We start from the raw sequence: 288,358 nt of genomic DNA on the forward strand, positions 1-288,358 counted from the left end.
GGAATAATAAAAGGAATGCCAAGTAGTAATTGGGAAAACTGTCTTATGCAGGCCTTGAGGAATAAGAGGGGCAGTGGTTCCAGTCAAGAAACATTATAAAGAAAGGGGCGTCATGCTTTTACTTGCCGCTCATGTTTTGACCATTTTTGTTACAAAAAGGTAGCATAACCCCCAAACACATCCTGACGTATCATCCACTGTATCATAAATATATTTTTATTACGATTATCGCCTCATGACATCGGAATCTCCGAACTGGCAAATAAAAATGAAACTTTCGAATTTCGATAATGCATTTCTTGGGAATTGTGTAATTTTTGGTCTGGTGTTATTGCTTTTTGCAATATTAATCATTCTATTTGGCTATTTCTGCCATGATTGATGGAATTATATCACAGGGGCTTGCTCCCACTATCAAATATGCAGCCCGACTCTATATATTAAGAAGTATTTGGTGGTGATGCCTGTGTTTATTTATTAGGTTGTTTGCAGGGCAGTAATAAGTAATAATTATGTTTGATTTTATTCGGTGGGGGGATGAGTTGATGCGAGTTACCCCAAAATCTGGGACCCCGTTTTCTTGTTATTAACTATTAGGACTCTATATTTGGGAGTGGGAGAAAGCCCCTGTTATAGTATTATAATACTTCATCGTTTATGTTAATGTACGTGTCTCTGGACTAGGTGCCCAGAAACTAAGCGTTTTCACATGCCACATAGGTGTCTATGAAATAATTTGTAGCACTTGAGCTATGAATCTTATCAACTGCGAAATGTAGATAATTGAGTGTAACACGTTTCTTAGGATATGATTCACTTTAATGATTTGTGGCTTAAGGAGGTAGAGCTGGGGTAAAGGACGCCTCTTGAAATCAGTGACATGTTTGCAATATATTAGATTTCACCAAAGCATATACAGCTTTCTTTTGAAACATAATGAAATCAGTGCAAGTTATTTGATGCTTACATGAGATTAATGTCAAATGCTGTATACAAATGTTATAATGATTTGTAAGATTTGTGGCCTTTACCCTATGTATACCACCTTAAGTTTGAATTATTTAACAGACAGTTCCGACTTAGAGGTCGATTAGCTGAATTTCGACCTGAAAATTTAAAAACTGGGAATGGTCAACTTGTAGTTTGTAGTTCAATTATGGACTATATCGGAGTGTTCCATGTAAACCGATATCGAACCTGAATATTACGCAAACTGGCACGCTACTATGATGCATTATAATGCATTCTGGTGTGTGTGTGTGTTTTTAAATTTCCTTCATAATCAGAATGGAGAATTTAAGAAAAATAAAACGATGAGTTTAATTTCAACCATTTATAACAATAAGCTTATGTTAAGATACGTTTGAATTCGATTCCCGTACTTTCCTTATGAAATCATGCAGTATTCCAAATTTAAAAATACGTAAAACACCGAGGATTCATTCCTTACATTGCATACGATTTGGCTTCGTCTTTCGATAGATTTGGTTATGAGTACTTCTTGTATACAACTAATATTTTGATTATGATCTTCCTACATATTTGATTTTAATGCTGCTGATGAGAGGTTACTCCTTGAAACACGTGTACAGCATAACGAAATTTACAATATATAAAACTGGTATTTTTAATATTTATTTGCAATACGACGAATATTTGGGGCGCAAGAACCATCTATAGAAATTGATTCAGTACATGAGTACTTTGATTCTACACCATGAATCACCTCTACCATCGGCAGTGTCAGAATTCTATGTGGATTGGTACTTGAATATAAAGGTATTAATACTTGTTGTATATGGATTTAACGTGTGTACATTGTATGTGGCAAACCTCATTCTGTTAATAAAGTACGGACAATATAAGAAGATGGTACAATGAACTGAAGTAAAAGCTGAATGGAAAAGTAAATCTTACTCTTTACTGGTCAGTATTCCCAATTAGCACGAAGTTAACTTCTTTGAACGTTAGCGAGGAAAACGCCCTGTTGGTAAAGTATGGAATGTTATCTTTTCACTTCCTGGTATAACTTCGCAGATGTTATGGAAGCTCATAGGGTACACCCGATTCCTAGTTGTTTGTTTTTTTTTCTTCAAAATAAGTCAGAATGATTGGCTTAAACTCGTGTTGTCGATATTAAGTCAGAATGTTGTTTTGTAAACAAACATGTCGACTTTTATCATCAATTATTTCTCTGTTTTTTGAGAAATATATAACGACAATATTACCATGATTTTGGCGGAGGTGTCAACAAATTAAAAAAAAAAAAAACACGCACGGTTACTGTACACAGGTTACTTTATAGCACGCCCGATCTTCGTCAAGTTCATGAAGTTTTTCACAAAATCAAATTCAAAAGTTCGTTCGTTTTGCTAATCAATTTTTTGATTTATAAAAATATAAAAAACAAGAAAATATAGCAAACAATTGAAAAAAACTGTCATGTTCGAAATGAAAAAAATATACTCAAATAAAACATTAATTTAGCGACAAATATGCCGAAGTTCATAAGCAAGCTGCTGATAAAAAAAACACAAAGGAGAAAATTTTAAATAGTTTGGTGTTTTTTGTAGAAGGTTTGGAATTATCTCAAACTACGATTTTCAGGTTCATTTGTAGTCACCTTAATGTTTCACTTACTTTTTGGTGGAATATATGTCCATATGTGAATACATGAAACTCAAATTCAGACGACCCCCCCCCCCCAAATGTGACAGCATGGTTTTTCACAAAATACCGTTCGGAAGTCTGATTTTAGTTCAAAAGTCATGTAAATATCCGAGATTTCCGAACTCCTGTTTCCACTGGCTGGGTTAATTTATAGCACGCCCCAACTTCGTCTAGTTCTTGAAGTTTTTCACAAAATCTAATTCAAATTCTAATAATTGATTATTATCGACAAATGCATTTCTGCTTCAGAAATATTAAATTGATGATTTGTAATTTAAGTCGTGTAAATTTCTCGACAATTATCCATGACAATCAAATACTGAATTGCAGTTTCCCAGTACTTTATTATATAGTGAAACCTCAACAATTTAATTTCATACATTCATTCTTTTTAAGGTATGGCTTGCAGTATACAGAAATGGTGATTTTTACTTGTAACCATTGAGGTTTTGAGAGTATAATTGAACCAACAAAGATAATCAGTGGTGAGTTGCAGACTGTTATCGTCCAGTCTGCAAAATTAATTAGATTACTTAATTCTTAAATTAGCTACTTCAGAAATACTACCGGAATTGATGTCTGCACCGGAAAGGGAAGACAACTCTAGATGAAAATTGGAAAATCACATCAATATATTAAATAACAATTGACAACTAGCATAAGTATACATCTTCATTGAAACATACATTGGCATGTTAAATAAATGCTGTTTTACAGAGTGTAGGTTATTTATTCAATAGAGGGGGTTTCAACTGGGATTGCCTTTCCTTTGTTACATTGCTTCCCTTATTAGCAAAAATTATTAGAAATAAATTATTTAAATTGTATATAAAGAAGATTACTAATAAAATTTTATAATAAGAGTCATTTTTTACAGATAAACATGCTTCTAGTTATACCTTCATGACAATCTGGTTTTTCAATTATATCTGAAGTTTTGAAAATATTTCGAAAAAATATAGTAAACAAATATTACCTTAATGATAACATACTACATGATTGATTTAATTGGATATTCATTGTGCACATCAACTGCATATTATACATGTAGACTATAGAAAGTATTTTTTATCAACAATTATACATTTTTTTCCAAAGATGTCAAACTGATGTGAAATAAACATAATTATAAAATATTACTGTGAGTACATAGTGAAATTTTAAAAATGAATTTTCATTTTCAATTCAAGTAAGTATCAGGGATCTCCATGGATCAAAATGAACACGTGGCTCAATCTCAGGTTGGACACATTTTCATTGTGGCGCATATCCTTTAACACAGAAAATAAATTGCCAAAGAAAGTATGATAGGTTGAACGAGACGTATTTAATAGCACAAGTTTCAACATAGAAATTTATAAACAACAGTAATGGTAAATCTTGTTGCCATTATAAAAGTTTTTTTTTTATAATTTAACCACAATAACTTATGACAGGTATAGGTAATTAATAAGTAAGCTTAATTGGGAAATACATTGTCAATTTGTAATGTGTGACGCAAATTGTTGAATACATGGCGCACGTCAAATGAACACATCACGCTTGTTTTGAATTCATGGCCCAAGGAAAGTAACACATGGCACAGTGCCATGCAAAAGAGGTCATGAAGAACCCTTAGTATGTATATATACAAATTATCATCAATATTAAGTCTGGCTATTCTTCTTAGTGAAACAAACTTTTTTTTCAGAAATACTTCACATTACATAGTATACGGAGATTCTACTTGAAAATGTTTGCTTTATAGTCACTTGGCAAGGTTAAACATTTTGAAGTTATCTGAAAATTGAGATTAAAGAATCCAAATAATGTGTCTGGTTGGGTTGCCTACCTGTGGGCTGTTTCTTCCTTGGTCTAGCACAAAAACAATCAGGCTCAGCTTCTCACACTTTTGTTTCATTGACCAATTAATAATGATTTTGTATGTCAATTACATTCTATATTTTGAATATATTTCTGTTGTTGTGCATAGATAGTTTAATCAATATAGCAAAATTTTACCACAGATTCCATTAAAATACTTTTAAGGTATAATTTATAGCAAAAATAGAAACCTAATATAGTCTTACATAATCTATTTTGGGTTTACCATAAATATTTCAGATTTCCTTTGGATAGGGGAGATAACTCTAAAGCTTATTAACTTGATAGAAACTCATAACAATGCCTTATATGATAAACTAAATTTAGAAATACTAAATATTTCAGCATTTATTAAAAAATCATCTTCATATTAATACATTTTACAAATTAACAAAACAAGGAAAAACTGACAAAAAAAAACATGAATTTTACTGAGTAATCCCCCTTTATAAATGTAACTTTTTTTTTAAATTTTAACATCCATTCATTTCTTTTCTTCTATACATTTGGGTCAAAATTCTATTAATTTAAATGAAAACAATTTATGTTTTAATTTGTGTAAGGTTAAACCTTATTTTGACAACTAAAACAACTTAAATACATGTACAACTGAATTTATCTTGTTTGACAAGTTTTAAAATGATAAATTTCATGATGCAACCAATAAATCTATCATGTATGATTTAATTTTTTTTATTTTATATGAAAACAATACATTATAGTATTTTTCTCCTTTCCATTGGTGATGTTTTTATTACATTCTTTATTGTAGATTGATACATTTCCTGTATAACAGGCCTTACTTGGTATGTACTTATTTAGTATTATTAGAAACATTGTGCAGTTGCTTGGGCTAATATATAAAGAGCTCTCTTCTTTATGTCCTAGACTAGTTATGAAAACAATCATACTCTAAAACCATGTATTAATTCCATCTGTTGTCTTTGGCTTTAATTTTATCCAAACATTATAGATTTTAAACTAGAATATTGAAGAAAATATATAATTTTACATAGATTTATAGAAAATTTGATGAGATGTTAATTTTACAGAAAATGGCAAGATGTCAATATAGGACACAATTATTGGAAATGCCACAATGCAATGATGCAAGAATAGCATTACTATATAGATTTGTCTGCAGAGAAAACATTGATGTTCTCCCGGACTTCAGTATTGCAGAGGAACTTGCTGATCCATGCACATACCCATGTGATTGTAATTGTTGCAATTGTAGGACAAAAGCAAGTTTTATAGTTGCTCCGGAAACAGTGGATTCATCTGATTCCCTGTTTGATCTAAGTGACACGTGGTCAGATGATCCATCCACTGTTGATGTCACATGTTGTACATGAGATGAAGGCAGTATGGCAATTTCAGAATCAGATTCCAGTAGCTTCAATCTAGAATCACAAACACAATAAAATTTGTTTGATGATTATGACAGTCAACTGTGGTCTGATTCTGAATATGCTGTCAAACATGTAGCAGAATCGCCTGGCATTTGTTTCAGTGACAGTGACTGTGCATTTCAGCCTCAAAACTGTTTACATAACCAACAGGAGGAAGTATCCTTCACTGATGCTGAAACCCAAATGCCACCTGATCTTCTTGCATGTTCAGCAGGTGTAAGTTTCAGTGATGCAGAAACTCAGCCTCCTTTTAGTTATGAAAATAATAAATTTGATATTTTAACTACTGAAGATATAAAAACTTTTAACAATAAATACATGTGGAATTAAAGACTTTATTCTTTTTTTAAAAGTTTGCTTATTTATTAACACAAAGCTATATGTTTTGCTTTAATCTAATGGGGGGAGCATTATTATAAACTTTTGTGTGCTTTTTCAATTATTTCAGAATGGATTTGGTTAAAGCATTGTTTTAGTTGTATTTTATGCGTTTAATTTTTGTTTAGCATTTTAAGTTATTTTAGAATTGCTTTTTTTGGTACATTATATCAGTTGCATTTTATGTTTTTAATTTTGCATTCAACAATTATAAATATAGTACTTAATACATGTTAAATTACTATGTTACAGATTATATATTGAAATCCTAAAACTGGAGGAAAAGAAAATAAAAGTTTGGACAAATATGAACTCACAGTTGACGAATTTAATAATGATCTTCTGGAAGGCACTCTTGAACTGAAATGTAAGCAATATATATATTTAAACAAGAATTTTTTTAATGCATATGTCTGTTTTTAACTTCTACAGAAATTTGTTTTAAGAAAATTAAAATTAAGTATGACCTAATACTTAGTTTGTATTATTTTTTTATTTTATTTATTTAAAATCAAATAATTATGCTTCTTAAGTGTGTATTTTTTTCTTATTTTTTCTGCTCAGAAACCTAGCCGGGGGCTAGGCGCTCTGCTCACTGAGCAACTGGGATGTGTGCCCCAGGTGGTGGAATGGGGTACCCCTGGCGTGTTACATGCTGGGGTTGTCAGGCTATAATACGGAAAACCTGACCGCAAACCATAGTGGTGCACTGTGTTGGGAAAGATGCACGTTCCTCGCACGTTAAAGAACCCTGCTGTGGTATTCGATAGGAGTAGGAACCTTTGCGCTCCGCCACAGGAGGCTAAATTGCCTGACCTTACCCATCCCCCCTTTTTCCAGTGGCAATCAAAATTTGTCGACCCTATTATCCTTGTGTCCCATCCTTTTTTTTTCATTTCATGTTCATTTAATCATCCGCTTCATGTTCATCGTCTGAATATAGCTGAAAAATTGCTGCTTGGACGTTAAACTCCAACAAACAAACAAACATCTTATTTTTTCAAAAATAATTGAATTGGTGAAACAGACTTTAGTTCATTGATTTTGAATGAACCACAGTAAGTTCCTTGAAATAAGTTTGAGTTATCTCTCTTTGTTAGTAATTTCAAAATCTGTTTTTTTAAAAATTTATATGTTGCTATAAATAGAAAACGGGGATATCTGTTTATTGAAAGTAACCAATCCAATATGGTTATGTGGTTTTGAAAGGTCAAGGACTTCTATAAAGGAAGTTACATATAAATTTGGAATTTTATTGGATATTTTTTTCCAGAATTAGCTACTTAAATTATACTGGTCATTACCAAAACAGGTTAACTAATTATGGAAGTGGTAACATACATATGTGTGGTATACATATCATGCATTCTAAAGAAAGATCCTGGCATTTTCTCATGTACATTCTGGATTGTGATGGATATACAATACTGAATATTTCTTTAATTACCCTTAATGTAAAAAGTGCAAATTTATATAAAATGGTAGTAATTCAGGAATGTCTGTCCATGCAGTAATATCCTCAATTATGTGATGCACACAACAGGTTTTGAGGTTGTGTAAACTAAAAGAGCATTACATCCTTGTAACTTCAAAATACAATAAGTTAGCATTTGAAAATTTTGTGATGTCACTACCATACACATGTAGCAAAAAAATAGGTGAAAAATAACTTTCTTTATGTAATCAGTCAATATATTAAACTTAAAATGATTTTTATAATACTATCTATGTACATGTACATTAACATTCATGTATCACTGAGCAATCAGGACCCAAGCAAGGGTATATCTAGTCTAACTTTTTATTTCAGATGATCCGTTTACAGTTGTCAGAAGAATTGAAACCAGAATAATGTCCTTTTATTATATGAATGCTACTCCATGTGTTTTATGCTTAATACTGTGATCTAAAACACAAATGCAGATACATGTACTGTAGTATAGTACTTTGATTAAGAACCTTTGACATTGTATTAGTTCAGACCCTTGTACATGTATTTTTTGTTTGTTGGGGTTTAATGTATTTAAACCATTTTATTTGTGGACATCAAATAAAATTATACAGGAAAAGTACAATTTAGAAGAAATAATTCAAAGTTTAGGCATATCTCGACAGAAACAAAAATTTACGAAAATGACAGCTAATGCAGCTTTAAGTTTCCCTTTTAAATGTCAACTACATGTAAGGACTGAGTTCTTGTCAATTTTCTGTTTCAAGGGACATAGTCATTTTTCACTGTATCAACAAAAATATGTTTAAAAAATCAAGAAATGTGTGACTGATTGCACACAAGTGATACCTCCATTTCAATCAGGACATGAGGAAAATAAACAAAGTCCTTGGTAAGGTATTGTTGAATACTTTCCAAAATAGATCCCATCATACAACATGCCTACAGGAAGAATGTGTTAAATATAGATCCCATCATACAACATGCCACTGTGATGACCTAGTAGCTGACAATGGTGGAAAAATTGTTATGGTAACATAGACATGGGTAAAACAGTTCACCCTCCTCTTACATGATTTGACGACAAAACTTTTTAAGTGTACAAAAAGAATTCATATTAAAGCAAACAGACCCCCCCCCAAAAAAAACAAAAAAAAACAAATTATAAAAACAAAACAAATGCTAACAATCAAACAAAACAAACTATCTTTGTCACAACATGAATAATACTGATTCAGGTGTCGCGCTGGGCTTCGCCAATGTCGCAATTTGGGATTTTTTATTTTATCTGGCGACAAAAATAACCAGTTGGTGATTTTCTTGGCGCCTGGTTTGTGTATTAAAATTGACAGGAAGTTTATCAGCGACAGATATATTCTCTAATTAAACAATTTTGACACATGGTCAACACATAGTTAATTTACCATGACCAATTTACAACTGAATGCAATTAAAGGTAATTAGACCAGGTGACCGTGACTGACAATATCCTAATGGGAGGTGTCAATCAAATGTGAATATATCATTGAGCCAATCAAAAATCTCATCGTGGTCAAAAGTAAATACATTTATGACCATGTGCACGGGGCTACAAATTTTCTGAAGTTTCATCATTTCAAATGCTATGTCATAGAAGATCTTCTTGTGATACATGTATGTGATATTCTAACCTCTTTTAAGCAAAAAATGTTACTTCTTAAGCTTATAATAAATAAAATGGATAGCCAAACGAACTTTTTTCTGTGCAAATAAGTATTGCAATGCAGAAAAGAAAGTCAAAATGAGCCTTTTAGTACCCAGTCTTAAATTTGGAAAAAGTCCATGATTTTCTATACTTTCATTCTCATATGCTATTTTTGGGGTATGAATACCAATGATTAGATAAAAAAACATTACATAAATACTGTTTTCAGTGCCCAGAGTGTGAAAAATATCTCTGTCTTCATGTGTTTTTTCCTTTTTGCCATGTATACAGCCTTTTTCATTATATGAATCTATGTAGTAGAACACAAGGCAGAATTATTCTAAATCTGGGGGAGGAGACCAAGTATTAGATTTGCTCTATAATCAATATCCTATGTTCAATTTTAATAAATCTGTTTTTTTGTAATTCCATATGAATAAAGCTTTCCAAAAACCACAAGACCTACACCACTTAAAAAGTCTCCTTAAGGGTGCACTATACAGTTACATTAAGACACACTGAGTCTGTGTTGCACACCATTTTACCCCCTTCAAAGTTTATAAAACTTTAAATTAAAAGTTGAAATTTGGTGGATATATTGTTTATATGTAGTTAAGCATTTATACATAGACAGATGTGATATATGTAATGATAAGCAGGTGTAATTGAAGGTACGAGATCACAATTAATTCCCCTTGACTTTTCGTTATATAGTTCCTTTTTTTTAGTGTGTTTCTTCCTGATTTTTTTTCTTTGCTGTCATAAACTTTATTGCTTAGTATTAACTGCATAAATGTAGGGCGAGGATCCAATTTACAAGGCATTCATTTTCATTCTGTAATTTTATGTGGAAGTTGTAATTTGGTCCTATTAAAAAAGGTCAAAATTTAGGACATTTGGCAGTGGTCACTTTTCATGTCTACTGGGTCTCTGAAGCAAAGTAGCTAAAAATAAAAACGTGTGGTGAATTTTTCTGGCACTCTAATAGAAATCTGCTTTAATACATGTTTCCATATTGGTGAAGTTTGAAGTAGTGGAATTTTTTTTTTGTATGTCAAGATTGGTCTGTTGAAATCCACTACAAAATTAATTGTGTCCTCATACCTATACGAGAGGTCACATTTTTGTAAAACATGCCATTTTTATTATATGTTTTTGGGGTTTATTTCTCAGAATTCATGGAATAAACATGAAATGTGGCAAAAACCCCATTTCTTTTCTCATTTTGTTTTGCATTTTAGTCCAAAAATGGGTTTAAAATGGAAATAAAGAAAAAAAAAGAGAACATCTGTCGAGGCTATTTAGATGACACTTCTTCACCCAATCTGCACAAAGTTGAAGTTGCAACATATACCATTGATATAAAATTTGCCATTAATAATTTATTTTTCAACAAATCTCTATAAAATTTTGCAGTTAGACTTAGAAATGAATAGGCTTTCCACAGATACAGCCTTTACTTGAGTTTCAAAATAAGTCGATCTAATAAGAGAGATCACATTTTTGTAAAACATGCCATTTTTATATGTTTTGGGGATTTATATCTCAGAATTTATGGAATAAACATGAAATGTGGCAAAAAAACCCATTTCTTTTCTCATTTTGTTTTGCATTTTAGTCCAAAAATGGGTTTCTATGGGATTTTCAATGTAAAACTCATAATTGCTTGTGGCATCTGGGTAAACTTGGGCAAATGAGCTAATTATTGTCTCATTTTGAGTTTTTTGCACACACAGTGTCATAATAACAGCAAATAAACACTATTCATAAGCAGTGGACAGGGTAAAGGTAAAAAATTTAATATTTAGAATCTGTTTTTAACCTGCGGCAAAGGTCATTAGGCAAAATTACAGTGTTCGTCAATTGTCTCAACTTGGAATTCTCCCTTGCACTGCATTGGTATGAAATTCTGGATTATGGGAGGGAAATGTCTCAAAAATGTAAAACAACCATGATTTCCCATTCTTTGACATATATTTTGAATAAATGTCCCACTTAAACCCCTACTGAGTTGACGAAAAACACATATTTTGGAGCCGGTCATACACTAAAAAGCCTAAAAGCAGAAAAAACCTCACTTGATATGAAAAAGAAACATCCACATGAGTTCATATGTACCACATAAGCATCAAAACATGCATTTTAAAATATTTTTTCACTTTTTTGTGGCTGTAGGGGTAAAATGTTAGTATAAATGGCATATTTACCAAAACCTGCAGTTTTACAACCCTGGTCCTGGCTTGATTTTAATTACCCCATCTGATAGTTTACTCCAAAACACTGCCTCTGGTTGTTTTTAAAGTACATTTAATGTCTCTATAGCACTTTGGAAGTAAGTTTGGGTTGATTCATTCTTTTTTAGCTTCTAAAAATGAGTTTTTATATAAGTACCCCTGCACTATGTGAAAATGCTCTAATACTGCAGTGTCATGTACGAAAACACATATTTCTGTCTTAAATCAGATGGAAAGCTGACTAGCTGATGTTTTCTACTTCAGAAACATGCAATGCAATGGAAATAAAGAAAAAAAAAGAGAACATCTGTCAAATGTTTGAATTGAGGCTATTTAGAGGACACTTCTTCACCCAATCTGCACAAAGTTGAAGTTGCAACATATACCATTGATATAAAATTTGCCATTAATAATTTATTTTTCAACAAATCTCTATAAAATTTTGCAGTTAGACTTAGAAATGAATAGGCTTTCCACAGAGGAAGCCTTTGCTTGAGTTTGATTACCGCTATAACCTTGGTTCCCTTGATTTCTCTTTCAAAATAAGCCAATCTAAAACATAAGAGAGGTCACATTTTTGTAAAACATGCCATTTTTATATGTTTTGGGGGTTTATATCTCTGACTTTATATCTTGACTCTACACGTTGACGTACTCCCGAACAGTTAGAGTGGGGAAATACTCTCGGACCCACGTGGGGTCTGGGAGAAGGCCAGAGCGTCAACACAGCAGCCCAGCCGCTAATAGGACATACTCTGACCGAGTTCTTCGGTCAGGTATCCCGATGGCTGGGCTCCGCCACCAACACCTGTTGGTTCTACTAACCCACTAACATGGACCGTGAGGGGCCTCATATTTGTATTCAAGGTCGTTAAAAAAAACCCAAAACATCATCAATTTTTTTGTACATTGTTTTGTAATATCGGATTTGGTAATATAATGAAACACCACACATTTTGTAAATTGAATATGTAATATTAGAAAATTAATTTGTAATATTATAAAATCACTTTGCTATATTGCAAAATCAATCACATTTTTTAATACTACAAAATGATTTTCTGATATTAAAAACTCGTAATTGAATACGACAAAGCAGAATAGTCCACTTTCTTTGCCCTTTGATTATAAGATGTTCGATTTCATCGGCTCCCAGTTCGTCCAGTGATCGTTTCAAACACTTGTACGATCTGCACTACAGGACATTGTAAGAGTCCTTTTCACAGACTTAAAAAAATCCTGGTTGGAACAGGAAACTATGAACTATTTGGTTCTTTTAATAGATATGCCGTTACGTTTAAGAGCTGGTTTAAAAATTTTCCGAAGGAGAAAGAAATTTTAGAGACTTTTATTAGATAAAAAAGAATTCTTCTAAAATGTGGAAAATATGTAGTGCCAACATACCAGAGGAATAAAAAAAACCCAATCAATGTAAAAGACATCGTGAAAATAGGACACAGAAAAGATTTTCAAGTTGTCTTAACAATCCTTGACATAAATGTTTTATATTGTAATAATTATTGTCCCATTATTTAAAACTTTGACTTAATACTGTTGATTTATTCATGTCTTTAAAATCTTTTTCAAAATCGGCATTTCAATATTTCATAAAACAGGGACAAAAAAATAAAAACCCCTCCCAAAATTATTTAAGCTCAATTGAATAAATATTGATTAATCTAATATAATGACTTTCATTTAAGTCCATATTCGACTTGTTAAATTGACATTATATTTCCAATACTCTAATCACACATAAATTCCACTATTGTCAGAAATATCATTTTGAATTGTTACCCATGACAATGTTTATTCAGTCGGTATCTATTCAGTCATGGTCGAGTACCTATAAAATGCGAAACGAAACTATCTCTATAAATTGCGAAACGAAACGAAAAAATATTAAAGTCATTATCATTTTGTCACATAAGAGTTGAAACGTGTTTCGTATAATTTATTTAAATAATTGTATATGTTTGTTGTACTAATTAAAAAAGGAGGCATCAAGGCTGGGTTATTGTTGCATTGTCCTACGATTTGACTCAGTCCGATACTGCTAGTAGCGTCGGGCAAAAATAATAAACCAACATAAAAATTTATAATCAATAACAGAAGACAATAATAATTTTTTTTTCATAAATTTAGTCACATCATATGACATAATACACAACTGAGGATGATTAGTAGCCATGGACGAAGTCACGAACGGACATACGGACGGCTACTAAATAAAATACTGTGATAGCCATAAAAACATTAGCATTTAAAAAAACTTCAAAAGATATCTAATGACGACCTCAGAGAAATTATCTCTGAAGTGTGCTTCAATTTCAGCGCAAGCCAGCCACGTGGTACCATTTACAATTCAAAATAGCCGTTCTCCCATCCCATTTTTTATTTCATCATCACCATTTTATATTCATTTTATCATCCATTTCAAGTCCATCGCCTGGTTGATTGATTGATTATTGGGGTTTAACGCCCGAACAGCCATATTTCAACTTCATTCAGGCGATGAACATGAAATGGATGACAAAATGAACATGAAATGATGATAAAAGGAAAAATGGGATGGGACACAATGATAATGAGGTCGATAAATTTTGCTTGACACTAGAAGAAAGTGTAGGTGGGTAGGGTCGGGCAATTTGGCCTCCTGAGGCACAGTGCAAAAGTTCATACTCCTATCTAATACCACAACATGGCATCTTTCCCAACACGGTGCACCACTATGGTTTGCGGTCAGGTTTTCCGTATTATAGCCTGACAACCCCAGCATGTAACATACCAGGGGTACCCCATTCCACGTCCAGGTGTCAAAAGAATAGGCCTGCAGCAGCGCTAAGCTTGTCTTAAAAGGCGACTAAATAGTGCTAAGAAACCTAGCCGGGGGCTAGACACTCTGCCCATAGAGCAACGGTTCAATTCTTCAGCTTTTTTTACTAAGCGACGACATATATTTTATATTTTGATTGGTTAAAACAGAAAAGTATGAATTTAGTAAATTTAGTAAATTTAGTAAATACAGCAAAAAAGTAGTTCCAAGCGTCACTTTACATTGCGCTTCGGCACAATAAAGAACAAATCATTTTTTGTGTGTCTTTAACATATATTTCAGCCCTCTTACCAAAGTCTACTCAGACGTAAAGGAGGTCACGTTGGAACAAGTCCGACCCAAGAAACCCGAAAATGAGATTCCAATTCACATACAAAAATACCAAAACAAGCAACTCGATCCGAACCCAGTTGATGAATGCAGAAGAACACCGATACCCATTTAGGAAGTTCGGATTAATTGATAATTTACTAAGAACAATGCCAGCTCAAGAAAATAGTCAGTCTTCCAGTACTGAGGTAATTCATGAAAGTCACACCTGGGACATCAGCAGCAGGAGAAGCCAATAATGTACCTCCACCGCCAGGGTTCAATCTCTTACCCAGATAAAACATGCATGTGGAGCCATATTCATGGCGAGGTGACCCAGTCCAATGGTCGACAATGTTTTTAGCCTACGTCATCTTGCAGATAATGCCTGCAACAGAAGCGATTTAAATGCTTCTTTTTTATCTAACAGGGGTGGTCAGGGACTGCTTTAACCTGTTAGACTCGACCACTAAAGCATCATTAGATTTATTATTAAGATCAAGCTTTGAGAAACGTTTTAAACCTGTCGTTAGGCAATGGTCCAAACTATTATAACTTAATCAAGAAGAAGGGGAGTCATGCGACAATTATATCCACAAATCCCTTTCCTTAAATAAGGACAAATCTACCTCAGAGACTGTATTCTGTATCGTCAACGTAAATCAAAATATACAAGACTTTATCTAGAAGTTACTTCCGGTGATGACTGTGTCATGGTTCCTATACTAAACTTATCTTTGTGTCAGTCATATTATGATTCTTTCACATCAACTGTTGAACATATTTCATTATCTGCATTTCCATTATGTAAACTGTATTTTATTTACTCTACTTTTGTTGTAAAGAATAGGTACGAGTTACAATCTGTTAATATACCCACAAAGAAACTCTTGGATTTTTTTTCCTATTTCAAGCTTAAAAGAGTTTTAAGCCAACCATTCAATGTGTATACATGTATATTGATCACTCATCAAAGCTTTGCATCAACACTAAACCCAGCTTGTTCAAAAGATTCAAGTCCAAATCCTGCTGAGGATTCTGAATCGCCATTGGCTGCATCTTTGAATCCAAAATTATAAGACCATATTGTCAGGGTGTGGCAATGAAGAATAGTCAACCACTACATTTACCAACTTTCTGTTTCATTACAATGATACAAAACTTTGTATAGTGTTGTTGTAAAAATACACACTTATTGTTTTTTGTGTCATACATGCTCACTTTTTATCATTTTTCTACATGTTGAGATAAAAATTCATGACTTTTGACCCATCAAATTCACAGGACATCCACTCAATTGATGTATATATGTTCATTTGTTGTTTTTTTTTTTCATTTACATTACTTTGATTATACATGTATGTTTTTTTTTGTTTCTTTTGTACAGATCTACAAAAAAGCACTTGTGATTAGTTGGAGTTGTCGCATATAGCAAATGGTTGAAAGATTCTTCAAGTACAAATTTTAAGAATATGGTGATTTTTTGGTACAAGTTGCATTATCATCCTATTATTTTATTTCAGAAATTTAGACAAAACTGTAACATAATCTGAGGTCGAATTTTGTAATACCTGTTTTATGTATTGGTCGGAATTTACAACATTTAATTTGTGTATTTGTAAGACTTCCTTTTAATAAATAATCAATAATAATCAGCCCATGGAAACAGCAGTTAGGAATTCTCGGACTTTTACATGACTGTTGAACTATCAGACTTCCGAACGGTATTTCGTGAAAAACCATGCTGTCACATTGGGGGAGGGGGGTCGTCTGAATTTGAGTTTTGTGTACTCACATATAGACATATATTCCACCAAAAAGTAAGTGACACATTAAGGTGAATACAAATGAACCTGAAAATCGTAGTTTGAGATAATTCCAAACCTTCTACAAAAAACACCAAACTATTTAAAATTTTCTCCATTGTGTTTTTTTTATCAGCAGCTTGCTTATGAACTTCGCTAAATTAATGTTTTATTTGAGTATATTTTTTCATTTCGAACATGACAGTTTGTTTTTATTTCAATTGTTTGCTATATTTTCTTGTTTTTATATTTTTATATATAAAAAAAAATTGATTAGCAAAACGAACGAACATTAATGATATGCATTCATTATTGTTTACAGTGCTGCCATGATGAAAATACAAATATTTTATTTAGCTCGAACACAGTTACAATAATGAAGAATTATGATAAATAACTTAAGTGTTTATCATATACCATGTATTTGTTAATTATAATTTGTCTAAATCATGTGCTGTAGTCTAAGTAAATGTGTGCAATACAAATTACAGGAGATATGGTACACAAGAAACTTTCTTAAGCCTCACATGTGTACTGTATACATGTTCCATAGTCCATACAAACATTTTTATAAAGACATGAAGAGTTGTCGTTGAGTCAATGACTGTTGATTTTCATTTAAATGAAACAGTCTATGATACAAACTTGTTGAACATGATGAGGATAACACAAACAAAACCTTACAAGAATATGTAATTTGTGTATACAGTACCCCATATTTCATTTTTGAGAACAAAAATAAATTCATGTACAAGGTCAAGGAAACTCCAGTGAAACAAGTATTGCTGAACAGTTGACCACGAGCAATCAAAAGCAATATTTAATGTTCCAATGTATTGTACATGTAAGTCATATGAGAACATTTCATACATAACCTCAAGTAAACTACATGAATTATATGATTTGGAAATTAATCTAAACATTAACATATACATTTGTATGACCTTGTATATGACACAATTTTTAATTTTTTAAGAAGTTTATCGTGCTATTTTTTTTTTACTTTTTTAATAGATCCATAAATACAAGCTGTTGACTTACATTGTATATCAGTAACTAAGGATAAGGAACTAGTTTTATCAGTCATCAGATTTCTTTTGCACAGTATGTTGTCATGAACATGTACAATTATACCATAGTCATCACAGTATGATAAAAGTCTATCTATGTTGATTTCCAGTATCTCTTTCCTTATTAAAAGGAAATATGTTTTGATATTTTCCAGAAAACTTTGGATGCAGCCGTCATGTTTACCTACCAAGGATACAAGTTACCAGACAAGTCATACATAACAGGAAGCTCTGTTCAAATGAAGTCTGATAATAGATTGTGTAGGTATTTGAGGTTCAGTATACAATATTTTAATGCCTTTTTTTTTAAAAATTAATAATGATTTGGGGTGTTCCAAAGGTAGGACCCACCTCTTTTGTTGGGAAATATTGGAAGTAATGTGGAAAATTTTTGCAAAAATGAGGATATTATTAGCTTGGACCCCCACTTTCAAAGTATTTTAATTGTTCACTAGAAACTCTCATTAGTCAATTTATTTTAGAAATGTATTTGTATTATTTCTACATGTGTAATGTAGATAGATCCCATGTGTGTTTATCGCTTAAAATGTAGCACTACAGTTCCCATGACACTTAAATGAAGGTTGTAACATAGACATAATATTTTAGCATAATGGGATGTTTTGTTTGAAGAAAAAAACATCCAATGAGCCATATAATGTAGGGTTTACTTAAATTGAGGTCTACTTCAATACAGGATTCATGAAACACAATAACTGAATATGAGTATTATGTATATTTATTACTGATTTTTATACTTCCAGGTCATCCATGGCATAAATATGACTGAAAGGAATTCATACATGTATAATTTAGATGATCTTCAATGCTGTTCAAATCTCTGCTTGCACTGTAATGAAAGCTGATATGAAGCTGAAGTTTGAAAATAAATATTTTCAAAATCATATTTCTTATGCAAATGTACAAGGTTTAAATGTGTTGTACTTCAAAAGTAAAAGTCACTTTCATACATGTATACAATAACAGCCATGTATACTTCTTGACAGTACCATCCTGGAATAAAACCTAGAATCCCTTGCACTGCAATCTGTCACTCTATCAACTGAGCTAAAAAATTACTTCATTGTTTTCTGTAGATTAGGTTGATTATGGTCTTTTGTAACTAGTTTTACTTTATTTGTTTTTGGGCCTTTTTATATATTGCTTAATGGTATGTGGTTTGCCCATTATTGATATCCATGTGGTGATTTCACTTGTAGAAGCTTAATCGTTACTTGCTTTGTTTTTTGAATGACTATCTCATTGGCAAACATAAATGGTACATGTATTTAAATTTTCTACCTATGACTAGTGAGTGCTAAATGTTTCACTACTTCTCGAACAAGTAATTTTGTGTAACTATTTGGCTAAGCAACTGTTGATTCTGTGAGGTAGCACTATGAAACCGCCTCAAAATGTCATAATAGTAGAGTAGTATAAAGCAGGATCATTTCATACAGTAAAACATTCTTGTCCTGAAATGCAAGAAATAATTGCAATATGCATTGAAACCATAACCAATCAATGAAAAAAAACAAGTTCCATGGGTAAATAGAATAAAATATAAACATTCACAGACATTAAACATTTTGAAAAAGAAGAGATGTATTGTTGAATTTTGAGCTAATCATAATCATGCCATGTACTTGCACCTATAATTTACATTGAATTGATCTGAATTCATGGTTTCCTTGTATAAATTCGACAAGACTGGTAAATTGTGATTTTTTTTTCACAAGTTAAGAGAGATGTTGAGGTGAGGATAATCATACCATAAGCTCATGATGCACCTGTTTAATAGGACATCTTATCGAATGATAATTATTAGTCAACTGTGCTGGTAATATCTGTTCATTGTTCAGAGGGGATTGGCACACCTCCTTTTTACCAGAAAATTAATCATTTTCATGTGTACAATTGATAAAACATGGAAAATAATGTGTTAGCATCACCATCACTTTGGCTTGCACCCCTCCTTTTCAAAATGTCTGGAGCCGTCCCTGTTCACTAATCTGTAAATAGCTTTCATTATGTTTTGCTTTAACCGTCTAGCATGAAACAAGTTGCCTGTTTTGAAACTTTTTTAATATTCTCCATAAAAGTAATAAAGAAATATATAAAAAAACAATACAATGCTTAGGTAGCAAACCATACTATACTCCAGCAATGCTAAAGGTTGTCTGCCAAGCTATTTTTTTCAGACTTGGTGCCATCCTAGGGTATAGAGGAACGGAATTCCAACCTCTTACGTTGTAGGAGTAACAGGGACGGATCCAGGATTTTAGATAGGGGCGCACAGTAAAAATTCTGCAGAGCGGAGCGAGGTGACACAAATTTTGAGGTTAAATTTTTGAAACATTATAGAGTGGGTGCAATGTAGATATCTTTTGTGGTAAAATTAGCGAGAAATTTTAAGTTTCAACTTGAAACCGCCTAAATCTACCCATGACAACCCATGCTTTGCAAATTTTAGAGGGCGCACTCCCCCACCAGAATACGCCTCCGAGTAACCATGTTGATTTTTATGAGTGGGGCCGGGGCTAGGATCACATTTGAAATAGAAAAGCAGGACAATGATATATGATTTTATATAAATACAAAGATGCAATAGGCGAAAACAATGTTCTGGTTTGAATATTACATAAAAAGATCCAGGACACAAAATTTGACTATATAGCCCCCTTTTTCCCCTTACGATTCAAATGGATATAGAAATGTATCATTATTTACCTTGGAGGAGGGACTGGTTATTTTGAAATCATATAAAATTTTCCAGACCCCCCCCCCCTAGATATTTTCTTATCCCTCTTAAAAACATTTTTTTATGCCAGAGCTTGCCGAAACTACGCAGAGTTTTTGTATCGCGCTAGAATTCTAACAAATAAACTTCTGGTCTGGAACAGGGTTGTGTTGCTACAAGATTGAAGTCAACCCTATAGAAGTTTTATGTTATGGTCGTCATCATGAAATCGTGGATCGCTATGGTGTATCCATCTGCGCCATGAAAACTGAATTGTTCAGCCTGTCATGGTTTTCCTTTCCTCTTTCGTCTACCCCGGACTTGACTTTTTATGCGCCACTCGGCGGGTGTATCTAGAAAAGCAGAGGACGCTTACCTTACTGGCGCACCTGGTCCATGCTCCAAATTTATAGTGGAGTCATAGTTGCTCATTTGCTTTTGTTAATTTGTATATTTGATTTTAACAAAATTTCATGTTCTTTGTACGTCTTTTTTCCATGTCTGGCCTTTGTCCCTGGATAACATTCTTCTTATTACCGTTATAACCGTAGTTCTCTTCACTACTCTTTGAAGCAAAAGCAGTTGAGATGTTAAAGAATTCTTACAATAAAAAATTCAAGTCTTCAATTCCAAAACTTGATACTTTGGAAAAGTCTTATCAAAATCAAGCAGAATCAGACACAGCTCTTGAGATTCAAGATATTGGTAAGGAAATTGAATCGTCAGCAGATAAGTTGGACCAATTTGATTTAATAACTGTAAATGTTTTAGGTCCTGATGGTTATGTTGATGTGTGAACTTGATTTTACCAGAGATCATGCATGTGACAATGAAATAAAATGTTTAATGGTGGTAAAATATGTTTTAATTTTACTGGTGTAATGCTCTGTTTAACTAAAAACTTGGATCCCCCTTGAAATCCATGTGCAAAAAATGACCCTCCTCTTTGAAGTTATAAAAAAAACTGAACCCCCTTTTCCACTTACAGAAAAAAATGACCCCCTGGATATCTGTACTTGCTTTGTTTAAATTTTCAAATAAATGTCTACGGTTTGAATATTATTTGTAAATTATTATTGTGACAATGCTGTATTTTACGGTCTTTAGAAAACAATAAACACTATCTCAGGTTCTAATAGGTTCTTTATTCATTCAAAGAAAGTATGGTTATAAAACCCTGAAATAACAATACAGATATTCTAACTATCTATTCAACAATTACTATAAAATACCTTATAAGTCTAGTAATTATATATGATACAGGAAAAGTACAATATTCCCATAACTACCAAATATGAATATATTAAAAATGTATACGGTAATATCGGATCTGTTCAAAATGAGTATGATGCATTCTGATTGTAATCTATACTTCTTTTTACATAGTTAAATGCACATCTTAAAGAATACATCTGCACATCACAGTAAATAATATATTTGCTGTATTTGATCTTGTTTTAAATGTTGTGTAGTAAAAATATAAAATAACATATTAGTTAAGCAAAAGCAAATGTTAAAGCAACATTACACTATGTTAATAAACAATACATAAGCAAAGCAAAAGCACACATAAGTACAACAAAACATACCTTGCAGGTTTTGCAAAGGTTAGGTTTACACCTCAAGATAATCTGCTACATAGTACACAGTAATAATAACGTACACTGTATCCACCTGAAGATATAAATATTAAGCTACTAAAAATCTAATGAAAAATGGACAAAAATATTATCTCCCTTGTCTATTTATCCAGTTATTTACATATTGAGTTTATATCCTTATTCAAATATTAAAATCATAATCAAACACTCATTCAATATGATAAAATCCTAGTTAATGGTTTTTATGTCAAAATTATCATTTTAACCATTATTTATAAATTATTTACAACAATCAAATAATTTATATACCAGATTTAATTGATTTATCTGTATTAGTTACTTTATACAGTTTAATATATAAGTTTAAAAGTTTATATCAAGTCACACACACTTACACACACTTTTCATACTATCAATCAGCCATTGACACTATGTCATTCATAACTCTCAATCTCACAACTCAAACCAGTTAAAATAAGGTTTCATGGATATGTTAATAAAGGATTGAAGTAATAAGACTAACCTTCAAAAGAATAAGAAACTATCCATAATAAGAAGTCCAAAATATGAGTTCAAGTTAGACAAACAAAATAATGGCTTCCATCAGTCAAAACATATAAATTCAAGTGACCAAAACAAAGACAAAGAATTCCCGCCTAAAATATGACACATGACTGTCCCACAATTCCTATCACCAAAACTGACCAATAGAAATAAATAACCAAAAGTTCTGTTATAAATTACTACTCTGAAAATAATTATAACAAGATTAGAATTACTAAATTAAGACTAACTGCTATCAGGAGAATACTATCAGCTGAAAACGTGAATACTATAAATTAACTGTAATCAGGTAGATTCAATCAGCTGAAAACATAATTTCATAAATTTAATTAAGAATAAAATTAATGAAATACTAAACTATAATTAACATGACAATTAATAAAAATATGTACAAAACTTGACTCTGCCACATTATATAAAGGATGCCGAATCTAGAGTTTTAACCTAACAAAAAAACTGTTATGCACGTGGCTAATTACAATATTCGTTATGTTTCGGCCAAGTTTACAGCCAATGAAATGAACATCTCGTTAGCGAGAACACAGCGTTACTTTATATATTTATCGGGCATTTTTAAAGAACCCAAAGCTTTTCCGAGAGGAAATAATCGCCATTTTCTTGCAGCATATTTCTCTGTTTCCTTCCCCTTCCCTATGATATCCCCTGATAATAATACACTTTGTTGTGACGTTGTTCAGGCCATCCACAGATTCTAAGATGTCTAACAACCATCCATTACATAAGATGGTGTCAGGTATTTAGGTAGGTAGGCCACAAATGGATCTACAAACAATTCAGCCCCCAATGGTCAACTGGAATGCGGGAAATCTCGCCGAGGCGTTGAAGAAATTTGAACAGTACGTAAGATTGATTCTTTCCGGCCCTTTGAACAAGGAGAGAAAATTAAGATAAATTTCCTCCTATTGTGGGTAGTGGAGACCGGTAGAGACATTTACAATACGTGGGATTTGTCAGGAGATGACAAGAAGAGTTTAGAAGCTCATTTAAAAAAAATCAAAGATTCTGTTGAACCCAAATAGAAATCCACCTTTGAACGTTATTAGTTCAACAAGGAACGACAAGGTAATGAGAATGTCGAAGATTTTATCACTGGAATAAAGCTGTGCTTATAAGAAGCCAAAGCGCTAAGCTTGTCGTAAAAGGCAACGAAATAGTGCTCAGTAACCTAGTCGGGGGCTAGGCGCTCTGCCCACAGAGCAACTGCGATGTGAGCCCCAGGAGGTAGAATGGGGTATCTCTGGCGTGTTATATGCTGGGGTTGTCAGGCTTTAATACGGAAAACCTGACCGCAAACCATAGTGGTGCACCGTGTTGGGAAAGATACCACGTTCCTCGCGCGTTAAAGAGCCCTGCTGTTGTATTCGATAGGAGTATGAACCTTTGCGCTCCGCAATTGGAGGCTAAATCACCCGACCCTACCCATCCCTCTCTTTTATCTTGTGGTAATCAAAATTTGTCGACCCTATTAGCCTTGTGTCCCATCCCTTTTTTCATTTCATCATCATCACTTCATGTTCATTTTATCATCCATTTCATATTCATCGCCTGAATAAAGCTGAAATATTGCTGCTCGGGCGTTAAACCCCAACAATCAACAATCAATCAATCGACGAGTTAAACCCATAGCCTAATCTAGACAACAATGACAAGGACAAATTTTAGTTTAAACTTATTACAAAAAAATTCTTCGTCAAAGTGAGCACAAACAAGGAAAAGTTTTTTGGTCATTTCTCCCTTGAGATTAGGCCTTTGTGCAACTTCCTCCAGTCTGCAGGATTCATTTCTACTACATGCTCCTCCAAACCGAAATTTCAAGGTGTAGATCCATTTTTACTTTGAAAATTCATTGAATATTGATAGTCAGTGATTCTCAGTGGAATTCATATTTTGAAAGAAATGGTGATTAAAGTGTTAGGAAATAGAGAACATCAACGTACGTTCACAGCCAGGATACCAAAAGTAATAATACAAAAGAAGATCCAACTGCGTTAAAACAAATGGTTATTTTTTTAAAAGGACTAAGTTTTGATCGGTTTACATAGCTGACAATTTGGTTACACGAATATTTTGATTACTTTGAGGTCTTCCTCGACTCAGTGCATCAGCACTTTGATTAAATCATTACATCTATAATTGTTTGAACCCCACAATAAATAAATTACAGATTCATTAAACAATCATTGCGTGCATCAACTATTTCAACCTTGTCATTGTACATGTACCTCTCCATAAATAAGATAAAGAGCGTCCAAAATTATTTAATAAGAGGGGAATAAAAGCACAAACCATTTTCTTCTCGAGAGGAGGCTAGGTTTTATTTTATTGTCTACTTCGGTCTCCAAGTGACTGTCACATCCATTACAGTTTGTGTTGGACAAATCGTCCCCTTCCGAATCACTCATAGCTAGTCAACTGACTGTTGCATTTACGCTTGGTGGCTCCATTAAGAACATTTGAATCAATGATTTTATTTAATTTTTGTGTTTCTTTGGTGCAATATAATACATGTACAAAGTTAAATAAAATCCAAATCCGTGTCATTATGTGTCATGCCTTTTTACTACGGAGAATTAGCAATGGGTGGTCTTAGAATCACTATAATTATTCCAATACATCTAGAAAACAACCGAAAAGTAATTACAATTTGCTGAAGCATATGTGATAATATAGGGGAAAAGTGTTCCCGACATTTTTCCATAGTACATTTCAATTAAATTTGACCTACACGTATTAATATTTTAAAAGGCACAGTTTACAAACACATTGAAGCTTATTTCTGGAGGCATAAATACTTGGATAATGCAACAAAATATTTGCATTTTTAGTCTTCATATGCCAAACTTATACACGGTTCGCCTGATTCTTTTAGACAGAGAAGTACTTTTCTACATTTGCATGGCCAATGCAATAACAGTGCTTATAGGCAGTTTGATCTTTAAAGATCCCAATTCAAACACACCCAACACGCAAATAATCGTAAAAAACTGAAATAAAGCAAGAATGCACCTTCTTTAAGCAACAATAAAAATGTAAAAAGAAAAAAATGTTTTACTAATTAAAATGATATAGATTTTGAAAGGGTAAATGCACTACTCCTGAGGCTTTTAATTAATTACGGGTCGGTCTATTCAACTATTCGAACAGTCCGCGGAAAGCCTATATCCCCGAAATAAATGTCCACGAGCCTTTTGACACTATTAATTGGGGTAAAACCATTTAGAGGATATTGTGTGCATTTAAAAAAATCTTCAAAAAGTTATCAAATAATTAATTAAACCTCAATAATCATTAATTAGAGTGTGACGTCACAACGAAGACCAGATTAAAATTGGCGCACGCGTAAATTGATATACTTGTATTGCTGTTGCTTATGAAGTGCGTATTTTTATATTTATCTTCCGAGATAAAATTTGTTAAGTTTCATTAGCGGTAAAACTGAAGCCAAGAAAACACATACAGGAAAAAACGTGCCCGTGTTACCGCAAAAAATTAAGGTTAGTAAGTACAAATATACGCTGTTTAACTTTTCAGAAGTTTTTTTTACTGATTTTTGCCTTAGACCCGTTCAGACATTTGCAAGAAAATTACAAACAAATAGAAAACAAACATGCAAAAAGTAGTAGCTACACTTTGTTTTTTTTTAAATTTGGGAATATTATCTTCCTAACAAGGTTTGTTGGTGGTAAATTTGACTTCTCTTTCTTGTAATTGTATAGTTTTGTTGAGTAAATATGTCTGAATTTAAATTTAATTTTTACACTTGGAAATTAAGGTCCAATGATTAAACCTCACATGTTGACTATAAACCAAAAACAAAAATAAATGAAAATATCGCTGAAAGAAAAGCATAAAATGCATGGTTTTATATTATAGAACTATACACTGCTGATGAAATGGCTCTAATTTCAGCATGCTAGAATGAATGGGGGGAAATAATGAAACTAATTCAGAAAAAAAGGTGCACAATTTCAACGTGTACACAGACTGAATGATATTGAAACAACATACATTTGTACATGTGTAAAGTGGCAAAAATGGCTATTCCAAAAGAAGCTCAAAATGCTTAAAAAAAAATAATTAAATTTCTGAGTCATAAGTAACATTTATCTTAAAAAAGAAAATGAATATATTAAAATCCTTGTTTACATTGTGTGCACGTAAGTAACATACTACACACATAATTTAAAAAAAAAGTATTAGTAAATGATGCGCATACACGTTCACTTCTCCCTGTTTGTCCCCATTTCTCCCTAGTGTCTCCCTGATAGAGAAGTCACTTCTCCCTGTTTTTCTCAAGTAGTTTGAGCCCTGTTTCTCCATATTAGGAAGAGCAATTACATTTTCAGAATATTTATCAGTGTTCCAGGTACATGTAGAAATTGAAAAGGGCAGGGTGGGGTAACAGTGTTAGTGGAGGAAAAGGCACTTTCTCAAATTGAGAAGGGCACTTTTTTGCAAGGTGATGTTTTGCTAGGCTGTAGATTAAATTCTTTTTTTCTAGTCTTTGTAACTTTCAATATATTTATAGATATAGAATTATCTAATCAAGTCATGGATCCGGAAACGGTCAAAAGAGCCAGTCATTGACCGAACAATTTGGCAAATGACCGACAAACATTTTACAATATCGGACATTAAAAATTGTCAACTGTCTGCGTGGTTTTATTAGCGTATAAACATCCTGCCTACCAGTCTCCTAATTGTGTATTGGAAATTGATTGACAGGTGTGTGTTAGTTTTAGCCGATGTGCAGCCACCTGTGACAGTGATTTACCTGTAACTGATAAGTTGATTGCATAATTAAACTAATTGTAAACGTGCAGTCCCATCATATAAAATGAATTTAAAAAAATATATTGTAATTTTTTAAAAGTATAATAATCTGGAATTAATAAAACATTATCAGCACAATTTGTCCAATCACAGTGTGCGTCAGTATTTACTTACATTGAAAATAGGGTCCACAAAAGGCCAACGTAAAAAACTGAAAAATAGTACCATTGGATATAAAAGGTAATTTAAATTGGCTCTTAAAACCGATAGCAGTAAACAAACTTGACACTGCATTTATAAATGCAAAGTTGAATGTTGCACAATCAAAAGATGTTTTCAACATTTTGAAGCCGATTTACCTTGTAAAAGAAGCAGTGATTGGGATTGAAATTTTGCCAATGAGACTATGGCCCCCCCCTTATCCTTTAATTCGATGGGGCATTTTTAATTTCAATGGGCCATTCTAGAAAACAACATGGCACAAAATTTGGAATAGTGGCTAAGGCCGGCTAGACATAGATATTGAAGACCAAATGTAGCATGAACAAACTTTAATTTACACTGCAGATTAAATGTTTATTAAGAGTTAGCAATTAACATGTCAATTAATTGTCATATCAAATCACTTCCTTTCTGTTGTTTGAGTTAAGGTAATGAACATATGACGAAAACAGAGTCAGTTTAAAGCTCAGTAATTGTTCAAAAGGAGTGAATTTTTCAAAAGTTTTGCTATTGCCACCTATAAGAAATAAATACAAATGTAGTACTGTTCTACTTGCAGGATGCCGTAAATGACCTCAGGACACACACGTGTCCTGTTGTAATTGGTTTGTTATACTCATATTCCTATAGCTTCTTAGATAGAGTACTGATTGGTTCAAATAGAAATATGGTATCAATTTTTGTCTCTGTCAAGCTATTTGTTCATCAGTGCACTTAAATTCATCGCCGATACTATATATATGGTGATAAAACTTACATACTCACGGCTTGCTATTCCATTGTCCATTTATAATTATATTCAATGTTCTAAACTTTTTTTTATAAAAAAAAATCTTTGGTAATCTAATGCAATATTCCTCTAGCTTAAATTCTTTTTTTTTACATTTTTGTAGAATTGTTTAGATGAAATTCCCAACTTTGAAAACCTTTTTTGAATGAATTGATCACATAATTGTTTAAGTCAGGGTCCTTGTTCTTGGTAAATATATTTCTGCATGAATTAAGAATCATCCACATTTTCCCCGTACCCCTTTCTCATTAGATATATAAAATGAAACACAAGTGCTATGATACCTATTTATTAACTACAAACTATCAAATCATTTATGTACATTGGAATAACTGGGGACTACAAGCTGCATAAAGTAATAAAACAAACAAGAGTTACCCACATTTTTCCATGAACTAAACCATCAAAGATCAAAACTTGGGACTGATTGATTGATTATTTGGGTTTAACGCCCGAGCAGCAATATATATTTCAGCTGTATTTAGGCGATAACATGAAATGGATGATAAAATGAACATAAAATGATGATGAAATGAGAAAAGGGTTGGGACACAAGGATAATAGGGTCGACAAATTTTGATTGCTACGAAATAAAAGGGAGGGATGGGTAGGGTCGGGCAATTTAGTCTCCTCCTGTGGCGGAGCGCAAAGGTTCCTACTCTAAAGAATACAACGGCAGGGTTCTTTAACGTGCGAGTAACGTGGCAACTTTCCCAACACGATGCACCACTATGGTTTGCTGTCAAGTTTTCCGTATTATAGCCTGACAACCCCAGCATGTAACACGCCAGGGGTATCCCATTCCACCACCTGGGGCACACATCCAAGTTGCTCTGAGCACTATTTAGTCGCCTTTTACGACAAGCTTAGCGCTGCTGCAGGCTTATTCTTTTGAAACCCGGACCTGTACGCGGCTCAAAACTTGGGGATGAGATAAAAATGAGTATGAAAATATACACTTTTTGTCGAGAAAGTCCACATCTGTATCCCCTAATTAATATATTTATAGTTAAAAGTGGAGGATTTTTTACTTTTCTTTTACCAAAAATCATAATTTTATTGACGGATAGTTTCCAATATATATACTATAAATTAAAAATAAAACTATCATAGTTCTTATGCAGTGCATCACTAGTTTCTACCTATAACACTATATCATTTGAAGTCAAAATAATTCTAAGTATCAACATATTCTGATCACACTAAAACACATTTTTAACCATATCAACTAGAAGTCCTTTAAACTGCTTTAACAAATCTTAAAGATCATTGTTGAAAAGCAAGAAAAAGAAAGGGGATAAATTTTCACCCTGTCTAACAACTAATATACATGAACATATTGATATTTACATTTTACTCATGACTTGATATCGTAATACATGCATTTTATTATATCAAAACATTTTCTTGTTTCATAATGCCTCTTGTCAAATTTATGGTTCTTCTAAATATAATGAACAAAATTATATTGAAACATGAAAAAAAACCAAGGCGTTTTGGGTCGAGATAAAAGAGCAGAAGGGCTTGGCATCCCTCTTAATCTTGAGGAAACAAGACCACTGTTTATTATTCATGCGAAGGTTGAATGCTTTAGCTTTTTTTTTGAGTTCAAGAAGACACAAGTGATAAGTAATAAGTTAGTAGACTAGGTTTATATTCACTTCATTCATCTGTCGGTTAGTGTTAGCATACACACATTTTTCGGACCCTTCTTTTCAGTCAAAATTTCTGGAAGCTAGTTTTGACCTGTTTATAGGAGAGACTTATTTCTGACAGTTGCATTGCTAGCATCCTTAATCTAATGTCAGAGTATATACCAGTTTGTTTTGATGGAACTTAAATGCTTAAACAAATAATTATTTTATAATTCTTGACATGCCACGTGAATTGTTTTAGTATGGCAATTTTTTATTCATTCTAATTTTGGTGCAGCAAATAACCCAAATTAAAATCATAAATATAAGGAAGGACAAAGAATAAAACAGAAAATTCATAACGTTGTAACAACTCATTTTGGAAGATATTTTAATAAGTTAAGAGGATTTATCTTAAGGAAAATCAATTCATATTTTTTTTTCTTAAAAACTAAAAAAATTGGTTACAATGTATGTTATCGAGTCAGTTTTTGTTAGACCTTTGGGTTTTAGGCTATACAACACGCTAAATAGATGAGTTGGAAATACGAATAAAAGTTATAAAAGGCCAGTATTGTGGCAAAATAAAAACCAAATAGAAAATATTCTTTCACTTCAACAGCACTTTAAACAACACCAGTCTGACTCTTAAATGTTGGGTCTCACATTCATATCAATTATCAAGCTTTCAAGCTGAAAATAAATTGTATGTTCATATGCTAGATTTCGTCTATAGTTGGAATCCTTCCCAGTACTTGAATATTAAGTCCAAAAAATCTGACTGATAGTCAAAGCATATATGGTAAAGTTAAAGTGTTTCTGGACAAAATTATTGCTCTTGGAATTTTTTTTAACAATTTCCTTGACTTATCAGTACGGGACTTATTGACTCTCCGACACTAAGGATGTTGTTGATTTTTAATATGTATATTTTTTGGATATATTGAAGCTTGTAATGGGTAAATTTAACATAGTGTAGTTTCTAATATACATTTGTAAGTCAGGGTGTACTGCCAATATGTACATCAAATATATTTGAAGGTTCTTTTGATAGAACGGATCGAGCATATTGTGTCTCTAAAATGTACAGTATGTAGTAACACATTTGTATCGGTAATGTCATGAAAGTGAAAATTCCTTAAAACAATGGCCTGCATTTGTTGCAGGTCCGGTTGTCAAAAGAATAGGCTTGCAGCAGCGCTAAGCTTGGCGTAAAAGGCGACTAAATAGTGCTCAGAAACCTAGCCGGGGGCTAGGCGCTCTTCCCACAGAGCAACTGGGTTGTGTGCCCCAGGTGGTGGAATGGGGTACCCCTGGCGTGTTACATGCTGGGGTTGCCAGGCAATAATACGGAAAACCTGACCGAAAACCATAGTGGTGCACAGAGTTGGGAATGATGCCACGTTCCTCGCACGTTAAAAAACCCTGCTGTGGTATTCGATAGGAGTATGACCTTTGTGCTCCGCCACAGGAGGCTAAATTGCCCGACCTTACCCATCCCTCCCCTTTTTGTAGTGACAATCTAAATTTGTCGACCTTATTATCCTTACGTCCCATCACATTTTTCATCTCATCATCATTTCATGTTCATTTTATCATCCATTTCATGTTCATCGTCTGAATATAGCTGAAATATTGCTCCTCGGACGTTAAACAATCAATAATCAATCAATCGAGGAAAATGCATTTTAATATTGAAAAGGTTCACAACGGATGAACAGTGCCTTTGCTGTTTACATTTTATCCAATTATAATTGATTATAAAAATTTCAATCGATATTTTATTAATTCCAAAATAATTCCAAATTCAAAGCATGCTTTGTTTATAAAAGGGGGATAGTTTGCCATTTTAGGTACACAAATTGTGAAAATGATCTGTGTATACTTAAAAAGAACACAGTAATGCAGAAATTAAAACAAAATCATACTTGCAACTTTCAAGTTAAATAGAGGTGATATATATGTATTACAGTGCAACTATTTGGTAAACATAAATAAGATAGCTATGTCGCTGCAAAAAAGATAGAAGTACAAAAGTCTTTTAACTACTGTAAAATTCATTGAAAGGAAATGGCAGTGCTATATGATCAACAGCATATGGCGACTATCAATTCTGCAAATTTTGAAAATAATCATTAAGAGGTTTTCAAAAAGTTGCTTCCACTTAGTGTCATTATAGTATAGAATGTATAAATTCAACAAAGTCTCGTAGCTCCTGTTAAATTTGTTTAATCAATATGACAGCATGGTATGATCTACATATCACCGTGTACAGACTCACATTTGGGGGTACGGATACATAGATACCAAGCGTACAAAAAGGAGGTGGTATAGAGAGAGTAATCAAGGGAACCAAGGTTATAGCAGTAATCAAAAGAATGTAATCCAGGGACAAAGACCAGACATGGAAAACAGACACACACAACAAAGAACACAAAGCAACCAAAATCACACATACAAAGCAACAAAAGCAAATGAGCAACTCGGACTCCACTAAAAACTGGGAACATGTACCAGGTGCACCGGTAGGGAAAGCGTCCTCTGCTTTTCTAGAAACACCCGCCGAGTTGCTTATAAAAAGTCAAGTCCGGGGTAGACAAACGAGGAAAGGTAAACTATGACCCGTTGAATAAATCAGTTTTTATGGTGCTGATGGATACATCATAACGATCCGAGTTCATGATGACGACCATAAAACTTCTGTAGTGATGACTTCAATCTTGTAGCAACATAACCCTGTTCCAGAAGCCTATTTGTTAGAGTTCTAGCGCGATACAAAAAAGTCTACGTAGTTTCGGCAAGTTCTGGCATAACGTATGAGTTGTGATATGAACACTCCATACGCAGGAGCCGAAGGGATGTTGCCACAGATGAGAGGAAAGTTGACAATTCTGAAAGAAAAGGCATCACGTTTGTCATAAAATTTGGTCAATAGTTTTCCTTTACCATCAATTTCTAAGTGTAGGTCAAGATATGAGGCTGACTTCACAGTGTCTGTAGTATCTTTTATCTCAAGTTCATTTGGGTAGATGCGATGTATCAAATCCCCGAAATTAGGATTGTTTAAAGATATTACCTCATCTGTATAGCAGAAACTGAGATTGAAGGATCTAGCCAAACGATAATCTTACTTTCTGATCAAATCAGCTATAAAGTCAGCCTCATAAGAGTGAAGAAATAGGTCAGCAAGTAAAGGAGCACAATTTGTTCCCGTTGGAATGCCGACTGTTTGTTGAAAAACACGTCCACCACATTGGACAAATATGTTGTCGATTAAAAATTCAAGCATTTTGTAAACATCTTCCTCTGTATATTTGGGAGAAAATTTGGAATTATTTCTTACAAAGTATGAGGAATCTCTACCAAGAACTATATATTTGTTTCTAGGTGTATCATCTTTTTGGAAAAACAACGATGTATAATGTTTTTAAGTCGGGATTTTAACTGAGTATGGGGAAAAGAAGTATACAGTGTTAAAAAATCATAGGTTTTAATGCTATTTTATTCAGATAATAGTCTTGAACTGATTGTCTCCAAAAGATCTTTCGAAATTTTCAGGATCCACATTGAATTAGTACCACTACGGGAGTAACAAGTGTTGTGTGTAGGACTGCAGACCCTCTTTGACAGTTGTGAGTATAGAAGTTAAAAGTTTTGAAAGACACGAAAATCCAAAGGGAATACCCGACTATTCTAATACATAACAACTTTATCGACCACATCTTCAAAATACCACCAATTGCAGTTGTCAATAAGATTCTTAGATTGACATTTGTTATCAATAGAAAATGCTAATCTGATCCATGAGGTCAAGTTGGCTGACATATTTATAGGTTAATCCCGTCCCAAGCCCAACTTTTTTACATGTATATATATATGTATATATTATAGATTGTTCTTATTCTAATTTTATTGAAATAAATCACAAAGATTTAGTTTTAAATAAATTACATATTCAATGTATAGAATATTTCATATTTTTAATTTAATTTTCATATTTAATTGATATTTTTAAATATAATTTAATTTAGAAAATAAATTACTATAATTATCTATTAAATATTTCTTATCAGTTGTAATGACACTATACATTTTGTAGATTAATAAGATATACATTTTCTATTTAAAATTCTCATCAGGCAAATATGCCACATATGATAATCATATGATGGTCGATTCATATAATAATCATATGACAATCATGTAATATTTAACATATGATTATCAAATGATTTTCATATGTTAATTTTAGCTTGAAAACATATGACAATCATATGTTTGTGAAAAACATATATTATCATATGATAATCATGCCATTATCATATGTGAACCGAAACATATGATTACCATATGGTGTTCGATTCATATAATCATATACTGCATACCATATGACTCTCATGTGTGGCACATTTGCCTGTGAAAATATCAGTGAAATCATTTAAGTGTTAAGGAAGCTACAGGTAGCAACAGGTAGATGTTGTTAATTAAGGCCTGATATGTAATTACAGCAAGGCATTGATTTTTTTGGTTTTTAGTCAGGCATATGTCTAGCATGTCAGACAAGCTGCCTTTTAAAGGCAATTGTAGTAACAAGCCTTTGTCAGTACTGTAGCATGGTTGTTGGGTAATAGTGTTCAGCACGAGCAAGTTGAAGATTTTAGTTACAATCTGTTGACCTATGTAGAAGTAATTGTCCTTTTTGAACTTTTTTTTGCTGTTTTGATGTTATTACTTTCAAAAATTTCCAAGTGTTATTCAGCTACATAGCTTCTAGTTCTTGCCTGTGTATGTTATTTAAGAAAATTTAGAGGAAGTGGAGTATTTGTTTCCACGTTAGCTATAATTTTTATTAATAAAAACTATGAACCATACATTCATTCTAAAGCTTAAAAATTGAACTTTTTAATGGTGTCTATATTTCTGTTTTATCTATATCGTGAAATTTATTTGGTTTGCAAATTACGTTATTTTCACAACATGACCTTCACTATTTCTTTAATCCTGTGATAGCTCTGTACTTATATTTTGGCAAACAAAAAAAATGCATTTCAAATACATATATGATGAACAGCAAAAAGTGTCTACAAAAATCCCTGTTGGAGCAAATTATGCTGGCATATTGTCTATAGTAGCCTATAGTTTAAAAATTCAATATGATATATACATTGCAGAATTCTCCCTAGAAATTTTACACGACGAGTCTTGGGACTCATCACTCTTAAGGAAAGTGAGTTCCAGATGAACTTGATTGGTCCCAACATTTCTTCGTTTAAAACCAGTCCAAAGGCTGCATAGATTATTTTACTACTTCGTACATCAGTTTGTAACACACATGTGCAATTATATAAAACCATATCTCACTGCAATTATGCATGTCATCCATATGAAATTGTGTAAAGTAATCTCAGCATTTTTTTATTTGAAAACAAACTTATTCTGTTATCTGGCTTCATGACATAACTCCATATATAATGTAACATCATTTATAATACTAATGGTTTTGAAACTTTTGAAAGATTGCAAACAAAATGACTCTTGTTGAAACTGATTCTTGTACCCTCATTGAAATAACATATCATTTTAAAGAACACCCGAGTTTTTATAAGCTATTGCGAAAACTAAAAATAAAAAAAAATGTTGGTCAAGTACCTCACAGTGCAGTTGGGGCTTCATAGCCAATTTATGTTCATGCAAATTCTGGTATTGTTACCTTATAAATTGTTACACGTACACAAACAGCTTTTTGCTTTGTTCATTTTTATGTATTGCTTCAATTTTGTTTTCACACAGGATATGCATTGTATCTTAAGAGGTTGTCTTTGAGAAAATCACGCAAAATCTCATTTTTTGTCCAAAAGTCATTTTTGCATTGACTGAAAATTTGTGTTGGGGTTGGTAGGTATTAAGTTAAAATTCCCAAAAATGCTAATTATTCTTGTAAAACATTGTTTTATTCATTGTAACAATCATTTTTAAGTATTTACATAGATTTTCCACCAATTTTTATTATTAAATTTAGACTATTTTTAGACTATTGTTAAAAAATGAAAGTGTTAGAATGCTAAATACAAAAACAAAAATGAAAAAAAGTGTTAACAAAGGCTCTTTCAAGTTCAAGAAAGTCAGTTTATAGTTTATTATGAAAATTGGCACGCTGCCAAATCAATGAATATTGTAGGTTTTTTTTCCTTCTGTTTTGATATGGGTAACTTGGAAGTATGTGATAGCCGAAGTAACCCTTAAAATTATCTATAGTTACTTTTAAAAGATCATGCAATGTTGCTTTAAGAACGCACCGAACTTGACACTTAAAAGCTTCAGTAGTGTACATGTTTAGCTATAGTGATAATTTGAAAGATGAGCTGAAAGATAACATGTTAAAGGTGCTACAAGAGCACTTTTTATTTATCACAATGATAAGATTTTAGTCAAACTACAATCATGCCACTCATGTTCGAGAGTTGAAATTAAACAGAGATACATTTAATTCCTTTTTTTTAAATTGATTTCCGCCATTGCTTATAAATTTGTATTTTCTTATATAGTACGTCGTTTTTTTTTTTGTTTTTTTTTTTTTGTTTTTTTGTTTTTTTGTTTTTTGTTTTTTTTACCAACAACATTATAGTTGTTTATTTTGAATAATTCTCCATCGTATCTACATTATTTACATTATGATATCATGAAATGATATCTTTCAGTCGTTTTCAATGAGACTTCTTTGAGACTCTCCCTTGATCATGTGTCGGGAAACAACCTTATTGTAGATAGACTCTTACCGGAATTTACTCACTTGCAATGTAATATGACTTGATTACCCTCCTGGGGTACCTGCTACCACTTCCGATCTTTTGCAAGATGTCTTGTAATCCGTATCTTTATTTTTTATTATGTAATCGCACTTCCTTCTGTTCGCTACGATTGTCTTTGTTTCCTGTGTTCACGTTTCCTTTGATTTTGGGCTTGTCCCATCAGTTTTGATGAAAATAGAAATGTGCAACCCAAAAATAGTAATTTAATTGAGATAAAAAATTTTAAAAAAAGTTCATTTTAAATGGCAAAAATTAAAGCTGATTTGTGGACAGAAACCAGCAATATCTTAGCTTTCTAAATTTTTGCCTTCACTAGGTTGGCTTTTCTTAGCAAAGGCTTCACTTTTTTTCGCAACTTCATTTGTGCATTTTTATTATAGTTTTGCAAACTGGAAATGAAAATTTGGACACTAGTTACTAACTCAGGTTGGAAAAGACAAAACGAAACCAAAACAAATCAGGTTACCGGAAATTACAGGAAAAATTTTAAGGAATCTGACAACAATTTTAAGGGAGTAAGACGGCCGTACATGGAAAATCGTTAGGATATGCAACTATGAATAACTAAGATGGTCAGATAGTTGTGAGCGATGATCTCTGTGCAGGCGGTGTTGTTTCTATAGACAACACAGCAGCAATGATATTTCAATTACATATACAAATTTGTGCATTTTAATGATTGACTACATAAAACCAATAATGGTCTCTGTATAAAATGATCAAACTAAGTTAAATTGCTATATTTGGCGGATCTGGTGGTGGTGGAATAACAGGCTCTGGCCATGGAATAGGGTCTGGATCAAAATGTTCTCCTTGGGGAATTGCTGTAGACAATATTTCAGTTTCTGAAATAAGAAAAAAAAACGAAACAAAAAAAGCAACAAAAAACAACAAAAAATCATTTATTTTACAGAATATCAATGTTTATGATTATTTTACAAATTAAACACAAACTTAATCATTTCTGTAAAGTTTATTATCATTAAAATAGAAGGTTGGCGAGGAATGTGGTACAAATACGTTTCTAGTCATCATATAAAAACAAAAGAACAAATACCTAAACAGTTTCTTCAAGAGAAGCTGAGTAATTTGTTAAAGAAAAGTGTAATCGATGGTCGGTCGGATTGGACTGACAAGGCGATTACAATATTGCCCATACACTATTTGTACATTTCTATAAAAGTCTTCATTTACCTATTTTCCCATGTGCTACTATCCTGTTATGTGCGTCTTCATCAGATAATCGAAAACCTATAATACAAAATAAACAAATAACGTCCCGTATATTTTAATCTCTCTCTCTCTCTCTCATTACTTGTCGCCTTATTTTTTCCAGTATATGTTCGAAGGAAAGGTAGTGAACTATATAATAAGTTTCCTTGACAAAAAATTAATTTAATCAGGAGAGTTCATGTTTAGAAGTCACTGAAATAACCACCAAAATGTCAATATTGGTGTAAAAGATGTTCAATGGTCTAAAAAAACAAAACAAAAACATAAAAAAATATTTGAAGCGTTTGTAAAATCTTTGAAGATCTTTCATGTTACAACAATATAAAAAGAAACAATAAATGGGCCTGTGTTCTCGTTTTTGAGATATAAGCATTTGAAATTTTTGCGGGTAAGGGTTTTTCTCTGAATTTTCCATAAGTTTTGTCCTAGTTAGTTTTAACAAAAAGAAGCACTGAACATTTTCCAAATAATATTTTAAGGTTTGTTTGATTGAATTATGGGGGTCACTGGCAAAAAAAAAATAATGATATACAGCAAAGATGTAATTCTAGCCTCCTAGGATTTCGAAATGTATATAAACAATGTCTTATTGTCTTATAAAAAATGACAAAAGTATACTAATTAATAGATCACCAGTTCATAAAATTTAAAAACTCTTAAACAATAAAACAAGACATACATGCACACATACATTTTTTTTTTGGTGGTTACAATATGAATATTCTGTGATGTAATCAGGTGAAAGCATTTACTTATTTATCTAGTATAAACTTACGAAGGGAGTGATACGGCTTGAGTCTTCTCGGCCTTGACTGTTTACGGCTATCTCTGGCAAATGAATCGGGCCGCTTTTTGCCTGGACAGCCTGTAACTGTTTTTTTTTTATTCTGTGTCTCACACATATAAAAACGAGTATTAATGCCGTTAATATTGATAACATTAAATCTGCTCTAAAATAAATTTCTTTGTCCTTCGTGGTGTACATAGTATTTTTTCTGCATGAAGTCACAGCTCAATTAGCCGCAGCAGGTACAAAAAAATGTTATGTAATGCATTTGTATTGCATGTGTGGATCCAGACTAATTTCTGTTTATCTTGAAATTATTGCAAATGTAATGCAATGCTTTATAGTTGCCATCTAATACATGTTCCCATTCAAGAAGTCTACAAGGATAAAAGTGGAATTCATGTAAGGATTGACTGTTAATTGATATTGTACTATTTTGTATCCACTTCACCTTAAATGATAAGACAAAGACACGTTACAATATGTTTAACTGTAATACATGTAACGTGAGTTAAAAAGAGAAAAATTAATACGTATATGAAGGCATAAAACTTACAGATTGTTCATATTTCAGTATTTTGAAATGTTTTTTCGACATGCATATTTTAGAAAAGCTGAAATATAAACCAAAAACACGAAACAAAAACTAGATATCGTATTTTAAATAGTAAACTCTTATAAGCATCATTACAAACAAATACATAATTTGGTAACAATCATTAAACAGCTGAGACGTTTGTATAATATTGATTTGTTGTGACATGCATCATTAATTTGATCCTCTATCCTACATAATAACATCTAAATGAACTGTCCAGTACTACCATACATCGTGTACCAAGTTACAGTCCTAGATTAATCCTAGGAGGAGGAATGACCCGGCCAGCGAAAGCTATATTTTTATGTAGCCTAGCTGGCCGAGTGGTCTAGTGCGCTGGACTTTGTGCAGGCGGTGTTGCCGTAGATGTCACAGCGGTACGAATTCGAGTCCCTCGGAGGGAACGACCAAAAAGTTGCATTGCAAATTTGACAGTTCTAACATCGTTTGGAATTTTTCAGACTTTTCCCCTGTATCAATTTGATCCGATGGAGCAGTGTAGCGAATAGAGTCGTCACTTTCTGCGACGTTTATATATATATCCCACTCCAAGCCAGAGTGAATAACTGTTTACCACAGATTTCATGGGAGAAAGACCCTTTTAATTTTACTTCCTTTAAACTATTTCTCGTGACTCTATATATGCGAAAGCTGTCTTGTTAAAATGTAAATTCTATTATTTCAAGAAGAGAAATTTATGTACTTTTAACCTTGCATTACAAAATGAGAACGTATATTCTATTTCAGAAATACATGTACATACATGTACATATTTACAGAACCCCCCCCCCTCCCCCCCACACACACACACAAAATCATCACTTTTGTCAACGTAAGATTTTGTCTGCGATCATATATAAGCGTTTTGATAAAAAAAACTTTATATATACATGATTAGAGGTATACATTTTTCCTCATCAAACCCAAATGGACATATCCAGAGACTTGTAAAAGAAGGGCCTGAAACATATGGAACAAAAAACCCAAAATGTGAAAATATTCTATTATTCACTTGCTTGTGTCCTTGTGTTTTCACATTGCTCAATAATAGTTATTTATATTAAACTTCATTGTGAGTTTCACTGTTTACATAGACTTGGAGCAACCATTTGTATTTTTATAGGAGGCTAGGATTAAATTAAGAATAAAAGGCAGGACAATGATGTTTGGTTAGAAAAGATCCCGGATGAACACATTTGTAAATTCAATTCAGGATAGGCTTGAAACAATAAAATGCCAGGTCGAAAATTATACGGAAAATGATCCAAGACAAAAGGAACGGTTCCAGCTCCACTGTATTTTAATCAAAATGTTGCTCCTGAACAAAAACGGTTGAAAATAGTCTTAAATGGTCTGATCAACCTTTGCAAAATGAGAGTTCATAACATAAGGGAGAGACCAATGGATACTGATGAGGAGGCGGAGCTGGAAGTATTTGGCCATAAATTTCTTACCATCAAAGTTTAGAAAATATTCCGACTCAAAAGAAATAAGCCTTCAGAATCAAATGGTCCCCTCCCATATTGTTTGGCTTACATGCAAATGCAAATCCTATGATAACATAGCTGAGATTTAAAAAAAGCTCCCACAATTCGAAAAATGTAAACCAGCTCCATGAATCATGATTCGCACTCTGTACTTAAGTTCAGCTTTTGACAAAAAGGAACACGTTTTCTATATTATCTAATGTTTAAACTTGTCTTGGTTGTTATGAAATCTTATAAACAAAAAGACTCCTAGTCAATCACTTACCTTTCTCCTTCACACATATGTTACATTCCGAAATAGAACGATCAATACAGGTATCATTTAATCTCGATCAATCTCAACCCTTTATGTATTAAGTTACTTAAAAAAAGTATTACAAATCTTTATTTTTGTATTTTCTTTTACATGCAACACTGACGAAAACAAATGGTCTATAAATGTGGTTAAAACTAACCGGTTTATTACACGATCGCAGTTAACTCTATCGGGGTTATAGATGCACATTTATAAACTTGATTGACTGTGTATTGGTGATTCATAGAACGCAAAAGATAAAGAAAATTTCGCTTTAATCTACCTGTGAAGCAATATTGCAAATGTCGATACCTTCAAAAATATTATATATCTTGTACGGTAATCTTTCCTGACTTATCTTAATGTAGGTGGGTATTATATTTGTCACAATTTTTCATTGATCATTAAGCTCACTATTCAGATCTACTTCTTCGTAAAACAAGCCAAATTTATAATTGAAGCGTTCGATAAATTAGCTAAGGATTTGACTCTTACAATTACCGAATTAGTTCTGAATTAAAAGCAGTTAATATATAAATACCAGAAGTGATATTAAAAATTTATTTTGGATTAAACTTGATAATGTGTTGCATGAGTATTCGGTAAATTTGTTGTTACCCTTATTTAGAAAAATGAACCGCATTTACAAATAAATTAACCAACAAAAACGTTTCATTTAACGTATATAATTCATACGATCATGATGGCAAATAACGACTCTGAACCACCGTTAAAAGTGGTACACGTATGGTTTTGAAGCTAAGTGTACTTACTTACTTTGCAGACGACGCTTTTTTTACCTGCTTTAAGAGGTAGTGTCTATAGAACAGCCTAACGATAATACTACATAATTTATTTCTATATATGTTTATGTTTGTGTCAAATGAGGCCCAGTGCAGGTCCGGGTGTCAAAAGAATAGGGCCCCGTGCAGGTCCGGGTGTTAAAAGAATAGGCCTGCAGCAGCGCTAAGCTTGTCGTATAAGGCGACTAAATAGTGCTCAGAAACCTAGCCGGGGGCTAGGCGCTCTGCCCACAGAGCAACTGGGATGTGTGCCCCAGGTGGTGGAATGGGGTACCCCTGGCGTGTTACATGCTGGGGTTGTCAGGCTATAATACGGAAAACCTGACCGCAAACCATAGTGGTGCACCGTGTTTGGAAAGAAGCCACGTTCCTCGCACGTTAAAGAACCCTGCTGTGGTATTCGATAGGAGTAGGAACCTTTGCGCTCCGCCACAGGAGGCTAAATTGCCCGAACTTACCCACCCCCCCCTTTTTCCAGTAGTAATCAAAATTTGTCGACCCTATTATCCTTGTGACCCATCCTTTCTTTTTTTCATTTCTTGTTCATTTTATCATCCATTTCGTGTTCATTGTCTGAATATAGCTGAAATATTGCTGCTCGGACGTTAAACCCCAACAAACAAACAAACAAACAAAAGAATAGGCCTGCAGCAGCGCTAAGCTTGTCGTAAAAGGCGACTAAATAGTGCTCAGAAACCTAGCTGGGAGCTAGGCGCTCTGCCAACAGAGCAACTGGGATGTGTGCCCCAGGTGGTGGAATGGGGTACCACTGGCATGTTACATGCTGGGGTTGTCAGGCTATAATACGGAAAACCTGACCGCAAGCCATAGTGGTGCACCGTGTTGGGAAAGATGCCACGTTCCTCGCACGTTAAAGAACCCTGCTGTGGTATTCGATGGGAGTAGGAACCTTTGCGCTCCGCCACAGGAGGCTAAATTGCCCCGACCTAACCCATCCCTCCCTTTTTCTAGTGGCAATCAAAATTTGTCGACCTTACTTTCCTTGTGTCCCATCCCATTTTTCATTTCATCATCATTTCATGTTCATCGTCTGAATATAGCTGAAACATTGCTGCTCGGACGTTAAACCCCAACAATCAATCAATCAATCTGTCAAATGAGAAGGCGGCAGAATCTAACTGAGGATATTTTGCGGTTCCATGCCAAATTACAGGGTCTCGAAAAAAAATATGCACCACTAGATACACGGTATTCATGGTTCATCGCCGTATGGAAATACCCTGATGCCTGCAAATCTAGATCACAACTTTGGGTTAAATAGTTCCACTGCCTTGTGGGTAAACCTTGAAAAATAGGCTATAGCAGCAAACTCCGACAGAATAACCGGACAACTGAAGTTCGTCAGTGCGTTACAATCGTCTAAGGACAGTTAAACCCTGTAATAAAACACGAACTTTGAAGTACTAGGTTGAGCGTAGAGCTAGTCACCTCACCTTGGTAAACCAACCTGATTACAGAAATCTTAACCAAGTCGTCATTTCCAAAAAAAGGAAATGTCAACTAACAAACAAGCAAGCTTATACACACTACAATAAAGGTGTTGCCATGACGCTTGTGGATGAAAGCAAAACGGAAGTACGCATGCAGAAGATAACACTTGCTAATCCTAAGATTTTCAAGAGAAAGACACATGGAAAGTTCGAACCATGTATTCTACTAGAACTTATATCAAATATTACACCATTGTTGCATTGTTATTAAACTGTTGTTTTCAGAGTAATTAGGACAAATATTTAGGTGAGTTGTTTTATAACCCCGCTTGAAAAGCTGGAAAAGAGTAATCACGGGAACTAAGGTTATAGCGGTAATCAAAAGAATGTAATCCAGAGACAAAGACCAGACATGGAAAACAGACATACACAACAAAGGACATAAAGTAACTATCATACATACAAAGTAACAAAAGCAAATGAACAACTCGGACTCCACTAAAAACTGGGAGAATGGACCAGGTGCACTAGTAGGATAAGCGTCCTCTGCTTTTCTAGAAAAACTCGTCGAGTTGCTCATAAAAAGTCAAGTGCGGGGTAGACATACGAGGAAAGGAAAACTATAACCCGTTGAATAAATCAGTTTTCAAGGTGCAGATGGACACACCATAACGATCCACGAGTTCATGATGACGACTATAAAACTTCTGTAGTGATGACTTCAATCTTGTAGCAACATAACCCTGTTCCAGAAGCCTATTTGTTAGAGTTCTAGCGCGATACAAAACGTCTGTGTCATTTCGGCAAGCTCTGGCATAACGTATGAGTTGTGATATGAACATTCCATACGCAGGTGCTGAAGGGATGTTGTCACAGATGAAAGGAAAGTTGACAATTTTGAATGAAAAGTCATCACGTTTGTCGTAAAGTTTTGTCAATAGTTTTCCTTTACCATCGATTTCTAAGTGTAGGTCAAGATATGAGGTTGATTTCACAGTGTCTAGTATCCTTTATCGCAAGTTCTTTGGGGTAGATGCGATGTATCAAATCCCCGAAATTAGGATTGTTTAAAGTTTGTTTGTTTGTTTCTGGGGTTTAACGTCCGAGCAGCAATATTTCAGCTATATTCAGACAATGAACATGAAATGGATGATAAAATGAACATGAAATGAAAAAAAAAGGATGGGTCACAAGGATAATAGGGTCGACAAATTTTGATTGCCACTGGAAAAAGGGGGATGGGTAAGGTCGGGCAATTTAGCCTCCAGTGGCGGAGCGCAAAGGTTCCTACTCCTATCGAATACCACAGCAGGGTTCTTTAACGTGCGTGTCTTCAAGGTCTTAATAATACTGGGGTGATAATTTTCTGTAAATGATTCTGTATATTTTATCGAGGTTAATCCGTCTACCTTTTAAATATATCTATCATAGAATGACAACCGACTGAAATGCCAAAAATAAATTAAATGCAACTGAGCCTTTTTTTTCGTTCTGCTTATATTAAAAAAACATAGATCATAAAACATTATATGACATGTTTTTTTTAACATTTTTGCTTATATCGCTAATTTGTGTTTTGCTAATTATTCAAATTCTTTTGTTATTCCAATGTTCCTGCTTTGACCTCCATATTGTTTTATTTATTATGAGTATGCTTAGATTGTGTTATAAATATTTCATAAAAAAGGGTCCTACATATATCATGGGTGCAAACATCGTAACAGGATTGCGTCAAAAGCATCTGAAATTTTAGTTATATCCTGTATGATGCACAATTCCCATTGCATATTTTTTTATCAACTATGTATTTATATTTATGAATTCTTCAACATTTTAACTCTAATTAAAATTGATTTGATATATTTTTCATTTCAATAAATATCTTAAAACATATTTCCACATCTTCCCGATTCAAAATTCCCATCCCCCACCCACCATTCAAATTCCCGATCCCCATTTCCCCGTTCCCAATCCACCATATACCATAGAATCTGAAGTTTTTGCCATACAAGTACTGTATCTTATCAGGAGACACATTTTACAATAGCAGTCAAACGATTTCAGGAGTAGACTTTGATTTAAGTAGTTTATATTCATTTAAAAAGGTAGAAAGACCAGTATCAACGAAATGAAATGATCACAAATAATGAGAAAGTAACTATATACGTTGTAATTCTCGGAAATTAAATGTTTGTGTGCAAGGGGATGCACAGAGTAATAGATGCTCTTTAATTCTATTTGTGATATGTATCATTAATTTTCTTTCTATGAGTATTTGTACAGATGTACAATGGAATACAGGTCTTTGGAGTAAATGATATTAAAAAAAAACATATTAATTTGTTTCAACAATTAGTCAAGACAACAGCTGGTCTCGATTTCACAAAAAGTCGTAAGTGTAAAGTTGATCGTAAGTAATGACGTCATAAACTAAAGTAGCATTGTGACGTCATGATTTACGATCAATTTCACACTTTTTCACGACTTTTTGTGAAACCGAGGCCTGAACTGTAAGATGTTGTAATCTGATTTAAAGTACAGAAATATTTTACCATGTTCATTCACTTAAACTACTAGTATACAGAACTGCAAAAGAAAGGTCTTGTTAATTAGAGGCAAATGAAATGCAAAAGTTATTCTTTGATAAATGTTTCATTGCTTTTGGACGTAACTTCATCATTTCAGTTCATTCCCTGTTCATGGATGAAGATTTGTAACAACAAAATCATTGAATCAATAATTTATAGATCACTGGTCAGTAGTATGTGTGTTCTCCATTAATGTTATAGGTCTTGGAATGAATCAGACGGGCGATGAAGTTCATATGAATCCTAGCCTGAAACTAAAGAATACATTCTTGAGGTTTTACAACAGGTTCTTGGATGTATATCATTTGTTTTGATTGGTAATTTTGGACTTGTTGTCGAAAGTAAATTGTAGCATTTGCACAATATGCGCCTGCGCATGTTAATTTTTGGTTGCCTACAAAATCTGCTACAACGTGTGCTTCAAGACCTAGATCGGTATATTAGACTGCATTGGCATCATTTACGCTCCTTGAACCTAGATTCTAATTTAAGACGATTCAACCGTTTTGCCGTTTTTCGTGCTGTTTACGCATCGTTTAGATAGAAGCGTTTGTTTAAACGCACGATAGGAGCGTTCAATTTTTTTTTGTACTTTGATTATATCCTTGATTTAACTGTTATTTTTATATTTTTTGCTATAATTATATAATATAATTTTTTTTCTGTCTTCATCATAAGTCAAATTTTTTTTCGTCCTTCGTCTACCGTGCGTTTAAACGAAAGATATGAGTGTTCGTCTATCGTGCGTTTAAACGCACGCTAGGAGCGTTCGTTTATCGTTCGTTTAAATGCACGATAGAAGCGTCCGTTTATCGTGCGTTTGGGTATCGTGCGTGCGGGAAACCTGAACGTCTCAAGGAGTGTACCATAAATCTTGAACTTCACCATTAATGTCTTTCCATCATGCAGTTTCAAGAATATATTTTGCCATGTTTTTTCCTCTGGCTTTGTGTCCTATCATCCCCATGTTAAATGAAAAATACTGATGGTCACTAGTGAAACGACGGTCACTCGGGTTACTTTACTCAATCGTATTCCGACTTCCCTATAATTCACTTTTTTTAATGGTAAATACTTATTGCCAGATGAGCTGTGTGATATGAGCAGAGGGACAAGTTCTATTGATATTTGCGTAGGATGTGCCGATCCTTTAGCTAGCTATGCTGTTATTCTACGGCGACCATTATGTTGATGATATCATTGAAGCGTTAGATTAAACGAACAGTGCAGTAGAATGCCTTTGCAGAAGTTTAAGACCTTACCCATCATTCAAACATGTTTTCAGTTCAGTGATATATTGATACGTCGTTTTGGATCGGGATGAAAGAAGATAATTACAAGATAGTAGACATATACAGGGCAGTGTTGTTAACGTGGGAAACAACATACTGGGGAAAAGTATTATGTCAGATTTAAGGCTGGCTCTGTGTAACATTGACGTGAAAATTTGAACGGTGCTATCTGAGTTATAGATGTAAACTCATACAATCAAGGTTTTCACAACTAATGGACACATAACAAGAAAAACGTTGTTAAAAGGGAAAATGTCCATGTGTTTATGTTTAGTGTGTATTTCTCCTTTGAATGATGAAATTTGAAAAAAATCCTGTAGGCCAATAATTACGTCGATCAAATGCATCTAAGACGCAACCGGTTAGTTTTGACTAATATATACACACAGAGAATAAACGTCATTGTATCATTAAAGTCGTCAATCGTTCATTGTTTACAGTAAAGTCTCACTAAAAGTGATCGAATCACATTAAAGGGTATAAATACACAAATATATTCCTACTTAACCATCTAAAGTTTCTCCAATGCATATCCAGTAATCCCTATAAATCCATAAACACCTCTGTTATAGAAACAATTGTAAAATTTACAACCAAAAAGTGTACAATTTTACAGAAACAAGTATACCACTTACCCCAAAATATACATTTTACAGGAAAAAGTGTAAATGTAACAGAAAAAAGTATCAATTATACAGGAAAGAGTATAAAACTTACAGAAAAAAATTGTAAAATTTACGGAAAAAAGCATAAATTTTACAATAAAAAATATAAAGTTTACAGAAAAGAATATAAAATTTACAGAAAAAGACGTGTAAATTTTATAAAAGAAAGAATAAATTCTACAGAAAAAAGAGGGAATAATATAAAAAGTGAAGTGTATATGTAGCCCTAAAATGCTACCGCATTAACAAAATGTCAGCGGTCTTAAATATTTGAGTTTTCGATATCTTTTTATTTTTAATGTCTTAAAACTGAAGAAAAAAACATGTGTCAAGAATTTAGCTGTTCGTCATGATCAAATTGGTTTTTTAGCATGTCGTCCATGTATCTGTGGCTTTGGTTTTTAGCACATATGACCAGATGTTAAAACTTTGTTTGGAATCAATTTGCAGTAAGCATTACATAGATAGAATTATTTACTTTGAAAATATTACCTTAGACATGTTGTAGAAATTCACATCTCCAATATTATTCTTAATAATTCATGATAACAATTATGTTGATTTTCTATGTTTAAATAAAGATCATCATTATACATTTATCCTGCAATGGGTTCATTAATGAGCAAATAACGGGTGTCAAATAAATTTTTGCTTTATTTGTATAGCAAAATAAGGCAATTAAGCTCCGCCCACCATCACAATCAGGCGTCCCGTGCAATATCCTCTGTCAATCTGTCAGTCACAGTGTTCCTAAGACATAGTACCATTTTTCTCCTAACCAAACATGTCTAGCCGTGTGAATTCAATGTTTTACGGCGCAACTTTGAACATTGTCACTTTGAATATGTATACACACAATCCAACAAATCAATGACTTTGTTAAAAGTGAAAGTAGGTCACAGAAGAATTTATTTCACATCAGAAAAACATGTTAAATGACGGATTTTGTTGTTTAATTTTGAATATTTATGTTATTTTTATGACTCGTTTAAAAGTAAAAGTTAAAATTTATAATATTTCAAATAATGTCCATCTCTCAGAACTACTTTTTGTCTCGGGTTTTTTTTTAACGGCAAATGCTTGGGGCCCAAGACAGGTTTCTACTTTTCAATTAAATACTCTTTACAAAACAAAACCACCAAAATTTACTCATTGCAGGATAAACACCATATTAGGGTATTACAGAAAAAAAATAGAAAGTATTTGTATTCGGCTCGGAAGGGGAGTAACTGCTCGGCAGTTACTTCCCATTTCTTAGCCTCATACAAATACTTTCTATATTTTTCTGTAATACACTAATGTTGTATATGTTAGGGTTAGATTCATAGATTTATGTTTCAAGTCACAAATATTTCACACATAAACAGGACAAAACAATATGAAGTCTCTAATAAGAATGCTTGATGATGCAGTGAGTTCTGTTTACGTTTTTTACTACCCTACACACTCGGTTTAGGCCTAGCACTAAAGAAGGTATCTTTGTACAATCTATTAGACTGATACAATATTTGTTTGTTTGTACTGTACCGTAATGACTCGATGTTTCGATAGCTATTAAGTTTACTGGTTAGTAGCTTCCTGTAGACTATACATATATATATATATATATTTATATATATTTATATATATATATATATATATATATATATATATATATATATATATATATATATATATATATATATATATATATATATATAGGGGTATACGAATAGTATACAGTGTATGAAAATGTTAAAGAAAAACAAGAAATTTCAAAATCGTGCCTGTATTATAGAGAACAGTAAAATACTTAGATATCATTTCATATAAGCAGAAACTAAAATTATATCAAACTTAGTCTTTACCTAGATGTAGAAATAACATTTGTAGCTTGGAACATCAATTTTCATTAATCTACATATTTCCTTTATGTTTTAATTTTGTTTTATTAATCACCAATATTATTACGAGAGCATTTATTTAAAGTTGGCAGTAGCCTTTTAAATTTTACCATTAGTCCAGAATAAACCTATATATGAAGAAAACAACACCATGTAATGTCTTGGAGATACGAATCAAAAGTCAAAATGTCCATTTGGCTCTAGGGACGACGTCTGTAGTTGTTTGTTGAAATTTTAATGTTTTCCGATATCAAGTGACTTATTACAGGTTTGTCAATGGACTATACTAACTGTAAGTTGGTCATCGACGTTTCTTTACAGTACAAATACATATGAACGTTAACCATTGCAGTTGATATAAGCCAACGTTTTTTGTAGTTTGAAATTCTATTATTTGTTTGTACATTTACATTAAACAGTAATAACGTTCTCCACTCATTGACATATGAATTGTCCACACTATGAATAATGGCTGCAATACGGTGGTATATTACACAACTGAACTTTCTAACAAATGTGTGCACTTCAACTCTTGTCATTTTTCTTCTTTCTTAACAAATAGACACATGCAGCCAAAATATAAAAAAAACAATTGTATTAAAATCGGTCATCACATATAATAGTACAATGTTAAAGAACATAGCTATGGCAAACCTAAATATCGTTATATTACCGATTTGTGGAAACAAAATTTTGGTAAAAAATCAATTTTGAGTTTTAAAATTACATACTTACAGTTGATGTAATGATCAAGAAACACCTCTCTGGCCCAAACAAGAGTAACTAAACCGATTTTTGTATTGATTAAAATATTTTTCATGTGATCTAATTGCTTCCTGGTAATTCGGAAAAATCTCATTAAGCTGTATCCGTCCTTATCGAAATGGAATGTGGATTGTTTAATTCTTATTGTTGAAAGATTGGCTATGTTTTTCGACGGATCAAATATTCCCATATCAGTTCTATGTACAACACCCCAAAGAACATTGATATCAAGTTTCAATTGGTCAAGTAGTGTCAGAGAAGAAGAGTTTTGAAAACTTGTTAACGATGACGAAAGACGACGGACGCCAAGTGATGGCAATAGTTCACAAGGCCTTTGGCAGGTGATCTATAAATGCTGATTTATTGGTCCAGTTTTGCAATCCTCTGATTTGCAGTTGGTACTTAAGAAACATATCCATCCAATGAAAAATAAAATTTAACTCGTCTGTTAGATTTGTACTTCTGTGTATGTGATTCGTAAAACTTTAAATTTTCCGAATAGAGTATTCCTACAATTACAAAACGTTCAGACGCTAGAATAGACATGATATATATCTTGAAAACATATTGTTACATTACAACAAACATTGGGCATTATGAATGATACATAGCTGAAGTTTGAAATTCTACCTGATTTTTACAAAGGCTAACAACACTGATTTGGAGTCCACAATAATTGAATGCGGTCTACCGATCCAAAAACTACGCTAATTTGGAAAATATGCAATTGACTGACAATCGTTTAAATACCAGTCGTTTTTTTTTAATTTTCATAGAATACATATAAATAAAACTCCACTTACTCGAAAACTATGCAAGAAAATGGATAAAACGAGAACAAGAAGACATTGATCAGAATCTATCAGATTGGTTAAAGGCCATGAGGTCTACAATTTTCAAACGAATGAAAGTTTTAAGTAGGTCAATGAGTGCCAAGGCTACATCAGTTTTCAAAGACCCCAATGTAGCAAAAACATTGTCTATTAAATATGACTGTTGTCGTACCAGCAGACAAAGCCCAAAACAACATTGGTTTTGTCTGCAAAACGTTTTATATCCAATGTTTATTATCAGAGGTAGACGTAAAACATAATAGCAGTGATAAGACCAATACTGCTACAACACACTCCAAAGAAGAGATTGTGAAAAAACCACAAATCTGTGATATCCACTTTTGGTCTCTTTACCAAGGGCAATAATTGTATTTACCGTCTATGTGATGGTCCTAAAGTCCACTAGAATCCATTCAACTAACGCTTCATAGCCGGATCTGCAAAGTGTACCAGAAAACCTCTTTCAAGACTTTTAACTTCTATACTCAAAACTGTCAAAGAGGGTCTGCAGTCCTACCACAACACTTGTTACTTCCGTAGTGGTATTAATTCAATGTGGATAATGAAAAATTCGAAAGATCTTTTGGAAACAATCAGTTCCAGACTATTATCTGAACACAATAGCATTAAAACCTATGATTTTTCAACACTGTAAACTTCTATTCCCCATACTCAGTTAAAATCTCGACTTAAAAACATGATACGTGGTTTTTTTTCGCAGATTATTTTGTATTGCGCTAGAACTCTAACAAGTAGGCTTCCGGAACAGGGTTATGTTGCTACAAGATTGAATTTATCAGTACAGAAGTCTTATGGCGTCATCATGAACTCGATCGTTATTGTGTATCCATCTGCATCATGAAAATTGATTTATTCAACGGGTCATAGTTTTCCTTTCCTCGTATGTCTACCCCGGACTTGACTTTTTATGAGGAACTCGGCGGGTTGTTCTAGAAAAGCAGTGGACGCTCACCCTACTGATGCACCTGGTCCATGATCCCAGTTTTAAGTGGAGTCCAAGTTGCTCATTTGCTTTCGTTACTTTGTATGTATGATTTTAGTTACTTTATGTTCTTTGTTGTGTATGTCTGTTTTCCATACCTTGTCTTTGTCCCTTGATTACATTTCTTTGATTACCGCTATAACCTTGGTTCCATTGATTACTCTTTAAGAATTAGGGACCAAAAAGGGGGTCAAAACACGTTTTTTCTAATACTTTACTATATAACTCCTGTAAAAGCATTTGGATATCTATAAAATTTTTCCACAATATTCTATTTGACCATAAAAAGTCTGGGATTAATATTGAGGTAACCGTTTAAAACTATTGAAATGCAAGCAAAAGACCAAAAGGGGACCATATTTGCGAAACTTAACTTGACTATTAGAGGATGGATCCCTTTTAAATTGTATACTAGGTGGCATACCACAAGCAAAAGTCTTTAGACGAAATTGATTGTGTGGGTTAAACGTGAACTTTTAAAGGATTGATGGCCAAAAAGGCCCCAAAAACAACCAATTTCCTAATTATAGAATTATAACTTGAATAAAACTGAATGGATCTCATATAAATTTTAATACAAGGTTCAATAACAACAAAGAAAGACTGGGATTGATTCATTTGGGTTTGACCCGAGGCGAGTAAATTTATGGGGTCATAAAGAAACAAAAGAAAGTAAATTCTGATTTCTGGGTGATTACTTGTGTAAAAGGGTTGGATCACTTTGTAATTGTAACAAAGTGACATACTACTCAAGGATGGTTTGGATTGAGTTTTAAGGTTTGACTGAAACCATTTAATAATTAAGAGACAAAGAGTGGCTACCTTGATACAGGTCAAATTATCAAGTGTAAAGTATAATCGTAATCAAAATATTTAAAGTTGTATTAAGATTGAATGATGTGTGACTAATTGCCCCAGCCCTGTGCAGGTCCGGATGTCGAAAGAATAGGCCTGCAGCAGCGCTAAACTTGTCGTAAAAGGCGACTAAATAGTGCTCAGAAACCTAGCCGGGGGCTAGGCGCTCTGCCCACAGAGCAACTGGGATGTGTGCCCTAGGTGGTGGAATGGGGTACCACTGGCATGTTACATGCTGGGGTTGTCAGGCTATAATACGGAAAACCTGACCGCAAACCATAGTGGTGCACCGTGTTGGGAAAAATGCCACGTTCCTCGCACGTTAAAGAACCCTGCTGTGGTATTCGATATGAGTAGGAACCTTTGCGCTCCGCCACAGGAGGCTAAATTGCCCGACCGTACCCAACCCCACTTTTTCCAGTGGCAATCAAAATTTGTCTACCCTATTATCCTTGTGACCCATCCTTTTTTATCCTTTTTTTATCATTTCATGTTCATTTTATCATCCATTTCATGTTCATTGTCTGAATATAGCTGAAATATTGCTGCTCGGACGTTAAACCCCAACAAACAAACAAACAAACTAATTGCCCCACCTCTTCAGGGCTTGACTTTCACGGTCGTATCAAGCTGAGCCCTGCGATGTATTTTTTTTAATTGTAGATGGAATATGTTTTTTTTACGATGAAAGGTGAGGTATTGTAATTTATTTCACACTTCGGGTATAAAGAATGACAACTTATATCACCAAGAAAAGATCATATTATAAAAAAACAAAATGGACTTTTACCAAAAATGTACTTAGCAATCAATTGTTAAGTAAACATATTTTAAATTTAATGACGTTTCTCTTATCTAACTTTCCGACCTTATTTTCCGGGCGACTTATACATCAGATGCGATTTTTTTATAATTGAATCTGTAAATGTTTTGACATCCTGCATGATTTATTGTCACTTGGCCCTTTGCAAACCAGAAATTTAGTAATTGGCAGTCCATATTTTCGCAAAATGGATCTCATAATTCATCAGCAACTATTTATTTTGCGTTAAACTTTGTATAAAGCCTTACTCTGGATCGAAATGAAGAATGCAGTATGAGATAAACAATAAAATAAGTAGTGAAAGTGAAGAAGTCAGAACATACAGCTTTATCGTTTATAGGTATCAAACTAGATACAGCTTGATATTTTGATTGTGATTAGTCATTTGACACAATATCTTGTTTAGAAGTGGTCACTTTTGAGTCTTTATTCCTAAATGATTTACGTAACGAATCCAGGACCGTTTCTATTTGCCCTTTTAATTTTTCATCATGAAGCTGTCGGCAAAGGATTTTTCTAACTTTAATGGGCCTAAGTGTATTATACACATACTGCCTGCAACTGAAGGTTGTTTATTGGATTACAACACTAAGGAAGAATATCGCCCGGCCTAGTCGAAGGCGATATTCTTTCTTGAGTGTGGTGATCCAGTAGGTCTCCCTCAACTGCAGGCAGTATATGTTATATTATACTGAATATCTTTTTAAGCAGTATACCACCCTTCTATTGATAAAAAAAATATCAAAAGATCCATTGACTTAATAATCCTCATTGTGAAGTGTTTTTTTTCCTTTGCAAAACCATCCTTAAAAATGTCGTCTGGTGTTTTTGTTTTGGGCGGAAATTAGAAATTAGAAAATGTACAGTAATACCGGACTGTGCAACGTTAAGGACAACATACATTTCTGGACGAAGCAGGTGGTATACTCGAAGGAAGGGTGGTATACTCAAAGGAAGGGTAGTATACTGGAATACCACTTATCATTTTATTCTAGAATTTAATATGAAGTATTATATACGGCTATACCCTATCTCAATAAAAGGATAAATCAATGTACTTTTTGAATATCTTCCTTTTCTAACTAAAACGTGGTAAAGTTTTCTGCTATTCTGCATAAAAGATCAATCGACTCCAATACACTTTGATAAGTAATTTAAGTGAAATCTTATTTTTCATTGTAGGTATCGGAAAAACAAGTAAATGCAAATATCATATGTATAGAATTTCACAAATGGAAATAAAACTTTTTCCGACAGAAGTTGACTATTTAATCACAGAACAAAATTGACCCTGAAATCGGTTGCAGTTTAGTGCATTTTCAATGATTAAGAGATATTAAGACACCGTAGAATATTACAATGTATATAAATATTCTTTACTGAATAACAAATAAAATGAAAACAACGTTCTCGTTTCGATCTGCAACATGGGCTTTACAAAATATGGTTGAAGTTGCACATTTTCTCATACTTTAACTACTGATTATACTAAAATTGTAAAATATACGAAATCAATTTCCCAATACCTACAATAAACGATTTCACTTAAATAACTTATCAAAGGATATTGGGGGTCGATTGATCTTTGACCCCTCCTCAAAATTATGCAATGTTTTTCACATTGATAAGTACGATATTCAAAAACTACATTGATGTTTTCTTTCCATTGTCATATGATATACCAGTATACCTCTAGCCCCATTAATCTCGAAAACTAAAGCATTTTTTGATACCTGTCCGCAGCACTATAACACACACGAGCGGAAATTGAATTTTAACTGATTACCCACACGAGAATACTTTCAAGACGTCAGTTATTATCAACACAGTGATTTAACATAAGCTTAAACACATTTTTATGATACAAATGTATATGATTATGAAGGATTTATTATGATAATGACACAAGGGACTTAACACCCCCTGCTGACATTCATTATTCTTTATGTAATATCCAATGTTCCTTCGAAATTGTTTTACCATTTTCAGTATTGTATTCATGTCCTTTTCTTTAGTCTTTTCATGTAAAACAAACAACCTGTTTACATATATAAGGGAAAACAGACTCCAAGGGTGAATTAACCAAAGGCAAACGGACCCATGGCGAACACTTTACTAGGGCTAACGACTTGATAGTATACCTATTCTTCCTCGATTCAAATTCTCCAAATTTTCCGTTTTGCGGTATGGAACCTTCTGTAGGAAAATGCCCGTTTTGGCGCCGTTTTGGACCCTAATTTCTAATTGGTTCAAGTAAAAGTCCAAAACAATTCAGCCTTTCTTTGGTAGTGTGGAACCTGATATCACATTCATTATTGAAGAAAATTAAGAAGAGACCCATGAAATAATAGTCTAGATATAGACTTTTTTTGGACACCCCTTTTTGGTCCATCATTACAAACCGATTTAACTCCTATACCAACCCCAAAACAATCTTCCTTAGCCTTTAACTTGTGTGGTATAAAATTTCAAAGGCGGTTGGGGCCATATTTTCCAATACCAATAACAACTTACTTTTGAACCTTGTTATAAATTATAAAGATATCAACTTAATAATATATGCTTGTTATTGCACGAAAAATAACCATCGAGATGCTGTTTATTATGGTTCATCCAAATTTCCCTTAAGGTTCCCCAATATACCAACAAAACAAAAAGTTATGTCCCGGAAGTAACAAAAAGTGACTGTCCTTACGGAAAATTTATCGCTTCCTTATATTTCGTTTTTGTTTTGATTTTGTTTTGTTTCGATTTGTTTTTATTATATTATGTGTATTGCTAAAAACATAAATACACTCTTTCAATTCACACTGAGAATTGTTTTATCATATTTGTGTTTATTGTGATTTTAAGCCACCGAAATAGTGATTAGTAAGTCAAAAAAAAAATTTTCAAAATGGACAACAGCTGGTGCCAGTTACGAAATTAGTTAGACAGGGAATCAATAGAATATAATATAATGACGTTGAATTAAAACACATTAATCTAACGGAATGTCTAAGAACCCAGTTTTTTTGTGAAACCTTTTTCACGGTTTTGCTCATATATTTAGATAACTGCTCCATTGATAATTCCTATATCCTGAACGAGTTACACGTAACCAACTAATAAACTAAATTATTTAAGAATGGCAAGATGTGTGGTACATTTTCATAATATCAGCTTATGAACGACTTTGCAAAATGAGACATTTTCAACTGATAAAACGCGTCAAATAATCAAGTTTATTCAAATATTGGCATCAATTTTATACATGTATTTGACTTTTTTAATAGTCATACTACACAAACTTGTTTGCTTAATTTCAATATCTATATCTGTGCGTTAGGTGGATCCGGAGGAGGTGGAGGTTGAGGTCCAGGATGAGGTTGAGGTGCCTCGCCTAATAGTACAACATCTAAATTAGTATTAGTATCTGGAATGAAGCGATATTTTCGTTATAACATTGACATGTAAAGAGCGATAAAAGAAAAAATATCATCTAACAGTTTAAAAAAAGACATTGAACTATTATAATCTGAGGTTGCTGCATAAATGTCGTACAAAAAATTTTATCTTTAGCCACTTGTATACAAATTATACAAATAAAAACATATAAAGAAGATGAGTATCAACATTATGATTTTTTTTTTTTTGGGGGGGGGCGGGGAAGGGGGGTTAAAATCTCTATTGCATTTTTCTTATGTAGTTGTTGTTTTATTTTCTATCATTGTTTTTTTTTCTTCCTTTTATGTTATTCTGTTATTATTTGTTTACTTATTAGATGAATCTAAAAATAGAACGAGCAATTCTGCTTAGAAAGTAAGGCCTTACCAGGTTTACCACTACGAGGTCTTCTGCCAAAACCTGCATTATATAAAAAATAACTTTATTTTAAAGTGTGTTCATATCAGTATATCTCAAATAAGAAAATATCTGTCGTTTACACAGCTTTCTGTCTTAATTTCTATATCCGATTTTTCATATATTTAATATTTAACTTTAAATAAAGATGTTTCAATTTTTATTTTATCATTCAAACTTTTTGCTGCACCTTAAAATTTGTTTTAACTGAGATTCATGTATTGTGAAAATGGACATTTTGCAGTACATAAACATTTTTTTTATTAACAAAGAATGATTTTAATTAACATTGAATGATTTTTTTCTCTTTTGTTGTCACTTAAGAATTCGCCAAAAATTATGTAAAACAACAAATACATCTTCTGGATGTTCAGTAAATTTGGTTATATTGTCATTCTGAATAATAACACTTTATAAAATATGTTAAATTGTTATTATTTCAGGATAAATGTTAGAGATTTACGCTATTGCTTTACATATACCACATTTCATTTGTATTCTTTTACAAAATATTGGTTACAGTAAGACTTACAAGTATGAATTTGCCGGTCGTTGCAACGTCACAGTAAACCGACATTTCATTGGTCCACTGAAAAAGGAGTTCCCTAGGTAGTTTATTGGCGCATGCCTATTGCAAACTCGACAAATAATTTCCTGTATCGAACCAGTTTGCCCATTCAAGCATTATCAGCAAGTACGCATCAACAAAAATTATTACAAATAATAGAGAGTAATGCCTTACCTCTACCAAAAATGTCGACTAAACCTGCAACAATATAAAAGCATAAATTCAGATAATACAAGAATAAAACATAAGTGTCTCTAAGTACGGATGCGCTTTGGTTATATATTCAAATTGTCATATGTTATGATTTACATTAATTAAATAAATGCATTTCTTTTTAAATTACTATGATGTAAGTCAAATTATTCCCTTTTGTATCAATAAGGATGGGTTTCTTAATAAACAGCAAATTCTTGATTTTCTTGTTTACCAGCATTCTGCATCAAATATAATTGTCTCTAGATATTAATGGTTACGATTATTCATTTCTTCTCCAAATTAAGTTCATGAGAATTACTGTAAACGTACTTATTTTCGCGGGTACTTATATTCGCGATTTTACAATTTCAAACAAGTTCGCGGGTATTTAATTTCGCGTTTTTCTAGTTTTAACTTTTACTATTTTCGCGGAATATAACTCTGTCTCTTTTTAACATCGTGTAAAAGACAAAGTTTATTCCATGATTAAAAATCAATGATTGTCAAAGGATTGAGCCTACGAAAAAGAAGGTGTAATGTAGATAAAAAAATATCGATCTTTCCCCCTGGGTAGATTTTAATGCGTGAGTTCTGTTTTAAACGTCGGTATTTGATAAGATTTTTTGGCACTGTTTATTTGAAAATTGAAATGTTGAAACGTTGGTTGACACAGCAAAAGGATCTGCCTCCACAGCAGCCCTATTTGCCCGATCCAAGAAAGGCTGAAACACCAGAAAAGGCGGAAAGAATTGTTTCGGCGAATGAAAGTGTTGAAAAAGAAATAATGTCATCGTCAAGTAAAAAACGTAAACGGGGAGACTATAACCATTATGACACCGACCAAAAGTTGAAAATGGCTAAGTATGCATGTGAGCACGGAGTATCGAAAGCAGTGAAACATTTTAGTTCGATGTACGAAAAGCCAATAAATGAATCTACCATTAGAACATTAAAGAAAGGATATTTGATGAAACTTAAAACACAGTCCTCTGATTCAGATTCAGATATTTTAATGGAAAAGAGGGCAACCAAAATTACTTGGTAAATATGATGCAGAAGTGCAAGAGTACATAAAGAACTTACGCCTCGCTGGCGGCATCGTGAACCGTCCAATAGTGTTGGCTGCGGCCCGCGGGATCTTACTTGCTAATGATCGGCAACTGTTATCTGAATTTGGTGGCCATATAGAACTTTCCAATTCGTGGGCTCAATCCTTTGTTCGTCGTCTCGGATATGTACAAAGGAAAGGTACCAAGGCAGCACGAAAAATTCCAGTTGATTTCGAAAATCAAAAATCGGAATTTTTAACTGCAATTGAATCTACAGTTAAAAAAGACAAAATTCCAAATGAACTCATAATAAACTTTGATCAAACAAATGTGTATATAATTCCTGTTGGTGATTACACTCTTGAGGAAGAAGGCAGCAAGCAAGTTGCAATAACCGGACTTGAAGACAAACGCCAAATTACGGTTGTTCTCGGTGTGACACTTGACGGAAAGTTCATTCCCCCACAAGTCATTTATCAAGGGAAAACAGATCAATGCCATCCAACATTCAAATTTCCGAAAAAATGGAATATCACACACTCTGAAAATCATTGGTCTAACGAGACCACTATGCTGGAATACGCAGAAAAGATCATTATTCCGTATGTTGAATCTGTTCGTGACAAACTTCCGCTATCAAAAGCCAAGCAACCGGCTCTCTGCATTTTCAATGTCTTTCGCGCACACCGTGTTGAATCTTTTAAAGAAAAGTTATCAGACAATAACATTCGCATTCGTTATGTACCAGCATCCTGCACGAGTGAATCACAACCTCTTGATCTTTCGGGAAACGACGAATTTAAATCAATTGTAAGATCAAAATTTGTAGAATGGTATTCCGAACAGATCATGGCTGGAATCAAGTCGGGGAAAAAAGTCGGTGATATTAATGTGGACCTTCGTTTGTCTACTCTCAAACCACTGCAAGCAGGATGGATCGTACACGCATTTCAGAACGTCAAGACTGAGACACTGAAAAGGGGGTGGGCTAAGGCAGGTATAGCTGACGTGTGCAAGAATGTGTAACTTTATACAAATAATGACAGTATATAATTGATTTAATTTTATTTTGAATACCTGTAAATATGTTATTAAATATAAAATGTGACGGATCGATTATTTAACTGTCCCTTTCATAATAAATAAAGATCAAAGCGTACACAGGTCATTATGGTCACTATGGATTATTCGGATCAATGAACACATTGACAATAAAAGTGTCAATCTTACAAATACAGGTACACCTGATATTGTTTTCACAACAATTTAAAGGTCAGCTTGGGTCGTTCTGGTTGTAAAATTGTTTACATAGCAATTTGTCTTTGATCGACGGGTATGTGTTGTCTAGGGTAATAAAGTATCTTCTAAATTTTGTGATATGGGTATTTATGTTCGCGGGTATTTATTTTCGCGGAAAATGGTCAACCGCGAAATCCGCGAAAATAAATACCACGCGCAAATAAGTACGTTTACAGTAGTTGTTAACCATATAAATGTATATTTATAATATAATATAATTACATATTAAGGGATCTTGTTTGGCATTCGATCGGTGGTTTGTATGTTGTTCATCGATACGGATCTTAGATTTGGACTCCGGGTTCATCCCTTCTTTATCTTCTTTTTTTTCGGTTGAAATTCCTATTTCTATAGAAAACAACACTATAAAATAAAGGTTGTCGGTAAACAAAACATATAACTAAAACTGCTGGATTTGTCCGAAAATAATTTTGGAATGGACGTAATTTTTTTAGAAACAATCAAAGTAGAAACCAGGCGGGTCCTAGGATGTGGACGTACAGAATACATGTTATCCAATAAGGGAAAACAGGAATTTTTCTGGACCATGGGTGAATTTGAATTTAACCCTTCAAAATTCCTGCAAAAATAACAGGGGAACCAAGATTCTAGCAGAAATCAAATGAATGTTATTCAGGGACAAAGACCATACATTGGAAACAGACACACACAACAAAGAACAAAAAATAACTAAAACTATACACAGAAAGCAACACAAGTAAATCAGCAACTCGGAAAAACTAGGAGCATTGATCAGGTATACCGGTAAGGTAAGCGTCATCTTGAAGAATTTGTACCAACACTTCATTTTTTTTATCTTATTTATATTTGGTTTTAAATAGAGGCATACTTCAAAATATAAAAGCGTATAGGCAGCTATTTTATATTTTTGTGGTACAAAATTCAATGTCACAAGCTTTACAAATTAAGAATAACGAATATTCAACAGACTAATATAAGCTATAACATATATGAAATAATTGTAGGTGATCAGATAATCTGTCATATAACCGTTTCCGTAGAATGTTTTTAATGAAGTTCTTATCTACTAATATTTAAAACTAAAAGTTACATTATATCTAACGTCAAGTGAACTTTGCAACATAAAAATAAAAAAAACTTACATTAGAAAGAAAGCAAGCCAATAGCCTATTCAATATCAAGTTAATAACAAAAAAACGTTATACAGGTGAAGTACTCAGATTTTTTCGCATAAACCAAGATAATACCAGAGATAAAATGTATAAGGGCTTTTAACGTAATACGATCTGCTTTGTGCTGACCTATTCGTCGAGTACTTGCAGTATCCGGTTATCTTACAACTTTTAGTTCATTTTGCCTTTGGTTATCAAAGCGTATGTTTTTCGAAGGTTAAATCTTATTTTTTTCTAATTGTAATTAAAACATGGTATATTTATTTGTATAATAAAAGAATGGAAAAAGGCACCAAGGATTGTAATGTATGTATTGGCAACCTGTCAAATAAATAATTTACTTTTCACATGCCAAAAAAATATTATGAAAGTTTTCAGCATAATTATAATTTATACAAGTTCGAATAACTTTATTAAGTCTATTTTATTTATTAAAAAAATAAAGTCATTTGAAAGACAAAGCAAGCAATTTACTTCTGGTATCAGAAGGTACAAAGACATGGTAAAGCATACAGAAACATCGTTAAGATTTGACAGTTCAAAAATTCATATCCAAACTTTAATTTACACAACTGAATTTTGGTTAATATTTTTACAAATGATTTATGTCAACACTAATAGGAAATTGGTCACATTTTATTCTTAAAGCCTTAAAACCGAACAAAGATTAGTCATCTGTCTAAAAAGTACAAGGGAGTAAATTTTTCATCCTAAGTATACGTAGGAATCCCTATACTATTTTGTGACAGATCCCCAAAAATATTGAATTTTTCTCTATTATCTTGTTTGGATTACAATACGTGGAAATTCGAAGACTTATACTTTGCTATTCTAAGAAACCTTATATTTTTCATTAAAAGAAAAGTATTCAATGACCCCTGCTCGATCCTCTTCAAAACGTTTATTGGTCAAAGGGGTTTGACTGCAACAACAGTTATCGGACAACACTACATAAATGTAATCATCAACCTTTCTAGAACATTATCTTATATTCTCTTACATAGAACATTTTTTTTACAAAAGTTAATGTAAGTCATTCGTGACGTTATATTGCTTCAACGGTCAAAGGGGAATAAATCGCGCTTTCGTGCAAACGGGCGAGGTCATAAATTGATGCCGGCAAAATAGTTTACGTCAAACAGTGTGCATAAACAATAGTGTTTGACTTTGAACCTTGTGTGACATGATCAAAACCAAACGTTCGATGAATAGTTAATTATCGCAGAATTTCAGGTTAAGATACAAAGTGATGCAATATTCTATGAAAACTCATGTTCTTTCTCGCCAAATACGTACTACACAACGGTATGTTACATGTTACCCAATTTATGAATTATTGTTGTCTTTACTAGATACAATATTTTACATTTGTGAACAAGGCGAAACTTTGTTAATCAATGATTTTTGCCAAACGTTATCCTTTTTACCCTGCTGATGTATAATTCCCAATCTCCTATTATGTAACAAAATGGGGGGTTTGTTTTATTCAGGTATGGTAATAAAGATTAAAGATATAAATATATGTAAAACATGCAGTTTAATTCGGTACTTATTGTACACATATACTTTTCTGTCAGCTTTAAATTTTTAATGAGAAAATTGTAACTCATATTTTCTCTGGATCGAATATTTAACTTATAAGGGAAACATACAAATGTACCTTTCAACCAATTAACTGTAATTTGAAGACATGATGTTCCAAACGAGTTGAAAACGAAACAAGTAAATCAAAAGCCGGTGTCACATTGTGAAACTATCCATATAACGAAAGCTTTACTTTGGGGTTTCCGGTAGTACATGGTCTTTTTTGTTATTTTTTTGTAATTTTATTTATTTATTTATCGAACTTATAAGAATAAAATTTTTAAAAAAGTCAAAATTAGTAAACGCCCTTCTCAATCGACTTTTTTTCGAAATACCTTTTGATTACCTTCATGTCTTTTTCATTTACAATGCTGCACTCAAATCATCAAATATGGGACAACAACTTTAAAACTCTTTTAACATACTTCCGTACAATTCCTGGGTGCACGATTTGGCTCCCTATTTAAAAATGATCAAGGGAACCAAGGTTATAGTGGAAATCAAAAGAATGTTATTCAGGGACAAAGACCAGACATGGAAAACAGACTTACACAACAAAGAACATAAAGGAAATAAAATCATACATAAAATGTAACAAAAGCAAATGTGCAACTCGGACTCAACTAAAAACTGGGATCGTGGTCCAAGTAGATCATACCCATCGATGCCAATTTCTAATGTTAATTCTAAAATTCATACAACAAAAAACTGTGAGCATGGACCAGGTGCCATTTTATAAAAATAGTTTTAGCACTTCTTGTATGTACATTATTTTGAATCTTGTACTATAAAAGTTTATGATTTCTAATGCTTTTGATCTGTGGTTACTCCATTATGTACAGCATAATGAAACTGTGTAGTATTTATGCGATTGTTATTTATAGCCGTAAAACAAATGCAACTGTCTTTTTATTTTTCAACAAATCTTTAGTGTAATACAAAAATTCGAACGAATGTTAAACATGTTTCATAAAAAATGTTGTGAAATTTGTAACATTGCATGTCTTTGGGAGAAAAGTATGCTAATTTTCTAAGTCTTTCCATACGTTTTTACATAAAATGATTGTTTCCATGACAAACAGATATAACTTGTTATGATAGGTATTTTCAAGTGGAAATAAGTGGTCTCTGTAATTATCAATCTGTTGGTTTCTGATACCCAAGTTGTCCAACTGTTTCTGGTGCCTACAGTAAATGAATCTTGTTACATTTTCATAAGGACATAAAATATGTAAAATTGTCTGCGCTACACTACGTCAGACTCACTCATTTTTTCTAGATGTCCCACGGTAAGAGACATAATTCTTGAAAATCAGTAACATATTTGTATTATAAACAATTTCATCGAAGCGTTTCAAGCATTCAAAGAATAAAGTTACTTAGATGCTCTCATGAGATTGGCACAAACATACCCATGCCTTCCCCCTAAACATCTTGCAGCATTTGCTTGATTTTCATTTAGACTTATACAAGAAGCATATTGAATTGACAACCCTTGCACAAACAGGAGCAAAGAAGTAAGAAGAAAGAGCTTTTTGTGTTTGTATGTATGATTAACCATGTTTATCATGATAGTGTCAATAACTCTCATTCAATCACTACTACTTCAGCCTTACACGTGTTAAATAAATTGCTATTGAATTTAACAAATTCCATAATCGTGCAAATGTAACAAAATTAATCATAGTTTAGATAATGTGCTCTATTATCGTAAAAACTGATGATTAAGAAAGCAACTCAAATAAAGAAACGATAATACTGTGGTTTTATATAAATTCGTCAATACAAGGAGATTACCACTGACGGAGAGATGATAGCAATAGCTCGTACCCTCTACGTAAGTTTTTACAATTTTATTTTTTAAAGTAGATCGTTTCTTTTATTTAAATTAAAACAAAATATGAAATGAAATGAGGATTCACTTATTTTGAAGAACCAAAATTGCAATGGCCTGTACAATTTTAGCTTCTGACATGCTTAAATTTAATTTTTTTATATAAATCTAGCTTAAAAAGATATAGCACTGGCAGTATGCGAACCTTGAGTTGAATGAATATGCACACATGTCCCTATCAACATTAGTACACACCTTTTAAAAAAACTATGAAAACCTGTAAAAGAAACAATGACTACATTTGTACTTGATTTTTTCTGTTGGTTTGTTTTTGATTTTTGTTTTGTTTTTTTGTTTTGTTTTGTTTTTTTGTTTTGTTTGTTTGTTCTTGTTTGTTGTTATTTATTTTTGTTTACTTCATTTTATTTATTTATTATTTTTTTCTGTTTTTTATTCTCATTTTATCTCAGACCTGCCAGTGTCTACCATAATAAGTATAAAATTTCAAACCTTCCTTTTTTGTAAAGTACCATTGTCTATCGCGAAGCAACAGAACAATGTTGATTGTATGACAATATTGCACCAACTTTTTTTTCTATTGACGGATATGTACTTAAACAGGTTTTGATTTTAAGTTGTGGAGAGAATATAAGTTACGATCTTCTTTATATCATGCAGATGTTGACATGCTTCATAAGCTATGTGTTCCTGAATTAAGGAATATTTGTATTCATGTGGATTCAAAAAGATACATTGTATAAGAAGTAGAAAAAAAATAACTTCAAAACTTTATATATATAATATATATAAATATGTAATTATAAGAAATAGTTTATTTACTTACATATTTAAATATGAACATATGCTTTCCTTTTTTGCAAAATGAACGGAAAACTACAATGAAAGAGAGTAGTTCCCTTAGCGAACTTGTATTGTTTAACGTTTTCTCAAGTAATACTAAAACATTACAAATAAAGACAAAAAGTCGATTGGATTCGATAGTCTACCCTCCCAATCGCACAACTTCATAAATTATTTCAGGTACCTGTAAGAGGTAGAAGAGAGTCCTTGCAAAAACCATGCAGCGGGTTGCACGGGACAAATTTTGTTCAAATTTCATATCATAAATGCATCCAAAGTTGAAAGTTGTTTTTGATCACCTTTTTAATAACAAAAAAGACATTTAAATATATTACAAAAGTGATATAGTTCTTTTAAATCATTTTTTCTGAGCCATCAACTGACGACATAAAACTTACTATTTGATATACATCACATTGGAACCAACAAAAACTAGTGGGATAAAATTTACCCTGTGTCACCCATATCATAGGATCTGCCTGATGTTAAATCTTTCATTTACGAAACAATACAATATAATTGTAGGTAGTAGTGATTACGTTGTGTGTGTTCCATGACAGCTTAACTCAATACATCACTGGTATGTATCGTGTGTTTTGTGTGAGTAGTTGCCCATAGTTTTTTTTATCAGGACGAACCCATTTAAAGAGGTAGACCTAGGGTACCCTTGAAAATCATTGATATGTAGGTATTATATTTAATTTCACCAAAGCAAATCAAACTTTTATTTGAAACAGAATGAAATCAGTCCAAGTTACTTTGATGCTTGCAAATATTGATGTAAAATGCTGAGTAAAAACGTTTGAGTGATTTGTAAGAAATGTGTCCTTTATCCTAGGTCTATCTCCTTAAGAAGCAAGCAGGACAAAAAGTCACTGTAAAAGAAAAAAAATAATTAACTAGAATATTTTAATGTAATAATACATAATACCTATTCAGACATATTCCCTATACAGTATAAAGTGCACATAATGAAAAATTATCATTTAGAAAATGATAAAAAAAAGAAAACAACTGCCAATTTCTAGACGTTCTTATTTTATGCAACAAATCACATATATCAAGCCAGTTCAAACTAGTTTGTGTAAAAATGTTTCATGAGTTGATGAAGCCAATAGAAATTCAAAACACACTTTTCAGGAGTTTTACAACCTACATGATTTTTACTTGTAGCTTTACTTGAACGCGAATTTTTTATTATGTTGTGACCGAATTGTACTTACAGTTTTGTACTGTTCGACATACGACATAAGATAAGATTGTAATGATTTAAAATTAAGTGTTTCAAGGTCAGTGCACTTGTTCTCGGTGCTTAATCTAGTGGGGTTTTATAATTCATTGCAGATATCAGACGCGTGTTTTTATCAACACAAATAGGTTGGTTATGGAAAAGCCCTTCAAAAGCAAAAAAACAATAACCAGTTCCCCTGATTTATTGTCAAGCAATTCATTTTTTAAAGATAATTCGGTGATGTCAAGGTCTTCCCATTTACTTGCTTTATATTGTATTGCATATATAAATGATCTTATCAATAGAAATAAGTTGGTTACACTTACGTGTCACTCTTACGGAAGAGTTGTCATGGGAACCAAGATTCTAGCAAAAATCAAACGAATCCAGGGACAAAGACTAGACCGAAAAAGCAAACATACACAACAAAGAACATAAAATAACCAACATAATACGCACAAAGAAATAAAATTAAGTGAGCAACTCGGACTTCTCTAAAAACTGGTAGCAGGGACCGGGTGCGCCGTAAGGGTAATCGTCTTCTGCTTTTCTAGAAAAAAAAACTCGTGGAAAGTTAATCATACAACACTACAATTCTAATTATTTTTAAGATGATACGGTAACAACAGAAGAAGAACCCACCACATTTTCAGCTACAGGTGTGTATGTACTGAAATCTTAATTATTGTTTTGTTTTGTTTGTATCTGCTTTCTTTGTCCTCTCATAATACAGTGAAACCTGTCTATAAAACAGCATAATGTGTGAGCTTTGGAAAGGTGTTTAGTTTTCACAAGTTAAAAATACATTTTACCTGTTATGGAAGGCCTAACAGAAAGTGTTTAGATTAGACATGTTTTTTTTTTTTTTTTTTTTTGTTTTTTTTGTGTTAAAGGATTGTTGTGGACAGGTTTATAATTGCTTAATATTACACAGTGTCGTATTATGTAATTTCAATTGGCTCTAAAGATACCATGATGTTCAGTATCATGTGCCTGCAGCACTATTTTTGTCTTACGCATATGGTTGCTAAATTACTATTTCTGATTTTAATCGTATTGTTTTAAAATTTGAAAAAGACCAATGCATGAATCGGACATTTTTACATTGAGAGTGATACACAAGAATATTAAAGATATTAAAATCAAAACACAGTTGCTACTTATTTTACAGATAAAAGATGCCGTTATTCAAGCCAAGGTGGTTAAATTTCGCTAAAATTTACCAACAATTTATAACTTGCAGAAAAATAAATGCAAAACTACCATTCTTTCAAACGCATAAACGTGTAACTTTCTTTCTTCAAGGCATACGTTTAGTCGGAGGAGTATATCGGTGGGAAGGACGTGTTGAGATTTACCACAATGGACAATGGGGGACTATCTGTGATGACGGTTTCGACAGACAGGAAGCCCAAGTGATCTGTTTCATGTTAGGATATAGCAGATACGGGTCAGTTGCATCATTCTTTTAACATGGGTATCGACTTTCTTATAGAAACTGAACGGCGATTTTCAAAAGTAATAAATATGCAAGGGCAAATTCATTAACAGAAAAACTTATGTATTGATTAAAAACTTAGCAGCACATACTCTAATAATTTATTTTCTTATTTAAGAAATGCAGAATGAAATCACATAAAAATGATATTTTCAAAATGCTGGATTTTTTTATCTACAACATATTTGTCCAGTGTCGTGGACGCGTTTTTCAAAAAACAGTTGGTATTCTAATGGGAAAAAATTGTGCTCATCTACTTGCTGACCTATTCATACACACTTATGAGACTGACTTTATATCTGATCTGATCCGGAAAAAAAATCGTTTAGTTGGATCCTTTAATCCCAATTTCCGCTATAAAGATAACGTACTATCCTTAAACAAACCTAGATTCGGGGACTTGATATATAGCAACTAACACAAAGAACATTCAGATACAGGATATTACAGACACTGTGAAGTCAGCCTCATATCTTGACCTCCATTTAGCGATCGATGATAAAGGAAAAATATTGACCAAACTTTACGACAAACGTGATGACTTTTCATTCAGAATTGTCACTTTTCCTTTCATCTGTGGCAACATCTCTTCAAAACCTGCGTATAGAGTTTTCATATCACAACTCATACGTTATGCCAGAGCTTTTGTATCGCAAAAGGATTCTTACAGTTAGGCTTCTGGAACAGGGTTTTGTTGCTACAAAATTGAATTCATCACAACAGAATTTTTATGGTTGTCATCAAGAACTCAAGAACTCATGACCGTTACAGTGTATCAATCTGCACCATGAAAACTGATTTGTTCATCATGTCATAGTTTTCCTTTCCTCTTTCGTCTACCCCCGACTTTTAATGAGCAACTCGGCGGGTGTTTCTAGAAAAGCAGAGGACGCTTACCATACCGGTGCACCTGGTCCATGCTCCAAGTTTTTTTAGTGGAGTAAGAGTTGCTCATTTGTTTCAATTACTTTGTATGCATTATTTTAGTTACTTAATGTCGTTTGATGTATAGGTCTGTTTTCCATGTCTGGTCTTTGTCCCTGGATTACATTCTTTTGATTTCCGCTAGAACCTTGGTTTCCTTGATTACTCTTGGTTACAATTCATATGAAGATTAGATTATTAAGGTCACAATCATTTTTCTATCTGTATTGTGTTAAAGTATTTTGATATATTTAAATTTTGGCAAAAAGGCATTCGAAGCATCAAGTCATAAGGGCATTCTCAGTACTTCAATAAGTAATTTTCATCCCTACCTGCTACTTGTATTATTTTCAAAATTTAACCATTACAAATTCAAAAATTACTACGTTATGGAATGAACAAATGTATTATCAATTGTCATCAACACCATAACGTATATCTTCAACCCATAGCTTTATATTTAATCTTTTCAGAAATGTTCTAGCGTACCAAAGTGCCCGCTTTGGGGAAGGCTACGGGCCAATCATGTTGGACGATCTGGCTTGTAATGGGTATGAGACAGATGTCGCTAAGTGTTCTTCTAATGGGTGGTTCTCTAACAATTGTGGACATGTAGAAGATGCTAGTGTCTCTTGTCGTACGTAATTTTAATTATTTTCGAGGCCGTTTACATGTAAAAAATCGTTCCATTTATGCCAAAAAATACTGTAGAAAAAATGCTTTTAAACAATCCTAGTTACGGTCGATGAACTTTTCAAATAAACGACTGATTGATTGATTGTTGGGGTTTAACGCCCGAGCAGCAATATTGCAGCTATATTCAGGCGATGAACATGAAGTGGATGATAAAATGAACATGAAATGATGATGTAATGAAAAATGGGATGGGACACAAGGATTATAGGATCGACAAATTTTGATTACCACTGGAAAAAGGGAGAGGTGGTTAGGGTCGGGCAATTTAGCCTCCTGTGGCGAAACCGTATGGTTCCTACTCCGGGAGAATACCACGGTATGGTTCTGTAACGTGCGTGGAACGAGTCATCTTTCCCAACACGGTGCACCACTATGGTTAGCTGTCAGGTTTTCCGTATTATAGCCTGACAACCCCTGCATGTAATACGCCAGGGGTACCCCATTCCACCACCTGGGGCACACAACCCAGTTGCTCTGTGAGCAGAGCGCCCTAGCCCCTGGCTAGGGTTCTGAGCACTATTTAGTCGCCTTTTACGACAAGGTAAGCGATGCTGCAGGATTATTCTTTTGACACCCGGGCCTCAAATAAAGGAAATGCACCCCGCCACTCGTTCGGTTAAGTATAAATATGAGGTCATTTGGTCATATGCAATGGTAAGTTGTGCATCCATTTTTGTTTTTGTTTTTGTTTCGTTTTTGTTTTTGTTTGTTTTTTTGGGGGGGAGGGGTGGGATTTTTTTTTTTTTTTTTTTGGACTTTGTTGCTAATTATGTATAATAAAATAACGAAACAGAAAAAAGTAATCACTGATTGTGTGAGTATTTCTAGAAAAGCAGAGGACGCTACCTTTCTGGTTCACCTTGAACGTCCATATTTACTCATTTACCTTGGTTTCTATATTGGCATTTGTTTATTACTTAAATGATCTTTGTGTGTTTGTTTGTGCGTCTTTTTACCCTGGATTGTATCCTCTTTTTTCATCAAAAATTATTATACTGGTTCCCTTGATTCCCCCTAAAATCCTTGAATCGCGAACATTAGTTGACAATGTGTATGCTCATTTTCCAATGAGGGTACGTTTTGATTCCATACTGTTTTTCAAACTTAAGTCAGGTTTGACTATTCAACCTACAAGGTGAAGCAGTGCAAAATAATGCATGTAACCATTGTAGTGAAGACGTTTTTAATTTACATTTATTAATACCATATTATACATGTATATAAATTTATCCAAATCAGCGTTGATTTAATTTTTATAAGTACTGAAAAATAGAAACTCTACACTCTAATCCTGAACAACTTGAAGCATAACTTTGGCGTGCAACTGTTCTTAAGTGTTTAGACGTTATGAATTCTGAACAAAATGACTAAAAGCACGAGCCTTTTGATATACTTTTACAGCTTTGTAACACCTTATAAACCCTTTTTGAACATTTTCATTTATATTTTACAGAGTACCCGAGGTCAACAGAGTTAACAACCCAAGGTACGAAAATTTTATTTTATTTTTTTTACACGACACAAAGATAAATTCTTCTTTCTCACAGAAATGAAGGCTTGTCTGAAAGGTTTGGTATTTAATTGAACTGTTTGGAACATTAATTGCAATTTTCCCTCATTTAATACATATTGTCTAAGCTTTTAGTGACAGAGCAATACTCCAAACTAGTCATAAAGTGAGATAAATATATATATTCTGAACATTTAACATTATGCAATCTGCGTATCAAAATCAATATACATGTAAATCATTCAGTATATTTAGAATCATCATGGTCCTTTATATTAATTGATCTGAAAACAAAATGGGTCAAAGACAGAAATTTATTTAACGGAAAATATGTGTTCGACAGGCTTGAAAACAGGTCCAATGTACGTACCTGATGCTGGATACTAAATATCAGTAGTTGATGAGAAATGTATTACAGAAATGATTCCTCCGCCAGTCCGTCCGACCAACATTCACCATAACTTTCATTATATGAAATTCGGCCCCCCAAAAAAATAGAATTTTAGAAAACTTACTATTTGTTTCTTCTAAACTGTAAACATATATTTTTCCGTATTTTCTAAAATGAGTGATAATCTCGCGGCTATCTGTTGTCGTGGTTTTTAACGATTTATAAGCGCAATAAATCAATTAAACGACAAAATGATTTCACTACAACAGTAAGGTAAGGCACGTGATGTTAACTGATTGATAGCATTTTCAACAAAAAAAAACTCTTCGCACGTGATGTTAAGCTGAAGATAAACAGTTTTGCATGACAAAATTGAACAGAAAATAAATGTCCATACCTTTAATTAATGATCTTATTGATGTTACAGATACACTGACAACTTTTCAACAGTTTTGGCAAGGTGAGTAATGTTACGACTCATTCTAATATGACGTCCTTCAAAGGCTTTGAGACCACAACTGTGGTTGATTTTACAATTTATGAGTAGTACGCGATTTATTACGCGTGTGTAAATTACTGCCCACCTTAAATCATGCAAACGAACACACGTAACATTCCGATGTGTATCAACTGTTTTCAATCATTTTAGTACAAATCCATATTTTACAAATATATTAAATGTTATGTTTTAGAAACGTTATATTATATTCGGTGAAAATCACTTACACACACACACGGTATCACTCGCCACGTGCACCATCATGTATACAAACAAACAATAACAATCGTCAATGAACGAAACGTTGTACCTGTTCATGTGTGAACACTTTGACCTTGTAATGCAAGCTTTTTTTTATTTGATTTCAAATCAAAATCTAAAAGTAATCACATTTTTGTTTCAATATTTATGATGCTAAATTTATTTCAACATAAATTTGTTTTTCAGTTTCATATGGACAAACAGGTAAGAACAATGCTCCAGTCATCTGACTGAAGAAAGCCATTCGTTTGGGCATCAGTTGAGACGTTCTAAAACTGCAAATTGTTTTTCTCTAATTTTATGTGAGTGATGAAACATGGGGTCATAAACCAACCGACGATATAAAATTGTATTGAGTGAAAAATGCACCTGCGTATGACCTAAATAGTACATACTTTCAGATATCTTCAAAATTATCATCAATAGTTAATATAGCCATTTTCAATTTGCTGCTTACTTGCTTGCTGTTTACAAGAATTAAAAACTTCAATCATAAAGAAAAAATATTGCAAATTTGATTATGCTGCACACGTTTTCAATTTTATTGTTTGATCCATTTCAAGATTCTTTGCAAAGAGAAAATCAAAATTTCGCTCTTTCTCATTTAAAGAAATGAAATCCAAAATAATTATTCTTTCTTTTATCATGAAGTATTCCAGTTTACGTGTCTTCATTAATTGGTATTGCTGTTCTACCGGTTTGAACTTTTTATTTTGATAATTAATTGACAATCATTGACTAATTTTTAAAAAGCCTAATGTGCAAGCCAGCTAATTTACATACATTTAGGCCACTGTTTTATCATGTAATCAGGTGCTTCCCTGAACCAAGAAAACTATAAAGAATTGTGTTCTTCAATTATTTTGAATATCGATGAACGATTACTTACAGACATTATCTAGAAACTCGAATAATTAAAACTGCAAATATTTTTTTTGGTTCTATATCTTACACATATTCCTCCGTTCATTGAATACATACAATTCTTCAGGTTTACTCTACATTTGCACAATTTTCTAATTACTAATTCTGAGAAAAAAATCTTTAATAAATATAGAAATATTTAACAGCAACTTCCTTGTCGAACAACACTCTCTTTTTTACTGTTAACGACCTTACAATATTGTAAATAAAAGCAACTGTCTTCATGAAATTAAGAACATTTTTGTGTGAAAGCTGCAGGTTTAATCATTTTTATCAGGGGTCCGACTAGTTGGTGGATATTATAGATGGGAGGGGCGTGTAGAATTATATCACAATGGAGAGTGGGGGACGATCTGTGATGACAGCTTTGACAGGCAGGACGCACAAGTCATCTGTGCGATGCTTGGTTATAACAGATATGGGTAAGACTTATGATACTACTTACAATGCAATGTTAAGGATACATAGAATAACTATGGTTGAAATATTTATGTAGCACTCCATCTAAGTATGATGCAAAATGTGATTGAAAAGGTTACATATTTTAATTTTTGACGTTTTGTTTGTTAGGGTTTAACGCCCGAGTAGCAATATTTCAGCTATATTCAGACGATGAACATGACGTGGATGATATAATGAACATGAAATGATGATGAAATAAAAAATGGGACGGGACACAAGGACAATGGTGTCAAGCAATTTTGATTACCACTGGAAATAGGGAGTGGTGGGTAGAGTCGGGCAATTTAGCCTCCTGTGGCGGAGCCTTATAGTTCCTACTCCGGGAGAATACCACAGTATGGTTTTTTAACGTGCAAGGAACGTGGCATCTTTCCCAACACGGTGCACCACTATGGTTTGCAGTCAGGTTTTCCGTATTATAGCCTGACAACCCCAGTATGTAACACGCCAGGGGTACCCCATTCCACCACCTGGGGGACACAACCCAGTTGCTCTGTGGACAGAGCGCCCTAGCCCCCGACTAGGGTTCTGAGCACTATTTAGTCGCCTTTTACGACAAGCTTAGCGCTGCTATAGGCCTATTCTTTTGACACCCGGACCTGCACGGGTCTTTGACGTTTTATTTAAAACACCTATGTAACCAAACAGTATTATGAGGTTTTTCATATAATCCTTGTTAATAAGAGATTTTAACTATACAGAATGTACAGTTGAATTCAAAATTAAGGGAGATAAATCTGTAAATGACACCAAAATACAATAGAAACTATTTTCGATGTGAATTATCTTCTTGCAGTAGACATAAAAAAGAACTTATTTACAAAAATATATATATAGCCTTTTTGGAGGTGTATCACATATTACGAAATTTCCATTATTCTTACTAATACTGCTAAGGAGTCAACAAATATTCTTCTTAAGACATAGCCAAAAGTGCCACGTATGAAAATCATATGATTATCGTATGAATCTCGCATGATATGATAATCAAGTGTTTTAGTTTCGTTATAATTATGATTATCGAATGATTGTATGAATCTCGCATGATATGATAATCAAGTGTTTTAGTTTCGTTATAATTATGATTATCGAATGATTGACATCTGACATCTAACGCTCCTCATAAACATACGATTATCATATGTTTCCACTTTAAAATTAAAATTACAAGATGATAATCATATGACTTTCGTGTGATTATCATATAATTAGTACTTCGTATTATTTTCACGTATGGGACAGTTGTCTGTATTTTATGCAAAATCGATACTGGTTTGACTTGTTTGTATTTAAAGCCAAATTTGATATAAAATGATTTTTTTCTGATAACCAAAATATAAACCTTAAGACTAGTTATGTGATCAGTAACTGTTTCTAGATGAGAAATAAAAGTGGCTTATTGACATGCATGAATCACTCTCTGTCTGTTTTCTCTTTTAACATTCTCATATTATTTTTCTCATTCTCGTCAGATCTATAGGCGTGTCTGATAATAACTGTTGAAATTTAGACTTAAAATGTACATGTAAGGTTTATTAACATGATTTTGATAATTAGTACCGCAGAAAATCAATTTCCAAAACAGAGGTCCTTGTATCTCCTTAGGAGCTACAAACCTCTGTTTCGGAGAAAGCGCTGCAATAAGTAGGCTTCTAGTATATATCTGTTATCTCAAGATGTAATAGGTTTCTAGTCATATCTGTTATCTCAAGAAGTAATAGGTTTCTAGTCATATCTGTTATATCAAGATGTAATAGGCTTCTAGTCATATCTGTTGTCTCAAGATGTAGTAGGTTTCTAGTCATATCTGTTATCTCAAGATGTAATATGTGCCGTAAGGGTAAGAAAAAGTCTCTATTGAAGTCATCTACAATGAAGACTATCTAAATGAAGAATGAAAGCATATATCAATATTAAACAAGCATATTCGTCATTAGGTAAGGGACATAATTCTTTACATCTATGATATGTTTGTATCACATTCAATTTCACTAAAGTCTATCAAGCTTTCATTTGAAACAGAATGAAATCAATCCAAGTAACTTTGATGCTTACACGAGATTGATGTACAATGCTGATTACAAACGTTCCAATTATTTGTAAGAGTTCTTTCATTTATGTCTACGCCCTTACGCCTTCCTTCGAACATGCTTGTACATTTTTCCAATAATGTCTTGATATAGGGGAGGTGTGTATTTGTTAAATGCACACCTGTATATCTCCAATAGTTTCAACATCATAACTCAATGGATATATTTTTTGTCAAACTGTATATATTTATTGAGTGCCATAATATGCAGATCATGATCAAACATCAGTTTGTTCGGACACTTTAGATAGAAGGTGCAGCCGTTTTAGCTGCTTCAACCCCATTTTTAATGAATTTGATATATGTTTTGAAATTTTAAGGATTCTGTGAAAAGGTCTTTTGGGGCATTATGGGGTCTGAATAAAGCCTTTATTTCACTTTCACTTCTTTTTTCCTGCCAAATCTTTGTTTTGATGAATACGTGTAATATTTTTTTTAATATTTTTTTTCTTTTCGAGTAATTGGTTATTCGGTTTCTGATAATTTGCAATTAAGCCTTTCCCGTGGCTATACATTACAGCACAATGTGACTGGGTATCATTGAATTTTCCTTCTGATTAACTACATGCACAAAAGGTTTGATCAGACATTGACTTTAAGTGCAAGTAATATGCATATTCACAATTGTATATAATATTTCAGGAGTATTACAGCATACCAAAGTGCAAGATTTGGAAGCGGATCGGGGCGGATAATGCTAGACGATCTGAGTTGTCATGGATACGAGTCCGACATTTCTCAATGTCAATCGCAAGGATGGTACCACAATAACTGTAATCATAACGAAGATGCAAGTGTATCTTGTCGTGAGTTCTATATAATATTAACTTTTCAGATTCCATATGTCCCATAGCATTTTATTTACATCTCCCTGATGCAGGCGTAATCGTGCTGCTTGGGACGAAGAAACTATTTAATATGTCAGATCGCATGTCAATTTTAGACCCCCAATAGTGTTCCACGACAGAGATGCAGTAACTAAATGGAATAAACTTCACTCTCAATGGTTTTTTGGGCTTAAAACAACGTACATTGTATATACATGTAGATTATTATCTTTATAGAGATAATAATTAATTTGATGCATGACATGAATTATCAAGGACAATTGGTGTATAGTAAATACGAAAGAAAATGTGGGAAATATTTCGTTTTTAAAAAGGATTCACGTGCACTGGTATCATTTTAAGTTAAACTTACATAGAGTTCAGCTTCGCTTAATACGAACTTGACATATCCAACCTTGGTTATACGTTTGTATTTGAGTGTCATTTACATAGTCGTCTCCCATAATTTTGAAATCTACAATATCTTCTATATAATTTTTATCTCCTAAGAACACTGGTTATATGAAGAACTGAATGTTAATTTCCGTTTACTATGGCAATACAAACAAAATATCAAAAATAAAAATATGTAGGCTTTTTACCCATGAATCACATGTTGCATGATTCTAAGCTGTAGCACTACTTAAGTCTGAAGTCTTCTGAAGTTGGAAAGGTACTCCACTTTGCTTATTATTTGTTTTAAAATGAAGTCAAAGTCGGGAATATGAAACAAATTACAAAACGTTACAAAAAGTACGAATCTATTACACTTACTCTGACAATAACATAATGTAGATGATCTAACATTGTATTTCTTTTTCATACCATAAGAGTATCCGAAATCTTACGGAGATTTAACAACAGAAGGTAAGTAATCAGAAACTACGAGCGAGTAATTAGTGATTTCCATGGTTACAAAAAAGTAACCAATGGTAACAACGAGTAACTTATGAGTGATTTCAATGGTTACAAAAAAACGAGTGAGTTGTGAGTGATTTCAATGATAAAACAACGAGTGAGTAATTAGTGATTTCTATGGTAACGAAAAAGTAAGCAATGGGTTACCTCAATGATAATAACAACTAGTGAGTTATGATTGATTTCAACGGTTACGAAAAATAAACTAATGGGTGACTTCAATGGTATCACAAAGGGTGAGTTGTGAGTGATTTAATGATAAAACAACGAGTGAGTTATTAGTGATTTCTGTGGTTACGAAAAAGTAACCATCGGGTGAGCTCAACGATAACAACAACGAGTGAGTTATGAGTGATTTCAGTGATAAAACAATGAGGGAGTAGTGAGTGATTTCAATGGTTACACAAATGTGAGCAATTTATATTTTCAATGGGTTTATTTTCCTCAATGCGTAAAACAATAAATGAGTAATAATGATAATTACAACGAAGAGCGAGTAATGAATGATGTCAGTGGTACAAAAAAAACAAATAGTGAGAAATGAGCGACTTCAATGGTACAAAAAAACAAAGAGTGAATAATGAATGACTTCAATGGTAATAGGTGAATTCAGTAGGTTAAAAATGACCAATAGTTAAACCAAAAAATACTGAGCAGTTCTATTGTATGAAATAAAAAGAGTAAAGAATTTGTGATTTTTTGTCCATTTGTTGGTCAGTGATAATCAATTATACTATTACTGAAAAGATTTCAAAAATCATTAAATAGTTCTTTTTTTCAACGAGAAATTAAATGCATTGCTTAAGGCAAATAAAAATTATGTGTACGTTTGTGTAAACCAGTTTACAAATCTCAGTAACTTGGATAGTTTCAGTTGTTTTTAGGTCAACGCTTGAAGGATTGATGAAATTGAATATGATTAAAACATACCGCTGATTCAAATAGTTGTGTCCTTAATCTATGTCAATTTTTTTATATTACAGAACCAATGACAACATCTCACTACGGTCTACAAGGTAAGGAAGGCCTGTAACGACATACATCCTGTCTAATCCAAACTCATTTTCGACTGTAAAATTGTTTCGGTATAGACCGGAAACACTTTTTTTAGAAAGGGATGGTCAAGCGCGCTATAAAACCATGTTTAAGGAGGTAGACGTAAGGTAAGGGACATAACTCTTTACATCTATGATATGTTTGTATCACATTCAATTTCACTAAAGTCTATCAAGCTTTCATTTGAAACAGAATGAAATCAATCCAAGTTACTTTGATGCTTACATGAGATTGATGTACAATGTTGATTACAAACGTTCCAATTATTTGTAATAGTTGCGTCATTTATGTCTACGCCCTTAAGCCTTCCTTCGGACATGCTTGTACATTGTTTCAAGTCAAAACCATTGTGGTAGTATTCAACTTGTCCATTTCTTTCCGTTCCTCCCACGTTAACGAATCCTTCTTTTGGAGTAAGAAGCATACGGCTCCGGTATAGGAGGCTAAATTGTCCGACCCTACCCACCTCTCCCTATTCCCAGTGGCGATCAAAATATGTTGACCCCATTATCCTTGTGTCCCTTCCCATTTTTCATTGCATCATCATTTCATGTTCATTTTATCATCCATTTCATGTTCATCGCCTGCATATAGCTGAAATGTTACTGCTCGGGCGTTAAACCAAACAATCAATCAATCAATCCATTGTTTTCCTTGATATTGCCATTTGTTATACAGAATGTACCACATTTTTTATTTTGCCTAAAGTTTTTCACCCATCATTTTGTATTTTTATATGAAGTGCTTTAAAAGTCATGACAATGATGGTAAAAAAGTAATAAACACATGACCAACATTTCGTGCAACACATATGCTGCATGCATTAAAAATATGAAGAAAATAGTTATATCAGAATCGAAATAAATCACGGAAATTATATTTTATCATTGTTTTACCTCGATGTCACATAAATGGCCAGCATGTGGTAAAACGATGGTACAGTGTAGTTTTCGTGATTTATTTCTTAAACTACCCTTTATTTAATCTTTAATACATGTTTTTATTTTAATAGTCTCTCGAGGACAGATTACACGTGAGTATACATTATCTAAATTTTATAGTTTTATCATGATAGACTTCACGTGAGTATATATTTGAATTTTAACAAATTTATAGGGATAGATTACACGCAGGTATACATTCACAAGTAAATTTAACAGTTTTGTCAGGATAAACTACATATATACTTTTATATATATTTTAATATATATTTTTTTCACTTTCGTTACGTTTCTAACCAGGAGATACGTTATACAAGACAAAAGGTCTATTGAAGGATCATGTAAACTACAAATATAAACGCCAACTAAAACATGTAAAACAAAAAATACTTTTGCCCTCATAAAACGGTGTGCCTGTTTCTATATGAATTATTGTTTTTATTTAGTGCATTAAATATCAGTCTCTGTAAGAATCAGGCTGTTTATAAAACATGGTAAAAACACAATTTAAATGTGCAGAGCTTCAGAGATCAAACATTGAGTTTTGTTTTTTTTTAATAGAGAAATTATCATTGAGTGAGATCATTTTATCAGATCGTTGGGGTTTGACATGCATGTTTCTGATTTTCCCAATTTTGTCGGATTCTTGACTATAGGGTATATATTCTTTTACCAGACTTTTTTTCACATTGAATAACTTCCATACCTGATAACTGATGGCTCGAAACATGATATATAAGTTTTTTTATTGGCTATTAATATTCTTTTTCAAATAAGTTTTTATTGAATACGTGCTTTTGTCATTTGTTTAATAAAAGGACAAATAAACAACGAAACCATGGTAATATAAGAACGTGAAAATATGTTTTTTCCAACAGTGTATATTGTTAACAGAAGACAAGGGATAATTCAAAATAAAACTTTTCGTTCAAATGTTATAAAGTTATTGACTAATGAATGTTACGACAAACATCAGAAATTATTATCTTCCTCTCAGCCATTAGATTAATAGGAGGAGTCTACTCATGGGAAGGGAGTGTCCTAGTTTTTCACAATGGACGATGGGGTACAATCTGCGATGACAACTTTGACAGAGAGGATGCTCAAGTCATTTGTGCCATGCTAGGTTACAATAGATATGGGTAGGTATAACGCGTTGCGTTTTTATATAAAAGAGAGGACCTATATAGTGGAAAGGGCGTGTCCAAGGCACCCACAATGGATAAAAGAAAATAATATGCAATTACAAATTTTATTAACAGGACGTTTTAGTCATCTGTGCCCTGCGAGACTACATTAGGTACAGGTAAGATAACACTGACAAGATGTTTTTTTTAACTAAAAACTCAAAGAATAGATTTTCAAATAAATGGACACATCGCGCCAGATTCCTGGTAGACTATGCGTGTCTTGCTTTTCTAGAGACACCTGTCATGTTACCCATGTCATGTCCACTAACATACAAGTAACAGAACAAAACGATGACTTAAATTTTCCACATGTATAAACTGTTCGACTTTTTGGTATGGAAGAGAATAATAAAATCACCTTGAGGTATTGCTGTCACCAAGATCACTTATAATTCGTCGTCTTCTGTAATGTTTTACTTAAACACATTCTTCACTTCAACTACCAGACAGATTTTAATGAAGAATGGTTCTAGCACAATATTGCATTTGGATTTTTGGTCATTTAAAAAAAAAAAACATGGCCGTTACTTCTTTTTATAAACTAAAGTGGTTAAGCCACTTATATCAAGGTATATCTAAAAAATATGTGAGATTTAGAAAAATGAAGGACTTTTTTGGGGGGGCTTTTAGAGCTCTACGTACAAGGTAATACCTAAACGTGCTCCGGAATACCAAAAAAATCCTTGAAACGGATATTGAATTTCGATTGAAAACATCTGAGCAAATCCAGTGATGCAGAGATCAAATGATGGATAAATCAGTGGGTTTTTGACATGCATATTCTGATTTGTCACATTTTGCCTTTCAAAAACTTACACTTAATATTTCAGGAGCGTCACAGCTTACAGCAATGCAAGGTTTGGAGAAGGCAATGGACCAATTTTGATAGACGAACTCCGATGCAATGGTTATGAAAGAGATATTTCAGAGTGTCTGTCTAATTCCTGGTACTCAAATGATTGCAAACATAATGAGGACGCGGGAGTATCGTGTCGTAAGTAATATTGTTCTCACTGAAACACCAGAAGATATCGACTTTATAAATCACAATTGAATCAGAAAAAAAGCACTATTAAATAGGTACATATTAATACGAATGTCAGGAGAGTACCTACATTTTTTTTTATATTTTTGATCAAGTTATGCTCGCATGAACAATTTGGGTCATTTCACATTCATAAACCACGAAGCGGTTATCATTTAATCTAAAATTGATTTCAGTTGAAATTGATATGTGACTATTTATTAAAACTTTTTAAAAGTTTGGTCTTTTATGAGTGGCGGACTGTTAAACAATCGACGTTAATGACGCAACAGTATCAAGTTAGTTTACATAAATAACCAATCGTAAGGCTTATTATAATTCAAATTGAATTATTGAAAAATATGATTTATTGATTGATTGATTGATTGTTGGGGTTTAGCGCCCAAGCAGCAATATTTCAGCTATATTCAGGCAATGAACATGAAATAGATGATTTAATGAACATGAAATGATGAAAAATATGAAAAATTACACTTAGGTACATCTCATGTCTAATATTTTACATCTATTTTATATTCAAGAGTATCCGAAGTCAGAAGAAGTTACAACTGACTGTGAGTTTATTTTTATGATATGTTAACATATTGTGTTAGGTTACCCAATGCGATATTATTCGGCTCGATATCCTTAATCCAACAGGTTTGGCATTTTCAAGTTAGGTATTTAAATTTAGGAATCACTGTTATATTTTTGGTCTATGAGGAAAAGACCTCAATCACGTGGTGCGCACCAAATAATACATATAACAGGTTATTTTTAAGATGAATCACGGTCATTGAGGTTATTTCAAATGGACCGATAAAAATAATTTTTAACAGTCATTCCTTATAATTTAATTTAAGTATCAAATTTGAGGAGTATATCAGCAAGAAAAACGTTGAATTTGTTTGTTTGATTGTTGGGGTTTAACGTCCGAGCAGCAATATTTCAGCTATATTCAGACGATGAACATGAAATTGATGATAAAATGAACATGAAATGATGATGAAATGAAAAAGGGATGGGACACAAGGACAATGGGGTCGACAAATTTTGATTGTCACTGGAAGTAGGGAGAAGTGGGTAGGGTCGGGCAATTTAGCCTCCTGTGGCGGAGCCCTATGGTTCCTACTCCGGGAGAATACCACAGTAGGATTCTTTAACGTGCGAGGAACGTGGCATCTTACCCAACATGGTGCACCACTATGGTTTGCGGTCAGGTTTTCCGTATAACGTCACAGCCATATTACAAAATTTAGTCTATGAGATGATAGACAGATTATTTTATCCAAACAGAAAGCCTGTTACGTCTGGAATTTAACTATTATATGATATGTTGAATTTTAACCAATACGCTATAGCTATATAGATTTGCATAGATGCTATAACTATAGCATTAAAATACAATGACAATTATGCAGTTTCCATAAATGAATGTATTTTTTTTTTCAATTCCCGTAACCATCTTTTGACTGCTGGAGGTCGTGAAATGATCGCCCGACGGCTCATCACAATTATTTAACATGGATAGTCCTGCTTCTCCGCCGATGCCTTGGCATTCAAAATGCCAACTTTGTGGTTCGCAGTCACGCGTGTGCGACACTTCCTATCTTTTTTGTTGTTTCTTTGAGCAAGAACACAAAAAATCTTGCTGAGTGAGTCGGCCTAGTATAAAAAAGATTTGTTACGTGTTCTCGTTCTGGAATGCTTGATACATCAGCTTTTTTATGTAAAACTATTTTCTTTTATAGTAAATTTGTCTAAAACGACAACATACCGATAATGACAACTTTCGTAATCATCAACAAGCCCCTAACAATAGCTGCAGTGATTATTCTAAAAAATAATATTTATGACAACTATCGTTTTCGTTCCGAAAACTATCGTAAACATCCCTCGCTATACAAAAAAACGACAATTTCGTAATCATCCATCAACATACTGATACTAATACTTGTCGTAATCATCTCTCAACATACCAATCACGACAGCTTTCGTAATCATCTCTCAACATACCAATCACGACAGCTTTCGTAATCATCTCTCAACATACCAATCACGACAGCTTTCGTAATCATTGCTTAACATACCGATAGTTACAATTATCGTAATTATCCCTAAACATACCAATAACGGAAGCATGCATCCCTTAACATGATGATGATGACAACTATCGTAATCATCCCTCAACAGACTGATTACGACAAGTATCATCCCACAATATACCAATTATGTAAGCTATCGTAATCATACCATAATATACTGATGACGACAACTATTGTTATCATCCTAAATCAGCCGATAACGAAAACTTTTCTTAGCATCCCTCAACATAGCAACTGTCGTTATCATCCATCAACATACCAATTACAACAGCTACCCTAATCATTCCTTTACATATCAATAACGACAAATATAGCAATCTTCAATCAACTTACCGATAACAACGTCAAATATTACGAATGTTTCCTTTAGGTCGAATACCTTTTTTAGCAACTACACTCCTTGGGACGTTCACGTTTCCAAAATTAACGTTCGTGCATCGTGTATCGTTCCTTTACACATCGTTTTGCGTTCGTTTAAACGCACACTGGGAGCGTTTGTTTGAAGGTACGATAGGAGCGTTCGTTTAAACGCAAGGTACGAGCGTTCGTTTAAACGCACGATAGAAGCGTTCGTTTATTTTTGTACTTCGATTATTTCCATGCTTTAACTGTTATTTTTATATTTTTTTGATATTATTAATTTATATAATTTCATTTATTTTATTTTTTATTTTTTCTGTCTTAATTATATGTCAATATTATTATTTTTTCCTCGTTCGCCTATCGTGCGTGCACGCTAGGAGCGTTCGTTTATCGTGCGTTCAAATATACGATAAAAACGTCCGTTTAAACGCAAGATAGAAGCGTTCGTTTATCGTGCGTTTGGTGGGCGTTTATTGTGCGTTTGGAAATCGTGCGTGCCGGAAACCTAAACGTCTCAAGGAGTGCAAACTAAATTCCCCATCGATTACAACGTATGTGCATATTGTTAATCAATGATATACAGAGTGTATTTATCATGTCAGGTTGTGAACGTATCAGATAATAATGGCAGGTTTGGAACTAAATATAGAGGGTTTGGAATTAACGGTCTTCATGTCTTGGCTGTATTGTGTTTTATCTATATCTTATCTTTTTGTATGAGGTGCAATATGTATGATACACATAAAGTCATTTCTAAAAGAAACTTTACTCTGATATATATAATGCAATTTCAGATCCTAGTGAAGTAACAACCTCAGGTTACATGCTCGGAAGTTATTATGGTGCGTATAGTTTATAGAATTATTTTTCTGCGCATTTTGATATAAATATACTCATTATTTTAAGCTTTACTAAGTCAGTTTATATTAATAGCTAAATATAAACAAAAAATACCGGAGTGTCAGTAGTGAGATGAGTCATATGACCAAATCCAGGCCTAAACATTAACTAAAAGGAAAAAAAATGATCTATATACAAAATTGTAGCGAACTGAGGCATAAAACTGAAGATAAGGCTTACACGACGTAACATAATGACTAATGCAGTAGCATATGAAATCCCACAAAAAACGGGATGACATCGGGTGCTCCGGAACGGCAAGCATGTCCTGCTCTGACAGTGGTACTCGTCATAAAGCAAATAAATATAACTAGGTCGAGCAACCATAATACAATCAATTCCTGCTCATTAAATAAATCAAATAAACGAACAATTACAATCAGCATAAACTAAAACCCGGAGAAGATGGCGGTGTTTCCGGAAGTTGATAGTTTACGGCTATTTGTAGTTAACAAATGTGGTACAAGTATATTTTGCTTTGAAAGAATAAATGATGTGAAACAGTACCTAAAGTGATGATTTTATCAATTGTTTTTAATTTTTTCAAGTGTAAGTTTCAAATTAAAAGCTTTATGTCGCCTTTTGTCTAAGTACATTTTGTACCTCTGAACTACCATTTTGTAAATTTATGTGAAGGGCACATACCAATCCGGCTAACTAACGGAAGTTATGGACTGTTAGAGGTGTACTATAGAGGGCGCTGGGGATATGTCTGTCACGACCATTACATACCTACATTCTCGATGAACCGGGTCTGTAGATATCTCGGATACAAAAAGTAAGTATATAATCCTTACAAATGAGGTTGACAATGACAAAACTTTATGAAGCTTTTGGTAAGGCCAATTTCCATTCATCTCATGCGAAGAAGGTACATGTTGATTAGTTATTTCATAATTGTACACCCCAGCCACACTCAGTGCTAAACCCTGCCCCTTTATAGAATAAGTACAGTACATCTGCCGGAAACAACTTCGCGGATTTGAAATTAGTAGTGATAATGCCTTGTAAATTATTTGTTTACATCCCATATAGCAAACCTTATAAGCTGGCGGAGTGATACGTAATGAAGCAAGAATCGGTTAAAGGGCTGTGGAGGAGACTGCATTCCCAGATGTGTATTTTTAAAATGTGTGTAGAATATTGACAGTAAATGCTTTGTCGATTTGTATACAATGTATACAGTTCTGACTCCCAATTATGACTAATAACAAAAAGCAGAATGCTAATCACAATCTTAAAGGGATGGTTTAGATTAGACAGTTTCTTCTTTTGTAAAATTTAAAAATAAATATTGAAATTCCGATATTCTTTACATGAGTTACAAGAAGTTATTAACCTCTAGTACGTAAATACATTGAAAGCTATTGAAAATGAAACCAAGACATATCCAGTACTGATTGGAGCCACAGTATTAGTAAATATTGTAAATTTCGGTATTCTTTACCAGATATAATTGACCTCTCGTATATGTATGCATTGAAATCAAAGCCATACATATACGAACATCGAAAGTTAGAAGTATATAAAAGGAATTTTAAAATGGAACCAAACAAATACTAAAATCCAAAGAAACAACCGGCTTTTTTGTTGGTATTTTTTTCTTTCCCTTAATCGTAGTTCACATCATAGTCACAAAATAGAGGAGGCTATCTTCTCGATAATTCATCCTGTGTTTTAATTACTCTGATTACGACTATATCACACTTTATTGTTCTAAACATCGACAATGGGACAAGAAACTAAGGACTGACGTCATCGTATTTTTATTTTATCATATTTCAGTTCAGACTACGTTTCTTCGTACTATGAAAGTGGGCCTGCCATTTTATCACATTTAAGTTGTGATTCATATTCATATTACTACAACAATGGTATTGATTACTGTAGAGGTGTTGACCTTGGGTACAACAACTATTGTAGTAACAAGTTATACATTTATTGTGGTATGTGTAATTAAATTAAATTTATTAATGAACCCAGACCCCACTGCATCCCACCCCATGTCCACTCGGAAAAGACTAAAAAGGATAATAGGACGACTAAATCTAAAAAGTTTCTGAAGGAGGGCGATTCCATGTTTTGCCCTAATTTTGAAAAGATACAGTGAATACAGCAAATTATTTTAACTATATTTAAAACGTATCCAAATATGTATTGTTATTAAAAATACTGATTATCTCGTGTGTTTCAGTCACTTATTACAATAGTTATGCTGTGAAAAAAAAAGAGTTTGATATTGTTCTGAAGTGTATTGCATTAAAAAATATGAATTAACATAATTCATTTATTTTCTATTGTAGAAGACCTTACAACTGAAGTACCAATGACAACACCTTTTACCGGAGGTACATTGTATTTCAACCCTCTGTGAACAATGCTATCTTAACAAAAAAGATAGCCGACGTAATGAATTTTCTTCCTTTTACTTATAATTTTCTACATTTCATTCAAGAAATAACACATGGCACACATTTTCAATTTTCCATACAGTCTTTTTTTTTATGGTTAATCGGGAAATAGAATTGTGATCAGGTGACTTGCGTTTCCATGGAAGAGCGTCTTTTAGATCAAAGGGTAAAAAGTGAAACTACAGCGACTGCGTCGGAAAAATAATACACACACAAGAAGTCGCTGATTGGATAAAATAACATAATCGCTAGTTTGTTTAAAATCCTTTTGATCCTGCTATACGATAATCTTACGCCAGTCAAGTGAGAATGAAAATTATCGCTAGTTCATATGTCCTCACGTGACATACAAGCATCAACGTAGGAATATTGGACGACCCAAATAACCGTCTGTTTGTTTACTGCGTGTGAAATAATGACTAATTTGTGGCAATATTTTCTAGTCTATAATGGAAAATGATTAAATACAGTAACTTACCCGATTAGAATGAATAAATCTCAAAATTATTTCCACAAATGTTAAATGCAACCGTCACAGTTAACCGATTTTTTTTTTAAATAATGTGTATCACAGCTGAGCAACATACGTGACGTCACGTAGCACGTCGCCGAAAAATAGTCCCGAAAGGAAATCTTGCAGCGCTTATAAAACTTACATATTTAGGTCAGGAAAATTGAAAATAAAAAGAAAATAATACCTTATAATTCAGCAAAACAGCGATAAACAGATTATAAAATATTTTTCAACTCCCGGGAGTTTCTTATGCTCATCTCGTCTTACGGCAAAGTGATAGTTGCTTGATGAGTCATTGTACCTACGATGACAGTAAAAACTCTATAAAAGGAACTCCTACATGTAACAAAACAAATCAGCTCAGATTGGGAAGACAATGAGAGACTCCCTCTCGTTGAATAAATATTAAATAATCTAATACTATTATGACATCCTATCCCGCATTAATAACACAATATATGACGTCATAAAATGTAAGGACAGTAGCAACGTACAAATAATCTTCGTATATATATATATATATATATATATATATATGAATGTAGGAAAAGCTGCTCAATTCACAATGAAAGTTTTAAAACAAGATCTATAAACGCTTGTGCACTGCCTCATAATTAAGCTAGCCGCCTGGCACTCTGTACTAGTACAAATGCAGGTGGCGTTGCTATGTTTTTATATGTCGATAAAGCATGAATGTCGATCGCAATAAGCATCACAGAGAGACAAACCTCTCAGCAAATTAAATATGATATATGTTCCTATATGACAATGGCAATTATGAATAATTATCAAAGGCCTATAGAAGTCCCAAATTCTCTATCTTTTCAGGTTGCCAGTCAGCAGTTTATAATCCAGCCGACGTTGTGTTTGTCGTTGATGAGTCTGGAAGTGTCGGTTCTTATAACTTCGAGAGAACAAAACAATCCATTGTCGATACAATACGACAGCTTGATATCCGGAACGACAATGTCAGATTAGGACTGATCAATTTCGACGACAGCTATCACGATGTATTCTATCTTAGCTCCTACATCAGACAACCTCTTGATATGGAGAGGAGTGTGATGCAGATGAAATATTCTGGAGGCGGTACTGACATTGGTAACGCTTTATACCATGCATGTCATGTTCTTTTCCAGCAATCCTACGGTGACAGACCAAATGCACAGAACTATATCGTTCTACTAACGGACGGACAGTCATCTGCTCAGTACGCAGCTGATGATTGCAAAGCAAGGGGCATCAAAATTATCACTGTTGGTATTGGAGATGGTATTGATGAGCTTGCGCTCAGAAACATTTCCTACACAAGTAATTACTACGTCAGCATCAACTACACAGACATTGCCAGATTTCTACCAAGAGTTGTGACCACTGCTGTCAACTGTGGCGGACTGGGTATGTATTATTTCAAGGTTTGAAACTGTGACAACAGCTGTGAACTGTGGCGGATCGTGTATGTTTTATTGGAAACTTCATTCAAGTAACCGGTGTTGTGAATTGTGGCGGACTGGGTAAGTATTATTGCCCAACTCTTTACAGAATTATGACCACTGCTGTGGACTGTGATGGACTAAGTATTGACTACTGCCAGTTTCCTACCAAGAGTTGTAATTTGAAGCGGACTGGGTATGTAATATTGCAAGATTTCTTCCTAGATTTGTGACTTAAGATCTGCTGTATACTTAGGTGGATTTGGTATGTTTTATTACCACTTCCCTATCTTGAAATATGACCACTGCCGTGAACTGTGGCGGATTCGTATGTATTAATACTCGGTTCTTATCCCGATTTTGACCTCCGCTGTGAACCACTGTGGACTGTGCATGTATTATGCCAACTGTTGACAACTGTGATATGCATTATTGCCAGGTTTCTTCTTAAAGTTGTGACTATTGCTGTAAACTGTTGCAGATTGGGTATATATTATTGCTAGGGTTCTGCCTAAAGTTGTGATTACTGCTGAGGATAGTGGCGATATAAATTTCCAACCAGAATTTTTACACCACAACCAGTCAAAACGTTTTTTCAATATATAGTAGATCCAAGGAAGAGAGTTGGTTTAGGATGTTACATTTATATATTTTGGGACACTCTTAATGATTAAATCTTCCATTATACCATGCATGTCTTTTATTGTCAATAATATTCTTTCCAGAAAAAACCGATGAGCGGAATATAAATGTAAACTGCCAGCACAGTAACTGGAATATACAGATTCACCTTCCACCTCTCGAACAGAAATATTCCGGATTCAATGACGGAGATGTATACTTAGGACAACATAGCTGCACCGGACACCGATCTGGAGATTATCTTTTATTCGATGAGGACTATACCACATGTGGTACGACCAAAGAGGTAGTTATGTTTTTGTTTTTTAGATGTGTTAAAGTAATATTTTTCCTGTCACTTTTTAACTTTATCACACCCCTCACTTACAATGGTGAGTAATTAGTGATGAGGTGTCCATCCTTCCATCCATTTGTACTTCTGTCTTCCCTCTTTAGTTGCTTCCGTTGCACAGGGGTACCATCTCTTAAATCCCTTACACCTTCTTCATCACCAAAAAAATTTTGTGAACCTTTAACCGAATCTTAATTATCCATTCCCATTGCGTACCCCCTGTCTTCGATTTTGATACAATCGATTTGGAAGCATAGCAACACGGGATTTTTGTCATGGTATGAGGGTATCCATCTTTCATCCATTTTTTTCTTCTTCACCACTGAAATTTTCCCTGAATTATTATTACATGTTCTCATTGTGCACCTCCTATTTTAAATCTTGATAAAAGTCAATTTGGAGGTCTAACTGATAGCGAATGGGCATGTCGGTGTATCAATTAAGTGAGCATTACTCACAGTTTTCTCTAGTTTCATGTTTTTATCAATCGGGGTTTTTTTAATATTGTCGTCACATGATTTTACATTCTGAACAGTGCATATCAAAGAAAGATTGAATACGTGTACTAATTGCACGGAAATTCCTACTCGTTTACCAATGATATGTGTTCTAAACCGTACGTTGATGAAGCATTGCAGACATCACAAATGAGTTTTGTTATGAATTCAAAATACTCACAGTATAACATATGAATTTTAAGTGGTTACTCTCCAACGTTCATACTTTGTAATATATTTTAGACATCACAACACGGTTTAGTCATCTACAAAAACACCCTGATTTATGCCGTACACGATCCCTACCAACCATACATCGTTCATGAGTACAGGTTTAAAATAAATGTGGAGTGTGATATGTCCAAGATGGGAGGCCAGGTCAACTACAATCAGGGAGTGACCGTACCGTGGGTGGCAGGAACCGGTATATTTCCCGTAAATCTGAAGTTCTACAGCGATAAGGACTACCTTCATGAGCTGATCGGCTTCCCGCCTTCGCACATGGTTGGTCAGAATATATATGTCAATGCGCAGACTCCAATCCATGACTACGATGTGAAAATGAGACTCAGTGACTGCTACACAAAGCCTAGCAAATATGCAAGCGATAGCTACACCTATTACTTAATACGGAATGGGTTAGTAATATATAATTATCATTTGACTGTATTATAAATATGTATACCGGTATTTTCCTTTTGAACTAAGTATGCAATTATATATCAGATGTTGACCCTAGACAAAAGATAAAAAAGTCATGAACTTTAACAAACATATGAAAAGAAGTAGAGTGAAAGATATAAGTAAACGTAATTCAGAACATTCAACCTGCCTTCCGCCTAATTAAGGGCCAACGATGCTTATATTGTTATATTCAATTGATCATTCTTTAAATTTCATTAAGGAGGCGGGTCCAGAAATTTTAAACAAGGGTTCCAGAAAAGAAAGGGGGGTTCTGAATATTATTTACTAAATGTGGTGTAAATGTATGTTTTATAATTTTGTATTTGTAGTCAGTATCACTGTAAACAGTCATGTATACCTATTTATAAATTATTTATTCTCTGTCTGAGTAAGATTTTGGAGTTTCCCAGTCCTCATGATCTCTCTTATATTGTCGTTGTGATATGCAAAGTTCATTAAAATCATTAATGGGATCGTACTTATACCACTCGCACTCAAAACTTTACGACAAAAAAGGAGGGTTCCAAACCCGCAACTTCCCAGGATCCACCACTGCATTATTGTACAAGTTACCAGTTGCATTATTTTGATCGTTACCAACTTGATCAATGTTATATAAGATTTGCGCATGAAGAACGCAGCTATTTGTGCTCAAATAAAAGCTTGGTTAATAATTCTCAACCAACAAGAAATCGCGAGATTTCCCAACTACCAAGTCTACGCCTGACACCAGAAATTACTCTGCAATACCGTACGTTATTTCCGATCGCATTCACCTTACTCTGACCGTTCTTTAATCAACGGTTAATCATAATTTATTTACAGATGTCCTTCCGAACCTAATGCATACGTCACATCAACAAGAACACACGAGACCAAGTTCCACTTTCAAGATTTTGAATACGCATTCCAACCAGACTCCATGTATATTCATTGTAACGCAACATTCTGTCATGTGAACGATTACTCCCTGGCATGTGAGCCTCGTTGTCATACAAAGCGTGTGGCTGAAGACGAACCGGAGAATACCTCCGGTATACCAGAGGATGACCAGCAGGGCGAAGGACCAATTGGATATGCGGAAGATGAAGCTGTTATCAATATTCAATACGGTAAATGCGCAGTAATTAGATTTTCTGGATCATAATTTGGACCGGTCAAATTTTTTGTTTACTTTTTTCAATCAACAAGAGAAAAACATATCATTAAAAAATTATTTGGTGTTTTGAAAAAAATAATTGTTCAGATGGATATGTATCAATTTAAAGGAAAGAAAAAAGTCTTGTCACCCCAATCCGCAATAATATTGTAGCAACATTTTAGGGTTTTTTAAGGAGGTAGACCTAGGGTAAGGGACATAACTCATGAAGTCAGTGATATGTTTGTATCATATTCAATTTCACCAAATCCCCTCAAGCTTTCGTTTGAAGCAGAATAAAATGAATTTAAGTTAATTAGATGCTTACATAAGATTGATGTAAAATACTGAATACAAACGTTCCAATGATTTTTTAAGCGTGATGTCCCTTACCCAAGGTCTACCTCCTTAAATGAAGGGCAAATGAACCACACGCTTAAATATCTTGAAGATGTAATTGACAATAACAACTATATGTAAGATTACATTGACTATTATTTAGGCCGTGGTGCCTCAAATCAAATATACATAGTCAAACCACAGCGAACCAATAAGGCTAGACAGGCCAAAATGTGCCTTTGGGGAGTCTGCATTCATTCGTTCAATGTTTCATAACTCACGTATGAGAACATGAAACACCTAAATAAATAAACATTGAAAGGTATGATTTTTCGTATTTTATAGGAGCTCAGGCCGAGGCAGATACTGGAGAAAGATCACATGCAGAATACAAACACGGAAAACCGCTGTATGTTGTCGGGGCAGTTGTTACTGGTGTTGCCATGTTAGCCATACTAGTTGGGGTTTCCCTGTACTTCAGATCTAAACGGAACCGTCAAGGGGAGATAAAAACTATTTGAGAAAATTATTAGCAAAGAGAACAAACAAATGATAAATGATTAAATTTTTTTCAAGTAATTATTATTTTAATTTTAAAATCTGAATACAGAATTATTTTGTATTGACTCATTCTTTTTTCGTCCATTATTTTACACCACGCCACACGAAGTGAGGTGATTAAATACAAATCGAATCTCAGCCTTCCCTAAGATAGGGATGGTCAAAACTTGGCACCTGCATGTTTACGAAAATGGCGTAATAAGCTTACCAGATAGTTTGACCCAGAGACATGTCGGACCACGACAACCTACAAGTCCTTACCACAGCCGGACATTTCGGCCCATCCACATTTCAGACCACGAAAATAGAAAAATGAAATGGAAACCGTATATCATAACAAACTTTACTATTTTGGAAGTGAATAATAACAGGAATAAAATTATGAAAGAACTCAGATGTTGGAATTGATATGTTTCTTTGGGACTGTTTAAGGTTTCACCTTCTTATATTATCCTGAAAAGCAGAGCCAATAAGCAAGCATATTGATACGTAATAATCACACAAAAAAAAACGGTAAAAGGTCTTCGAATGATACGTTCCCTGTGTTATGTTCATAGAAAAATACTTACGAGCCTATAATTTAGTCAATTAATTACGTCACGAATCGACTAAACATGCGATTCATTGGGAAAGGTGTTAAATGTATAACATGTAATTTGTAAACAAATAAGGACCGCCAAGTACATGTATGAAAAAGAGAAACCGATGATTCAAACTCCGAAATAACATAATTATGATATAACACAAAGGTAAATACAAGTAAATATTCTAGAGTCAGGATAAACTAAACACCTATTCAACATAATAGTTCCCCATTAGTTTCCCTAAATATTGATCTTTTCATTACGTAACTGCTTTAATACGAAATTCAAAGAAGGCAGTTAATACACTTGGACGGGGCTGCATAAAGTTTACATTTAAAGACAGAAACGTTTAAGAACAATTTTGCGCCTCCACCAACGTTAAGCGAACAATTTCCTCTTTTTTTATTTTATTTTATTTTACTTTTTACACCGACGTCAATAGTACTGATCATATTCAAAGAGATGATGTATTCATATTTGTAATACTCCCCCTTTTTCCTCCTGCTCTCTTCACACATGTAACATTCTTAATCAAAGTCAAATTAGCAGTGAGAGCTAAGCTCATTAAAAAATGATTCAAAATATGTTTTTCTAAATACAAATAAAAGATAAAGTAAAAAATACAGGTATGAAGAAACATGTGTCCCTTTTTTTATACATGTACGACGTTGTCAAAATAACATACATGTATTTACCATTTTTGCGAAAAAGTATCTAAAAGGTCTTTGAAGGCATTAATTGAAATTGACAGCTTCCAAAGTGTTCCTACATAACTGTACTTACTATATGTGTTTTAAGACAGAGCACTTCAAATTAATTTTCTTTCATGCTCCCTCAGTAATACAACAAAGGCATAAACTTTCATAAACTATGAAACAACGTATGTAGCCGTTAAGAGGTGATTACATCTTATTACATGTAAATAACACAACCCACAGCCTAATGAATCAAACGAAACAAACAGACGGACGTACACTTTATACGTATATACAAAGCGATAAACGCCCCTCAGCCACTGAGGTGTTGATAGATCATAGTTTATTCGGTCAATATTTGTAACAATAGATAACATATCGGATTTATTATTTCATACATGTACATGTATTATTACAGTACATGTAATCATTGAGTAAAACGTCTTGTGAACAATCTGGATAATTGCTGCACCAGGTAAATTCATTTATACAATGTTTAGAACGAGCTACAAACTAACACGTAACAAGTAAAGCACATTCAGAACGAGATGTGCATAAATAAGAACAAACATGAATTATCAAACCACAATGTACTGGATGTTAAATGATAATTATTAACAATATAACGAGTTGTGCAAACGAACTGTTGACAATTGCAAATTTTGAAAAGTAATCTATCAGATTTAAATGCAACGAGTAAAGCGCATTCAGACCGATTTCAGAACGAACCAAAACGTTTTATTTACGATCTAATTATAATGAAATAAGTACCAGTCCATATCAAATACAGGCACTGTATACCAGTCCATATAAAATACAGGCACTGCATACCAGTCCATATAAAATACAGGCAAAGTGATTCATGATGTAGCAAAACCCACCAAACATACCATCGTTTTTCAGTCTACATGTACATATGATATATCTTTACATTACAATAATCATTTCAGATTTCAGATCTGCGCTATTGAAGATAATATACTTTTTTCTTCCACTGAAATCAACCAAGTCAAACCAAATCAAAAACGTTCTTTCGAAGTACCAATATCATGTGCATTCTTCATGTATATGATTTTTATCTCAAACGTGCAACGAGTATATGAAAAACCAAGACTGGTTACAATGTATAATATCAGAAAAGTTTTCTGAACAAGAAATAAAAGTGAGTTCGGTGGGTTTTTGAGAAGAATAAATCACTTTAGCTTCTTCTGATTTTTATAAAGACTACTATTTAACTAAAGTAATGAACGCATAGCTAATGCATAACGAATCTAAATACACTACATTATTATATTAATAGCAGTGATTTACCGAATGTTCCAAGTGTAAAAGAAAATCGATAATTCACACTGTAAAATAAATTCGGTAATTTCAATCTCGGACCTTTTCCGGCTAAAGCGTCACGACACGAATATCAATCCGCCGTTCACAAAACTTTAAATTTATGTTGAAAAAAGCATTGAATAATGGAAAAATCTATATAATAAATAGGATAATCCATTGGTTATCGGGAATAACCAAAATATAATCACTCGTGCCAAGAACGCATTAAGATTTAACTCGTGCGTGGAACAAGTTCCGCTCACTCGTTAAGGCTACAAACCACTAATGTCACTTCCCATAGGCTCCAATGCTAATTTCACTAAGTTCAATGTGTTATGGAGCTTTTACCTTACGTTTAACCGGAAGAAGACTAATACATCACCTAAAAGCTGAATGTTTATACACTAATAGCCCTGAAAATATTATATGGGGTTTACTACCTTGCAGTGTGACAATGGATCCTAGAAGACAGTGAGCTAAAAATAGAATGGAAATTTCCCTCCGTTTCACAAAAAGGGGTCTTCATGCAGAACTCATAAAAAAATATTCAATTCAGTAAGTTATAGTGACCACTTGTATAGATCTGATGTGCACTTTTTTCACAGCAACATAACACAAGTGCACTAAAACTGGTGTAGGACTATTTTTGCGTTCGTTCTAAAAGCTCATTGGTTGAATTAGTGGTATGTAACCTAAAAGCTAGGCGTTCTTCGGCACTCGTGATCATAATTTGTGGTCATTCAATCTTTCCAATTAATTATTCTATCATTATTTTTGAAAATAAAATGCATAAAAGCTGAATGCATTATTTTGAAAAAAGGGACAATATAAAAGAAGAGAAAAGTCGAGACAATATTGCATTATGACAACGCGATTAAATCAAAATTTTAAATGTCGAAAGTGACCCAAAAAAACTTTCTTAAATTACGAAAGTGACGAGCGCTGGCAAAATCACTCATTCAGAAAAAGAAAGTTGCATGCGCGTAAATTAATGCAGGTCACGTGAAATCATTTTGTATTTGATCTTATCCGGGATAATATGTCTAATTTGACAGCTCGTGTTCTTATATTACTTGTATGAACATTATGAATATACTCCAGTATCTAAGTCTCGTCGATGGCGTGAGTTGTCATTTATACTTGTATTTAAGCGCCACGATCAAAGAAAAAAAATATGGTTTTAACACTTCCATATACTAGTAATACACCTTACATGCATGTACATCAGTTTTGTAAATTTAGTATCAACACTAAAATTATCACATGGTTCCTCTAAATGGCCGTACAGTTTCAAATTGACTTAAATGAACATTTTCGACGCAACGAAAAAAGTGAATATCAACCGGTGCACCTACTTGCCCAATTCAGCTCATGATGCTTTAGTGGATTGACGTTACATATCTGTGCATTTACGTTCACACCTTCATTTACATCAGCATTCTTTCTTTGTTGAGAATATTTATAATTTTATTTCAGGGATGTCAAAACTCGCAGGTAATCCTTACAACAAATGACGAAACAAAGAAAGATCACACACACACACACACACACGTGCACGTACAAAGAATCAAAACAATTAGTCTGGAATCACAATGGACATGCGCAGACACTGTGTTTCCTTAACACGTCAGACGTGACGTGTATTCGAGATCATATAACAATTTTTATTTGATTGCAGGGAATTATCAAATGTTCCCTACTACTTGAAAATTCACATGTGAAATTCATTCGTTAATTTCACTCTCGGACTTACATGTACCACAACAATAATGATCCGTTGATCATGAAATTTTAATGTATGTTTAACTCGAATAATTCAGCGCCCTCTACTGGAAAAAGTCCAATGAAAGGGGAGGTTCCACACTCCTTGCGAAGTCTACTTCCGTACCGGAAGAAGATGATGATGAAGCAATCAGGAATCGGCGGAATATACTGATATTATTCCATTTAATTTATGTTGAAAATAGCAATTAATTATCAAAGAAATTTATGATATAAATAGAACAATCGATATAGTGAATAATGTAAATGCACAATTATTCGTGCGTGGGACGATTTCCACACACTCGTTAAATCTAAGCGTTCTTGGGCACTCGCGGTCATATTTTTGTTGTCTTATCATTCTTCCGGAGGAACTGTTATTGTACATCAAATATCGGTAGGCAGAATTTCACAATTTCAAACAAACAATTGTTGTTCTTTTTTTTCAATTCTCGTCATGAAGATCGCCAGCTGTTATAAAATAGGCTAAGCATAAAAATGCAAAGAATCTGAAGAAAACTAGTCACGGATATTTATGTGTGGTCCACAAATATAAATGTGATTTTTTAATACTGCGGGTTTTTTTTAATGTATCATTCAATTTATTTAATTTGCAGTGTACCCTCCAAAGACAAAATTTTTTGAACCTGTAAAGGAAACATTGATATTTCAGATTCTTAAAAATCAGCTAATTTAAAAGGATTATATAGGATTTAAATTATGGCCTTTTATTTAATACCCTTTTAATATTTAATACCCTTTTTTAACTGTTAAATAGGTTTTAGATGTTTTATTTACAGAATACCAGTTCACGGAGGAGTTTGTGGTGACGGACCAAATGATTGATGACTTCAAAGAAAAAGGATACATTCTTATAAGGTTGGTTCTAGCAATTGCCAATCATTGACAGTAGTCTCCTGGTAGCGTGCTCAATCCCGACAGTGGTCTCGTTGTAGCGTGCTAGCACTCGAGTTCGACCAGTCATGCGGTAGATCCCCGTCCGGGTCTTACCATTTTTTTAATGGAAGTCAATAAGTCAAATTTGCTCTCTTCAAAATAAAAAAAATACGGACTTCAAAAGTTGTACTTTTTCATCAAATTTTTCCATCAATTTCGACATTGATCTTTTCCACAGCGTACGTATATTCCTTTATAGATGTATAGCATTATATTCTAAACAAAAGTTTATTTGGTTTATAATATATTTCAATTTTAAATTTTTTTTAAATTTTCACTTGAGTAAACAATACTGTACAGCCTTCATTCAAGTTGGGATGGACTGGCTACTAAGTAAATTGGTACCATACTGTACATAATCTCTATGATTGGAATGGAAACTAATTCTGAGTCCACGGTTAAATTCACGGCTATCAATATATATCACTGTTCAATCTGGATTTGCACGTTACAGAGTTATCTCTCTTTATCCACTATTTGGTCTATAGCCACAATAGTGAAGATCAAGTTTTATTTTTTGCTAAATCAATTCTGACCAAATTTTACACCAGAGGTTGATTTTTAACTGAATTTAATACGTATCTTCATGTCATATTTTTTTCTCATCCGATATAGAAACCATCCTCCCAAGTCAGGGTTTTGAGTCCACTCTCGCTCCCTCAAACCCCTGACATCACTCATTCATATTTATCGTCATAGGTAGCGTCCAGCCAATTTCGATTGGTTGCTTACCGGGGTGAGAAGCACCAATGGAAATCGATTTAACATAAAATGTCTGTGGAAGGTAAACAATAGTACGAGGTAATGGACGATCCGATATAGTAACTGAAAGTTCTATGATGTCACAAATGATGCAATATGAGCAAAAATGATGACTGTAGAGTCTTTACTGAAAAAATGACGTTATGTGTAGCCATTTTGTAAGTTATATCGAAGAGTTTCTATTACGAGCGATTGATTGGATTTTGGATCAGGATTAAGTTTAAGTAACTCACTAGATGGCGCTGGACGATACCCACTAAATATGAATGAGTGACGTCAGGGGTTTGAGGGAGCGAGGGTGGACTCAAAACCCTGACTTGGGAGGATGTATAAAACATGTTTTGAAGAAACTAGAGATTAATGGAATTTCCCCATTGACCCTATGTTAAAATACCTGCCTACAATGAGATTACTCTTGCATAATGGCTACATTATGTCCAGTATCCCCGGAATGTGGAAAGAGGGAATAACTGCCTTGACCACGACAAGGAGAATTTTATTCCGCAACATGTTTTGTTCCATTGTTTAAATGTAAATAAGTGGGACCCAATCTTATGTTTGAGCATATAAAACCATTATGGTTAATTATAGGAATCTTCTAGACCAGGAGGAAGTTGATTTGCTGATAAAGTCGATAACAGATAGTGATGCTTTCTACAAAAATGCCTATGTGGTATGTTCAAGTTATTTTTTTTTCACAATATTGAGACTTAGTATTAAGGGTTGTGTTTAGTATACGTCGATGAGTAATTCAGATCTTCCAATCATTTCTCAAAAACAACTGAATTCAATCAGATAGATACAGAAATTTCAAAATTTTCATACGAAAAATCCACATATTTACAACTAGAAAAACTGTAAAGAAAGCTTATTTGGTGACATTTTCATAAGAATATAACGGCAAACGTAAACATAAAACAAAATGTGCTATTCACTCGGTCTTTGTCTTCGCTTTCGATGCAACCGCTCAAACAAGTCAATTAATCTAGTGATTGTTTGCAATAAAATTGATTGTTTTGAGATCAGAATAGTGTTATTTAATACATTTTTAATTAGCTCGAAGCTGGTCCACGTAAGGTTCCACGAATTACCTGGAGCCATCCCGGAAATGACGTAACAGGAATGGTTGCTAGGTCAGAAAAGGTTGTCAGTACTTGTGAAAAGGTTTGTGTTTGAAGCAAAAATAAGTTTATTCGTTAAGCTAGTCAGTAGGATACAAAACCAGACAAAGAAATACGAAACAACACACGAAACGTAGAAATTTTACATTTTCACCATCTTTTTTTTCATATTTATCATTCCCTTATTATGCTAAATGGAACACACATTACAAAAAGTGCGTAAGGTGATAAAAAATTTTAAAGTACCATTCTGTGTAAGAATCCGGCAATGGGTGGCACATAATTTTCCCCAATTCAGTAATTTTTGCTTAAAATATATTCAGTACATCTAGAAAACAACAAAAAGCTATTTAAGTTTAACCTGAAGCATCTGAATAGTAGATATTTTTTACGGCTTATATAGGGAAAGAGTGCGGGAAAATTTTCCCGCCATTTTTCTATAGTGCATTTCAACTGAATTTGACCTATCAATATCTTCAAAATGTAAATTGTACAAACACTTTGATGGTTATTTCTGCTGGTCATCAGTTGTGTTTGATTGGTTAATGCAATAAAATCAATGCGTTTTTCTCCTTCATGTGCCACACCTTATTTACATTTTGCCCGATTCTTAGACGGAGAAGTACTTAACTATACACGAACGAAAAAACGTCAGTATTTGAGCTCTTAGAAAATAATTGATAACCGAAAGATTGAAGGCACATGCTATAATTTTGCAGCTGCTTGGTGGAGAAGTTTATCATTATCACTCTAAGTACATGCTGAAGGATGCTAAAGTTACAGCTCCACATTACTGGCATCAGGATTATGGGTAAAATTTAGCAAAATCATGATGCTTAGGGTCAAATAGTAGTATATGGACCGCTTGATTGACCCTAGTTAGACTAGTGTAGCTGAAATTCACTGATTTTCTTTTTTAGTTTTAAGCTAAACCAATATTGACTCGTAGTAACATCAACACAACGTTTTGTTATACCACACTTTTTTCAAAAGTACAATGTTCATTGTGTTTTACTCTTTCTATACACAAGGAATAGAAGAGAAAACCATACATTACTTTTTTTATTATGACGTTTCTTAGTTTGATTCATGAAATGTCCTAATATCTTTCCATATTACTCCACATGGACAAGTAGGTTTTATTGAAAGAAGTTATTGAAAGCAACATTGTTCAATATGATCCTCTGTAAGCTACATTTACTAGATTGTTTAAATCTTGACATCACAGTGATAGGCCAATCACTCATTTCGGACCATTGAAAAAAATGTTTCTTAAATGTAACAACGGTGGTCAGCACAGCTAAGTGTATCCAGAAAATCCCTTCGCGTTGATTTTTTATTGTAGCGTCACATGCCTCTGTCTTTTTTGTCTCAGAAAATTGATTTTTGTGACAAAATTGATTTTGATTACAAAAAGATCAAGTCCCGTTCGGCGCCCCGTAATAAGTTTGTACATGTAGTTATCATATTGCGCCGCAATTTTTATTTAACAAATTTTACAGGAGTTATAGGACTTTCCCACTTCAACTTTTCTTGCAGGGACGAGAAACATTCGGCTACGCATTGCTTGTATATTTTGGACTGTATTGAAAGTTTTCATCATATTTATCTTATACTTGTGTTTCAATGATCGTTAGAATTTGTTTCATAAATTCGTTTTTACAACTCGGTTTACTGGGTCCCGCTGTCTTGTCTTGTGATTGGGTGTAATATTCACAGTTTATGTACATCTGTAGCCGGTTACATGTAGCATGCATGAGTGATATTTGATTTCAGCTACTGGTATAACTGTGGTAACCTGTTTCCTGATATGATGTCTGTCTGGGTTGCTATGGATAAATGTACGAAAGAGAATTCTTGCATGGAGGTAATTTTAACTTTTTAATTGTTGGTTTATTTACTTGGAAGATTGAAATCAAGACACACATTATTTTTGTGACTGTCTATTTCTGTAGCGTATACAACACGAACAGAAAACACCCTTGACACAATTAAAGTGCTTAGATTTCTGTGATGGAAGGAAGATTTGTTATAGTGTGATGAAGTTTTTGTTAGAGTTGATATTGTGTAATGAAGGGAGATTTGAAGGGCTGTGCATACAACTGTATAATAAAGGGATAAAGGGCGATTTTTTTAAGGGTTGAGATTGTGTGATGAAGGAAAACTTTAATGACTGAGATTGTTCGATGAAGGGAGATTTTTTTTACTAAGACTATGCGATAAAGAGAGTTTTTTTTTGTCGGATATTTTTCAGGGTTGCCTTTTTGTAATGAAGAGAAGAGAGATATTGTAGGGTTGAGGAATTTTGATTAAGAGCGATGTTTTAAGGGTTATGGTTATTGTGAGACAAAACTTGTGGTCACGTGATGAAGAGAGATGTTTTACGGTTATATGAGACAAAACAAAAATTTACGATGGGTCTTTAAGTGTCGGTTTATTCAGGATTTGGTACAGGAAAACCTGTCTAAACCAAACCCCTTTGTACTTTAAAATTGGTTCAGTTTAGACAAATATCTGATTTTCAAAGGTCAAAAATGCATTTAAATGGATAGAAAGGGCCTTTAAAAAGTGTCCGATTTAGACAGGCTTCCAGATTATTCAGGGTTCGGTTTAGAAAGGTTTTCGGATTATTCGGGGTTCGGTTTAGAAAGGTTTTCGGATTATTCAGGGTTCAGTTTAGACAAGTTTCTCTGTAGTCTAATCTGATTTTTTCACTGTATGAGTTCCCGGGGCATGTGATACTCTCCTTGAATAGTCTGTAATATTAAAATCTCCAATATGAAATATGGTCTAGGTCTTAAGTGGATCGCATAAGTGTGGACGAATTGAACATCATCCACATGACGGTCAGATCGTTGGAAAGAAAACGAGAGTTGACGAGATTAGGAAGAAGTGTGACCACGCCTACATGGAAATGAACCCAGGTACATGTTGTATTTACATATTATAATTAGTTTTAAGAAAAGAATTTATTTTAGACTGTGACATAAAAGAAAATGATTGAAATTATACAAATTACACTTGAGGATCGACTATTTGATTCAGAGGGGATGGCAAATTTTGGAAATAAACCTCCTGGCCCTGAAAAAGTTGAGAACAGATTTTCTGGCCTTCACCCTGTAGGAAGTAAATGAAATTGCTGACCCGTAAAAATTTTAAAAAAAAAAATATTTAGGCAGGAAAAAAAGTTTTGCCCCCTCTTTCAGAATGAAATTTTGAATTGAGTTTGGAAACAAAAGCATTAAAATATGACATGAGACAAAAGTGACAAATGATATTGCTTTGCAGAGAAAATTTAATGCTCAGTTACTGACGCAGTTAGCGAGTGTAGGCCATAAGTCGGAACACCAGGGCTTTATATAAACCATGGCATGCAACATACTGATAAAAATGCACGTTAAGTAATTGGCATACATGTACGAATGTTTTCTATTAGTCAAATGTTGACAAAATAGGCACCATTTGTCAGTCGCTTTTCTACATCATCAAACACACGTAAAGGTAGTGTTTGTAACTTAAGTAGTAGTCTTTGTAATTATCACGCAAATTTTGTAATACGTGATACACTTAACAAAAGGCTAAATATTTTTATTTTTGTTGTAAAATTGTTTTGTGGGTCCATATCATGAAATATATAATCATTCATTACATTCTCTTTGCTCTTATGAGATAATCTACACTGAAAATTTAAGTTTCTATTGCATTTAAGAGTCATTTACAGATTTATCTCCCTAAAATTCTACAGTACATGTACATTCTATATATCTTTTCTATCTTCTAAGAAGGATTATATGAAAAGCCACATGTTAATTCCTTACCCTAGGTCTACCTCCTTAACTATCTACCTTTTTTTACTGTAGGTGACGCTTTATTTTTTCATTGCAACACTCTACACCACAGCAGTGCCAACAGAAGTGACAAGAGGCGCTGGGCATACATCATGTGTTACAATAAGGCAACAAACGGTTCAACGTTCCCACATCATCATGCCCAGTACACGCCATTGGAAAAGGTCAGAGTTCATGTAAATGTATATGTGTTAAAATAAATGTATATTAGCCAACCAAAGATTCCGTAGATCTTTACATAATTTCTTAACTTTTAAAGTATGTTTTAATGCAAGCGTACGTTCGAATAGTTTAGTTAGGATTCTAACTTTTTGGAGAACATACGGATATCCGAATAAAGGTAAAAAGAAAGATAACTCGTACTACATTTTCAAATGCATTTGTGTAGTATAAGTGAATGTGTGTAATTTAATCATAACATTTTGTTATGGAAGAGGTGGTGTATTGTAAATATAGATTTAAGTTAATTAGTCTCTTAATTGAGAAATGACTGTTTTGTATTTGAAGCTTTGCGGACGTCCATCTGTAGTTTTACTGTCGCAGAGTTTACCTTTGGACGTCCTCATAGCTTTAAATACAAACGGTAATCTCTATTCTAATGATACTATTCTAAATGAGGTGTGAACCTTAAAATATTCAATTGGGGTCCGTCAGCATTGACCCATATTGACCGCCCTACAAAATCTTACAGCAGTTCGTTCACATGTAACGAGATTTGAAATTAACCTTTTAGTTTTGTCATCTTGGTTCATAGGGAATTAAAATAACCCAATTTGGAAGTGAACAATTCATTTAATAATGATAAATACTCTCCAAAATGGTCATGATATCTGTTGTCAATTAGTAAATCAGTCCATTTAATTGTTATGCAAATTATTTTAATATTTATACGCGCATGATTTGTGAATCGGCTCCGACAGGTATATTGAAAATTTTACCCTTGAATCGAGCCAATGAAAAGCCTTGTTATATGAATATTTCATTAGAATACTACATGTGCATGTACGTAGATGAAGGTTAGGACATTTATGGCACACTTGATGAGAGTCTGTAGGAAGACTAAAGAACAATATATTTTACCAATACTTTATACTTTCAGGTACCTAATTCTGCAATAAAGGAGTGTACCAACTTGACAGATCTCAGTGGGAAGGAATTTATACATCCAAAACAGAATGACACCATTGCAGCTCTGTTTGCGAGATACTCTTCTTCAAGTTAAGCCTTTAGAAATGTTGTAGTTTGTTCGAATGTAATTGTACTATTTTTTGTTATGATTTAATGTCATGAACTTCGCATTCTTAAAAAAAAATGACCCCGTATACACTCGGCGGACGATTTTTTCCGAAATTTATTGGATCCTATCTTATAAAATAACAATTAAACTTGTTGATGCTTTACCATTTTTTTAAGCTCTCTTCGCGCAAAAATTCTTGATGATGTTTTTTCCCTTATCTCTAGAAATATCTAACATTTGAAGCGCCACCTAGTGGATAGAACTACTTTGATTCATGAATCACTTCTTTCCGGCATATAATTCTAGAAGATGAAAACATTTCTGTTGGTTTAATATGTCTGTGGTACCAATTACATGTTTTTCAGCTGGAAAAGAATTTAGGATTATCGGTATCATTGTCGAAGATGGAAATCCATGGACAAAACAAGCTTATGATCAGTAGCACAATGCCAAAACACTTCAATAAAACGTTTGCAATTTTTAGTGCGATCAAGGAAAGATGTACCGAATACCCCCAACCCCCAAAAAAGAAAAAAATGCATGAAATTTTTACCTTTCACTAAATCTACCCTCAAACTGTTTCCAGTTTTGCTTCCCTTGGTACTCCCAACCACTAGCACAAAGAAGGGCTTAAAATGCATACAGATGATAGAACAGACATACAGCTCATCGACAACACTACCATCAGATATCTCGTGTAAGCATCAAAGTAACTTGGACTGATTTCATTCCGTTTCAAATGAAAGCTTGAAAGGCTTTGGTGAAATTGAATATGACACAAACATTTCCCTGATTTTCAAGAGTTATGTCCCTTACCCTAAGTCTACTTCCTTAACGGAAGGCTGTTAGTAGTTTCCGAATTTGGATTGTATCCCGTTAAGACTTTACCAACCGTGTGATAAATATTCAATCTCCGCTGACCAGATCATGTACGCACTATGGGACATATCCATCTGATGATATTGTGACATTCCGTATACATGACAATTGCATTCAAAGTCACCAATGGTCAATACTTTGGTAATGAACTTTTTAATTAAAAACCTGGCAGATATGACGGACTTAATTAACTATTTCTTTACCTCATTCAGTGTCCACTTCAAAACCAGCCTTGACTTATGGGAATTGCTTGAAATCATTCAAACAAGGAACGGTCATTAGTAATATGTTTAAGCACAGACATAGTATCATTGCTCAAGGAAAACAACTCTAAAATTGACATTTTCTTAATAATATTGCGAAAGTTGTGTACTGTATTTCTATGTCATTTCAAAACCAATCTACAAAATTTAAATTCCAATATTTTCTTCAATTTTATCCAGGAACCAATTTGGGAATAACAAAACTGCTCCATTGTCCTGTTATTATACAACAATCTTGTTTAAGAGAGAGAGAGAGAGAGACATTTCCCGCCAGAATTTTTGCACTATAATCAGTAAAAATACTTCTCTGTATAAAGCAGATCCAAGAAAAATGAACACAGTTATTAATATCAACTTTCTTTGAACAGTTTTGTTGATTGTCTTGAGATATAATAGACCATTACTTGCCCGATTTTTAAACAGCCTAATACTTAAGTATCAGTCTTTATAAAAATCAGACAGGAGGTGATGTATGCATGTCAAAAACCCACCAAATTCAGTTTTATTTTTGTTCATAAACAGTAACTTATCACGTAACCAGTCTTAGTTTTTTCATTTGGTTGTTGCGCTTTTGAGATAGATTGTGCATGAAATTTGCACTTTGCAAGAGTTATCGTTCTTGATTTGGCTTCATTCGGTTGCTTTTATTTGGAGATAAATGTGTGATTTTCTCAAAAGTGCAAATCTGATTACAGAAAATGTTGTTGTGTGAAAGTATAACATATATAGACTGAAAAAGCATTGTTTGTTTGGTGTGTTTTTCTTGACTATGAAGCACTTTACCATTGGTAGTGTGAATTTTATGCGGACTGGAACTTAATAGAAACGGTCTATTTATTGGACTAAAATAATAAAAAAACGGTTATTATTTTTTAGATTTTATAAATGAAAGAACAAGTACTAATTTTTGCTTTAAACCGACACATTTTTGCAATAAAAAGTAAAGGTTTTTTACTATTATGAATTTTTGTGATGCATGTGAAAAAATATTAAGAAAAATTAAGGTACACTTCAATTTAAGTACTTGAGTATTCCACAGCTTTAATATTGTTATTGTGCATGCAAAATCTCCAGAACTGGATATCATTCCCTAACAATATTGATGAGATTGTTTTAAAAGGTTATTTGAGATATTACTCCATGTCTTGTTAATACTAGTCTTGATGATTTAGTTTCCCCCTAGTAAAATCTATTGAAAAGTTATTGGTCACAAATCGAATGGTAATCGATGTATTGGCCATGCAAATCGAAGAGTGACAGATGATCATTTTGAACGATGAGTTGCATTTTCATGTATGTCGGGATCAAATTTTTAGTCGTGTCTTGGCACTTTTTTTAAATCTGTAAACTATTTTATCCTTCACATAAGAAGAAACGCTCAGAATATAAAATGGTCGCCTGGTTTCATAGCCAGTATACACACGGTTGATAATGAGGTCAAGGTGAGAAAGAATACAAAACAAAGTCGGTCTAACACAAGCGCCACATCGTGCCATTCACTGTAACACTGTGATGCTTCCTCGTCAGATTTGTCTTTTCTTTCTAAAAGGTCGGTTAAACGCTTTAAGTATTCATCGCTTTCGTTTACACGCTTTATACTGTTATTTCTGTCGTTGATTCGTCTACAGTTTTCTTCCTTATCAATCAAACTATTACGATATGAATTATTTTCTATGTGTGATGCGTCTACATTATTTTGAAGCTCATACAACTCGCAATATTTCGTATTTTTTCGGACATTTTCGGCGTCTTCCGTAGAAACACGTGACCTGGAAGACATTTTGTTTTTGTCATGTTTATGTTTCGGACGGTGACTTTGAAGAGATATGAATAGACATTTAGCAAGGCAGCCTAAGATTATGGTCCGAATCCACCGGGGGACTTTCGTCGGTCGGCCTCGCTGATGATGTATGCTTAAAATCCATACAGATGATAGAACAGACATACAGCTCATCGACAACACTATCATCAGATATATACCTGAAATATAAATGGGTGTCGACTCATTAAAGCGGCGAATTATACATGTTGTGAAAATTCAAAGAGAACATCCCATTAAAAATGCTTTGAGATTAAGGGCACATATCTGTAGGTTTTCATTAATTTTCTTTATTTTTAACCTTTTGAAGGAAATACAATCATCCAAAATTCGTCTTAATCCGGTCGGTTTTTGTTCTATGAGATACATGTTTTTGTAAGTCATAAAGCACATTGCCTAATTTTTAGTTTAATGAGAAATCATATGTTATATCGTCATCTAAGTAGAACAAGTAACCGTTTTCAACTTGTCTAACAAATAAATTGTCACTAATCTGTTACGTTTTAGGAAGTGAATCTGAGATTCGCCTATCGCATAGAGAATAATACATAACAACTTCGATCCGTATCACAGGTTGTATCATCCCTGGGTATCTATATCAGAACAGAGGCCTCTAGACCGAGGGCTGATATTGATTGGGGGTGATACTTGATTATACATTCTATGGCAGAATATTCACATGATACAACCGACTGCGACAGTCGCAATGAAAGTTATAGGCAATTCTGAGTAGGAGTGCTATAAAGTTTAGTCAAGTGAAACAGGGGCGTGATTAAGGATAACAATGTGACACAGGGGTGTGATAAAGGGTAGGGCATCACAATAGGTAATACGGGTAAAATATCAGACTTTATCAAATATTCATAACTGCTGCATTTACTACTAAATAAATGATAAAATGCAAGAAAAGACTGTTTAGAATTCCACAAAAAGAGATGCGTAGTATTTCAGGAAACGTTTATAAGTTCTAATAAACAGGATGGTTTTAAAGCTAGCTGAGACTTGAAAATTTCTGCAATGATGAAAGCTACTTACTAATAACAGAAATTGATTCTGACGTGGAAGGCATCTTGTCTGCTACCATTAACATGAAAACAGTAATCGTGAGAAGAACGGAGAGTCCCAGAGTTATCTTCTCACCGCTCTCCGGCGGAAGTAAGAAACCGGAAATGCATAAAAATGACAAAATAATGCATGGAATGATTATGTTCATGAAATAATATTTCACACGTCTCCTGAGATGGATGTAAAACGTCACATCGGGAAATGGTTCTGTACAACACATATAGTATATTACGTTACGTTGAACTTTGACTTTTATTAACTCCCACTCTCCGTTGTCGACAAGATTTGAAAGATCAATTGTCTCCGATCGGTTGAACACGTTCACCTGTGTAGATAGATTGAATTAACATGTTTATTCTTACAATAAAAGTATTCATTCTTTTGTGGGGAGAGGGGGGCAAAATATCGCAACTACATGTCGTTATTATGAAGCTGTAGACAGTGTAATTGTGCTGCAAGTTTCTATTTACACTAATCAAATACTAATATTGAATTAAAAATGTTCTTGTTCTCTTATAAATATTACCGTATAACAGTGAGAAAATTTCAAACTTGCGTAGATTTAACTGCAAGATAACAGCTAGAAGAGCAAATCAAAAACTTCCGAAAGTGAACGCCCTTTTGGACCCCCTATGAGATTCTAATCATTCGTAAGTCTTCGTAAAAAATGAAAAGGAAACAAGACGAAATTATCGCACTAGGTCACGTGATAAATCCTTGTCAATACAGAACGATGTATTGCCGATAATTAACGACTCTAGAGGACGCCTTAACTTCAGTTCCGGTATAAGAACAAAACATATTTCTTTGGTGAAATAATCCAATCCTTTCAAATGTTCATTGATACACATCCCACGGGAAAACTATTTACTTAAATATTGATAGTGTGACAAACTTTTGCCACTGATAAAGTGTGAAAAATTCATTTTTTTTAATCCTATAAATGTGAAATCAGGATGTCGATTTGAAACGTTAAACGCTTTTTATGAGTTACAAAGAAGGGAAGTGTAGCTCATTGTGGCATATTGCGACAATTTACGACGCTTCCCTGTTCTACGATCTTTTATTCAGCTATGTTATCGCTACAGGTCTGAGTCAGAAATATAGAAGAAAGAGGGATCAGATACAGAAATTCATGAAAGGGGATCTCGGCCATCACTTCCTCATTTGTGCAAAGATTTTACACAAAATAAACAATATTTGCCAACAGAAGTGAAAATAAACCACCGGAAACCCCCGTCATATCCGCAACTGTTTTAGGGTCCTAAGACAGCTTTTTACATCGGTCGTTACGCAATTGTAATGACAGTTATATTTGTAATACTGCACAAAATGAACCACACTTAAACGGATTGCTCAGGCTTAGTTGCTGGAGTTTCATAGTTTTTTTCATAATTGAATACTCCAACCCGTCAAAAACAGACGTCTGTTAAAGTTATTTTTATGCACGTGTTATAATTCGAATGCATTGTAAACTTATGTAATTTAGCACATCCCACTTTAAACCGAATATCCTTTAATTGATGTTTTTAGAGAAACCGTTTTAAAAGAGTAATCAAGGGAACCAAGGTTATAGCAGTAATCAAAAGAATGTAATCCAGAGACAAAGACCAGACATGGAAAACAGACATAACCAACAAAGAACATAAAGTAACAAAAATCATACATACAAAGTAACAAAAGCAAATAAGCAACTCGGACTCCACTTAAAAACTAAGAGCATGGACCAGGTGCACGGTAGGGTAAGCGTCCTCTGCTTTTCTAGAAACACCCACCGAGTTGCTCGTAAAAAAGTCAAGTCCGTGGTAGACGACAGAGGAAAGGAAAACTATGACACGTTGAACAAATCAGTTTTCATGGCGCAGATGGATACACCGTAACAATCCACGAGTTCATGATGACGACCATAAAAGTGTACACAGTATACCTGGTGGCCATGGTAAGCCCAAGAGCCGAGCTTCAATTTGCATATCTGGTCATCAAAAGGAAAATAGGTAATGTCAATTTTACAGGAACTCCTAAATCTTACAACTGGTCCCCAGAATACTCTACTGGTATTGAAAACCATGGCAAGGCTCGGCATGTACCCGGATGTGTAATCGTCTACACTAAAAGAGGAAATAAAATATTTTCATTTTATTTCAACCTGACGTATGAGACACAAACATTAAAAATATTTCTATTTTGCTATAATCAAGTAAAACCCAAACAAAATTCAATGAGACTTTCTAAATCGAACTCGGGTGTCTGGTTAAGGCAGGTTTTCTATTTGTCCATTGTTTGGTTTAGAAAGGTTTCTTTGTAGAATTTGTCAAAAGAATGTGGGACAATAATTTAAAAGACTAATTACGTTAAGACAATAAAACAGAGAACGACAAATAATTTTGTTTTATGAAATTCAAGTATCAAAAAAAATAAAAGAAATAAAATTTGATTATACGTTACTTTTTACTTTGATTTTTTGGTTATCAGATAGGACCATATAATTGTACGCTAGCAATTGTTCGCCAGCTTCAGTCTAGCAAAAATACCCGGATAGTTAGAATTGGTAGACTATAGAGTAAAACATTCGATGTTTTATGCGGGAGTTCTGTTAATGGATAATTATACCTGTTGTAAAGAACTACGTCTGGTAACCATAACCGATCACATGGTACCCGGATGCTCGTAATGCCTTCATAATCATCCGGTGACCAGTATAGTTTCTCGTCATACCACTCCTGAAACGAGGAAGGTATGGATAATTTCAAAATGCTAGAATTTTTTATCGACAACATATTTGTCAAGTGTGGTGGACGTGTTTTTCAACAAACAGTCGGCATTCCAATGGGAACAAATTGTGCTCCTTTACTTGCTGACCTATTCCTTCAGTCATACGAGGCTGACTTTACAGCTGATCTGATCAGAAAGAAAGAATATCGTTTGGCTAGATCCTTCAATCTCAGTTTCCTCTACTATATAGATGAGGTATTATCTTCAAACAATCCTAATTTCGGGGATTTGATACATCACATCTACCCTAAAGAACTTCAGACACAGGATACTACAGACACTGTGAAGTCAGCCTCACATCTTGACCTACACTTAGAAATCGATGATAAAGGAAAACTATTGACCAAACTTTACGACAAACGTGATGACTTTTCATTCAGAATTGTTAACTTTCCTTACATCTGTGGCAACATCCCTTCGGCTCCTGCGTATGGAGTGTTCATATCACAACTCATACGTTATGCCAGAGCTTGCCGAAACTACGCAGACTTTTTGTATCGCGCTAGAACTCTAACAAATAGGCTTCTGGAACAGGGTTATGTTGCTACAAGATTGAAGTCATCACTACTGAAGTTTTATGGTCTTTATCATGAACTCGTGGATCGTTATGGTGCATCCATCAGCACCATGAAAACTGAATTATTCAACGGGTCATAGTTTTCCTTTCCTCGTTTGTCTACCCCGGACTTGACTTTTTATGAGCAACTCGGCGGGTGTTTCTAGAAAAGCAGAGGACGCGTACCCTACCGGTGCACCTGTCCATGCTCCCAGTTTTTAGTGGAGTCCGGGTTGCTCATTTACTTTTGTTACTTTGTATGTATGATTTTAGTTGCTTTATGTTCTTTGTTGTGAATGTCTGTTTTCCATGTCTGGTCTTTGCCCCTGGATTACATTCTTTTGATTACCGCTATAACCTTGGTTCCCTTGATTACTCTTTAATGTAGTGAACATGTTGGTATACGTATACTTGTACGTGTATATATTATCATGTGGACGTCGCGCGTTTATATTTAAGTGTACGCAATACAATATTGTCCGACATGTTCACATGTGCAAAAAAAAATAAGCACGGGGGCATTTAGTTTGGCAGAGCAATGGGGGTCCAAGCGGCATCCCGGTGAGGTCTACTCATTCATTATAAAATTTTGTTTCTGTTTTTAATTATCTCAATGCAATATGTGGGCTAAAATGTGCGAAGTTTAGTCTAAGATCTCCTTGTATAATTTTCTGGATCGCAGCCTCCCAATTAAAAAAATTCTGGACCCCGCCCAATTTCCTTAGCAGAGGTAAACATGATCTTATTAACTATGTAAAGATTGGATTTAGTTTATAATAGGCCTCAATACACTTCTATATCACGTCTTTTTCCCCTACATTATTTCTACTGTAACTGTAGTCAATACGACTTAACTAAACAGGCGATCCCTTTCAGTACTTCCGTTCGTTCGTCAATATACTGGAAATCACTACTAGGCCTAATTGTAAAGTACAAAAATTTGCCTCTACGTCACGTGCTTTTCTTCTGCATCAGTTTGGTGAAGTAATCAATAATTATCTCGTTTTCGATTGACAACTTTGACTTAGGCATTTGATAATTTGTATAATTGGCATAAATAGTGCATCTCTCTGCTGCATTTAATTGCTTTTTAATCTTGAACTGTGCTGTTGTGTAAGAGTATATTATCACCAACAGAATAAAGTTCAATTTTCAAATGGCAAAGATCGATGCCACTCCTGATAAATGTCATTTCTGTCTGCTTATCACAATGCCTTCTTTCAATTACCATTTGAATGGTTGAGTTAATTTGACTTGGAACGTAAATGGTTACATCTTGTTCAACTGTTGTAGATAGTAAGAATAGACTTATTCCCTTTAAATAAAACTGACAGCATACAATTATAGCATGTTCATAAGGTCGTTATATATCGATGATTTTGTCACTAAATCAAAGGTTACAGCCTGGGTACGGATTCTATTTTCTGTGCCAAACCCTACCGGTGCACCTGGTCCATGCTCCCAGTTTTTAGTGGAGTTCGAACAGATTCAGTAAAAACAAAGGTTTTTTTTTATACAGGATGCGGTGGCAGATCCAAGTTATATGTATTGAGGGTTTGAACGTTGGAACATCCCCACCCCTTTATAAAAAGTGGTGTTAACTAATTACACAGTTTTGGCACAAATGAGCAAATGAAAATTGAACCCTCTTTTGGACCTCAAAATATTTAGGTCCACATCTTTGTTTAACTAAAGGTTTTAATTACCACTTCCATCCAGACGTTCGTTGTGAGAACTTGGTTCTTCTCATCCTAGAAATGTAAAGAATAGTTACTTAACTTTGCTTTGTTACACTGAAAAGGGGGAATAACTCACATACTAGACAGACTGGATTACTGCCGGCTTGTGAAGATATATAAAAACAGTTAGTCAAAAAGAAATATCTGTGTAATACCACTCGCGGCAACATTTGTAACCGTTTCCAGATAATTGTTTGTTAATTTGTGTTGTTTTGTTTTGTTTTTTTTATTTAAGTACCATTCTGAGCAAGAATTAGGCAAAATTTGTATAAGGTGTGGCGCTCAAATAAAAAAAATACTGAGATTATATTGCATTGTCCAAGTATTTATATCTCATAACCTCCTAGAAAAAAGTGTTTGTAAAGTTTGTCTTTTTAAGATATTGATTGGTGAGGTTTAGTTCAAAAATTTCTTGCACTTTTCCCTATATACTCAGTCAAATAATATTTACGTCATAGATGTTTCAGGATATATTTAATAGCTTTTTGGTTGTCTTTTTGATGTATTGAATTTATTTGAGACAAAAAAGCCCAAGTGGAGAATTATGATGTGCCACCCATTGCCTGACTCTTGCACAGAATGGTACATTTTGTAAAGGTATTCGCAATTGGAGTAAACTCAAGATAATGAAATTCGTGTTTCTATGGCAAGCAAAAAAAGTGGACAAATATGGGTGTTTTCTATTATTAAAGAAATCTTTTTTTAATATTACAAATTTCATTTCTTTGATATTAAAAAATCAATTACTAATATTAAAATACATTTTCCAATATAAGAAAATAGATTTGTTGTATTCAATTACAATTAATTTTTTTAATATTTGAAAGAGTAATCAAGGGAACCAAAGTTATACATGTAGCGGTAATCAAAAGAATGTAATCCAGAGACAAAGACCAGACATGGGAAACAGGCATATACAACAAAGAACATAAAGTAACAAAAATCATACATACAAAGTAACTAGAAACACCCGCCGAGTTGCTCATAAAAAGGCAAGTGCAGGGTAGACGAAAGAGGAAAGGAAAACCAAGAGACATTGAACAAATCTGTTTTCATGGCGCAGATGGACACATCGTAATGATCCACGAGTTTATGATGACGACCATAAAACTTCTGCATGAATGACTTCAATCTTGTAGCAACATAACTCTGTTCCAGAAGCCTATTTGTTAGAATTCTAGCACGATACAATAAGTCTGCGTAGTTTCAACAAGCTCTGGCATAACGTATGAGTTGTGATATGAACACTCAATACGAGGTGCTGAAGGAAAGTTGACAATTCTGAATGAAAGGTCATCACGTTTGTCGTAAAGTTTGGTCAATAGTTTTCCTTTACCATTGATTTCTAAGTGTATGTCAAGATATGAGGCTAACTTCACAATGTCTGTAGTATCCTTTATCTCAAGTTCTTTGAGATAGATGCGATGTCATCTAGAAAATCATTTTGTAATATTAAAAAAATGTGGCTGATTTTGCAATATTGCAAAGTGTTGTTTTTTTTATATTAGAAATTCATTTTCTAACAAATTAATTCTGTAATATTGCAAAATGTGTAATATTTAATAATATTACTAAATCAGGAATTTGTAATGCCAGAAAATTAATTTTTAATATTACAAAATGAATTCCTAATAAAAAAAAAATTCTAATATTCAAAGAATATTACAGAATATTGATTTTTGTATACTATGGCTTACTATATGAGATTTAGTAGCCATGTTCAAGTTTGAATTATGAATCTTTATGCTGAGATTTATTACCAAGACTAAATGAGACTGAAAGTAATTTGTAAAAAATTTTTTTTAAAAAAGAAAACCGAGGTGATCGCAATGAGTCTTGTGAAAAAAATGTCTTATTTTCAAAGAAAACATACCAAGTCTAGAATCTGTGTCAATGCAAGTCCTAAATTGATGTCCACGGATTTGGACGAATTGAATACAGGACGAACGGATTTCTCGTACCCTGCCATTAAATTGTGCATGAGTCGATGTTCAGCTGACACGTTAGAGAACCTTTTTAAACAGTCTAAAAATAGAAAGTAATCATTGTAATGAGAGACAGTGACAATATGTTATCCTCCGCATAGTGGGGTTAACCAGGGGGGTGTGATTGGACATCCTTCTTGTTGGGGGATTTGGTTAATTTTGTGCAACCACTGACCGAAAATTAGCTTAAATAGCATAGAACACTCCCTCTTGCACTCGGGTCCATTATATTTAAACGCGGAAGTTAGCTTTTTTCATTAAAACACGAAAGAAAGAAGTACTAGAATTTAATTTAAAAAAAAACAATATTTCAAAACGTAATCGAAGAATGATACTGTCAGATGAGCTTTTGGATCTGATCTAGATACGATAACGTACCCCCCCACCACACACACACACACTACGCTCCGTTACGTTATCGTGTCTAGGTCTGATTTTCCATTTTCAGTGCAAATATAAACCTCTTTCAAAATCATGCTACTTATACATGCAAAAGTTCTGGGGTTCATAAAAAATCTCATGTTGAGAATTTTCTCAAATCTTGAGTTTAACATCAAATCTTTAATTTCAAGTAATCTGATTGGTAGGAATTTGAGTTGAGGTAAGTTTCGAGGAAATCTCAATTTCAGACTTTTTATGAAACTGAGCACTGATGGATCCTATACCAGTCGGAACCCTGCCAGACTAATTATACGTATGTAATTTGCCGGATTACATTTACATGGAATATGACGGGTGTCGCTGGTGTAGCAGGACATGTTTACTCTTGCGGGTTCCTGATGTCACTTCCGGTTTGTTTTCGTAGATTTTATCGGTAGTGCTTTAGTTTTTTTTTGTGTTAAGTCTTTTTCCATTATCATTAGTTTGTATATGTACAACGTACATGTACTCTATTCATTCGTTTAGCTCCTGGAACGAGGTTATGTTGCTACAAGATCGAAGTCATCACTACAGAAGTTTCATGGCCTAATCATGAACTATTGGATCGCTACGGTGTATCCATCTGCGCCAAGAAAACTGATTTGTTCAACGAGTCATACTTTCCCTTTCCTCTTTTATCTGCCCCGGATATGACTTTTTATTCGGCGGGTGTTTCTAGAAAAGCAGAGAACGTTTACCCTACCGATGCACCTGGTCCATGCTCCCAGTTTTTAGTGGAGTCCGAGTTGCTCATTTTCTTTTATTACTTTGTATATATGATTTTGGTTACTTTATGTTCTTTGTTGTGTATGTCTGTTTTCCATATCTGGTCTTTGTCCCTGGATCACATTCTTTTGATTACCGCTATAACCTTGGTTCCCTTGATTGCTCTTGTAATATATTTGGATTTTGGCGTATCTAAACTGTCCCATTATTCACACTGCGGTATTTTTATGCCGATGTTTCCATATTTACAAATCTGTCCAGACGTACTGAAAAATTTAATAAAGCTGTTTAATTTATTCAAATTCAAATTAAAATAACGAGACTTCTGTCTTAATTTCCTTTAACATGCAGAAGACAAAAAAGGCATCTAGTGTTTCTGTATTAAATTAAAACGTATACAGACGGTTTAATTAAGGCGATTTATTCACATTGTAAAACATTGCTACTACTAATGACAAGTTCGTGCTTAGCTGTTGGTTTTTATCGCGCTATTGTCAATACGTTGAACTTGTAGGACTCTTGAACTATCATTAAGTATAAATAGCTACGGGGCTTTACATACCAACAGAAATATAGCCATATAATAAAGTGGTATTATCTTGCGGATTTGAGTACGTAAGTTGCATAAACGGTAGACATTTATCGCAATAATTAAGTTTGACATCCCAAGGCAAGATTAATTCAGAGAGTTTCCAATAATACCGATTTGTTTCCTACCATTTACATATTGTATTTATGAGATTTCCAATTAATACTGTAGAATTGTGGTATCTGAGATCAAAATCGAACTTTGTTTTGTTCGGAGGAAACTGCTTTATTGCAAATTGTTCCGAAAAAACACAATGTCAGTCACCTTGGATTCCATATACAATGGCGCATTGGAACACGTGACCGAGTTTTTTTCACACTTGAATTATGGGTAACAGTAACAGTATAATCTTGAGTTTAACATAAACTAGCGCTTTCTTAATAGCATGCTGTATTCTCCTTCAAATATTTTCAATTGTATTGAAGATGGACTAGCAGTAATAAAATCGTAAATGGACGAAACTTCATGTTAAATGTAACCAGCTTGTTTCACATCAAGAAATCACACTTCGAGATAATAACGAAATGCGTTCGAGCGAATTCTGTCTTTATTTTTATAAAGAACAGGAACAGATCATTTTTTTTTTAAATGGGAGACATGCTAAAGAATCCTTTTATAATACTGAATGATATATTTACAAAGCTGCTCGAATCGTAGTGTTTCGTGGCACGGAATGGTGTTTTTGCAGTCCATTTGTCCATGATTGCAACAGCAGCATGTTACGACTCACTTTCAATAATGAAAAAACGAACGAGTGTTTATGTTCTGAAAGCCAGTGAAAATTAATTGCATGCATGTGGTGCGATTTTTTTTCCGGCGCAGTCGGTATAGTTTCACCTTTTACCCTTTGACCTTAAGGACGCTCTTCTATGGAAACGCAAATCACCTGATCCCAATTATGTTTCCCGATTGGCCAAATACTGCTAACTTAGTGGTATTCGAAATAAAGAGCTGCGCTTTAAGCGCATGATACGCCTGTTGCCTTTTTAACATGTCCTTATGCTTCTAATGAATTATATGATCAACTAGAAATACTGTGAGCTCTGTCAAATACCACTACCAACCGAACCCCCCTCACCAAAACCCCATAAAAAGGTAAATAAAAAATGCACAAAAAAATTGGCAGTATCAAGGCTATTTCAATTTTAACTAAGTTTGTTGTCTTGATTTGTCACCCATACATGTTTAAAACACACTTTTCTGACAAGGTTACCAAGTACCTTTTACATATATATTTATTAGTCGATCATCCCAACAATAGGTCTGTTTTAAACGATTTTTCAACGAATTTTCCTTGGCCGATTCCGACTTTTTTTAAAGAGTAAAACTTCATACCACGGAAACGTAAAATTTGACATTTATGCAAATCAAAAGGGAGCTTACTTCAATAGATATGAACAATTCATCAATTTGAAAGTTTCATAAAAAGTTAGTGACAGTGTTTTTGAGTAATTGTGCGAAAACTTGAAAATCTCCCTTTTTTAAGTATAAAAATCATAACTCAGACTGAAACGAAATATCTAAAATTTATAAAAATCAGAAGGGAGCTTACTGTACATCAATAGAACAATTCATGAAAGTTTCATAAAAAGTTGAGGGAAGTGTTTTTTCAATTATTGTGCGAAAACTTGAAAATCCCCATTTTTTAAGTATAAAAATTCATAACACGGAAACGAAAAATCTGAAATTTATAAAAATCGAAAGGGAGCTTACATCAATATATATGAACAACGCACCAAAGTTTCATATAAGAACTAGTGTGCAGCAAGTCTCTGTCTGTTTCAGTCGTAAATAAAGGTTTACTTCGATGAGCAGTAAATGAAGTTTTTCCCATTCTAAGCCGGTAATAAAATATGCACGTGACTTTTAAACCACCGGGCGATGATTAATTTTCTGCGAGTTTTGTTGCCTTTTTACCTTTCCTAGTTTTCTACTGATTTTATGGGCGAAACGGATTTTACTCCAGTGCTCTAGGGGATTATAAGATATTTCCACTCTCGATTTGAAGTCTAAAATATAACTAATCTTGTTTTCCCCTCGAGACTAAAGGAGAATTTTTAATATAACTAATATGATCTGGCTTTGTTTTGGAGCTTGAACCATAATTTAGAGTTTTTAATGAACTATGTGTTTGAAGTTTGTACACAGTGAATAAGTTCTTTGGCCAGTTTTCTTTATTATTGGTTTTAGATTTTATACAGCGTGGTTCACATGACTGTTTCAACATAACAAAAACAATATTTATTCTTTATAATATTAACTCATTGCAGTTTTTATAGAAAATCTATAATCAATTTCCTGAAGGCATTCGCAAATATCAGTAATTAATTGCAAGTCGGCTGATATGTCATGTAAGATTTAATTAGTCATTTCTATTCAATACACATCACCGGAAGTGCATACTGCCGATCGAAGAAATAAATACAGTGGAACCAATTAAGTAGCATTCTTCGTATATAAAAGACAGGGGGTGATACATAGATGTTAAAAAAAAACAGTTTAGAGTCGGACGTCTTCCCGATAGAGTACGGGACTCCAGTCGGGAAATCTTAACATGCAGTAGCGCGATAGCCTATGCGGCTCGAGACGGAAAGTTTCTCCGGTGATAGCCCGATAAAATTAATTTTTTTTCTGTCATTCATAAACAGTTACAGACCACATATATGTAACTAGTCTCAGTTTGTCATTCATTTGAGATAAATCTGATATGGACTTTTATGAAATTGGCTTTTCAAATGTTTATCGTTCTTGAATTTGTTTGTTAAAGATATGAATGTATGTAACCCCCCCCCCCCCCCAATGATCTTTCTACTGAAAGGGCTTATTTGCAAGATCTTTCTACTGAAAGGGCATTTTGGCAAGATCTTTCTACTGAAAGGGCTTTTTTGCAAGATCTTTCTACAGAAAGGGCTTTTTGCACGTACACTACAAATGTGGCGAAATATTTGGTAGGTTTATATACATCTTGTGTCACCTTTACCATTGGTAGTGTCTGAAATTTTTATAAAATTTTTGACATTCAATTTATTATCAAAACTGATAGCATTACGATCTAACATTTTTGATCAAATCTGATTTAAAGTATATTTATTTTTGTAATTTAAAATATAAGAAAAACCTTAACAGTTTTGACAAACTGATTTTCTGGTCAAAACTCTTTATAACCACATTTTTTTCCGAAGAGATTAATATCATATCACGTCTGGTATGATCTATGCTAAAAACGATGGCTGCAAATCCCCGGATGACAATCAGAGAAGCAGTTTTTCACTTTATCATTCAGTCCATCACTGATAAAAGGTTTAGCTGGATATTGCCCTTTGCCATGGTCGGGAATTTATATCCGTCTATACCATAGTAACAAATGAGATTTTGGGTACGATAACCTCGGTTTTTGTATCATCATCATCATTAGTATTCATTTCAAAGATCATAATCTAAAATTGAAAAAGGATCGTCTGTTTAAGCAGACGTAACTCTGGCAACGTTTACTTGAAATGATATCGACCTTTGAACTTTAGTTGCCTATACGAAAGTTTAGTTTACATCAACAATTCAAAAGTTAGTTTCGTTTAGGAAAGAGTAATCAAGGGAACCAAGGTTATAGCGGTAATCAAAAGAACGTAATCTAGGGACAAAGTCCAGACATGGAAAACAGACATACACAACAAAGAACATTAAGTAACTAAAATCATACGTACAAAGTAACAAAAGTAAATGAGCAAATCGGACTCCACTAAAAACTGGGAGCATCAAGTCCGGGGTAGACAAACGAGGAAGGAAAACTATGACCCGTTGAATAAATCAGTTTTCATGGTGCTGATGGATACACCATAACGATCCACGAGTTCATGATGACGACCATAAAACTTCTGTAGTGATGACTTCAATCTTGTAGCAACATAACCCTGTTCCAGAAGCCTATTTGTTAGAGTTCTAGCGCGATATAAAAAGTCTGCTTAGTTTCGGTAAGCTCTGGCATAACGTATGAGTTGTGATATGAACATTCCATACGCAGGAGCCGAAGGGATGTTGCCACAGATGAAAGGAAAGTTGACAATTCTGAATTAATTATCAATTATCTAAGTTAACACTCTAATTGAAAAAGATTCAAACATTCACATTGGTGCGAAGATACAATAGTGGTCATTTCAGATAGGGAAGACATAGGGAGGTTTAATGTCAGGTCAGTGTTTTATACCCCCAAAGTGTACGTCCTACTTTCCTTCCTTTCTTCCGCTACGCAGAGGGACACCATCTCTTATCCGTAACGGTTCCTCCTCCTACACCGCGAGTGGAATTTAATGACATCTTTGGAATCTTTAATTACAGAATTAGTACATATTCCTTTTTTGCACCTCCTATTTCAGATTATGATATTGGTGGTTTCACATAGCAGAACATGGACTAAGTCATTTATGAATATGGGGAAATGAGGGTACCCATCTCTTATCCGTTACTCTTCCGATATCGCCGAATAGAATTCAATTGAACTTTCACAGAAAATTCATTACATTTTCTCATTGTGTATTTCCTATTTAAACTTTGACACAAATTAATTTAGGGTTAACTTAGTATAACAATCATTTTGCCACTTATGACTTTGGGGACCTGAAGGTTCCCAACTATTCCTTCTACTCTGCTGAATGAAATTTAATGATTGTTTTGTTTTTGCTTGGTTTTTTTATTTAATGCAACCTTCAATTTTTTTTCATTTTGTTCGGCTCTTACAAGAATTTGTACTCATGGAATTACAATTAAACAGATAGGAACTCTTCTTGTAAAATGTTAAAGGATACATTTTAGTGCTTAAGTTAAAACAAGTTGTCTGTAAATGAAAATGAATTAATTTTCCAATTCACATTAGATTAGATTAGAGTTCTATTTGAAAATTTTAGATAAGCCAGTGTCTTATATTCAATACCTATTCTCAGTGGTAATGATGTATCAAATTGGAGCGATGAAGAATAATAACATGACCAGAAAGAACAAATGAGTTCTCCATCTGCTCAGTTAACTTCAGAATTATTTCAGCACTTGAAAAGACATAGATGCTAATCGAGTTATAATAGTATGCTCGAATTAATTTGATTCAGGCGCTTGTAATCTTTATGCTTATTTGTGTTTCGATATTCTTTGATAAGATTTGAAGTATTCTATGCCTCGTTCTTAAGGTCTCCCTAACGTCCAGATAGTTTTTTTTACAACATTCTTAATTGCATTTAGTCGATACAAATAAGATAAATCTTGTTCCTGATATGTACAAGATGAAAATAGTTTAGGTAGGGAAATCATTTCTTTTTCAAAAGTGTGTTACGTTGAGTTAATGGGGAACAGCCTAGACTTACGTGTTTTAAGCGAAAATGGCCACGAAATGTTTTGGGCATGCGCAAAAAAGGTAGCTAGGTAGGGATCAAAGCATGAAACAGATTTTTGGTGAGTTTGGGCTAAAATTAATGTAGATAATAATATACAGTGAAACATCCAGAGGTTCGACTCCACATTTGTGAAAAAGTTTGTTAATTTCGTGCAGAATTAAGGCAAGAATTAACAAATAATTACATACAGGTTGGTGTAATGTAGGTCAACAATTTAGTGGAACTTTTAAATGGCTGAAATACCAGGTACAGATTTAAAGTAGCAGACTGAGGCTTTTTAATCACCAGATGGGATGTGATAAGTGCACGTAAAAAATCCCTCATAATTCACTTTTATTTTAATGCAGAAACAGTTACAGATATCATAACCTGTCTTTTTTATTTGCCCTTTGCAAGCGTTATCGTTCTTGGTTTGTTTGATAATGCAGGGTTTCCTCGAAATTGCAGATCTGTAGGCAAAAAAAACTATAGAAAGGTAAAATATGGCATATGTACTGTGAACTGAAAAAGCATCGTTTGTTCGGTGGATATTCTGCATAATGAATCATATAGTACAGAACTATTTCAAGAAGCAACAGATGTATCGATTTCGATATCTCTACATGTACTATCATTGGCAGTTTCTGATTTGTGTACTAATTAGTATTTAATGACGTACATGTAGAGATATCGAAATCGGTACATCTGGTGCTTCTAGAAATAGTTCTGTACGTAATGTGACCTAACTTCCGACAGAAAATGAAGAAAGCTGAATGATGAAACAACTGCAGCATTGAGTATGCAGGTCGAAATGTTGGGCAAAAGAAAAGAAAATAAATATTCGGAAGGTGTCGGAACTTGTTTCCCCTTAAGATGCACAAAACGGCTAGAGTTGGTAAAGTATCAATCCTTAAAGCAGTAGTGAGACAATTCCAGGATAACTGATTTAGACCCACAAGAAACGGACTAATACAAAACAGGGCTATTGATCATATGTTCTCGCAATGAAATACTGCAATCAATTAATTAATCTAAAAAGATGGTACTAACAAAATAGGTGGTAAAAATTGAGGACGATCATTCCAACTATTTCAGACAGTGATTCCGAATGACGAACTACAAATCAATTAAGAAGTTGATTGAATACTCGGAATAAGAAAAAGAAGAATATTATTGAATTAATTCCTCTTATTGTTACTAAATGTTTAATCAATTACTGATTTGGTCCAAACATCAGATATTGGTAACTCAGTAACATGATTGTTTAGATAATTTTCCTTCTGTAATCTACTTCCATCGGAATGAATAAGTCAACCCGAATTCAATCATTTACACTGATATACACAACATGTTGAGCTTTGAACTGTTAAACCTGTCCAATATTGTGACCGGTTGGGCAGATGAAGACATTTAAGAAGGGTGGGCTCCAGGAAAAAAGGGAGGGCTTTCATTACTCATTTTTGTAAATTTTGAATGTAATTTCAAAATTATCCGACAAATGTGAGGTTTCAACACCCCAATCCGGAGATCTGCCACTGCTTGCAATTGTCTTGCACTCGTTGTTTAATACATGTGAACATGCTACCCTAATTATTATATGATAATTTTGGCTAACAAAATAATCTGCTTGGTCCCCTTCCGAAATGTAGAATGTTGCGTTTTAAACTTACTTTAAATTTCAAAATTTCTTTCAGATCATATGATTAAAGCAAAACCAGAAATCTTTGAAATTATCCATAGATACATACCGTTCTAAAGAGTATCACAAACGTACATATATGACCAACATTTTACTAAACTTTCCATACTGAGTTACCGGATGGACAGAAGTTATGTCATAAGAACACGAAACAAATTACCCATGTGGCACGTTAATGTCCTTTGTTCTAATTTATAAAGCATACATGCAATGTATATTTATAATAAAAAAGAGAAATGCAGTATTGGACGCAGTTGGGAATTCACCAAACATGCTTTTTACTACTTACAGAGCCGGTCATTTATTTGTTTCAGCTGTTCAGAACAAATTACAAAGACAGAATTGTGGCATGATTTAGGAAAGCCTTTTTACGTAATCTATTACATCTTTTGATGGAATATATTGTACTGCAGACGTAACAGACCTAACCGCTGACTACAATTTAATTTAAAATAATCAAGATCAATAATTATTTAGTTAACCGGTTTATACTGGAGCCCCTGGAATTCAGAATTCATTTTCTTTCTGTACAAACTTTGACTAAATCATCTCATTCCGGAAAATGGAATATTTTTTCCTAACAGCATAAACAAAATGATACATATGTTCCTATTAGTAATATTTCCGTCAATTGAAAGATAAGTTTGTATGGAAAGTATGATCAGGCCAAAGATAATATATCTGTGTCCTGCTTCCCTACATATGCTTTTTTGTGCCCACCTGAAACACTTTATGGCCATTGTGCCGCAATAATCGTTTTATCGAGAATGGTTTCTCTATTAACTAGATGTAAATGTTTTTGAAAAAAAAAAAACTCCTCCTTATTATTTTTCTTACTTGTAGCGGTAAACGAGACTAGTATTTATTAATTTTGTTGGTCTTAATTATCCACAACGCAAATTGATTAAAACTGCATCAACCGAAACTTCTTAATAATTTCGGTAATTTATTATGCAGATAATTTGTATTGACTGACCATAGCGCACAACAACCGTACCATAGGATAAATCAAACTCGCATTGACAGAAAACGTTTTATTCTGTACATAGCACTATGGCAGATTTTGTCAGTACTTCAAAACGCTTCTTTTCATTTTAAACATCGTTTCCCTAGGGAACAAATAAGACTGATATATGTCTTATTCTGTGTCACCGTCACACACAGTGTAACTTGTTTAAACCGAACCCTTAATAATCCGAAAACCAGTCTAATGCAGATGTATATATCGATTTAAATGTATTTTGAACCTTAGTAATCAGTATACCTGCCTATTCCGAACACATGACTAAACCGAACACCTGTCTAATCCGAACAATTCTCTAAACCGAACACCTGTCTAATCCAAACACATGTCTAAACCGAACACCAGTCAAAACCCAACCAATTTTAAAGTTAAAAAGGGATTCGGTTTTAAATTAGACAAGTTTCGCTGTGATTGACGGTGAGACAGATTGAGTATGGGAGAAATCCCCTGCACAGAGGTTAAATTCGCTATTTCAAAGAGTAATCAAGAGCACCAAGATTCTAGCTGAAATTAAAAGAATGTAATTCAGGGACAAAGACCAGACATGGGAAACAGTCACACAGACCAAAGAACATAAAATCACCAAAATAACACAAAGTAACAAAAGTAAATGATCAACTAAATGACTCCACTAAAAACTGGGATCGTGGACCAGATGCATCGCTTTACATCTCCATTATGCAAATAGGGTAGGTAAGTCTCGTCAAGTGACTCCGTGACTTCGTGAGAACGGGTCCTCATCTCCCATTCAAATGCATTGAGATTCGTCATTAACATACCATTGAGTTCAATGTTAAAAGCAAAATTTTTTTTTGTGAAAAAAATACTGACTAAAAATGACAAATATCTAGTTCTACTTGATAAAAATGTTAAGAAAAGCATACAATAGAAGAGAAGTGAACAATAAAATGCAGACCGGTCTTCAGATCTCAATAGTTCTACATCTAAAATTCCGGAAGGAAAACTGAAACTAGAACGAGACTTACCAATCCTATTAGTACAATACACCGGAAATAGTTTCGCAGATTTTAGTGCTCATGTCCAGCGATGTTATTTTTCGCATCTTGTATAGCAGAGCCTATTTATAAGCGGAGCGATACATAGTGAATCAGGAAGTGGTAATAGGTCTGCGGAGGAGAATGATATGGAAGAGGACCGCCATGATGTTGTTATAATTCGAATATAATCTCCTTCCTTACAAAAAAAAATGAAATAGTATGATTAATTTTGTTTCAGTACTCGTTGAGGTTACATATATTTTACTTAGTAGGTACCGTCCACAATCTAAAAAGTCGAAAAAAATTCAACAACCATGTCTAAAATCATAAAAAAAACTATTGTCAAGGTTGTTCTTGATTAGGGATGTATATAATTAATATAATTATAAATAACTGTAGTTAGTTTAAATAATAGTGGTTCAGAACCTTTTGAGTTACAGGCTTCCCAATGGAGGTACTCCCTACGCGTGACGGTTGGGCGGATGATGTCGAGCAGCTGGCCTTTGACGAGGGTGATTATATTCCAACTCAACGAGTGGTCTATTGGAATTACCTTGTCGTCTTTACGTCCGTTCGCCCGAATTACAACTGTTTCGTAGGACTTTGCCGTTTTCCGTATTATGGAATGATAGAGAATATTTTCGTCACAAAAATCATTGCTTCCATTAGATGATTTGGTTTTTAATTTGGTTTGTTGACTTCCTGTATCCTGTATCCCGACAACGCTTAAAACTTCATGTTAACATTATGATTACCAGTTAGAGCCAGACTTATAAAAGGGACGGAGCGTGCGCGTAGTCCTATACATGTATATGTAGATGCTCTTGAAACATGAAAGGCGGCTTAAAATTGATTGTTCTGTCGAAAGTGACATGTATGGAGTGAGGAAGTTTTAACGCAGGCTCATAAAGGAAGTCTAATTCATACTGTAACGTTTTCGGCGTGCTTGAATACTTCAAATTTATTCAAAATAAGTTAAAATACCGTTCGTATCTGTTTTCACAGAATCTGAGATGTTCAATATTTATGACACATGTTATTGTTCTAAATTAACCACACTACCAATAAAACCAGAAGCCTACACAAAAAAACGCATATACTAACCACTTAGCCGTAACCCAAGTTCCTGGAGCACCTAGCTCCCGGAACACCTAGTTCCCGAACACCTTGTTTCTGAGACACCTAGTCTCGGAGCAACTTGCTCCCGAGACACTTAGTCTCGGAACACCTAGCTTCTAAGACACCTAGTCTTTGAAACACTATGTTTCAAGCAAGCCCATAGATACATGTAGTTACAAACTACCTGTTCAAGGGACTGCGACCATTCCCTAGCTAGAGAAATTACAGTATCGAACAACCCGGTAGTTTGCAACTATCCTAAAAGCTAATTGTAAACTTCTTCAAAATTAAACTGGAACTTCTAGGCTTTGGTTAACCAAACTTACTTCTTGCCTTCCTTAAGTTTCAGCTATTCTTTCGGTTATTATTACTTTCAATCTTTCTCTGCCGATTAAACTAACAAACTGAACCAATTTTGCAAGGAATTGCCGCTTTATATACCAAAGGCGCGTACCTCGCCGAAAAGATCCAGAAACTGAGAAAGCGTCTATAACAACCGCAAGTGTGAAGTGATGATTTCCAGTCATGTTTCCGACTCTAAACCAAACAAATGGATATTTTATTATAAATTTGAACATTTTGTCATGAGGTCACGTGATTTTTTTATGTCGTTCCCTTAAGTTAATATAATGCTCCCTTAAGATATTCTTATCTTGTTCCGGAAAAATATCATGTCGTTCCCTCAAGATACTATGTCGTTCCTGCAACATATTATGTTTTTCAAAAAGGATTGCTATATCTTTTCTTCAAGAAATAACGTCGTTTCCTCACCTGAATAAGTGGTGGGAACGACATTTATGTATCATGTTGAGGGAACGACATACACAATATTTTTGCATTACCGCATTCTGCCACTGTAATATCTTTTACAATACCTGTAGATTAATAATTCAGTAGCAGATGGTTGCAGATAAATAAATAAATAAATAAATAAAAATAAAATTCCCCATCCCATTCAATTCTATCATACATCAAACAATAGGCAGTCATAAAATCATCTTCCATACTCCTCCCAACAATATTTTTTTTTATTGTTGATCGGTTTAGAAGTATTATTGTCACGAATAATAACTCAGTTTATACTATGTGAAATAATGATAATTATATTGTCAATATAAGTAACATCTTGCAATCTTCAACATAACCAACAAAATAAATTATAATGGTTATAATTTATTGTAAAATATTAAATACCAAATGACTGTATTTTTTTCACAATTTAAGTAGCTGTCTTTGTAAAAATCATGCAAAATCTGAAAAATGTGATACATCCCAAAAAAGGCTACATATTTTTTATTTTTGTAATTAAGTTGTTTTATGGGTGTATATTATGAAATGTGTAATTATTCATTCCGATCTGTCTGCTCTTAAGGGATAATCAACTTTGAAAATCCGGTAGATTTTATTGTATATGATTGTCATTTACATAGATATCTCCCTTAATTTTGAAATCTACAGTGCATTCTATATAATTTATATCTCCTATGAGCACGGGTTATATGAAAAATCAAATGTTAATTTCTGTTTACTAAATTATTTTATAACAAAATATCACAAATAAAAATATGTAGACTTTCCAACAGTGTATCATATTTTGCATGATTCTTAGCTGGAGTACTACTTAACATGTACTTTTACATGTAACGGTATAAAGAAGACAATTAAAATATTCACGTGACTTTAAACTTAATGTTAAACAGTTGATTTTTTTATGTTGGATCGATGTTTATGTCACATATCTTTGTATCAGATCGATGTTCATGTCACATATCTTTGTATCAGATCGATGTTTATGTCACATATCTTTGCATCAGATCGATGTTTATTTCTCATATCTTTGTATCTCTATTGTACTCTGCTATAAAAATTCATCAATGTAGCTGTTATGAAAGAGAAAGAACTTTGTTTTTAGGAGACTATTGACATTTGTAAAGGGTACATCTGACAAAACTGGAGTATAATTTTGTAGGTCAAAACATGTTCTCCCGTTACACAATGAAGAAGATGGGAATATGTTTTTAATTAAATTTCGTAATTTATAGTTCCCATTTAAACAATGTATTTCTGACGCACCCATATTTTGTGATTTTGCATGCAGAAGATCTCTGTCAATATCTCCTATATGTGTTCAATATAACGTGATATAGCATGCACTGAACTGTCGTAATTGTATAAAGCACACTTTCTTTTACACTACATTTACGCACTCTTGATATTAACCTTTCTGGTACTTTGTTCACTGTGTTACGGGAGAGCATAATTTGACTCACAAAATTATGCGCCGCCACCGAAGATCGAACTCTTGACCGTTCGGTGACAAGCCAGCGACCAACCAATTCATCTAAAGAATTCACCCTTTAGCGAAGTCAATTGACTATTTAATCTCACTACACATCACAACGCAGATAGGCTGTCCTGCCACAATTGAAATAAAAATATGCTCACAGTCAAGTTAATTCTATCTTTTGATAGAGAAATATTTTCGACTTTGAAACAAAGGAATAAGAATACAATAATAACATTTTTTATGTTGTGTGTTGAATGGGATATCCATGGCATGCTACATGCGGGGTCGTCAATCCGTAATACGGAAAACCTGACCGTAAACCTTAGTCGTGCACCGTGTTGGGAAAGATGCCACGTTCCTTGCACGTTAAAGAACCATGTTGTGGTATTCAATAGAAATAGGAGCCTAGGTTTCGCTACAGGAGGCTATATCGCCTCTCCCTATTTCCAGTGGCAATCAAAATTCGTCGACCCAGTTATCCATGTATTCCATCCCTTCTGAGCTCACCTAGCCGAAGGCTATGTGCGCTATTGCCATCACTTGGCGTCCGTCGTCGTCGTCCGTCGTCAAAAATCTTCTTCACTGCCATTACTTGACCAATTGATAACAAACTTGTTCTGAATGTTCCTTGGGGTATCGTGCATAGAACTGTTGTGGGGATTTTTGGTCCGTCGAAAAACATGGCCGCCGTTGCTAAAAATATAGGGGTCAGACAATAGTTTTTCGCATATATCTCCAAAAATGTTAGGTTTAGCCAAATTCTGAATGAGATAAAATTGTTCAACACGATGAGATCTATCTGTGGTCAAATTTTCATTTCAATCTGTTGAGCCATGTTGGAGTTATTGCCCTTTTTAGACTTTTTTTTTGCTATTTTTAATGTTATTCTTTCAAAACTCTTCTCCTATGACACTACTCGACCAATTGAAACCAAACTAGGTATGAATGTTCCTTGGGGTATTGTGCATAGAACTGATGTGGGGATTTTTGTTCTATCGAAAAACATGGTCGCCATTAATAAAAATAGAACAAAGGGGTGACATTAAGTTTTCGCATATACCTCCAAAACCGTTAGGTTTAGCAAAATTCTGACATGGCGTTAAAGTGTTCAGCATGATGAGATCTATCTGTTGTCAAATTTTCATTTTAATCTGTTAAGCCATGTTGGAGTTATTGCCCCTTTTCGACTTTTTTTTGCCATTTTTTATGTTATTTCTTTCAAAATCTTCTCCTCTGACACTACTTGACGAATTGAAGCCAAACTTAGTATGAATGTTCCTTGGGGTATCGTGCATATAACTGATGTGGGGATTTTTGTTACGTCGAAAAACGTGTCCGCCGTTACTAAAAATAGAACAAATAGGTCAGACAGTAGTTTTTCACACGTCTCCAAAACAGTTAAGTTTGGCAAAATTATTTCTATAGCTGAAATGACCCTTATTATAAGGCCATAATATATTAGCCATTAGTAAGTCACATCTCTTTTGTATAGCACAACCAACATGAATCTATTTGACATGATTTAAAGTATGGGTCCCGCCCCTCCCCCTTCCCATTAAAGTATGGGTCCCGCCCCTTCCCCCTTCCCTTTAAAAATTATCGGTCCTTCAGCCAACAGAATAAACTCTGTACAAACAACAGTAATCTGCCAAATGTAATTCTATAGAATAGTTTTTCTTGTAGTCAATATAGTCTTTTGTTTGATCTACGTTTGTTTATCTAATTAAAATCTGTTTACAAAGTTTTTAAATTTTAGGAGGTGTTCGCAGCTAAAAAAAAAACGTTAAAAACTTCCACCATAGTGTTATACAATCGATTTGTCCTTCATGAAAATAACGAAAATGATCACATTAATATCTCTTGTTGATTTATATTCAATTTAGTTCAGTTTTCTAATTAAGCCGCTGTTTTTTTCCCAGAATCCAACAAATATTATTGCCAGACGTACTTCCGGCTCGCAAGTCAACCTTGCACCGGACAGACCATTTGAAAGGCTTCGGGTTTTCATCATGTAACAATTAATTATTAATTATCGTATTAATTATCAAGGTTAGAACATAGAAATCCACGTGTAGGTGAAAGTAAATGACCGATGAAATGTAATCTACCTATAAATAGCTAATAAAACATTCATCGGATTGATTTATGGGAAGATTAAGTAATAACGCACAGCTTACTTCCGGTTTTAAAGGTCTTTTGGTTCATTTAAGCAAAGTATATTAAGGTAACAGGATTAACCACGTACATGTACATGTAACACTATCTACCAATAGACACATCGCGGATTACAGAGCAGAAACTTCAGTGGCAGATCAAGGAGATACAAGGATTTGGCACGCCTCCTTTTTTTGGGGGGGGGAGAGGGATTTGCCATTTTCATGTGTACATGTGCAATCGATAAAAAAAAGGTAATATCCTAGCACCTTTTTCTGAGGAACCCCTGCTTGCACCCCTCCTTTTTTTCCGAGGAGCCCCGGCCGGCACCCCTTCCTTTGAAAGTGTCTGAATCCGCCTATGCACTTTTGGTTCTGATTCAGACCACTTATTAAATTTATTTTTAAATTGCTTTTCATTTCCATTAATTTCATGCATTATTGGAGAACCTTTCAATAAATCATTTATTCCATACGTGAAAAATGTCTGCAAAGTACATGTAGTAAAAAGTTTTTTTTACATGCAAGTGCAATCGATAGAATATTTAAAAAATGTATTACCGGTACTTATTGTATATAAACATTGCATAACAGAGTATATAAAATTGAAACCAGTCTTATAACAAAATCTTAATATCTCAATCAAAATATAAAGTATTCAATAAAAAATCTGTTTGAAATCATTTCTCGTGTATTTATCTTTGAATTTCTTTATTATCTCCATCTAATCTGACTCTACTTTGATTGCTGATAAAACGAGGAAATTAGGCAAATTATAACAACACAAGTTCATACCAGTTGTGAACATATGGCTTGTTTCAACATTTGCAAGAGCTAGAATGTTTAGTGACCCGTTAAAATGTCGTAAGTCACTTATATTAATCTTGGGTAATTTTGAACGTCGATATTTTACTTGCGTCACCAACGATGACAGCAATCCAAGCAGCCGCTCAACTCCGCCCGTCCGTTCGTGTGTCCGTCCGTCACATTAATGGTTACTTACTTCGTGTATTCTGTAACTCAAAAAGTATTGAAGCAATTATATTCAAACTTTGCACAGGGATTATTTACATAATTTTTCCCTACATTTGGAGCATGTTGAACTTAGTCATTTTTGTTACTATAAGTTGTGAACAGTACCTACTTATTGTATTGAAGCAATATTTTTTACACTTTTCACAGGGATTATAGTCATATACATATTGAACATGCTCACCTCCTATCAAAGAAAAATTTAATTTATATTTTCCCACATTCTGGGAATGTTGAACTAAGCCATTTTTTAACAGTAAATGCTATTATTAGAACATTACACATATATAAACAACAATTCAGTTTGTTTTTTTTTTTAATTCATGTTTATACATTGCATACATAATGAAGACACTTCCAAGTTATGTGCTGACATACATGTATATCTATTAGTCTTGTTTTTATTTTCTTAAGGTACATGTATAGAGCGATATCCATTTCTCTGAATCATTCTATAATAATTCATTAACCATTTAAAGATGTTAAGTACTGTAGCAGTCTTAGTAAGAATCATGCAAATTCTGTAACATGTGATACACGTGAAAAAAGGCTACACATTTTTATTTTTGTTATCAAGTTATTGTGTGGGTCTATATAATGAAATGTATTATCATTAATTTCAATCTGTCTGCTCGTAGGAGATAATCCACATTCAAAATCCATTAGTTTCTATTGTATTTTAGTGTCTTTTACAGTTATCTCCCTTAATTTTGAATTCTTCAGTACATTCTATACAATATGTATCTCCTACGAGCATGGGTTTTTATGAACAGTCACATGTTAATTTTTGTTTACTATAACATTTTCAAAGAAATATAAAAAATAGAAATATGTACGCTTTCCAACCATGAATCACATTTTGCATGATTCTTAGCTGCACTGCTCCTAAAATACCGATTAATGGCTGTTTAGTTCTGCCTTTTATCGACTTTTGTGTTTGTATTTTTATAATCTAGAACAAAAATGCATATAAATTCTAATTATTTTGGGTCCTCCATGATTTACATTTGTACATTAATCTTAAATGCACAGGCGAGTCTGTAATCAGATTGAAAATTGTAAAGTTGCACTTTTATTGAATTGTCGAAAAGTAACATATTTTTTGTTCATGTTGCTTTGCTGGCTACCTTCATGAACAATCTGCCAAACTTGACGTATGTTCACGATTTTTTTTCTCGCTTGACAAGGGTACATATGTTACGGGGTTGAACAATAATGATGAAATGTCTAAATGTTTTGCCAGCGAGTTCTTTTAAAAATAAGAATTTTGTTTTCAAAAATAAAAAAAAAGAAAAAAATAATTGTGAAATCATAGAAAAAACTACAAAAAAATAAATAAAATAAAAACAGACAAATGATGAAGAATAATAATTATCTATTTTGTTAATATTTTTTTCAGAAACATGTTTGAACAGATGTCTTTTCGAATGTTTTTAAAGCCAGACTTATTTTTTAATTTAAACCTTTGTGGAGGGTAGGCCGGGGTTGGATTTTTTTTTTTACTTCAGTGCAAAATTTGGATAATAATGAATTATTTATAGCCAAGAACCGCCTTGTTTTAATTCCAGGATTGTAATCAGTCCTTCTCTTTACATGTATAAATTTCTGAATTCAACATCTAATTTATCTAATGTAAATCTATATGATTTTTTTTTCAGATGACATGTGTTCGAAAAAAAAAATTGTGATAATATAATCAGGGACGGACCCAGTATTTCCAGTTTGGTTTTGGGAAAGTTAAGCTTGATGAAAATAATTTGGGTTGGGGGGGGGGGGGGTTATAATTCGTGAAAATTCAAAATTTTGCAAAAATAAATACTGCCCAATTACAGTCGAACTTCACTCGCTCGAACTCGGATGGCTCGAACACCCGGGATTTCTCGAACACAATTCAAAGTACTAAAATTTTCTCCTATATAATCAATATTAGTAACCTTGGATTTCTCGAACTTCGATTTCTCGAAAACTCGAACTGACTAGTCGGTCCGTTCATTAATAAATCTTAGAGAATAACCCTCACTAACTCGAACTTGTCAGCAATTTGTCAGCTTGGGTAATAAAAGGTGTGAAAAACTGAAACCCTTTCATTAATCAGTGTCATTTTAGTTAATTACAGGTAATATTTAAGTCATCACTAATTATTAGGTAGTTTTGATCTTAACATAAAACTGATTGAAGTTCGAGAACGTTCCGAAGTCGGTATGATGAAACCATGACAGAAAATCGGATGAAAACAAATTATTGACCAATGAACCCACACTCTGGACGTTTTTAAAAGAAAACACAGCATTTTTAATGTCCAAAAATCGACATAATCTTCCGAAAGCGAATGAAAAAGATCCGCGATCTTCGGAGGAAGTAAGGAATTTCTAACGATAAAGTCGAACTCTGACCGGCAACGATAGAAATCCACTGTATAAGACTGTATAAGTGAAGGGCTTATGCCCGCCCCCTAATGAAAACGTGCCGAGTATTCAGTGTATATCATGGCCTGTCCCCTTACGATGTTCAGTATACTTGTACTTACCAACATTGTCATCTACCGCCGAAACTTTAATTAAAATCCAAGTACAAAACATAGCCAAGAATATAATAGAGTTCCTGAATATATCCATTTAGAAAACACGAACAAGTACAATGAACCCTTCAAATCATACGCCTTCTATGGTCTGACATGCACAAGAAGCCTGTAAGTTCAAATCAAACTCGTTCATTATTGAGTATCTTTCTATGAAACTGACATGTTAAAGCATTGAATCAAGGAGAGATTTTTCTTACTAATTTCCGATAACAGTTTCAATGCAGCTATGAATGAGTGCACCAGGTTATATTTATCAACGGTCCTTTTATTTCTAAATGCTAACATATGTAAAAATTCTGTTATGGATATCTCTTTGAAACTTTTTTTCACGGGATCACGTCCTAACTTGTAAAATATGTGTAATTTATTTCAAAGCTACGGTTATCACAGTCACAATGGTTTATAGAACGAAACATATATTGACAGACGCGCAAAAGAAATAATGAAGTATTAAAAAAAAAAAAACGTTAACGGTTGTTAGTAGCTTCCAGATATGTTATTCACGTGATTAAGATGTATCCTCCGGATATGCCACAGCTGTTCAGAAATAAGATACATTCTAAAGTCACCAATTATTAAATTTACCATGTAGATCCATCCAACCTCAACGAAATTTGACGAAAACTTACTATAATTTAATTCCTGGCTGTTCATATTTGAATTTTAATATAGTACTTATGATTTTAGCATTTTAATGTAAGCTATTATACAAATGTATGTTCTAAGAAGAAAGTTCGATTCGGATGATAATGCACTTCCATCTGTGACCACTAGCGTGTTGTAATTACACACATGCTGGAAAATGAAAAAAAGTATCTCATGATATAATAATATATTTCATTTTGAAATTTCACTATCTTAAGTTCTGAGAAATTCGATAATCCATCACTAAATACATGTAGATGGTAACAGCTGTCGAAATATACACTGTGGTGATAGCGGTATACACATGTGATCGTACTAATGCTTTGCTTAATCTCAAAAAATAATATCGTAGAAATTACTTGTAGCTTAGGTAAATCTGTAGTATCTTGGTAACACTACTCCATTTATCATATATGAATGAAAGATAAACAGGAAAGGAGAATTCCGAAATATTACTTTGGAATGGAACAAAAAATATAACAAAGGACTCAAAATGATATTGCAGTTGAAAAAAAAGGAAAAAAAAGGAAAAGAGAATTCCGAAAAAAAGAAAAATACAACAGAGGACTGAAAATAAGACTGTAGTTGATGCATGTTCAAAACCACGCAGGTTACCTTGGATGCGTTATTACTGATGGCGGATCGGAAGTTCCATCCTATTTACAGCTAAATAAATAACAACCTGTAAAAATACAAATTAATCAGCAAGATTTTCGAGGATGTGTTATACTATACTCGGCGTCACATAAATAACATACTGTTAAAATTTGAATAAAATTATTTCTACGACTTTATTGACACCAACCGTCGTTTAAATTGTCTTAAATGACTTGCTCATTCGTTTAGCCAAACAGCTTCTCAAAAACAAGTCGCTTATTAGCTTAAATCATGCGTAACAAATCCTTACGGGAAAATCCCATACTAATATCCGCCATGTTGGTTTTTACGGGACGATTTGTTTACAAACGAAGTTCGTAAGTTCCCGTCGAACTCCGGTGACAATCGTCTGCTTGATCAACTTCTCGGTATTGTACGTTGTTCGCGTAAAATAAATCCGAGATATCCGAAATAACGCCGAAGTGCATTCTGGGTTCTTCGGTTTTTGGACAAACCATTTAAACGTAAACAACATCTCCTAGCAACCCGATCACTGTAAACATGGCCGACTTTTTACAATGTAAATATTGGCACCTAGAATTAAAATCTGACGGGAATTTAACGATTCAATGTTCAGGGAGAAGCCGTTTGGCTAAACGAATGAGCAAGTCATTTAAGACAATTTAAACGAGGTAGGTGTCAATAAAGTCGTAGAAAATATTTTTATTCAAATTTTAACAGTATGTTATTTATGTGACGCCGAGTATAGTATCCACAAAACTCTATGGCGATATTCGTTTTGCATGCAAGAAATGAACCCCGAAAACAGAAAACACAGAACACCTGTCTAATCCAGACACTTTTAGAAGAGTCCCTTTATTTAAATGTATGTTTAAATATGTATAACCTCAATAAACCAAACACTTGTTTAAATCAAACAAATTCTATAGTCCAAAAGTGGTTCCGTCAGAGGGAAAATAGCCCCAACATCGATTAAACTAATTATCGATCAGTTATTGGTAACCAATCGAATGGTATTGGATTAATTTTCTCTGTTACTCAATCACTCATCGACCAAACTCTATAGCGATATTCGTACAAGAGCTTATCGTGAATATGATATGCGCGCACAAGTCGACGAAAATTTAACATTGAAACCCGTCTAAAAAGAACACCTGTCTAAGTTTAGATCTAATTATAGCCTGAATAAACCAAATACTTGTCATAACCGACAAATTCTAAACTCTAAAAGTAGTTCGGTTTAGACGGGGTTACTGTATTTCATATATAATTCAATAGTCATTCAATGCATGTAACAGACAATGTTATATTGACGTGTGCAATATTTATATACATGTAGAAGCAAAAGTAGAATACACAGGTGACTGCTTTGACACCTTTCTTAAAAGAGTAATCAAGGGAGCAAAGATTCTAGCGGAAATAAAAAAGAATGTAATCCAGGGACAAAGACCAGAAATGGAAAACAGACAAAGACAACAAAGAACATAAAGTAACTAAAATAATACATACATGTACAAAGTAACAGAAGTAAATGGGGAACCCGTACTCCACTAAAAACTGGAAGCTTGGATCAGGTGCATCGGCAGGGTAAAGATAACAATGAAGAAAACATTAAATCTAAATCTCATCAATATTTTCGTTAACAAGAAGTTCAAAAAAATTTTCATAGTGTTAAAGGTAGCTTTTGAGGTTTGGTCATACCATGACCCCGAATTATTTCCATTTTGTATCCGTCAGTGGGTCCTATAAGAATCATTCATAAATGCAAAATTATCAGCTTAATTAACATCAATGCGTAGAAGTAAACTGTAAACTCAAGATCTTAATCTATTCCCTGCACGATTGATGCCAAATGGCTAAAGAATGTCACGAAGGAAATTAATAAATGCCATCATAAATACCGACCGTTAGCAATAATCCTCTCAAACTGTTTTTGGTAATTAGACTGACCAGTTTTGTTTTGTTTATCGGCTAGTAATGAGGATGTCTGTAGAGTTATTATTAAGATATAGTTGATAAAAAACATGAATATAAAAAATAAATAGATACATAATATCTGTAGAATCTTAATATTATTTTAATTGCTACAAACTGTTGTTATGACATTCTTTTCTTATATTCTGGGCATGTGATTAAATATGCCTGCGACCATATTACCGTCTGGCAGTGATTAAAACAAAAAATATCCTGAAATACCTCTTTTTGGAACATTGCATTTTTTTTCAAAATCTCTTGGCCCTGCACTCTAACATTATTCTGAGCCAACCATTCGTCATTACATCTCCGATCAGGCGCGGATCCAGACTGTCGTGTCGGGAGTACGCCCCCTAAATTTGTAAGAAAAAAAAAATCACCACAATTTTCACCCCATAACATTTTTTTTGCTTTGCTTTGCACGGCATTTGATTCAATTAACGCCCCCGCCCTCCCTAAATATGAATCCTGGATCCGCCCCTGTCGATATTGTATGCAGAGTGTGCTGCAAATAAGCAGTATTCACCAATTTAGTATTTAGTATTACATTGTACTTGTAGATCTAACCCTCGACCTCCTACACTCGTGGCGAGGACGCTACCATACTGTAACAGAGGCGGATTTATAGGGGGTACGGGGATTGACCCTCCCCCTTTTTTATACGAAAATGTGTCATTTTCATGTGTAAAATTGACTAATAATGTCCTAGCATTCCTTTTTCTGAGGAACCCCGGCTGGCACCCTCCTTCTCAAAATGTAGGATCCACCTCTGAAATACATTACAAGGGATACTAAATGATGAAACGGACCTCACATCAATTCTCAAGACAGCTAAGACAAGTGCTATATTTAAAAAAAGATAGCCGACGCAGTAAAATTTTGTTCCTATTACTTCAAAGTTTCTACATTTCTATGAAAAAAAGCACGTCATTACAAATTTTCTATACAATTTTTTTTCGAACGCCACTAAGTTATCAGTATTTGGCCAATCGGGAAACAGAATTGCGATCAGGTGACTTGCGTTTCCATAGAAGAGCGTCCTTAAGGTCAAAGGTAAAAAGCGAAACTATACCGACTGCTCAGAGAAATTAATAAACGATTAAAAGTTATAGAGGTTTTAATTATTTTTGTTTGAGCAGCTTATATCCTTCCTGATCTTGATTTGGGGGGTTAGATAGGAAGAGTTGGTTTGTACATATTTAACTTTTCGTTCATTTTAGATCGTTTTTGATTTAAACAGGAACTTAAGGTAGACCTAGGAGAAGAGACACAACTCTTAAATCAGTGATATGTTTGTATCATTCAATTTCACTAATGCCAGTCAAGCTTTCACTTGAAATAGAAAAAAAAACATTCCAAGTTACTTTGATGCTTACAGGGCATTGATGTAAAATGCAGAATACAAACATTCCAAGGATTTGTAAGAATTGTGTCCCTTACCCTAGATCTACCTCCTTAAATGAGAAGATCTAATAAGAGATAATTCTAGCATCATGTACAAGTAACTATAAATTGGTTGAATTAACATTGATTAAAACTCGTGTTCTATTTGTTTTCTTGAATTTTACGTATAAAATTAATACACATAATAATATCTAAAAGTGTAACAATGTAATAAGTCAGAATCTTATTTTCTTCACTTACTGTATATCTTGACGAGCGTACTGTCTGTCAGTCTGTCTGTCCATTCGGATATTGTCTCGTAACGAAAATCTATGTTTCATAAAATGAGGTAGAAAAGTGCATTGATGGGGAAAGACAATTTAGTTTTTTTTTTTGATATATTTTATTTTTTTGGCGTTTCAGTTACGGATATTAAAAAGTCTGGTTAAACATTTTCTGTGACACAGTTTTGTAAAGTTTTACTACGTTTTGGAACCGGACAAACCTAACATACTGGGTCTGCAATATCACTAGAAACATGGAAGTATGGATTCATTGGTCAACGGCAAATGGGTGTCCAATGTAATGAGATTTAACAGAATACAAGGAGAATGGATATGGTGAATATGTCAAAGAGAAAATAACCCCACCGGGATGAAAGATGTCAGCTCGAGAGAACTCTTTATTTTATTACATTGTATGTAACACAAACCTCGCCCATGATAATTTAAGGCGAATGCTAAAAAATTGCTTACTGTCCATATATTTTTGCAATATTTTGCCGACTCCTTGAATCAATGTTTCTGTAAACTCAAAATATGTCTGTTTTTCAGTGTCCCGTGAACGCAAGTACAGGAAACAGCTTACGAAGTTCCACTAATGCAGTCAATCAGCTCTATTTCTCTAGGTATCTGACTAAAGTTTATATTTTCACGAAATGATGTTTTGTTATATTACTCGTATGTCTTAAAGCGAAGAAAATTCCGCTTGACTTTCTCATATTCCCTTGCTTAATGTAGCATGATATCATTCAATACTTCATTTGTCAAGATTCAAATTGTCTGAAAAAAGTCAGAATGATAAATAGATAAAGTCTATGAAATTGAATCTTAAGTTTAATTTTTACCTTCCTCCTAACCATAAATAGACAGCGCACTGATTTGACATAAACATGTAAACATGAGACTTAACACTGCGAATAATGCGAAGTGATCAGGAGTATCGACGCCAGTTCAATTCGAGTTCTTTCAGGTGACTTTATTGTTTTCATATCATAAGCAAATCCAGAAATAAAGAGGGGGTCCGTCTAGTTAATAAAATATGTTCAAGACTATCATTAAATTTGGCACAAAAAAAACGAGGTAACCTTTTTTTTTTACTTCTCTGTATTTTATTGAAAAACGAACTAGTCATTACTAGATAACACAGATAAAAATGAGAAAATTCCCGGAAATTAGGATTTAAGTACCAGTCCATATAAAATTCAGGCACTGCCTATTGTAAGGTGTTTCATGGTGTAGAAAAACCCATAGACGATGCTTTTTTTGGTCTACACATGCTATATTTTTATGTGACAATAGTCGTTTCTGTAATTTGGTCTGTACTTTTGAGAAAACTTTACTTTAAAATCCAACTAAAATCAACCAAATCACACCAAACCAAGAACGATAACTCTTGTAAAGTGCTAATTTCATGTACATTCTATATACATTTTATCTCAAAAGCACAACCACAAAATCAAAAAGTAATACTGGTTATATGATCTATAACGGTTTCTGAAGAAGAAATAAAACTGAATTCGGTGTGTACTTCACATGCATGAATCACCTTCCGTCTGATTTTTATGAAGGCTGCTACTTAAACTGTTGACACAAGTGAGACATAAATATGCTTTATCTTTAATAATCCCTGTCTGTATTATTTAGCATGGTATAAGTATATCAGTCCTTTTATATTCTGTAAAACCTTTCCTTAACATTCGTTTTGACTGGGCTGGTATTTCGCAAACTAAAAGCAAGAACGGCGCATGCAAATATTTCGGAGCCTTTGCGTCCATATCTGGCATCTATTTTTTAGGTCTCGGATTGAACATTCGGTACTCCTCTTTCGTCTACCCTGTTTTTTGACTATTTTATGAGCAACTCTTCGGGTGTTTCTATAAAAGCAGAGGACGCTTACCCTACCAGTGCACCTGGTCCATGCCCCCAATTTTTTGTGGAGTTCTTTCTTGTGTGTTTCTGTTTTCCATGTCTGGTCTTTGTCCCTGGATTACATTCTTTTGATGCCGATAGAATCTTGCTTCCCTTCATTACTCTCCATTGATATTTTCAATATAAATACGAGTGTTAATTTTGTATTAGCAACCACTGGGTCGCTGCCAGTGCTGGTGTATAGGACAAAGGTTTCTGAGGATATTCAACAGGCCAGAACTCATACTTGTCTGATCCGATTTATATCATGATAGTTTATATTTCTGTAATATTTAAAATTCAAAAGCGTGAAAACACTTAGACTTTGTCCCTTGTTTTACAGTTCTCGATGTTGGATTTGCCTTCCGATTTCTATACTTTTGGCTTTGAGAACATGTATAAATAATTCACTACTTTATTTGTGATGTATCTATCACCTTTCTAAAATTGACAAGATTTATAGCTTCCCTGTACACCACTGACACCAAATTTGCTGTATGTTATTAACTCAGAAGGGTAGAACCTATTTCTCGATTGGAACGGCAGGAGTAACGAGCACATATGTTGAACTTATTTTCATTGGTTACCGAGCTAAATAATATTATCCCTTTTTTCATATTTTTGGACAAGAATAAAATTGTTTGTACGGTATGTGTATTGGTACATGTCGCTATGCACATGGAATTCCGCTATAAAAGTTTAGCGAATTTCTTTCATAGTCAGCTTATTTCACTCTTCCACTAAAATTCATTGACTGTTTTACAGTACCCCTTGTATACAATTTATTATTCGATGTTTGCACTGTAAAACCCGTCTAAACCTTTAAATCTAATGTACTTTTAAATTGGTAAATACAGTGGAAGGACTTTAAAAGGTGTCCGTTTTAGACAGGTTATCGGATTATACAGTTTTAGATATAGACAGGTTTCAATGTATTTGGTTTTAAGGAGGTAGAAAATCAGTGATATATTTGTGTCATATTCAATTTCACCAAAATCATTCAAGCTTTCGTTTGAAACAGAATTAAATCAACCCAAGTTACTTGGATGCTTGTATTAGATTTATGTAAAATGGTGAATACAAACGTTCCATTGATTTGTAAGAGTTACATGCATGTCCCTTATCCTAGGTCTACCTCCTTAAGGCTGTCGATGAGAGGTTAGTACTCTTAAAACACATGCTCTGATTACCAGACCTTGCAATATAGAGATGACTGGCATTTTGTATTAAAGTACCAATCCATGTTAAATGCAGACACTAACAACGGCAGAGGTGATTCATGGTCAGGGTAAGTCAGCGAACCAAGGATGGTTCTTCAATGTACAAATCCTATTTTACACGTTACTTTACTTTTCCTTGTACAGATCAGTATTTTAAAGAAAATAATACATTTATCTAACACAAAAATCAACCAACTCAAGAACGATAACTCATATAAACTACACAATCTAATCTTTATAGCAAAAGATCAATAACTGAATGATTAAGAAATAAAAGTGGATTTGGTTGGTTATTGACATGCATGAATCACCTCATGTCTGATGTTTATAAAGACTGCTACTTAGGAACTGTCATATTTTATTTATCTTCCAAGTCTGAAGTTCTCACTATATACTAATATTGCTTACGTTTACCCTTAATTCATTCCAGTATGAATACGTGGCTTCATACATGAATAAAACCATTCATTCCGCGCCAAGAAAAAAAACATAATCATCATCATTTAATACAGGAATGTGACGTCATCAGTCATACATTTATGTACAATATGGATTGGCAAAACTTTCAGAGTAAACAGACAACTAATTCGTGTTTACGTTCCTAGATCTCTGTGAATAAATCAAAGCTATTCGGAACACAGAGCTTATCGATAAGTCCAGGGGCTGACAAAGCAGTTAACCGGTTTTTATCTTGTGTCACTTTCGTTTGTTTGATAAGGACAACCTCATGAATAAATTTCTTTTGATGGACGTTTGTACCAATCAATCATTATCGATATATTTTGGCTGACATCATTGTTGTTTTAATGGTTCGGTTGTGTTCTGTATACTTAATTAGTGGCAGATTCAGAGTGAATCGAGGGGACATTTCACTCCACCCCCACTCCAAAAAAATCAGAGAAAGAATAAAGATTTAATAAAAAAAGAACACAAACAATATATATTTTAATAAGACTATTTACCAAGAGGTTTAAGTCATCGCTACAAAGTATCATAGATCGTTATGGTGCACCGATCTGTTTTGTAACAAGTCCGTTTTCTCGTACAATAGATGACTTTTTTATACTCTGAATTAAGTCTATTTCTACAATAGCTGGTGATTTTTTTCTGCTTTGAAACAAGCCTGTTTAATTAAATAATAGCTGGTGTTTTTCCGTTTTGAGACAAGTCTGTTTTCTCGTACAGCACAATAAATCACGTTTTTTCTATCTGAAAAAAGTCTGTTTATTTATACAATAGCTGACGTTTTTTTTCTGTTTTTAGACAAGTTTGTTTACTCGTTCTTTAGTTGACGTTTTACTGCTGCATTGAAAAAAGTGTGTATCCTCGCACACTATTGGCTAACTTTGATACATTACAAAATGTCATGGAGCTAGACCTAGGGTAAAAGACACAACTCATACAAATCATTGGAACGTTTGTACTCAGCATTTTACATCTGTTGTAAGCATCAAAGTGACTTGGACTGATTTAATTTTTGTCAAACAAAAGCTTGATAGGCTTGGGTGAAACTGAATATGATGTAAACATATCACTGATTTCAGGAGCGATTTCCCTTACCGTAGGTCTACCTCCTTAAATTCAACATAACTCGGACACCAAATAACATTAATCAAACCTTCAGTTTCTCATTTTGGAACATGACGCCTTACTTCAATACAATCTTGTATACTTCACGATCGAATAGAAACATAAATCGGTTATTTGTGCAAGCATTTTGTTACTTCTGTTCCGACAACAACAATTAGCGTCGGCGATATCTAAAGTTTAAGTCTTTATTTTTAACCTTTGGTGTGAATCTGTTCAGTTTTCTCTATTTAACTACTTAAGTTTGTTTTAATGCAACAGTTTCAAAAGAAAAACATCCGGATAAAAATACGCGGTAAACAAGTTATATTGGAACAAAACAAAATCGAAATTTTTCGGTTTTTTTTTCTTTTCACTTTCGTACACAAAAGTCCTAGAAATCTGAGAACCATAGTGGATTACAAATCATTCTATTTAATACACATTCTTATGAAACGCCTAAACTGTCTGATGAGATACACATTTGTTTACGTGTTGCCAATTTTATATTACTTGCTATGGTTTTATAATTACATGTGGTCATTTTGTATTTACGTTATGTAGGAACATCTTTACGTTCTGCCATTTCGTCTTTACGTTCTGCCATTTCGTCTTTACGTTCTGTCGTTTTATTATTACGTTATGTCAACATATATTTACGTTATGTGGATTTATCTTTACGTGCAGTGGTTTTCTTATAACGTGAGGTCGTTTCATCATTACGTTATGTCGATCTCTAAATACTTTATATGCATTTTCTTTCCTTTACGTGCAGCGATTTCTTCTTTACGTGATGTGGTTTCTTCTTTACGTGGACAAAAATTTCATGATGACGTGTGACCCCGGAGCTTTCCGATCCAGTGTAAACTTCAAATGAGTCCGTAAAAGGCAAAATAGACGTCACAACGCCGATTAGAAAAATGCTGAACGAAATACACTTGGGTAGTCTGTCCAGTCACCCTAGAGTGTTTATTGTATAGTAAAAAAATAGCTTATTTGTTATTTACGTTCAATATTATCGCAATTGATACACCTGGGACTCGGTTGATGACTTGTGGCGATTTTCGTAGTCAGAATATATTTTTTTTAATTCCAAAAACATAGGAATTTCGACTCCCGCGAAAATTTGCATAAATTCGACTCTACAAGTTATTGCGGGACTAAATTTAATTTTCTACATTAATAAACCACCAAAACTAATTTTCAAGAAAGAATATTAAAAAAATGTTACCCCTACCCCTAGAAAACTGGTCTCAGTATCAAACATAATTTTCATTCACAGCATACCGACACTGTGAAACTCATATTTTAGCCATTCATAATTAGGATAATGATTTACTCAACATGTCTGATCAATTCAAAACAATACTTTTTTGTATTTTTGGCTACGTTTTATACCTCGTTGAGGCAAAAATCATTTTTTAGTTCACCTGTCCCAAGACCATGTGAACTATTGCCATCACTTGGCGTCCGTCGCCGTCCGTCGTCGTTAACAATTATACAAAACTCTGCTCCACTGAAACTACTCAACCAATTAGAACCATACTTGATATGAATGTTTCTTGTGGTATCCTCCATAGAACTGAAATGGGGATTTTTGTTTCGTCGAAAAACATGGCCGCCGTTACTAATAATAGTACATAGTGGTCAGACAAAAGTTTTTTGCATATATCTCCAAAACCGTAAGGTTTTGCCAAGTTCTTTTTATTGCTGAAATGATTCTTATTATAAGGCTTACTAAAGTCTCCAGGGAGAAAAAGTTGTCAGACGTTTCCTTGTTCGAGTTATTGCACTTGAAAGGTGAAAAATGGTTAGCCAATATCTTGAGAACTATGAAAGATAGAATAAAACTTTAAATTGTTGAAATGATCTTTATGACACGACCTACAAATGTTTATGGGGATCAAACTTGTTGGATGACTCCTTGTTAATTTTTTTGCCCTTGAAAGACAAAAAATATATTTTTAGCAGTTTTCAGCCAATATTTTGAAAACTATAATAGATAGAATGAAACTTTCAATTGATAAAAGAATCCTTCTGATAAGTCCTACCAAAGTGTTCATTGAGTCAAAATTGTTGGACAGCTTCTTAAAGTTAGAGTTCTTGTCCTTGAAAAAAAATAAAATAACTAGATGAGCTATTTAGGGTAATTGTAGCATCTTGTTTACGTTTTTTATACTTCTAACTTCTTTTTTTCTGCAAAACGAAGTAAATTCACATATGTATGTATCAATATGCTGCCAAATGTCTCAGCTTTACAATGATACCAAGAAAGTTGCGGTAACACTTGGGTTTGGTATGAAAATGAATACAATGGAACTCTGTCTCATAGAAATAGCTTAAATTGACATAGTTTTCAATATCAAAACCCCTCAGTTTGTTTGTTTGTTGGGGTTTAACGCCCGAGCAGCAATATTTCAGCTATATTCAGACAATGAACATGAAATGGATGATCAAATGAACATGAAATGAAAAAAAAGGATGGGTCACAAGGATAATAGGGTCGACAAATTTTGATTGCCACTGGAAAAAGGGGGGATGGGTAATGTCGGGCAATTTAGCCTCCTGTGGCGGAGCGCAAAGGTTCCTACTCCTATCGAATACCACAGCAGGGTTCTTTAACGCGCGAGGAACGTGGCATCTTTCCCAACACGGTGCACCACTATGGTTTGCGGTCAGGCAAAACCCCTCAGTAAAAAATGGCTTACTAGTATTTGTTATTTATGTTTTGGATATTCACAACTGATACTTCTTGGATTGTATTGGTGACTTGTGGCGATTTTCGTCGTCAGAATTTATAAAAGCAAAACAAAAAAAGTAATAATAAAACTAAAAATGCAAAAATGGGAATTTCATTATTTCCATAAAAAGTCGCATAACTTCGACTCTACAAGATATTACTCGACTAAAAAAGTATCAAATTTTGAATCATTTGACAGAAATTAAATTTCCTGAATTAATAAACCACCATTAACCGATTTTCAAGAAAGATTTTTTTTAAATGTTTTAAAATTTAACCCCTTCCCCGAAAAAAACTGGTCTCAGTATCCAGCATAATTCTCAATCACAGCATACCGACAATGTGAAACTCATATTTTAGGCATTCATAATTTAAAAGACAATTATTTGCCCAAAATATCTGAACAATTCAGGCGTGTGATTTTTTTTATAGGGTTACAATTACTATAAAATCGTAAAAAGTAGAACTTACAGAATTTCAGAATTTCTTCTATATCACCCGTTGTTATCTTTTTTCAGAATACCGTAGTTTAAACAAGATTTTGTGTGATACAGTAGATTTGTATAGTGTTTAAGCTTTCAAATCGGCCAGTAAATTAATATTTGAACTTTTCCAAGTAAAGTTGGTGCAAAAATTACCACCCCTACCCATGAAAAAATAACCTCAACATGAACCAAAATGTTAATTTTTAACATATAAACGGCGTACACTGGGCATATTGCGGGCGATTGCTTTCATTATCGATGCATCCAACATATTTGCTAATTTCAAGAGCGTAGGTGACAATAATGTTTTTTTTTCTCATAAAAATGGAAAATTCATAAAGAAATTCAAACCCCTGATATGATCAGATATGATGAGTAAATCATTATCCTAATTATGAATGGCTAAAATATGAGTTTCACAGTGTCGGTATGCTGTGAATGAAAATTATGTTTGATACTGAGACCAGTTTTCTAGGGGTAAGGGTAATCTTTATATATATATATTTTTTGAAAATTCTTTCTTGAAAATTAGTTTTGGTGGTTTATTAATGTAGAAAATTAAATTTAGTCACCCAATAACCTGTAGAGTCGATTTTATGCAAATTTTCGCGGGAGTCGAAATTCCCATGTTTTTGGAATTCAAAAAATATATTCTGACTACGAAAATCCCCACAAGTCATCAACAGAGTCCCAGGTGTATTGTGATAATATTGAACGTAAATAACAAATAAGCTATTTTTACTATAGAATAAACACTCTATGGTGACTGGATACACTACCCAAGTATATTTCGTTCGGCATTTTTCTAATCGGCGTTGTGACGTCTACTTTGCCTTTTACGGACTAATTTGAAGTTTACACGGGATCGAAAAGTTCCGGGGTCACATGTCATCATGAATTTTTTGTCGACATCACGTAAAGAAGAAATCACTGCACGTAAAGAAAAGAAAATGCACATAAAGTATTTAGAGATCGACATAACGTAAAGATGAAACGACCTCACGTTATAAGAAAACCACTGCACGTAAAGATAAATCCACATAACGTAAATATATGTTGACATAACGTAATCATAAAACGACAGAACGTTAAGACAAAGTTACAGAACGAAAAGACGAAATGACAGAACGTAAAGACGAAATGACAGAACGTAAGGACAAAACGACATAGTGTAAAGATGTTCCTACATAACGTAAATACAAAATAACCACATGTAATTATAAAACCACAACAAGTAATATAAAATTGACAACACGTAAACAAATGTGTATCTCATGTGAGAGGATTCCATATTTATTGATAAACTAGTCAAATTACGTAATAACTTCAAGTTGGCGAAAAAATGAAAAATCATAAAAAAAGAATAATTACTGTTAATTTATACAATAAAAACAATAAAAAATTAATGATCATAACAATTACATTAATACAAAAATCATATAAATTTATAAAATGTATAATGTACAAAATGTATATAATATCATTCGATACTCAATTGCCAAAATCACACTAATAACAGTGTTTAACTCAAACAACTTTTGCTTCTCCTCGGCGGTTCTGGTTCCGTTTTGACCGGAAGTACAAAGAAACAACAGCCAGTATGACTAACATGGCAATACCCGTGACAACAGCTCCGACAACATACAATGGTTTCCCGTCGTCTTTTGTAACTGGTTTTTGTCCTGTTTTTGATGCTGCTTTAGAACCTGAAAATGTTTTTAAATGTTAATGCATTCAATTTCGTCACTCCATGCACATGTACATGTATGTGCCTTCCATATTCAACTTAACTATTGCAAGAAAATCATATACCGGGAAAGTACTTTAATCTTATACTGGGAAAGTACTCTAATTCATTTGTACCAGTTTTTGTGGTTTAGGGGAAAATGACCAGTTCGTAGATTCTTGATTTCGTGGATTTTAGAACTATATCATACAAACAATGGGAAATTTTCATTTCGATGGGAACCAAATTTCGTGATTTACCAAACCCAGTAAAACCACGAAAATTGGTACTCCACGAACAATAATATTTTCACAGTACATGTACGGTATTGGAAATGTTAAATTGCATTCTTCATAATGGTACTTAGTCATTTCAGAATCTTTCTCTGAATGGCTTAAATCATTTCTTTAAAACGTGAATGAATAAACCTACATGTATAGTACAAGTCTTCAAATCACTTCCGGTATGTATGGTATAAGTCATCATTTATTCTAATGAGCGACATTTGTTGTAAAATCGATTTCATTAAATATCATTAATTTCAGGGTATCAATTTCACGAGTGACCTCCTTACATGTATTTATTAAGCATGTTAAGATTTTTAGATATTAATATATGTGACAGTTGCCGTATAATGGACGGCTCTTGAATTGTATTAACTTCCTACTTACATAATATACCACCCCCCATTTCCCATATAAAAATCCCAATCCCTACTATATAATCCTTAATGCAATTTTTTTCTGATCAAATACTTGCATTATCAAATTATTTTTTTTAATTTTTAAATTCATGAATATTTAAATTGTTAATTTTAATTAATTTTATTAGATTTGTTTATATCAACAAATACTTTAAAAAACCATTTCCCGATTCAAAATCAATTTCCGCCATTCATCATCCCAACCCTTAACCTCCCCCCCCCCAATAAACCAAAATAAAAATTCCCCGTACAAATTCTGTATTTGAGGTTTTGTCGTCGTCGGTCTAGATTTGATTCTCGTTTATATCCTCAACCGTTTCCTCTGACAAGTCGCCAGTGAACACAATTTGTGACTGTTAAATCCAGGATTGATAACCCCAAAATATTTAAATACATATCCCATTGTTAGGATATGTAAATTTCATAAAATTAAAAAAAAACAACAAAAAACAAACAAACAAAAAAAAAACAAAAAAACAAAGAAAAAAGCAGAAAAGAAAACTTGTTATTGATAATACGACGGCGAAATGGTGCGTTTTATTTCAATTGTTGCACAAAAGTGGTACGTGTGCTTCCTATAGCACCTTAGTAGTAAGGCAACTAGATACACGGATTTTTTTTTATATTGAGTCTATTCGAGAATGATTGACATAAACAGTGCTTATTGAAGGTCTCAGTATCGTGTTAATTTTCCCATAGACTTCTATAGTGAAGTGCATATTTTTAGGATTTTAAAAAAAAAATATGTAAATTGATTCAATAAAACTTTCACTTATGTAGCATTTTTTAAGGACATGTGAAAAAATAATTTCCCGCAAAGAAAATAGGGTCAGTCCCTAGAAGATCGGACAGAAAAGTAGTCTTGAACTATAAATAGCCATTTTCCCTACTTTCACTTTCGTTTTGCACTCACCAAACCAACCTTTTCAGTGGAACATTTTTATGATATTATGTTGGATTTTCTTTTAAAAAAGTTCTTCATCTTACAGTGTGATGTTTGCTCTATTTTATAAGTCATTGTTCATATCTTTTGACAAAACATTACTTTGTAGAGAGGCAAAAAGAAAATGCACTATATTTTTATAGCATCCATGTTTTCACGTACACCCGCTCAGGGATATGCAATACGATACTGGTACCTGAATATGTGTAACAAACGTCATTTTCCCTTTGGATTATTCCCCTTTGGTCATGTGTTAGAATTAGTGGCTCAGGTAATTTAATATCTATTCAAGGTAAGCATTTAACAGGTGTGTGGGCCATTGTCATACACACTGATAGATTTAGTTAATTGGACTATGGACACTGGAACGGCAGTAAATAGACAATTCTTGAGTTAACTATGAGTTTTGCCAGAGCAATGAAATTTAAAATAAGGAACCATCAGTACAGCAAATTCCAAAATACTTGCTCATCAGGGTAATAATGTGCTCCAAGTGGATATTTTTGGGGAATCAGTTCAAGATGATACAATGTAACTAATCTACTTTCGAGTTAACCAATAGTTTGCCAAACTTTTATGAAGGCTGTACGGTAGTGATCGGATCATCAGCCGTGTTGAAATGGGAAAGTACACATCCATGGAAATTCAATTTAAACCTTGGCATATTAAGTGTGAGTGTGTATTTGTAAGAATCAGGAAAAAATGGGAAAAATCAGAAACATGCATGTCAAAACCCACCGATCGGACAGTAAAATTTTACTCAAGGATGCTTTCTTTATTTGAAAAGACCATTTTTTATCTCTGCATTATTGGATTTGCTCAGAAATTTTTCAATAAAAATCTTAGAAAAATGAGGGTTTTTTTGACAGAGTTATCTGCCCTTGGAATGTTCATTTTCAGTGCATTTCAAAGAAATTGTAACTCAATGGTCCAGCATGATATGGAAAATGTCTGTTTCCCTTGATTCTGATGGTGCAAAGTTAAATCACACTAGCAAAATGATGTGTTTTTTTTTCATACTCTGTTTCACTTACTGCCTGATTCTTACAGGGACTGACACTTAAGAAGAGAGTTCACTTTCTTTCTACATCTCTAAAAAAATAATCTAAATCATATGATGTTTTTGAAATAATGGAAGAAAACAGCTATACATTGTACAAACTTACATGTACATGTAGGTTACATAACCTGTCTTTACAAAGTTCAAAGTAGTTTATTAATTAAAAGTTCAATTCTGAAACATGACGTAAAGGAAAAAGCATACTATGCTTCACTTACTGCCTGATTCTTACGGGGTTTGACACTTAAGAAAATGGAGAAACATTGTAGAGTTAAAAATGTGGAAAATTTTATTGTGAAAATTGATGTAAAAGTTTGTTAGAAAATTAATTAACTTTCAAAACTGTAATTTTCGTTTTAATTTTGAAGCGACATAATTTAGAATGAAATTGTACTGTTATCAAGAGAGCTGTGGTTTAATGAAGATGGTCACCTTATATTTATTTTAGATTTTATTCTTTCGTTTGTCTTCCATTTATGTTGTATTTGGACTGTGAGAGAGTGTGAGCTTATATGCTCAATTTATTCTTTTGTTTCATTATTAAAAGTAAATTCTTATTGTTTGATTTTAACGCCAATTGAAAGATCAGTTGTGTTCTACTTGGGTTTTAAGAACCCTTCAGAGTGAAGTCACTTCGTCAAATATTTACGAAAGATGCTTTGTAGTACACTATTTTTGGCTGAAAAACGTGTTAAGTAGGTCTTTATTTTGCCTTACAGCGGAAGTACTTTTCTTTGTGATGCGTGCATCTTTTTCTTCAGCCGTCATTCGGAAGAAAATGTCTCTATGCCATGTGTCCATTTGTATGTACATGATACGAATACACATATCAACATTTGAATAACCAGCATAATACTTTATGTGAAAACGAAAATACATTACCGCTTCGAAAGTAAATGACTGCTTCGTCCTCTGCATAATCAATGGGTCCGTTAGTCTGCTCTCTGTCAATGGTAACACCAGAGCTGTCTTCCACATCATTTGCAACACGTTTTGAATGACAACGAGGCTCGCATGCATTTGAATAATCGTTAACGGGACAGAATGTCGCGTTACAGTAGACATACATGGAGTCGGGCTTAAATGCGTACTCGAAGTCTTGGAAGTGGAACCTGGTCTCATGTGTTCTGGTCAGTGATATAAAAGTATTAGGTTCGGCAGGACATCTGAAAATAATGTCAATACGTCTTAAGTACCAATCCATATAGAATTTAGACCCAGCTTGTAGTAAAGGTGATTCAGAATTAGAAAATCACGCCAAACATATGAATTTTTTTCGGTCTACATATGCTATATTTTCAAATAATGATAGTCCTTTTTGTATTTTGATCTGCACTCTTCAGAAAACCACACATCCATCTCTCACAAATATCATCCAGTCAACAACGATAACGCCCGCAAAGTGCCAATTTCAAACACAATTTATATTTATATTTTTTTCTAAAAAGCGCAAAACTAAGTCTAGTTATGTGATAAGTACTTAAATCTTGATAACTGTACACCTGTCTAAATCGAACTGATGTGTAACTGCAAAAGGAGTTCGATTTAGACAGGTTTCACTTTATTTTTTTGTTACGTCGGCTTTAATAGGCTGACAAATATCATGCGAGTCTATGACGGTGAGATGAAATGAATAGTTTAGAAATGGCCTTGTTTGCTAAATTTGGAATCATAAGTTATAAAAACTACTTTAAAGAAATGTATCGATATATTTCCTTTTAACTATAGCAGCAATATTTAAAGTCGATAGGGATTTCGTTTTGTAGTAAAGCAATGCAGCGTCTACTTACCCGTTTCTAATTATATAATATGTATACTTTTCGCTAGCGTATTTTGATGGTTTGGTAAAGCATTCTGAAAGCCTCATTTTCACATTGTAGTCATGAATTGGAGTCTGCGCACTAACATAAACATTCTGCCCAACCATATACGAGGGCGGGAAGCCGTTGAATTCATGTTGATAGTTTTTATCGCTGTAGAACTTTAGCTGTACTGGGAAATGCCCTGCTCCGGCTACTGCCTGCTGCGTGACACCATGGTGATTGTATATTAAATTCTCGTTTCCTTCTATTTTTGACATATCACATTCAACGTTTATCTGGAATCTGTATTCGTGGACTATAAATGGTTGGTACCGATCGTGTACTGCGTAAATTAGGGTGTTTTTATATATGACGCCATTTTGTGTTGTCTAAAATAGAGATAAATTTAATGATCTCATTTAAGCATAAAAAGACAAAACAATTGTTTGTCAAACGGGAAATTCGATGACAAATTACAACTGAGAACATTACATAAAGAATAGGATAAGATAAGGAACAAAGCAGGCAAAACGCTAAGAAGCTGAAAGGTACAAACGAATCTCGGAAAAACTGGGATGAAATTTAGGGCTCCGGAAGGGTCTAGTTGTTTTTTTTTTAAATATGAAATTACACTTAACATATAGGATTAAAAGTTTGCATATCATTGTGTATCCAAAGACTGAAACCCAAGTTTTTTTCAGAATGATCATTTTGTTGAATTATCAATAGATTTGTTTTAAAAAAATGGTCAATACCGTGTATGACATTATTAACAACCTCTGGCTGCCCTTTATAAACGCACAGTTGGATCATTCTATACGGATCATTGTTTAAAAAGACTACATCCATATTTGGCATTGACACCACGATGTTATAGCTTGAATTAGTAGTCGTTATATAACAATTTTGAGAATTATGCAATAATAGGGTTTGTAAGTCTCGTCATGTAACTCCGTGGTTTCACGAGAATGGGTCCATGTCTACCTTTCAAATGAATAGAGAATTGTCATTTTCAGAGCGTTGGATTCAGTACATAAAAGCAAAGCATATTTTCGTGTACATGTAAGAACACCTATGAAAATAACAAATACAGGTATCTAATTCTTAAGAAAAAGGTAAAATAGAAGATTTTGCATTGTAATACAGCGTTTTGAGATCCCGGAAGTAAACAATAAAATGCAGACCTGTCTCGGATTTCAATATTTTCTACTACAGAAATTCCGGTAAGAAAAATGAAACGTAGAACGAGACTTACAGACCCTGTATTAATAAATACATTTGTAAATTAAACCCACCATAACAAAATGTTTTTTTGTGCGTTTGTTGAGTGTTTAGTTTGTCGTCAAAAAGACATAACTGGGATAAACAAACCGTTTCGGAAGTACCACAAGCTGCGTAGTCTTCGTCAAATACAAGATAATCTCCAGATCGGTGTCCGGTGCAGCTGTGTTGTCCTAAGTAAACATCTCCGTCATTAAATCCGGAATACTTCTGTTCGAGAGGCGGAATGTGGACCTTTACATACCAACTGCTGTGTTGGCAGTTTACATTTATATATTTAGCATCGGTTTTCTCTGAAACAAATACGATGTACGAACAACCTGTTCTTTGTTTTGTTTTGTTTTCTTTTTTATTTACCTTACCCGGTCGTTTATGTTTTAATATCTTGATTTGAACACACAGCAAACAACCACAAATAAAATGAAATTATTATTATTTTTTAAATAATCAAGGAGGTAGACCTAGGATAAAGGAAATAACTCTTGAAATCAGTGCAATGATGTATCATATTCAATTTCACCAAAACCTTTTAAGCTTTATATCCAGCCTCATATCTTGATCTACACTTTGAGATCGATGGTAAAGGAAAAATATTGACAAAAATTTAAGACAAACGTGATGACATTTCATTCAGAATTGTCAACTTTCCTTTCATCTGTAGCAACATCCCTTGAGCACCTGTGTATGGAGTTTTCTTATCACAACTTCATTCCAGAGCTTACCTTAACTACGCAAACTTTTTGTATTGCGCTAGACTTCTTACAAATAGGCTTCTGGAACAGGGTTATGTTGCTACATGATTGAAGTCATCACAACAGAAGATTTGTGGTCGTCATCATGAACTCGTCGATTGTTACGTTTTCCTCTTTCCTCTATCCCGGATTTGACTTTCTATGAGCAACTCGGTGGGTGTTTCTAGAAAAGCAGGGAACGCTTACCCTACAAGTGCACCTGGTCCATGCTCCAAGTATTTAGTGGAATCCGAGTTGCTCATTCATTTTTTTTTACTTTGTATGTATTATTTCAGTTACTTTATGTTCTTTGTCGTTTTTGTCTGTCTTCTATGTCTTGTCTTTGTCTCTGGATTACATTCTTTTTTTGTCGCTAGAATCTTGGTTCCCTTGATTACTCTTTCAATTGAAACAGAATGAGATCAGTCAGAATTACTTTGATGCTAACATGAAATTGATGTAAAATCCTAAATACAAAAGTCCCAATAATTTGTTAGAGTTGTGTCCCTTACTCTAGGTCTACCTCCTAGCAGAGGGAATTCCCCAAGTTTGGAGGGTCAAATAACTCAAAACATTTAAAAGATCAAAGATTAAAGATCACGAGAGGAGGGTTGATTGTTGGATTGATTGTGATTAAACGTCCTATTCCAGGAACATGTACAAATGTACTTCATGCATTTCAAAACGAGAACGATTGACCAATCGAACAGATCCTGCTTTGCACTAGTCCGAAAATCTTAGCTGTATTTGAATGTGCACTAGGTATTACAGGTAGCTTACAGAACAACGGAAAAGCAGCGGCCACCATTCTGTTAAATCGTTGATGAAAAGAGAAAAAAATCTAAAGTTTCTGTGTAGTTTGTACTTACCGAGTCTACTACAGTTGGCGACAGTAGCCACAGTTCTCGAGAGAAACCCCTAGGATTCCAATGTTTTTTTACTTACCAAGTCCACTGCATTTGACGGCAGTAGTCACAAGTCGTGGGAGATAACCAAAGATTTCCATGTAGTTTGTGCTTACCAAACCCATCACAGTTGACGGCAGTAGTCACAAGTCGTGGAAAAACACCTACGATTTCTAAGTAGTTAATACTTACCAAGCTCATCACAGTTGACAGCAGTGGATAGAGGTCGTGTAAGAAATCCTACAATCTCCATATAGTTAGTACTTAACAAGCCCACCACAGTTGACAGCAGTGGATACAGGTTGTGTGAGTAATCATACACTCTCCATAGAGTTTGTACTTACCATGCCCACCACAGTTGACGGTAGTAGTCATTAGTCGTGGGAGAAAACCTACGATTTCCGTGTAATTTGTACATACCCAGTCCACAACAGTTGACGGGATTAGTCACAAGTCGTTGGAGAAACCCTACGATTTCCTTGCAGTTTGTACTTACCAAGCTCATCACAATTGACGGCAGTAGGTACAAGTGTTGAAAGAAACCCTACGATTTCCGTGTAATTAGTACTTACCAAGCCCACCACAGTTGACGGCAGTAGTCACAAGTCTTGGGAGAAACCCTACGATTTCCGTATAGTTTGTACTTATGTAATAGTCACTAGTGTAGGCCAGTCCTCTGAGGGCAGCCTCGTCTATACCATCTCCGATACCAACAGTTATTATTTTGATGCCTTTAGCCTTACATTCGTTGGCGGCTTGTTGAGCTGATGACTGACCGTCTGTTAGTAAAACGATGTAATTCTGAGCGTTCGTTCTATCACCATAGGATTGCTGGAAATAGAATTGGCAGGCGTGGCGTAATGCAACAGCAATGTCAGTACCACCAGAGGAGTAGCTCATCTGCATTACACTCCTCTCCATATCGGCAGGTCTTCTGATGTAAGAACTCAGATAGAACACGTCGTAATAGCTGTCGTCGAACTTGATCAGCCCAACTCTTATTAAATCATTCTGTACGTCAAGATGACGTATGGTGTCGACAATGGACCTCTTTGTTCTGTCGTAATCAGTTTGACCTACGCTTCCCGACTCGTCAACAACGAAAACGAGGTCGGCTGGATTATAAGAGACTGACTCACAACCTAAAAGACAGAATGTTTTATTGTGATGTTTTAAAAACAATGTACTATAGGAAGTATATACCGGAAGTTAGACAAGGATGGAAATAAAAGCAGTTTTTATTGATCTATGGCAATACCATTGATGTCTTGTTTGCAATAGTATTATTGTTTGCTTACGACACTACGATGAAAAGAGAAAAAAAAATGCCTAGCATTTACATGTGCTTCAGGTATCCTACAAAGTTTCCAAAAAGCATGAACATTACTCTACGTAATCATTCGAAACCCCATTAACTGAAAAAAAAATCATGGAGCAGAAGTGTGAAAGTTAAAATAGGGCATGTACGTGCATGTATATGTATCTACACTGGATATTTGTTTTCAACGAATAAAATGCTCTTGCCCAGTGATGTCTATCTATAGCTTTATCATAAATAGCATCGATAGATTTATATAAACAAAAAACAAACAAAAAAAAAAGATAATAGTTGCCTATTTAACTCCAAACACATAGAATAAAATATCAGCAGAAAATTAGTGCTTTTTGGCCCTAAAATATTTAAAGCAAAGCTGTAGGCTCTAAGTTATACGAAAGCCACTCGAAAAAAATATGTTCTGAAGTACATTTACTTTTAAGGAGGTAGACCTAGGATAAGGGAAATAACTCTTGAAATCAGTGAAATGTTTGTATTAAATTCAACTTCGCCAAAGCCTTTCAAGCTTTCATTTGAAACAGAATGAAATCAATTCAAGTTACTTTGATGCTTACACGAGACTGATGTAAAACACTGAAGACAAACGTTTTAATGATTTGTAAGAGTTGTGTCCCTTACCCCAGGTCTATTTTCTTAAATAATTTACCCGTAGAAAACGTTGTTGTCATCGGTTCCTCTGTAGATAAACTCTCTGGAACAGAAATAATCATCCCATGTTATAATACAGGTTATAATCGTAAGTATAACCCTACCCAAAAATATGATATGGTACATGCCAAACTAAGTCACACAAGCCACGGAGCAAAACTATGTATAAAAACATTAACGTATTTGGTTCTACAAAGCTGAGAATCATGTAAAAATGGCGGGAAAAAACGGATGTCCGAGGGTTGGACTTCCCTCTAGTCTGAACATTTTGTTAAATGGCAAATAACAGCGTTAAACCGGATTTTTGGGTCAGGCACTGGTCTGTACTCTATGTTTATTACATACAGGACTTGTATGTGGAAAACTGTCAAATCTATTGGGGTGGATAATGGGAGACGGGGAAATGGGATTTGGGATGGGGATTTTGAATGGGGAGGATGGGAACATTCGTTTTAAAAATATTTATTGACGTGAAAATACCTACAATTAAATTTAAAATTACAGTATAAATGTTGAATAATTTATAAATATAAACTTTATTTTGATAATGTAAATATTTGATAAGAAATATGCATTCTATTGGGGAAGGGGATTTTTCCATGAGGAATGGAGAATTTTCAAAAGGGGATGGGGATGGGGGTGGTGTAAGGTGTAAGTGGGACGTTTATACCATTCAAGGGCTTTAAGTTTATACTCTATTGTACCTAAGCTACATTTGTACTTTGTTTCTATGGATACAATGCAACAAATGGGTACGATTTGTATGGGTTGGATTACAATATCAGTGACTATTAATTCAGTAAACGAAACGATGAAAAGCAGTTGGATAAAGCGTATTTTTGTTTTTTCACAATGCCAGCCCAGGCGCGTATTCAAGGACTGGTGTGCCGGGCGTACGCCCCCCACTAAATCGGGAAGAAAGAACAAATCACCACAAGTTTCACCCAATAATATTTTTGCCTTGCTTTGCATGGCATTTAATTCAATTAACGCCCCCTTTAAACTGAAATCCTGGATCCTCCCCTGCAGCCTTTACGTTCATGTCGAACGTAACGAATTTTAAGGTCAATACTCACCACAATCAATATATATCTTTTTACTACAGTAGTTATCAGAACCAAGATCACGTCCGGAGCAGTGATCGATACCATAGGAGTTGTAATAATTGTAACTACTGCATGTAAGATCAGTCAAAATTGCAGGATCTGTTTCATACCTGCTGCCAACGTAACGTATGCTGAAATTAAAAGAATCAAGTTGAAACATGTTATGAAAGGAAAATTGAAATAAACAACGCGTTATAAACATAAAAACTACTTTTAAGTGTAAGTATTTGTAAGAATGAGGCAAAATGGGAAACATCTGAAACATGCATGTCAAATCCTTACCGACCTGACAACATGCTTTCTCTATTTGAAAAGACCATTATTTGATCTCTGCTTCATCACTGGATTTGCTCAGAATTTTTTCAATAGAATATTAGAAAAATGAGGTTCTGCCAGATTATCTGTTATTGATATGTTCATTTTCAGTGCATTTCAATCAAATTATATCTCAATTTACCAAAGTGATATTGAAAGTCTTGCTTTTTTTCCTCGACTCTGTTGGTCAAATTAAACTATTAAAATGGTGTTTTTTTATACCATGATTCACCCACTGCTTGATTCTTACAGATACTGATACTTACTGTACGATTACAATTGGGTTCTGTTTTCTTAACGTAACACTGATATAAAATATGTCTAAAGCAGAATTTGTTTTAAGACCATTTATATCAATTCAAATGTATTTTGAACCTCAGTAAACCTAACACCTGTCTAAACAGAACCAGGGTTATTAGGAAGGGTTTTTGTATATGTTTTAGTAATATTCAGTGATAACTTTAGGAATGAAATAGTTGCGCATTTATTATGAAATTATGTAGTTTAAAATAGTTGACTTAAACCGAACTTACACAGGTATTTGTTTAACCTTCTGAAGATATCCTGTCTATTTGTTTTTATTATAATATGACTCATAGATAATTGAATAGTCATTTTTCATATTTACGGAAAGCAAGCCATTTCATCAAATTTTTCAAAGGAACGTTACCCACCAACACCCGACAAACTGGCTGGCGGTCTCATTGGGGGAAAGGGAAAACAGTAAACATTTTTCTTGGAAACTTTAAGCATTTTCACTTTGGTTAAGTACCTGAATGGTTTGAAATAAGTTATTTAGAAGAATCCAAGTAATTACCGCGGCTCTAATAAATTGAATTTTTGAATTTGAAGTCTACTGCTATCTATTGCTCGAAATTGACAGTAAACCAGTCTGTCGGATGACAAATTTGTAGTATGTTACTCCCCTTTCCTTGAAATATTGAAAAAAACGAAGCCAAAGTCGGGAATATGGAAAAGGACTATTAAATTTACGAGATTTTCCACATATTTAATGTTGTGGTTAATAAATAATTTCAAAGAATTTTATTATCATTACTTACGATGGGTATCCCAGGTACTGACAGACCGGATTAAACATATAAGAAAATAGGTTGTTGTTGAAACACACATAGCCCCATCGTCCTCTTCCGTACACCTCCAACAATCCGTAGTTCCCATTGGTCAGACGTATAGATATATGTCCTGGAAAATGAAAATAATGGATTCCTAAATTGAAAAGACGCAAAATGATTTTAAGTCAACAAACAAAAAAAAAGCTGGAAAAACTGTAAGCATCAAATTGATATCCCTTTCCCTATTTGATAACATTCTCCTTTTGACCTGCAAATGGATTTCGATCATTTTTTTAAAGGTGCATGACAGAAATTTTTTATAAAGATTCATCAAATTTAATTCATCGGTGTAGCAGAATTAACGGACAAAAGATGGACCAGCCTCTGCGTAACTGAAGGCAGTACGGGGAACAGAAGGAAGGACGGACGAACACCATTATATCTATATACCCATGAGCAAAAGTAAGGAAAATTATAGCCTGAAGCCGCCAGTTTGTGTTTCTGTTACGGAACCGTCGTGCTTCTTAAAGTTTTTGGATCCATCCCTTTATAATATTTACCAAATATTCAACTAGAAATTAAATTCAGAATAAACTGACCATAATGACTTCCCAGTGTATAAGATGACATGGTAGTAGTCTCTTCGTATTGAACGGTGACTCCTGAAATTGACAATTAAACGTGCTAAAGTTATAGGATTATTCTGAAGTAAAAATTGAACTTGTAAAGATTAATAGAATAATTAATTGGGAAGAGTGAATAACCAAAATATTATCACGAGTGCCGAAGAATGCCTAAATTTAACGAGTGTGCTGAACTTGTTCCGCGTGCACGAGTTGAGTACTCAAGCGTTCTTGGCACGAGTGATCATATATATTTTTGTTATTCACGACAATTGATTGTTAAATTTATTATACAGATTTTCTCCACTTTCCAGTTTTCAGTTTGAATTTTATATTTTGTGAAAAACAGATTGATATTCGTGTTGTGAAGTTTTGGCTGGAGAAAGTTAGACAGTGAAATTACCGAATTTATTTCACAGTGTGAAAAATAGATTTTTTAAAACTGGGAACATTCGGTAAATCACTGCTATCTATATAATGAAATTTATTAATTACTTGCAACTTTATTTTTTGAGTGAAGTTTATCTACTGATTGTATGACTTGACTCAAGCATTAAAAAGTATTTTCTTTTGAAATAAAACTATACATGTATATTGAACAAAGGTCGGTTTGTCTGAGGCAAACATGACAAACAAAAGTTCCGAGCATCTCAGATGGTAACTTATTTTGTTTATATTACTATATAGATATAGTTCGAACTTTCATAAAATTGTGCAATGCCCGATCACTAAATGTTAATGTATTTACCAATAAAAGACCTGCCTGACAGTAATATGGGTCTGTAGGTAACAATTTCATATTATTACTAGGTGATTTAAGTAAATTGCAACTTTTTGGTCCAAGGAATTCTGTATATCCAATACAGCTGGCCGAGAATCAATAACAAGGTCAATACAGAAATCATCACATAATGAAATTTTTATTAATAAAAAGTATTTACAGTAAGATGGTTTGGTTGTGAACATCTTCTGATGTGAAAAATAAGTTTAAAATCAACACAGGTTTAAACAAACATTACACCCAACATCTTCAGTGTTGTTAAAAAATTAGTGTGCTACATATGTACCGATATTTACGAAGAAATGAGTGTATTAGATTCATGGTCTTTGTGATCTTTTTTAACACAAGGAAGAAACGGGATAGAATTTTAATTCAATTGGGGATTCAGCACGACCGCGGTCATTCTCGCATTCGATATTTTGAAATCAAACTGATTGTCACTTTTCAATGATCTGTGTATTCCAAATATTCAGTATTCCTGGTCTCGATTTCACAAACAGTCGTAAGTGTAAAGTTGATTGTAAGTAATGACGTCATAAACTAAAATAGCATTGTGACGTCATGATTAACGACTTTTTGTGAAACCGACGCCAGGCAACCGTTTAGTCTATTTATGGAATGTCTATTAAATTTCTCCGGTCTATGAAGAAGTAACCATAATCATGTGGTCACTTTAAATATTTTGAAGTGTGCACCAGGGACAGTCAGGTTATTTTAAATAGATCAAACAAATATATAACAGTAACTCCTTATAATTTAATCTAAGTACTAAAAGTTCAACGAGTAAATCATTTAAAAAAGTTTGATAATGTCACAGTCATTACAAAATTTGTTCTTTGAGATGATAACCGATTTTTCTATCCAATCAGAACCCGTGTTGTTTCTGAAATTAAATTATTCACAATTGAATGTTCGACAGTAATGACATCAAAATCACGGCGTAGGATCGATCTTAAAGGGGACCACGATCATCCATATCTCCGTAAAAATGGATCATTTCTTTGAATAACAGTACAGACTTCACTCCATATCTGAAGATATCCACGCCCAAATTATCTCTTATTTCTTCACTTTTTCTATCTTTGTTTTTACTTATATTCCATTCATGACTTCTAGACGCAAGTAAATGAGCCCAGGGGGTTCAGAGACACAACGTAAGCTAAAACCAAACTGTGTTCCGAACGTCCAGAATTGGACTGATCCCAACCAGGCCAATATCGATATTGGATAAATCGTACAGGCAAATTCGCTGTTAATAGTGTTATAGTTATTTTAATATTGAACGACTCACCTGTTGAACCACCTGATTTTGGATATTCTGAAAACAATAAACTATTCTTTTATCTGCATATAATTTGGATTTATTCAGTTTATTTCAGTAGAAACACATGTCATGGCCGGAAAATATATAATTTCTTTATGTTCACTGTAAAGACTTACAAAAAAATATATAATTCCATATTTTTAATTGTCGGAATCTCTCGGAATACCTTGTGCTTGATTGCTTTTAATTTGTACAAATAAATTTGACACTTCCAGTAATGTACACGCATTATAATTACATGCATCTCCGAAGGTGTACAACCTTGTATTACAGTTTATAGGTTCTGTAAGACACATGTGCTAAGAAATATACCTCATTGAGAATAAAAAATAAATAATTGATATGTAAAATGTCAGTGTAAGGTAAACTTAATTCTTTTGATATCTTTAACATGAATAGACCCTTTCGTTATAACTGCGGGATAGTCAATGAGCATGCTCAATATACACTTCAGCAGGGAAATTCTTTTGTTTTTTCCCTAGCCCTAATTCGCGGAATGTACGCATGCTCATGGCCTTTACACGAAAGGGTCTGTAAGAATAAACAACTCGACAGTACAATGAACGTTCACATAGGGTATGATACAGATTTATTCGTTCAAAAACATCCTTTATAAGTCCATGAACTTTCTTCGCTAAATATAGTGCCAGAAAACAATTTCACAAAAAAGCCGCGAAATTAATCACATGCAGCTTCCGGTTGGGTTTATACCCGAGGAAGTATATTGTACATGCAACTCAGATCATGCTACCGAATAAACTGGACGAATCAAAATCTTTAGTTAGAACAATCAATCAATCAATGTAGTGTAAATTACAAAAAGATTTTGAAAATGAAACTAGATGAAACCATCCTGCTCGCAACAAAGCTCAACGGTAGGAATAATGCTTCGAGAGGTAATGTGTGGGGAAAATGGATTTTTTCAAGGCAAGCATATTTTCACTCTTTTAAAAAAAAATGGACACTGAATTATGATTGCCCAACAGGAAGCCTTAATGATATGCAAGGAAATCGAAACTTTTTTCATTTTGATGACGTATTGGTAGTTACTGTAATTAACTGTCAGATTCACAGTGCTAAGCACCTCGTCATGGTACTTTTTACACTTATTGAAGATTTTATAACAGAAGAGCAAGGTACACAAGATATGCAGAGCGAACCTTGTTTTAGGTAAGAGTGATTAATTTCTCCTGCGTTCTCGACACGAATGTTCATTTTAATTTATTCACGACTACGAATTTGCCATCCTTTTCTACACATTAACGTGTTTACTATTATTTTAAAAGATTATTGGATCTTAACAATCGGCATAATAGTTTCCAAAACCATTCATGACGTTAAAAAACTCGTCATAACAATACCAATATTGATGTCAAGGGGAACATGTAATAGATCAAAGTTACATATATGAATTACACTTACTACATGATACACTTGCATCCTCACTATGACCGCAGTTGTTAGAGTACCATCCGTTTGACCTACACTGTGATACGTCAGCCTCGTTTCCGTTACATTGTAAATTGTCTAGCATTATGCTCCCATACCCTTCCCCAAATCGAGCGTTTTGATATGCTGTTACGCTTCTAAAAAGGTATATTTCATGGTTAGATGTAAGTCAAGTAAAAAAAGTACAATAACTCAAAAACCTTCAGTTCAAATACAAAACTTTTGTCCCTGAATTGCGAATAAATTCTGGCAGTTGTACATGTACGTATTTGTACTGATTTAATCATTTTATCCTAATATTCATATTCCATTACCAAATTAGAAAATAATGTTCAATGTCACCTTCCAGATATTGACTATCTACTTAAAACCTTTTCATCTAAGAAAATTGTTTGAAATTAGTTTATTTGTGAACCGCAAAAAAAAACAAATTAATTTTTAAAGTTTATAATTAATTGCTCTACCTAATACTCCTTAAACATAAAATCTAAAAGTGTAGATGACTATAGTATTATTGAGTAAGCTTTTCCATATTGGCTGAGTCATTGGTCCGAGGCTAGCCATCTGGGACTGAGACTAAGGCTTGCCTTGGATCAATAAGCCAATATGGAAATTAAACCTTACGCAATTATGGTTCATATTTATTGATTTCTGTTTTATTCGACTTAAAGAGCTGCCTGTTATATTGATACGACGCTTTATTTTATCATTTTGCGTATTAAGTTTTTCCCTTTTGTTGTGCAATACGTTAGAAGATAAAATCGTTTATCCGGTGACCATACAAATTGTTTCATTACCCATATCTATAGTATCCTAGCATAGCACAAATGACCTGGGCGTCACGTGTATCAAAATCATCATCACAAATTGTCCCCCACTGTCCATTATGGTAAAGTTCAACACGACCCTCCCACGAGTACGTTCCACCAACTAAACGGACACCTATAGTGTAAAAACAAAATGGAATGCAGGATGAGAGAAATTTTCGAAGCGAAGCGGCAAGTACAATAAGTAATTCTAACAATTGTCGTAGATAGTATTGTACGGCATGCAGTATAAAACAATTACTCTACAATTAATGCAAGAACATGGATTATTTTTCCAGACGATGCCTGCTGACCCACATTTTAGCATTCGATTCACCTTACCAAAACAAATGGGTAAATAGTAAATAAGTATTTTTTGTTAATGATTTATATTCTTACCAGTATACATTGGTGAGGTCATTGGCAGTTCTGTCGAAAGTTCATCTAAACATACACAAAATAATTTGAGTTGATATGGAAAAAAAGGTTTAAAATCATCGAATCTTTATACAGATAAATTATTTTTCTTACAACTTGAATTGCAAGATTTTTAAATCCCTATTGAAAAAAGCGTATCGGTTCCAAGTTTATCTTGCCTTTACGTAATTTTCATTTGTTGAATACTCCAGAACGAGAGACGATACTATAAAATTTTCCCCACAAGAGGTTGTCCTGAAACGCAAATGTCCTGAAACCTTGAGTCGTGGACTAGAGCACGAGTGTATAATGAAATATATTGTTTACGGAATAACACAGAAAAAAATGAAAAAAAAAATGTATACAGGCTTGATAATGTATTGCACTGGCATGACAATAAATAACACTCATTTCTTTATTTTCTTGGTAAATTCTTCCGTTTTAGAAATACATCTACATTAAACAATGCCTTACAGAATAGTTGTTATGAAATTTACGAAGACTTTACTTACCACATTCGACATATATCTTATAACTGCAGTAGTTGTTAGATCCAAGATTACGTCCTGAGCAGTGGTCGATTCCACTTGAGTAATAATTGTAGTTAGAGTTGCACGTTAGGTCAGTTAATATTGCAGGATCAGTTTCGTACGTCCTTGTCACGAAATTTGCGCTGAAATTATAGGGTAATGTTGTCAGAGTAATCAAGGGAACTAAGGTTATAGCAGTAATCAAAAGAATGTAATCCAGGGACAAAGACCAGACATGGAAAAAAACATACACAACAAAGAACACCGGTAGGGTGTGTCTCGATTTTAAACTGTAAGGAAATGAACAAAATAATATCTTCTCTGCTGATATGGATACACAATATCGGATGGCAACATTGCACTTGCCGTCATATACCATTTACAAACCTGAAAAACAAATTTGCAAGTGAAAAAAGGTAATTCGTCTACCAAAACACATAAGAGCATCAATGGGATATAACACTTCTTAAGTATTAGTTTTTGTAAGAATCAGGCAAAACAGGAAATATTAGAAACATGCACGTCAAAACCGCAAAGATCTGACAATGTAATTTCACTGAAGTATACTTTCACTATTTGAAAAGACCATTATTTGATCTGTATCACTGTATTTGCTCAGATATTATTTAATAGACTGATAGGAAAACGAGGGTTTTGATAGTGTTATCTGCCCATTTCAATGAAATACATGTAACTCCGTTTACCAAAATGATACGGAAAATCTTGTCTTTTTTTTTTTGGTACTGATGGTAAAAATAGTCAAATTAAACTTCCAAAATACCACGTTTCATCCTCTGCCTGATTCTTACAGATACTGACACTTAAGTCAAGTTTTAAACTTTCTCTTCGTTTTTTGTTCTTCAATAAATGGTATTGAGCACGGGTTACATTTTTAGTGAAACTTACGACGGATATCCTAGGTACCGACAGACAGGATTAAACAGATAAGATGATATGTATTGATCGTGACACACATAACCCCAACGACCTCTGTAGTATACCTCCAACAAACCAGAACTCCCGTTGGCTAGGCGTATAGGTATATGGCCTAAAAAAGAAAGGTATAATACGTGTCTTTGTCCCTACTTATGATACCCCAAACCCTGTTTTTATCAAAGTGGAAGTTGAAGCTGTCTTGATCAAAAACAAATATAACAAACTGGTGTCTTTTTCAATATAGTGAGATATTGCAAATCTGTGGGAGATTGTGTGCGAGTTTAGAGTTAGTTCAATATGAGGTGTTTTCAATAATGAAGTTATTGTATTCGGGTCTAATATATAGCACACTGTATCTCACGAAATGACTGGTATTATCACAGTAAACTCCGATCAGAGACTATCTACATACAAAATGTAGCGAGCCGAATAAAAAAGTAATACATGAAAACTGAAAATGAGAGAAACAAGAAGTCACACAAAAAACTATAGCACTAGCAATATGAACCACAAAAAACGGGAGTGAAATCAAGTGCTTAAGAAGGGTAAGCATGTCCTCCTCCGCCATATTGCAAGTGAGTATAATGCGGTAATAATTTAGCAAAATTTTTAGCAATAATACAGTCGTGCGACACGTGTCAAATACTAGGGCAAATGATCTTAACCTTAATATTCATATCATTGTATTATTGCGTAAGGTTTTCGATATTTCGATAGTTATTGGTTCTAAGGTTTTTCCGCCTCAGCCAAATATGACTTGCCATGGACCAATAACTGTGCCAATGTGGAAACTCTTACGCAATTATACATTCAATAACTAGCCAGTTCAATATATTTACCTATTCCAACAAGAATATAAACTTAGCCAAAAATATGGATGAAAACATTCCTTTGAAAACGAATTTTGAACATAAAATCAAGAATTGAAAATATCGGACTTAAGTATTTTCCGTTGTTTTAATTCACGCTTTACAATTCTTTTTTCATCTTTGCAGACAATCGTTTGTCTCGGTATTTATTCGTGAATCTAGATCTCGAAGAAACAGGTCAGAAATGGACCAATACGGATTTGTGGTATTGGTGTACCTTTACATTTTGTATTGTATTGAAAGTTCTTCCTATTTAAGCTAATATCCTAATGCAAGTCAAAAGTTTATCAAATTCAAATGAAAAAGAATTTAGAGAAAAATAGAAAAACACATTGAAAGTAACTAAAATCATACATACAAAGTAACAAAAGCAAATGAGCAAACATTGGGAAAAAGAGAAACGAGAGTCAGATAGAATGTAAGCAACTGTGACAATACACAAATAAAAGGAACAGCTGGTATTAATTTCAAAAAAAGTCGTAAGTGTGAAGTTGATCGTAAATTATGACGTCATAATGGTATTTTTGTTGTGACGTCATTACTTACGATCAAGTTTACACTTACGACTTTTTGTGAAATCGACGCATTGGCAATGTAAGGGTCCTAGACTTTCTGAAAATCACAGACTCGTCACGTTGTATTATATACCATAGTGTCAAAGAAATAAACATTGAACTTAGTTGAAAATTGTTATCAAAGTGTTTAATTGTAAGAAATAAAAGCAGTTTAAGGTCAGTTCATCGGAAAATCATATTGTAAAATCACTCACAACCTTTACAAGAAGCACCGTTATTTGTCTTACGATTCGCACGAAAACCCAATTTGCCACCGCCAAATATACGAATGACGCCTACAAATCTTCAATACAGTTATCTTCTAATTCATCTGCCACAGTCTGCACAAGTAAAGTTTCTGTTATACGATTACAAACAGGAGTTTCGTGTTTACAAGCGACTAAATATATTAATTTAATGTTCTGCTATTTCAAAGTTTTCTATTATCTGACGCTTCTGGTACAGTCGTCAGTCATAACTACATGTATGTCCTTCATAAGAAGATACGATGACACAAAAAGTTTAAAGATCGTCTAAATTGAGAATAAACGTACCATAGTGGTTTCCTAGTGTAAACGTTGACTCTGTAGTCTCTCGGTACCAACCACGTACACCTGCATTAATGATACTTACACATTATCAAAAAAAGTGTGTGATGTATAGCATCAATTTTGCCACATAATATTTTTAGTGCAATATTAATTCACCCCTAGAAATGTTCGTGTATAAACATTGTCATACTTTAAAATAGTCATAAACTGTCATGTCATAAAAATAATCATGAGCTTGATTAGCGTGGCGTTTACTTTGTATGTGAAGCGTTTTCAATCATTTGAAACATAGATATAGTTGGTTTTCATGTTTAAACAAAAAACGCCATCGACATCACAAAGTTATTTACTACCCATCGAATATTTAAACACTAGAAATACTTTGGTATCCTCTGACAATAGCTATATTCCTTCATGCACCTCTTTCTTCCTATTAGATTTCATCAATCAAAATTCCTTGATTGATGTGTTATATTCCTATTTGTCTATGTTTGGTTTCCAGGACTGAATTAATTATTACTACCTTGAAATTGGGTACGCCTCAGGGATGGACCTTGAATTTGGGTACGACTACGGGATCGGGGAGAGTTGTTTGAAAAGTTCCTTGATCCTCTGCTGGATAAATTTTGTGATGTGTTCGTGAAAATTGATGTTTGAACATTAACATTTTAAAAGGTTAAAGCACTTCGTAGTTATTTATTATCAGTTGATACAAATGTAACTGTTCGCCAGACTCAAGGAACGCGACAGGTGCAAGATGAAATTTTCCTACAAGAATTGTACATGTGCACCGACGAACGGACAGGCGAACGGACTGGGTGACTTTCACATTAATATCAACAAAATATCATATGAAACATAATCGCTGCCTACTTGTAAATGATAATATCTGATATCACGAGGATGTAAATTGTATGTCTTCCTAAAGCAATAAATGTCAGTTAAAAATTCATTGGTTTTCCAAACAAACGATAAGCTTTGAAATAAAACTATGAGTGAAGAAAAGAAAGACAAAATACAAGTACGAAAATAGCTTTCTAGGGGAAAACAAACATATTTTAACACATCTATTCACTTCGTAAATATTTAATTTTAAACAAAATATTTGACTTACTTGAAGATTCATACTCATATGATTTAGGATATTCTACAACAAATGAAAATAAAGTTATTCGTACATAAATATATGAATAACAATTTTTATTACTTTTTAATTGCAGTTAATATCATGACAGCGGATTTTACATAGATATTTTACAAATGTTCATAAATTAAGAATTGGCTATCATAAAAATGTTGTCTATTGAAAAATAACATAAATTTTCCATGTGCATATTGTTTATTCCGCGAAGTGCTTGTGACCTCGCAGTCTTTACCATCTATGACAGTGAATCAACGTCTTCATGATTGTTAAAAAAACATAACAACAAACATCTTAAAAATCTTGTCCAATCAGCTGTTCAGATTATTTTCGTATTCGTGGAATAAATGCATAATGAAAATTGTTATAATATGTCATAATCAATATAGGATTTGTTTGTTTGTTTGTTGGGGTTTAACGTCCGAGCAGCAATATTTCAGCTATATTCAGACAATGAACATGAAATGGATGATAAAATGAACATGAAATGAAAAAAAAGAAGGATGGGTCACAAGGATACTTTTGATTTGCACTGGAAAAAGGGGGGTTGGGTAAGGTCGGGCAATTTAGCCTCCTGTGGCGGAGCTCAAAGGTTCCTATTCCTATCGAATACCACAACAGGGGTCTTTAACGTGCGAGGAACGTAGCCTCTTTCCCAACACGGTGCACCACTATGGTTTGCGGTCAGGTTTTCCGTATTATAGCCTGACAACCCCAGCATGTAACACGCCAGGGGTACCCCATTCCACCACCTGAGGCACACATCCCAGTTGCTCTGTGGGCAGAGCGCCTAGCCCCCGGCTAGGTTTCTGAGCACTATTTAGTCGCCTTATACGACAAGCTTAGCGCTGCTACAGGCCTATTCTTTTGACACCCGGACCTGCACAGGGCATCAATATAGGATGGTTGTAATTGATGTGTAGATAAAACAGTAACGTTCTTGGTCAAATTACTTACGGCATGATACACCAGCATCCTCACTATGACTGCAGTCATTAGTATACCACCCACGTGAGCTACATTGCGATATGTCTGTTTCGTACCCATTACAATTGAGCTCGTCCAACATTATTCGACCGTACCCTACTCCAAAACGAGCACTTGAGTAACTTGTTACACTGAAAAGGGAAAAAAAGCTTAATTTGAAAGATATATCTTGTATATAATCATACGAATGTGATGGACTGTATTCGCTACACTGCTCCATCGGATCATATTGATACGTGGAAAATAACGTAAGCATAGAAGGGTCCGAAAAATTTCCAAAGATGTTAGAACAGTCCAATTTCCGAAACAAATTTTTAGTCTTTTTTTGTAAGGGATTAGAACTCGTACCGATGTGACAACTATGCCAACACCGCGTGCACAAGGTCCAGCTCCCTAGACCACTTAGCCAGCTATGTATTATATACTTCGGGTGACTTTATATACCGTTGCAGATTCTTCACTGTCTTACCCAATACTTTCAGATGCTGTCCTATTCAGTTACATCATGTACTAATGTTTCCGCTGCAGATATATCTACGAAGACGAACCAGTCGCTTAACGGAAGCTATATTTTTATATAGCCTAGTTAGCCGAATATTCCAGAGCGTTGTTGCCATAGATGTCAGACAAGAGAAGGTGTTAGAAATCTGCTTAGGGAACGACCAAATTGGCATCATAGATTCGCAGTCTCACATTAATTCTAGATTCAACAGTTAGGGTGTAGCTTAGACTTGATTCATAACTTTACACATGTATAATCCTTATAAAGGTATAAAGGGAACCAAGATTCTAGCGGAAATTAAATGAATGTAATCTAGGGAAAAAACATACATTGAAAACAGACAATCACAACATGAAAGAACATAAAATTACCAGAATAATATATACAAAGTTACAAAAGTAAATGAGCACCGCGGACTCCATTACAAAACAGGGAGTATGTAATAGGTGCACATGGGTAAGCGTGTTCTGCCCATCTAGAAACACCCACCAATTGCTCATAAAAAGTAAACGAATGAGGAAAAAAATACATGACATGTTGAACAAATTGGTCCCTATGGTGTAGACGGTTAAACCATAACGATTCAAGTGCTCATGGTGACGACATAAAATGATAACCAATTTTGTAGCAATATATCCCTGTTCCAGAAGCCTAATTTTAAGAAGTCTAGCGAGGTACAAAAAGTCTGCGTATTTGCGTATTTACATCAACTCTGGCACAACTTATCAGTTGTGACATGAAAACTTGTTATATATGCAGGTCTTGGAGGGATGTTTCCCCTGATGAAAGGAAAGTTGACAATATGGAATGAAAAATCATCGCGTTTGCTGTAATGTTTAATTAATAGTTTACCTTTACCATCGATTTCTTAGTTTAGATCAAGATATGAGGCTAGCTTCATAGAGTCTGTAGTATCTGTTTTCTCAATTACTTTGGGGTAAATGCGATGTATAAAAGTCTCGAAACTAGGATTGTTTAACGATAAAACGTTATCTATATAGCGAAAACTGTGATCAAAGGATATAGCTAAACGATGTTCTTTCCTTTAGGTAAGATCGGCTATAAAGCCAGCTTCATAAGAGTGAAGGAATAAGTCAGCGAGTAGAGGAGCACAATTTGCTCACATTGGAATGCCGACCGATTTGTGGAAAAAAGCGCTCACCATACTTAACATAAATGTTGACGATAAAAAAAAATCAGAATTCTGAAAACATCTTCGGAATATTTGCAAGATCAATTAGGATCATTTTTACAAAGTTTGATGAATTTCATTTGTTTCTAGGTTTACCGTCTTTTTTTTAATAACAATGATATATATTTGTGAGTCGGGATTTTAACTGAGTATGGAAAATAGAAGTATAAAGAGTTTAAATGCTGTTGTACTCTGATTATAGTCTCGTATATATTGAAGGTTTACAGAAGAATATTCCAAGATGCACATTGAACCAATACCACTAAAACCCTCTTTGACAGCTGTGAGTACACAGATTAAAGATTTAAAAGAGATTTGGTAGTCCACTTAGTAGTGTTATTTGTATGGATTATTGTGGAGTTAAGGAATCCAGTGCATAGGCGGTAGATCACTATCTCTTCTTTGGAAAGTGTGGTAACAGTATATGTCTTATTTCTGCTATTATTTTCTACGCCTACCTCTGATAATAAACGTTGAATGTAATACGTTTTGCCGACAAAAGTAATGTTGTTTTGTGCTTTGTCTGATGGTGCGACAGTGCATTTGTCATGAATAGTAGACAATGTTTTTGCTTCATCGGGGTGTTTGAAAACTGATATAGCGTTGACACTCAATGACCTGCAAAAATCTTCATACATTGCAAAGTTAAAGACCTCGCAGTCTTTACCATCAATGTCTTCTTGTTCTCGTGTTATCCATATTCTTGCATAGTTCTACAAGGCATCCAGAATAATTTTAAAATTATGATTCCAATTTATGGAGCGTGGTTCACGGTATTTTGGATCTTTAGAAAGGACCTTACGGAAAATTCTTTTTCTACGACGTTTACATTTCTCGTAATGACGTGACCGGGAGGACCACATTTCAATGGATATGTTTTGCAAGAAAGTCAGATGGTTTAGCCTTGAAGTCCTCAATCTCGAGGTCCAGAGTCTTTATAATTGAAATTTTTTATGCAATAGATGAAGTATAGATGTATAATATAATCGATATTGATCCGTTTTTGAAATACGGGAGAATTAGGTTCGTGACGTTTTTGTGGTTGAGGGTGTTAGCCAAATTAATTAAATCTATAACTTTGTTGACAAACGGCAGGGGAAGAAATGCTCGTTTTTCTTCATCTTGACACAAACTGGTTTAAAGAGTCTGTGGAAACCAATAGGGTAAGTCTCGTCACGTGACTCAGTGATTGCATGAGAATGGGTCCTCATCTCCCATTCAAATGCATAGAGATTCGTCATTAACATAGCATTGAGTTCAATGTTAAAAGCAAAATATATTTTTGTGAAAAAATACTGATAAAAAATGACAAATATCTAGTTCTACTGAATACAAATATTAAGAAAAGCACAGAAATAGAAGATTTTGCTTAGTGAAACAGCGTTTGCATTTTCCGGAAGTGAACAATAAAATGCAGACCGGCCTTCGAATTTCAATACGTTCTACATCTAAAGTTCCGGAAGGAAAACTGAAACTAGAACGAAACTTACAAACCCTATATCCAAAACGATTGCCACAAGTAAGTACAACGACGAAGTAGGTTCGGAAACAGGAGTGTCAAGACTTGTTTTGTAAAGGAAGTGTAGTAAAGTAAGATGAATAAAATACAGTTTAGTTCGAATGTGATGAAGCCTAAGAGGTTTTTGTATGAAAGGAAGGAGACCATCTATGGAGACATCTTAGGTGATGTATAGTGGCGATGACCATGACTCCTTATCCGTTTTCGATTTTTGTCTAATGAATTTATCACATTTACGTTGTTGTTAAACTGGCTTAAAATATTTCCTATATTTTTAATTTTGTCATAGCATCCATGTGTTATTGCAGTACCTATTTTGCGTATCCAGTATATCTCTCTTTACTCATGTACACATTAATAAATTTGTTTCTATTTTCCGATTGACATATTATGTTTTACCTTACAAAACAAGTTTCTTGCAATTTCAACGACAATTAAGGAGGAGTCGTATATACATAGGTAAAATTAGTGTGCATTTTCGTAGATTCGTACGGAGGTAGACTTCAGGTAAGGGACACAACTGTAACAAATCATTCAAAGGTTTGTATTCAGCATTTTGCATCAATCTCATGTAAGCATCAAAGTAACTTAGATTCATTTCATTCTGTTTCAAATGAAAGCTTGATAGGCGTTGGTGAGGCTGAATACCATATAACCATATCACTGATTTCAAGTTATGTCCCTTTTCCTAGGTCTACCTCCTTAATAGGGCTTCTATTTAATGTGCCATGCTGTATTTAACATCCGTTAACTAGTGTTACAGATCAACTCAATTCAAACTTCATCTAGACTCAATTAAGGATAAGCAGAACAAACTTGAACTTTGTTTATCATTCAAAGACAGGCAAATCCAGTTAATCAAAATATTATCAATTTCATCAATTCATATTCAATGAAATTAAACTCATAAAAGAAAGTTTTAGCTGGGGAAACGCTCTACATTTCCAAATTTTAAGTAATATAACCCCTATTATAGCAAGTTAATGGAATAAACTTAAATAAATAAATTAAATAAATCGATGTCTGTTTTTCAATCTGATAAAATTCCTGCTACCAATGTGTGTGCACTTATTTATCTTACAACTTACTTGTTTTGTTAGAAATTGCGACACTTATATAAGATTTTGGGATATTGATTAACAAGTAGCATTGATATTTTTCAGAATTTTGTTTTCAAATAGTCCCGTGCAGGTCCGGGTGTTAAATGAACAGGCTTGCAGCAGTGCTAAGCTTGTCGTAAAAGGCGACTAAATAGTGCTCAGAACCCTAGCCGGGGGCTAGGGCGCTCTGCCCACAGAGCAACTGGGATGTGTGCCCCAGGTGGTGGAATGGGGTACCCCTGGCGTGTTACATGCTGGGGTTGTCAGGCTATAATACGGAAAACCTGACCGCAAACCATAGTGGTGCACCGTGTTGGGAAAGATGCACGTTCCTCGCACTTTAAAGAACCTTATTGTGGTATTCTCCCGGAGTAGGAACCATAGGGCTCCGCCACAGGAGGCTAAATTGCCCGACCCTACCCACCTCTCCCTATTTCCAGTGGCAATCAAACTTTGTCGACCCCATTGACCTTGTGTCCCATCCCTTTTTCATTTCATCATCATTTCATGTTCATTTTATCATCAATTTCATATTCATCGTCTGAATATAACTGAAATATTGCTGTTTGGACGTTAAACCCCAAGAAACAAACAAACATGTTTTCAAATAGTTAAAGGTCATCGCTTACAATATTCTTTGGTCGCAACCATCCCCACATTTGATAACCCAAATAGAGCCACTTGATGCATTGCAAGAAACAGAATACCTCGTATTTAATTAGCACTAAAGTTTACCTTCGTTTTAAATGAGCTCCAAGCTTGTTGCTTGTTTTTGTGTGTGTTTTGTCTGTTTTTACATAGTTCTCGTTTGTGCTATTTGTCATTTATTCTCCATTGTTTTAATTTTTAATTTTCTTTAATAGTTATTTCTTAGTTTGGATACCTACTTGTTTTACACTTCAGTATTTAAATTTATTTTAAACACAATAAGAGGTAGAGGTTAAAGTTCATTGTCAACGACATTACTTTTATATTAAAAACAAAAACACCTACTCGTATCTGCTATATCCTAACATAGAACATATGACTTGTGCGTCCTGTCTGTCAAAGCTGTCATCACAGATTGTCCCCCACTGTCCATTGTGATATAATTCTACGCGACCCTCCCATCTATAATATCCACCGACTAGTCGGACACCTGATAAAAACAATTTTCATGTTAACAGCCTTCAAATACGCAATCAGACAAACACATATTAGTTTTGCAGTGTATGTATTTTACTACAGCTGAGGAAGATAAACCTTAGGAGCTTTTTGCCATGCATAAAATATTTGCAACTTAATTATTGCCGAAAATGTTGGTTAAAGAAAAAAGTTTTATATGGTTTAAAAATGATCCAAGCCTTTGACCCAAAAGAGACTATTAAAGAGCTTGTCATAAAGTTGGCAAAATCTCACAGTTTTCTTCATGGCGAAAGAGATATTGCTTAAGTTTAAGCTTCATTATAATGTATCATATTATACTGTTATTTAATTCTAGGTTTTGACTGGTCTTCGAAAATGAATTATTCTGGTATAGCAACCCTTTTTCCTAGCATTAGGCTCTTCTTCAACAAATTAAGGAATATACCACCCTGAAGTATAAATACTTTTTTCTTGAACTGGACATTTTTTTAAACTATTGGTTCCGTTGTCAACTTTTTCTACTTTTTTCATATTTTCGTCGATTAAAAAAAAATCAGACGGGAATTCCCATTTCATATATAAACTCCTTGAAACAGACTACGGGAATGCATGTTACTCCAGGGAGATCTTAAGCAATGCGTTACCACATTATTACTTTTGTATAGCTGTGACCGATTCTTCATTCACTTTAAATAGCAATAGGTCAGTCTGTGTCTGTGATGCACTATACTTACCAGTTTGTCCAGATGAAACTGTAAAATATGAAAAAAAAACTTATATGCATTGTTCTGACGCCAAACACTTTACACAAATAAATAAGTGTAAATTTTAAAGGAAAAAGAATTAGAAAAAGCTAGAAAGGCATTCAACCCCGACCCATTCTTGGTCTCTAATATGCACGAGTTATTCTTTCAGAGCACTCCAATAAAATAAATCGTGAAGCTAGGTTATTTAACTTAACTTTCAGATACACTAAAGATGCTTTATCAATCAATCATGTCCCGTGCAGGTCCGGGTGTTAAAAGAATAGGCCTGCAGCAGCGCTAAGCTTGTCGTATAAGGCGACTAAATAGTGCTCAGAAACCTAGACGGGGGCTAGGCGCTCTGCCCGCAGAGCACCTGGGATGTGTGCCCCAGGTGGTGGAATGGGGTACCCCTGGCGTGTTACATGCTGGGGTTGTCAGGTTATAATACGGAAAACCTGACCGCAAACCATAGTGGTGCACCGTGTTGGGAAAGATGCCACGTTCCTCGCACGTTAAAGAACCCTGCTGGGGTATTCGATAGGAGTAGGAACCTTTGCGCTCCGCCACAGGAGGCTAAATTGCCCGACCTTACCCATCCCCCCTTTTTCCAGTGGCAATCAAAATTTGTCGACCCCATTATCCTTGTGACCCATCCTTTTTTTTTCATTTCATGTTCATTTTATCATCCATTTCATGTTCATTGTCTGAATATAGCTGAAAGATTGCTGCTCGGACGTTAAACCCCAACAAACAAAAACAAACATCAATCAATCATACTATGTTTGCTAAATGAATCCTCTGGAGTTGGAAATTAAGGAGAAGACAGACACGCCATCCTTTGCCTAATGTAAAGACATATTTGAAAATATATGGTAGGGCCTACACTAACTATACAGATCTAAACAAAATCACCACGTGGTCCTGTCATCCGACTTATAATGGCTGTATCTCATAATGTTGTGTTGATATCAAGATTTTTTGGCAGGTAAGTAGATACCAAACACAAAAAAAATAACAGTAGATGTTTTTTTTCAAACCCAGTCGTTTAGTATAACAATAGACTACTGCTTTACTAGATTTAACCTTTGTGACCAAACAAAAAAGTACACCGATATTCTCGTGAATTATGGAAGCAGGATGCTTGGCTAGCCATAAAGTCTGGTCTCACCCACTATTTCACTTTGAAATGCATGGTTCAAATCGGGGACATTGTAGTATTTTCATTATCCAAGTTTATTCTTGACTTAGTCAGTTAATGAATGTATTATTTGGTATTTCTCTGCAGTTTACGGAAGTAGACCTAGGGTAAGGAACGTTTGTATTCAGCATTTTACATCAATCTCGTGTAAACAACAAAATAACCTGGACTGATTTTATTCAGGCTTAAATGAAAGCTTGATAGGGTTCGGTGAAATTGAATAAGATACAAACATTTCACCGATTTTAAGAGTTATGTCTACCTCTTCAAGAATATAAGGTTGATATTTGCTATTTGCATTTTAAGAAAGAATAAAAAGGTGTTTAATGCTTAAAATGTAAAGTAAAGCACATGTTCAATATCAAAATTTAATATTTTATAATGTTATTATTATTATAATGGTATAATCCTAAAGCTGATTCAGCTGTATTCATATTTTACTGTTAACCCGCCGTAACTGAAAAAGCCTTATGTCTTGATCTTAGAGGTCGATTGTAAAGGATTATATTATACTATGTATTGATTTATTAAGTAATTTCGTCTTCTATATACCTTTGTTCAACTCAGGTTATATCGAATAAAGATAAATATAGTAACATACGTCTTTGCGTTAATTTAATGTTATTCTAAATTTTTTTCTTAAACTTACAACTCCGTAATTGTACATGTTAAAATGAATAGAATATGTTACTGTAACTGTTTCAATACAACATGAACGATTTTCTTTGCCAGAGCTTCTAACTTGTAATTTTCAAAGACTGTCATTATTTATCGTTAAGGGCTGACTAAGACTAGAAAGTAAAACTGTTGGAAAAACTGATTTATATTAATTCTTTTATTGACGATGGCATTCGTGGTGTTTTAAGCCATTCGGTTGCCATTGTGCTGTGGAATTACATCAATTTACTTTCAATTGAGATATTTGGGCTCACTACTTGATATGGTTGTCATGAGACTTTATAGCTGATCTGATCCGAAAGAAATAATATCGTTTAGCTAGATCTTTTAATCTCAGTTTCCGCTATATATATGACGTATTATCTTTAAACAATCCGGATTTCGGGGATTTGATACATCGCATCTACCCAAAATAACTTAAAATAAAGGATACTACAGGCACTGTGAAGTCAGTCTTATATCTTGTCCTACACTTATAAATCGATTGGAAAGGAAAACTATTGACGAAACTATCCGACAAACGTGATGACTTTTCATTCCGTATTGTCAACTTTCCTTCCATGAGCTTGCCGTAACAATGCAAACATTTTGTTCTGCGCTAGACTTCTTACCATTAGGATTCTGGAACAGGATTGTGTTGCAATAAGATTTAAGTCATCACTACAGAAGTTTTATGGTCGTCATCATGAACTCGTGGATCGTTACGGCGTATCCATATGCACCATGAGAACCGATTTATTCAATGTGTCATAGGTGGTGCCCCGTGCAGGTCCGGGTGTCAAAAGAATAGGTCTGCAGCAGCGCTAAGATTGTCATAAAAGGCGACTAAATAGTGCTCAGAAACCTAGCCGGGGGCTAGGCGCTCTGCCCACAGAGCAACTGGGATGTGTGCCCCAGGTGGTGGAATGGGGTACCCCTGGCATGTTACATGCTGGGGTTGTCAGGCTATAATACGGAAAACCTGACCGCAAACCATAGTGGTGCACCGTGTTGGGAAAGATGCCACGTTCCTCGCACGTTAAAGAACCCTGCTGTGGTATTCGATAGGAGTAGGAACCTTTGCGCTTCGCCACAGGAGGCCAAATTGCCCGACCTTACCGATCCCTCCCTTTTGCTAGTGGCAATTAAAATTTGTCGACCCTACTGTCCTTGTGTCCCATCCCGTTTTTCATTTCATCATCATTTCATGTTCATTTTATCATCCGTTTCATGTTCATCGTCTGAATATAGCTGAAATATTGCTGCTCGGACGTTAAACCCCAACAATCAATCAATCAATCAATCATAGGTGGTTGTTTCTAGAAAACCATGGAACACTTTACCTACCGGTGAACCTGGTCTATTGTCCCAGATTCTAGTGTAGCCCGAGTTACCCATTTAATTTTGTTGCTTTTTTATGTATTATTCTGGTTATTTTATGTTATTTTGTTTTGTCTGTCCGTTTTTCCTGTCTTCTTTTTTTTCCTTAATTACATTCTTTAGAATCTTGCTTAGTCTTTCCCAATAACTGAAAGAACGCGGAAATACTGAGACAAATGTTTATAATTCAATATCTTACCTGTAATGCTAGTTGTTGTGGCTTCTGTTGTCAAGCTATCTAGAATACAAAATTGACATTTAAAATAGATGCAAAATAGATTAAACTTCAACAGGAAAATAACGCCTCTATCATACATGGCAATACTGTATATATATGTTTTTATTACAAATTGTTTAATTAGCAAAGTTTCGTATTAAATTAAGATGATGAAATAAAGTAACGTGACAACACTGATGGCTTTGGACCTTTGCAAAACAATTTTTACTTTTGTTTCAAAAGGTAACATGATATTGTATAAATTACAAAAGGTTTTCGACGGACAACAAGACACATAACAATTTGTTTAGAAAAGGCAATATATTATTTATCGAAATGAAACATCAATAGATTAAATCATTCTTATTGAAAAAAACTTAAGAAAATGAGAAAAAAAAATAAATGCAGTATATAACATTTAAACGAATTACTGCATTCTTGTGCAGCTTTTATCAATCTTAAAAGCTTAAAACTTTTAAGTAAGATTAAAAGTAACTTCTGGTTGTACAAATCGCAACAGTCGATTAAGCTATCATATAAAAAGTGAATAACCATGTGGGCGTTCATTAAATTCCTGAAATAAATTAGTCACTATATATTAAAAAAGAAATTTAAGGTTTTGCAAAATTGCTAACAATCCTGCGCCAATGATGCTTTCACTACTTTTTGCAAACCTATTTAATTTATATAATAGGTACGATAGAAGCCTTACAGTAACTGCAATCATTCTTTGATCGGATATTTTTATCGTCTATAAAGTGTATTTTCATGTATTCCTTGGAGAGAGTTGAATTCTTCTTTGAGTGAATTTTATGGTGTGTTTGTTTACATTTGACAGTCAATAATCAGGAGTGGATATTTTGTCATTAAGGTTTCTTTAATTTGTGTTTTTTTTTCACCTTTTATTTTTTTCTTGAAGAATTGCTATTGAACATTTACCGTTGATTTTATTTCAAATGTTGTTGTTGGGTTTTTTTCAGAGCTTACAAAAACGTGTGGTTACATTTGTTGAAGACATTTTTGTGATTTTTGAAGATTTTATATCATTTTGAATTTAGGTTTTACGCTAGTGTATTGGTTTGGTTACAACGTATCCATTCATTTTTCATGTTGACCCTTACCGCGATCTTGAATAATTTTTAATAGACTGCATGCAGGCATTACTTTGATTAAATTGTTGCATGTCAGTAATCTACGACAAAGGAACATTTCATAGAAGATGCATGTATCTTGGTGTTGCACTTACCACATCTTATATATATCTTGTAACTACAATAGTTGTTGTTACCAAGGTTACGTCCTGAACAATGGTCGATTCCATTGGCGTTATAGTCATTAGAAACGCATTGTAAATTAGTCAGTATACCATAACTAGAATCGTATCTCCTTGAGATGTCATTTGCACTGAAAATATATAAAGTGATATTTGTAATGTGGCTTTAAGAAACATTTATCAGAGAATCGAATGTTACCTGTGCGATTCAATTCGATAATAGACCCTTTTATGCTAACAGAGGAACTGTCGATGAGTATGCGTAGAACATGCTCAATATTCACTTTCGAGCAGAAAATTATTTTGTTCTACCCAAGCCTTATATCGCGGAAGTGTATATTGAGCATGCTCTCTGATTTAATAAAAAGGTCTACTCGAATGTGAAATAATTTATGAATTTCTGGGCGAAGACAACAATTAAAAAAACCCAATTTTTTCTTGTGATGTTAACTTAATTGACATCGCGCCCTGTGCAGGTCGGGGTGTCAAAAGAATAGGCCTGCAACAGCGCTAAGCTTGTCGTAAAAGGCGACTAAATAGTGCTCAGTAACCTAGCCGAAGGCTAGGCGCTCTGCCCACAGAGCAACTGGGATGTGTGCCCCAGGTGGTGGAATGGGGTACCCCTGGCGTGTTACATGCTGGGGTTGTCAGGTTATAATACGGAAACTTGACCGCAAACCATGGTGGTGCACCGTGTTGGGAAAGATGCCACGTTCCTCGCACGTTAAAAAAACCCTACTGTGGCACTCGATAGGAGTAGGAACCTTTGAGTTCCGCCACAGGAGGCTAATTTGCCCGACCTTACCCATTCCTCCTTTTTATCGACCCCCTATCGCCTTGTGTCCCATCCTTTTTTTTCATTTCATCATCATTTCATGTTCATTTTGTCAACCATTTCATGTTCATCGTCTGAATATAGCTGAAATATTGCTGCTCGGACGTTAAACCCCAACAATCAATCAATCAATCGATATCGCTGACGTTTTGGAATATCAATCTGCCAGTCACAAAATTATCAATACATTTGAAATTACAACATGTAAGTGTGTAATTGAGAAAGTCTATAAAAACAGAAGAATCATTTAGTTATCGCGTGCAACAAAAATCTTATTGTTTCCTATTGTTTCTGCTTACGTAAAAATGATTCAAGAGTCAACTCATGTGAATAATGAAAAGTGAAACCTTCGATTTTCACGTATTATTTTACTGATTTGAGACATCTGTTTCAAGCAGGCTGAGGTTCTTTTAAAATTGTGGGAGTATGTCCTTGTTTCTAAGCAATTCATGACTATTTTTGGAAACAATTACATTACTTGCCCTTCCAAGTTATGAAAAACATAAACCAATACAGATAAATCGTCAAAAACCGATATCCTGGTCCTGTATATCGATTACTTTGACCCACGTAGAACATATTACAAACAAAAAGCTTCAGAAATATCATCTCTTATAGTATATTATCTTCGTTTTACTTACGATGGATATCCTAAGTAACGACAAACAGGATTAAACTGATATTCTGACATATAATGGTCATGACACACACGGCCCCATCGCCCTCTATAATATACCTCCAAATATCCGTAGCTACCGTAAGTTAGGCGTACAGGAATGTGTCCTGATCAACATTAAAAAAATAAAATAGATATTATCTGAAACGAGTAGCATTCCATACCTATATAAAATATTGTTACTGGCACGATGGTTACATATACATAACACACTAAAAGTTTTAAGATTCAAGAACACATTATGATGAATATTGATATGAGTTTATTTAATGGCATTTTTTAAATCTTCAAGTAATCAAGGTACGCATGCACCAAAAGGTTAGTTAAACAACTCGAACAATACTCAAATGGAAGTTTTATACACAGGCAAAATTATTTCACATGATTTTCATCTGAATTGAGCAAATAAACTAAGTGACAGAGTTCATGTGAAATTAGGGTGAATGGAGCCTTCACATGAAATTCACACGAAATGTTCCCATGGAATTCGTGTTTAGTGAATTTCACGTGAAGCTCGATTCACATGAATTTCACGTAAAAATATTTGTCTGTGTACATTAAAAGAGCCATGTAAAGAGAAGGCATAACTTTAGAAGATTATGTTTTAGAAACGAAACATGAAACAACATATATTCGGGATCATTTAGAACAAAAACTGTATTCTTATTCGTAAAATAACCTACATTCGTTACTACTTCGATAAATATAATAAGAACTTCTGACCTCCGAGTATGTCGACGCTATAAGGACATTGCGAGATGTGTAACTATCTGTTCATTGGTTTATACATTTTGTTCAACATATAAAAAATTAACATTACTTACCATAATGATTCCCTAAGGTGAAACCGTGCGTCGTTTCTTTCAAAATAAAAATAGAAAACAATTGTGATGTCAATTTATTCCTGACGAGTTATGATAATGCAAACCAAACATTATTTGTTTTAAAACTATATAGAAGGTTCTGGAAAAGTGATTCCTAAATCGTAAATATATACTTTTAAGATAGTCCTCGTCGTTATGCATTCTAAAATTATACTGGCTTGGTATTTGTACCAATTGATTTTTTTCTGAATTATTTCACCGAGTTCAATCTATTCTGCTTAGATGGATAGTTAATGCTAAAAACACGAACTTTACTTGCTTGTTTTTTTTGTTTTTTGTTTTTTTTTTGTTTTGGTTGTTTTTCATGTACATGTCATATGATAGATATCATTTCAGAACTAAGGCGTTTGATTAATCGAACATACCCTGCTGAATACTTGTTCTTACGTGGAGCCGGATCTGTATAGGGTTTGCTCACAGAAACGGACAGCAGATATTTAAGCTGCCTTAATGCTTACCATTATTCTGACACTGAATCAACCTTCTGCAACTATCTTAATACCTCTTGGTGGAGTAACAATGACCACCAACTATAAAGATAGTGGGAATCAGACTTATTGTTTTCTCGTTTTTTTGTTTTTTTTTGGCGGTCACGCTACTCCAGGACCACCGAGACAGGTCAGCACATTTATAGAAAAAATTCTTACCTTCAATTGTTGTCGTTTGATCACCTGAAACAACGTTTATATAAATCAGTACAATGTGATATACAATAAATTTGTGCAAATAATCCAAATTATTACATAAATGATTTTTTATTTACATCTTTTTTTACTTTTCTGATTAATTTACCTGGTCTCGATCATCTCATGGGTTTCTGAATTACAACAAAATATCATGATTAGGCAGTTGTTACATGCAAAACAAATTAGAAACAAGTGGGACACAAAATCTTCAAAATACGAATAGAATTGAAATTAAATATGATCCGAATTTCTCATACAATTAAAAATAGAATACGTAGGGACCTAGAGTGATCTAGGGTGTTGCATCTTGTATAGGTGGTGTTATTTAGACGTCATGGCGGTACAAGTTCGAGTCCCAAAAAGGGAACAACCAAACATTTTGTACAGCTGGTGTTCTTTAGATGTCATGGCGGTACAAATTCGAGTCCCAAAAAGGGAACAACCAAACATTTGTTCTGTAAATGAATCAATTTTATTTTTGGTTTCATGTCATATGTCAGATAGCATTTACGATGAAAATATTTGATCAATCAAACAGACCCTGTTCAGTACTGATCGTGGAGCAGAATCTGTATTGCGCTTGCTCACAGAAAAGGCCAGCATATATTTATGCCACCTTAATGTGACACATTATTCTGAATATGAATCAACCTTTCGCAACTCTTTAAATACCATGTGGTGGAAAAACATTGAGCACCAGTTGTAAAGTCAGTGGACGTCGGTCAGGAATCAGACTCATGCTTTCTCGCCTTTTTTGGCAAGCATGCTACTCTAGGACCACCGAAACGGTTCGGCACATTAATAGAAAAAATTCTTACCTTCAGTTGGTGTCGTTTCATCTGAAGCAACGTTTATATACATCAGTAAAATGTGATAAACAATAAATAACTGCAAATAATATAAATAATTTCCTTTTGATTTTTCATGTAAGTCGTTTTTTTAAATTTCTTATAAGTTACTTAGTCTCAAATGTATTATGGGTTTAAGAATTACGGCATAATATCACGATACGCCACGTTGTCACAAGCAAAACAAATGAGAAACAGGTCGGATACGAAAAAGTACGATTTGAAACTAAATAAGATCCGAGTTTCTCATACAATAAACAGTGGAATCTATTGGGGCCTAGAGTGTTCTAGGGCACTGGTCTGCGTGAAGGCGGTGTTGTCATAGACGTTAGAGCGGTACAAGTCCACTGAGAGAACAACCAAACATTTGCTCTGCAAATTTGTCATTTCTTATATTGTTGTGAATTGTTAAGACCCTTACATGTACATCCTGACATTATCTACCCTGTATCAATAATTTACCGATGGAGAAAAATAGAGAAAAGAGTCATCAAATGTATTATATATATTTCATTTTAATGAATAATTTTAATGTTAAAAAACAGAATTGAGTGATTTGATACAAGGAAAAGGTAACGATTAAAGTATCAATAAATAAGTTACCTTCTGTGGTAAAGTAACCCTGGTACCATTTCAATTCTCCTGCAATTTGAAGAGCAAACCAATAACCGTGAAAGAAGATTAGAACAGGAAAAACATAAATTAACACAACTGTGATGAGTATTTATATTTTAGACCACGATATTGCATACCTGTAAAAAGTTTGTCCAAATATCAAAGATGTATTTTGTTGTAGGGAAGGAGTAATCAAGGGAACCAAGTATAATATAATAGAATAATTATGGCAATAATAATAAACAAAGAAATAATTATTATTATTACAATGTTGTATTATCGTTGTAATGTCTATTTGAACAGAAAATAAGGGTAACAACAAAATTACAGAACATTTATCAAGTCAAGTCCAAAATTAATCTGGCAAAATAGATATAACACCACCAGGAAGCTGGTACCGCAATGGTCCAGACTTGGTACAGGTATATCAAACGAAATCTACAGCGGTCTAAACCCTTCTCTTCCGTTGCGACGTTGATTGATTGATTGTTGGGGTTTAACGCCCGAGCAGCACTATTTCAGCTATATTCAGGCGATGAACATGAAGGGTTCGATAATATTCTTTTATTATCCTCAGACAAAATTTATTTTCTTTCATATACATCTTCATATAATGAACACTTCATCAGAATCACTAAATATGTTTAGAAGGAGTTGTGCTTTCAGGAAATGTGTAAAGACGAATGGTCTGGGCGATTCTTATATACCCTAATCTATATTTGCGAGTCTAAAATTACTTATTTGTCTGAACATTTAAACAATGCATACATACTTTTATAACCCTGACACTGATTGGATAGAAAGATAGTTATTACAACCTGTAAAATAAAAGGCTTTCATTGACATATGCATAAAACTGAAAGAAAATTATATCATTACTTCTGGCAACAAGAAGTGTGTCATTTAACTATCGTGGTTTGTGCAAAAAGTTGCGACAGAGGTCAGCTAGGTCATATGGATGACGTTTATTGATCTGACCACTCTACCGGAGAGTCTGACTTTGATGATGGGGTTTCGCTCTATATATTTGATTTGACTTCTTGTCTTCCTTATTATTTGTCTTATCTGGAACACTTTTTAAACACAAAGAATTCCCCTAATTAATCCGATGTACATCAGTATTCTGCGATTTTCGATTTTGATTTCAGTATTGACCGTGCACATGGACATATTTTTAGTTTTCTCTTTATTTCAAAATGCAATACCGTTTTGAAACTTTAACTTATTTCAAAACTTTCTAAAAATTTAAATTTTACTTTACTTACAAAGACGATGTGATGTACAACCGACATCTTCCTGTTTGTTATCTATACTGAATTATCAAATGACGCAAAGCAACTCACCCTTGTTTGAATTGATAAGATAACTATTTCCCATTTATACTTAACAACACAATATATAAATATAAGTGATAAATGACATATATCAGGCAGATACATAGTAGATAACATATTTTTTATAGTTATTATGAAATTATTGATAAAATGATATAGCTTGCACCGAACCATACCCATTGACTGCATTTTAGAGAGGTAGACCTAAGGTAACGGACACAACTCTTACAAATCATTGGAACGTTTGTATTCAGGTTCTTTATATTGATCTCATGTAAGCACCAAAGTAACTTGGATTGACTTCATTCTTTTCAAATGAAAGCTTCAAAGGCTTTGGTGAAATTGTATATGATATAAAACACATCACTGATTTCCGGAGTTATTTCCCTTACTTTAGGTTTACCTCCTTAAGAAGCCGGTCACCAGAGACCTGTGCAGAAAGGTTATGTGATCGTTTAAAAAACGATCTACGTGTCTTTACGTTCGTTTAAAAAAATTCTAACATATAGTAGGGCAAAGATTCTATCAAAAATATCCTAAGACAGGGGTATGTCAAGCCTTTATTGATATCGTTACTATCGATGTTTGATGATATCAATTTGACTGACTGATATGAAGTTTCAATCGCAAGATATCCTCGTTTAGGCTTGACGACTTGCTCGGTAACAACTTATCAAACCTGGCGCTAACCTCGATAACTCAATTGCAATAGATGGAACAGGACATGTTTACCCCGCAAAAACACCTGCTGTCACTCCTGTATTTTTTGTTCTTTTGTTTTTGGTTAAAACACTTCATGTGTATCAGTTTCTCAGTGTATGCTGTCTTGTTTTCCTCATTTTTAGTTTTATAAGTAAATTAATGATTTTCATTCTGAACAGCTTACCCTACCGGTGCACCTGGTCCATGATCCCAGTTTTTAGTGGAGTCATTTGCTTTTGTTACTTTGTGTGTATGATTTTAGTTACTTTATGTTCTTTGTTGTTTGTGTCTGTTTTCCATGTCTGGTCTTTGTACCTGGATTGCATTCGTTTGATTACCGCTATCACCTTGGTTCCCTTGATTACTCTCCCTATTGTTGTCTGTTTTATTTTGCCAAAATTGTAATATGCAATAGAGACAAGTAACCAACTTAACTCTATGACAAACCTGATGACTTTGATTTTCTCATTGTCAACTATCATTTTTTATGAATAAGCATTTTTGGGATTTTCGATTCACTGCCCACAGTTTTATAGCTAAACTTGTCACAGCGACTCGCATAGAAATATTTGGAACTAAGATACCCCTATTTTTGTTGGGTTTGTGCTTCATTGTCCCGTCTCTAAAATTTAGTGAATAAATCACTAAATGTGTTTTCAATTCTTTTCTTTAAACTTGGACTTTCTAGTTACTATGACACTCATTATTATCTTGTCTGACTTAGGCAGTCGTAATTTTGTTTACCGTTGCCATCTGTCCGTAATGTGAAATATTCATGGCTCGAATAGATATTTTTCACATTCACCATTTACGTCAAATCTGGACGGGACTGGTTTACGGTTTTATACAATATACAGAGAAAAGATGCAATGTCAGTAACATTTATGTAGAAAAACGTTTCCCAACAAGAAAATATCTACAATGGTGCTATAATAGTTGATCTCCATGCAATGTAAGAACTTTTCTGGAATGGAGGTGAACATGAAGATCATTTAAAAGTTGAAAAGACCGGTTTGGATTTGTATTTAAAATTGATATAGGAAATAGATTTGTAGTGCCGTGTGCCCAAATCAGAAGTGTAGTATGCTATATCTTGTATGCTAGACATTCTCTTAAACTAGATAGAAGTATAAGGTCATGAAGATGCCAATGAAAAAGAGGGTTCTCAATGTGTCTTATCTAAGACTTGACTATATAAAAGTTTTCATGAGACTTGTATTTATTATTCTTGATCTACTTTGTAATTGCACTATGATCTTGATAATAGAATTCAGAATGATATCGTCACAATTAGTAGAAATCTGATACTGAGATAACGTAGGAGAAAATGCGACACCATTTAATATTAATGTATATATAAAATGTAATCCTTCATTTCAATGTACTATATTTTGTATGAACTTAATCAGTTAAATGATAACACAATGAAACCACAATAACGAATTAGTGATATCGATTATCGTTTATCTGGGTTGACAGTTGTATTTCTCCTCTTGTCCAGTGCTATTCAACCCTGATCTGATGCTTGAACATTTAGACCAACCTTTCATTTTTGTATCACATTTTTTATTTATATTGTATTAAATGCCATTTTTACCTTTTTGAATGTTGCTACTTTGACATGTTCATTGTTCTTATGTACAGTTTACTAAGCCACGCACAACTTCTAATAATTTTTAAAATGAACTAGCACCGCTCTATTTACATGTAGGCAGAGTGTGATTTGCAACATCTTGTCGTATTTCATAAGAAGGAAATAAAGTGGTACCAGAGCATTAAGTAGTGAGCAATAGTTTTTATTGGAAATCGTGATTGGAATTGCAACATCTTTTAATAAGCATGTTCTCCTTGTTTCTTTCTTTTTCCTTTACCAGTCTTCAAATATGTTTGGTCTTTTCTATTTCTAAACATTATATGTCTGCTCATGTTATTTTTCAAATCAGGATTAGCCCCGTGCAGATCCGGGTGTTAAAAGAATAGGCCTGCAGCAGTGCTAGGCTTGTCGTAAAAGGCGACCAAATAGTGCTCAGAAACCTAGCCGGGGGCTAGGCGCTCTGCCCACAGAGCAACTGGGATGTATGCCCCAGGTGGTGGAATGGGGTACCCCTGGCGTGTTACATGCTGGGATTGTTAGGCTATAATACGGAAAACCTGACCGCAAACCATAGTTGTGCACCGTGTTGGGAAAGATGCCACGTTCCTCGCACGTTAAGAACCCTGCTGTGGTATTCGATAGGAGTAGGAACCTTTGCGCTCCGCCACGGGAGGCTAAATTGCCCGACTTTGCCCATCCCCCTTTTTCCAGTGGCGGTCAAAGTTTTTCGACCCTGTTGTCCTTGTGACCCATCCTTTTTTTTTTCATTTCATGTTCATTTTATCAATTTCATGTTCATTGTCTGAATATAGCTGAAATATTGCTGCTCGGACGTTAAACCCCAACAAACAAACAAACATCAAATCAGGATTAAATTATAAATACTACAATCGATAAGAGCAAGGTGAAGACACTGACTTATTTTTACTTGTATGGTATTAAACAATCACAAGCATTTAAAATCAATTCGACTTCGCCCACTTATCATTGCATGAAATATCTGATCACTTTAGAGTCACTATCAAAGGTCACCTTCCGATGAAAGCATTGATAAAAATTCAAATATACATACAAGAAATGAAAAAGGATAACATTCTCGGCAACAACATCAAATCATTAGAAATAAGTAAAACGTCAAATTAGGATTTTGTTGCACACAGATTCTACAAAGAGCTCTTTAAAGAATTGGAAATTCATATCATAGAGTGTAGAAATGTTGTTTTAACCCAAAATGCGTTGTTTCATTTTTCCACGTTCGTATTTGTCTTAATAACATATACGAAAGTTGCGCTCTTTGTGGGCATCTTTTTGAAGGGAAATAATTTGTTTTGGTGATAAATTAAAAGGATTCAAACCAAATAGGGCTCGAGATAGGACACCACTGTTTAGACTGGTAAAAAGATATTCTCTCCGAATGGACACCCATAAATGCCGGCGTACCGCAAGGACCTCTGTTATTTATTATATTTATAAACGACATCGTTGTAGACATAAATGCAACTATTAAGTTATTTGCTGACGATACTAGCCTCTTTGTAACCGTCGATTGGCCTGCTATCGCCGCGAATATCTTAAATAATGACCTCGCGAAAATTCACCAGTGGGCAACTACTTGGCTGGTTAAATTTAATCCACAGAAAACCGAGACGATGCATATTTCGCGCAAGTCTACACAAGTGGTACATCCGGTATTGAAGATAAACGATCATGACATAAAGGAAGTGACAAGCCATAAGCATTTGGATATAACATTTTCAGATAACGGATCGTGGCATAATCACATCGACAATATTGTCAGAAAAGCGTTTACCCGTGTAAATGCACTTCGTCGCTTGAGATTAGTTCTTGATAGATTTACACTCGAAAAAATGTATTTCTCGTACGGTAGACCACTAATGGAATATGGCGACGTCATCTGTGACAACAATATAGAATATTTGACTGAAAAAATCGAGGCCATGCGAATAGTAACGGGTGGGACTAAACTAACTTCTATAGCAAAATTATACGTTGAGACAGGGTGGGAAAAGCTCGTAGATCGTTGACAGAATCATAAACTTCTGATTCATAAAATGGTGCATGAGAAAGCTCCTGACTATCTTTGTAATTTGATACCAACACGGTTTCGGACCTGCATCATCATTTTACTCGACATTCCAACAACGTGGCAGAAATACGTACGAGAACCAATATCTATTCTGGTTACTTTTTTACCTTCAAGTGTCAAATTATGGAACAACTTGCCTGTCGACATTCGTAAGGCGTCGTCGTTAGAAACGTCCAAGAACTATTTGAAAGTTCAGAACGTAAAATGCCCAACATACTTCTATATCGGCAGTAGAATCGGTCAGGTGTTCCATGCACGATTACGTATGGATAGTAGTTCTTTGAATGTTCATTTATTTGCACGAAATCTTGTCGATAACCCATATTGTACATGCGGTAAATCTGAAACGTCAGCCCATTATCTTCTTCACTGTAACAAGTATGCAGCAATTCGTCAGACGTACATATTGTCGTTAGATTTACCAATCCCATCAACTCCAAAAATTTTGCTTTGCTTCATGGATCAGATGCTCTAACTTCAGAACAAAATAAGTATATATTTACAAGTGTGCAAAAGTATATAGTAGACAGTAAACGGTTTGTGAACAGCTAACTATAATCAACTACGTATTAATGCATTTCCTCCCTTTTTTCCTAAATACTTTATTTTCCCCTCGCCACATATTATATTCTTCAACATGTGAGTGTGCAATAGAACATGTGCTAACCAAATTGTCATTCTTATAATGAAACGGACTTAGTATAAGCTATGTTTGTTTCCGAATCTTTGTCTTATTACTATTATGTTTTGTAATTTATTGTAATCAAACTATTTCTGAATAAAATATGTTTAAACTAAGGTATTCAAAGTGCAAGGTAATACAAAACAAAAATACTTTCAAAAACAATTTTATTGGTAGATAAAAAGCATGTTCCCTTGAAAAATTAAAATAACCCACCTAAAGCAGTAGTCAGATATATGGCAGATGTAAAGCATAGAAGAGACCGCAGAAGATGACAAAAGTCTGCAATAACATTTTGTGAAATGTACTCTAAGGAACATTAAAGCTAATTTTGATTAAAATATATCAAGCAGTTTCATAGGATTTGATGATTATAACTTAAATGTGGTTGGTTTTCTGCCGGATTCTTACAGAGACTGCCACTTAAGAATCAAAAGTATTACATTTACATAAGCTTCTATTCTGGTGATAGTTTCGGGGACATCATCGAAAAGACGTCGTTTGATATTTATTTTGTAGCTTTTTCAAAATATAGTGATACTATGTAAAGATAAAGTCATTCAAATTTTAGAAGTTTCTAAATCCTTTCGTGCTGATAATAGTGTCTGAACTGTGTGTATGGTTTTCTACCCTTGGGGTTTTGTCCACTTTTGTCCCTTTTTGAAGAACAGCCAGTAAGAAATATTTATAAATCAATTTTGGACTGTAACAAATCCAACAAATTGAAACATATTTGGGTCCAAAACTCCATAATATAACACAAAATTTTGGAAACAAAATAGCTTCCTGCTGTCCTCTATTCATCTTAAAACCATTAACCATTTTCAAAACGTAGCACTTCCTATATCTGTCAAAAAACTACAAAGACTGTGGAGCTGATTTTCACAGACTTAACAGCTCGGCAGCCACATTGGAACTCGTTTGATATTTATTTTGTAGCTTTTTCAAAGTATAGTAAAACCATGTAAAGATTCACCAGAAAATTCTTTTCTAATGCAGCAGCTTGTGATACTGTAAACGAAATTATTCATACCAAAAAAGTGCCCCGTGCAGGGCCGGGTGTCAAAAGAATAGGCCTGCAGCAGCGCTAAGCTTGTCGTAAAAGGCGACTAAATAGTGCTCATAACCTTAGCCGGGGGCTAGGGCGCCCTGACCACAGAGCAACTGTTGTGTGCCCCAGGTGGTGGAATGGGGTACCCCTGGTGTGTTGCATACTGGGGTCGTCAGGCTATAATACGGAAAACCTGACCGCAAACCATATTGGTGCACCGTGTTGGGAAAGATGCCACGTTCCTCGCACGTTAAAGAACCCTTCTGCGGTATTCTCCCGGAGTAGGAACCATAGGGCTCCGCCACAGGAGGCTAAATTGCCCGACCATATCCACCTCTCCCTATTTCCAGTGGCAATCAAAATTGGTCGACCCATTGTACTTGTATCCCATCCCTTTTTCATTTCAACATCATTTCTTGTTCATTTTATCATCAATTTCATGTTCATCGTCTGAATATAGCTGAAATATTGCTGCTCGGACGTTAAACCCCAACAAACAAACAAACAAACATACCAAAAAGTTTATTTAATATCAAACAATAATAACTTTAAAAGGAGAATATTTAAGAAACATCTGCGCTACAAGTACATAATATGCCTGTCCCCATGTATGAGGGTGTATATGTATCATATGTTATTCTGAAGTTTTCTTCACAATTCATGGATTTTTTGTACCTTATTTGATTTTATATAGATGAAAAGTTAGAGTAGCAATACAATTCTTTGTTACAGTTTTGACATCTAAAGAAATGTTATATAAAATATGAAATTCTACTCTTTATGTATAATTAAATTCTCAAAAGAATACAAAGACCGTTAATCCATTATAAAAATTATAAATAGTTTGAAGTTTATTGTATGAATTAAGTCATAAACTCATAAAAGTAGAATTTCAGAAAAAAAGATATACGGACTTTGAAACAATTGTAACAAACAACTATGTTTAGTTTCAGAATTTAACATGCGATCTCCAAAATTTTGGGTGACCTGTAAAATCCTCCCCCTTACGCACAAACTAAAACTGAACATTTCTTCACAAGGTGACCATCATAACTGTCTATTGAACATGGGGTTGTCAAATCACTGGACAACATGTTAACGCAGACGATATCCGCCTTTGGCGGGTGTAAAATATACAAGACAAAGCAAGTTCGCACAATTGGAGTAGTAACGACAACTATTCATCTTAACAAGTCTCTTTTATATATAAATTGAATACAGACCAAATTTCCTTCGATGTGAAACTTAACCGAAATGAAAGTGGTGTTATTATCTTAGGGTATTGAACATATGTAATATCTCCATTTCCTAAGGTTACAACTACTATGCATTACAAATGTTTCATCCATGGCCATGTCCAGAGCTCCACAGCCTTGTTCTGGGTCCTCTGTATAAGCGTGATCATAGTAGCTTAAAGAAGTAGATGGCCCAAATATGTTGATAAATGGATCTCCGTTTAACCAGTGTTCGTTCTTAAGTCCAATCCAGTTTCTCCGATTACCTTGAATTGCAAAGAGTTTAAAAACGCAAATTTTATTGGCTATTGATTGATAAGCGTCGCACATATGATACATAACCAATCAATTAATAAATAAATTAATTAATCAATCATAATTTTTACAGCCAATAGAAAGTGGATGTTTGGTAAATTTTGTAGCGGCTCCTTGAAGGAAAAATAATGAAAAAAAAATTGGAAAGGGTCAAATTTTGCCAAGACTATTTTACAAGAGTAATAAGAAAATACCTTCACAGCATATTTGATAAACTGACACGTAAAACACGTTTTCTTCGGCAAAGATATTTCAAAATATCTACGAAGATTAAACTTGAAAATATAAATCTTTATTGTTTTACTTCTAAAAACCTTTTCAACTTTGTTTGAAAATTCATGTTCTTTTAACGTTGAAATTATATAAAATTCAGTTTTGAACACAATTTAAAAGTTCATTTTCGTTTATAAAAAAATTATTTAAGTAACAGTGAGTGAAACTAAATTATAAATCTAATAGGATATGGAAGTCTCGTCATGTGACTCCGTGGTTTCACGAGAATGGGTTCGCGTTAACCATTTAAATGCATGAACACTTACAGAGCGATGAGTTAAGTACGAAAAGCAATATATTTTTTTCGTGTAAAAACCGATGAAAATGGCAAATATCTATTTCTACATGAAAAATATATAAGAAATAATCATTAAATAGAAAATGCAGGTAGAACGGTAATATAGCGACCATAGTGAAGCGCTTGAAAATTTTACACCTTAAAAACAATGATGGAGCTATAAACTGACTTTTCTCAAGTAATGTATTGATTTCCATAACTAAATTTGCGATCAAAGTCATAACAAAACCGTCTCGATTCTTTGGTATTTTAAGCAGATGATGTTTGGGGTCAAAGTTTTTTCTGCGAATGGCACATGAATTTTAAAAAAAAATCATAATATTTATATCAAATGGTTTTCAAAAACTATAATGCAATTTTTTTTAAGTATAATAATGTTAGAGCCTGGAATTAATACATAATTTTGGGTATCAGCACAATTTGTCCCATCACAGTTTCCGGAAGTATTTACTTAAGTAGGGTACACAAAAGGCCAACTTAAAATAAAGAGAAATAGTACCGTTCTACCTGCAGCGTTTTTAGATCCCGGAAGTAAACAAAAATGTACAGATCGGTCTTCGGATTTCAAAAAAATTACACCGGAAATTCCGGTAAGGGAAATGAAACTAGAACGAGACTTACATACCTTACATTAATATTATTTGATATAAGAAAAAAAAAACAAGAACAAATAAAAGAGGAATTAATTAAATAAATTATTGAACTCTTCATTTGTAATTATTTAAATACGAACATTGAGCCAAATCGTAGACGAGGTCTCGTGTCTCTGGTTTGGTAATGCTTACTAAGCTTCCTCCATCGCCTTCGCAAGTAGATTTGGCAGCCTCCCAGGTACTAACTTCTTTATATCGCTTTAAACAGATGCTTGGTAGTTTGTGGTACTCATATTCAATATTGGAGCAACCTGCGAGATCAATGTATTATTGCAGTGTATTAGGGAACAGCGAATAATGGAGTTTTCCCAGTGTATGTAACAATTTCACTTGTACTGTTACAAAGCTTTTCTCTCGTGAAATTAACTTTTTGGCGTCATTAACAATTTGGAATATCGATCCGACGATCACAAAATTGATTTAGGTTTCTTTATAGCAATAAATGTTTGAGAAAATCTAAACAATATAAATAAGATTTGGTTATTGTGAGGAAATAAATAATTAAATAATTTTTAAAATAATTTGCGCCGAAAACGCTTAGGGATTGAATTCGGAACAAGTTTACCACACTAGCTCAAATCAGGGTTACTTCGTCACTTAGCATCACATCTACGTTATTCAACCTCTCCAATAAATTATCCAGATATTCATTGCGTTTGGGGACAAGCTAGAATAGTATAGTTGAAATGAAATATCGATGTCCGATTATTAATGTATCTTTATTAAAGTTTGAGTATGAAATATCAAACTAAAACTTGATAATCTGTCATCTGAGCAATTTTACTTGTACGATTTATACCTAAATAAATTCGTAAGGTAAACGAAAACATTACTGAACAATGATTTAACATGCTGAATTGTTTTTTTTATTAAATCACAAGAAAAAAGTCATGGATACTAAACTATAACCACTCGAAGTTGTAAATAACACTAACAAATTAGAAAAAAAATTACATTATTCCTACGAAAATGTTGAAATTAATACTAACAAAACACTAATATGAATTAAGACGAAACACTATTCAGCATACACTTTGTATTATGGTTCAAATTAATATGCAAAATTGTTCTTGTGACAGTGTTGTGTGTAACAACAGAAAACTCGTTTACAAATCAAGGGTTACCATTAAATGCTGATTTTACATTGTGTACAGCCCAAGTCACGTGGTCGCTGTCATGGACCCCATTCCATTATTATCTTTTTATAAAAAAATAAACGTGAGAAATTATGTTATTCATAAGTGGTAGTGTCTATTAGTGTTAAAAGCCTAGCTCAAAATATTTTGTAGGGCTATTACAAATGAGCAGCAAAGACGTTGATGAAAACTCATCCAAGAAACCTAGTTCAATTGAAATGACTACATATCGTAACAGTGCAACATACTGTATATCGGGGAATTTTCATGAGGTTCTAGTTTCCGTTATATTCGCGAGGCTTTGAAGATCGCGAAATAAAAACTCGCAAATTTAAGTCCAGGTATTTGTTTCATATAATTGCTCTTTCCATTTCATTTGAAGACGCACACAATGGTTATCGCAAACATTTAATATCCCTTACTCAAGGGGTAGTCATCGCGAAATTTTACGCCCGGAAAATTACCAGTTATACGGTAACCAGTCCTGCGCATTTAAACTTCCGTTCAGATAATTCCTCTGTTAAACATCAATATAAACTGATCGTTAATTTACCAGGTGAAGGACAAATTGAAACAATAGGACGTTAAACAAACACTCAGTCAGAAAGGTACATATAAACGTACCTAATCCCAAAGTTGAATTTTCAAAACCTGTAGAAATCGATACGAGTCAATAGATAATCAATGTTTACTTGAATTGCGTGTAATGTTAACCATTATACCTTGTATATAAACTGGTTTTCAGTAAGTAATGGAAGTCCCAATTTTTCATAAAGCTCACCTCTCGAAATCGTTCTGTATACCTGCCAACCGGACAACACGTCAATAGTTTCACTTGATCCATAATCAGCCATTTGAGCATGTAACATGCACATTTTATTCTTAGAATCCCATATTGCTTTATAACAAGCCCTGTCCACGTCTGCGATACACAGCGCTGCGCATTGTAAGCGAGAAGCCGAAGGATTCTTGTTGTATACTGATATTGTTGTTCGGCAGCTGGAGTCTGCATAATTGAAAAAGTCGTACCGAATTTCAAATCCCACACCTAGTGAAACAGCAATGCATAGCAATTTAAGGCTATTTACAAAGATATAGACCATTGCGTTAAGACACTGTTTACGACGATTCCAACAAGACTTATATTCATTAACATCTAAGCTGAGACATTTATATCATACATTGCGCTATCTTGATAAAAAAGCTATGACTTCTCATATTTCCTTTAGATAAGATTTTCATAACATCAGTATTATCAGTAGTATCAATAAGGCGGTGTTTATGTTTGTTTGTTTGTTCGGGTTTAACGTCCGAGCAGCAATATTTCAGCTATATTCAGACAATGAACATGAAATGGATGATAAAATGAACATGAAATGAAAAAAAAGGATGGGTCACAAAGGATAATAGGGTCGACAAATTTTGATTGCCACTGGAAAAAGGGGGATGGGTAAGGTCGGGCAATTTAGCCTCCTGTGGCGGAGCGCAAAGGTTCCTACTCCTATCGAATACCACAGCAGGGTTCTTTAACGTGCAAGGAACGTGGCATCTTTCCCAACACGGTGCACCACTATGGTTTTCGGTCAGGTTTTCCGTATTATAGCCTGACAACCCCAGCATGTAACACGCCAGGGGTACCCCATTCCACCACCTGGGGCACACATCCCAGTTGCTCTGTTGGCAGAGCGCCTAGCCCCCGGCTAGGTTTCTGAGCACTATTTAGTCGCCTCTTACGACAAGCTGCTGCAGGCCTATTCTTTTAACACCCGGACCTGCACGGGGAAGGCGGTTTTTAAAGTACCAGTCCATTCAAAATTCTGACACTGTCCATGGTTAGGTGATTCAAAGAAACCATAGATCAGACGATGCTTTTTTGGGGTCTTTTTAGAAAAGTACACTTTAATTTTTCAATAAAATCAACCAAATGAAACCAAATCAGGAACGATAACTCTTGCATAGTACTAATTTCATGCCCAATTTATATAAATTTTATCTCGAAAGCACAACCCCCAAAACGATAAAAGACTGATTATGTAATCTACAACGGTTTCTTAACAAGAAATACAACTAAACTCAGTGTTTTTTTGATAGGATGCATCACTTCCTCTCTGATTTTTATAGAGAATGCTACTAATGTTGACGTTTGGCTGTACGTGTCGTCACTTAATGAGGTTGACCTAGGATAAGGAAAATAACTCTTTATATCAGTGATATGTTTGTATCATATTTAATTTCATTAAAGATTTTCAAGCTTTCCTTTCAAACAGAATGAAATCAGTCCAAGTTTTTTTTATGCTTATATAAGATTGATGTAAAGTGGTGAATACAAACGTTCCAATGATTTGTAACAGTTGTGTCCCTTACCGTAGGTCTACCTCCTTAATCAAAAATGGGATTTCACAACCTAAACATATTTATTAAGTAATTTGCATAATTTAACATCAAACCAAAACAATAGAATGAAACGAAAAATAGCGAATTAATCACAGGATTCAGAAACAAGACTTAAAGTCTTATATCATATCCGTCTCTTGAAATCATGAATAATAATTATATCATATAGCATAGCTCAAGGAAGTAGTGCTCTAGTGCTTATAACGTGCATTTGGTGAGTTTGGTGCAAAGCGAAGAGGTATTTAATGCTCTATGTATTTACCCAGATCATAAGGAATTATCTAAATTATTCAAAAGAAGTAACTCTGTAATGTAGGTTGATAATATGAAGCGTTTGCCCTTTCTCAAAAATTTTGGAACCTTGGTAAACATTTCAACGTTTTACTCATCCGACATCTCATTTGATCCAAATAGGAGAATATTTGAAGTCTGTTGATCAGGAAGTTGAAGTGCTGAGATATCTTGTCTTCTACGCGACTGATATAATGGACAAAAGAGTAAGAAGTGATTTGCATATTCCATTTCGCTGCATTGGGGATGGAAGAATGTCTTTATTTAGCTCGCTACACTGAAGACGTAGGATTTTACCTTAGCGTGATTCCGCAGTAGTAATATATTTGTTTTGACTACCTCATTTTCGAGATGAGTTTTGAAAATTTTGACTGATGGCGAGGTCTTAATATCATTTGGTAATGTGTTCTATAATCGAATAGTGAAAGGTAGAAAATAATTTGAATATTGGTATGTTCTACAATAAACTGAATGGATTAGGTCAGAATTACGAGTTGTTTACTTATGGATTTAGGTTACTCTGTTAGGAATCAGAGTTTGAAGATAAGGCGGTGTCAGATTGTTCAAAATTTTGTACATTAGTGTTAACTTGTGATTTTCTCGCGGAACACATCATATCTGCCATTCAGTTTCTATATATAAATTGTTAATTGATGTTAATCTAGTACCCCCTGTAACTATTCTTGCTGCATCAATTTGAATCTTTTCAACTTTGAGTTTTTCAAGGGTCTGTCTATCCAAAATTACTTTAAAGTTTCGTAATATATTTAAACGATTGTATGCTTTGGTTGTAATAATATCAATATGACTATTCCACCCACCATAATCGGATATTGTAATACCTAAGTGTTTATGCTGTTTAACTTGGACTATGATGTCATTATTAAGGTACAATTCTGGGTGATCAGGTTTGTTGGTCTTTTTAGAGAATGTCATGCTTTCTATTTTACGGGAATTGAATGTGACAAGCCAGACCACAAATGGATTTTGTTTAAGTCACCGTGAAGAGTAAGAGCAGCTGATTAGATACAGGCTATTATCAGCAGCAAATAATTTAATGGTAGACTTGATTTCGGTAAGGATATCATTTATAAAGATAAGGAACAATAAAGGACCAATTATTGATCCCTGAGGAACACCGGCTCTTATCAACATCCATTTAGAAAAATAATTGTTAATAACGACACGCTGTTCCCTTTCCTGCAAATAGTTAGTAAACCATTCTATCAAATCATTGCCAATTCCAATAGTCTTTCATTTACAAATCAGTTCTCGATGCCAAACCTTATCAAATGCTTTACTGACATCACAGAAGAAAACTCTTACTTCCTTTCCTTGATCAAGTGCTTTTCCAAATTCAATAGTTATATTTAATAATTGGTTGACGGCTGAATCTCCTGGTGTAAATCCAGACTGATTCCAAGTTTTTGTTTTATTTGAACGAAGATAGTTATATAAATATTCAAAGACACATCTTTCCATGACTTTCCGAACGACACTTGTTAAAGATATGGGTCGGTAATTGTTTATTTCGTTTTGAGAACCCGATTTAAATACAGGGGTTACATTTGCCAGTTTCCAACTTAAAGGGAATCTACCTAATGCATGGACATGATAAACTGCTGAGAGGGTATTTCAAAACAGACGATTATTCTTTTAGAATTCTTAGACTTATATTGTCAGGACCAACAGCTTTAGTTGTGTCTTAGCATTTAAGGATATCTTCAACTCTTCGTTAGTGATACTAACAGAGGGCAGGAAATATAAAGTTTGTTGTTCTATTTGTTCTGGTTGGGTCTTATTCGAGTCGTCTACCCTACATTGATCATTGAAATATTCATAAAAAAATCAACGTCTTTTCTATGTCACCGTCGATTAGATCGTCACCAATCCTTATAGTAAGTATTTTACGTGTATTGAAATTTCCCAAGAGCGATTTTACTAATTTCCACCAGTTTTTTTTTATTTATTTTTTTGCGTTAATCTTATCATTTATTATTTTGTTTGATATGTTGCTATAATAGTCAGATTTCGAATTTGTAACGGCTAAATTACATTTGTTTCTTATTTTACTGAATATTTCCCAACTATTTGGACTATCATGCCTTGTTTGCCTTGGTATCAGTGATCAACAGGTTTATTGGATTATTTACTATGATAAGGTCAATAAGGGGTGATGAGTTTTCAGTAAGATGGGTAGGTTCACTGATTAACTGCTGAAGGCTAAACATTTGAAGAAGATCTTTAATTTTATTGTTTGGAGAATTAGATAGTTGATTAATATTAAAATCACCTGTTACAATAATGTCTTTATCGGTATTCTGGGTTAATTCTAAAGACTCGGAGACTTCTTCCCATACATTATCGTTTCTATTTAGTGGAACATAAAATGTACCGTATAACACGATTTTCTTTTTTAGTCTTATTTCTAACCATAAGCGTTCTAAATGACCAACAAAAAGAACGGGACGCCAGATACCGTCGATGTTGGATCTTACATACACAACAACATTCTACCCAAACGAACTATGCTATCTTTGCGGAATAGTTGGTTTCCTATTATCGATATTTTATTATAAGGTACAGTCTGTTTTGACCAGCTTTCCATAAATGAGGGGATATCGAAGTCGCTATGTTCAATTGATATTTGCTCAAGTGCACGTTCAACCAAAACTTAGCATAGTTCGTTAGGGTGGGGTGTTGAATATGCTTTGCACGTTGCCCCGTGCAGGTCCGGGTGTTAAATCTACTGTGGTATTCTCCCGAAGTAGGAACCGTAGGACTCCGCCACAGAAGGCTAAATTGTCCGACCCTATCCACCTCTCCCTATTTCCAGTGGCAATAAGAATTTGTCGACCACACTGTCCTTGTGTCCCATCCTTTTTTCATTTCATCATCTTTTCATGTTCATTTTCCCATCAATTTCATGTTCATCGTCTGAATAAAGCTGAAATATTGCTGCTCGGACGTTAAACCCCAACAAACAAACAAATGAACAGCTTTGCACGTTCAAGTGAAGAAACGATACAGAATTCTTACATTGAAGTGATTGATTTACTAATTTAACAAACCATATTGCAAAATATTAAGGGAGTGGAGAAAACTTTATATATCCGCCGAATAGAACCAAAAAGACAAAACAAAGCCCACACCCCCACTCCCCAGATTGAAAATTACATCTAATTTAAGGACGCATCACAAGCTTTAAGTTGAAACTTACTTTTACCTCGGAGACTTCTTCCCATAAATTATCGTTTCCATTTAGTGGAACATAAAATGTACCGTATCACACGATTTTCTGTTTTAGTCTTATTTCTAACCATAAACGTTCTAATTGACCAACGCAAAGGTCGGGACGCCAGATACCGTCGATGTTGGATCTTACATACACAACAACACCCCCACCCAAACAAACTATGCTATCTTTGCGGAATAGTTGGTTTCCTACTATCGATATTTTATTATAAGGTACCGTCTGATTTGACCAGCTTTCCTTAAATGAGGGGATATCGAAGTCGCTATATTCAATTGATATTTGCTCAAGTTTTGGTTGAATATGCTTTGCACGTTCAAGTGAAGAAACGATACAGAATTCCTCAGGATCTGAGAATGACTTAGGTTGAAGCTGGAGGAAGCAGTGGAGCTTGTATTTAATGATTCTCTGCTACAACTGGGTGTAGACGAGGGCCCAGGATTAGGTTCAACGCCAGCAATTATTTAATGATTCTCTGCTACAACTGGGTGTAGACGAGGGCCCAGGATTAGGTTCAACGCCAGCAATTATTTAATTGTTCTCTGCTACAACTGGCTGTAGACGAGGGCCCAGGATTAGGTTCAACGCCAGCAATTATTTGGTTGTTCTCTGCTACAACTGGGTGTAGACGAGGGCCTAGGATTAGGTTCAACGCCAGCAATTATTTAATTGTTCTCTGCTACAACTGGGTGTAGACGATGTTTGTTGTTTGTTGGGGTTTAACGTCCGAGCAGCAATATTTCAGCTATATTCAGACGATGAACATGAAACGGATGAATAAATGGAAATGAAATGAAAAAAGAGGATGGGACACAAGGATAATAGGGTCGACAAATTTTGATTGCCACTGGAAAAAGGGGGGATGGGTAAGGTCGGGCAATTTAGCCTCCTGTGGCGGAGCGCAAAGGTTCCTACTCCTATCGAATACCACAGCAGGGTTCTTTAACGTGCAAGGAACGTGGCATCTTTCCCAACACGGTGCACCACTATGGTTTGTGGTCAGGTTTTCCGTATTATAGCCTGACAACCCCAGCATGTAACACGCCAGGGGTACCCCATTCCACCACCTGGGGCACACATCCCAGTTGCTCTGTGGGCAGAGCGCCTAGCCCCCGGCTAGGTTTCTGAGCACTATTTAGTCGCCTTCTACGACAAGCTTAGCGCTGCTGCAGGCCTATTCTTTTAACACCCGGACCTGCACGGGGCGGGTGTAGACGAGGGCCCAGGATTAGGTTCAACGCCAGCAATTATTTAATTGTTCTCTGCTACAACTGGGTGTAGACGAGGGCCTAGGATTAGGTTCAACGCCAGCAATTATTTGATTGTTCTCTGCTACAACTGGGTGTAGACGAGGGCCTAGGATTAGGTTCAACGCCAGCAATTATTTAATTGTTCTCTGCTACAACTGGGTGTAGACGAGGGCCTAGGATTAGGTTCAACGCCAGCAATTATTTAATTGTTCTCTGCTACAACTGGGTGTAGACGAGGGCCCAGGATAAGTTTCAACGCCAGCAATTATTAATAAAAGGCAAGTATTTCATGTAGTAGAAAATTTCAGTTTTTAGTGGGATGTCTGGAACATATTGAGTGTAACTTGATAGATTTTTCCTCTTTATCTCGGTACTTGCTTTTGTTTTCAGTTCCCGATTTAGCTAATTATCAAAAAGGATTATGCTTAAAAGAAGTATCAGGGGTACCCCATTCCACCACCTGGGGCACACATCCCAGTTGCTCTGTTGGCAGAGCGCCTAGCCCCCGGCTAGGTTTCTGAGCACTATTTAGTCGCCTTATACGAGAAGCTTAGCGCTGCTGCAGGCCTATTCTTTTTAACACCCGGACCTGCACGGGCCCTTTCTGTTTGTTATCAATACGGTATAAAAAGTGCTTTAAATTCATGAATAGAGAAGAGACACCAGTGTTTTTCATGTTTTTAGTATACACTTCAATGGGATTTTCGTTTTTTTAGGGACAAAATTTCGACCAATAATACTTCAACAGTACTGTAAATGCCTGCAATGACAGATAGCATCAAGCAGTGTAAAGAGAGTATTTGTTCCACCAACAGTGTCATAGTAGTTCTATAGTGATCCATATAAGTACAATTTAGCATGGTAATCGTGTACATGCAATGTTTAACTTAGGCTTACACTTCTGGAAGTCTCTTTGTTGAAGTATCAAAATAATAATCATCCCTAAATATCATCTTTTAATGCATCAAAGAATATGCCCTTCTTGAAAATTTAATAATTGATTAATTGTTTGTGTTTAACATCGAAGCAGCGAAATTTCAGCTATATTCAGGCGATACAGATGAAATGGTTGATAAAATGAACATACATAAAATGACTATGAAATGAAATGGGACGGGACACAAGGATAATAAGGTCGACAATTTTGATTGCCACTAGAAATAGGGAGCGGTGGGTAGGGTTGTCAATTTAGCCTCCTGTGGCGAAGCGTAGAGGTTCCAACTCCAATAGAATACCACAGCAGGGTCCTTTTCAAGAGATAGATGGTACAGAAGACGACACAGTATGACAATACGTAGAGGACTCTACATCATCAACATTACACAATACTTCCGTTACAGTACTTGTATAGGGAAAGCTTCCCATTCTATGGTATATGGGGGATGGGGAAATATATTAAATATAAGTAAAAAGACCAGCTAAATGTTGAAGAATTTAAAATAAGTGTAAAATTTAATTTGACAATGTAAATGTTTGATAAGAAATATGAAATAGGGATTGTATGGGGGATGGTGATTTTTCTATGGGGAATGGAGATGATTATCATTGGGGATAGGGACAATGGGTAATTGTATATAATATAAATGGGAAACTTATACCATACAGGAGCCCCGTGCTGGTCCGGGTGTTAAAAGAATAGGCCTGCAGCAGCGCTAAGCTTGTCGTAAAAGGCGACTAAATAGTGCTCAGAAACCTAGCCGGGGGCTAGGCGCTCTGCCCACAGAGCAACCGGGATGTGTGCCCCAGGTGGTGGAATGGGGTACCCCTGGCATGTTACATGCTGGGGTTGTCAGGCTATAATACGGAAAACCTGACCGAAAACCATAGTGGTGCACCGTGTTGGGAAAGATGCCACGTTCCTCGCACGTTAAAGAACCCTGCTGTGGTATTCGATAGGAGTAGGAACCTTTGCGCTCCGCCACAGTAGGCTAAATTGCCCTACCTTACCCATCCCCCTTTTTCCAGTGGCAATCAAAATTTGTCGACCCTATTATCCTTGTGACCCATCCTTTTTTTTCTTCATTTCATGTTCATTTTATCATCCATTTCATGTTCATTGTCTGAATATAGCTGAAATATTGCTGCTCGGACGTTAAACCCTAACAAACAAACAAACAATTAACACCCCAACCTGCACGGGGCGTTAACGAACGTACTTGTAAACATAAACTTAGATAGTAATTCACTTATAATACACTGATGATCAGATGTTGATTATAAATAATAATATTATTGCATATATTAAACAAAACCATAAAATACAGAATTGAAATATGATCAACTGAATCATTTTATGATCTAATAAAAGAATTCGACTGATTTTAGTTATGCTTATATTAAAATAAACAACTCAACAATAGGTCTTGGCGAAAATTGTCATAACTTTAATGAATTCAACAAAATCAATTTGTCAACAAACACATTGTATGTTGACGCAGGAATGAAATAAATATATTGATGTTCACTGACGGGCAACCATCATAAAGTCATCACCGGGCTACCAGTATGACGGTTGATAAATTCCGCAAGCACACAATCTTTTTTCTAGACACACATTTAATGGTAAGTCGTGACGCTTTGTGGTTACTGATGATACTATTCTATCTGAAAAAGAAACCAAACAGCAGAAAAAGGTATCGAAATAAAGGGTTTTGGGTGGAAGGGATTTCGATTGTATTCCTTCCAATATCAAACTGTGAATGATGAACTTACAACATCCCTTTATAAATAGAATTCCTTTGAAAGCAGGAAAAGTATATACCTTTGCATGGGTTTAAAAGCACGCAATCGCTTATACCGTTTAAAATGCTTTTGAATATCGCTTAGGTGTTTACAAATTTCAACTGAATGATAACATATAAACGATAACACATTGTAGTAATGCAATAAACGAATTTAATGGGTGATTCATTAAATTAAGATAAATACATACATGACAGGCAGGGTTTTTTTACGTGCGAGGAAAGTGGCATCTTTCCCCAGCAAGAGACAAATTATTTCTTACTCAAATAAATCAGTATGTGGCTATATACCTGTATTTGAATGTCAAAGAAAGAATGAAAATTTGAGTCTTTTTAGGAGAGCTAACGAAAGTACTTGTAAACATAAACATAGATAGTAATTCACTAATAATACACTGATGATCAGATGTTGATTATATATAATAGTAATAAATTCATACATGACAGGCATGTGGTATAAATAACCGACATTACAAATGAAATTTATGAAGAACGTATTAAGTACTTCTCTGTCTAAGAATCAGGCAAAATGTATATGAGGTGTGGCACATGAAGGAAAAAACCCAAAAATTTTATTGCATTAACAAATTAATTATACCTGATAACCACCAGAAATAACCATCATATTGTTCCTTAAATTGCCGCCCCGTGCAGGTCCGGGTGTCAAAAGAATAGACCTGCAGCAACGCTAAACTTGTCGTAAAAGGCGACTAAATAGTGCTCAGAAACCTAGCCGGGGGCTAGGCGCTCTGCCCACAGAGGAACTGGGATGTGTGCCCCAGGTGGTGGAATGGGGTACCCCTGGCGTGTTACATGCTGGGGTTGTCAGGCTATAATACGGAAAACCTGACCGCAAACCATAGTGGTACATCGTGTTGGGAAAGATGCCACGTTCCTCGCACGTTAAAGAACTCTGCTGTGGTATTCGATAGGAGTAGGAACCACTGCGCTCCGCCGCAGGTGGCTAAATTGCCCGACCTTACCCATCCCTCCCTTTTTCTAGTGGCAATCAAAATTTATCGACCCTACTGTCCTTGTGTCCCATCCCATTTTTCATTTCATCATCATTTCATGTTCATTTTATCATCCATTTCATGTTCATCGTCTGAATATAGCTGAAATATTGCTGCTCGGACGTTAAACCCCAACAATCAATCAATCAATCTTAAATTTGCCTTTTTGAGATCTTGATAAGACAAATTTAGTTGAAATGCACTACGGCAAAATGACGGGACAATTTTCCCGCACTCTTTCCCTATATAAGCAGTCAAAAATATCTACATCACAGATGCTTCAGGATAAACTTAAACAGCTTTTTGTTTTTTTTTTTAGATGTACTTGTACTGAATGTATTTTAGGCAAAAATGACTAAATTGGGGAAAATGATACACCAACCATTGACTGATTCTTACATACAACGGAACTTGATACTTAGACCATATATCATACAATTATTGTCTATTTATATAAGAAGCTTAAAACAGGATGAATGTAAATAAACCGGATATATGTAAAGACGGGCGAAAATTTAATGAGATGTGGTTGTAGTCAGATATTAAATTCTGGTTCACAATTTTATGTAATTTTGTTGGATATTCTACTCCATATGGAAAGTTCTTTAAATTTGGTCTGAAAATTGAATGTAAGTATAGAAAAGTCGACTCACATAAAATGGAAAAGAGTAAGATAAAGTTACTGCTTTTTTATTGGTAATTTATGTCCCGAACAGATATGATTTTGTTTGAGCTTGCTTGCAGTAATACACATCAATACACATTATAGACACCATTTTGTTTCAAATTGATTTAATACTCAGGAAGTAGACAGGGTAAGTGACACAACTCTTACAAATCATGAGAACATTTGTATTCAGCATTGACAGGTTTTGGTGAAATTTAATATGACCTAAACATATCACAAGAAGACACCGTTATCGAACCCATTAGGAACACATGAATATCTTGGCGAAAACAATCGACCTGAGACATAACGAAATTTTATGGCTAAAGAGTTCTTTCCGATGTTCTCGAATCTTAAGCTCGATTATAACATTGTAGAATTCAGAGGACTTGTCTGTTGGTTGAGTTGTATTATGTGTCAAACTTGGAAAACTGATATTCTCCCACCATCATCCCCTATAGAATGACTATATATTTATTCAACATTAAGCTCTGAATCATCAACTTATCCTATGAACTTTTGAACAAACTGCACATTAGAGGTTATTATCTATTTCGACAAGCTACAACTATTTATCCATGTACATTATTTTTGATGACAAGTACAAATTTAAATTTTTGTATATTTATTACAGTACATGCCGTTGGGTCGCTTCATCTATTTCCTAACAGTCACATACCACTCCATTTTTATGAAGCCATGAATCGGAAACTAAAATCTATATTTAGATCAAGACGTACTTGCTTGTTGGTTCTTTGAATACAGGTTTTTACCGACGTCATCTTGATAGATCAATATTGCCGACATTTAAGCCACCACGGATTACCAGACCTTACCGTAGTTCTGTACTATTTAAAAACAGAAAATAATCAGCTGACTTTGAACACTTCTATCGAAACAGATCGTATCGTTTAGACAACACGCTTATAAATGAACACAAGTATAAGACAATAATCTCGACTGGTGCTTGTAAAGAAGAGCATGATATTGTGTTTTTGATAATTAGTGCAGCTTCAGCATCAGAAAGAAGGAATACTATACGGTCAACTTGGGCTTCTGTAAATACATATCAACAATTTAGTATAAAACATGTTTTTGTTCTAGGAGAACCAACAGATGAAATCAATCAGTCGAATATACTCAGTGAAAGTTTACAAATTAAGGATATCATACAAGGCAACTTCTAAGATAGTTATTTAAATTTGTCGTATAAGTTAACATTTTCCTTTTATTGGATCCTTAACAACTGTCGACAGGCAAAATATTTCGTGAATGTGGATGACGATGTTAAAGTAAACGTCCAGGTTCTACTTAATTTTTTGTCGAACTATAAACAAAAGGATACTAGGGAGCTGCTTTTATGCAACGTATTTGCAAAGGCTGTGCCAGTAAGGAATTCAAGAAGTAAATGGTTCATAACAAGAAAAGACTACCGTCCATATACGTATCCCCCTTTTTGTATCGGTTCTGCTGTAATCATGTCTCCCAATGTTCCTGTCAAATTGTTAGCAGGCTCAAGATGGATGCCCTTTTTATGGATTGGAGATGTCTTTGCATTTGGTTTTTTACCTTGGATTGCGGACATAGTGATGGATAAACCTGATAATTTTGTAGTAGACATTGATGTCAAATTAAATAACTTTTCAAAGGATAAAATGTTTTACATTGTATCAAACGATGCTTTTAGCCCAGGAAATCAAAGTTCATTTGGAAATATATTTGGGAAAAATGTATAAAAGACTAAACACTAGAACACCTATTTGTTTGTTTGTTTGTTTGTTGGGGTTTAACGTCCGAGCAGCAATATTTCAGCTATATTCACACAATGAACATGAAATGGATGATAAAATGAACATGAAATGAAAAAAGAGGATGGGTCACAAGGATAATAGGGTCGACAAATTTTGATTGCCACTGGAAAAAGGGGGATGGGTAAGGTCGGGCAAATTAGCCTCCTGTGGCGGAGCGCAAAGGTTCCTACTCCTATCGAATACCACAGCAGGGTTCTTTAACGTGCGAGGAACGTGGCATCTTTCCCAACACGGTGCACCACTATGGTTTGCGGTCAGGTTTTCCGTATTATAGCCTGACAACCCCAGCATGTAACATGCCAGGGGTACCCCATTCCACCACCTGGGGCACACATCCCAGTTGCTCTGTGGGCAGAGCGCCAGAGGGTCTGTCACTACTGCTACTATCACAACCTCACACTGATACCAAAGATGTAATCACCAATATACACATACGTTGAAATTATTCTTTTACTGGAAAAATCAAGATAGTCTCGGGAGCCTGAATTGTTCACCTAGTTAAATTTGCGCCTTCCAAGGGTAATAATTCTAACAAGAAGTCGCCCGACAACATTGACCGAAAACTAACTTGTGAAGGCTCTATCATAAGGATCATTTCAGCAATTTAAAGTTTCTTTAAATCTATTAAGATTTCAAAATATTGGTTGAAAACTCTAAACAAAAGTAATTTTTCACATTTATTTTGTTTGTTTGTTTGTTGGGGTTTAACGTCCGAGCAGCAATATTTCAGCTATATTCAGACGATGAACATGAAATTGATGATAAAATGAACATGAAATGATGAAATGAAAAAGGGGTGGGACACAAGGACAATGGGGTCGACAAATTTTGATTGCCACTGGAAATAGGGAGAGGTGGGTATGGTCGGGCACTTTAGCCTCCTGTGGCGGAGCCCTATAGTTCCTACTCCGGGAGAATACCACAGTAGGGTTTTTTTTAACGTGGCATCTTTCCCAACACGGTGCAACACTATGGTTTGCGGTCAGATTTTCCGTATGATAGCCTGACAACCCCAGCATGTAACACACCAGGGGTACCCCATTCCACCACCTGGGGCACACATCTCAGTTGGTCTGTGGGCAAAGCGCCCTAGCCCCCTGCTAGGGTTCTGAGCACTATTTAGTCGCCCTTTACGACAAGCTTAGCGCTGCTGTAGGCCTATTCTTTTAACACCCGGACCGGCACGGGTCCCAATTAATTATTAGAACAACTTTACTTATCACCCTATTCATCATTTCAAACCCGAATGCATGACACAAAAAAAAATAAAATAAGAAGCTATTTCATTTATTAATATCTACTAAACAAAATGAAACGAAACAAGGGAAATTCAGACTTTCATTTATTGATAACATAATCACTGACGTTAGGTTAATCTCACATAACGTAAAAGTATTTTGTATCAAAATCAAGATAAGTATTAGCCATGTGTTCCATTATAGAACATATATATGTTCCTTTAATATCGGTGTCGGTGGGGAGTGTATAATATTTTGTTGTAGAGTACACATCGAATGTGGAGTAGAAATCGGTGAGATGAACAAGCCGTCCATCAGGAAATATATGAGTTAATCTGATGCCATGGTGTATGACATTGTATGTGCCAAGCGCGCGGCAGGCAACGGTATAACCACCATTTCCTTTAGTGACCTGGAGGTCTAGTATTGTAGGAAAAAAAAGGAACCGTTTGATAGAATATATCTCAGAGAAAAGTTGACTTGTAACATCAAATGAAACTTTAAATTTAGACCCTATTGCATTTGTCGATTCGACTGCTATTGTCACAAGTCCTTGAGTTTTATTGACAACATCATCAGGAATTAACACAAATATATTTTCTTGAAAAGAAAGCAACGATTTGCTGATGTCATACAATAGGACATGCCCATTATAGTTTCGACATTTGCCATTACTGCAAGATGAAATGGACTTAACCAGTTCCGGATCTCCTCCTTCTGGTGTTACTAAACCTTCCAACGCGACTTCCACTGTGTTAATTGATGAAAGAGATTGTGGCGGATATTCAACGTTAACTAAAAATTCATTATGTTCTTCAAAATAGTATACTTTATATCGTAGCTTTTCGAATGCTATATCTACCTTATCTTTTTTATCTTCTATTTTGAAAACAACATCATTGCCATCAATCGTAACTTCATATTTGACGACCCTGTAATCAACCATTGTTTTGACCTCTGGGTCATCAACTCTCACTAGATGTGCGACGTGTTTGAGAGTTTTGTTTGCAAGTTCTACTCTGGGAATATTTGAATCTAAGTAACTTTCACACCAAGTATGTCCCCAAAACCTTGTTGAGGTTTGAAACTGAAATCCAGTGGATGAAGATGCTGAAAATAAAGTAATGGAGTTGATGAAAGCCCAGGTCATAATAAAAAGTTTGTATAATGAATGTGTGGCAATATGAAGGAATATTAAAGGTAAATAAATAGTGAAACATTAGACCACAAAACCAAAGTTTAACTGGCTGTTTATATTTTCAGGATGTTCTATTTATAGTACTAATTGCATGCATAATATTATAAGGTTTTTACAGAGTAAAGCGATGCAAAAAAAAAATACTCCCCCAATCGTCTTGAAAGATCATCCGACGAGAAAAATTGCATAGTTAACTTGTACTGTATTAATACAAAATCACTTTAAAAAAAATTCGGCATAATATCGGCAGTTGCAAATTTCATACTTTTGTTTGTCCGTTTGTTTGTTGGTGTTTAACGTCCGAGCGCCCCGTGCAGGTCCGGGTGTTAAAAGAATAGGCCTGCAGCAGCGCTAAGCTTTTCGTATAAGGCGACTTCATAGTGCTCAGAAATCTAGCCGGGGGCTAGGCGCTCTGCCCACAGAGCAACTGAGATGTGTGCCCCAGGTGGTGGAATGGGGTACCACTGGCATGTTGCATGCTGGGTAGTCAGGCTATAATACGGAAAACCTGACCGCAAACCATAGTGGTGCACCGTGTTGGGAAAGATGCCGATAGGAGTAGGAACCTTTGCGCTTCGCCACAGGAGGCTAAATTGCCCGACCTTACCCATCCCCCCTTTTTCCAGTGGCAATCAAAATTTGTCGACCCTATTATCCTTGTGACCCATCCTTTTTTTTTCATTTCATGTTCATTGTCTGAATATAGCTGAAATATTGCTGCTCGGACGTTAAACCCCAACAAATAAACAAACATTAACGTCCGACCAGCAATATTTCAGCTATATAAAGACGATGAACATGAAAAAGGGATGGGACACAAGGACAATAGGGTCGAAAAATTTTGATATCCACTAGAAATAGGGAGAGGTGGGTAGGGTCGGGCAATTTAGCCTCCTGTTTGTTTGTTTGTTTGTTGGGGTTTAACGTCCGAGCAGCAATATTTCAGCTATATTCAGACGATGAACATGTTTGTTTGTTTGTTTGTTGGGGTTTAACGTCCGAGCAGCAATATTTCAGCTATATTCAGACAATGAACATGAAATTGATGATAAAATGAACATGAAATGAAAAAAAAGGATGGGTCACAAGGATAATAGGGTCGACAAACTTTGATTACTACTGGAAAAAGGGGGGATGGGCAAGGTCGGGCAATTTAGCCTCCTGTGGCGGGGCGCAATGGTTCCTACTCTATCGAATACCACAGCAGGGTTCTTTAACGTGCGAAGAACGTGGCATCTTTCCCAACACGGTGCACCAGTATGGTTTGCGGTCAGGTTTTCCGTATTATAGCCTGACAACCCCAGCATGTAACACGCCAGGGGTACCCCATTCCACCACCCGGGGCACACATCCCAGTCGCTCTGTGGGCAGAGCGCCTAACCCCCGGCTAGGTTTCTGAGCTTTTTTAGTCGCCTTTTACGACAAGCTTAGGGCTGCTGCATGCCTATTCTTTTAACACCCGGACCTACACGGGGCACGATGAACATGAAATTAATGATAAAATGAACACGAAATGATGATGAAATGAAAAAGGGATGGGACACAAGAACAATAGGGTCGGGCAATTTAGCCTCCTGTTTGTTTGTTTGTTGAGGTTTAACGTCCGAGCAGCTATATTCAGACAATGATATGAAATGAAAAAAAAAGGATGGGTCACAAGGATAATAGGGTCGACAAATTTTGTTTGCTACTGGAAAAAGGGGGGATGGGTAAGGTCGGGCAATTTAGCCTCCTGTGGCGGAACCCTATGGTTCCTACTCCGGGAGAATACCACAGTAGGATTCTTTAACGTGCGAAGAATGTGGCATCTTTCCCAACACGGTGCACCACTATGGTTTGCGGTCTGGTTTTCCGTATTATAGCTTGACAACCCCAGCATGTAAAACGCCAGCGGTACCCCATTCCACCACCTGGGGCACACATCCCAGTTACTCTCTGGGCGCCCCGTGCAGGTCCGGGTGTTAAAAGAATAGCCCTGCAGCAGCGCTAAGCTTGTCGTAAAAGGCGACTAAATAGTGCTCAGAAACCTAGCCGGGGGCTAGGCGCTCTGCCCACAGAGCAACTGGGATGTGTGCCCCTGGTGGTGGAATGGGGTACCCCTGGCGTGTTACATGCTGGGGTTGTCAGGCTATAATACGGAAAACCTGACCGCAAACCATAGTGGTGCCCCGTGTTGGGAAAGATGCCACGTTCTTCGCACGTTAAAGAACCCTGATGTGGTATTCGATAGGAGTAGGAACCTTTGCGCTCCGCCACAAGAGGCTAAATTGCCCGACCTTACCCATTCCCCTTTTTCCAGTGGCAATCTAAATTTGTCGACCCTATTATCCTTGTGACCCATCCTTTTTTTCATTTCATGTTCATTTTATCATCCATTATATGTTCATTGTCTGAATATAACTGAAATATTGCTGTTCGGACGTTAAACCCAAACAAACAAACATACTCTCTGGGCAGAGCACCCTAGCCCCCGGCTAGGGTTCTGAGCACTAATTAGTCGCCTTTTACGACAAGCTTAGCGCTGCTGCAGGCCTATTCTTTTAACAACCGGACCTGCACGGGGCTTTTAATAATGCATCGAAATGATTATTTTGTACTTTGGTAGGTCAAATGCAACTCTTCTGCAGATTGTAGGAATAAATACCAAATATACATTTACAAAACCTCCATGCTAACGATACAAATGTTAGTATCAATACGTACATTGGAAGATTGGTTGGTCGTCTACAAACCAAATACCGCTTATTTTATCACTTGCTAGAAGATGATATTTTTCCATTCCAGTTAATTTGTACGTAATTCCCAGCAACCTAGGGTTGTTCTTATACACTGTCAGCTTGGTAGGGTACAAGTTAATTCTGTTCGTATCTGAGCTGTCATAACCCAAATAATGCTTTGATGACTGAAAAAAATATTGGATTTTTTAACTATACAACTATAACTGATATCCAACAGTTTTCTTACAAATAAATACTATTTCCATCTTCAAACAGTAGGAAAAAATCGGATTAAATATGTACAATAACACTAAAATATCCATTCGAATAACAATAAGAAAACAGCAATGTATCTCAGATCAACAATTTTATATAGATTGATTTATTGATTGTGGGCGATTAATGCCCAAGCAGTGATATTTCATCTTAATCAAAGCGATGAACATGTTTGTTTTGTTTGTTTGTTGGGGTTTAACGTCCGAGCAGCAATATTTCAGCAATATTCAGACGATGAACATGAAATGGATGATTAAATGAACATGAAATGAAAAAAAGGATGGGACACAAGGATAATAGGGGTCGACAAATTTTGATTGCCACTGGAAAAAGGGGGGATGGGTAAGGTTGGGCAATTTAGCCTCCTGTGGCGGAGCGCAAAGGTTCCTACTCCTATCAAATACCCCAGCAGGGTTCTTTTACGTGCGAGGAACGTTTGTTTGTTGGGGTTTAACGTCCGAGCAGCAATATTTCAGCTATATTCAGACAATGAACATGAAATGATAAAAAAAAGGATGGGTCACAAGGATAATAGGGTCGACAAATTTTGATTGCCACTAGAAAAAAGGGGGATGGGTAAGGTCGGGCAATTTAGCCTCCTGTGGCGGAGCGCAAAGGTTCCTACTACTATCGAATACCACAACAGGATTCTTTAACGTGCGGGGAACGTGGCATCTTTCCCAACACGGTGCACCACTATGGTTTGCAGTCAGGTTTTCCGTATTATAGCCTGACAACCCCAGCATGTAACATGCCAGGGGTACCCCATTCCACCACCCGGGGCACACATCCCAGTTGCTCTGTGGGCAGAGCGCCTAGCCCCTGGCTAGGTTTCTGAGCACTATTTAGTCGCCTTTTACGACAAGTGTAGCGCTGCTGCATGCCTATTCTTTTGACACCCGGACCTGCACGGGGTGAGGACGTGGCATCTTTCCAAACACGGTGCACCACTATGGTTTGCGGTCAGGTTTTCCGTATTATAGCCTGACAACCCCAGCATGTAACACGCCAGGGGTACCCCATTCCATCTGGGGCACACATCCCAGTTGCTCTGTGGGCAGAGCGCCCTAGCCCCCGGCTAAGGTTCTGAGCACTATTTTGTCGCCTTATACGACAAGCTTAGCGCTGCTGCAGGCCTATTTTTTTAACACCCGGACCTGTACGGGGCCTCCAGATAAGAATCATGGAAAATGCGATGAACATGAAATGGGTGATAAAATGAATATGGGATAGGACACTGATAATAGAGTCGACAAATTTTGATTTCCACTGGAAATAAAAGAGAATAATAATGTCGAGCAAGTGAAGATTCCCACTTTATCAAATACCACAGCAAGGTTCTTGAACGTGCAAGGAACGTGGAATCTTTTTCAACACGTTGCACCACTATGGTTTGCGGTCAGGTTTTCCGTATTATGGGCCACCCATCCCAGTTGCTTTGTGGACAGGGCAAATGTTCTGAGCACTATTTGGACGCCTTTCACAAGCTTTCCGCTCTGAAGGCCTATTCTTTTGACACCCGGACCCGCACAGGTACCTTCAAATAGAAATGCATGTCTTCAATTCTTGCATGGAGGAAGAGTGCCATCATCACAGCAGAGGGAGTTCATATGTCTTATAATGTATTGATTATCGTGATGTTAAGCACTTCATTAAATTGATTATGAACTAAAAGCTTTTTTTCTTTCAAAAAGCACTACATTTAAAGAAAATGTTATAAAAACCTACCTTAGATAGATTACACGATACGGTTAAAATAACGAAAAACAATGCTGCTTTTCTAATCATGTTTGAACGGTTTCCTCTGTCCTTGGTAGTTTTGGCGATCTTATATAGTACACAAAATGACATTTTGGATAAGTATTTATTAAAGTAATTTTACCAGAAAATGGGCGAGATAATAACGTTGACCGAAGATTAATCGACATATATTAGAGTACAGCTACCACGATATTGGTAATAAACAACTTAAATTTGACAGACGAGCCTATTACACGACTGAAAGCATTGTTGATGAATATGCATTACTTTGGGTGTTCACATTTTTGTTGTTTTTCGTCATTACTAATTCAATTTTCACTTTACCTTCCACAGATAAACTTTTAGTATATAATAGGTGTTCGTCTGTAAAAAGCATGATTGAATATAAAATGCACTAAGACCTAAAAGTGTATAAATGAAACTTTCTACAAAGAAAAAAGAGTTTTATTTCATTTCATACAAACAATCTTTGTCTTAATAAGTTAATGTCTACTTTACATCCTTATTTACCGCCCTCACATCTTAAGTTGTCAGATTTAAAGGCCCCCCTGTGGATCGCTATCCTTGTCGTGGTAGGGGGGCTTGCGTGCCTCAGTGATCCTAAGAGCTATGCCAGCAGGAGTTTTTTCTCCTGGTAGGGTTACCCATGCTGGAAAGGTCAAAGGTTAGAGGCCAGACTAAAGCGATCCGAACATCGACCGTGGGCCCGGTGTTTAAAATAAAAAGTGGGTTCACCTACTTGTTTGCCGTGAGTTGCAACCCGTGAGTTATTGGTGGGCGAGGAGGTCCTAGTGGATGAAGGTCGTATCTAGACTCCAGTCGTGACGTAACCCCCGTGTCATCGATGGCTGGATGATCGAGGATACGGCTGTATATGCCACTCGGCTCTTAGGTCATCTAAACGGGAGATCGGATGGACCCGGTTCGATCAATCGGCTGGTCACGCCATGCCCTTCATTTGTCCACCTGCTTTACTGATGGCATTTTGTTAAATCCAATGTTTCTAAGATTTTCAAAAGCTTACAAATGGCAAATGAAGAAGGCGGTGGCTCATGGGTCAATCGAGTAGTACGCTGTCTATGCGCCATTGATAGATACGCTCTGTTCGAGTATGTCGTCTCTGGAATCCCTGATGCTATCTGCTGGAAATCCGTAGAGTCCTAGCATCGCCCGTGTTGGCACTCGGTGGCGGGTGGGGAACAGAGACGATGAAACTTACTAAAACTTAACATGGCGACAAAAAACAACGGGGAGTCCAATGTTTCTTATTCAAAAAAACGAAAAAGTGATGTCTGCAATTCTTCTGACGAAAGTGATAAAAACTGGCCAAGATTTATTGTAATTTCTGCAAAAGATAAAGACAAAAATGTTAATGAACTTTCTCCTTTTTTAATACAGAAAACTATCAAGGGTGTAGCTGGTGATGTTAAAGATACAAAGAAAATAAGATCAGGAATTTTAATTGAACGCCTCAGACCTGGCCAATCATCAAATTTGTTAAAATTAACCAGGATTGGTGACCTTGATGTGGTTTCATCTGCACACAAGTCACTAAATCAGTCACAGGGTGTCCTTAAATACCGAGGTCGAGACCTCGACGCCTTGACTGATGAAGAGATCTGTAAGGAACTGAAATCACAAGGCGTTAAGTCAGTGAAAAGATTTACTTCTCGACGTGCAGATGCAACCACACCAATGAGAACAATCCTGTTAACATTTAGTTCCACTTCAGTGCCATCTCATGTCTACATTGGTCCATACAGGACAGCTGTCAGTCTGTATATTCCTAACCCACTTCGGTGTTTTAAATGCCAGAAGTTTGGGCATGGAAAGGGCCAGTGTAGAGGAAAACTGTTTTGTTTCCGATGCTCTGAAGAAGGGCACGAGGGAATCGACTGCAAAAAAGATCTGAAATGCAGAAACTGTGAGGAAGCTCACATGTCATCATCTAAAGATTGCCCTCTTTATAAGAAAGAAAAAGATATTTTAAAGATAAAAACTGAAAACAAAATTTCATATAGTGAAGCTCGCCAGAAGTGGTCCCTTTCCAACAATTTTGTTGCATCTGGCAAAACATCTTATGCTAGTGTTGCAAAGCGTACTTGTCTGTCCTCGACTGTTGAGGTGCAGACGATCATGAGTTGGAAAGAGGATATCAATGGTCTTGCCAAACTGCCCACTGAGGTATCCACCAAAATAATGAAACCATCCAAAAAATGTTCAGAGGAAATTAAAAAGGCCAGAGCTAAGAAATCTCACCAATGTTCCCAGACTCAGTCATCCCAAAATTCCGGATCATCTTCAAAATCACCTCCATCATCACAACAGTCATCGTCTTCCAAATCTCAACAGAAGAATGTCCAACCCCCCAAAAAGTTGGGGAATTTCCGTGTGGAGGACTTGGAGAAATCCAAGTCTAGGCGACAGATTGTGTCGCCTGTGGTGTCGGACTCGGATTCCGAGTCTGACATGGAAACAACAGATCATGGACTTTGTCCAGGTGAAAACTGGCTGGGTCCCGACCTTGATCAGATTGACCAAACAGATCCTGTGGCCATGAAAAAATACAAGGAGCAGCGCGCTCAGTCAATTCGAATTGACCTTAATGGTGGCACTCGTACTAGAAGGTCATCGAGTCGTGGTCGCGGATCCAAGTCAGAGAAAATATCCCCCATTCGTCACCCATAAAAATGGCCAAATTACTTCAATGGAATTGTCGAGGTTTAAAGGCTAATATTCTGGAATTAACTCTTCTTGTTCAGTCTATTTTGCCAGTTGCATTATGTCTCCAGGAGACTCATTTAAAAGAAACGGATCAAATTTCCGTAAAAGGATATACAATGTATAGTACATTTGCTGAGGCAAATGAACGAGCTGCTGGTGGATCTACCATTTTTATTAGGGACAGAGTAATACATAGTTCAGTTCCTTTAACTACCGATCTACAAGCAGTGGCCGTTCGGTTATCCCTTGATAAAACCATAACCGTTTGTTCCATTTACATTCCCCCAAATTCAATTTTGTGCAGAAATAAATTAGTTGATTTGGTTAAACAGTTGCCCAAACCATTTATTATTTTGGGTGACTTTAATGCTCATAATCCTTTATGGGGAAGTAATCATACGAATGATAAAGGAAAAAAGTTGAGGAGCTCCTTCAGCAAGAAGATTTGTGCATATATAATGACGGATCTTCAACGTTCCTTCATTCAGGCAATGGATCGTATTCTTCTATTGATTTAAGCATTTGTGATCCTCTCGTACTTTCAGAGTTTACATGGCGAGTTCATGATGATTTGTACGGGAGTGATCATTTTCCAATTATTTTGGAGCATTTATCCTCCAACACGGAGGAACGTCAACCTCGTTTTAAACTGTCTTGAAGAATTACGATTAGAAACGATGAAGGATGTTGAAGATCCAATTTTATTATTTAATGAAAGACTGACATCAATTGCTAATAAAACAATACCTAAAACCTCGACAAATCCAAAAAGGCCTAGTAAACCATGGTTTACTGATGAGTGCGACAAAGCGTTCGAAGAACGCAACAAGGCCAATCGCCGGTTTGACAAAAATCCTACACCAGCAAATCTGTCAAACTTCCGAATATTTCGAGCAAAAGCTCGACGTACATGTAAACAAGCCAGACGGTTGATTGATTGATTGTTGTTGTTTATTGCCGTTTCGGCGACCAGGGCCATATCACGGCAAGAACATTTAATGCAAGGAAAATATTAAAATTAAGATCAAAGTCTCTTCATAAAATAATGAAATTAAAACAAGCAGCTATTTACATATAAAAAGGTACATAAAAGGTGAACCTAAGACATAAAATACATATAGAAACATAAATTCGATAAAACATTTAAAATATTGAAAAACTAAGGAAGGTATCCAATTCAGACTTTATTAAATAAACCGATGTCCCGCAAGAAATCGATGATGTTTTCAGATGAAACGGTCTTGAACAAATCAAACATATTGGCGCAGTCAAAATAATTTTGCCTGGTGTTGGCAAAATCCACACAATCTAGAAGAAGATGTTTCTAATAATAAATAATAAAATGGGATCTTCAACATCCTTCATCGTTTCTAATCGTAATTCTTCAAGACAGTGGGCTTCAAATGTTTTATCGAACTTATGTTTCTATATGTATTTTATGTCTTAGGTTCACCTTTTATGTACCTTTTTATATGAAAATAGCTGTTTTAATTTCATTATTTTATGAAGAGACTTTGATCTTGCTTTTAATATTTTCCTTGCATTAAATGTTCTTGCCGTGATATGGCCCTGGTCGCCGAAACGGTTTGTTTGTTTGTTGGGGTTTAACGTCCGAGCAGCAATATGCAATAAACAACAACAATCAATCAATCAATCAATCAGATTTAAAGGTAAAGATCAATCTGGAATGTTTTTATTGCTCGTGCAAGATCAATCAGTGTAAAATATCTGAAATAATATTACTGTTAATCTTCGACTGATTGATTTATTGGTTTTTAACACCAAGCAGCAATATTCAACCTTTACCAAGATGATGATGACATGAAAATTTGGATCGGACACAAGGATAATAGGGTCCTCGATTGCCACTTGAAAAGGGAGAGGTTGCTAGATTCTAGCAATTAAGTCTCGATGGCGGAGCACAAAGGTTTATACTACTAACGAATAACACAGCCGATTCTTTAAAGCGCGAGGACTGTGTCACCTTTCAAAACACGTTGCACCACTATGGTTTGCAGTCACGATTTCCGTATTATTGCCTGACGATATTTTGAAAACAATAAGAGATAATGCAAAAACGCATCATTTGAAATAACACTCTCGTTAAGGGCTTCATTTTGAGCACAAGTTCACAACAGTCCGACCGTCTGTAAAACGTTATTGCAATTTAATTGTTTCACCGAGTCAAATTAATGATCTTGACGCCATTCCCGTGTTGGGAAAGATGCCACGTTCCTCGCACGTTAAGGAACCCTGCTGTGGTATTCAATAGGAGTAGGACCCTTTGCCTCTGCCACAGGAGGCTAACTTGCCCGACCCTACCCATCCCTCCCTTTTATCTTGTGGCAATCAAAATTTGTTGACCCTGTTATCCTTGCGTCTAATACCTTTTTTCATTTCATCATCATCATTTCATGTTCATTTTATCATCCCTTTCATGTTCATCGCTTGAACATAGCTGAACTATTGCTGATCGGGCGTTAACCCCCAACAATCAATCAATTATTGACACCATTCTATGATATTGACCTAGTAACTTTCTTCAAAGTCAAGTGATTTTGGATTTAAAGCTGGTAATACCATATCTCGATGAACATGAAATGGATAATAAAATGATTGTTTCAGTTTGCAGGAAAGATATCTGCCAAGAACAGAGAATATTTGTTTGTTTGTTTGTTGGGGTTTAACGTCCGAGCAGCAATATTTCAGCTATATTCAGACAATGAACATGAAATGATGAAATGAAAAAGGGATGGGACACAAGGACAATGGGGTCGACAAATTTTGATTGCCACTGGAAATAGGGAGAGGTGGGTAGGGTCGGGCAATTTAGCCTCCTGTGGCGGAGCCCTATGGTTCCTACTTCAAGAGAATACCACAGTAGGGTTCTTTAACATGCGAGGAACGTGGCATCTTTCCCAACACGGTGCACCACTATAGTTTGCGGTCAGGATTTCCGTATTATAGCCTGACAACCCCAGCATGTAACGCGCCAGGGGTACCCCATTCCACCACCTGGGGCACACATCCCAGTTGCTCTGTGGGCAGAGCGCCCTAGCCCCGGGCTACGGTTCTGAGCACTATTAAGTCGCCTTTTACGACAAGCTTAGCGCTGCTGCAGGCCTATTCTTGTAACACCCGGACCTGCACGGGGGTGCTGGTGTAGGATTTTTGTCAAACCGGCGATGGGCCTTCTTGCGTTCTTCGATCGCTTTGTCGCACTCATCAGTAAACCATGCTTTATTAGACCTTTTTGGATCTAGTCGCCTTTTACGACAAGCTTAGCGCTGCTGCAGCCCTATTGTTTTGACAATCGGACCTGCACGGGTCCGGACCCGCAAGAAGAATGTTAAATTACTTTATATCTTCTCTTAAGAGACATTACTGTTCATTGACTTTCAAGTTTGCTATTCATAAAAAGGGTTAGTTCATTTAACATAAGTTGAAATGACTACTTCATTGTTTTTTTTTTATTTTCTGAAGACAGTAAACTACTATGATCATCACCCTGCAAGATATTTGAGGAATTGAGGTCCAATTCTGAGTTTATTAAAATGCTGTGTCAATGGGAGGAAAATATTGTATATTTAAATAAATGTAATCTTCCTTCATTCGAATGTTTGTTAGATTGCACTAAAAATTATGTTTGTATGTGTGTTGCAATGTAGACGATTTATATTCGAAAATATATATATTTCATCTATGATTTCATCAAAGATATACGTAAAAGCACTACATATCTTGATTTTTCATAGCGTTGTAGATTAGGCAAAAAAAGATTTAATGATTGATTGATTGATTGTTATCTTTTAATGCCGTTTCGGCGACTAGGGCCATATCACGGCAAGAACATTGAATGAAATGGAAATATTAAAAGCAAGATCAAAGTCTCTTCATAAAATAATGAAATTAAAACAAGCAGCTATTTACATATAAAAAGGTACATAAAAGGTGAACCTAAGACATAAAATACTTATAGAAACATAACTTCGATAAAACATTTAAAATATTGAAAAACTAAGGAAGGTATCAAATTTAGATTTTATTAAATAAACCGATGTCCCGCAAGAAATCGATGATGTTTTTAGATGAAACGGTCTTGAACAAATCAAACATATTGGCGCAGTCAAAATAATTTTGCCTGGTGTTGGCAAAATCCACACAATCTAGAAGAACATGTTTGATAGAGAAAGGGCAATCACATGGGATACACTCAGGTGGAGGATCACCAACAAGCAAATGGCCATGTGTAAATCTAGAATGTCCAATGCGGCATCTAGTCATGACCACTTGCTCTTTGCGATTGCCCGACCCGGATTGATGAACGCCTAGATCGGGTTTTATGGAATTGAGTTTGTTGTGTTCAAGACCGTCCCATCGGTCCTGCCACATCTTTAAAATACATTTCCTTATTAAAGGTTTAAAATCGGTGTATGGCAAACTAACGTCCTTTATTATTTCATTTAATGCCTTTTTGGCAACCCTGTCTACAACTGAATTCCCCTGAATACCAACATGACTGGGTACCCAGAGAAAAACAATCTCTTTATCAAATTCCCGAAGTCGATGAATAAAATACAAAATTTGTAAAATAAGAGTGTTTTTCAGTTTGTGATTCTTAATTGCCAAAAGACAGCTCAAAGAGTCAGAACAAATAATAAACTGTGACAGATTAGATTGAGTAATCAATTTAAGTGCTAACAATATGGCTCGAGCTTCAGCTGTGAATATGGAAGCGCTCGATGGCAACCGTTCAGTTACAGTTCTGTCATCATGGACAGCAGCACATGCAACGTTATCGCCATCTTTTGAGCCATCTGTATACACCGTCGAAAAATCCGGATAATTTGCTTTAATTTCAGAAAATTTTTGTTGTAAAAATAAAGGATTGGTATCGGACTTTTTATATTCACGCAGATCAAAAATGAAAGAAGGGTGTGGAAGCTCCCATGGAGGGTATTTCGAAGTAACAACAGGTGTCACTGCATTGGTCTCCAGATGAATTGCTTCCAAATGTGGTTTTATTCGAATTCCAAAAGGAGGGGTTTTGCTTTTATGTTTTCGATAAATGTCGACATAAATAGGATTAATGACACAGTCGTAGGCAGGGCTATCTGGGTAGGCCATAAGTTTACTTACATATTGAAGACCTAATTTCAAACGTCTGTCTCCAAGGGATGGTTCATTTGCCTCGGCATAAAGGCTCTCAATAGGAGAGGTTCTGAAGGCACCAAGGCAAAGTCGCAACCCCTGGTGGTGAACAGCGTCTAAAATTTTAAGGTAAGATTTTTTGGCGGAACCATAAACAATAGATCCATAATCAAGTTTAGACCTAACCAAAGATCTATATAAATTTAATAAAATTGAGGTATCAGCACCCCAATCGGTACTGGACACCATTTTTAGAATATCTAGTGCCTTAAGACACCTAGATTTAAGTAATTTGATATGGGGAAGAAAAGAAAGTTTACTATCAAAAAGTAATCCAAGGAATTTTGTTTCTTCTACTATTTTGATTTTATTACCATAAAGAAAGAGATCTGGGTCCGGATGCAGCTTTCGCTTTCGACAAAAGTGCATACCAACAGTTTTAGATGTAGAAAACTTAAACCCATTCTCCAAAGCCCATTTCTCAATTCTTTTGAGGCAAAGTTGTAACTGTCTTTCAATATTACTCATATTTTGTCCCCTGTAGCAGATCAAAAAGTCGTCTACATACAAGGAACCGTCAATATTGTCCTTCAAAACTTGGGCTAAACTATTAATTTTAATACTGAAGAGAGTGACAGAAAGAATACTTCCCTGAGGAACTCCCATTTCCTGTTCCTTCTCCTCAGAAAAAGTAGAATTTACCCTCACATTAAAATGACGATCTGACAAAAAATTAGACAAGAACAGAGGAAGTCTTCCTTTCAACCCCATATCAAATATATCTTTTAAAATACCATATTTCCACGTCGTGTCATAGGCTTTTTCTAAATCGAAAAAGACCGACACAACATGTTCATTTTTAGAAAATGCATTTCTGATGAGCGTTTCAAACCGGACTAAATGGTCAAGAGTACTTCTGCCTTGCCTAAAACCACACTGAATATTAGTGAGCAAGTTGTGCTTCTCAAGGAACCACACAAGGCGATCATTGACCATTCGTTCCATAGTCTTGCAGACGCAGCTTGTCAATGCGATCGGGCGATAATTTGAAGGATCCGTATGATCCTTTCCTGGTTTTGGAATAGGGACAACTGAAGCCGTTTTCCAGATGGACGGAACGTTACCAGAAGTCCATATCTCGTTCATTAACGCAAGAAGTGTATGTAGAGATGGATCAGGAAGATGTTTCAAAAGTTGATAGTGAATATTATCTAGCCCACTAGCTGTATCGTGGGCTTTAGCCAGTGACGATTTTAGTTCCTCTATAGAAAATTGAGAGTTGTAGGATTCAGCATTATTTGACTTGAAGTTTAATTTTGTCTTTTCTGCAGATGATTTAATTTTTTGAAAATCCGGTTTGTAGTTAGTTGAGGATGAATGTTTAGCGAATGTTTCAGCTAGCTTATTGGCGATATCTTTTTCGGTGGTTAGAGTGGTATTACCAACTTTAAGGTGTTTCACTGAAGAATTCGACTTTTTTCCTTTTACTTTTCTAATAAAATTCCATACTTTATTGAGGGGAGTGTGAGATTTAATACTAGAAACAAAATTTTTCCAAGAGGTTCGTCTGGCTTGTTTACATGTACGTCGAGCTTTTGCTCGAAATATTCGGAAGTTTGACAGATTTGCTGGTGTAGGATTTTTGTCAAACCGGCGATGAGCCTTGTTGCGTTCTTCGATCGCTTTGTCGCACTCATCAGTAAACCATGGTTTACTAGGCCTTTTTGGATTTGTCGAGGTTTTAGGTATTGTTTTATTAGCAATTGATGTCAGTCTTTCATTAAATAATAAAATGGGATCTTCAACATCCTTCATCGTTTCTAATCGTAATTCTTCAAGACAGTGGGCTTCAAATGAAGCCCAATCTGCTTTCTCAAGTTTAAAACGAGGTTGACGTTCCTCCGTTTTGGAGGATAAATGCTCCAAAATAATTGGAAAATGATCACTCCCGCACAAGTCATCATGAACTCGCCATGTAAACTCTGAAAGTACGAGAGGATCACAAATGCTTAAATCAATAGAAGAATACGATCCATTGCCTGAATGAAGGAACGTTGAAGATCCGTCATTAAATATGCACAAATCTTCTTGCAGAAGGAGCTCCTCAACTTTTTTACCTTTATCATTCGTATGATTACTTCCCCATAAAGGATTATGAGCATTAAAGTCACCTAAAATAATAAATGGTTTGGGCAACTGCTTAACCACATCAACTAATTTATTTCTGCACAAAATTGAATTTGGGGGAATGTAAATGGAACAAACGGTTATGGTTTTATCAAGGGATAACCGAACGGCCACTGCTTGTAGATCGGTAGTTAAAGGAACTGAACTATGTATTACTCTGTCCCTAATAAAAATGGTAGATCCACCAGCAGCTCGTTCATTTGCCTCAGCAAATGTACTATACATTGTATATCCTTTTACGGAAATTTGATCCGTTTCTTTTAAATGAGTCTCCTGAAGACATAATGCAACTGGTAAAAAAACTGATTGATTGATTGATTGTTATCTTTTAATGCCGTTTCGGCGACTAGGGCCATATCACGGCAAGAACATTGAATGAAATGGAAATATTAAAAGCAAGATCAAAGTCTCTTCATAAAATAATGAAATTAAAACAAGCAGCTATTTACATATAAAAAGGTACATAAAAGGTGAACCTAAGACATAAAATACTTATAGAAACATAACTTCGATAAAACATTTAAAATATTGAAAAACTAAGGAAGGTATCAAATTTAGATTTTATTAAATAAACCGATGTCCCGCAAGAAATCGATGATGTTTTTAGATGAAACGGTCTTGAACAAATCAAACATATTGGCGCAGTCAAAATAATTTTGCCTGGTGTTGGCAAAATCAACACAATCTAGAAGAACATGTTTGATAGAGAAAGGGCAATCACATGGGATACACTCAGGTGGAGGATCACCAACAAGCAAATGGCCATGTGTAAATCTAGAATGTCCAATGCGGCATCTAGTCATGACCACTTGCTCTTTGCGATTGCCCGACCCGGATTGATGAACGCCTAGATCGGGTTTTATGGAATTGAGTTTGTTGTGTTCAAGACCGTCCCATCGGTCCTGCCACATCTTTAAAATATATTTCCTTATTAAAGGTTTAAAATCGGTGTATGGCAAACTAACGTCCTTTATTATTTCATTTAATGCCTTTTTGGCAACCCTGTCTACAACTGAATTCCCCTGAATACCAACATGACTGGGTACCCAGAGAAAAACAATCTCTTTATCAAATTCCCGAAGTCGATGAATAAAATACAAAATTTGTAAAATAAGAGTGTTTTTCAGTTTGTGATTCTTAATTGCCAAAAGACAGCTCAAAGAGTCAGAACAAATAATAAACTGTGACAGATTAGATTGAGTAATCAATTTAAGTGCTAACAATATGGCTCGAGCTTCAGCTGTGAATATGGAAGCGCTCGATGGCAACCGTTCAGTTACAGTTCTGTCACCATGGACAGCAGCACATGCAACGCTATCGCCATCTTTTGAGCCATCTGTATACACCGTCGAAAAATCCGGATAATTTGCTTTAATTTCAGAAAATTTTTGTTGTAAAAATAAAGGATTGGTATCGGACTTTTTATATTCACGCAGATCAAAAATGAAAGAAGGGTGTGGAAGCTCCCATGGAGGGCATTTCGAAGTAACAACAGGTGTCACTGCATTGGTCTCCAGATGAATTGCTTCCAAATGTGGTTTTATTCGAATTCCAAAAGGAGGGGTTTTGCTTTCATGTTTTCGATAAATGTCGACATAAATAGGATTAATGACACAGTCGTAGGCAGGGCTATCTGGGTAGGCCATAAGTTTACTTACATATTGAAGACCTAATTTCAAACGTCTGTCTCCAAGGGATGGTTCATTTGCCTCGGCATAAAGGCTCTCAATAGGTAAAAAAACTGGATAATGCCCTGAAACTTGAATGAATAGGTATAGATAAGTAGTACATGTAACACTTATGCGGAAAGTAAGGTTGGCTTCAGTGTTGATATAGTCTTATGGTTGGGTGTATCTGGAAGATGACCTACTTTGTGTACTGAATGCACTTTAATTTGATTTTTACTGCTGTAACTACATCAAAGTAGTTACATCATCTGAATAGTTCAGGTCAAAATCCGAGTTTCCGAGTTTAACAAAAAGGATGTATTGCAGCTATATTTCAGCTATATTCAGGTGATGAGCATGGAAGGGATGATAACATTTACATGAAGTGATGATGATGGAACGAAGAAAGGTATGATTGATTGATTGTTATTTTTTTATGCCGTTTTGGCGACCAGGGCCATTTCACGGCAAGAACATTTAATGAAATGAAAATATTAAAAGCAAGAATAAAGTCTCTTCATAAAATAATGAAATTAAAACAAAAAGCTAAAAAAAGGTATGGGACAGAAGGATAATAGGGTCGACAAATTTCAATTGCCAATAGAAAAGGAGAGGGATGGGTAGGGTCGGGCAATTTAGCTTCCGGCGGCGGTTTTGTTTGTTTGTTGGGGTTTAACGTCCGAGCAGCAATATATCAGCTATATTCAGACGATGAACATGAAATGATGATGAAATGAAAAAGGAATGGGACACAAGGATAATGGGGTCGACATATTTTGATTGCCACTTGAAATAGGGAGAGGTGGGTAGGGTCGGGCAATTTAGCCTCCTGTGGCGGAGCCCTATGGTTCCTACTTCAAGAGAATACCACAGTAGGGTTCTTTAACATGCGAGGAACGTGGCATCTTTCCCAACACGGTGCACCACTATAGTTTGCGGTCAGGATTTCCGTATTATAGCCTGACAACCCCAGCATGTAACGCGCCAGGGGTACCCCATTCCACCACCTGGGGCACACATCCCAGTTGCTCTGTGGGCAGAGCGCCCTAGCCCCGGGCTACGGTTTTGAGCACTATTAAGTCGCCTTTTACGACAAGCTTAGCGCTGCTGCAGGCCTATTCTTGTAACACCCGGACCTGCACGGGGGTGCTGGTGTAGGATTTTTGTCAAACCGGCGATGGGCCTTCTTGCGTTCTTCGATCGCTTTATCGCACTCATCAGTAAACCATGCTTTATTAGGCCTTTTCGGATTTAGTCGCCTTGTACGACAAGCTTAGCGCTGCTGCAGGCCTATTCTTTTGACAATCGGACCTGCACGGGTCCGGACCCGCAAGAAGAATGTTAAATTACTTTATATCTTCTCTTAAGAGACATTACTGTTCATTGACTTTCAAGTTTGCTATTCATAAAAAGATTGATTGATTGTTGTTTATTGCCGTTTCGGCGACCAGGGCCATATCACGGCAAGAACATTTAATGCAAGGAAAATATTAAAATTAAGATCAAAATCTCTTCATAAAATAATGAAATTAAAACAAGCAGCTATTTACATATAAAAAGGTACATAAAAGGTGAACCTAAGACATAAAATACATATAGAAACATAAATTCGATAAAACATTTAAAATATTGAAAAACTAAGGAAGGTATCCAATTCAGACTTTATTAAATAAACCGATGTCCCGCAAGAAATCGATGATGTTTTCAGATGAAACGGTCTTGAACAAATCAAACATATTGGCGCAGTCAAAATAATTTTGCCTGGTGTTGGCAAAATCCACACAATCTAGAAGAACATGTTTGATAGAGAAAGGGCAATCACATGGGATACACTCAGGTGGAGAAAGAAAAAAAAAGGATGGGACACAAGGACAATAGGGTCGACAAATTTTGATTGCCACTGGAAAAAGGGGGGATGGGTAAGGTCGGGCAATTTAGCCTCCTGTTCCTACTCCTATCGAATACCACAGCAGGGTTCTTTAACGTGCAAGGAACGTGGCATCTTTCCCAACACGGTGCACCACTGTGGTTTGCGGTCAGGTTTTCCGTATTATAGCCTGACAACCCCAGCATGTAACACGCCAGGGGTACCCCATTCCACCACCTGGGACACACATCCCAGTTGCTCTGTGGGCAGAGCGCCTAGCCCCTGGCTAGGTTTCTGAGCACTATTTAGTCGCCTTATACGACAAGCTTAGCGCTGCTGCAGGCCTATTCTTTTAACACCCGGACCTGCACGGGGCGAATGAATAGGTATAGATAAGTAGTACATGTAACACTTATGCGGAAAGTAAGGTTGGCTTCAGTGTTGATATAGTCTTATGGTTGGGTGTATCTGGAAGATGACCTACTTTGTGTACTACATGCACTTTAATTTGATTTTTACTGCTGTAACTACATCAAAGTAGTTACATCATCTGAACAGTTCAGGTCAAAATCCGAGTTTCGTTTCCGAGTTTAAAAAAATTATGTATTGCAGCTATATTTCAGCTATATTCAGGTGATGAGCATGGAAGGGATGATAACATTTACATGAAGTGATGATGATGGAATGAAGAAAGGTATGATTGATTGATTGTTATTTTTTAATGCCGTTTCGGCGACCAGGGCCATTTCACGGCAAGAACAGTTAATGAAATGAAAATATTAAAAGCAAGATCAAAGTCTCTTCATAAAATAATGAAATTAAAACAAAAAGCTAAAAAAAAAGGTATGGGAGAGAAGGATAATAGGGTCGACAAATTTCAATTGCCAATAGAAAAGGAGAGGGATGGGTAGGGTCGGGCAATTTAGCTTCCGGCGGCGGTTTTGTTTGTTTGTTGGGGTTTAACGTCCGAGCAGCAATATTTCAGCTATATTCAGACGATGAACATGAAATGATGATGAAATGAAAAAGGGATGGGACACAAGGATAATGGGGTCGACATATTTTGATTGCCACTTGAAATAGGGAGAGGTGGGTAGGGTCGGGCAATTTAGCCTCCTGTGGCGGAGCCCTATGGTTCCTACTTCAAGAGAATACCACAGTAGGGTTCTTTAACATGCGAGGAACGTGGCATCTTTCCCAACACGGTGCACCACTATAGTTTGCGGTCAGGATTTCCGTATTATAGCCTGACAACCCCAGCATGTAACGCGCCAGGGGTACCCCATTCCACCACCTGGGGCACACATCCCAGTTGCTATGTGGGCAGAGCGCCCTAGCCCCGGGCTACGGTTCTTAGCGCTGCTGTAGGCCTATTCTTGTAACACCCGGACCTGCACGGGGGTGCTGGTGTAGGATTTTTGTCAAACCGGCGATGGGCCTTGTTGCGTTCTTCGATCGCTTTGTCGCACTCATCAGTAAACCATGCTTTATTAGGCCTTTTTGGATTTAGTCGCCTTTTACGACAAGCTTAGCGCTGCTGCAGGCCTATTCTTTTGACACCCGGACCCGCAAGAAGAATGTTGAATTACTTTATATCTTCTCTTAAGAGACATTACTGTTCATTGACTTTCAAGTTTGCTATTCATAGAAAGGGTTAGTTTATTTAACATAAGTTGAAATGACTACTTCAATGTTTTTTTTTTTTATTTTCTGAAGACAGTAAACTACTATGATAATCACCCTGCAAGATATTTGAGGAATTGAGGTCCAATTCTGAGTTTATTAAAATGCTGTGTCAATGGAAGTAAAATATTGTATATTTAAATAATTGTAATCTTCCTTCATTCGAATGTTTGTTAGATTGCACTAAAAATTATGTTTGTATGTGTGTTGCAATGTAGACGATTTATATTCGAAAATATATATATTTCATTTCTGACGAGTCCTTGCTTGACAATATTTCATCTATGATTTCATCAAATATATACGTAAAAGCACTACATATCTTGATTTTTCATAGCGTTGTAGATTAGGCGAAAAAAGATTTAAAGAATGTCGGCATCCAGAATATTTTATCGCTGAAAAATTTTATTGAATTCTTCACATATTTTTAAAATAGCTTACAATCAAGGTGCAATATTTCAGAATTGGTTTGTATTTTATTGTCAGCCATTCTGAAACGAAATAAAGATTAAAAGACGCAATTCCTTAGTGTTTTATCAATTTTAACACTTTGAGCATATTTAAGTTTCATAAGTTACCTCTTACATAGAACACTGGCACGCTGACCTACTTGAATATTCAGAAACACCTATATGGACAAGCACACAAACGGAATATCGATGTCTTGAAAATCAAGCGAAAAGTGGTTTTAATATGGCTTTTAAAACTCATAGATGTGAAATAGAAAACTGTACAAGTTCGAGGGATATCATGACAAATAACATAACAATTTACGAAATACTACATCGTAATCTGAAAGAATAAGATTTGATTCCACCGCAAGGGTTATGGTGTTTTTGCTCTATGTGACTTACGGAAAGATCATATTCCGACAGAAGATGAAGGGCAATGGACTGAAAAATTAGAATATACAAATTCTTGAAATATTTCATGAAAGCAAAATTTTGCCACCTGTTGCCGTCTTTGGTCGATCAAAACAAATTTGTAGATGGAAACAGAGACATTAATGGGACACTATTTAAACATAATGAAATAGCAAGATTTTATAAGCATTAAATACATTCACTAAACTGAAAGCTTACACAGGAACCGATGTATTGGGAGTTAAAATGTTATTTCTGCAAACAAAGTTTTCAATTCCAAACGGAATGAAACTAGTAAAGGGTTGTGGCGAAAGAAAGATAAAAATAACATTATATAACCCTTGGCTAAAGCACTGAAAGAAAACCGTTGGATAATGCCCTGAAACTTGAATGAATAGGTATAGATAAGTAGTACATGTAACACTTATGCGGAAAGTAAGGTTGGCTTCAGTGTTGATATAGTCTTATGGTTGGGTGTATCTGGAAGATGACCTACTTTGTGTACTAAATGCACTTTAATTTGATTTTTACTGCTGTAACTACATCAAAGTAGTTACATCATCTGAATAGTTCAGGTCAAAATCCGAGTTTCCGAGTTTAACAAAAAGGATGTATTGCAGCTATATTTCAGCTATATTCAGGTGATGAGCATGGAAGGGATGATAACATTTACATGAAGTGATGATGATGGAACGAAGAAAGGTATGATTGATTGATTGTTATTTTTTTATGCCGTTTTGGCGACCAGGGCCATTTCACGGCAAGAACATTTAATGAAATGAAAATATTAAAAGCAAGATCAAAGTCTCTTCATAAAATAATGCCCCCCTGTGGATCGCTATCCTTGTCGTGGTAGGGGGGCTTGCGTGCCTCAGTGATCCTAAGAGCTATGCCAGCTGGAGTTTTTTCTCCTGGTAGGGTTACCCATGCTGGAAAGGTCAAAGGTTAGAGGCCAGACTAAAGCGATCCGAACATCGACCGTGGGCCCGGTGTTTAAAATAAAAAGTGGGTTCACCTACTTGTTTGCCGTGAGTTGCAACCCGTGAGTTATTGGTGGGCGAGGAGGTCCTAGTGGATGAAGGTCGTATCTAGACTCCAGTCGTGACGTAACCCCCGTGTCATCGATGGCTGGATGATCGAGGATACGGCTGTATATGCCACTCGGCTCTTAGGTCATCTAAACGGGAGATCGGATGGACCCGGTTCGATCAATCGGCTGGTCACGCCATGCCCTTCATTTGTCCACCTGCTTTACTGATGGCATTTTGTTAAATCCAATGTTTCTAAGATTTTCAAAAGCTTACAAATGGCAAATGAAGAAGGCGGTGGCTCATGGGTCAATCGAGTAGTACGCTGTCTATGCGCCATTGATAGATACGCTCTGTTCGAGTATGTCGTCTCTGGAATCCCTGATGCTATCTGCTGGAAATCCGTAGAGTCCTAGCATCGCCCGTGTTGGCACTCGGTGGCGGGTGGGGAACAGAGACGATGAAACTTACTAAAACTTAACATGGCGACAAAAAACAACGGGGAGTCCAATGTTTCTTATTCAAAAAAACGAAAAAGTGATGTCTGCAATTCTTCTGACGAAAGTGATAAAAACTGGCCAAGATTTATTGTAATTTCTGCAAAAGATAAAGACAAAAATGTTAATGAACTTTCTCCTTTTTTAATACAGAAAACTATCAAGGGTGTAGCTGGTGATGTTAAAGATACAAAGAAAATAAGATCAGGAATTTTAATTGAATGCCTCAGACCTGGCCAATCATCAAATTTGTTAAAATTAACCAGGATTGGTGACCTTGATGTGGTTTCATCTGCACACAGGTCACTAAATCAGTCACAGGGTGTCCTTAAATACCGGGGTCGAGACCTCGACGCCTTGACTGATGAAGAGATCTGTGAGGAACTGAAATCACAAGGCGTTAAGTCAGTGAAAAGATTTACTTCTCGACGTGCAGATGCAACCACACCAATGAGAACAATCCTGTTAACATTTAGTTCCACTTCAGTGCCATCTCATGTCTACATTGGTCCATACAGGACAGCTGTCAGTCTGTATATTCCTAACCCACTTCGGTGTTTTAAATGCCAGAAGTTTGGGCATGGAAAGGGCCAGTGTAGAGGAAAACTGTTTTGTTTCCGATGCTCTGAAGAAGGACACGAGGGAATCGACTGCAGAAAAGATCTGAAATGCAGAAACTGTGAGGAAGCTCACATGTCATCATCTAAAGATTGCCCTCTTTATAAGAAAGAAAAAGATATTTTAAAGATAAAAACTGAAAACAAAATTTCATATAGTGAAGCTCGCCAGAAGTGGTCCCTTTCCAACAATTTTCTTGCATCTGGCAAAACATCTTATGCTAGTGTTGCAAAGCGTGCTTGTCTGTCCTCGACTGTTGAGGTGCAGACGATCATGAGTTGGAAAGAGGATATCAATGGTCTTGCCAAACTGCCCACTGAGGTATCCACCAAAATAATGAAACCATCCAAAAAATGTTTAGAGGAAATTAAAAAGGCCAGAGCTACGAAATCTCACCAATGTTCCCAGACTCAGTCATCCCAAAATTCCGGATCATCTTCAAAATCATCTCCATCATCACAACAGTCATCGTCTTCCAAATCTCAACAGAAGAATGTCCAACCCCCAAAAAAGTTGGGGAATTTCCGCGTGGAGGACTTGGAGAAATCCAAGTCTAGGCGACAGATTGTGTCGCCTGTGGTGTCGGACTCGGATTCCGAATCTGACATGGAAACAACAGATCATGGACTTTGTCCAGGTGAAAACTGGCTGGGTCCCGACCTTGATCAGATTGACCAAACAGATCCTGTTGCCATGAAAAAATACAAGGAACAGCGCGCTCAGTCAATTCGAATTGACCTTAATGGTGGCACTCGTACTAGAAGGTCATCGAGTCGTGGTCGCGGATCCAAGTCAGAGAAAATATCCCCCATTCGTCACCCATAAAAATGGCCAAATTACTTCAATGGAATTGTCGAGGTTTAAAGGCTAATATTTTGGAATTAACTCTTCTTGTTCAGTCTATTTTACCAGTTGCATTATGTCTCCAGGAGACTCATTTAAAAGAAACGGATCAAATTTCCGTAAAAGGATATACAATGTATAGTACATTTGCTGAGGCAAATGAACGAGCTGCTGGTGGATCTACCATTTTTATTAGGGACAGAGTAATACATAGTTCAGTTCCTTTAACTACCGATCTACAAGCAGTGGCCGTTCGGTTATCCCTTGATAAAACCATAACCGTTTGTTCCATTTACATTCCCCCAAATTCAATTTTGTGCAGAAATAAATTAGTTGATGTGGTTAAGCAGTTGCCCAAACCATTTATTATTTTGGGTGACTTTAATGCTCATAATCCTTTATGGGGAAGTAATCATACGAATGATAAAGGTAAAAAAGTTGAGGAGCTCCTTCTGCAAGAAGATTTGTGCATATTTAATGACGGATCTTCAACGTTCCTTCATTCAGGCAATGGATCGTATTCTTCTATTGATTTAAGCATTTGTGATCCTCTCGTACTTTCAGAGTTTACATGGCGAGTTCATGATGACTTGTGCGGGAGTGATCATTTTCCAATTATTTTGGAGCATTTATCCTCCAAAACGGAGGAACGTCAACCTCGTTTTAAACTTGAGAAAGCAGATTGGGCTTCATTTGAAGCCCACTGTCTTGAAGAATTACGATTAGAAACGATGAAGGATGTTGAAGATCCCATTTTATTATTTAATGAAAGACTGACATCAATTGCTAATAAAACAATACCTAAAACCTCGACAAATCCAAAAAGGCCTAGTAAACCATGGTTTACTGATGAGTGCGACAAAGCGATCGAAGAACGCAACAAGGCTCATCGCCGGTTTGACAAAAATCCTACACCAGCAAATCTGTCAAACTTCCGAATATTTCGAGCAAAAGCTCGACGTACATGTAAACAAGCCAGACGAACCTCTTGGAAAAATTTTGTTTCTAGTATTAAATCTCACACTCCCCTCAATAAAGTATGGAATTTTATTAGAAAAGTAAAAGGAAAAAATTCGAATTCTTCAGTGAAACACCTTAAAGTTGGTAATACCACTCTAACCACCGAAAAAGATATCGCCAATAAGCTAGCTGAAACATTCGCTAAACATTCATCCTCAACTAACTACAAACCGGATTTTCAAAAAATTAAATCATCTGCAGAAAAGACAAAATTAAACTTCAAGTCAAATAATGCTGAATCCTACAACTCTCAATTTTCTATAGAGGAACTAAAATCGTCACTGGCTAAAGCCCACGATACAGCTAGTGGGCTAGATAATATTCACTATCAACTTTTGAAACATCTTCCTGATCCATCTCTACATACACTTCTTGCGTTAATGAACGAGATATGGACTTCTGGTAACGTTCCGTCCATCTGGAAAACGGCTTCAGTAGTCCCTATTCCAAAACCAGGAAAGGATCATACGGATCCTTCAAATTATCGCCCGATCGCATTGACAAGCTGCGTCTGCAAGACTATGGAACGAATGGTCAATGATCGCCTTGTGTGGTTCCTTGAGAAGCACAACTTACTCACTAATATTCAGTGTGGTTTTAGGCAAGGCAGAAGTACTCTTGACCATTTAGTCCGGTTTGAAACGCTCATCAGAAATGCATTTTCTAAAAATGAACATGTTGTGTCGGTCTTTTTCGATTTAGAAAAAGCCTATGACACGACGTGGAAATATGGTATTTTAAAAGATATATTTGATATGGGGTTGAAAGGAAGACTTCCTCTGTTCTTGTCTAATTTTTTGTCAGATCGTCATTTTAATGTGAGGGTAAATTCTACTTTTTCTGAGAAGAAGGAACAGGAAATGGGAGTTCCTCAGGGAAGTATTCTTTCTGTCACTCTCTTCAGTATTAAAATTAATAGTTTAGCCCAAGTTTTGAAGGACAATATTGACGGTTCCTTGTATGTAGACGACTTTTTGATCTGCTACAGGGGACAAAATATGAGTAATATTGAAAGACAGTTACAACTTTGCCTCAAAAGAATTGAGAAATGGGCTTTGGAGAATGGGTTTAAGTTTTCTACATCTAAAACTGTTGGTATGCACTTTTGTCGAAAGCGAAAGCTGCATCCGGACCCAGATCTCTTTCTTTATGGTAATAAAATCAAAATAGTAGAAGAAACAAAATTCCTTGGATTACTTTTTGATAGTAAACTTTCTTTTCTTCCCCATATCAAATTACTTAAATCTAGGTGTCTTAAGGCACTAGATATTTTAAAAATGGTGTCCAGTACCGATTGGGGTGCTGATACCTCAATTTTATTAAATTTATATAGATCTTTGGTTAGGTCTAAACTTGATTATGGATCTATTGTTTATGGTTCCGCCAAAAAATCTTACCTTAAAATTTTAGACGCTGTTCACCACCAGGGGTTGCGACTTTGCCTTGGTGCCTTCAGAACCTCTCCTATTGAGAGCCTTTATGCCGAGGCAAATGAACCATCCCTTGGAGACAGACGTTTGAAATTAGGTCTTCAATATGTAAGTAAACTTATGGCCTACCCAGATAGCCCTGCCTACGACTGTGTCATTAATCCTATTTATGTCGACATTTATCGAAAACATGAAAGCAAAACCCCTCCTTTTGGAATTCGAATAAAACCACATTTGGAAGCAATTCATCTGGAGACCAATGCAGTGACACCTGTTGTTACTTCGAAATGCCCTCCATGGGAGCTTCCACACCCTTCTTTCATTTTTGATCTGCGTGAATATAAAAAGTCCGATACCAATCCTTTATTTTTACAACAAAAATTTTCTGAAATTAAAGCAAATTATCCGGATTTTTCGACGGTGTATACAGATGGCTCAAAAGATGGCGATAGCGTTGCATGTGCTGCTGTCCATGGTGACAGAACTGTAACTGAACGGTTGCCATCGAGCGCTTCCATATTCACAGCTGAAGCTCGAGCCATATTGTTAGCACTTAAATTGATTACTCAATCTAATCTGTCACAGTTTATTATTTGTTCTGACTCTTTGAGCTGTCTTTTGGCAATTAAGAATCACAAACTGAAAAACACTCTTATTTTACAAATTTTGTATTTTATTCATCGACTTCGGGAATTTGATAAAGAGATTGTTTTTCTCTGGGTACCCAGTCATGTTGGTATTCAGGGGAATTCAGTTGTAGACAGGGTTGCCAAAAAGGCATTAAATGAAATAATAAAGGACGTTAGTTTGCCATACACCGATTTTAAACCTTTAATAAGGAAATATATTTTAAAGATGTGGCAGGACCGATGGGACGGTCTTGAACACAACAAACTCAATTCCATAAAACCCGATCTAGGCGTTCATCAATCCGGGTCGGGCAATCGCAAAGAGCAAGTGGTCATGACTAGATGCCGAATTGGACATTCTAGATTTACACATGGCCATTTGCTTGTTGGTGATCCTCCACCTGAGTGTATCCCATGTGATTGCCCTTTCTCTATCAAACATGTTCTTCTAGATTGTGTGGATTTTGCCAACACCAGGCAAAATTATTTTGACTGCGCCAATATGTTTGATTTGTTCAAGACCGTTTCATCTAAAAACATCATCGATTTCTTGCGGGACATCGGTTTATTTAATAAAATCTAAATTTGATACCTTCCTTAGTTTTTCAATATTTTAAATGTTTTATCGAAGTTATGTTTCTATAAGTATTTTATGTCTTAGGTTCACCTTTTATGTACCTTTTTATATGTAAATAGCTGCTTGTTTTAATTTCATTATTTTATGAAGAGACTTTGATCTTGCTTTTAATATTTCCATTTCATTCAATGTTCTTGCCGTGATATGGCCCTAGTCGCCGAAACGGCATTAAAAGATAACAATCAATCAATCAATCATAAAATAATGAAATTAAAACAAAAAGCTAAAAAAAGGTATGGGACAGAAGGATAATAGGGTCGACAAATTTCAATTGCCAATAGAAAAGGAGAGGGATGGGTAGGGTCGGGCAATTTAGCTTCCGGCGGCGGTTTTGTTTGTTTGTTGGGGTTTAACGTCCGAGCAGCAATATATCAGCTATATTCAGACGATGAACATGAAATGATGATGAAATGAAAAAGGAATGGGACACAAGGATAATGGGGTCGACATATTTTGATTGCCACTTGAAATAGGGAGAGGTGGGTAGGGTCGGGCAATTTAGCCTCCTGTGGCGGAGCCCTATGGTTCCTACTTCAAGAGAATACCACAGTAGGGTTCTTTAACATGCGAGGAACGTGGCATCTTTCCCAACACGGTGCACCACTATAGTTTGCGGTCAGGATTTCCGTATTATAGCCTGACAACCCCAGCATGTAACGCGCCAGGGGTACCCCATTCCACCACCTGGGGCACACATCCCAGTTGCTCTGTGGGCAGAGCGCCCTAGCCCCGGGCTACGGTTTTGAGCACTATTAAGTCGCCTTTTACGACAAGCTTAGCGCTGCTGCAGGCCTATTCTTGTAACACCCGGACCTGCACGGGGGTGCTGGTGTAGGATTTTTGTCAAACCGGCGATGGGCCTTCTTGCGTTCTTCGATCGCTTTATCGCACTCATCAGTAAACCATGCTTTATTAGGCCTTTTCGGATTTAGTCGCCTTTTACGACAAGCTTAGCGCTGCTGCAGGCCTATTCTTTTGACACCCGGACCCGCAAGAAGAATGTTGAATTACTTTATATCTTCTCTTAAGAGACATTACTGTTCATTGACTTTCAAGTTTGCTATTCATAGAAAGGGTTAGTTTATTTAACATAAGTTGAAATGACTACTTCAATGTTTTTTTTTTTATTTTCTGAAGACAGTAAACTACTATGATAATCACCCTGCAAGATATTTGAGGAATTGAGGTCCAATTCTGAGTTTATTAAAATGCTGTGTCAATGGAAGGAAAATATTGTATATTTAAATAATTGTAATCTTCCTTCATTCGAATGTTTGTTAGATTGCACTAAAAATTATGTTTGTATGTGTGTTGCAATGTAGACGATTTATATTCGAAAATATATATATTTCATTTCTGACGAGTCCTTGCTTGACAATATTTCATCTATGATTTCATCAAATATATACGTAAAAGCACTACATATCTTGATTTTTCATAGCGTTGTAGATTAGGCGAAAAAAAGATTTAAAGAATGTCGGCATCCAGAATATTTTATCGCTGAAAAATTTTATTGAATTCTTCACATATTTTTAAAATAGCTTACAATCAAGGTCCAATATTTCAGAATTGGTTTGTATTTTATTGTCAGCCATTCTGAAACGAAATAAAGATTAAAAGACGCAATTCCTTAGTGTTTTATCAATTTTAACACTTTGAGCATATTTAAGTTTCATAAGTTACCTCTTACATAGAAAACTGGCACGCTGACCTACTTGAATATTCAGAAACACCTATATGGACAAGCACACGAACGGAATATCGATGTCTTGAAAATCAAGCGAAAAGTGGTTTTAATATGGCTTTTAAAAATTGTAGATGTGAAATAGAAAACTGTACAAGTTCGAGGGATATCATGACAAATAACATAACAATTTACGAAATACTACATCGTAACCTGAAAGAATAAGATTTGATTCCACCGCAAGGTTGATTGAAAAATTATTCCAAGACATGAGCAAGGGTTATTGGTGTTTTTGCTCTATGTGACTTACGGAAAGATCATATTCCGACAGAAGATGAAGGGCAATGGACTGAAAAATTAGAATATACAAATTCTTGAAATATTTCATGAAAGCAAAATTTTGCCACCTGTTGCCGTGTTTGTTCGATCAAAACAAATGTGTAGATGGAAACAGAGACATTAATGGGACACTATTTAAACATAATGAAATAGCAAGATTTTATAAGCATTAAATACATTCACTAAACTGAAAGCTTACATAGGAACCGATGTATTGGGAGTTAAAATGTTATTTCTGCAAACAAAGTTTTCAATTCCAAACGGAATGAAACTAGTAAAGGGTTGTGGCGAAAGAAAGATAGAAATAACATTATATAACCTTTGGCTAAAGCACTGAAAGAAAACCGTCGATAATGCCCTGAAACTTGAATGAATAGGTTTTGTTTGTTTGTTAGTTGGGGTTTAACGTCCGAGCAGCAATATTTCAGCTATATTCAGACGATGAACATGAAATGAAAAAAAAAAAAAGGATGGGACACAAGGACAATAGGGTCGACAAATTTTGATTGCCACTGGAAAAAGGGGGCATGGGTAAGGTCGGGCAATTTAGCCTCCTGTTCCTACTCCTATCGAATACCACAGCAGGGTTCTTTAACGTGCAAGGAACGTGGCATCTTTCCCAACACGGTGCACCACTGTGGTTTGCGGTCAGGTTTTCCGTATTATAGCCTGACAACCCCAGCATGTAACACGCCAGGGGTACCCCATTCCACCACCTGGGACACACATCCCAGTTGCTCTGTGGGCAGAGCGCCTAGCCCCTGGCTAGGTTTCTGAGCACTATTTAGTCGCCTTATACGACAAGCTTAGCGCTGCTGCAGGCCTATTCTTTTAACACCCGGACCTGCACGGGGCGAATGAATAGGTATAGATAAGTAGTACATGTAACACTTATGCGGAAAGTAAGGTTGGCTTCAGTGTTGATATAGTCTTATGGTTGGGTGTATCTGGAAGATGACCTACTTTGTGTACTACATGCACTTTAATTTGATTTTTACTGCTGTAACTACATCAAAGTAGTTACATCATCTGAATAGTTCAGGTCAAAATCCGAGTTTCGTTTCCGAGTTTAAAAAAATTATGTATTGCAGCTATATTTCAGCTATATTCAGGTGATGAGCATGGAAGGGATGATAACATTTACATGAAGTGATGATGATGGAATGAAGAAAGGTATGATTGATTGATTGTTATTTTTTAATGCCGTTTCGGCGACCAGGGCCATTTCACGGCAAGAACAGTTAATGAAATGAAAATATTAAAAGCAAGATCAAAGTCTCTTCATAAAATAATGAAATTAAAACAAAAAGCTAAAAAAAAAGGTATGGGACAGAAGGATAATAGGGTCGACAAATTTCAATTGCCAATAGAAAAGGAGAGGGATGGGTAGGGTCGGGCAATTTAGCTTCCGGCGGCGGTTTTGTTTGTTTCTTGGGGTTTAACGTCCGAGCAGCAATATTTCAGCTATATTCAGACGATGAACATGAAATGATGATGAAATGAAAAAGGGATGGGACACAAGGATAATGGGGTCGACATATTTTGATTGCCACTTGAAATAGGGAGAGGTGGGTAGGGTCGGGCAATTTAGCCTCCTGTGGCGGAGCCCTATGGTTCCTACTTCAAGAGAATACCACAGTAGGGTTCTTTAACATGCGAGGAACGTGGCATCTTTCCCAACACGGTGCACCACTATAGTTTGCGGTCAGGATTTCCGTATTATAGCCTGACAACCCCAGCATGTAACGCGCCAGGGGTACCCCATTCCACCACCTGGGGCACACATCCCAGTTGCTATGTGGGCAGAGCGCCCTAGCCCCGGGCTACGGTTCTTAGCGCTGCTGTAGGCCTATTCTTGTAACACCCGGACCTGCACGGGGGTGCTGGTGTAGGATTTTTGTCAAACCGGCGATGGGCCTTGTTGCGTTCTTCGATCGCTTTGTCGCACTCATCAGTAAACCATGCTTTATTAGGCCTTTTTGGATTTAGTCGCCTTTTACGACAAGCTTAGCGCTGCTGCAGGCCTATTCTTTTGACACCCGGACCCGCAAGAAGAATGTTGAATTACTTTATATCTTCTCTTAAGAGACATTACTGTTCATTGACTTTCAAGTTTGCTATTCATAGAAAGGGTTAATTTATTTAACATAAGTTGAAATGACTACTTCAATGTTTTTTGTTATTTTCTGAAGACAGTAAACTACTATGATAATCACCCTGCAAGATATTTGAGGAATTGAGGTCCAATTCTGAGTTCATTAAAATGCTGTGTCAATGGAAGGAAAATATTGTATATTTAAATAATTGTAATCTTCCTTCATTCGAATGTTTGTTAGATTGCACTAAAAATTATGTTTGTATGTGTGTTGCAATGTAGACGATTTATATTCGAAAATATATATATTTCATTTCTGACGAGTCCTTGCTTGACAATATTTCATCTATGATTTCATCAAATATATACGTAAAAGCACTACATATCTTGATTTTTCATAGCGTTGTAGATTAGGCGAAAAAAAGATTTAAAGAATGTCGGCATCCAGAATATTTTATCGCTGAAAAATTTTATTGAATTCTTCACATATTTTTAAAATAGCTTACAATCAAGGTCCAATATTTCAGAATTGGTTTGTATTTTATTGTCAGCCATTCTGAAACGAAATAAAGATTAAAAGACGCAATTCCTTAGTGTTTTATCAATTTTAACACTTTGAGCATATTTAAGTTTCATAAGTTACCTCTTACATAGAAAACTGGCACGCTGACCTACTTGAATATTCAGAAACACCTATATGGACAAGCACACGAACGGAATATCGATGTCTTGAAAATCAAGCGAAAAGTGGTTTTAATATGGCTTTTAAAAATTGTAGATGTGAAATAGAAAACTGTACAAGTTCGAGGGATATCATGACAAATAACATAACAATTTACGAAATACTACATCGTAACCTGAAAGAATAAGATTTGATTCCACCGCAAGGGTTATGGTGTTTTTGCTCTATGTGACTTACGGAAAGATCATATTCCGACAGAAGATGAAGGGCAATGGACTGAAAAATTAGAATATACAAATTCTTGAAATATTTCATGAAAGCAAAATTTTGCCACCTGTTGCCGTCTTTGGTCGATCAAAACAAATTTGTAGATGGAAACAGAGACATTAATGGGACACTATTTAAACATAATGAAATAGCAAGATTTTATAAGCATTAAATACATTCACTAAACTGAAAGCTTACACAGGAACCGATGTATTGGGAGTTAAAATGTTATTTCTGCAAACAAAGTTTTCAATTCCAAACGGAATGAAACTAGTAAAGGGTTGTGGCGAAAGAAAGATAAAAATAACATTATATAACCCTTGGCTAAAGCACTGAAAGAAAACCGTTGGATAATGCCCTGAAACTTGAATGAATAGGTATAGATAAGTAGTACATGTAACACTTATGCGGAAAGTAAGGTTGGCTTCAGTGTTGATATAGTCTTATGGTTGGGTGTATCTGGAAGATGACCTACTTTGTGTACTAAATGCACTTTAATTTGATTTTTACTGCTGTAACTACATCAAAGTAGTTACATCATCTGAATAGTTCAGGTCAAAATCCGAGTTTCCGAGTTTAACAAAAAGGATGTATTGCAGCTATATTTCAGCTATATTCAGGTGATGAGCATGGAAGGGATGATAACATTTACATGAAGTGATGATGATGGAACGAAGAAAGGTATGATTGATTGATTGTTATTTTTTTATGCCGTTTTGGCGACCAGGGCCATTTCACGGCAAGAACATTTAATGAAATGAAAATATTAAAAGCAAGATCAAAGTCTCTTCATAAAATAATGAAATTAAAACAAAAAGCTAAAAAAAAGGTATGGGACAGAAGGATAATAGGGTCGACAAATTTCAATTGCCAATAGAAAAGGAGAGGGATGGGTAGGGTCGGGCAATTTAGCTTCCGGCGGCGGTTTTGTTTGTTTGTTGGGGTTTAACGTCCGAGCAGCAATATATCAGCTATATTCAGACGATGAACATGAAATGATGATGAAATGAAAAAGGAATGGGACACAAGGATAATGGGGTCGACATATTTTGATTGCCACTTGAAATAGGGAGAGGTGGGTAGGGTCGGGCAATTTAGCCTCCTGTGGCGGAGCCCTATGGTTCCTACTTCAAGAGAATACCACAGTAGGGTTCTTTAACATGCGAGGAACGTGGCATCTTTCCCAACACGGTGCACCACTATAGTTTGCGGTCAGGATTTCCGTATTATAGCCTGACAACCCCAGCATGTAACGCGCCAGGGGTACCCCATTCCACCACCTGGGGCAAACATCCCAGTTGCTCTGTTGGCAGAGCGCCCTAGCCCCGGGCTACGGTTTTGAGCACTATTAAGTCGCCTTTTACGACAAGCTTAGCGCTGCTGCAGGCCTATTCTTGTAACACCCGGACCTGCACGGGGGTGCTGGTGTAGGATTTTTGTCAAACCGGCGATGGGCCTTCTTGCGTTCTTCGATCGCTTTATCGCACTCATCAGTAAACCATGCTTTATTAGGCCTTTTCGGATTTAGTCGCCTTTTACGACAAGCTTAGCGCTGCTGCAGGCCTATTCTTTTGACAATCGGACCTGCACGGGTCCGGACCCGCAAGAAGAATGTTAAATTACTTGATATCTTCTCTTAAGAGACATTACTGTTCATTGACTTTCAAGTTTGCTATTCATAAAAAGATTGATTGATTGATTGATTGTTGTTGTTTATTGCCGTTTCGGCGACCAGGGCCATATCACGGCAAGAACATTTAATGCAAGGAAAATATTAAAATTAAGATCAAAATCTCTTCATAAAATAATGAAATTAAAACAAGCAGCTATTTACATATAAAAAGGTACATAAAAGGTGAACCTAAGACATAAAATACATATAGAAACATAAATTCGATAAAACATTTAAAATATTGAAAAACTAAGGAAGGTATCCAATTCAGACTTTATTAAATAAACCGATGTCCCGCAAGAAATCGATGATGTTTTCAGATGAAACGGTCTTGAACAAATCAAACATATTGGCGCAGTCAAAATAATTTTGCCTGGTGTTGGCAAAATCCACACAATCTAGAAGAACATGTTTGATAGAGAAAGGGCAATCACATGGGATACACTCAGGTGGAGAAAGAAAAAAAAAGGATGGGACACAAGGACAATAGGGTCGACAAATTTTGATTGCCACTGGAAAAAGGGGGGATGGGTAAGGTCGGGCAATTTAGCCTCCTGTTCCTACTCCTATCGAATACCACAGCAGGGTTCTTTAACGTGCAAGGAACGTGGCATCTTTCCCAACACGGTGCACCACTGTGGTTTGCGGTCAGGTTTTCCGTATTATAGCCTGACAACCCCAGCATGTAACACGCCAGGGGTACCCCATTCCACCACCTGGGACACACATCCCAGTTGCTCTGTGGGCAGAGCGCCTAGCCCCTGGCTAGGTTTCTGAGCACTATTTAGTCGCCTTATACGACAAGCTTAGCGCTGCTGCAGGCCTATTCTTTTAACACCCGGACCTGCACGGGGCGAATGAATAGGTATAGATAAGTAGTACATGTAACACTTATGCGGAAAGTAAGGTTGGCTTCAGTGTTGATATAGTCTTATGGTTGGGTGTATCTGGAAGATGACCTACTTTGTGTACTGAATGCACTTTAATTTGATTTTTACTGCTGTAACTACATCAAAGTAGTTACATCATCTGAATAGTTCAGGTCAAAATCCGAGTTTCCGAGTTTAACAAAAAGGATGTATTGCAGCTATATTTCAGCTATATTCAGGTGATGAGCATGGAAGGGATGATAACATTTACATGAAGTGATGATGATGGAACGAAGAAAGGTATGATTGATTGATTGTTATTTTTTTATGCCGTTTTGGCGACCAGGGCCATTTCACGGCAAGAACATTTAATGAAATGAAAATATTAAAAGCAAGATCAAAGTCTCTTCATAAAATAATGAAATTAAAACAAAAAGCTAAAAAAAGGTATGGGACAGAAGGATAATAGGGTCGACAAATTTCAATTGCCAATAGAAAAGGAGAGGGATGGGTAGGGTCGGGCAATTTAGCTTCCGGCGGCGGTTTTGTTTGTTTGTTGGGGTTTAACGTCCGAGCAGCAATATTTCAGCTATATTCAGACGATGAACATGAAATGATGATGAAATGAAAAAGGGATGGGACACAAGGATAATGGGGTCGACATATTTTGATTGCCACTTGAAATAGGGAGAGGTGGGTAGGGTCGGGCAATTTAGCCTCCTGTGGCGGAGCCCTATGGTTCCTACTTCAAGAGAATACCACAGTAGGGTTCTTTAACATGCGAGAAATGTGGCATCTTTCCCAACACGGTGCACCACTATAGTTTGCGGTCAGGATTTCCGTATTATAGCCTGACAACCCCAGCATGTAACGCGCCAGGGGTACCCCATTCCACCACCTGGGGCACACATCCCAGTTGCTCTGTGGGCAGAGCGCCCTAGCCCCGGGCTACGGTTTTGAGCACTATTAAGTCGCCTTTTACGACAAGCTTAGCGCTGCTGCAGGCCTATTCTTGTAACACCCGGACCTGCACGGGGGTGCTGGTGTAGGATTTTTGTCAAACCGGCGATGGGCCTTCTTGCGTTCTTCGATCGCTTTATCGCTCTCATCAGTAAACCATGCTTTATTAGGCCTTTTCGGATTTAGTCGCCTTTTACGACAAGCTTAGCGCTGCTGCAGGCCTATTCTTTTGACAATCGGACCTGCACGGGTCCGGACCCGCAAGAAGAATGTTAAATTACTTTATATCTTCTCTTAAGAGACATTACTGTTCATTGACTTTCAAGTTTGCTATTCATAAAAAAGATTGATTGATTGATTGATTGTTGTTGTTTATTGCCGTTTCGGCGACCAGGGCCATATCACGGCAAGAACATTTAATGCAAGGAAAATATTAAAATTAAGATCAAAATCTCTTCATAAAATAATGAAATTAAAACAAGCAGCTATTTACATATAAAAAGGTACATAAAAGGTGAACCTAAGACATAAAATACATATAGAAACATAAATTCGATAAAACATTTAAAATATTGAAAAACTAAGGAAGGTATCCAATTCAGACTTTATTAAATAAACCGATGTCCCGCAAGAAATCGATGATGTTTTCAGATGAAACGGTCTTGAACAAATCAAACATATTGGCGCAGTCAAAATAATTTTGCCTGGTGTTGGCAAAATCCACACAATCTAGAAGAACATGTTTGATAGAGAAAGGGCAATCACATGGGATACACTCAGGTGGAGAAAGAAAAAAAAAAGGATGGGACACAAGGACAATAGGGTCGACAAATTTTGATTGCCACTGGAAAAAGGGGGGATGGGTAAGGTCGGGCAATTTAGCCTCCTGTTCCTACTCCTATCGAATACCACAGCAGGGTTCTTTAACGTGCAAGGAACGTGGCATCTTTCCCAACACGGTGCACCACTGTGGTTTGCGGTCAGGTTTTCCGTATTATAGCCTGACAACCCCAGCATGTAACTCGCCAGGGGTACCCCATTCCACCACCTGGGACACACATCCCAGTTGCTCTGTGGGCAGAGCGCCTAGCCCCTGGCTAGGTTTCTGAGCACTATTTAGTCGCCTTAGACGACAAGCTTAGCGCTGCTGCAGGCCTATTCTTTTAACACCCGGACCTGCACGGGGCGAATGAATAGGTATAGATAAGTAGTACATGTAACACTTATGCGGAAAGTAAGGTTGGCTTCAGTGTTGATATAGTCTTATGGTTGGGTGTATCTGGAAGATGACCTACTTTGTGTACTACATGCACTTTAATTTGATTTTTACTGCTGTAACTACATCAAAGTAGTTACATCATCTGAATAGTTCAGGTCAAAATCCGAGTTTCGTTTCCGAGTTTAAAAAAATTATGTATTGCAGCTATATTTCAGCTATATTCAGGTGATGAGCATGGAAGGGATGATAACATTTACATGAAGTGATGATGATGGAATGAAGAAAGGTATGATTGATTGATTGTTATTTTTTAATGCCGTTTCGGCGACCAGGGCCATTTCACGGCAAGAACAGTTAATGAAATGAAAATATTAAAAGCAAGATCAAAGTCTCTTCATAAAATAATGAAATTAAAAAAAAAGCTAAAAAAAAAGGTATGGGACAGAAGGATAATAGGGTCGACAAATTTCAATTGCCAATAGAAAAGGAGAGGGATGGGTAGGGTCGGGCAATTTAGCTTCCGGCGGCGGTTTTGTTTGTTTGTTGGGGTTTAACGTCCGAGCAGCAATATTTCAGCTATATTCAGACGATGAACATGAAATGATGATGAAATGAAAAAGGGATGGGACACAAGGATAATGGGGTCGACATATTTTGATTGCCACTTGAAATAGGGAGAGGTGGGTAGGGTCGGGCAATTTAGCCTCCTGTGGCGGAGCCCTATGGTTCCTACTTCAAGAGAATACCACAGTAGGGTTCTTTAACATGCGAGGAACGTGGCATCTTTCCCAACACGGTGCACCACTATAGTTTGCGGTCAGGATTTCCGTATTATAGCCTGACAATCCCAGCATGTAACGCGCCAGGGGTACCCCATTCCACCAACTGGGGCACACATCCCGGTTGCTATGTGGGCAGAGCGCCCTAGCCCCGGGCTACGGTTCTTAGCGCTGCTGTAGGCCTATTCTTGTAACACCCGGACCTGCACGGGGGTGCTGGTGTAGGATTTTTGTCAAACCGGCGATGGGCCTTGTTGCGTTCTTCGATCGCTTTGTCGCACTCATCAGTAAACCATGCTTTATTAGGCCTTTTTGGATTTAGTCGCCTTTTACGACAAGCTTAGCGCTGCTGCAGGCCTATTCTTTTGACACCCGGACCCGCAAGAAGAATGTTGAATTACTTTATATCTTCTCTTAAGAGACATTACTGTTCATTGACTTTCAAGTTTGCTATTCATAGAAAGGGTTAGTTTATTTAACATAAGTTGAAATGACTACTTCAATGTTTTTTTTTTATTTTCTGAAGACAGTAAACTACTATGATAATCACCCTGCAAGATATTTGAGGAATTGAGGTCCAATTCTGAGTTTATTAAAATGCTGTGTCAATGGAAGGAAAATATTGTATATTTAAATAATTGTAATCTTCCTTCATTCGAATGTTTGTTAGATTGCACTAAAAATTATGTTTGTATGTGTGTTGCAATGTAGACGATTTATATTCGAAAATATATATATTTCATTTCTGACGAGTCCTTGCTTGACAATATTTCATCTATGATTTCATCAAATATATACGTAAAAGCACTACATATCTTGATTTTTCATAGCGTTGTAGATTAGGCGAAAAAAGATTTAAAGAATGTCGGCATCCAGAATATTTTATCGCTGAAAAATTTTACTGAATTCTTCACATATTTTTAAATAGCTTACAATCAAGGTGCAATATTTCAGAATTGGTTTGTATTTTATTGTCAGCCATTCTGAAACGAAATAAAGATTAAAAGACGCAATTCCTTAGTGTTTTATCAATTTTAACACTTTGAGCATATTTAAGTTTCATAAGTTACCTCTTACATAGAAAACTGGCACGCTGACCTACTTGAATATTCAGAAACACCTATATGGACAAGCACACGAACGGAATATCGATGTCTTGAAAATCAAGCGAAAAGTGGTTTTAATATGGCTTTTAAAAATTGTAGATGTGAAATAGAAAACTGTACAAGTTCGAGGGATATCATGACAAATAACATAACAATTTACGAAATACTACATCGTAACCTGAAAGAATAAGATTTGATTCCACCGCAAGGTTGATTGAAAAATTATTCCAAGACATGAGCAAGGGTTATTGGTGTTTTTGCTCTATGTGACTTACGGAAAGATCATATTCCGACAGAAGATGAAGGGCAATGGACTGAAAAATTAGAATATACAAATTCTTGAAATATTTCATGAAAGCAAAATTTTGCCACCTGTTGCCGTGTTTGTTCGATCAAAACAAATGTGTAGATGGAAACAGAGACATTAATGGGACACTATTTAAACATAATGAAATAGCAAGATTTTATAAGCATTAAATACATTCACTAAACTGAAAGCTTACATAGGAACCGATGTATTGGGAGTTAAAATGTTATTTCTGCAAACAAAGTTTTCAATTCCAAACGGAATGAAACTAGTAAAGGGTTGTGGCGAAAGAAAGATAGAAATAACATTATATAACCTTTGGCTAAAGCACTGAAAGAAAACCGTCGATAATGCCCTGAAACTTGAATGAATAGGTTTTGTTTGTTTGTTAGTTGGGGTTTAACGTCCGAGCAGCAATATTTCAGCTATATTCAGACGATGAACATGAAATGAAAAAAAAAAAAGGATGGGACACAAGGACAATAGGGTCGACAAATTTTGATTGCCACTGGAAAAAGGGGGCATGGGTAAGGTCGGGCAATTTAGCCTCCTGTTCCTACTCCTATCGAATACCACAGCAGAGTTCTTTAACGTGCAAGGAACGTGGCATCTTTCCCAACACGGTGCACCACTGTGGTTTGCGGTCAGGTTTTCCGTATTATAGCCTGACAACCCCAGCATGTAACTCGCCAGGGGTACCCCATTCCACCACCTGGGACACACATCCCAGTTGCTCTGTGGGCAGAGCGCCTAGCCCCTGGCTAGGTTTCTGAGCACTATTTAGTCGCCTTATACGACAAGCTTAGCGCTGCTGCAGGCCTATTCTTTTAACACCCGGACCTGCACGGGGCGAATGAATAGGTATAGATAAGTAGTACATGTAACACTTATGCGGAAAGTAAGGTTGGCTTCAGTGTTGATATAGTCTTATGGTTGGGTGTATCTGGAAGATGACCTACTTTGTGTACTACATGCACTTTAATTTGATTTTTACTGCTGTAACTACATCAAAGTAGTTACATCATCTGAATAGTTCAGGTCAAAATCCGAGTAAAAAATTATGTATTGCAGCTATATTTCAGCTATATTCAGTTGATGAGCATGGAAGGGATGATAACATTTACATGAAGTGATGATGATGGAATGAAGAAAGGTATGATTGATTGATTGTTATTTTTTAATGCCGTTTCGGCGACCAGGGCCATTTCACGGCAAGAACAGTTAATGAAATGAAAATATTAAAAGCAAGATCAAAGTCTCTTCATAAAATAATGAAATTAAAACAAAAAGCTAAAAAAAAGGTATGGGACAGAAGGATAATAGGGTCGACAAATTTCAATTGCCAATAGAAAAGGAGAGGGATGGGTAGGGTCGGGCAATTTAGCTTCCGGTGGCGGTTTTGTTTGTTTGTTGGGGTTTAACGTCCGAGCAGCAATATTTCAGCTATATTCAGACGATGAACATGAAATGATGATGAAATGAAAAAGGGATGGGACACAAGGATAATGGGGTCGACATATTTTGATTGCCACTTGAAATAGGGAGAGGTGGGTAGGGTCGGGCAATTTAGCCTCCTGTGGCGGAGCCCTATGGTTCCTACTTCAAGAGAATACCACAGTAGGGTTCTTTAACATGCGAGGAACGTGGCATCTTTCCCAACACGGTGCACCACTATAGTTTGCGGTCAGGATTTCCGTATTATAGCCTGACAACCCCAGCATGTAACGCTGCGGGGGTGCTGGTGTAGGATTTTTGTCAAACCGGCGATGGGCCTTGTTGCGTTCTTCGATCGCTTTGTCGCACTCATCAGTAAACCATGCTTTATTAGGCCTTTTTGGATTTAGTCGCCTTTTACGACAAGCTTAGCGCTGCTGCAGGCCTATTCTTTTGACACCCGGACCCGCAAGAAGAATGTTGAATTACTTTATATCTTCTCTTAAGAGACATTACTGTTCATTGACTTTCAAGTTTGCTATTCATAGAAAGGGTTAGTTTATTTAACATAAGTTGAAATGACTACTTCAATGTTTTTTTTTTATTTTCTGAAGACAGTAAACTACTATGATAATCACCCTGCAAGATATTTGAGGAATTGAGGTCCAATTCTGAGTTTATTAAAATGCTGTGTCAATGGAAGGAAAATATTGTATATTTAAATAATTGTAATCTTCCTTCATTCGAATGTTTGTTAGATTGCACTAAAAATTATGTTTGTATGTGTGTTGCAATGTAGACGATTTATATTCGAAAATATATATATTTCATTTCTGACGAGTCCTTGCTTGACAATATTTCATCTATGATTTCATCAAATATATACGTAAAAGCACTACATATCTTGATTTTTCATAGCGTTGTAGATTAGGCGAAAAAAGATTTAAAGAATGTCGGCATCCAGAATATTTTATCGCTGAAAAATTTTACTGAATTCTTCACATATTTTTAAAATAGCTTACAATCAAGGTGCAATATTTCAGAATTGGTTTGTATTTTATTGTCAGCCATTCTGAAACGAAATAAAGATTAAAAGACGCAATTCCTTAGTGTTTTATCAATTTTAACACTTTGAGCATATTTAAGTTTCATAAGTTACCTCTTACATAGAAAACTGGCACGCTGACCTACTTGAATATTCAAAAACACCTATATGGACAAGCACACGAACGGAATATCGATGTCTTGAAAATCAAGCGAAAAGTGGTTTTAATATGGCTTTTAAAAATTGTAGATGTGAAATAGAAAACTGTACAAGTTCGAGGGATATCATGACAAATAACATAACAATTTACGAAATGCTACATCGTAACCTGAAAGAATAAGATTTGATTCCACCGCAAGGTTGATTGAAAAATTATTCCAAGACATGAGCAAGGGTTATGGTGTTTTTGCTCTATGTGACTTACGGAAAGATCATATTCCGACAGAAGATGAAGGGCAATGGACTGAAAAATTAGAATATACAAATTCTTGAAATATTTCATGAAAGCAAAATTTTGCCACCTGTTGCCGTGTTTGTTCGATCAAAACAAATGTGTAGATGGAAACAGAGACATTAATGGGACACTATTTAAACATAATGAAATAGCAAGATTTTATAAGCATTAAATACATTCACTAAACTGAAAGCTTACATAGGAACCGATGTATTGGGAGTTAAAATGTTATTTCTGCAAACAAAGTTTTCAATTCCAAACGGAATGAAACTAGTAAAGGGTTGTGGCGAAAGAAAGATAGAAATAACCATTGGCTAAAGCACTGAAAGAAAACCGTCGATAATGCCCTGAAACTTGAATGAATAGGTTTTGTTTGTTTGTTTGTTGGGGTTTAACGTCCGAGCAGCAATATTTCAGCTATATTCAGACGATGAACATGAAATGAAAAAAAAGGATGGGACACAAGGACAATAGGGTCGACAAATTTTGATTGCCACTGGAAAAAGGGGGGATGGGTAAGGTCGGGCAATTTAGCCTCCTGTTCCTACTCCTATCGAATACCACAGCAGGGTTCTTTAACGTGCAAGGAACGTGGCATCTTTCCCAACACGGTGCACCACTGTGGTTTGCGGTCAGGATTTCCGTATTATAGCCTGACAACCCCAGCATGTAACGCGCCAGGGGTACCCCATTCCACCACCTGGGGCACACATCCCAGTTGCTATGTGGGCAGAGCGCCCTAGCCCCGGGCTACGGTTCTTAGCGCTGCTGTAGGCCTATTCTTGTAACACCCGGACCTGCACGGGGGTGCTGGTGTAGGATTTTTGTCAAACCGGCGATGGGCCTTGTTGCGTTCTTCGATCGCTTTGTCGCACTCATCAGTAAACCATGCTTTATTAGGCCTTTTTGGATTTAGTCGCCTTTTACGACAAGCTTAGCGCTGCTGCAGGCCTATTCTTTTGACACCCGGACTCGCAAGAAGAATGTTGAATTACTTTATATCTTCTCTTAAGAGACATTACTGTTCATTGACTTTCAAGTTTGCTATTCATAGAAAGGGTTAGTTTATTTAACATAAGTTGAAATGACTACTTCAATGTTTTTTTTTTATTTTCTGAAGACAGTAAACTACTATGATAATCACCCTGCAAGATATTTGAGGAATTGAGGTCCAATTCTGAGTTTATTAAAATGCTGTGTCAATGGAAGGAAAATATTGTATATTTAAATAATTGTAATCTTCCTTCATTCGAATGTTTGTTAGATTGCACTAAAAATTATGTTTGTATGTGTGTTGCAATGTAGACGATTTATATTCGAAAATATATATATTTCATTTCTGACGAGTCCTTGCTTGACAATATTTCATCTATGATTTCATCAAATATATACGTAAAAGCACTACATATCTTGATTTTTCATAGCGTTGTAGATTAGGCGAAAAAAGATTTAAAGAATGTCGGCATCCAGAATATTTTATCGCTGAAAAATTTTACTGAATTCTTCACATATTTTTAAAATAGCTTACAATCAAGGTGCAATATTTCAGAATTGGTTTGTATTTTATTGTCAACCATTCTGAAACGAAATAAAGATTAAAAGACGCAATTCCTTAGTGTTTTATCAATTTTAACACTTTGAGCATATTAAAGTTTCATAAGTTACCTCTTACATAGAAAACTGGCACGCTGACCTACTTGAATATTCAGAAACACCTATATGGACAAGCACACGAACGGAATATCGATGTCTTGAAAATCAAGCGAAAAGTGGTTTTAATATGGCTTTTAAAAATTGTAGATGTGAAATAGAAAACTGTACAAGTTCGAGGGATATCATGACAAATAACATAACAATTTACGAAATACTACATCGTAACCTGAAAGAATAAGATTTGATTCCACCGCAAGGTTGATTGAAAAATTATTCCAAGACATGAGCAAGGGTTATTGGTGTTTTTGCTCTATGTGACTTACGGAAAGATCATATTCCGACAGAAGATGAAGGGCAATGGACTGAAAAATTAGAATATACAAATTCTTGAAATATTTCATGAAAGCAAAATTTTGCCACCTGTTGCCGTGTTTGTTCGATCAAAACAAATGTGTAGATGGAAACAGAGGCATTAATGGGACACTATTTAAACATAATGAAATAGCAAGATTTTATAAGCATTAAATACATTCACTAAACTGAAAGCTTACATAGGAACCGATGTATTGGGAGTTAAAATGTTATTTCTGCAAACAAAGTTTTCAATTCCAAACGGAATGAAACTAGTAAAGGGTTGTGGCGAAAGAAAGATAGAAATAACATTATATAACCTTTGGCTAAAGCACTGAAAGAAAACCGTCGATAATGCCCTGAAACTTGAATGAATAGGTTTTGTTTGTTTGTTTGTTGGGGTTTAACGTCCGAGCAGCAATATTTCAGCTATATTCAGACGATGAACATGAAATGGATGATAAAATGAACATGAAATGAAAAAAAAGGATGGGACACAAGGACAATAGGGTCGACAAATTTTGATTGCCACTGGAAAAAGGGGGGATGGGTAAGGTCGGGCAATTTAGCCTCCTGTTCCTACTCCTATCGAATACCACAGCAGGGTTCTTTAACGTGCAAGGAACGTGGCATCTTTCCCAACACGGTGCACCACTGTGGTTTGCGGTCAGGTTTTCCGTATTATAGCCTGACAACCCCAGCATGTAACACGCCAGGGGTACCCCATTCCACCACCTGGGACACACATCCCAGTTGCTCTGTGGGCAGAGCGCCTAGCCCCTGGCTAGGTTTCTGAGCACTATTTAGTCGCCTTATACGACAAGCTTAGCGCTGCTGCAGGCCTATTCTTTTAACACCCGGACCTGCACGGGGCGAATGAATAGGTATAGATAAGTAGTACATGTAACACTTATGCGGAAAGTAAGGTTGGCTTCAGTGTTGATATAGTCTTATGGTTGGGTGTATCTGGAAGATGACCTACTTTGTGTACTACATGCACTTTAATTTGATTTTTACTGCTGTAACTACATCAAAGTAGTTACATCATCTGAATAGTTCAGGTCAAAATCCGAGTTTCGTTTCCGAGTTTAAAAAAATTATGTATTGCAGCTATATTCAGGTGATGAGCATGGAAGGGATGATAACATTTACATGAAGTGATGATGATGGAATGAAGAAAGGTATGATTGATTGATTGTTATTTTTTAATGCCGTTTCGGCGACCAGGGCCATTTCACGGCAAGAACAGTTAATGAAATGAAAATATTAAAAGCAAGATCAAAGTCTCTTCATAAAATAATGAAATTAAAACAAAAAGCTAAAAAAAAAGGTATGGGACAGAAGGATAATAGGGTCGACAAATTTCAATTGCCAATAGAAAAGGAGAGGGATGGGTAGGGTCGGGAATTTAGCTTCCGGCGGCGGTTTTGTTTGTTGGGGTTTAACGTCCGAGCAGCAATATTTCAGCTATATTCAGACGATGAACATGAAATGATGATGAAATGATGATGAAATGAAAAAGGGATGGGACACAAGGATAATGGGGTCGACATATTTTGATTGCCACTTGAAATAGGGAGAGGTGGGTAGGGTCGGGCAATTTAGCCTCCTGTGGCGGAGCCCTATGGTTCCTACTTCAAGAGAATACCACAGTAGGGTTCTTTAACATGCGAGGAACGTGGCATCTTTCCCAACACGGTGCACCACTATAGTTTGCGGTCAGGATTTCCGTATTATAGCCTGACAACCCCAGCATGTAACGCGCCAGGGGTACCCCATTCCACCACCTGGGGCACACATCCCAGTTGCTATGTGGGCAGAGCGCCCTAGCCCCGGGCTACGGTTCTTAGCGCTGCTGTAGGCCTATTCTTGTAACACCCGGACCTGCACGGGGGTGCTGGTGTAGGATTTTTGTCAAACCGGCGATGGGCCTTGTTGCGTTCTTCGATCGCTTTGTCGCACTCATCAGTAAACCATGCTTTATTAGGCCTTTTTGGATTTAGTCGCCTTTTACGACAAGCTTAGCGCTGCTGCAGGCCTATTCTTTTGACACCCGGACTCGCAAGAAGAATGTTGAATTACTTTATATCTTCTCTTAAGAGACATTACTGTTCATTGACTTTCAAGTTTGCTATTCATAGAAAGGGTTAGTTTATTTAACATAAGTTGAAATGACTACTTCAATGTTTTTTTTTTATTTTCTGAAGACAGTAAACTACTATGATAATCACCCTGCAAGATATTTGAGGAATTGAGGTCCAATTCTGAGTTTATTAAAATGCTGTGTCAATGGAAGGAAAATATTGTATATTTAAATAATTGTAATCTTCCTTCATTCGAATGTTTGTTAGATTGCACTAAAAATTATGTTTGTATGTGTGTTGCAATGTAGACGATTTATATTCGAAAATATATATATTTCATTTCTGACGAGTCCTTGCTTGACAATATTTCATCTATGATTTCATCAAATATATACGTAAAAGCACTACATATCTTGATTTTTCATAGCGTTGTAGATTAGGCGAAAAAAGATTTAAAGAATGTCGGCATCCAGAATATTTTATCGCTGAAAAATTTTACTGAATTCTTCACATATTTTTAAAATAGCTTACAATCAAGGTGCAATATTTCAGAATTGGTTTGTATTTTATTGTCAACCATTCTGAAACGAAATAAAGATTAAAAGACGCAATTCCTTAGTGTTTTATCAATTTTAACACTTTGAGCATATTAAAGTTTCATAAGTTACCTCTTACATAGAAAACTGGCACGCTGACCTACTTGAATATTCAGAAACACCTATATGGACAAGCACACGAACGGAATATCGATGTCTTGAAAATCAAGCGAAAAGTGGTTTTAATATGGCTTTTAAAAATTGTAGATGTGAAATAGAAAACTGTACAAGTTCGAGGGATATCATGACAAATAACATAACAATTTACGAAATACTACATCGTAACCTGAAAGAATAAGATTTGATTCCACCGCAAGGTTGATTGAAAAATTATTCCAAGACATGAGCAAGGGTTATTGGTGTTTTTGCTCTATGTGACTTACGGAAAGATCATATTCCGACAGAAGATGAAGGGCAATGGACTGAAAAATTAGAATATACAAATTCTTGAAATATTTCATGAAAGCAAAATTTTGCCACCTGTTGCCGTGTTTGTTCGATCAAAACAAATGTGTAGATGGAAACAGAGGCATTAATGGGACACTATTTAAACATAATGAAATAGCAAGATTTTATAAGCATTAAATACATTCACTAAACTGAAAGCTTACATAGGAACCGATGTATTGGGAGTTAAAATGTTATTTCTGCAAACAAAGTTTTCAATTCCAAACGGAATGAAACTAGTAAAGGGTTGTGGCGAAAGAAAGATAGAAATAACATTATATAACCTTTGGCTAAAGCACTGAAAGAAAACCGTCGATAATGCCCTGAAACTTGAATGAATAGGTTTTGTTTGTTTGTTTGTTGGGGTTTAACGTCCGAGCAGCAATATTTCAGCTATATTCAGACGATGAACATGAAATGGATGATAAAATGAACATGAAATGAAAAAAAAGGATGGGACACAAGGACAATAGGGTCGACAAATTTTGATTGCCACTGGAAAAAGGGGGGATGGGTAAGGTCGGGCAATTTAGCCTCCTGTTCCTACTCCTATCGAATACCACAGCAGGGTTCTTTAACGTGCAAGGAACGTGGCATCTTTCCCAACACGGTGCACCACTGTGGTTTGCGGTCAGGTTTTCCGTATTATAGCCTGACAACCCCAGCATGTAACACGCCAGGGGTACCCCATTCCACCACCTGGGACACACATCCCAGTTGCTCTGTGGGCAGAGCGCCTAGCCCCTGGCTAGGTTTCTGAGCACTATTTAGTCGCCTTATACGACAAGCTTAGCGCTGCTGCAGGCCTATTCTTTTAACACCCGGACCTGCACGGGGCGAATGAATAGGTATAGATAAGTAGTACATGTAACACTTATGCGGAAAGTAAGGTTGGCTTCAGTGTTGATATAGTCTTATGGTTGGGTGTATCTGGAAGATGACCTACTTTGTGTACTACATGCACTTTAATTTGATTTTTACTGCTGTAACTACATCAAAGTAGTTACATCATCTGAATAGTTCAGGTCAAAATCCGAGTTTCGTTTCCGAGTTTAAAAAAATTATGTATTGCAGCTATATTCAGGTGATGAGCATGGAAGGGATGATAACATTTACATGAAGTGATGATGATGGAATGAAGAAAGGTATGATTGATTGATTGTTATTTTTTAATGCCGTTTCGGCGACCAGGGCCATTTCACGGCAAGAACAGTTAATGAAATGAAAATATTAAAAGCAAGATCAAAGTCTCTTCATAAAATAATGAAATTAAAACAAAAAGCTAAAAAAAAAGGTATGGGACAGAAGGATAATAGGGTCGACAAATTTCAATTGCCAATAGAAAAGGAGAGGGATGGGTAGGGTCGGGAATTTAGCTTCCGGCGGCGGTTTTGTTTGTTGGGGTTTAACGTCCGAGCAGCAATATTTCAGCTATATTCAGACGATGAACATGAAATGATGATGAAATGATGATGAAATGAAAAAGGGATGGGACACAAGGATAATGGGGTCGACATATTTTGATTGCCACTTGAAATAGGGAGAGGTGGGTAGGGTCGGGCAATTTAGCCTCCTGTGGCGGAGCCCTATGGTTCCTACTTCAAGAGAATACCACAGTAGGGTTCTTTAACATGCGAGGAACGTGGCATCTTTCCCAACACGGTGCACCACTATAGTTTGCGGTCAGGATTTCCGTATTATAGCCTGACAACCCCAGCATGTAACGCGCCAGGGGTACCCCATTCCACCACCTGGGGCACACATCCCAGTTGCTATGTGGGCAGAGCGCCCTAGCCCCGGGCTACGGTTCTTAGCGCTGCTGTAGGCCTATTCTTGTAACACCCGGACCTGCACGGGGGTGCTGGTGTAGGATTTTTGTCAAACCGGCGATGGGCCTTGTTGCGTTCTTCGATCGCTTTGTCGCACTCATCAGTAAACCATGCTTTATTAGGCCTTTTTGGATTTAGTCGCCTTTTACGACAAGCTTAGCGCTGCTGCAGGCCTATTCTTTTGACACCCGGACCCGCAAGAAGAATGTTGAATTACTTTATATCTTCTCTTAAGAGACATTACTGTTCATTGACTTTCAAGTTTGCTATTCATAGAAAGGGTTAGTTTATTTAACATAAGTTGAAATGACTACTTCAATGTTTTTTTTTTATTTTCTGAAGACAGTAAACTACTATGATAATCACCCTGCAAGATATTTGAGGAATTGAGGTCCAATTCTGAGTTTATTAAAATGCTGTGTCAATGGAAGGAAAATATTGTATATTTAAATAATTGTAATCTTCCTTCATTCGAATGTTTGTTAGATTGCACTAAAAATTATGTTTGTATGTGTGTTGCAATGTAGACGATTTATATTCGAAAATATATATATTTCATTTCTGACGAGTCCTTGCTTGACAATATTTCATCTATGATTTCATCAAATATATACGTAAAAGCACTACATATCTTGATTTTTCATAGCGTTGTAGATTAGGCGAAAAAAGATTTAAAGAATGTCGGCATCCAGAATATTTTATCGCTGAAAAATTTTACTGAATTCTTCACATATTTTTAAAATAGCTTACAATCAAGGTGCAATATTTCAGAATTGGTTTGTATTTTATTGTCAACCATTCTGAAACGAAATAAAGATTAAAAGACGCAATTCCTTAGTGTTTTATCAATTTTAACACTTTGAGCATATTAAAGTTTCATAAGTTACCTCTTACATAGAAAACTGGCACGCTGACCTACTTGAATATTCAGAAACACCTATATGGACAAGCACACGAACGGAATATCGATGTCTTGAAAATCAAGCGAAAAGTGGTTTTAATATGGCTTTTAAAAATTGTAGATGTGAAATAGAAAACTGTACAAGTTCGAGGGATATCATGACAAATAACATAACAATTTACGAAATACTACATCGTAACCTGAAAGAATAAGATTTGATTCCACCGCAAGGTTGATTGAAAAATTATTCCAAGACATGAGCAAGGGTTATTGGTGTTTTTGCTCTATGTGACTTACGGAAAGATCATATTCCGACAGAAGATGAAGGGCAATGGACTGAAAAATTAGAATATACAAATTCTTGAAATATTTCATGAAAGCAAAATTTTGCCACCTGTTGCCGTGTTTGTTCGATCAAAACAAATGTGTAGATGGAAACAGAGGCATTAATGGGACACTATTTAAACATAATGAAATAGCAAGATTTTATAAGCATTAAATACATTCACTAAACTGAAAGCTTACATAGGAACCGATGTATTGGGAGTTAAAATGTTATTTCTGCAAACAAAGTTTTCAATTCCAAACGGAATGAAACTAGTAAAGGGTTGTGGCGAAAGAAAGATAGAAATAACATTATATAACCTTTGGCTAAAGCACTGAAAGAAAACCGTCGATAATGCCCTGAAACTTGAATGAATAGGTTTTGTTTGTTTGTTTGTTGGGGTTTAACGTCCGAGCAGCAATATTTCAGCTATATTCAGACGATGAACATGAAATGGATGATAAAATGAACATGAAATGAAAAAAAAGGATGGGACACAAGGACAATAGGGTCGACAAATTTTGATTGCCACTGGAAAAAGGGGGGATGGGTAAGGTCGGGCAATTTAGCCTCCTGTTCCTACTCCTATCGAATACCACAGCAGGGTTCTTTAACGTGCAAGGAACGTGGCATCTTTCCCAACACGGTGCACCACTGTGGTTTGCGGTCAGGTTTTCCGTATTATAGCCTGACAACCCCAGCATGTAACACGCCAGGGGTACCCCATTCCACCACCTGGGACACACATCCCAGTTGCTCTGTGGGCAGAGCGCCTAGCCCCTGGCTAGGTTTCTGAGCACTATTTAGTCGCCTTATACGACAAGCTTAGCGCTGCTGCAGGCCTATTCTTTTAACACCCGGACCTGCACGGGGCGAATGAATAGGTATAGATAAGTAGTACATGTAACACTTATGCGGAAAGTAAGGTTGGCTTCAGTGTTGATATAGTCTTATGGTTGGGTGTATCTGGAAGATGACCTACTTTGTGTACTACATGCACTTTAATTTGATTTTTACTGCTGTAACTACATCAAAGTAGTTACATCATCTGAATAGTTCAGGTCAAAATCCGAGTTTCGTTTCCGAGTTTAAAAAAATTATGTATTGCAGCTATATTCAGGTGATGAGCATGGAAGGGATGATAACATTTACATGAAGTGATGATGATGGAATGAAGAAAGGTATGATTGATTGATTGTTATTTTTTAATGCCGTTTCGGCGACCAGGGCCATTTCACGGCAAGAACAGTTAATGAAATGAAAATATTAAAAGCAAGATCAAAGTCTCTTCATAAAATAATGAAATTAAAACAAAAAGCTAAAAAAAAAGGTATGGGACAGAAGGATAATAGGGTCGACAAATTTCAATTGCCAATAGAAAAGGAGAGGGATGGGTAGGGTCGGGAATTTAGCTTCCGGCGGCGGTTTTGTTTGTTGGGGTTTAACGTCCGAGCAGCAATATTTCAGCTATATTCAGACGATGAACATGAAATGATGATGAAATGATGATGAAATGAAAAAGGGATGGGACACAAGGATAATGGGGTCGACATATTTTGATTGCCACTTGAAATAGGGAGAGGTGGGTAGGGTCGGGCAATTTAGCCTCCTGTGGCGGAGCCCTATGGTTCCTACTTCAAGAGAATACCACAGTAGGGTTCTTTAACATGCGAGGAACGTGGCATCTTTCCCAACACGGTGCACCACTATAGTTTGCGGTCAGGATTTCCGTATTATAGCCTGACAACCCCAGCATGTAACGCGCCAGGGGTACCCCATTCCACCACCTGGGGCACACATCCCAGTTGCTATGTGGGCAGAGCGCCCTAGCCCCGGGCTACGGTTCTTAGCGCTGCTGTAGGCCTATTCTTGTAACACCCGGACCTGCACGGGGGTGCTGGTGTAGGATTTTTGTCAAACCGGCGATGGGCCTTGTTGCGTTCTTCGATCGCTTTGTCGCACTCATCAGTAAACCATGCTTTATTAGGCCTTTTTGGATTTAGTCGCCTTTTACGACAAGCTTAGCGCTGCTGCAGGCCTATTCTTTTGACACCCGGACCCGCAAGAAGAATGTTGAATTACTTTATATCTTCTCTTAAGAGACATTACTGTTCATTGACTTTCAAGTTTGCTATTCATAGAAAGGGTTAGTTTATTTAACATAAGTTGAAATGACTACTTCAATGTTTTTTTTTTATTTTCTGAAGACAGTAAACTACTATGATAATCACCCTGCAAGATATTTGAGGAATTGAGGTCCAATTCTGAGTTTATTAAAATGCTGTGTCAATGGAAGGAAAATATTGTATATTTAAATAATTGTAATCTTCCTTCATTCGAATGTTTGTTAGATTGCACTAAAAATTATGTTTGTATGTGTGTTGCAATGTAGACGATTTATATTCGAAAATATATATATTTCATTTCTGACGAGTCCTTGCTTGACAATATTTCATCTATGATTTCATCAAATATATACGTAAAAGCACTACATATCTTGATTTTTCATAGCGTTGTAGATTAGGCGAAAAAAGATTTAAAGAATGTCGGCATCCAGAATATTTTATCGCTGAAAAATTTTACTGAATTCTTCACATATTTTTAAAATAGCTTACAATCAAGGTGCAATATTTCAGAATTGGTTTGTATTTTATTGTCAGCCATTCTGAAACGAAATAAAGATTAAAAGACGCAATTCCTTAGTGTTTTATCAATTTTAACACTTTGAGCATATTTAAGTTTCATAAGTTACCTCTTACATAGAAAACTGGCACGCTGACCTACTTGAATATTCAGAAACACCTATATGGACAAGCACACGAACGGAATATCGATGTCTTGAAAATCAAGCGAAAAGTGTTTTTAATATGGCTTTTAAAAATTGTAGATGTGAAATAGAAAACTGTACAAGTTCGAGGGATATCATGACAAATAACATAACAATTTACGAAATACTACATCGTAACCTGAAAGAATAAGATTTGATTCCACCGCAAGGTTGATTGAAAAATTATTCCAAGACATGAGCAAGGGTTATTGGTGTTTTTGCTCTATGTGACTTACGGAAAGATCATATTCCGACAGAAGATGAAGGGCAATGGACTGAAAAATTAGAATATACAAATTCTTGAAATATTTCATGAAAGCAAAATTTTGCCACCTGTTGCCGTGTTTGTTCGATCAAAACAAATGTGTAGATGGAAACAGAGACATTAATGGGACACTATTTAAACATAATGAAATAGCAAGATTTTATAAGCATTAAATACATTCACTAAACTGAAAGCTTACATAGGAACCGATGTATTGGGAGTTAAAATGTTATTTCTGCAAACAAAGTTTTCAATTCCAAACGGAATGAAACTAGTAAAGGGTTGTGGCGAAAGAAAGATAGAAATAACATTATATAACCTTTGGCTAAAGCACTGAAAGAAAACCGTCGATAATGCCCTGAAACTTGAATGAATAGGTTTTGTTTGTTTGTTAGTTGGGGTTTAACGTCCGAGCAGCAATATTTCAGCTATATTCAGACGATGAACATGAAATGAAAAAAAAAAAGGATGGGACACAAGGACAATAGGGTCGACAAATTTTGATTGCCACTGGAAAAAGGGGGCATGGGTAAGGTCGGGCAATTTAGCCTCCTGTTCCTACTCCTATCGAATACCACAGCAGGGTTCTTTAACGTGCAAGGAACGTGGCATCTTTCCCAACACGGTGCACCACTGTGGTTTGCGGTCAGGTTTTCCGTATTATAGCCTGACAACCCCAGCATGTAACACGCCAGGGGTACCCCATTCCACCACCTGGGACACACATCCCAGTTGCTCTGTGGGCAGAGCGCCTAGCCCCTGGCTAGGTTTCTGAGCACTATTTAGTCGCCTTATACGACAAGCTTAGCGCTGCTGCAGGCCTATTCTTTTAACACCCGGACCTGCACGGGGCGAATGAATAGGTATAGATAAGTAGTACATGTAACACTTATGCGGAAAGTAAGGTTGGCTTCAGTGTTGATATAGTCTTATGGTTGGGTGTATCTGGAAGATGACCTACTTTGTGTACTACATGCACTTTAATTTGATTTTTACTGCTGTAACTACATCAAAGTAGTTACATCATCTGAATAGTTCAGGTCAAAATCCGAGTTTCGTTTCCGAGTTTAAAAAAATTATGTATTGCAGCTATATTTCAGCTATATTCAGGTGATGAGCATGGAAGGGATGATAACATTTACATGAAGTGATGATGATGGAATGAAGAAAGGTATGATTGATTGATTGTTATTTTTTAATGCCGTTTCGGCGACCAGGGCCATTTCACGGCAAGAACAGTTAATGAAATGAAAATATTAAAAGCAAGATCAAAGTCTCTTCATAAAATAATGAAATTAAAACAAAAAGCTAAAAAAAAAGGTATGGGACAGAAGGATAATAGGGTCGACAAATTTCAATTGCCAATAGAAAAGGAGAGGGATGGGTAGGGTCGGGCAATTTAGCTTCCGGCGGCGGTTTTGTTTGTTTGTTGGGGTTTAACGTCCGAGCAGCAATATTTCAGCTATATTCAGACGATGAACATGAAATGATGATGAAATGAAAAAGGGATGGGACACAAGGATAATGGGGTCGACATATTTTGATTGCCACTTGAAATAGGGAGAGGTGGGTAGGGTCGGGCAATTTAGCCTCCTGTGGCGGAGCCCTATGGTTCCTACTTCAAGAGAATACCACAGTAGGGTTCTTTAACATGCGAGGAACGTGGCATCTTTCCCAACACGGTGCACCACTATAGTTTGCGGTCGGGATTTCCGTATTATAGCCTGACAACCCCAGCATGTAACGCGCCAGGGGTACCCCATTCCACCACCTGGGGCACACATCCCAGTTGCTATGTGGGCAGAGCGCCCTAGCCCCGGGCTACGGTTCTTAGCGCTGCTGTAGGCCTATTCTTGTAACACCCGGACCTGCACGGGGGTGCTGGTGTAGGATTTTTGTCAAACCGGCGATGGGCCTTGTTGCGTTCTTCGATCGCTTTGTCGCACTCATCAGTAAACCATGCTTTATTAGGCCTTTTTGGATTTAGTCGCCTTTTACGACAAGCTTAGCGCTGCTGCAGGCCTATTCTTTTGACACCCGGACCCGCAAGAAGAATGTTGAATTACTTTATATCTTCTCTTAAGAGACATTACTGTTCATTGACTTTCAAGTTTGCTATTCATAGAAAGGGTTAGTTTATTTAACATAAGTTGAAATGACTACTTCAATGTTTTTTTTTATTTTCTGAAGACAGTAAACTACTATGATAATCACCCTGCAAGATATTTGAGGAATTGAGGTCCAATTCTGAGTTCATTAAAATGCTGTGTCAATGGAAGGAAAATATTGTATATTTAAATAATTGTAATCTTCCTTCATTCGAATGTTTGTTAGATTGCACTAAAAATTATGTTTGTATGTGTGTTGCAATGTAGACGATTTATATTCGAAAATATATATATTTCATTTCTGACGAGTCCTTGCTTGACAATATTTCATCTATGATTTCATCAAATATATACGTAAAAGCACTACATATCTTGATTTTTCATAGCGTTGTAGATTAGGCGAAAAAAGATTTAAAGAATGTCGGCATCCAGAATATTTTATCGCTGAAAAATTTTACTGAATTCTTCACATATTTTTAAAATAGCTTACAATCAAGGTGCAATATTTCAGAATTGGTTTGTATTTTATTGTCAGCCATTCTGAAACGAAATAAAGATTAAAAGACGCAATTCCTTAGTGTTTTATCAATTTTAACACTTTGAGCATATTTAAGTTTCATAAGTTACCTCTTACATAGAAAACTGGCACGCTGACCTACTTGAATATTCAGAAACACCTATATGGACAAGCACACGAACGGAATATCGATGTCTTGAAAATCAAGCGAAAAGTGGTTTTAATATGGCTTTTAAAAATTGTAGATGTGAAATAGAAAACTGTACAAGTTCGAGGGATATCATGACAAATAACATAACAATTTACGAAATACTACATCGTAACCTGAAAGAATAAGATTTGATTCCACCGCAAGGTTGATTGAAAAATTATTCCAAGACATGAGCAAGGGTTATGGTGTTTTTGTTCTATGTGACTTACGGAAAGATCATATTCCGACAGAAGATGAAGGGCAATGGACTGAAAAATTAGAATATACAAATTCTTGAAATATTTCATGAAAGCAAAATTTTGCCACCTGTTGCCGTGTTTGTTCGATCAAAACAAATGTGTAGATGGAAACAGAGACATTAATGGGACACTATTTAAACATAATGAAATAGCAAGATTTTATAAGCATTAAATACATTCACTAAACTGAAAGCTTACATAGGAACCGATGTATTGGGAGTTAAAATGTTATTTCTGCAAACAAAGTTTTCAATTCCAAACGGAATGAAACTAGTAAAGGGTTGTGGCGAAAGAAAGATAGAAATAACATTATATAACCTTTGGCTAAAGCACTGAAAGAAAACCGTCGATAATGCCCTGAAACTTGAATGAATAGGTTTTGTTTGTTTGTTTGTTGGGGTTTAACGTCCGAGCAGCAATATTTCAGCTATATTCAGACGATGAACATGAAATGGATGATAAAATGAACATGAAATGAAAAAAAAGGATGGGACACAAGGACAATAGGGTCGACAAATTTTGATTGCCACTGGAAAAAGGGGGGATGGGTAAGGTCGGGCAATTTAGCCTCCTGTTCCTACTCCTATCGAATACCACAGCAGGGTTCTTTAACGTGCAAGGAACGTGGCATCTTTCCCAACACGGTGCACCACTGTGGTTTGCGGTCAGGTTTTCCGTATTATAGCCTGACAACCCCAGCATGTAACACGCCAGGGGTACCCCATTCCACCACCTGGGGCACACATCCCAGTTGCTCTGTGGGCAGAGCGCCTAGCCCCCAGCAGATAAGTAGTACATGTAACACTTATGCGGAAAGTAAGGTTGGCTTCAGTGTTGATATAGTCTTATGGTTGGGTGTATCTGGAAGATGACCTACTTTGTGTACTACATGCACTTTAATTTGATTTTTACTGCTGTAACTACATCAAAGTAGTTACATCATCTGAATAGTTCAGGTCAAAATCCGAGTTTCGTTTCCGAGTTTAAAAAAATTATGTATTGCAGCTATATTCAGGTGATGAGCATGGAAGGGATGATAACATTTACATGAAGTGATGATGATGGAATGAAGAAAGGTATGATTGATTGATTGTTATTTTTTAATGCCGTTTCGGCGACCAGGGCCATTTCACGGCAAGAACAGTTAATGAAATGAAAATATTAAAAGCAAGATCAAAGTCTCTTCATAAAATAATGAAATTAAAACAAAAAGCTAAAAAAAAAGGTATGGGACAGAAGGATAATAGGGTCGACAAATTTCAATTGCCAATAGAAAAGGAGAGGGATGGGTAGGGTCGGGAATTTAGCTTCCGGCGGCGGTTTTGTTTGTTGGGGTTTAACGTCCGAGCAGCAATATTTCAGCTATATTCAGACGATGAACATGAAATGATGATGAAATGATGATGAAATGAAAAAGGGATGGGACACAAGGATAATGGGGTCGACATATTTTGATTGCCACTTGAAATAGGGAGAGGTGGGTAGGGTCGGGCAATTTAGCCTCCTGTGGCGGAGCCCTATGGTTCCTACTTCAAGAGAATACCACAGTAGGGTTCTTTAACATGCGAGGAACGTGGCATCTTTCCCAACACGGTGCACCACTATAGTTTGCGGTCAGGATTTCCGTATTATAGCCTGACAACCCCAGCATGTAACGCGCCAGGGGTACCCCATTCCACCACCTGGGGCACACATCCCAGTTGCTATGTGGGCAGAGCGCCCTAGCCCCGGGCTACGGTTCTTAGCGCTGCTGTAGGCCTATTCTTGTAACACCCGGACCTGCACGGGGGTGCTGGTGTAGGATTTTTGTCAAACCGGCGATGGGCCTTGTTGCGTTCTTCGATCGCTTTGTCGCACTCATCAGTAAACCATGCTTTATTAGGCCTTTTTGGATTTAGTCGCCTTTTACGACAAGCTTAGCGCTGCTGCAGGCCTATTCTTTTGACACCCGGACCCGCAAGAAGAATGTTGAATTACTTTATATCTTCTCTTAAGAGACATTACTGTTCATTGACTTTCAAGTTTGCTATTCATAGAAAGGGTTAGTTTATTTAACATAAGTTGAAATGACTACTTCAATGTTTTTTTTTTATTTTCTGAAGACAGTAAACTACTATGATAATCACCCTGCAAGATATTTGAGGAATTGAGGTCCAATTCTGAGTTTATTAAAATGCTGTGTCAATGGAAGGAAAATATTGTATATTTAAATAATTGTAATCTTCCTTCATTCGAATGTTTGTTAGATTGCACTAAAAATTATGTTTGTATGTGTGTTGCAATGTAGACGATTTATATTCGAAAATATATATATTTCATTTCTGACGAGTCCTTGCTTGACAATATTTCATCTATGATTTCATCAAATATATACGTAAAAGCACTACATATCTTGATTTTTCATAGCGTTGTAGATTAGGCGAAAAAAGATTTAAAGAATGTCGGCATCCAGAATATTTTATCGCTGAAAAATTTTACTGAATTCTTCACATATTTTTAAAATAGCTTACAATCAAGGTGCAATATTTCAGAATTGGTTTGTATTTTATTGTCAGCCATTCTGAAACGAAATAAAGATTAAAAGACGCAATTCCTTAGTGTTTTATCAATTTTAACACTTTGAGCATATTTAAGTTTCATAAGTTACCTCTTACATAGAAAACTGGCACGCTGACCTACTTGAATATTCAGAAACACCTATATGGACAAGCACACGAACGGAATATCGATGTCTTGAAAATCAAGCGAAAAGTGGTTTTAATATGGCTTTTAAAAATTGTAGATGTGAAATAGAAAACTGTACAAGTTCGAGGGATATCATGACAAATAACATAACAATTTACGAAATACTACATCGTAACCTGAAAGAATAAGATTTGATTCCACCGCAAGGTTGATTGAAAAATTATTCCAAGACATGAGCAAGGGTTATTGGTGTTTTTGCTCTATGTGACTTACGGAAAGATCATATTCCGACAGAAGATGAAGGGCAATGGACTGAAAAATTAGAATATACAAATTCTTGAAATATTTCATGAAAGCAAAATTTTGCCACCTGTTGCCGTGTTTGTTCGATCAAAACAAATGTGTAGATGGAAACAGAGACATTAATGGGACACTATTTAAACATAATGAAATAGCAAGATTTTATAAGCATTAAATACATTCACTAAACTGAAAGCTTACATAGGAACCGATGTATTGGGAGTTAAAATGTTATTTCTGCAAACAAAGTTTTCAATTCCAAACGGAATGAAACTAGTAAAGGGTTGTGGCGAAAGAAAGATAGAAATAACATTATATAACCTTTGGCTAAAGCACTGAAAGAAAACCGTCGATAATGCCCTGAAACTTGAATGAATAGGTTTTGTTTGTTTGTTAGTTGGGGTTTAACGTCCGAGCAGCAATATTTCAGCTATATTCAGACGATGAACATGAAATGAAAAAAAAAAAAAGGATGGGACACAAGGACAATAGGGTCGACAAATTTTGATTGCCACTGGAAAAAGGGGGCATGGGTAAGGTCGGGCAATTTAGCCTCCTGTTCCTACTCCTATCGAATACCACAGCAGGGTTCTTTAACGTGCAAGGAACGTGGCATCTTTCCCAACACGGTGCACCACTGTGGTTTGCGGTCAGGTTTTCCGTATTATAGCCTGACAACCCCAGCATGTAACACGCCAGGGGTACCCCATTCCACCACCTGGGACACACATCCCAGTTGCTCTGTGGGCAGAGCGCCTAGCCCCTGGCTAGGTTTCTGAGCACTATTTAGTCGCCTTATACGACAAGCTTAGCGCTGCTGCAGGCCTATTCTTTTAACACCCGGACCTGCACGGGGCGAATGAATAGGTATAGATAAGTAGTACATGTAACACTTATGCGGAAAGTAAGGTTGGCTTCAGTGTTGATATAGTCTTATGGTTGGGTGTATCTGGAAGATGACCTACTTTGTGTACTACATGCACTTTAATTTGATTTTTACTGCTGTAACTACATCAAAGTAGTTACATCATCTGAATAGTTCAGGTCAAAATCCGAGTTTCGTTTCCGAGTTTAAAAAAATTATGTATTGCAGCTATATTCAGGTGATGAGCATGGAAGGGATGATAACATTTACATGAAGTGATGATGATGGAATGAAGAAAGGTATGATTGATTGATTGTTATTTTTTAATGCCGTTTCGGCGACCAGGGCCATTTCACGGCAAGAACAGTTAATGAAATGAAAATATTAAAAGCAAGATCAAAGTCTCTTCATAAAATAATGAAATTAAAACAAAAAGCTAAAAAAAAAGGTATGGGACAGAAGGATAATAGGGTCGACAAATTTCAATTGCCAATAGAAAAGGAGAGGGATGGGTAGGGTCGGGAATTTAGCTTCCGGCGGCGGTTTTGTTTGTTGGGGTTTAACGTCCGAGCAGCAATATTTCAGCTATATTCAGACGATGAACATGAAATGATGATGAAATGAAAAAGGGATGGGACACAAGGATAATGGGGTCGACATATTTTGATTGCCACTTGAAATAGGGAGAGGTGGGTAGGGTCGGGCAATTTAGCCTCCTGTGGCGGAGCCCTATGGTTCCTACTTCAAGAGAATACCACAGTAGGGTTCTTTAACATGCGAGGAACGTGGCATCTTTCCCAACACGGTGCACCACTATAGTTTGCGGTCAGGATTTCCGTATTATAGCCTGACAACCCCAGCATGTAACGCGCCAGGGGTACCCCATTCCACCACCTGGGGCACACATCCCAGTTGCTATGTGGGCAGAGCGCCCTAGCCCCGGGCTACGGTTCTTAGCGCTGCTGTAGGCCTATTCTTGTAACACCCGGACCTGCACGGGGGTGCTGGTGTATGTTTGTTTGTTGGAGTTTAACGTCCGAGCAGCAATATTTCAGCTATATTCAGACAATGAACATGAAATGGATGACAAAATGAACATGAAATTAAAAAAGAGGATGGGTCACAAGGATAATAGGGTCGACAAATTTTGATTACCACTGGAAAAAGGGGGATGGGTAAGGTCGGGCAATTTAGCCTCCTGTGGCGGAGCGCAAAGGTTCCTACTCCTATCGAATACCACAGCAGGGTTCTTTAACGTGCGAGGAACGTGGCATTTTTCCCAACACGGTGCACCACTATGGTTTGCGGTCAGGTTTTCCGTATTATAGCCTGACAACCCCAGCATGTAACACGCCAGGGGTACCCCATTCCACCACCTGGGGCACACATCCCAGTTGCTCTGTGGGCAGAGCGCCTAGCCCCCGGCTAGGTTTCTGAGCACTATTTAGTCGCCTTATACGACAAGCTTAGCGCTGCTGCAGGCCTATTCTTTTAACACCCGGACCTGCACGGGGTGGGTGCTGGTGTAGGATTTTTGTCAAACCGGCGATGGGCCTTGTTGCGTTCTTCGATCGCTTTGTCGCACTCATCAGTAAACCATGCTTTATTAGGCCTTTTTGGATTTAGTCGCCTTTTACGACAAGCTTAGCGCTGCTGCAGGCCTATTCTTTTGACACCCGGACCCGCAAGAAGAATGTTGAATTACTTTATATCTTCTCTTAAGAGACATTACTGTTCATTGACTTTCAAGTTTGCTATTCATAGAAAGGGTTAGTTTATTTAACATAAGTTGAAATGACTACTTCAATGTTTTTTTTTTATTTTCTGAAGACAGTAAACTACTATGATAATCACCCTGCAAGATATTTGAGGAATTGAGGTCCAATTCTGAGTTTATTAAAATGCTGTGTCAATGGAAGGAAAATATTGTATATTTAAATAATTGTAATCTTCCTTCATTCGAATGTTTGTTAGATTGCACTAAAAATTATGTTTGTATGTGTGTTGCAATGTAGACGATTTATATTCGAAAATATATATATTTCATTTCTGACGAGTCCTTGCTTGACAATATTTCATCTATGATTTCATCAAATATATACGTAAAAGCACTACATATCTTGATTTTTCATAGCGTTGTAGATTAGGCGAAAAAAGATTTAAAGAATGTCGGCATCCAGAATATTTTATCGCTGAAAAATTTTACTGAATTCTTCACATATTTTTAAAATAGCTTACAATCAAGGTGCAATATTTCAGAATTGGTTTGTATTTTATTGTCAGCCATTCTGAAACGAAATAAAGATTAAAAGACGCAATTCCTTAGTGTTTTATCAATTTTAACACTTTGAGCATATTTAAGTTTCATAAGTTACCTCTTACATAGAAAACTGGCACGCTGACCTACTTGAATATTCAAAAACACCTATATGGACAAGCACACGAACGGAATATCGATGTCTTGAAAATCAAGCGAAAAGTGGTTTTAATATGGCTTTTAAAAATTGTAGATGTGAAATAGAAAACTGTACAAGTTCGAGGGATATCATGACAAATAACATAACAATTTACGAAATACTACATCGTAACCTGAAAGAATAAGATTTGATTCCACCGCAAGGTTGATTGAAAAATTATTCCAAGACATGAGCAAGGGTTATTGGTGTTTTTGCTCTATGTGACTTACGGAAAGATCATATTCCGACAGAAGATGAAGGGCAATGGACTGAAAAATTAGAATATACAAATTCTTGAAATATTTCATGAAAGCAAAATTTTGCCACCTGTTGCCGTGTTTGTTCGATCAAAACAAATGTGTAGATGGAAACAGAGACATTAATGGGACACTATTTAAACATAATGAAATAGCAAGATTTTATAAGCATTAAATACATTCACTAAACTGAAAGCTTACATAGGAACCGATGTATTGGGAGTTAAAATGTTATTTCTGCAAACAAAGTTTTCAATTCCAAACGGAATGAAACTAGTAAAGGGTTGTGGCGAAAGAAAGATAGAAATAACATTATATAACCTTTGGCTAAAGCACTGAAAGAAAACCGTCGATAATGCCCTGAAACTTGAATGAATAGGTTTTGTTTGTTTGTTAGTTGGGGTTTAACGTCCGAGCAGCAATATTTCAGCTATATTCAGACGATGAACATGAAATGAAAAAAAAAAAAAAGATGGGACACAAGGACAATAGGGTCGACAAATTTTGATTGCCACTGGAAAAAGGGGGCATGGGTAAGGTCGGGCAATTTAGCCTCCTGTTCCTACTCCTATCGAATACCACAGCAGGGTTCTTTAACGTGCAAGGAACGTGGCATCTTTCCCAACACGGTGCACCACTGTGGTTTGCGGTCAGGTTTTCCGTATTATAGCCTGAAAACCCCAGCATGTAACTCGCCAGGGGTACCCCATTCCACCACCTGGGACACACATCCCAGTTGCTCTGTGGGCAGAGCGCCTAGCCCCTGGCTAGGTTTCTGAGCACTATTTAGTCGCCTTATACGACAAGCTTAGCGCTGCTGCAGGCCTATTCTTTTAACACCCGGACCTGCACGGGGCGAATGAATAGGTATAGATAAGTAGTACATGTAACACTTATGCGGAAAGTAAGGTTGGCTTCAGTGTTGATATAGTCTTATGGTTGGGTGTATCTGGAAGATGACCTACTTTGTGTACTACATGCACTTTAATTTGATTTTTACTGCTGTAACTACATCAAAGTAGTTACATCATCTGAATAGTTCAGGTCAAAATCCGAGTTTCGTTTCCGAGTTTAAAAAAATTATGTATTGCAGCTATATTCAGGTGATGAGCATGGAAGGGATGATAACATTTACATGAAGTGATGATGATGGAATGAAGAAAGGTATGATTGATTGATTGTTATTTTTTAATGCCGTTTCGGCGACCAGGGCCATTTCACGGCAAGAACAGTTAATGAAATGAAAATATTAAAAGCAAGATCAAAGTCTCTTCATAAAATAATGAAATTAAAACAAAAAGCTAAAAAAAAGGTATGGGACAGAAGGATAATAGGGTCGACAAATTTCAATTGCCAATAGAAAAGGAGAGGGATGGGTAGGGTCGGGCAATTTAGCTTCCGGCGGCGGTTTTGTTTGTTTGTTGGGGTTTAACGTCCGAGCAGCAATATTTCAGCTATATTCAGACGATGAACATGAAATGATGATGAAATGAAAAAGGGATGGGACACAAGGATAATGGGGTCGACATATTTTGATTGCCACTTGAAATAGGGAGAGGTGGGTAGGGTCGGGCAATTTAGCCTCCTGTGGCTCCTACTTCAAGAGAATACCACAGTAGGGTTCTTTAACATGCGAGGAACGTGGCATCTTTCCCAACACGGTGCACCACTATAGTTTGCGGTCAGGATTTCCGTATTATAGCCTGACAACCCCAGCATGTAACGCTGCGGGGGTGCTGGTGTAGGATTTTTGTCAAACCGGCGATGGGCCTTGTTGCGTTCTTCGATCGCTTTGTCGCACTCATCAGTAAACCATGCTTTATTAGGCCTTTTTGGATTTAGTCGCCTTTTACGACAAGCTTAGCGCTGCTGCAGGCCTATTCTTTTGACACCCGGACCCGCAAGAAGAATGTTGAATTACTTTATATCTTCTCTTAAGAGACATTACTGTTCATTGACTTTCAAGTTTGCTATTCATAGAAAGGGTTAGTTTAATTAACATAAGTTGAAATGACTACTTCAATGTTTTTGTTTATTTTCTGAAGACAGTAAACTACTATGATAATCACCCTGCAAGATATTTGAGGAATTGAGGTCCAATTCTGAGTTTATTAAAATGCTGTGTCAATGGAAGGAAAATATTGTATATTTAAATAATTGTAATCTTCCTTCATTCGAATGTTTGTTAGATTGCACTAAAAATTATGTTTGTATGTGTGTTGCAATGTAGACGATTTATATTCGAAAATATATATATTTCATTTCTGACGAGTCCTTGCTTGACAATATTTCATCTATGATTTCATCAAATATATACGTAAAAGCACTACATATCTTGATTTTTCATAGCGTTGTAGATTAGGCGAAAAAAGATTTAAAGAATGTCGGCATCCAGAATATTTTATCGCTGAAAAATTTTACTGAATTCTTCACATATTTTTAAAATAGCTTACAATCAAGGTGCAATATTTCAGAATTGGTTTGTATTTTATTGTCAGCCATTCTGAAACGAAATAAAGATTAAAAGACGCAATTCCTTAGTGTTTTATCAATTTTAACACTTTGAGCATATTTAAGTTTCATAAGTTACCTCTTACATAGAAAACTGGCACGCTGACCTACTTGAATATTCAGAAACACCTATATGGACAAGCACACGAACGGAATATCGATGTCTTGAAAATCAAGCGAAAAGTGGTTTTAATATGGCTTTTAAAAATTGTAGATGTGAAATAGAAAACTGTACAAGTTCGAGGGATATCATGACAAATAACATAACAATTTACGAAATACTACATCGTAATCTGAAAGAATAAGATTTGATTCCACCGCAAGGTTGATTGAAAAATTATTCCAAGACATGAGCAAGGGTTATGGTGTTTTTGCTCTATGTGACTTACGGAAAGATCATATTCCGACAGAAGATGAAGGGCAATGGACTGAAAAATTAGAATATACAAATTCTTGAAATATTTCATGAAAGCAAAATAACCTGTTGCCGTGTTTGTTCGATCAAAACAAATGTGTAGATGGAAACAGAGACATTAATGGGACACTATTTAAACATAATGAAATAGCAAGATTTTATAAGCATTAAATACATTCTCTAAACTGAAAGCTTACATAGGAACCGATGTATTGGGAGTTAAAATGTTATTTCTGCAAACAAAGTTTTCAATTCCAAACGGAAGGAAACTAGTAAAGGGTTGTGGCGAAAGATTGATTGATTGTTTATTGCCGTTTCGGCGACCAGGGCCATATCACGGCAAGAACATTTAATGCAAGGAAAATATTAAAATTAAGGTCAAAGTCTCCTCATAAAATAATGAAATTAAAACAAGCAGCTATTTACATATAAAAAGGTACATAAAAGGTGAACCTAAGACATAAAATACATATAGAAACATACATTCGATAAAACATTTAAAATATTGAAAAACTTAGGAAGGTATCCAATTTAGATTTTATTAAATAAACCGATGTCCCGCAAGAAATCGATGATGTTTTCAGATGAAACGGTCTTGAACAAATCAAACATATTGGCGCAGTCAAAATAATTTTGCCTGGTGTTGGCAAAATCCACACAATCTAGAAGAACATGTTTGATAGAGAAAGGGCAATCACATGGGATACACTCAGGTGGAGGATCACCAACAAGCAAATGGCCATGTGTAAATCTAGAATGTCCAATGCGGCATCTAGTCATGACCACTTGCTCTTTGCGATTGCAAGTTTGTTTGTTGGGGTTTAACGTCCGAGCAGCAATATTTCAGCTATGTTCAGACGATGAACATGAAACGGATGATAAAATGAGAACATGAAATGAAAAAAAAGGATGGGAAACAAGGACAATAGGGTCGACAAATTTTGATTGCCACTGGAAAAAGGGGGGATAGGTAAGGTCGGGCAATTTAGCCTCCTGTGGCGGAGCGCAAAGGTTCCTACTCCTATCGAATACCACAGCAGGGTTCTTTAACGTGCGAGGAACATGGCATCTTTCCCAACACGGTGCACCACTATGGTTTGCGGTCAGGTTTTAGGTTTTCCGTATTATAGCCTGACAACCCCAGCATGTAACACGCCAGGGGTACCTCATTCCACCACCTGGGGCACACATCCCAGTTGCTCTGTGGGCAGAGCGCCTAGCCCCCAGCTAGGTTTCTGAGCACTATTTAGTCGCCTTATACGACAAGCTTAGCGCTGCTGCAGGCCTATTATTCCCAAAAAGATTTTAATTTTCCCAAATCTGCAACAAAAAATGTGTTTGCTGTATAAAACAAGTCTATGTTTGTTTTGCATTCACGAAACGTCTATAAGATCATGAAAACTTAAGAGTCACCTCGGTGTTTGTAAGACATACAATTTGTACATGTTGTTTTGTGTATATTCCTCCTTTGGTTAGGAGTACTTCCTGTTCCTGGGTAAGGTAAGTATAACCACCGTTTCATTCCCCTACGTATGTTATCCTCTATTTATGAAATTGACACGAAATGTCACACAATTCCAAGTATTATGTAAAAAAATTAACAAAAAAAGACAAGAGAGGCCTGCCTAACATCATTGATATATTCTCAAAATGTAAGCAGGTCTCAAACAAGACAACATCTGTAAATGAGCATGATGACAATCACAAGTCAGACTTAGAGTCAGAGGTCAAAGAAGTTTTGAATTATATTCTTGATAAAGTATGTCGTGAGTCAGAGGAAAAAATCCAATGGAAACCTACAGGGTCTGATGTTACCAAAGACAAAGTTGCAGTTGATCAGAGAAAATTTAACATCAACAAGTATGAGCTGAAGTATGCATCATGGCTATATTTTTCATTTGCACATGGACCTTGAACATATTGTTGACCGTTTCAAAGGAATGGAAGACAGAAAAATGTCCCTTTGATTTATCCTTGTATTTGCCAATTAATAAAATCTTTTATGCTGTTCTTTGTTAAAGTTTGAGCCTATGAAATCAAGTTTCTATAACTTTTCTGGATAATTTACAAATTCCCAATTTCCACAAAAATCGCGCTTATTTTCCCAAAAAAAAGGGCTGGTACATTTTTGAAAAAAAACTTAACAAAATCACTGATCCAAGTTGTCCTGTGTAGAGAGCGGTTAAGCCCTGGCTAAATTACTGAGCAATATTTAGTGACCTATTACGACAGGCTTAGCGCTGCTGCAAGTCTATTCTTTTGACACCCGCATCCGCAAGAAGAATGTTGAATTACTTTTATATCTTTTCTGAAGAGACATTACTGTTCATCGACTTTCAAATTTGCTTTTCATAAAAAGGGTTAGGCTAAAGAACCCGGCTAGGTTGCTGAATACTATTTAGTCGCCTTTTAAGAATAGCTTAGGGTTGCCGCAGGCCAATTCTTTTGACACCTGGACCTGCACGGGGCAAGAAGATTAATAGGTATTGTTTTCTTTACTACATGAACTTTTTGAAAACATCCTTATTCTAAACTATGATATTCACAAAGTTCAAGACTATGTGAAATCACGTTCGCATTTTGTTCACTTATTTAAATATTTATATACACAAGGCTTTATAAAACTTAATACTGGTATAAAATGTATGAATTTCATATACAAATAACTACACAGTTAAATGTTTGTTTGTTTGTTTGTTGGGGTTTAACGTCCGAGCAGCGATATTTCAGCTATAATCAGACGATGAACATGCAATTGATGATAAAATGAACATGAAATGATGATATGAAAATATGGATGGGACACAAGGACAATGGGGTCAACAATATTTGATTGCCACTGGAAAAAGGGAGAGGTGGGTAGGGTTGGGCAATTCAGCCTCCTGTGGCGGAGCCCTATGGTTCCTACTCCGGGAGAATACCACAGTAGGGTTCTTTAACGTGCGAGGAACGTGGCATCTTTCCCAACACGGTGCACCACTATGGTTTGCGGTCAGGTTTTCCGTATTATAACCTGACAACCCCAGCATGTAACACGCCAGGGGTACCCCATTCCACCATCTGGGGCACACATCCCAGTTGCTCTGTGGGCAGAGCGCCCTAGCCCCCGGCTAGGGTTCTGAGCACTGCTTAGTCGCCTTTTACGACAAGCTTAGCGCTGCTGCAGGCCTATTCTTTTAACACCCGGACCTGCACGGGGCCACAGTTAAATAATGAATATAATAAAGAATTTGTAAGGTTTTCCGTATTTTAGCCTGACAACCCGAGCATGTAACACGCTGAATATTTAATTGAACAATATATTTTTAAGTATTAAAGCGTCAACACTGATTACCGTCCTGTAATGTTCATGATTAATGTTACGATGATCAAATCGTGGTCATTTACATTTTCCATATATGTCAGCCTGAACTATGTGTTGAAAGTATTTTTTTAACCATATCACAAAGATTAAGATCATATAAACATCAATTATACTACTGTTACAGCCGATACAACTAGGGTTGTCCTATTCAATAGATGTTTGTTTGTTTGTTCGGGTTTAACGTCCGAGCAGCAATATTTCAGCTATATTCAG

General features: G+C 35.3%; 7 protein-coding genes and 5 long non-coding RNA genes across 26 annotated transcripts in view; 5 read left to right on the forward strand and 7 right to left on the reverse strand.

Annotated features, from left to right (window-relative positions):
* LOC148596674 (uncharacterized) overlaps nucleotides 1-2,039 on the reverse strand; it is a 13,052-nt gene extending 11,013 nt beyond the window's left edge. Inside the window, exon 1 of the mRNA XM_088563140.1 lies at nucleotides 1,918-2,039. The gene's annotated coding sequence lies outside the window, so the exon portion shown is untranslated. The remainder of the gene's footprint in view (nucleotides 1-1,917) is intronic.
* LOC148596675 (uncharacterized) lies at nucleotides 1,269-10,797 on the forward strand. 5 transcript variants are annotated; one of them, XR_015918950.1, is made up of 5 exons: nucleotides 1,269-1,779; nucleotides 3,067-3,155; nucleotides 5,306-5,339; nucleotides 6,576-6,690; nucleotides 8,134-10,797. It is a non-coding gene; the product is annotated as an uncharacterized LOC148596675 (long non-coding RNA). The 5 variants fall into 5 exon arrangements; XR_015918949.1 differs by having other exon boundaries at nucleotides 1,286-1,926; XR_015918951.1 differs by lacking the exon at nucleotides 1,269-1,779 and adding an exon at nucleotides 2,204-2,293.
* A 7,086-nt stretch (nucleotides 10,798-17,883) lies between these two features.
* LOC148596676 (uncharacterized) lies at nucleotides 17,884-18,616 on the forward strand. Its single transcript, XR_015919118.1, has 2 exons — nucleotides 17,884-17,972; nucleotides 18,476-18,616. It is a non-coding gene; the product is annotated as an uncharacterized LOC148596676 (long non-coding RNA).
* An 18,907-nt stretch (nucleotides 18,617-37,523) lies between these two features.
* Nucleotides 37,524-50,777, reverse strand: LOC148596677 (uncharacterized). Of its 8 annotated transcripts, none has more exons than XR_015919135.1 (4): nucleotides 50,683-50,777; nucleotides 38,874-39,262; nucleotides 38,060-38,116; nucleotides 37,524-37,710 (listed from the first exon to the last, which is right to left on the reverse strand). It is a non-coding gene; the product is annotated as an uncharacterized LOC148596677 (long non-coding RNA). The 8 variants fall into 8 exon arrangements; XR_015919137.1 differs by having other exon boundaries at nucleotides 50,679-50,757; XR_015919138.1 differs by lacking the exon at nucleotides 50,683-50,777 and adding an exon at nucleotides 42,039-42,106.
* A 6,659-nt stretch (nucleotides 50,778-57,436) lies between these two features.
* On the reverse strand, nucleotides 57,437-73,006 carry LOC148596678 (uncharacterized). Its single transcript, XR_015918841.1, has 5 exons — nucleotides 72,988-73,006; nucleotides 61,403-61,528; nucleotides 58,812-58,835; nucleotides 58,040-58,072; nucleotides 57,437-57,641 (listed from the first exon to the last, which is right to left on the reverse strand). It is a non-coding gene; the product is annotated as an uncharacterized LOC148596678 (long non-coding RNA).
* Nucleotides 65,618-95,033, forward strand: LOC148596679 (scavenger receptor cysteine-rich domain-containing protein DMBT1-like). The gene is made up of 25 exons (XM_088562795.1): nucleotides 65,618-65,755; nucleotides 67,139-67,193; nucleotides 68,456-68,503; nucleotides 69,150-69,294; nucleotides 70,740-70,903; nucleotides 72,416-72,448; nucleotides 73,291-73,323; nucleotides 73,810-73,827; nucleotides 74,825-74,969; nucleotides 77,741-77,904; nucleotides 78,757-78,792; nucleotides 79,827-79,859; nucleotides 80,912-80,932; nucleotides 81,838-81,982; nucleotides 82,861-83,024; nucleotides 83,597-83,629; nucleotides 86,317-86,364; nucleotides 87,059-87,200; nucleotides 88,208-88,368; nucleotides 88,726-88,770; nucleotides 90,176-90,745; nucleotides 91,506-91,708; nucleotides 92,494-92,888; nucleotides 93,760-94,046; nucleotides 94,757-95,033. Exons 1-25 carry the CDS (start codon nucleotides 65,729-65,731, stop codon nucleotides 94,930-94,932), a joined length of 3,291 nt encoding a protein of 1,096 aa, XP_088418921.1. The 5' UTR covers nucleotides 65,618-65,728; the 3' UTR covers nucleotides 94,933-95,033.
* A 1,574-nt stretch (nucleotides 95,034-96,607) lies between these two features.
* Nucleotides 96,608-107,743, forward strand: LOC148596680 (uncharacterized). Of its 2 annotated transcripts, XM_088562798.1 has the most exons (10): nucleotides 96,608-96,726; nucleotides 99,051-99,068; nucleotides 100,136-100,214; nucleotides 101,646-101,727; nucleotides 102,111-102,218; nucleotides 102,895-102,986; nucleotides 103,952-104,042; nucleotides 104,970-105,099; nucleotides 106,036-106,187; nucleotides 107,123-107,743. In XM_088562798.1, the coding sequence occupies exons 2-10, from the start codon at nucleotides 99,053-99,055 to the stop codon at nucleotides 107,243-107,245; spliced, it is 873 nt and encodes a 290-aa protein (XP_088418924.1). In that variant the 5' UTR covers nucleotides 96,608-96,726; nucleotides 99,051-99,052; the 3' UTR covers nucleotides 107,246-107,743. The 2 variants fall into 2 exon arrangements, with proteins under 2 accessions (XP_088418924.1, XP_088418925.1); XM_088562799.1 differs by lacking the exon at nucleotides 99,051-99,068 and having other exon boundaries at nucleotides 96,651-96,726.
* A 1,432-nt stretch (nucleotides 107,744-109,175) lies between these two features.
* Nucleotides 109,176-139,031, reverse strand: LOC148596681 (neuronal acetylcholine receptor subunit alpha-10-like). The gene is made up of 8 exons (XM_088562796.1): nucleotides 138,953-139,031; nucleotides 138,270-138,429; nucleotides 118,227-118,378; nucleotides 116,321-116,365; nucleotides 113,897-114,006; nucleotides 113,214-113,394; nucleotides 111,257-111,611; nucleotides 109,176-110,382 (listed from the first exon to the last, which is right to left on the reverse strand). Exons 2-8 carry the CDS (start codon nucleotides 138,355-138,357, stop codon nucleotides 109,781-109,783), a joined length of 1,533 nt encoding a protein of 510 aa, XP_088418922.1. The 5' UTR covers nucleotides 138,358-138,429; nucleotides 138,953-139,031; the 3' UTR covers nucleotides 109,176-109,780.
* Nucleotides 139,032-152,411: 13,380 nt separating this feature from the next.
* On the reverse strand, nucleotides 152,412-192,552 carry LOC148596682 (scavenger receptor cysteine-rich domain-containing protein DMBT1-like). 3 transcript variants are annotated; one of them, XM_088562792.1, is made up of 29 exons: nucleotides 192,459-192,552; nucleotides 191,966-192,011; nucleotides 191,182-191,220; nucleotides 190,549-190,569; nucleotides 189,692-189,715; nucleotides 188,985-189,020; nucleotides 188,126-188,267; nucleotides 186,623-186,780; nucleotides 185,359-185,397; nucleotides 181,913-181,930; nucleotides 181,047-181,191; nucleotides 175,711-175,871; nucleotides 174,727-174,759; nucleotides 173,616-173,675; nucleotides 171,609-171,750; nucleotides 170,685-170,845; nucleotides 170,155-170,199; nucleotides 169,747-169,891; nucleotides 168,923-169,086; nucleotides 167,468-167,494; nucleotides 165,372-165,434; nucleotides 164,761-164,902; nucleotides 163,355-163,515; nucleotides 162,277-162,321; nucleotides 160,867-161,436; nucleotides 158,749-158,951; nucleotides 157,366-157,766; nucleotides 156,458-156,741; nucleotides 152,412-152,849 (listed from the first exon to the last, which is right to left on the reverse strand). In XM_088562792.1, the coding sequence occupies exons 1-29, from the start codon at nucleotides 192,483-192,485 to the stop codon at nucleotides 152,671-152,673; spliced, it is 3,681 nt and encodes a 1,226-aa protein (XP_088418918.1). In that variant the 5' UTR covers nucleotides 192,486-192,552; the 3' UTR covers nucleotides 152,412-152,670. The 3 variants fall into 3 exon arrangements, with proteins under 3 accessions (XP_088418918.1, XP_088418919.1, XP_088418920.1); XM_088562793.1 differs by lacking the exon at nucleotides 190,549-190,569; XM_088562794.1 differs by lacking the exon at nucleotides 167,468-167,494.
* Nucleotides 192,553-199,240: 6,688 nt separating this feature from the next.
* Nucleotides 199,241-203,806, reverse strand: LOC148596683 (uncharacterized). Its single transcript, XM_088563589.1, has 3 exons — nucleotides 203,355-203,806; nucleotides 201,518-201,688; nucleotides 199,241-200,164 (listed from the first exon to the last, which is right to left on the reverse strand). Exons 1-3 carry the CDS (start codon nucleotides 203,674-203,676, stop codon nucleotides 199,938-199,940), a joined length of 720 nt encoding a protein of 239 aa, XP_088419715.1. The 5' UTR covers nucleotides 203,677-203,806; the 3' UTR covers nucleotides 199,241-199,937.
* A 9,846-nt stretch (nucleotides 203,807-213,652) lies between these two features.
* Nucleotides 213,653-215,941, forward strand: LOC148596684 (uncharacterized). Its single transcript, XR_015919087.1, has 2 exons — nucleotides 213,653-214,144; nucleotides 214,817-215,941. It is a non-coding gene; the product is annotated as an uncharacterized LOC148596684 (long non-coding RNA).
* A 1,381-nt stretch (nucleotides 215,942-217,322) lies between these two features.
* On the reverse strand, nucleotides 217,323-223,309 carry LOC148596685 (uncharacterized). The gene is made up of 3 exons (XM_088563540.1): nucleotides 223,151-223,309; nucleotides 221,133-221,331; nucleotides 217,323-218,341 (listed from the first exon to the last, which is right to left on the reverse strand). The coding sequence occupies exons 1-3, from the start codon at nucleotides 223,271-223,273 to the stop codon at nucleotides 217,371-217,373; spliced, it is 1,293 nt and encodes a 430-aa protein (XP_088419666.1). The 5' UTR covers nucleotides 223,274-223,309; the 3' UTR covers nucleotides 217,323-217,370.
* Nucleotides 223,310-288,358: the final 65,049 nt, after the last annotated feature.

Source organism: Perna viridis, chromosome 15 (genome assembly GCF_037379345.1).
Source record: "Perna viridis isolate PV_CMFRI_1.1 ecotype Kerala chromosome 15, ASM3737934v1, whole genome shotgun sequence".
Taxonomy (NCBI): Eukaryota; Metazoa; Mollusca; class Bivalvia; order Mytilida; family Mytilidae; genus Perna; species Perna viridis.

Excerpts from the sequence above, each read along its gene's own strand:
- LOC148596679 (XM_088562795.1), top strand. The coding sequence starts at position 65,729 with ATGATAGCAATAGCTCGTACCCTCTAC. Across the intron at positions 79,860-80,911 it reads ATCTCACTACGGTCTACAAG|TCTCTCGAGGACAGATTACA; the intron begins GTAAGGAAGGCC and ends TTATTTTAATAG. Across the intron at positions 83,025-83,596 it reads GGACGCGGGAGTATCGTGTC|AGTATCCGAAGTCAGAAGAA; the intron begins GTAAGTAATATT and ends TTTATATTCAAG.
- LOC148596680 (XM_088562798.1), top strand. Across the intron at positions 102,987-103,951 it reads TACTGGCATCAGGATTATGG|CTACTGGTATAACTGTGGTA; the intron begins GTAAAATTTAGC and ends ATTTGATTTCAG. Across the intron at positions 106,188-107,122 it reads AGTACACGCCATTGGAAAAG|GTACCTAATTCTGCAATAAA; the intron begins GTCAGAGTTCAT and ends TTATACTTTCAG.
- LOC148596681 (XM_088562796.1), bottom strand. The coding sequence starts at position 138,357 with ATGGATATATTCAGGAACTCTATTATATTCTTGGCTATGTTTTGTACT. Across the intron at positions 118,379-138,269 it reads GGCGGTAGATGACAATGTTG|ACTGTTTAAAAAGGTTCTCT; the intron begins GTAAGTACAAGT and ends TTCTATTTTTAG. Across the intron at positions 111,612-113,213 it reads GGGCTTACCATGGCCACCAG|GTGAACGTGTTCAACCGATC; the intron begins GTATACTGTGTA and ends CTATCTACACAG.
- LOC148596682 (XM_088562792.1), bottom strand. The coding sequence starts at position 192,485 with ATGTCGGTTGTACATCACATCGTCTTT. Across the intron at positions 186,781-188,125 it reads CGTTACTTAGGATATCCATC|TGCAAATGACATCTCAAGGA; the intron begins GTAAGTAAAACG and ends ATATATTTTCAG. Across the intron at positions 169,087-169,746 it reads CTAGGATACTATAGATATGG|AAGCGTAACAGCATATCAAA; the intron begins GTAATGAAACAA and ends ATACCTTTTTAG.
- LOC148596683 (XM_088563589.1), bottom strand. The coding sequence starts at position 203,676 with ATGGTCTATATCTTTGTAAATAGCCTTAAATTGCTATGCATTGCTGTT. Across the intron at positions 201,689-203,354 it reads ATACAGAACGATTTCGAGAG|GTTGCTCCAATATTGAATAT; the intron begins GTGAGCTTTATG and ends TTGATCTCGCAG. Across the intron at positions 200,165-201,517 it reads CGTCTACGATTTGGCTCAAT|GTAATCGGAGAAACTGGATT; the intron begins GTTCGTATTTAA and ends TTGCAATTCAAG.
- LOC148596685 (XM_088563540.1), bottom strand. The coding sequence starts at position 223,273 with ATGTCATTTTGTGTACTATATAAGATCGCCAAAACTACCAAGGACAGA. Across the intron at positions 221,332-223,150 it reads TATCGTGTAATCTATCTAAG|TCATCAAAGCATTATTTGGG; the intron begins GTAGGTTTTTAT and ends TATTTTTTTCAG. Across the intron at positions 218,342-221,132 it reads CGACCAACCAATCTTCCAAT|CATCTTCATCCACTGGATTT; the intron begins GTACGTATTGAT and ends CTTTATTTTCAG.